The sequence below is a fragment of the Pteronotus mesoamericanus genome, unplaced genomic scaffold (genome assembly GCF_021234165.1).
Source record: "Pteronotus mesoamericanus isolate MK-2021 breed Mesoamerican mustached bat unplaced genomic scaffold, CSHL_Meso_final scaffold_167, whole genome shotgun sequence".
Lineage (NCBI taxonomy): Eukaryota > Metazoa > Chordata > Mammalia > Chiroptera > Mormoopidae > Pteronotus > Pteronotus mesoamericanus.
Genome location: NW_026555308.1, coordinates 14,343,065 through 14,631,422, shown reverse-complemented (window position 1 = coordinate 14,631,422; position 288,358 = coordinate 14,343,065). Strand labels below are relative to the sequence as shown.

At 40.1% G+C, this 288,358-nt stretch overlaps 4 protein-coding genes and 2 pseudogenes across 5 annotated transcripts in view; 5 read left to right on the top strand and 1 right to left on the bottom strand.

Moving 5' to 3' along the window:
- Positions 1–10,137, top strand: part of CLEC19A (C-type lectin domain containing 19A) — a 17,463-nt gene extending 7,326 nt beyond the window's left edge. Inside the window, 5 exon segments of the mRNA XM_054589151.1 lie at positions 3,608–3,712; positions 3,715–3,772; positions 6,542–6,635; positions 9,287–9,416; positions 10,034–10,137. Coding sequence (XP_054445126.1) covers positions 3,608–3,712; positions 3,715–3,772; positions 6,542–6,635; positions 9,287–9,416; positions 10,034–10,137 — 491 coding nt within the window.
- A 39,286-nt stretch (positions 10,138–49,423) lies between these two features.
- On the bottom strand, positions 49,424–50,415 carry LOC129083316 (heterogeneous nuclear ribonucleoprotein A1-like 3; annotated as a pseudogene).
- A 36,228-nt stretch (positions 50,416–86,643) lies between these two features.
- Positions 86,644–187,598, top strand: SMG1 (SMG1 nonsense mediated mRNA decay associated PI3K related kinase). 2 transcript variants are annotated; one of them, XM_054589634.1, is made up of 64 exons: positions 86,644–87,059; positions 110,986–111,043; positions 114,310–114,473; positions 115,348–115,503; positions 117,165–117,301; positions 118,286–118,344; positions 119,343–119,556; positions 121,740–121,865; positions 122,264–122,336; positions 123,284–123,381; positions 124,896–125,069; positions 126,937–127,161; positions 128,350–128,451; positions 129,139–129,408; positions 130,925–131,055; positions 131,452–131,613; positions 132,548–132,666; positions 133,120–133,207; positions 133,299–133,400; positions 133,816–133,956; positions 134,493–134,692; positions 135,083–135,279; positions 135,440–135,601; positions 136,380–136,534; positions 138,315–138,457; positions 138,598–138,799; positions 142,627–142,736; positions 143,402–143,549; positions 143,917–144,076; positions 144,800–144,920; positions 148,265–148,513; positions 148,862–149,146; positions 150,439–150,583; positions 150,701–150,839; positions 151,788–152,018; positions 152,141–152,318; positions 153,225–153,386; positions 154,122–154,339; positions 154,637–154,791; positions 158,950–159,172; positions 161,687–161,933; positions 162,370–162,599; positions 163,712–163,960; positions 165,003–165,141; positions 165,229–165,338; positions 165,443–165,661; positions 166,178–166,368; positions 167,074–167,246; positions 167,403–167,682; positions 168,139–168,411; positions 168,638–168,872; positions 169,111–169,337; positions 171,125–171,275; positions 171,378–171,567; positions 171,744–172,213; positions 173,835–173,972; positions 175,171–175,323; positions 176,454–176,633; positions 177,571–177,798; positions 178,481–178,692; positions 178,846–178,952; positions 179,740–179,919; positions 180,000–180,106; positions 182,999–187,598. In XM_054589634.1, exons 2-64 carry the CDS (start codon positions 111,030–111,032, stop codon positions 183,074–183,076), a joined length of 10,905 nt encoding a protein of 3,634 aa, XP_054445609.1. In that variant the 5' UTR covers positions 86,644–87,059; positions 110,986–111,029; the 3' UTR covers positions 183,077–187,598. The 2 variants fall into 2 exon arrangements, with proteins under 2 accessions (XP_054445609.1, XP_054445608.1); XM_054589633.1 differs by lacking the exon at positions 110,986–111,043.
- Positions 187,599–190,750: 3,152 nt separating this feature from the next.
- Positions 190,751–198,780, top strand: ARL6IP1 (ADP ribosylation factor like GTPase 6 interacting protein 1). The gene is made up of 6 exons (XM_054589632.1): positions 190,751–190,862; positions 192,937–193,070; positions 193,533–193,652; positions 195,858–195,975; positions 196,572–196,656; positions 197,075–198,780. The coding sequence occupies exons 1-6, from the start codon at positions 190,824–190,826 to the stop codon at positions 197,191–197,193; spliced, it is 615 nt and encodes a 204-aa protein (XP_054445607.1). The 5' UTR covers positions 190,751–190,823; the 3' UTR covers positions 197,194–198,780.
- A 3,219-nt stretch (positions 198,781–201,999) lies between these two features.
- On the top strand, positions 202,000–208,433 carry RPS15A (ribosomal protein S15a). The gene is made up of 5 exons (XM_054589631.1): positions 202,000–202,065; positions 203,074–203,211; positions 203,832–203,911; positions 207,060–207,145; positions 208,313–208,433. Exons 2-5 carry the CDS (start codon positions 203,079–203,081, stop codon positions 208,404–208,406), a joined length of 393 nt encoding a protein of 130 aa, XP_054445606.1. The 5' UTR covers positions 202,000–202,065; positions 203,074–203,078; the 3' UTR covers positions 208,407–208,433.
- A 3,539-nt stretch (positions 208,434–211,972) lies between these two features.
- LOC129083966 (uncharacterized) lies at positions 211,973–212,176 on the top strand (annotated as a pseudogene).
- The last annotated feature ends 76,182 nt before the right edge of the window (positions 212,177–288,358 follow it).

Below are 288,358 nucleotides of genomic sequence, written 5' to 3'. Positions count from 1 at the left end.
GAATGAGTGAGTGATTGCACACGCTCTCTCCGCTGGCCTGGCACGCAGACCAGTGCTCCCAGACTTGCCCACACACACATCCTTGGCAGTCTTGTTAATATGCAGACTCTGACTCTGCGGGTCTGGGGCGAGGGTGCTGGGATTCGGCATTGCTAAGGAGCTCCCAGGTGATGCTGATGCTGCTTTTCTCAGCTATCACTGCGCTAAGTAGTCTGAAAAACCAGGGTCATCAAGCCTCTTTCAGTGCTCAGTTAGAAAAGTCCAGGCACGCCAGCCTAGAGTCAGAACACAGGAATGGTGAACACACCCTTCCCACCACTGTCCCCAAAAGGGGGCAGTTGCCCCAAAGAAACTGTGGGATTCCCTAGCATGTGTTTAGTTATTCAAAACTAGTTACAGCTCACCTAGTATATGCCAGGCACTGGGGAGAGGGTTGGTTACAATAGACATTGACCTGAGTAGAGGAGAGAGACTAGCCCTGAACAAGAATACACACTCACATGTGAAAGGAGCCAGGAATTGAGACTGAGGCCCTCTCATAGAGCAGGACCTACAATGTCCCATCTATGGGAAAGGGACTCCAGAAGGGGAGCAGGAAAAAACCCTCCTCCCACTGCCAAAAGGAGATGACAAAGAAGTCCATGTCATCCCAAACTCAGGGAGGGAAAAGCAAGACCTCCCTTCTTCAGCATTCTTTGGTGAGGTCTGTACCATTAAATTTAAATACAATGTGCTAGAAATGTCCCTGGGGCTTTTAAGCAGCCGTGGGTTTCTAATAATACTGTTAAACTCTGAAATTAGAGAAATAACCCAAATTCCACTTTTAATCAATCGTGAGGCCTGCGGCTTAATTTTTGTTAAATACAGATAAGCTGAGAAATATGGTATGTGCTGTGATGTTTTGTGTTGCTTCACTGTGGGGTTATTTTGTATTTTGGGTGTTCTGCTTTCTACCCAGGGTAAGGTTTCTACTGACATTTGGGGCTGAAAACTCTTCGTGGGTAGGGGTGTTGTCCTGTTCCTTATAGGACATTTAGCAACGTCCATGGCCTCTACCAATTGAATACCTATAGCATTCCCCCTGTTTTTAACAATGAAAAATGTCTCTAGGCATTGCCCAGTATCCCTGGGGGTCAAAATTGCCCCTAAACCACTGCTCAAGGGTGACCAACTGAGGGATGTGGGACTTTCAATTTTAAAACTGGAACTATTCCAGGAAAGCTGGGATGGCTTGACCACCATACTTCCACCTCTAATAGAAGTCGTTAGGATGGGTGGGAGTGGGGAAAAAAATTTAGCATCAGAAATCCCATACTCTGCCAATCAGTCTAGGCAACTCCTGGACAAGCCAATGAGTGTCCTTAATTATAAGTCATGGGTTGGAAAGAAAATAGAAATGGTTTGCTGCTTCTTATTCATGCTAAGGACAAAACTGCTTCAAAGTAGCTGAGTCCCTCTGTGTAGAAGCCAGTGCCCGAAAGTTCCCACAAAGAGCTCAGTAACACTGAGCTTCCCAAGGGGTCCTTCAGTCCTCTTGGTGGTGGCCAAGAGGACTGAAGGACCCCTTCTCTCTTGGGCAGGCATTGTGGCAACATCCTCCTAGACCAGTGGTCTCAGCTGAGAAAAAAGGAGACCAAGCCCCGGGGGGGCAGGGACAGGCCGAGGATGCTGAGCCCACTGAACTCCCCATGTACAGCTCTCTTCCTTTGCAACATAGAGGAGAATTAAGGGAGCCAACTGTGAATCCATTTAGAAAATGGTGCTCATTGAAAGACAGTTGACCAGAAGGACCAACTAGGGGGGTAGGACAAACCAGGACTGACCAGTGCAGCTTCCAGGGGTGGGGAAAGTGCTGGTCCTACTCAAATGGAAAAACCCATTGGCTCCGACAGGACGTATAGCTTGAACCCTGCCTGTTTAGCATGGCTCTACTGATTAACGTCACTGCCCTTTTCTTCAGGAAAATGCACAGAGGTGCACAGACACACTTTCAATTTTGCATTTACTTTCAGGGGATTCACTGGACTCCTGAAACACCTCAACCCCGATTATGAAACCCTGAGCTAGTCATTAATAATCTTACTATTACAAAGCAATCCGTATCTGCCAAGTGCATGGCAAATTTAGTTGGCCAAATTAGTTGGCCTAGCGACCTTATGAAGTGGATGCTAAAAGACAATTAAGCAGTTTCAGCCCTGTTGATTTCCCCCTGATGAAATATCATGTGGACTTTAAGATCAAAGACTTTGGTGTCGGGAGGCCTGGGTTCCAATCCCTACTTTGCCACTTACTAGCAGGATAACCTTGGGCAAGTCAACCTGTTTAAGCAGTTTCCCTAATATGATCATAAATGCTCAATAAATGTTGTCTTCTACCTTTTTATTCATGCTCAGCCGGCTATTATGGTGGCTTCAAAGGCAAAGATTCCACACCCCTGAGCACTGCAAAATGTACCCCAAAGATCAGCCAGTTTGACAGCTGAGAAGAGAAGGAACAAGCCAGTATCACACAGCATATCAGGTGCAGAGCTGGTGGTTGGGACTCGGGCACCCCAATCTCGGTCTAATAAATGTCACCACTGGCCACTGCCTGCCCTTACAGATTAGCCACTCAACCTAGTCCGGGGTGGTTCTCAGCATGTCTTCCTCCCTACAGCCAGTCATCTGGGGTTATGTTTTTTGTTTTTTGCTTTTTGTTTAAAGTATCTCCTAAAGGGCTTCCAGAGGGGGTAAAGCTTGGGAGAAATTGATTATCTCAAATGTGGGTTTTTCACTTATGCCCTTTCAGAATTAAGAACAAACCCAGTAGTTCGATGAGCTAATGATATAAAGTCTTGGCTGTAATTTGTCAAGAAACACATGGGGAAAATGTCCACTCCTGCCAGAAAGCCCAGACTTGCAAATGGAAACAAGATACCATTTTTTGCTTATAAAATTTGCAAAGATTGCCATTAAAGTGGTAATACTCGCGCTGGAAAGGCAGGGTGAGAGGGGCACTCTCAGGCCGTATAAATTGCTTTCAGGAGGCAATTTAGAAAATTGTATCAAACCTTAAAAATCTGTCCTCAGAAAATCATGAGAAATGCTGAAAAGGCTTTATGCACAAGGCTGTCCATCTCAGCATAATGTGTAATTGTTTTTTAAAAAGGGAAACAATATAATTATCCACAAATAGGGGAATGATTAAATAAACTCTAGAGGGGCCACTCAGTGGACTATTCAAGAGCTATTTAAAACAACGTTTACTAAAACTTACAATGGCATTGGGGAATGCTTATACTCTAATTTTTAGAAATCAGAATACTGACAGGTGTGCATAATACAGTGTAATCACAATTGAATTTTTAAAAAATTAGTGCATTGAAGCACGACATAAAGAAAAGTATACTAAAGTAGTGATATTTTCCAAGTATTCCGTAATGAGCATATATTACTTTAATTACTTCGTAAATTGTAGGTATGCCTAGGTTTTTTGGACCTCAAGGGTAGAATTGAATTAATCATAACGGAACATATGTTACTTTCACTCTTGAAAATATGGCATAAGCTGTAGAAACAATGTTCACACTGCCAGCCTCCCTCCCAGCCTGTCTCCTCTCTGCCCCCAGCCATGCCAGAGCTGCTCCAGGCTTCCCAGTGCCCACTGTTCTGGATGGAGTTCAAAGGCCACTGCTATCAATTCTTCCCTCTCAATAAGACCTGGGCCGAGGCTGACTTTACTGTTCTGAGTTCTCCGTCGGCTGGAAGTCCGCCAAACTGGCCTCCATCCCCTGGTGAGTGGGCTCCTTGGTCCTCCATAGGCCAACCAAGCACCCCCTTTGGAAAGGGGAGTGGAGAATGACGTTTCTCTTTAGTGATTGAAACTGACTTTTATCCAGCCCAATGTCTTATTGAAACTGTCCTTGGCAATGGAAGGCAAAGCGTTTAGTAAGAGGAGCAAAGCGTGTGCTGTAAAATTCATCTTTGTAAGTGTCGATTTGTGGGGTGCCCTGCTCTTTATCACAGGGGGTTTGGCCCTACATTGCAACTCCCACGATAAACATACAAACAATATGATATAAGGAATAATAGCTGATGTTTATTTGTGAAGTAGTTTATATACATCATCATATTAAACCTCCCTCAAACCAAATTAGGTAGGTATCTCCATTTTACAGATATGGATCTGAGTCTTCAAAAAGGTAAGTAACTTGCTCCAAGTTACACAGCTATAGAGTGGGGAAGCTCAGCTATGAACCTGAACAGTCCAGTCATAGCCCACCCACCAAGGCGTCCTTCAGTGTCCTCTGTCTCCTAAGCCCCAGGTACAGGGACCATCTCAGAGTTCTCCAGTCTGGTCCAGCCCTTTAATGTCTCCATACCTCGCACATTCTGTTCCCTCTGCTGGAAATTCCTATCCATATTTTCTCCTCCAGATAGGGTAGATACCTTCTCAACCTTCAAGACACAACTCTGACAACATCTCTTCACCAAAGACCCCCCTGTCTCTGTGGCAGCCTAATTGCTCTCATTACCCACCTCTCCCAGAGCACATTCTTCATCACAGTTTAAGGACCTGTTTCACATCTGATGTCCTTGCTTATCTGTAGATTCCTCGAAGCCAGATGTGATATGTCCCATTGCCACCCCCACTACGAATTCACGATCTTGCCTGTTTTTCAAGAATCTCAGAGACTGAAGTTAAAAACAGTTGATTCTTTATGCTTTAGAGTGACTGAGTCTTGTTAAAAATAAGATGGGTGCTCTCTCCTAGTTTCCAAAGGCGTCTTGACTCCTCATCTCTTCATCCAGCAGATATATTGAGCACCCATTATATTCTCAGCGGTGCTGAAGAACATAGTGAGAATACAGGATCAGACCAGGAAAACGGGAGCCGCTACAAATACTTAAAACAGAGAGAATTTAATACATACATAAGTGATGGAATCTGAGAACTTGAGGAGATGGGAGTGAAGCAACCTAGAGATTCACAACAGCAGGAAAGCCAATTCTGCTTCTAACCGAAGGGTAGGCCCATCCTGTGGAAGCTGGAGCCACTGAGGCGAGGCAGCACCAGACAGAGACCCCCTAGGCAGAGAGGGAAAGAAACACCCTGACTTCTGTCTCCCTCCCCTTCTCCATCGGTGGTCACCTTACTTGGGGACGGCTGACATGACAGGGAAAGGCGGCCTTCAAGCGTCAAATCCCCTGCAACAGAGAATGCAGCACAAGACTGGTGCATATGAAGGTGGATAAGTTCTCAGAAATTCCCAGCCTATAGAGGAAAGTGAGATATATGCAAAAAAAGAGTAAATTTAAAAGTAACTCCAGTTGAAGAGTTTCCTTTAGCCAGCCCTTGGGAAGGACAGTTCAGCCTGCCTCAGGGCGCCTGGGAACTAAACTTTGGTTAACTGGGCAGCAGAAGGATTTTAGGCAAGTTCAGGGGTTTTCCAGCAATATCTGGCCCAACTCCTGTTCTTTTCTCCCTCAACTTACTGTCTTCCTCTCTTCTCAACTCCTGACGCCCCCTCGTCTTCTCTTATACTAATATTCTCCCCCTTTCCTCTCTTTTACAGGTCGTTTTCCATTTTGGCATAGAATACTTCCCAGAAAGCATGAACAAGAGTTGAATTTGAACAATAATTTGTTATCAGTAAGGTTTCGTTCCCATAAAATTGGACACTGTTATAAAATTCCCAATTATATCTTGTCTTTGAGACACAATTCAATTCTATATTTCTGGTGTTTTCTTCATGCTTTTTAATTTTGTCTTTTCTTTCCTAATTAAACACACAATCAGCTTATATCCATGGGGCACCTGATTGGAGTTCGAGGTTCTTACACTGTCAGCTTAACTAATAATTTCCATCTTTGTTTCAAGCAACAATTGAATTGAATTAAGTTCATTTGATCTCTGCTCCTTATTACTTGCAATAACACTGTGGGCCTTTCTCTTTTCTAGTTATTTTGACCAGATATTGGGAAATAGCAATAAAATATTGAAACTGTTTCCTAAGCACGAGCTGTTGAACAAAAATGGTGATAGCGCCAACCTGACCGGGCGGCCACCCCGCGGATGACTGCCCGCATGCATGTCCAGCAGTTGGTATAGGAGACCCTGAATTGTGTGTGAGAGGGACATTTGGGGATGCCAGTGCTCAGCCTGCTGGGTAGGACCAAGGTCAAAGGCCTGTTGGACTGAAGAACACTTTGTCCCCAGAAATCATACTACTTCTTCTTCCTTTTTTTTTTTTTTTTTTGGTCTCTTCATGGTATCTCCAATATAACCCACCTTGTTTGCTAGTGTTTTGAGGTGAAGTCATACCTTTCAGATGAATAACATTACTGAGTCCTGCTCTGAGCTGGCACAGATCAAATCCAGGGGTGCCCATGAGATAATAGCCACATCCAGTAACCTAATTAAAAAAGAAAAAGGAGGAAAAAAGCTGGATTGCAACATATCCTCTATTTACTTTGGTGCAGGAAGGTTAACAAGGATAGCTTTCAGATTTCTGTGAACAGAGGCAACAAGTAACATGCTGCTGTGTTTCTTACCTTCGCAGCTGGGAGGAGAACATCTTTGTGTGTGACCTTGTGAACAGCTGTGTTCCTGGGATTCCAGCTGACACCTGGACAGGGCTTCACAACCACGGACAGGTGAGGAAGCAACGGCCAGCAGGCCCTCTTGGAAGCTCCAGCCAAGACTCCATTTTCATTTTACCAATCTTTCATGTAGAATTTATGTACCAGGCTGCTGCTATATGCCCAGCAGACAGAGAAAAATCAGACATGAGGATGCCCCAGTTAGAATCCAATAAACATTGTGATGGAGAATATGATGGGGCCATATAATATGGTCAGGGAAAGCCTCTGTTTGGCTAGGGTTCTCCAAAAAAAAAAAAAAAAAAAACAGACACAAAAACATGATTCGCTTTCCAAGAGATTTTGAGGGGAAACATCTGTGAAGGAAAAAAAAGGGAGGGGCATGCGGAGGCAGGCAGTGATGTGGGTCTGAGACCTGTGAAAGGAGAGGGGAAGAAAGGAGTGGGTAGGAAGAGCCTCGGATCTAGCACAATTGTGAGGAGGTCTTAGCTAGGCCCATGGCGAGTGCCCAGGCAAAGGATGCCCGTGAGAGGAATGAATAGCGCTTGTAGCTCCAACATGCTGAGTAACGAGCAAGTGACCGGGCACAGCCTGCAGGAAGCATGGTCTCTCTGTGAAGGCAGTGGGAGATCCAAAGTGGCTGGAAGCTGAGGCTGTCTGCCAACTCTGCTCCCTGCTGCTTGTCCTCCTGAAGAAGCTCTAAGCAGTGCATGTCCACGGTCCCACAGCCTCCTTTGGGAAGAGACTTTTAAGGTAATGTCTAATGGACAAATAGGAGTCAGCAGAGGGAGAGCATTCTGTGTAGAGGGAACAGCATGGGCAAAGGTCCTGAGGTGGGAGGGATCATGGCACTTTCAAAGACGTTAAAGACCAGCGTGTCTGGGATGCACAGAGGGGCAGGGGTGGGTGGAAAAATGGTGGAGAATAAGGCTGAAGAGGATGGCTGGGGCCAGACCTCATACCTGACAATATCGCAGCAGACTCCACCCAGAGGTTTTGTCCCCAGACTTTCCCAGGGCAAGCTACACGTTGTCTCTATTTTGCCTGTGTGTCTTTTGCCCTGTCGCAGAGCACTGTAGGGGACGCGGCTCCAGTTCCAGCTCCTAGCCTGCCACTTCCTGGCTGGTAGGTGACTTTGGGTATTTCTTCTTCTTCTTCTTTTTTTTTTTTTTTTTACCTTTCTGAGCTTCAGTTTCCTCAGCTATAGAATGGGGGTGATAATAATAGTGCCTTAATGTAAAAAGTAAATGAGCTACTGTATGTAAAGGGCTGAGCCTGGCATACTGTAAGAGTGCCTGAAGGGTGCAAATTAGCAGAAGTAACAGTAGTGGCCAGACTCAGTAGAGATATGTTTTTTTAATCAATAGAATTCGTATGTCAAGAACCTATATAAAAGTTGTAATAAAAAACCCAAAATTTCCATTTATAACACTAACTTTAAAGTTGGATTATAAATACACTTTTTTAGAGTTTAAGGAACTTGTAATACAAGACATAATAATAATAATAAACACAGCAAAAGGGCTTGTTTTTTTAATTTTAAAAAATTTATTGATTTGAGAGAGAGAAACTTCAATTTGTTGTTCCGCTTGTTTATGCATTTATTTGTTGATTCTTGTATGTGCCCTGACTAGGGATCAAACTTGGAACCCTGGAATATCAGGATGGCACTCTAACCAACTGAGCTACTTGGCCAGGGCAGGGATTATTGTTTGTTTGTTTGTTTGTTTGTTTTTCAGGGCTAGACACCATGTACCAGGCAGGCACTAGCTAAGTCCTTTGCATGCTTTAATCATCCAATCTTCACAATAACTCTGAGTGCGATATTAACTCCATTTTATAGGTGTGGAAACTGAGGCTCAGAGAGGTTAAGCAATGCATCTAGATTGCAGAGCCAGGAAGTGGATGGAGCTAGAATCTCAAGCTCTAGTCTCTCTCTGAAACAGTGAGCTATTCTCATTAAATGATGTGGCCTCCATAATCATCAGTGCTTTGGGGAGATTTTCTAAGCACTTGAGTAAATGAAGAAATGACTTTTGTTCCAGGACATTGCAAAAATGCAGTTCTTTCCACAATTTGCATATTTATTGCAACACCAATAAAATTCCCAACAGGACTTTTTGTGCAATTGGACAGAGTAATTCCACATCAGGCAAGAAAAATCCACACTTATTTGGACAAAAAGCAAAAGGATGAAGGGTGACTCCCACCCACTGGTAAAATTTTTTTTTAAGAATAGTAATTAAAAGATGAAAGAGAAAGAAAGACAGAGAGAGGAGGGAAAGAAAGAAGGAAGGGAGGAAAAGGGAGGAAGAAAGGAAGGGAGAAAAGTCTAGTAGTTAGGGTGTGTGGAACTGGAGTCAGATAGACCTGGGCTTGACTCCCAGAGATAATGCTTTATTAACTGGGTGAATTTGAGTAGACCAGTCTGGGCCTCAGTTTTTGCATCTGTAAAATGGAGGTGATAATGCCTGCTTTGTAGGGTGGTGGGGATAAAATTAGTGAAGCACCTGTAATGACATACAATACACCCTGAACAAATGGCAGCTAGTAATGGTGGCAATAGTAGCAGTGTATCAGGTTTAAAACAAGGATTTGAACTGTTAGATGTGCAGTTTAGTATGTTATTCCTGAACAGGAACTCACTCAAATGCTCAATCTTTCTCTCCTTGGCTTGCTCCTTGCCTCGGGATGGACCCCCTCAGGAAGGGCAGTTTGAATGGACCAATGGCTCCTCCTATGACTATAGCTACCGGGATGGGAGCCAGCCGGATGACGGCATCCATGCCGACCCAGGAGAGGAGGACTGCGCACAGATATGGTACCGGCCCGACAGTGAGGGGTGCCCCTGAGACCAGGGCCCTTGCAGTGGTGCTGGGGAGGCACCATCCATGGCCAGAAGACTGGTGAATTAGGTCTCTGGGACATAAGGAGCATGGCCATCCTCCGTAGTGGATGAATTTTAAATAATATTTAATGGTGCATTGTTGACATACACACCATGATTTGGATGAAAAGACATTAGAGGTGGAAGCATGAGAAAAGGATAGTGCTTCTATGTCAGCTCACCAGTGCACCAAAGTGTGAGCCCCTCCCCCAGACTGGCGCTCCTGCTCCTGATTATTAGAGCAAGGTTGTGCCTGGGAAGCACTGAGGGGCCAGTAGTGAGAACAGTATACTCCTGAGTTCAAACCCTAGCCTTGTTGCTTTCTAGCTTTGTGGCCTTATAAGGAATTATTCATTTTCTCTGAAATTCCGTTTCCTCTTTGGTAAAGTGGGTTTAATAATGTGTCTACCATCAGGGCTGTTCTGAGACTTAAAGGAGGTACAGTAGCCTCACCGAGCATCAACAAGAAAGGGATGCCAGTGTAGGCATGAGGCCTACCGTAGAAGGCTTTTACTTCAGTGAGGGTGATGGGTACTTTTATTGTGGTGGGTGGGCCTTCATCCAGGTTCTCTGCTTCTTCTCACCACAGCTCTGAGGTCATGGAACGATAACACCTGCAGGCAAAAGTTCCCCTTCGTCGGTAAGATTGGATCTCTGACCATTCACTGACCCAGCCTTGTCCCTCGGAGCAAGCCCAACTCTAGCACCATCTTGTAGCTGTGCCTAGTGTAGAAGTGACACTCAATAAATGGAAAACACAGAAGAGATAAGTCTCCCAGACAGAGATTTTAAACAAGCAAATCTTGACACAGAGCGGTTACTTGGTCACAAGTGACAGGAAACCCAATTCAAACTGGCTTAATAAATAAAAATGTTGGTGGATTTATTGATCCAAGGAACAAAAGGCCAGGGGCTGGTCGAGATTCAGAGCTGAATCTCCTTGGCCTGGCTTGCGGCACATGTGCATTCCAGAAGCGCTCCCTTTGGCCTGTGCTCCCTGACCAGGCTTAGATGCACATTGCTGGGGCAGAGAAGGGAGGCAATCAATATCGTCAACCACATGGGCTTGAAGGGCGGGGCGGTTCCCCACAGGAAAGTGGAAACATTGCCAAACTCATACATTGCTGGTAGGAATGGAAAATGGCGAAGCCGTTCTGGAAAACGGTTTGCTGCTTTTTCAAGTTAATATAGAATTACCAGATGACCCAGCAATTCTAATTCTGGGTATGTTCCAGAGAACTGAAACTAGGCAGCATTCAGACATCACTGATTATAGCAGCATTGTTCATAATAGCCCCCAAAATGGAAACATCTTCCGGGGTACCACCCGGATGGCCCCATTTCATGGTCAAGATTCCTGCCAGGGCCCTGATGGTAGCATGACAAACAGCCTTGGTTGGGGCTTAAGTGCTTTTGAAGTCTCGTCACTCTCAGTCCAGGGCTTGGTCTGCCCTCGTGCCACAGCAGATGAGAACTTCTGCGACTGCAGCCAGAGAGACTCTTGGCTTTTCCTCCTGGAGCAAGTGTCTGTAACTCGTCCTCAGCTGTTTCTTATGTTTCTGTAGTAGCAACAGCCATCCAATCTAATTACGCTTTCAACTACCTGCATTACTCCTGCTAGTGTACTCCCTCCCCGGGACACCTTCCCAGTTCACTCCATAAAGTTCGGACAGCCGGACACCACCTTGTGCCGCGGCTGTCTGTGTTCCGCACGCCACCACGGATTGCCGACCTGGAGGAAAGCGGTCCAGCTCTGAGGCCCCACCTGGTCGCCTGCTTCCTCAGATGCTCTCGGTATCAGTGATTCCAGATCAGGTTCTCTGGAAGCGGCTGCTGAGACAGTGTGGAGTAGATGTTTATTAGGGATCAACACTTGTGAAGACAAGGCAGAGGAAGAAATGGAACTGAGTCATGGCCTGACAAATGATCAGTCAACCTGCTAGGGAGACTTGTGGCAAATATTGTCCATCAGAGTGGACCACATAGGACTGGCCTGGCCCGTTTACCCCAACTTCACTCAGTCGCTGATAATGGGTTTCCCTGGAAAGGATGTGACTTCAGCGAAGGCAACGCTCTGTAGCTGAGGCTGACCCTGAAGGAGATGACAGCTGGAGGTCCTGCTGTTCCCCCCTTGTAGGGGCATTTGGGAGGCGCATCTACGTATTATCACATCTGAAATCAAAAAGACATGGATTCACATCCCCCCACTGTCACTAACGGTGTGACCTCATGGAAGTGGCTTAAGCTCTCTTGAGTTTCGGTTTTCTCCTTTGTAAAATGGAAACAGTCTCTTCCAACTCTTACTGTGACTTATCAGGCAGCTTTGGGAAATAAGAAGTCTGCAAAGATTACTTCTCCAGAAAACTAAAATTTATTCCTCAAGCATCACAACTATCTCTATTTTACCACTTTGGATGGAAGTCTTTCTAAACCACCATATACATTTCCCTGCTTTCTTAAACAGAAGATGCCAAGAGGATTTGTCCTTACTTGATGAATCAGTGGGCTGCATCTACTTCAGGTATTTTTGTCTCCTGTCATCCTATCTGGGTGTCATTGTGCCAGTCTCTGACAGCTCACAGAACCCCCCATCTTTTCTAGGCTGTTGCTGCTGAGATGCTGTGGGAGGGAATAATGAGAGGGAGAGAGATCAATCATAAATGATGAGTGGATGGATGGGCGAATGGATGGATGGATGCATGGGTTCATAGATGCATGGCTGCATGGATGGATGGATGGATGGACCGACAAGGAGGCAATGAGGAATCAACCCTAAATTGCAAACTGGGGAGAGGGTTGAAAACACAGAAGGCTGACCGCAGCCTCAGGGCAGTCTTCTCAGAGAAGGGCAGGGCTGCGTCTCCCCCCATGAGGGGTCCTCAGAGGGCGCACGTTTCTCCTGTGCTCAGTTCATAAGTAGGGTGTTCTTGGTGGAGCTGTAAGAAAGACTCAGGGGATGTGTCCACTGTAAAAATAAACAGATGGGGCATAGTTAAGTGGTTTGCCCAATTTGAAGGATAATAATAATTTTTTAAAGAAACAGAGAAGTCAGACCTCTGTTATTTTGAAGCAAATTTCAGAGCCAATGAGCCAATGTCTGTCTTTTTAAAGAGGGTCCAACCAGATGGAGTGCTCTTTTGAGGAAGCCCTATGTTCCTTCTCCTATGTTAACATGCTAACATGCTAACAGAAGATTCCAGGGCTTTCTCTTCCAGTCCAGGTTCAGCCACACAGCACTCCTTCCTAACACCTACTAAATGTCAAGGACTTTAGCCATGAAAGCTCACTTCTTTGTTTCAACAACCACATGACAGATCTGCCAACCGTGTGTTGTAAATGTGAACATCATCTGTCATCTATGACATGGTGAGATGGGGGATAAACAAGGTTGAGAACCAGTGCTCTAAAGTAACTGACAAATATGTAAACTATGGCATATTTGTTCAGTGGAACTCTGTGTGGCCTTTACTTATCATTTAAAATATGTCTGGGACATATTGTTGAGGGATAAAAGCAGGTTGCAGGAAAATGCATAAAATATTACATCACTTACATATCCAAAATCTCCCCCACAGAATTTTACCTTGTATTTCTATAGATACATGTATCTGTAAATATGGAATAAAAAGTCTAGAAGGATTCACACAAAGGTGTAAAATTAAGGACCTCAGAGATGGGAGTAATAGTCCCAAGGGAAAACTTTAGATTACTCTATAAATTTTTACAATGATCATTTATTCATATATCATTGTGTAGTTAAAAACATATAGCCGCTTTTAAAATAAGTTTCAGTCCATTCTCTCTCATAACCTCCAGGGTTAGGTTTGACTTGGCCAAGCACCCAGGACCATTGGTCTCAGGACCAGTTACTAGGACAAACATTGATATGTTTAATATATTTATTACGAAAATGCTTTCAAGAAGGTAGTATCAATTTCTACTCTCATCTATGCCAAGATGACAAAAACAGTAGCATTCTTTGCTGGTACTGGTTTTAATTAATATCACTTTGATAACCATTGAGGATGAGCATCTTCTCGTCGTGTTCTTGGGCATCCTGAATTGGAGGGAGGAGTGCCAGTTTTTCCAGTCCCCATCGGCTAGGAAATGCCCACCTCCTAGACCCAGTGACTCTTTAATTAACACCTGCCCCTTACAGAAACCGGGCACCCAGCAAACTTCCCCTCTGCAGGAACCTATACTTTTCCCCACGCCTTCCTGGACTCGTTGCTATTTGCCTCACAATAGAAAGACTCCAGCAGTAACATTGGCCTGTCAAAGCCAAGTCTTCTAGGGAGCATTGGTCCGTGTTAATGATACCGTAAATCCACAGGGGCCAGGCCCCAGCTGTGAGACAAGCGCAGGTGCAGGGGAGAGACGGGGAGAAGCCCTGCAGGAGCCTTCAGAGGCTCCACATGCCCTACTCTCTTCTACGTGGGCCCTGGCAGCTTGACATTCGCCGGTACCTCCTTGCCAAGCCCCATAGTGCGTTAGCCACCACCAGCGTCATTAGCTCATTACCTTTCATCCATGCAAACCAGCCCATTGCCAGCCCCAGCCATCGGCTTTACAGAGAATACTGTTGTTGCAAAAAGGGCCTCATAGTAATAACAGAGTGGTAGGGGTAAAACTGTAGGCATCAGAATTTCAATTAGGGACAGACCTGTCTTTATTAGGACAGCATCTTGATAAAACACTTGGTGGGGAAGGGAGCCAAAGTAACAAATGAGATGGCCAAACTACTCCAGATTCAAAATGAATTGGAAATATTTGGTGATCCTGTGTCAAAGATTTATTTAATTCGTCAGTGAAGGAACCAGCAGGATGGGAAAAACTGCTTCAAAGTTTAGGAGAAGCTAATATACACACACCATCATATATATACCCACATATGTTAGGTGGGAAAAAAGAATGCTAGAGTAAATGTTCAAGTTAAATATATAACTAGTTAATGACCAACAGGGCAATAGAACCTATAGGTCAAGAATTGGCAAATGATGACCTGCTCATCGAATCAGACCTACCAACTGATTTTGTATGCCCATGAGCTAAGAATGTCTTTTACATTTTTCAACAGTTGGAAAAAGAAGATGATGTTTCCTAACATGTGAACATGCCATGAAACTCAAATTTCAATGTCCATAAATGAATTATTTTTTTATCCTCAACTGAAGACACACTTACAGAGGGGAAAGGAGGGAGAGAGACATTGATGAGAAACATCAAACAATTGCCTCTTGTATGCACCCCGACCAGGGACTGAACCCATGACCTTTAGGTTTACAGGACTATGCTCCAACCAAGCCGCACCAGCAAGGACCATAAATGAAATTTTACTGGAGCACGGCCAGTCACACATGTAGCAGTTCTGTGGCTGTTTCCACAGTACAAGGGCAGAATCAAATAGTTGCAACAAAGACTGTATAGCCCACAAAGCTTAAAATATTTATCATTTGGCTCTTCACAGAAACAGTTTACTGACCCCTGCTGTAGGATAATAACATGCCAATAATCTTTGAGATTATATCCTCTATTGGACAAAAATCAATTAAACTTAATTTTCTACAAGTTAACATCTAACTTTATACAATCGGAGCCTAATCAATAACAAAGTCAAACTTGTATCCTCTAGAAAACCAGGTAACCTGTAAGCAGACAGTGTTCCAATTTGACTTTGAAAGGTTGTACAGCTATTTTTTTTCTTTATATTAAACTTCAGATAATTGTTCTTAACACTTGGATCAAAAAAATCATTAAGTAATGCAGACTGAGAGGTCTATTATGATCTATAGTTCATGGTCCAGAAGGCCGCTGCCTCTACAGGAATAGGTAAAAATATCAGAACAGGTCTGTGGATTGGGCCAGTGCTTCTCAAATTCTAAGGTGCGTATTCATTAGCAGAGGATTTTTCTTTTCTTTTATCCTCACCTCTGGGTATTTTTTCATTGTTTTTTGGAGAGAGGGGAAGGAAGGGGGGAGGGAGGGAGAGAGAAAGAGAGAGAGAGAAACATCAATGTGAGACAGAAACATAGTGGATTGCTTGCCTCTATACATGCCCTGACTGGAGATCGAGCCTGCAACCTAGGTGTGCGCACATTCAGGGATCAAACCTGGAACTTTTTGGTTTATGGGATGATGCTCCAACTAAGCCACCCCTCCAGGGCAGCAAAGGATCTTGTTACAATGCACATCCTGCCTCAGTAGGTCTGGAGCAGGGCCTGAGAGTCTAACAAGTTGCCAAGATCCCAGGAGAGGCAGGTGCTGCTGATCCAGGAACCATACTTTGAGCGGCAAATAATCAGTCATTTCGATTGTTTATCGAATTCTTCCTTTATATCATGCACCATGCTCAGCACACTGAATGTGAAAGTGAAGCCACTACTTGAATGCAGAGCTCTCTGACTTCAAACTCTGTGCTCAAAACGAAGGAAATAGGAGCAATCGTGCTCAGGACGCAGAGGCAGAAATGACCGTGTTGGCACTGTCTCACCTTTGTGCTAACCAACACAATGTGATCTCTTCCTCTTTTTCCTGCATTCAGAGGACTTCTGGTCTCTGGAAAATACCCTCCAGAGAGGCCGAGTATCTGCTTTGTTTCTGAAGGACAGAAAGTGCTTTTTAACGGCAATGTCATTACAACGCTGTGGCATTTGCTCTGTTAGTATATGCCCACGAGCCATCTCCATCTGAGGACCTCCGTTCATCAAATTCCCAGACTTTGACTCAGCTCCATTATCTTTGTTACAGGGTCTCAAGTGGTCTCTTTATGCACAAAAACAATCTCCTGAATACGGAACAGGTGCACATTTCTGGAATTTTAATCTGCCATCCTGGGGAGGACGGAAGGAAGGCGCAGGTGCCCGTCCTCTGCTGATGGGCTCGCTGCCGTCACCAAGCACATCACAGTCCCTTTGTTCTCCTGTCTAGCAGTGATGGGACACTGTGGTTGATCACCCAGATGTCGCTGTGATTTCCACTGCGTCATGGCATCCACACTGTTTCTGGCAGCCTGGAGGACAAATGGCATGTGTTTGGGACACAGTCAAGCCCTTTCAGAGGAACAGTGGAAGAAACACCAGCCTGGGTATTAAGGTATCTGGTGTCTGAGTCCTGAGCCTGCCTTTAGCTAGCTGTGTGATTCTTTTCTGTTTGCAACTGACAACACAAACTAGCTTCAGCAAAAAAGCGAGGAACTTAATTGTCCCATGTAAGTGGCAAAGTCCAAAATCAAGATATGGCTGGTTCCAGGGACTGTGTTCACCATGCTTCTAGCTCCTGTCAACCTGATGCTTTACTATCTCCCCCCTACCCCCGTTTGGACACACCTTGATCCATACAGCCTGAAAATCTACCTGAGTCCTGATCACCTTCATCAGCTCCTGCCTCCCCCCCTACTCCCATCACCCTGTCTCCTTGGGAGGAGTCCTCCTCCCGGGAGGAGAAGCTTTTGCAAACACAACGTAACCAATCCAGAGCACAGACCACTAACCAGCTCCCTTACTGGGCTTTCACCACAGGGGCCACTCCACGCCTGCCCTGATCACCGCAGGGCCAGCCCCTGTGCCCGAGAGTTCCCTGAAATTATTCATACTGGCCAATGGTAGGCCTGTTTACCCTGCCTCACCCTTCCTTCCCGCAGAAACCACAATGAAGCCTCTTACCCACAGATTCCCCCTTCCTCTGTCCCGTGACTGCCACTGGCGCTTCCCCGTGGGTTCACCTCCCCCCATGATGTGGCGTATACTTCCAGCTCTTGAGATCTGGGAGTATAATATACCCTCTGTTCAATGGCAGTCATCTCCTATCTGTTGGCCTTGCCATACCTAACTAATAACACAGCCTATTTAAAAAGAGACTCAGTGCCATCAGGAAGCAGCCTCTTTAAGCCCTGCTTTCTACAGTGCTGGCTTCACTCCCAGACAAGCCTGCCCTCGGGGGTGGCAGAGGTCTGTGGACATCCCGCTGCACACGGAGTTTAGGGGCCTCTCTTCCCAACAGTAGTACGCGTGATTTCTACCAGCCTGCCTTGGGTGGCATGCCTATCACCGAACCAGTCACTGTGGTCAGAAAGACCAGGTACTCTGATCGGATGATATAGAAGAACTTCAACCCCTGGAGGCTGGGAGTGGGAGCTGTTCCACCCTGAGCCACATGGACGGAAAGTCTGTGTTCCCTAGAAGCAGACCCTGAACATGCAGATTTGGTACAAACAGTTTATTTGGGAGGTGATCCCAGGAGCACTAGCAGAAGATGAAGTGAGACACGGAAGGGGTGGGAGCCAATACCAGGTGCATTCATAAGAGAGTTATTGCTTAGGGCAATGGGGAGCCATTATAGCGGGGCACTTCTGGGAGACTGTATAGAGCTTGTCGAGGAGGTAAGGGAGCTGGGGCATTTATCCACAGTCCCTCGTTGAGGCTGCTTCAAGGACATATATTCTCAGCCATTTCTGGCCTGGCCCAAGCACTCACTGAGCAGCGCGTGGGGCCAGAGAACACCCAGGCAGAAAATCACAGGGGCCCAGGGGATATGGCCCAGGGAAGCGGCAGCACCTATTACAGTCAAAGGCAAGACCTTCCCCCTCTCTGCTCCTCTTAACATGTTCTCATTGGTGAAAGCAGATCATCAGAGCAGAGACTCACTGCGCTCTCCAAGGGACATCCGCATCCTTCCTCTCTGAGTTGAGGCAATGTAAGGAGGTGGCCGGTATCTCAGTCAGGGTCTCAACAGAAAATACATGGCACATGCTACACTGTTGATTTTAAAAGAATTTGCTGCCCTGGCTGATGCGGCTCCGTTGGTTGGAGTGTCATCCCACAGACTGACAGTTTGTGCATTCTATTCCTGGTCAGGGCACATGCTTAGGTTTTGGGTTCAATACGCAGTCAGGGTGCGTGCAAGAAGGCAACTGATTGGTGTTTCTCTTGTTCTCTCTTTCTCTCCCCGCCCCCTTCCTCTCTCTCTGAAAGTAACAAAAAATGTTCTTGGGTGGGAGTAAAATAAAAATAATTTTTTAAAAAAGTTTAAAAATTAAAAGAATTTGCTGATGGTGTGGGGCAGCAGGCAGAACTAGCAGAAGCAGGGAGCAGTTTCACCCTGAATGGGACAGGGGAGGAGATGTGCCACCAGAGCCTGGGGGAACCAGGGTGGGTGGAAGAGCGGCCGCTGCATAGCAGGGCTGTGGAGGAACCCAGCCGCGGCTGGAACTGCAGCCGGGAGGGCAGGGCCGGGAGGGCAGGGCCAGGAGGGGCAGGGCCAGGAGGGGCAGGGCACCACCAAACCTCTTTCCTCCCGCCCTCCCGATACTCCCACTGGCTGAACCCAACAGGAAACCAAAGGACAAGGAAATCAGCTCGTGGGTGTCAGCCTCCTGGAGAGCAAAGCAGAGCAGAGAAGGGTAGCAATAGGATGCAGGGTACAAATTGAGAAAAATCTGCCCACCTGCGTTCAACTCCTGGCCCCTCTGCTTACTAGCTGTGCAACTTTGGGCAGGCTGCTTAACCTGTCTGTGCCTCATCTATAAATTGGCAACAGTATTCCTCTTAGGGTTGTTGTGAAGATTAAGACACATGAAAATACTTAAAAGTGATTTTGTAAATAATCAACAAATATTAGCTATTTTTAATATTGTCATATAATTAGGTTAGTTATCATAAATATTATCCTGTCACTTATTACCATATGACAGTCCTGTGCTAAGTGCTAAATTGCTATGAAGTTATTAAAATGTGATGTGTTGAAGGAATTTGACATTTTGAGCATACTCTCAGACACTGAGGAGTACTATTATTATTTGGCCTAAGAAGATTCAAGGAATATTGCATCAAGGGACTGCAGCGGTGGAGGGAGAGAAAGGGGAGTTGAGGGGAGAGAGAGAGACCAGGGGTGGAGAGAAATCTGATTTTTCTATCTCTGAGACACGTATAAACTCCTGTCAAAAACCATTCCATGCCTACTCTGCACCAAGACCAAATTTTAAAGGAGAATTTCTTTAGTAATATATTCTTCATTAAGTCAGCGATTTTTAACCTTTTTCATCTCATGGCACTCCTAAATCACTAAAATTGTGTGGCAACCAAAAAACACATTTTTTTGCTGATATGACAAAAAATAGGTATAATTTTGATTTATTCACACTGATGACTATTGTTGTGTTGGCTGTTGCCATGTGTTTATTTGACAATCTAAGGGAAAAGAGGTCAGTGCCCCTGACTGAAATAGTCAGGTTTGTGTATATTCGAAAGTCTTGTAGCACGCTGGTTGAAAATCACTGTGGTAAGTCAAGATAGATCTTTTCAGATAGTTATCTCTGGGAAGCGGCTGAGAGGAGCCTGGCTGTCAGGACATTCTGCAGAAAGCTTTTAGGGCTGCAGAGGCCTTTCCACATTATTACAGAGGCAGTCTGGTGCATGACAGCAAACCAGACTTGGTTGGGGGAGGTCAGAACCCCTTCCTTTAGCGATTGCTATGGGCCAGGCACTGTGCTAAGCACCTACAGTCACTATCTTATTCATCCTTCCTGCAAGGTGTTGCTATAGCTCCCTCTCCCCGTGGAGGCTATATTAATAGCTGAGGATCAGGAAAACTCAGTTCGTATAGAACCTTCCTTGGGACCCCTACCCCTGGAGAAATAAATTCCTGCTCTCCTTCCAGCACTTCCTAAATTGTCCTGGATCTAGTCTGAGGAGATGGCACCATGTTCGATCTTCTAGATGGGTGGCCGGAGGCTTCTCCCAACCCCACCTGGGGCCTCCTCCCTCTGAGTGTGAGAACAGCCCTTAGCCTAGTCCACACCTTGACTTTCCTCATTGATCTCCTCAGCAACGTCCCGTTGAACTGACAAAAACGTTATGACGTCGTAAGACTCAGAGCCTCGCCACACGACAGACGTACGAGGTGTGATCCAAGAGTAACATTATTGCATCTCAACCTTTTTATTTCTAACATAAGCACAGTGACACACCCCTCACTGGGAGAGCTAAGTAAATTAAAGTGAAATTATGTAGATGGAAATCATGGAAAATGCAGATGGATTATTAGAGTTTAGGGCTTTAAGAAACAGAAACAATGTCCACCTTAAACAAAGAAGCAAAAATGTATGCAAGGCATATAGAATACCTCACAGGAAGGAAGGAAAGTGGAAGAGCCAGGACTTGAAAAGGACAAAGGCAGGCTCAGTGTGATACGTAGAGTTTTAAGAATGACCCCCAATGACCCTTATATAACGCTTCCCCTTGAATTTGGTGGAATCTGTGATTATGATATGGTATCACACCCATTTTTCTATTATGTTATGTAGCAAAATAGATTTTGCAGGTGAAATTAAGCTTATTAATCAGGTGATATAAAAAGGGAGATCATCCAGGTAGGCCTAATCTAATCACATGAGCCCTTTAAAAGCAGAACGTTTTTCTCTGGCTGGTTGCAGAAGAGGAAATCAAAGAGACTCCAAGTGTGAGAACTATTTGATATCTCCAAAGAAGGAGATGCTAGGAGGTGACAGTATATCGCAGCTGAAAGTCAGTAAGAGACTGGGATATCAGTCCTACAACCACAAGGAACTGAATTATGCAAACAATTTGAATGAACTTGGAAACACATGTTTCCTCAGAGCCTTCAGAAAAAAAACAACCCAGACCAGCTGGCATTTTGATTTCATTTTTGGGATACCCCACGCAATGAACCCAGCTAAGCCTGCCCACACGTCTCTGACCTTCAGAATTGTAAGACAATAAAAAGTGTTTTGTTTTTGTTCATAACAACTTTTAGGCTATCTTTGATATGATTTTAAATTTCATATTATTATTACAGTGTTTATAAGCACACTTGGAAAAACCAGAGTAACTACTTTCTATGCTGCATGACAAATTACCACAAATATAAGTGACTTAAACCAACACAAATTTATTATCTCACAGTTTCTATGGGTCAGAAGTCCAGGCATGGCTCCGGGGTTCCGGGGTTTATGTACACATTCACCTGTCTGAAATCAAGGTGTCAGCTGGGGCCAAGATCTCACCTGAGGCTGGGGGCCTCTTCCAAGATTTATTGGTTGCTGACAGAGCACAGTTACTTTAGCTGGAGGCGTGAGGCCCTCAGCTCCAGGAGCTGCCCACTGTTCCTTGACACATGGCCCTGTGCACACACGGCTGCTCGCTTCTTCAGGGCCAGCTGGAGAACATCACTGAGTCTTTTAATTTCTTGATTTCCTTTGTGTCCGACCCTCAGACCCAGATGCTAAGGGTCATGTGATTAAGTTAGGCTCACTCAGGATATTCTCCCTTTTGATTAACTGAAAGTTGACCAGTTAGGGCCCTTAATTACATCTACAAATTCTTTCACCTTTACCATATAATGTAACCTAATCAGTGGAGTGATATCCCATCATACTCACAGGTCCCACACGCACTTGGGGGAAGGGAATTATACAAGGAGTGTCTACTAAGGAGGTGCCAGTTTGAGGGCCCATCTTAGAATTCTGCCTGCCACCATTTATTGAGCGTTTATGGTATACCACACTTTCTACTAACTATTTTTATGTACTCATTTAATCCTCACATCAGCTCGATGAAGAAGGAGCTACTGCTGTTCCCAATACACAGATGAGCAAGTTAAGGCTAGCAAGCGGCAGAGCCAGGGTTAGGACTCCTCTCTCTGCCTCTCTCCTGTCCTCTCCTCTCTTCTCCTCCTCTTCTCCCTCTCTTCTCTCTCTTTTTTCTTTGTGTGTGCATCTCTCCTCCTCTTTCTGTCTCTCTCACACACAAAACACCTCCCCTGATCCTTTTCCTCTCCAGCCTTTTGGTGAGTGTTTGCATTCAGAGTATAGTTTTAAGGATCTGAGGGGATGGGAAGTTTTAGGGGCAAGGGGCTTGTAAATCCCAATGTTATTAACTGCTCATGACTACTGAGCACCTACTGTGTGTTGTGCTGCGCTAAGTACTTCACTTCCCTCATCCCATTGTCACAGCAACCCCAGTTGCTATCATTATACCCATTTGATTGACAAGGAGTTGGGGGCTCAGAGAGATTAAGCTACTTGCCCAAGGTCACACAGCAACTGACTGATATGGGATGCCCACTCACATTAGTCCAACCAATGGCTAGCTTTCCCCTGAACCCCAAAACCTCTCCTCAGAGCCCCTGACTTCTCTGCCATCATAGTGAGCAGCTGAGGCAGCCCTCCTGCTTAAAACCTCAGCTCACCTAGAACGGCAGCAATAAATAAACAGAAGGCCCTGACGCACCCTGCCTCCAGCCCCACAGCTCTCTCACTCTGCTTTGCATTCACGACAACATCAATCTTGTTCAAACCCCAGAGCCCATGAGTCCAGCTGGGCTGGCAGCCTCTGAGTCACCGCACACTGGCAGACGGTGCTAAACTAATTTCCCTGCATCTTTGGGAAGGATTTGGTTACTGTCTCCCTGGCTATGAGCCATGCAGATGGTGGCAGGAGGCCGGCAGGACCCAGGGGCTCCCGGACTGGTCTGGGAGAGCCCAGACTGAGATGTGATAAGATCCTGATTAGCAAAGTGGCTGTGGCTTGGAGAGAGTCCAGGCTGCAGCCCGAACTGGATTAAGGGATGGGACAGTAGGTGCCAACCCACAGGGCTGGCACTGAAACTTCTCTGGAAATGTAACAGATAGAGAACTGTCATTATTTTTGATAATGACTTACAGAGCTCTTATATCCTATGTGTACAGATGATTTGATCCTCATCACAACCCTACAAGGTACAAATTATTTATTATTGCCATTACAGATGAGAAACTGAGGCACAGAGCTCCAGTAACTTGCTCAAAGTCACAAACCTGGTAGGCAATAGAGCCAGATTTTTAACCCTGACCATGTGATTCAACAGGACTCTGTGTCATTTGCCTGGCTGGGTGCCCATACATCTTGGTGCAACCCTGATGATAGCACCCACAGAAGGAAAAACAGTAAGTCCGTTGTCGTCTTTCTCCCTCTGGAATTGGTTTTGAATTGGTCCCCAAGAGGGTAGTGATGAGTATTTCAAGCCAAGCCGAGCTACATTGCTGGTGCCCATCTTCCTGCTTCCCTTACGAGACTGATGGCTACTTTCCACTTGCTAATTCCATCAACAGAGGCAGCCTGAGCTAATGAAGGAGCCAGGGCAGAGGAGCCAGTTTCAAGTCCTGATTCTGCCACTGCTGATGACCTTGGGCACTTACTTCTCTGAACTTCAGCTTTCTTGCCTGAAAAAAGGCAGTGATAAGGCCTACCTTGCCGAGCTGTCAGAATTAGCATATACGTATGTCTATAATAAAGGCACACCATTGGCCCTCAACCAATGGCGGTGGGTAAGCACAGAGACCCTAGAGCCCACCTGGATTTACAGCTGTAGAGTCCTCCAGATGTGTTAGTTAACCTCAGGGTTCTCACCTATATTGGAGGGGGAGGGTACTAATAACACCCACATTTTAATTAATTAAAATATATAGGTTTAGGACACCAGTGCATATTCAATACTCATAATGATTCTTAACATCATGATAGCAGAGAGGTAACATGTCTCATTTCCACCTAAACCTTGGCTTTGGCAGATGGATATTAAGATTCTGCCAAATGGACCATGTTATAAAAAGATTTTATTTATTTATTTTTTGGAGAGAGGGGAAGGGAGGGAGAAAGAAAAGGAGAGAAACATCAATCAATTGCCTTGTGCACAAGCCCTGATGGGGGACCGAACCCAAAACCCAGGTATGTGCCCTGACCAGGAGTCGAACCAGTGACCTTTTACTTTGTGGGATGACACCACACTGATCAGGGCTGGACTCTTTTAAACCAAATATTATTACAACAAAACAATTAGTAATAGGGTGGCTACAGGGGAAAATGCAGTAGCATTTAATATAAAATGGTAGTTTTACGTTATGTGTATTTTACCAAAATAAAAAAAAAGTGTTCTACCCATTCATTTGGTCATCCTAGAAGTGTCACAAAGTCTGGACAGATGTTGAGTGACTGTGGGTTTCATATTATTATTTAATTCAAAGGATATTGCTGGCCATACAGTGCCATTTGAGCCAGCAGAGCTGTGCCCTCTGCCATGAGAGCCGTTTTCTCAGGCTGCAGTCCTGTGCACATGCATTGTTGACTGACGGTGGACCCCTGAGTAAATGCAGCCAGGCCAAGCTCAGCTCTGTTCAGATCCACAGCCAAACGAAAAGAATGTGACTGCCACAACCCCCATCCAAGCGCTGTCCGTGGTCTGTGTCAGCAGCCAGGGGCGTGGCCCTTTAGAAACTTCTTGAATCCCTTTCTTAAATGACTTCTTCATGGTTCATGATGCACCATAAATTAATCAAGTTTGACTTCTCCAGAATGTCAGGCTGGAAAGGATATGACAAGCTCCAGCATTTTAAAATCCAGTTATCCAAAACGACTGAAATGAAGGCTTTGGAAGATTGCCACTTCTCTCCAGGTTAAGAGCTGCCATGTGGCTTTTAGAACTGAAAACCCCAAAGCCTCAGGTGTTTGAAAGGTGGCCACTGCTGGTAAAAGCCAAGTATCCTCTGTTCGTCTCATTGGCATCGGTATATTTTGGCAAGGCCCCTGGGCGACTGCTCAGAGAGGCACTGGTAGTCCATGTGTCTGGGCATTCATGTGGTAGCAGGTGGGACGGAACATGCCCACTGGCACCACCTGACATTCCCAAAGCCCTTGCTGGAGCACATATGGCTTACAGGTGCTTTGAATGTGATGTTGGGCTTCAGTGTAAAAGCTGAAGTCTGAGATCCATACAGGAAAATCTTAATGTTTGTTTAAATTTTTTTTTAAAGCTTATAGAAAGCAAAGAACAGTGTCTGCGATTGTCCAAAATTGTGTTTAGGTTTTATTTTCAGAGCCAATAGAAGATTTTATTCCTTCCACTTGGAGAAGGCCAAATCCCAGCTGAGTCCTGTTGATCCTTATCTTGCTTCTAGATCACATCCTCTTTGGATAATTGGCATCAGTGAGCTCAATAAATTCCAGCCTTCCTCCTGGGAGACTGAGGAGGAGCCTGTCTCAGAAATTTGTGGCAGTAAAAGTACTTTCTTGATTCTGTGGGGTATGCGGCCAGGCTCCAGTTTCTCCATGAGACATAGGTCAGGCCACCCCACTTCAAACCCCAGTTTTCGGCCTCACAGAATGGCTGTGTTCCTCAGGAGCAAAGAAGCTGCATTCTCAAGTGGAACCCAACAGATCTGCAGTTAGAAGTAACTGGAGATATTATTTTATCAGTTATCACTGATAACTCCAACTGTATATAGCCAAGCCTTCTGGGACCAATCTTTCCTTTAACAGTGGTGCTTTTAGCTGGAAGCATTAGAGCTTGCAGAAAACCTAATTCAGCAGTCTTAAACTGTGATAAATGTGTAATCTCATCTAACAAGATGAAATCATAAACAAAACAAAAATGCTCATTCTCACCACTTTCATTCAGCATTGTACTGGCAGCTCGGGTCATGGCAGTAAGGCAAGAAAAAGAAAGAAAAGCATAAAGTTCAGAAAAGAGGAAGTAAAAACGGTCTCTATTTGCAGATGGCATGATTATTTACAAGAAAAGCCGAAAGAATCTACAAAACAACTATTTAAAACAAATGAGTTTAACGAGATTGCAGAATACAGGGTCAATACATAAATTAATTATATAACAAGATGCCCGAAGGGAAATAGGTCTCAGTGGTTCAGCAATATTATGGGAGTCCTAGGTTCTTTCAAGCTTTCCATGTTGCCAAAAACAGTGGCGTCCCTCGTGGGTGACTGACAGCCCCAAAACATCGCATCTCCACAAAGCAATGTCCAAAGGCCAGAGCAAGAAAAGAGGATGTGTTTCTTCCTTGTGTCCACTTCTAAGATGAAGAGACTTTCAGAGCCCTGCCCCCAGGCTGCCCTTCATTGGTCAAAATGGTGTCACATGCCCATTTATGGACCAGTCACTGGCCAAGGAAGCAGAATTTTCATGATTGGCTTGAAATATTCAGGATCCACCCTCCTCATTCCTTGGGCCTGAGGTGGGAGCCAGCATTCCTTAAAGCTCATGATCACAAGATATCTGAACAAACATAGAATTTGGTGGATGAGTAAAACAGGGAAAGCGACTCCCAGGTAAGCAACTAACAGCATCTGCCAGATATTCTACACACAATTTCCCAAATCAGCTCCTGGGAGGGCTCCAGCCTGGTTGTGAGTAAGATTTTAGCTTCTGTTGGCTCTGGTGCCTACCGCTTCCGGTGGTTTCCAGGCCCTCTCCGACATTCAGCTCAACCGGCAAAAGCCCTTCATTTATTTATGTATTCTTGAATGTTAAAAATCTTCCTTTTCTAAGTACATTTTTAACTTTTCAAGGCAATTCCTCATTTTTTGTATCACTCTCTCTGCGCAACCAACCCCAAGAAGCCCCAAGAGATTAAATGATGTCCCTGAAGCCACTAGAAACAGAGAAGCCACTGTGTATTGCTGACCTTGTAGGCCCCAGAATCTGTGCCAGGCTCTTAACTCGCTACCACCCAATGAGGTGAATTTTATTACTATCCTATTTTATAAAGAAGGACTGTCATACAGAAGGGTTAAGAACTTGTCTATGGTCACACAGCTAGTGAGTGGCAGAGCCAGGACAGACCTCAGTCCTCCTGAGCCCCCCACCCCCCATCCCATGCTCTTTAACCCCTAAGTTAGATTTTTTCCTCCCTTTTAATCCTCTGGTCCCAAATAACTATGCTCATCTTGACTTACTTAGAGATGAACTCATCCAGCATTTCTCTTGAAGTTTCTAGCCATATCATTGCAAACAAGAACAGTCTCAGAAGGCAGAAACAATGGAATGGGGAGGAGACAGGCTGTTCATTTCCATAATCGGCCTGGCCCTCCCCTCACAAGCCCTTTATACCCTCCAGCCCTCCCCACCCGGCCCCTAGCCCCACAACCTGCAACTCACCCAGGAGCTCCACCAGCCACACACCCTGCACAGTCTTGGTCCTGTACTATTTGCCCCAGCTTGCCTTTTACTCACAACAGATACATTCTGGACCCTCCTGACTTCCAACTTTGAGAAGAATTTTCCTTTTTTCCAGCCACATATCACTTCTTGAACTCAGTTCTTAATGCTGTTTTTCCGGTCTGGCACCCTGGGAAGCTGGCTGTGTTGTCCACCCCTCTGTGGGCAAAGATCCTGCTCATACCTGACCAATGCCTGAAACCCACCCCACATCTAATGAGAGCTCCCTTCCTGTCAGGGTGGAGATATCCTTAGTATTCTATCCCATCTTTCACATGCCGTGGATATACCTTTCGTGTGGAACTCGGCACCTCTGGCATATCTATGAAAGGTGGGGAGAGGGGTGCAGTTTTAGGTGGGCAAAGGGCTGCATATGGTGTGTCTCTCTCTCTCCCAATGGGAAATTCACCAACACGCTCCCTCTCCTCCTTAACCACTCCTCCCTCCATCCCTGACTCTCCCGTTAGCCAGTCACACATAACCATCCCCAAACAGACCAGAAGCCAGGCCCCTGTTGCACCCACTTTTTAAAGAACACTTCCTATCCACAATTTCATTAAAAAGGATAATATAAAAATATTACTCCACCTGTACTGTCTCCTATCTCTCCAGCACAATGTGAATTCAATTTTGCTAGGACACGAGGAAGAACTCTCAATATCCCTCTTCAATTCTCTGATTTCATTATAAATTGTGAGAATTAAAGCAATATAATTATATCATTTAGGGAAGGTTTTTAGGAAATTGACATTAAAAGGGAACTGAAGAAAAAGAAAGCCTGTCCACTTTTTTTCTTTTTAGTGAAGCTTGGAGAGAACACTACTCAGTACCCAGACTTGCCTGTTATCTCCCATAGATTCTTTTCAACACCATTTAGAGAGTGAATGGCATCAATGTGAAAAGGGGAAATGCGCACCACACAAATATTCTCACTATTTCAATCAAAAGAAAGATATTTCAGCGAGACGTTTAAAGCCATTGAGGCAAATTGATGGCTTTTCAGGCTGGATGTGGTCCATAGAACATGGCTGTTTGCCCTAAATGGTGGAACTTTTAAAAACTAGCTGCTGTGGCTGGCGACCCTGATGGCTATTTCCTGCTCCCTTCTCTATTGCCCACCGTATAGAGATTGTCCACTACAGAGACTGAAAAAAGCCAGATACTTGGATTAATGCATCATTTCCTGATTTTGATTATTCTGCCTTGGTTATGTATAAGAGTGACCTAGGACTTAGGCAATACCCTCCGAAATGTATACAGGTAAAGAGTGTTCTGTTTGTAATTTACATTTAAGTTATTTGGAAAAATATTTAAAATATGGAATTATTAATCAAATGCGGCAAAAAGTTAAGTGGGGAACGCAGGTGAAGGATATCTGGAAGTGCTTTATATTATTCCTGCAACTTTCCTATAAGTCTGAAGTTATTTAAAAATAAAGTTGCCAAGAAATAATAAAAGTAAGGAAAAATTTTTTAAAGAGAAAGAAAACAATGTCAGATACTCCCTGTCCTAGCCTATCTTGAGGCTAACAGTGTTCGTGTGACCAAAGTTAGGCCCATGAGCTATAAGACAAGACCTGGCTGGGCTTTCGCTTACTCAGATAAAAGGAACAACCTCCTGAGGAGCACTCAGGGGTGCCATTCATCCTTCTCTTTAAAACTGGAATATAGGTGTGATGCTGGAGCTTTGGTAGCCACCTTATGATCATGAGACAATAAGACTAAGGACAAAAAAAGGGAATATGTGAAAGATGACGGTAGAAAGAGAAAGAGCCTGGTCCTGGGTGACACTGGAATTTCTGGATCAGCTCTCTGACTACCAAGTCTCTGGTTTCTTGTGTCCCTGTGTTTTAAGCTGTTCATAGCAACTTGCAGCTGAAGGCATTCCTAATACAGCTGCTCTGCTCAACTTTTTTTAAACCTCCCATAGGTAAACACACAAAACAGGAATTCCAAAACTGGGGTTTTTCCCCACTTTAAAGTCAAAGGGGAAGATACTTCCTTTCTCAGTTTCCTGAAAGCCAGGTACTGGGACACGTGACCAAGGTGCTGCCAGTGGAAACACACACCCAGCATTGTGAACACAGTGGGTGAGCAGAAGCTGTCAAAGGTGGTGGGATTGATGGGCTCGGGCAGCGCTGCTCCACGTCCTGCGGCCGCAATGCCAACGGTAGCTTTTCACCAGCCTGCTCCCTTGGCATGATCTGGCTGTGTCCCCAGCTGCCGGCCTCTTGTGGTTCTCGCCCAATTCCTGAATCCAGTTCTCCACTGTCTGTGCTGTCTGACATACCTTTGCCATAAACCCTTTTTCTGCTTAAGCCAACCAGGGAGGATCCTGTTAGCAACTGATACCCCTGACTGGGACAGTTGCGCACACCTGAGAATCAGAAAATTCACATCAAAGTCTACAGTTCTGGCTTATCTTGAAAAATTAGAAGATTATGCAATAGTGGAGCTTTCTTCCCATAGGGTGATGACAGGCTGGTGCTGAATAGCAGCTGCCATCCCCCTTTAAATAATATATTTGGGCTCGTGTCTTCCAGTCCTAGCTGTCCTTATTAAATGTTTTATTTCTTTCATTTATATCTTATCAAAAATACTCAGAACTGCCCTGCCTGATGTGGCTCGGTCAGCTGAGCATCATCCTACAAAGCAAAGGGTCACCAGTTTGATTCCCGGTCAGGGCACGTGCTTGTGCTGCCGCTGAGGTCCCCGGTTGGGGCACATGGGAGAGGTGACCGATTGATGTTTCTCTCTCACATTCATGTTTCTCTCCCTTTCTCCCTCCCTTCCCCTCTCTCTAAATAAATAAATAAAATATTTTTAAAAAATACTCAGAACTAAATTCCTGTAACGGGTGCTACCTAGAAAGCACTGTCCTGTGGAACCTCTTAGCCTTCACATTCTGAGATCCAGGGAGTCAGGTAGAATTATACACACGTTGTTCCTTTGAAACTTTCAGCGCTCAAGATCGAGCCACCTCGAGGCCCCAGCATTGTGACCTCAGTTTCAGCACAATCGTTCTTAGTCCTCATTTCACTGCTTCTTGTGTGGCCTGTTGTCGAAGCAGTAGAAACCGAAGAGCCAATCCCTGCCTCATTAGGTGCGGTTCTCAGCATGACAGGCATTGGTGCTTGTTGGGGAGTATGTACAGAAAGAGAAATGGCCAGGTGTGACTTTGAAGGGCCCTCCTGAATCAAACTTTGCCCTGAAAATGGTTGTGTTATTGAAGTTAAACACTGAGCTTTGATGTCTGAAATTTCCCAAGGAACAGTAAACAGGGTAATTTTACATTCTTAGTTTCCCTATAAATGGGAATAAATTGATATGAAAATGGGGGAAACAAATTTTTTTTTTCATAACAAATAATGCCCTGGGAAATGCAGTCTGTAATTTGTATTTCCTAGTTAGAAAGAGGATCAAAGAAGTAAGATGGCTACACAGTAAGGAGTAATAAATATTATTTATTGCATAAGTAATATTTAATAATCTCAGGATTTTCAAAGCACATGACATTGGAAGAAGGAAATTCTTGCCCAGAACCCTAGGAGGTCATGCTGTTCACCTGTGATCACCGCCGCCTTCGTTGTTCAGGAGACTTGTCTCCACATTTTTGTTAGGTGTTTGTTTTATCTCCCAAGTTAATATTGTGTTGAGATATTAGGTACCAAACACAGTCAGTCAAAACTTAAAACTAATTCTTTTGGGGGAAAAAGTTTTAAAATATATTCAATGTATCTAACATTGAAATGGAGGAAAGACTTAATGTAAAAAAAAAAATGTATTGACATTGAAATACAGGAGAGATTTAATGTTTAAAAAAGGCCTTTATATTAACTGAGTAGCACCCCCGTGGTGAGAAGTATTACATTAAATATGAACTCATTAGGTTGTAAAAAAAAAATACTCAAAACTATAATATCTAGCAAACCCATTTTAACTCTATGTTGAAATTTTTGAGATAGTCAAGTTCAGTGACTGGATGTAGTCAGTACCAATAAATATATACTAAGTAGGTGAATAAATGAATATAAATAATGATTGTAGCATCTGGAGGTGTTCAGCCTGGAGAAAAGGCCACTAAGTCTGTAAATAACCAAAGAGATATTAGGTGAAAGAAGAATTTGTGTGCTTTGGATTGACCCAAGGTCAGAACTAGACCCGCAGTGTGGAATTTATACAAAAGCAAATTTCCACTGAGACCAAGAAAAACCAAATAACGTGAACTGCTCATCACAGACAGGGCTGGCTGCTGAAGCACAAAAAAGATCCCCATGACTGAACACATTCATGCAAAGACCAGCCTGATATTGGGCTGGAATGCAGGAATTTCCGTACTCTGTGGAGGGCAAGGGAAGACTTCTCACAGTTGACTGGGCAGAGGCATCACCTAGGAATCCTGTGACTGGGCACTGTCACCAGTAGGCCTGGGGCGGCACCTGAGGTTCTGCATTTCTAACACGTTCGCAGGGGATGCTGATGGTCCCAGTCGACAGCCTGCATTTTGAGTAGCTATTGGGTTAGACTGTCTCTGGGCCCCCTTAGGCCTCTGACGTTCTATGAATCTAGGGCGGCTGTCTACAAACTCCAGACCAAGAGAGGCCATATCTGCACTGCCTTTTGTTGTATCTTCAATACCTAGCACAGTGTCTGGCAGTGCTCAGCAATAAAAAAACCGAGTGACAGGAGCCAGTCTCAAAAGATTATCTAATGTATGATCACATCTGTATGACATTCTTGAGAAGATAAAGCTATAGTGACACAGAGCCTATCAGTGTTTGCCAGGAGTCAAGGGCGGGAGGGGAGAACAGAATTATACGGCAAAGAACAATGTGGTTTCTTGGGGTGGTGCAACCAACTGCTCTCTGTTCTGACTGTGGTGATAGTTATAGAATCCACGCGTGTGTTAAAATTCATAGATCTGCACATCAAAAAAGGTCAATTTCACTGTGTGATCATTTTAAAAATGAAAGGATCATGTTTTAAAATAATAATTATTTGAAAACAGACATTTTCTGAATCTCATTAATTGAATACCTGCCCTAGGCCAGGCCAAGACCAGGTACTGAGAATTCAAAGGTGAATTAGACAAACCCTCAATTCCAACCGGTTTCCTCATTGTTGTTAAAGCTCCTCTATGAAAACAATGATCCCAGAGTCTTAAGTAACAAATGGAGGCACAGAAACCATCTAATCTTCATCAGTTTGTAATCATCATTGCTTACACTGGGAATTGCAATGATTACTAATTATTTTCTGTGCTTTTGATGGGCTTAGAAAAAATTCCAAAGATGCTGCTCAAATTGCCTTATTTATTAGCCTGTCCCCACTTAACAAATCCATGAGTTCACCTCCAGATTTAACTTCGTCAATTGTCAAATCCATCCAAGGGGAAAGCCAATTTGCACAATCCAGTCTGGCAGAGGACTGACAGATGAAACAGATCACCCAGAGCAAAGAGAATCTTGACTCAGATTTTGTAAAAATTGAAACAATACAGAAATCTGAAATGCAGAGAGAGCTGCTACTGGCAGTTTACTGTATATTCCTCCTGTGTTTTTTCCCCCATGTACACACTAATATATACATAAATTATTTGTTTTACAACAGTGTGGTCATACTGAATAAACTATTCCACAAACTTGGGTTTTTTCTTTTTCACTTAACAATATAAACAGTTTTCCATCTCAGTGAAAGAGATGGACTTTTGTGTGTCTGTGTGGCTAGAGCTACGCTAATAGATTATTACTGAAATGTACCATAATGTATTAACTTAGTCCCCTATGATAGATATTAGCATTCCTTCCAGTTTTCACTGTTACAAACTCTTATCAGTCTGGATGGGCTAGATAGGCTACTGTAATGAATATTTTAAGTCTTAATAGCTGAAAACAGGAAAAGTTTATTTTTACTTATGATATTTTTTTCTCTGTTGGTCATCTGGGGCTCTGCCCTATGTCATCCTCACTCCAGAATCCAGGCTGATGGAGCAGCCATTATCTGAAATTAGTAGGACAGTGTGACATAGAGAAAAGAGAGGTGACAAGACACACTGGTTTAAAGCTCCTGCCAGGAAAAGACCCATGAGACCTGCTCACATTTCCTTTCCCTCCCCTCCTTCCTTCCCTTGCTTCCTTTCTTCCTTCCTTCCTTCTTTCCTTCATTCTTTCCTTCCTTCCTTCCTTCCTTCCTTCCTTCCTTCCTTCCTTCCTTCCTTCCTTCCTTCCTTCCTTCCTTCCTCCCTCCCTCCCTCCCTTCCACTGAAAAAAGTCACATGGCCTTGCTTGAACTGAAATGGCAAAAAAGCATACTCCTTCCATAGGAAGGGGAGCCAAATACTAGCAGAGTCAGTCTACAGATGAACATCTTGGCACGTGTATCTTCATATTCTTAGGGGGATTTTTCAGTAGGATAAATTCCTACCAGCTCCCCTCATGTCCTGTTGGCCATATCAGGACTAAATGCCCATTGCTAAGCCTGGTGCCACCATGAGAGGCTTAAACCAATCAAGAGTTATTCTGGAGACATCTGGGGAGGGCTCGACACAGGGTAAAAATCAGGACTCAGGCTGCAGGAGGGCAAATGTGGTCCTCCCTTGTGTGACCTTTTGAAAGCAAGCAAGAATTGAAAGGACGTTTTCTTTTTTTTTTTTTTGAAAGAATGTTTTCATGTGTAATTAGAAAAGCAAGTTAATAATCATTATCTCATCACTATCACTTACACCTCCAAACTAGATTTTTCTCTGTAAACTGGGATATATAATGTCCTACTCAAATGCAGAGAAGTGAAAAAGATTATCATTTCAAGACCCTTCCAGTCTGAAGAGACTGAGATTCCAAGACCTCAACTGGTTGCATGATCTTGGACAATCAACTGCCTTCCTTCTGAGCTCTAATGTCTTTGATCATAAAATAAATAGGGTACTATGTCTAACTTCGCACTCTCTGGAACTTGTTGCTTATTGACATTTCTTCTAAATGTACAAATGTGATCTAAATAATATTTTGTCATCAATATTATTACATTTATTAAAGAGTCAATATAGCCAACTGATTAAGCATGCAAAATCCTAAATTTATTAATCCATTATTAATGTCAGTGTGACATTAAACAGATTAATTAACCACTATAAGCTTCAGTTTTCTTGGCTGTAAAATAACATTTACCCCCTAGAAGAATTTTATGAGATGAGGCTTATGTTGTGCTTCAAATGCATCTGGCATACAAACATTCAATAAATCTGAACTCTTATATTCATATTAGAGTCAATACTGTTCTCATAGTATTATCTTCTCTCCTGCCATCATGTGGAGAACATTAGAATGATCAGGTGAGGGCTGGAAGGGGCCTGGGAAGGGCGGGGCAATGGCCTCCCGGAAGATGCCCATGAAGGTGCCCAGGACTTGGAAATGTGTTATCTCACATGGCAAAATGAACTTTGCAGATTTCAGTTAGGGATCTTGAAATGGGGAGACAATCCTGGATTATTCGGGAGGCCCCCAATATAGTCCCATGAGTCTTTAAAGATGGAAGAGGGGAGGTAGAAGAAGGTGTCAGAGAGATTCAGCATGAGAACAGCTCCACTCACCATTACTGGCTCTGAAGATGGTGGAAAGGAACCAAGGAACATGCCTGATTCTAGAGGCATAGAACAGCCCTCGGCTGACAGCCAGCAAGAAGACTGAGGCTTTGGCTCTACCACCACAAGAACTAAATCCTGCCAAACAACAACTCGAACGAGCAGGTGACTGAGTCTCCGCTAGACCTCCCAGAAAGGAATGCGGCCCTGCCAACACTTTTGTTTTAGCCCAAGGAGACCCATTTTGGACTTCTTACCTGTAGATATGTAAGATATAAATCTGCGGGTGGTTTTTTAAATTATTATTGTGTCAAAAACACATAACATAAAATGTGCCATCTTAACCATCTTTAATTGTGCAGTATGGTAGTGTTAATTCTATGTACATTGTTGTGCAACAGATCTCTAGAACTTTTTTATTTTGCAAGACTACAACTTCTTACCCATTGAACATCACCGCTCCATTTTTCCCTCCCCCAGCCCCAGGCAACCGCCATTCTAGTGTCTGTTCCTAAGAATTTGTCTACTTTAGGTAACTCCTGCAAGTGGAAGCAGCAGGGTTTATCCTTCTAAAATTGGTTCCTTTCACTTAGCATTGTGTCCCCAAGGTTCATCCATGTTGTAGCATGTGACATATATTTTTTTCTTTTTGAAGGCTGAATAACCTTTTGCATGCATGTACCACATTGTATTTATCCACTCATTGATTGATAGACATTTCGGTTTGCTCCCACCTCTTGGCTTTTGTGAATAATGCTGCAGTGACGTAAGTGTGCAATTATGCCTTGGAGTATTTGTTCTCAGTTACTTTGAATATATACCCCGAAGTGGGATTGCAGGATCATATGGTACTTCTATTTACTTTTTTTGAGGAACATACATACTGTTTTACATAACAACTGCACCATAAATTTGTGTTGTTTAAGCCACTCAATTTGTGATAATTTGTTATGGCAACAATTAGAAACTAATACTGGGCCTTAATTAACTTTTTTTACCCTTTCTGAAGTACAGCATACACAAGGAAAAGTCCACCTAGTATAAGCATACAGCTTTATAAATTTTCACAATCTGAGTACACCTGTGTAACTAGCACCCAGATAAAGAAAGAGCATTTTTCAAACCTACCCTCACCCTAGCCAGGACCCTCTCCCCCATCCTTCATGCATGGAAGGGACCTTGGAAGCCATCTTTTTTTACGTCCATTTTGCAAAAAGACAAACTGAGGCCCAGGAAAGTCCAACTAGTATCACCTTTATTTCCCCACCATATCTTTAAAATATGCACATTTCAAATACCAAGAACTCTGAAAATACTTAATAAATGAGATTGTTGGAGGACGGAAAAATCAATCCTTTTTCTATGGAACTTCATTTGACATTTCCATTTTTAATTAGCTTAAAAGAGGGTCCCCAAGAGGTTTTAAATGTGCCATAAATAGAAATCATGCCATAAATTTGTGTACTTGTTCATAAGAACCATTTTTAAAACTGTAAACCCACCCATGATCTAAATCTTAGGAAGAATGGTAACATTATTTTAGTTCTCGACTGTGGCCTGGCCTCTTGCGCTACCTGCTGGTGGGTTGTGGGAACCTCACCACCACATCCTGTTGTAGACATTTATTCAACAAACACATACTGAACACATCGTATGTGCTAGACACACATACTCTTATGTCTATGAGGTTCATGATCTTGCACAGGAGGCGAAAATTCATCCATATATAATCAGTGTAAAATTGCAAGTGTAATAAATTCAACAGTGACAAATGATTCCCCAACCTGGCCGTAGACCAGATCCCTTGTAAAAATATTGTTAAAACAACCTTTACCAAAAACTCCCCTCCCAGAGATTTGAGTCCATAAGCCTAAGGTGGGCCCCAGGGAATCTGTATTTTCTACCAACACCCAATAAGACTTTTGATGCACAAACGAGAGTGGACACAGTAGGTTAGTTTTGGAAAGGTTAGGTGTAAAGGGAACTTGGAAAGTTGAATTTGATTTTAAATGCACTAAGAGTAGAAATCTGAGTGAAACAAAAATGTCAGGTGGAAATCATCAGGGTATGAGGGCTGCTATAATTGGGGGAAGTTGTATTTTGAAAGAGACAGACAAGTAAATACAGAGAGAAAGTACAAAGCAGGGAATGGCGTTTTACGTGGGTGAAGAAGAAGGAGAGAAAAACAAGGGGGTAGGACTCAGATCTTTAAAATCCCAGTCCCTCACTACTAGAAAACCACACCAGGAAATCCGACTGCTGTTGCTGTAAATCACCACATTGTATATAAGGGCCCAAAAGGATTGAAATAGTAGCCATGACTTCATCATCCCCAGAATACAGGGCCATGACAACAAAGTGAACTCTAGAATTACACACTCTGGCAACCCAAAAAACTATAAAAATTAATCCATTTTTCATTTCCTCACTTTAGAACAATTATTTGTTAAGCACTTTTTTTATATGCTAAACAATATGCTATATGCATTATCTCTTAACGACCTTACAAGATAGATAATATTTTGTTTCCGCTTTTTCAAGTGAAACCAAAATTTACCAGAAATTAAGCAATTTGCCCAAGGTCAAACAGCCAGGAAGTTTGGGATCAAGCTTATGTTTGTTTGACTTCAGAGTTCAAGCTCTTAATTAATGGCTAAACTGATTTTCATCTATATGATTATGCACTAAACATATCCCCAGTGCATTACGATTTCTTTGAAAACACCATTTTTTTAAAAGATTTTATTTATTTATTTTTAGAGAAGCGGAAGAGAGGGAGAAAGTTAGGGAGAGAAATATCGACGTGAGAGAGAAACATCAATCAATTACCTTCTCTTATGTGTCCGAAATGGGGACCAAGCCCTCAACCCAGCCATGTGCCCTGACCGGGAATGAAACCGGTAACCTTTCAATTTGCGGGACGACACCCAACCCACTGAGGCACACTAGTCAGGGCTGGGATATCTCCAATATATGCCATTATAAATGGCATTTTGTTCTACATGTATATCAGCAAACTATGGTTTTGTGGGCCAAATCCCCTTTGGCCTATGTTTGTAAATAAAGTTTTATTGGAATACAGCCACAGACATTCTTTTACATATTGTCTATGATTGCTCTCACTGCTGAGTTTAGTCATTGCAAGAGAGACCATATGTCCCACAGAGCCTCAACTATTTATGATCTGGCTCTTTATAGAAAGGTTTGCTGATCTCTGTTCTAAATACCGATTATATCTTAGGATAAGCATAGAGAGTCAAGCCAAGCTGTTTTCCAGAAAGTTAATTCTGAACAGCATTGTCACCAACAGCTCGTTTGAAGGATCCATTTCCCGCACCTTCCAACTTTACCGGCACTGGCCACTGTGTACATAGATGCCAAGGAATCCGACTAGTCAAGGCACTGGGGACACAGCAGTGACCAGAATATACAAGTCACTGTCCTCATGCAGCTCATAATATACTGAAGGGGTGAGGAAGAGAGATAATAACCTACTTAACAAGTAAATATATCATTTGTCAGTTGGTGATAGGTGCTATGAAGTCAACTAAAATGGTAAAGGGAGCGGTGACTATGAGCAGCGTAGGTGAGCTGCTAGTTTACACAGGGTGGTCACCACCTGTCACTGAAAAGGTGACATTTGAGCAGAGACCTGAAGAAAGAGTATCCCAGATGGAGGGAAAAGCAAATATAATGAGCATGGTGTTTTCAGATGCAGGGGGTGAAACAGTTACAATATTTTTAACTCCACGGTGGGGTTGTGCTGTGACTTGGATAGCTGCGAGAGCCAATAAGCCGGAAGTCGTTTCTATTTGGCTCTGAAGTCCCTGGTACTTGTGCGATGGCAGCAGCAGCTGATCTGCTTCAAGATTGGGTTTTGCTAAATCTAACACTAAAATTAGTTTTTATTTCCTAAGTAAACAGCAGCTGGCAGTACATTTGGGGGTGGAGAGCAGCCCAAATGAGCTGGGTACAAAACAAGACTCATCAGGGGTTTTGTATTTTCTGGGAGGGAGAGGCACATATCAGTGGGTACGTGTTCAAGACCTCCGGGAGAGGCGGCTTCTCAGCTACAAGTTGGAAACCTCACTGTCATCTGAGATGCTTTTTCCCTCTCACTCGCCTTGTTCATCCGATCACCAAATCCTGCTGTATCTCCCTCAGAAAGAGCACTTGCTTCTGGCGTCTCGTCTCGCTTCCTGTCATCACCACTGGGCAGAGAGGGCTAGTTGTCCTTACTAACCGATCTCACCTTCTTCCTTCCTGAATTTTAGTTGGGCACATGACCATTCAAATTAAAGATTACATTCCCCAGTCTCCTTTGCTGCTAGTGTGGTCATGTGACTAAGGTTTGAGCCATGAAATGTGAGCAGAAGTGATGTGTGCAGTTCCCGGGTTGTGCCCTTCCAGGTTAGGAACACGACCTCCAATGTCGCCTGTCCCTCTGCTCTCTGGCTGGAGTGTAGATGTGCTGGTAGGAGCTGGAACAGCTATCTTGGATCATAAGGTGGAAGCTTGGCATTGAGAATGCAAAACAGAAGATGGAAGGAGCCTGTGTCCCCAACCCTTTCATCCCACAATTCAAGCCCTAGTCTTCCGACATGGACTGATATGTGAGAGAGAAACAATCACCTCTTCTAAGGCCTCTTTGCTGCAGCAGCCCCCACCTGTCTCCTGACCGTCTCACTCTCTCCACTTACGTTATTACAACAATCCCCAGACGGACCTGCTGCCTCTAGCCCCTCACATCTCTCTCCATCTTCTGGAGATATTGCCAGCAGAAGGACGATCCTCAAAATGATCAGGTCTCACCCCAGTATTAATAACATTTGTTGGGTTCCAGTTAAAACTCTTATATTTGGTGTACATTGGTCTCACAACCCTAGCCCCAAACTGCTTAACCTGCCCCCGACTGCCCCAGTTCCTGCCACATCTACCACTGGATGCGCTATGCTTCTACCAGGCTCAACTTCTCCAGAATGTTCCTGTGGTGGCCAGCCTCCCAGATGGCCACCTGTGATCGTCACCTCCTGGTGCTCATGCCCCTTGTAGTCCTTTCCCACATTGAGCAGGGGTTTGGGACCAACAGGATATTGGGAAAATGACACTGTGACTTCCAAGTCTTGGTCATTGAAGACATTGTGACTTTCTCCTTGCTGTCTTCAACCCCTCACTGGGGGAACATTGGCTCTCATATTGTGAGGACCCAGAAACAACCCTGCAGAAATGTTCCCGTGGTAAGAAGCTGAGGCCTCCCGTCCGCAGCCCCACCAGTGAGCTTCTGTGGACACCCGACTCCCCTCCGCCGTGTGACAACCTCCAATAAGTCTCCTGAAGCACTAGGCTAGTGTCCTTGCTTGTCATACTCATTCACCTGCATCCTAGTTCCTGAAGTGGAGGGAGGAAAAAATCTCCAATCATGGTGAATTCAGGGTTCCAGTTGGTCACCCACAACTGTCACCCACAAAGGCTTTTTAAATTAAAATACTTGCAGCCTGAGTTGACCTGATGATTCCGCCACTTCTGTAATTCTGACTGTGAGATGCAACCTAATCAGTCAAGACTTATTCCCACATAATTTGAGACCCTTACACAAAGAAAATGAAACTCTTCCATGGTCCCAAAGTTTGGCATCTTCTGATGATAAAATAACATTCCTGAGTGGCAACAGGTGCTTGGTGTCTGCGCTGAAAAATGGAGCCCTTCCCTGGAATTTGCACAGCTGCTCCAGAGTCAGCAGCTAAGTTAATGTGTCAAGGCGCTCAAGCCCTGGGCTTTGCTGCTCTGTGGAGAGACCGCCCCTGGCATTGGTGGGTTTAAAGATGACTCAGGCTCCTCTGAGCGAAAAACAATCCCCAGCATTTGAGCCCAGCACAACCTCTGGGCCTGACCACTCCCTGGAGGTCCAGGACCTGCCACTGGCTGATGTCCCTGCTTATTAGGGGACTGGCTGGCCAGAGAGAGAGGCAATGCACGTAGTGGTTAAAGGCACAGCCCCTGCAGTTTAAGTCCTAGCACAGGTTAACAGACTAGGGCCCGTAGGCCACATCTGGCCTCTCACCTGTTTTGAGGATAAAGTTTTATTGGGACACAGCTGTGCCCATTCACTTAGACAGTATCTGTGCCTGCTTCAGTGAAGCATAAATTACTTGTCGTCTGACCCTTTATGGGAAAGGTTTGCCGATCCCTGAGAGAGCATTTACTAATTAGCCTGCTTGACTCTCAGCTGACACTTTGGGAAAATACAGCTTTTGGTCACAGGATTTTGATGAACAATGCACAAGTGATCCAGCACAGTCCTTTTACTGTCTGTAAGATTGTGAACTTATTGCCCAGTAACAAAGTTAACACCAAACATGATTTTTGAGTTTTGTCTGTAGAAAATTAACCAGTCTAATTTAGCAGTTTAATTTATTCATTCTTTTTCTGACTGACATGTAAAACTTCTTTCTCCAATACTCTTCAAGCCAATTTTTGTTTTGGGATGTTTTTTTGTTTGTTTGTTTCTGGTTGTTTCTCGCTAGTAACTATCCATGCAAGAAACATCCAAACTTGTAAGAATTTTTTAATTTATGTGAGCCAAACTGATGATGATTGCCAGGAAAAAAAATCTCAATGGATTGAGAAAATATTCCAGAGAATGCTGTTTTGTACCTTATTTTATACCTTTGAGTCACAGGAGGAGAGGTAAGAAGGGTTACATGAAATTCAATGGTAATAGATTAGGGAGATGGGAGAAAGCAAATTGGGGCAATTTCTGAGATTGAATAAAGAATAAAAGAGTCTTCTCATTGTTCTGTAATGAGAAGAATTGTTAACTATCTTATGCATTGGTGGGTACAGGATAGTTAACAATATATTTACAGAACATAGAGATGGTATGAGGGCAACGAGCTAGCAATGAGGAGTTCTGGTTCCTGTGGTCTCCAGCTCCAGTGGGAGATTGTGCCCTGAGGGGTCTGGAAAAGAGGATTCCTCTGTCATCCCAAAGGTATGTTATCACAGATGCAAAGAGACCATAGACAGGCTCAGTTAAGGTAAAGATTCACCGATGTCAAGGAAGATACCAGCCTAGGACAGGACTACCCACCATGGCTCAATTTGAGTCAGGTAGTTTCATGTTCAGACCATCCTATTGGTTACTTTCAGTCTCTGAGTTTATAAGACCACCATGCAGGCCTCCCCTGAGCTTGTCAGGTTTAGCATGTGTCCCCCTTTTTGTCCATATAACCTAAATAAACAATGGCACCTGGTAATTAGCAATTATACATTCGCAATTGCCAATAGCAGGGTCCTCAGCCTTCAGCGTATCTAAAAAATGGCCCAAGGAACTTGATTTAAAAACGCAGGTTCCGAAGCTCTGTCTCTGGAGTATATGCTTCAGGAGAGCTGAGTGAGTCCTGGGAATCCCCATTTTTAAATAAAGACGTCCTTCTCCCCTAGGGGATTCTGAATAGATGGGGATGAGAGGGACTCTCCGCGAGATGAGAGTCAAGCTCCCTGCTTATACGCCCCTGCCCCTTCTTGCCTGGCTCTTCCCATCACGCAGCCACCTTGAAATATCCTCCACCTGGGCACCCCAGGATGTTACCTCTCCCAATTTAAGAAGCTCTGACACCTAAGACTGATCACACCTCCTCTGAGATGCCGCTCTGACTTCTCCCAGGTTTGAGCACAGCTGTCTTTTGTGTCCACACAGTATATTCTATTCTACCTCTTACACAGACCGTGTTACCCTACAGGTGTTGATTTGCTGAAGGGTTCATCTGCCCAAATACACTGTGGGCACCTTGCAGGGTTGTGGGGGGAGCACAGATAAAAGATCTCTGTGTGCTCGTTCCCCAGCCCAACACGCAGCCAGGACGTCCTCAGTGAATACTTGTGACTAGAAGAGGAAGGGGAGAGGCACTCACAGGTCACCATTGATCATCTCAATGGGAATGTGCTCATTCCACTGCCAGGAATATGTGCACAGGAACAGATAACTGCTTCACTTTTGTGATTGAGAAGGAGAAGGAGGAGGGGGAGGGGAGGGACAGAGGAGAAGGAAGCGGAAGAGAAAGGAGGATATGCACAAGAAAATTCTGGAATTTTCTGAAATACACAAGTGATCAGTCCCATCTGAGATGCGAGAAAGCTGGTCCAGGAACCTGTCTTTTTGTATTATGACCTTCAAAACTACTTGAAATTATAACCATAATCATAATTAACATAATACAACTTTTAAAGTCTGTTGACCTAGATGGCCTTAGGTGAGCCCCTAAATGGCACATGCTGAAACGTACTTTACAGTTTAAGTGTGAATTAATTTGTGGGTCCACCCCCAGTGCGGCTGAAATTGGCCTCTGTTTTTGCCTGTGATGAGGAATGGAGGGCAGTTGCCGAACCTTCCATCCACGGCCACGAGAGGGCGCGCCGAAGCAGCTGAACCCGCTAAGGACCTGGAGGTCCCCAGGGAACCATTCCGAACAAAAAGCCGTCTTATTTTCAAAAGGCTTATAAGGGTCCCCACAGGGTGTTCACACTCCTTCTCCTCATAAGTAAATGAACATAATTGCAATTTAATTTCTTCCAAATTGCATCAACAATTAAAGAGAAATTACTTCTCTCGCCTTTTTTTTTTCTTTTGGCAAAAGACGCCTTGGTAATTTCAGCAATGCAACAAAGTCCTTTGTGGGGAAGCAATTGGAGTGCAATGACTTTCTCCCCAGAGCTCGCCCACAAGTAGGAGCTGCCTCCTCCGCCTACTTTTGATTTACTGTGAATCTCCCAAAATCTTAATGCGTCATTTTGCCTTTGCTGTCTGATGATAGAAAACCTCTTTCCTCAGAACTGGGCATATAAATATGTCTGTCTGTTCCCATCATGATTCACTTTTTCAAGTTCAAAAGGGAGAAAATAGAAAGTTTTTTCTTTCATTGGGCCCCTCCCTTAATCCCTCCACGTGGCTTCCACTGTTATTGCCTCTCTGATCATTTATTCTTTTGATCTCAGATCTACAAGCCTTTTAATACTACTTGTTATGTACCAGGAGGGATAGTAATTAATAATACCTGGCCCACCCTTCATTCCTCAGTTCTAGGCACTGGGGAATGGGAGTGGATCCCCCAAAATCCTACCCTGTTCACAGTCACCAAAAGATATAAACACCCAAATGCCTGCAACAAATAAACAAAATGTGGTCTACCCGTACAATGTAATATTACTCAGCCATAAAAGGGAATGAGATACTGGTACATGCTACATTATGGTAAATCTCAAAAACATCATGCTAAGTGAAAGAGGCCAGACACATATTATAGGACTTCATTTATATGAAATGCCCAGAATAAGCAAATCCATAGAGAAAGTAGATGAGAGGTTGCCAGGGGCTGGAGGGAGCGGGTATGGGGGAGGGGGAGACAGCTTAATTCGTTGTGGCTCTCCTTTAGGGGGATGAAAATGTTTTGGAACTAGATGGAGGTGATGGCTGCACAACGTTGTAAATATAGTTAATGCCACTGAATTAATGTACACTTTTCAGTGATTAACTTTAGGTTATATGAATTTCACACCAATTAAAAGAAAAAGAAAAAAGCCCTGCCCTTATAGAGTTTACATCCTAGTGGGAATAGATTGAAAATAAACCAATAGGTAAATAGATAATAAATATATTACATGAGCTTGAGGTCATATGGGAGAGACAGACAAGTCAACAAATCATTTCATTCTAGTGTGGTCAATGCCCTGGCAGGCATATGCTAAGGGAAGAGAGTTTCTGGGTGACTACCCTGTATGCAGAAGTTTCCAACAGCCTCAGCTGCTGCCCTGGGGTTGAGCTCCAGCCCTGACTAAATGACTCTGGGACCCTGGACAAGTTATGTGTCTTTATTTATTTATTCACATGAGATACATTGAATCGACAGAGATGGTGGGTGTTCCTAAGTCATTCTGGTCTTTCTGGATGCATCCATCTTCTCTGTCCATTTTCAAAGTCTTAAATCCTGTTTTGACCAGTCTCAACTTGACAACTGGGTTGAGTAATGCTACTTAGGGACTCAGAGTATGCTGGGGTTTCCAAGAAGCAGCAGGGCCTTTTTCTATGAGGATGCAGACAGAGAAAGCAGAAAGGGAGCTCCCTGGGATTTACCCTGAGAATCTCCACCTTCCTTGTTGCCACTTCTTTAGGGGACTTGAGGGTGTTGATCTCAGCGACTTGCATAAATCTCAAGGCACATAGATACTCAGAAGCCAATGAAGACCACTGGGCAGGACACACTGGAGAGTAGTTTCCCAGTCCTTAGCGACCTGAGGATGGGCAAGCCCAACCCTACCTGTGCTGTTGATCCCTGGTTTATTCCAGGGATTCAGGTGACACAGTCAACAGTGGCTGCTCCTGTGGAAACTTTTTGACTATTGGAGGCACAGGAGTAGTTTCTTTTTATATAAATATAAAAAATATATAATTTATATGTTCTATAAATACATAATTTATGTATTATGTAAATATTAAATATTATATAAGTATATACTATATATAAGTAGAATTAGGGCTTACCCTAATGATCGCATTTTACTTTAATTACCTCTTTAAATGCCCCACTTTCAAATACTGGTACTAGGGCTTAGGACTTCAATATATGAATTTTGAGGAGACCGAAATCAGCCCGTAACATGCCCTAACATCCATAAGCATCTAGTATTCGTAAGTCCTCAGAAACAAAACAGAAAGATTTCCAACTCTTCCTCTCTAGCCTCTTCCTGGTCCAACCACATTAGTCAGATCATCTGGCCACTGAATACAGCTGCCCCCAGAAAGGGAACATCTCCTCCTTGTCACTTCCAGAATGAAAGAAGTAGGGGGTCGCTTATTTTGAAAATTGAGAATTCCATCGTGACCATCACTGTGCTAATAGTAACCCAAGCTATTTCCTCCTGGAATGTGATTAGTCTGGGTTCTCTACAGCAACAGAAACAATAGGAAACAGTAATTATACATGTATGATTTTGGAGACTGAGAAGTCCAAGATTTGCAATTGACAAGCTAGAGACCTAGGAGAGCCGATGGTATAAGTTCCTGTCCCCATCTCATTGTGGACGCAGGAGAAGGCTGGTGTCCCACCTTGAGGATGGTCAGACAGAGAGAAAGAATTCCTCCTTACTTAGGCTTTTATTCTATCCACACCTTCAGTGAACTGGCTGAGGCCCGCCCACATTCAGGAGGGCAATCTGCTGTACTCAGTCTACTGATTCAAATGTTAATCTCAGTCAAAAACACCTTCACACACACCCAAGATAATGTTTGACCAACTGTCTGGGTCTCCTGTGGCCCAGGCAGGTTAACACAGATAATTAACCATCACAGGATAGAAACCTGGGTCTAGGAGATTCAAACTTAATTTTGCTTCCGCCACCTGAACTCTCTTGTTGGATTAACAAGGTCCTAGATCAGCAGGATAATGAACACCTCATTGAGCACCTCGCCCCTGCTCAGAGAGTCCCCCTAAAGTCGGGTGATGATGGTTCTAAGTTTTATTACAACACCCTTGTCTTTACACCAGCCTTTCAGACAAGAGGGAAGCTGTGAGCAGGGAATGATTGGAAGGTAAGATTATAGCTACTGAAATGGACACACATTTTGTGGCAGTGGAGGGAGCAAAAACAGAGGCACCTAGGGAGGGAGCACCCTGGACTCGGGGAGGTTTGGAAAAGGAAAGGGCTTTAACAACCCTTGCCTTTTGGAGCCCTCTCTAGAGCTTTTCTTACAAAGGAAAACGCCCTGTTTCCCAAGGTGCTGCAAATGCCTTATTTCTGTCTACTGGTTCTGCTACGCCCCCTCCTCACCGCCCGCCCCAGATGGCCCTGATTATAATTTGATCACTGTTTCAACCTTCCCCAGAAGTCTGTAGAGAACAGCACGGTCTGGCCCCAGCTCCTTTATCTCCCACACAAAACACCTGTCAATCTCTTGTCCATCTCCACTCCCATAGACATTGCTCAGTTGTTCTGTGGGGCAAATGCCCCAGCTGGTGGCATAGACAAAAAGAACAGGTTGGATGGGCGGCCCTCAAGCAGTTTCTCAATTATTCAAATTGTACTGGGGCTTTTAGGTTGACCTGCTCGCTGGTCAAGAGAACATGAGTACACAATAATTGTAAGCAACACTCTCTTTCCAGGAGCACCCTGTGCACCCCGGGACCGCACTTGTTATGCATAAGCCAGGCATGAGCTTATCGCCCTCTTAAAAACACCATGACTTGGGTGGTCATTAGAAATCTTCCAGTGTTTAAGAAAAACTCACAGATAGATCCTATGGCTTTCAGATGACTGCAGAGCTCTCTCCAAAATAAGGCCACCCTATGCCCAGAATGATACCCAACTTAATTTTTGGCACCCTGTGGGCAGTTACCCCTATGATGGAAGTCATCCAATTGGAATAGGTGGCATGAAACTTGTCTCTGACTCCAGCTAAGGTGATCAGTGATACCACTGCATCCCTGGAGGGCATTCAGGTCAACCTCAACTCACTTACCAGGGTTGTTAGGGATGATATACTTGAGCTGGGCTTCTGTTCCGCAGGCTCTGGGGAATCTGCAAGGGCTAGTTCACCCTGTTGTACCTGGACCAATGCCTTGGCCAAGAGGAAAGGTTAGTAGGTTAGTACAGAAATTTAGGGGAAAACCACCTAGCTTTCTAAGGTTGACCCAGGTGGTTTATGAGATTTGTTCAGCTGGGTGAGTTCATGACCATGGGCAGGGGACTTGCCAAGGCCAATGTTGTTGCTTGGAGCCCTGTTGACAGTAGCCATAATTACATGCCATACGAGACAAAGTACAGATTTGGCTGGATTTGGTTCTAGTCTCCGTTGGTCAGATTAATTGAAGCAGCCAATGGAGTGGCATACTCATGGGAGAATTTCGTTTTAATTTATTAATTTCTTTAGAGGAGAAGAGAGAGAGAGAGAAACATCAATTTATTGCTCCACTTATTTATGCATTCATTGATTGTTTCTTGTATGTGCCCTGACCAGGGATCAAACCCACGGCCTTTGGATATCAGGATGATGCTCTAACCTAACTTAGCTACCTGGCCAGGGCTCATGGGAGAATTTGCCAAAAACCAAGACAGTGTAGAAATGAGGGATGAATGGAAATTTTTGGAAGACAATTCTCCATGGATCTCTTGTGTTTCTGCATGTTTTATGAACAAAGATTTTCCAGAGTGTCTTTTTGAGAATGAATAGCAAACAGCCCTGGGAGGCAGGGATAGTATATCCCTTGGTTGAGAAGAGCAAACTTGTTAACCATCCAGTGTAGAAGGTAATGTCTCCTTCTGGGCAAAAACCAGGTAGGCTTATTGCCCATTATGCAAGATTTGAGGTACCTAATCTCAAGCTTCCTTCTCTGTAACGCATCCCATGGAATATGCAGGCATCCGCATCCCTTTTTCATCGCCCTTTGGAAATGGGGCTTGGGGAAGAGGTAAAAATGCTATTGCAATAATAAAGTCCTTTGTTTCTGACCCAGGAGTCTTGTTCCATGTCCTAGCATCCATGATGTGGCAGACCAACTTGTTAATCTCAGAGTAGAAGAAGATCTCAGACCCTTCAAAGTTCTTGACAAACTCATCCAGCATATTTTTATTGAGAACCTACTATTTCCTAAATACTATTATAAATGTTGGGTCTAGAGAAATAAACAAAACCAAGTCTCTGTCTTCATGAAGCTCATAATCCAACAGAATGTGGGAGAGTAAACTGAGGCATCCTTTATGCAGAGCAATTTGGCAGATTATATTTAAAACCTTAGAAATGTGCCTGCCCCTCAAACAATTATAAGATTCATCCCAAAGAAAACATCAGACAAGTGCATAAATATATGTGCCCAAAAGTATTCATTATAGCATTGTTTATGGAAGTGTTTTCTTTCTTTTAAGACAGATTTACTCAGTGCCATGATCAGACTTTTTTTTTTTTTTAAGATTTTGTTTATTTATTTTCAGAGAGGGGAAGGGAGGGAGAAAAAGAGGGAGAGAAGCATCAATGTGTGGTTGCCTCTCGTGTGCCCCCTCCTGAGGACCTGGTCTGCAACCCAGGCCTGTGCCCTGACTGGGAATATGAACCAGCGACCCTTTGGTTCGCAGGCCGGTACTCAATCCACTGCATCACACCAGCCAGGGCATGATCAGACTATTATATTTGCAACCAACAGCATGGGTGCAAAACAAAATCTACATTAAAGCCCTTTGTTGGAATGACTTACGTTTTCCACAGAATAGAAACTAAAATAACCTGTTACACGATTAGTCACAAATACACTCCTTGAGTTTTTTGCCCATTTGTGTGAGTATTGACTAAACCATGTCTTCTTTGTAGCAGCTGGGCCCTGGCACCAGTGTGCTAGGCTGAGTCCCAAATCTGTTGTAACCTGTAGTTTCCTCGTCTCTTCTCTGGCTCTCCTCTCCCACTAAGCGTTGTTTCCTGGCAGCAATTAAAGCCCCTGACATAGCTACTGCTGCTGCCGGAACCACCATAGCCATCTGGGTTTCATGGTTTGGGAAAGTATTGGCTTCTACCACCACAAAGGGCAGAGCTTCTGCCTCCAAAATTTAAAGATTGATTGTTGTAATTGCCAAAATTACTGTAGCTTCTGCCACCTTCAAAATTGCTTCCATCATTCCAAATCCATGCTAGGCACCCCCACTGCCACCATATCTACCGCCACCATGGCTGCCACCAAAGCCACCTTGATCACCAAAGTTTCTTCCATGACCAAAGTTGTCATTCCCATCCAAACCACCTTCACAGCCACCTCTAAAGTTTCAAGAACCACTTTGAGCTCTTTGGCTGGATGAAGCACTAGCCATCTCCTGCTTAGATGGGGCTTCCTTACTTGATAATTGTGGCTGTTCACAGTATGGTATTCCTGAGCGGCGATCTTGCCTACGGAGTCATAGTGATCAAAGGTTACAAAAGCACAGCCTCTCTTTTTGCCATTACCTCAGTTTTCCCATACTGTTCAAAATAGCCTCTTTGGTGATGGTCCTCAGTGTCTTCTTTAATAACACCAACAAAAATCTTTTTCACCGTGAATGGGCATCAGGGCTTTGAGAATCTTCTGTTGAGACCGCCCTCTTTGGGTCCACTCCCTTGCACCCACCTTGTGTGGCCTTGCATTCGTGGTTGCATCCACCTCCTCCACAATGACATATGTGACAAACTCAAAGCCTCCAGGGCCCTTGGTGTTTGGATCTCTCATCACCACAGTCTGTGAGAGTTCCCCGCTGCTCACCATGGCTCCTCAGACTCACATGGGTTGTTTCAAAGCCAAAACCTCTGATAAAGAGCCTCTGCAGCTACTTGGGCTCTTTGGGAGAAACTGGGTTCCACATGAGGACTCTGGGAGGGGAGACTTTAATGATACTTACGTGGCAGTGTCCACTGGCAGAAAGCTGGAAGTGTTTTCTAAACTTCTCTCATTCAAGGATTAAGTTCATGGTCTGTGTTATAACCACCTGACACCATGTTATTATCTTAGTCTTTTAACTAACTTAAAATATTTGATAAATACATTTTACTCTTTTTTTTTTTTTAGAGGGAGGGAGAGAGAGAGAGAAAGAAAGAGAGAGAGGATTGCTGTATGTGCCCTGACTGGGGATCGAACCTGCAACCTTAGCATATTGGGATGAGGCTCTAACCAAGTAAGCCATCCAGCCAGGGCAAATACATTTTATTCTTAAATTAAACATTATGTGACTATGAAAAAGGTTAGCAACATTGTTTTCAATAACTATATAAATAGCTGTATAATTTATTTTTATACATATATACAAAGGTGATTTGGATAGGTATGTGTATGACTATTTAAAAGTTTAAAAATTTATCAAGATATTATCCAAAATCACATTGCATGACTCCCATTACACATACCACATTATGGAAAATTACTGCTTTAACACTAAAAAGTTGGAAATAACAGCAATAATTAAACAAATGGTAGTATATTTGTATAGATTAGGAGTGTTAGCAGACATCACAAGTGATGGTATAATGTATATTTATTGTCACAAAAAAATTCTTATGATGAAATGTAAATTGAAAACAGCAGATTTAAAGTAAATAAAGTTATTCCATTTTAATATACTAATATATGTTATATGTATTACATATATTTGTTTATATATGTATAGAGAATATTGAGAAGCATTAACTGTCTTTGAGTACTTGGAACCATGGGCAAATTTCTTTTGGTTTACCTAAGAAGAAAATTGCGGGGGAGGAGTTTGTATTTATTTTTAAAAATAGACAGACAAAATTCATTATGTTTACATGCTCTGGGAGAAAGTATAATGGCTATATAGATCTAAACAATTTTTCTATGGTCCTGGTCTTCAACAGATTATCAAGGAATTGAATAGAGCTGGAGGAGGAACTCCAGCTCTACCCACACTTGAAATTTGGGGTTAACAAACCACAATGGATCAACTTACTCTTCAATCTCAAATGTATAATAAAACTTCAGGGAGGGAGGGTCTATATTTTCATAATTTACATTAGAAGTGGCTCATAAAGTCACAGAAAACTCAAGCTTGAAAAAGAACTCATAAAGTTATTTTACCCCCAACAGTGGGAAGATGGAGAAATTGACACTCACTCATACTGGCTCACAGGTCCAAAGTCACACATTTGCATTGATGGCAGAGAGAAAGACCAGACCCTGGTGTTTTGTGCCCCAGCCCAGTGGGAAGGGATGGGTTATTGTGAGGTGAACATAAGGTTATATTCAAATCTCAATCCTGTTACATCCTCATGTCTTAGCTGAGGGACCTTGGGTGAGTTAATTTAATTTCTCTGAGCCAGGATTTCCTCACTGTTGGAATGGGATTAATGTTTATCTCAGAAAATTAGAGGGACATTTCCACAGCCTTGCAGATACTGCAAGCAGCCTACCCAATGTCCATTACTTTTCCCTAAAAGGATCTCAATTTTATTTGGGGCAGCAATGAGACTTTGTAAGCATACTCATGTCTATGACACCCAAGTGACACAGTTTCTGTCAATGACTAACAAGCTGAGGTTTCTGGGAAACCTTTTGCCTATGGAATCAGGCCCCGCCCCTTACTGCTTCCCATTTGTTCCAGCAATGCAGAGAGGGCTGGAAGTGCAACAACCCTGTCACAATCATGGAAACATATGTGTGAAGGCTGAGTGCAACATGCTGAAAATGGTGCAGAGGGAAAACAAACCTGGATGACGTTGCTGTTAAACAGCTTCACCACAAATGGGCTGTGCACCGCCAGGGTTCCTGTTGTAGAGAAAAATAAATCCTTGTTTGGCTAAATCACAGGGGTATGCTGGAAGATTGGTCACAATTATTTGCTGCTGTGCAGTAGGATTCTCCATCTATACTCTTGGCCTCAAGGGAAGCGTAGAGTGTCCTTCCACAAAGACCTTGACTTTGGTCTTGGTCATGGGACTTGCATTGGCTAATGGAATACTGGCTGATGAAATGTAAGCAGAGCCTTAAAATAAATATGCCCGTGCAGCTGGGCTTGCCCTCTGTGCCTCTGCCATCGCCATGAAAAGAATGTGCCTCAAGAAACCTGCCGGTTGGTCTCAGCCCTGGCCGGATGGCTCAGTTGGTTAGAGCCTTTTCCCAAAAATGTCAATGTTGAGGATTCAATCTCCAGTCAGGGCACATACAAGGAGCAACCAATTAATGCAAAAATAAGTGTAACAACACATCGGTGTTTCTCTCTCTCTCCCCTGCCCTCCTCTCCCTCTAAAATCAACAAAAATTTTTTTGAAAAAGGAAACGGATGATCTCAGAAAAGATGTGGGAAGCAGGACTTGACCAAACGCAAGCCCTGGTACTAAGCCCAATCTTGAACAGTCAACTCTAGTCAATCCACAGATGTATGAACAAGAAAAAAATGTTTACTTTCAAATAATACTGAGATTGGTAAATTGTTCATCACCCAGCAATAGCTGACAAAGACATCCACTAAAGTCAAGTATTCTGTTACTTGTACCCAACAGGATTCTTCACTAATAAAAGCAAGTAACATACAGAGTTCCTGGTACCTGTTAGATGTTCAATAAATACCAATTGCTTCCTTTTTACCCTCCCACACATTATCATTTCTAGAAAAGGAAGAAATTTATTTGAGTGTTAGTTGGTCTTTTATTTTGGCCTGTGGCTCTTTCAATGGGTTTTCGCCTGGAATTCAATCATTCCTATTGTGTCTATTTTTCTAATATAGCATTATTCCAGGATTCAAGAAAGAAATTAAAACAAGCCCTTAGTACCACGGGCTATGGACTTAAAATTCAAAGAGCTGAGATTTCTGGCATAGGATTAATAACTATAACCAAAAATTTTCTGGAAAGCATCAAAATACTGACTTTTTATTCAGCCATAAGAAACAGTAAGTTAAATCAGCCTGTGAACTTTCACTTTATTTTATTTTATTTGTACCTTTCATGTGTGTACTGAGGCTGTAATATGAGGCGGCTGCTGTATAATGGTCTCTTGCTTCTAGTAAATGCCCAGGCCAAGCCACAGAGATTATTTTCACAACAGGAGACATTGATCTCATGACACTGTCCCATTACAGTGACTGTGTGTATTCTGCTCAGTGACTGAGGGGCTAAAGTGCACTTGGCTTCAGAGTCCTGCTCTTGGGCAGCTGCCCTTTCAGGAGCTCAGGGAATAGAGCTGTTGTGTTGTGTAAGCCCAACTGCTCAATCAGGAGCAGGCAACAGCCTAGATTTGCAGCTTAGCATGGACCAGCAGTGTCAGCAGGAGCTGGGGGCTTGTTAGAGATGCAGAATCTCAGGCCCCCACGCCAGACCTACTGCCTCAGAATCTGCATTTTAACAAGATCTCCAGGTGAGTCTTTTGTCATTTTAAAAATTAATATGTGATTCATATACCATAAATTCATTGTTTTAAAATGTATAATTTTGTGGTTTTTAGCATAGTTGCAAGATGTGCCTCCCTCCATTCACCACGATCTAATTCCAGAACATTTTCATGACACCCCAAAAAAATCACTCCCATTAGTAAGTCATTCCCCACTGCTCTCCCACCCCCAGTCCCTGGCAACCACTAATCTATTTTGTGTCTATATAGATTTGACTATTCTGGTCACGTCACATACATGGAATCCAACATTTTTTTTATTTCTTTGTGTCTGGCACCTATCACTTAGCATAAAGTTTTCAAGATTCATCTGTGTTGTAGTGTAAACAGTACTTCATTTTTTTGTTATGGATGAATGATATGCCATTGTATGGGTATATCACATTTTCTTTATTCATTCATCAGTTGATGGGCACTGGTGTTGCTTCCATTTTTGGCTATTATGAATAATGCTGCTATTTGTTTATACACAAGTTATTATGTGGACACATGTGGACGTTTGTCCTGGGCATATTCCTAGCAGTAGATTTGCTGGGTTGAATGGTGACTCTATGTTTAAACTTTTGAAGAACTGCTATACTGTTCCTACCAATCTGCAGTTTCACCAGCAGTATCTGAAGGTTGTTTTTTTTTTAAAGATTTTATTCACTTATTTTTAGAAAGAGGAGAAAGAGAGGGAGAGATACATCAGTGTGTGTTTGCCTCTCGCACGCTCCCACCTGGGACCCAGCCTGCAACCCAAGCATGTGTCCTGACTAGGAATGGAACCAACGACCTTTCAGTTTGCAGGCTGGCACTCAATCCACTGAGCCACACCAGCCAGGGCAAAAGGTTTTATTTATTTGTTTTTAGAGAGAGAAGGGAAAGGAGGGAAAGAGGGAGAGAAACATCAATGTGCAGTTGCCTCTCACAGTGCCCCCTACTGGGAACCTGGTCAGCAACCCAGGCATCACCATCACCCTTCCCCTCCTTGCTTGGCTCACCCGGCAGACCGCAGCTCAAACTCACTTCCTTGATGAAGCCATGCCAGACCTTCCCATCTGGGTCGGACACCACTGTCAACTTCAGAGCACTATGTTCGCTTTTATAGAACTTATTATAATTACTTGACTGAAGTCAGCCTAGGCATGCCTTGTTTTGTTGGGTTTCTTTTTTTTTAAGATTTCATTTATTTATTTTTAGAGAGGGGAAGAGAGGGAGAGAGGGAAACTGCGTACGCCGTAAGCAGGGAACCACATGGGGAATCAGTCCTGTCGGGCTGAGTGTGGGAATAGAACCAGCAACCCTTTGGTCCACAGGCCAGCACTCAATCCACTGAGACAAACCAGCCAGGGTAAAGGTTTCAGTCTCTCCACATCCTCACCAACACTTGTTATTGTCTTTTTAAAAACTGTGATGAAATATTTTATAATGTAAAATTTATCATTTTAACCACTGTTAAGTGTACAAGTCAGTGGTATTATGTGCATTCATATTGTTGTATAACAATCACCACCATCCATCTCTGAATGTTTTCATCTTGCAAAATTGAAACCCAATACCCATTTAACAATAACTCTCCATTTTTCTCCCTTTTCTCCCTGACAGCCACCAATCTACTGACTGTCTCTATGATTTTGACTACTCTAGGTAGTCATAATAATTAAATTATACAGTATTTGTTTTTGTATGTGTGTCTGACATTTCATTTAGCATACTAAATTAAAGGTGTTATAGCATGTGTCAGAATTTACTTTATTTCTAAAGCTGAATAATATTCCATTGTGTGTGTGGCTCACACACCACATTATGTTTATCCTTTCTTCCATGGATGGAAACTTGGGTTTTGTCCATGTTTTTGCTATTGTGAATAACACTACTATGAATGTGGGTGTACAAATATCTCTTATGGACCCTGTTTTCAATTAAAAATTTTTTTCTTTCATTGATTCTGGAGAGAGGGGAAGAGAGGCAGAAAGAGAGGGAGAGAAACATCGACATAAGAGAGAAACATTGATTCTTTGCCTATTTCTTGCACCCTGACTAGGGACTGAACCTGCAACCCAGACATGTGCCCTGATTGGGAATAGAACCTGTGACATTTCAGTTTGCAGGATGATGCCTAACCAAATGAGACACACTGGCCAGAGCCCTGCTTTCAATTCTTTCAAAAAATTGAAATTCAGAATTTCAGAAGTCAAATTTCTGGATTATATGGTAATTCTGTGTTTAACTTCTGAGAAGCCACCATGCATACTTGCTCCATTTTACCTGACCAACTTCAAAACACAAGTGTAGCAATTTCTCTTCTTCCCCGTCAACACTTGGTATTTTTAGTTTGGGGTTTGTTTTCATTTTATAATAGTGATTCTAATGAATATGAGGTGGTATCTCATTACAGTTTTGATTTGCATTTTCCTAATGATTTGTGCTGTTGAGCATTTTTTAATGTGTTTATTGACCATTCGTATATATTCTTTGGAGAAATATCTATCCAAGTCCTTTGTCCATTTTTTAATTGTGCTGTTTGTCTTGTTATTGTTGAGTTTTAGGAGTTCTCTATATAGTCTTCATATTAATCTCTTATCAGATATTTGACACATAAATATCTTCTCCCATTCTGTGAATTGCCTTTTTACTGTATTGATAGTGCCTTTTGATACACAAAATTTTTTAATTTTCATGAAGTCCAATTTGTCTGTTTTTTTGGTCCCCTGTGCCTTTGGTGTCATAGCCAAGAAATCATTGCCAAATCCAATGTTGTGAAGCTTTTACCCTGTGTTTTCTTCAAAGAATTCTACAGTTTTAGCTCTTAACATTTTTTTTTTACTGGTTTGAATTTAAACTTTATTAGACAGCAATATGTATTTCTCTTTAGAAACTGGATCAATTTATCTCTGATTTCCTGAACATAAGCCAATTCACCATGCTGCTTCACTATTTCTTTTTGGCAGACTTTAAGCTAACCTCAATCCCTATTTTTATTTGAGGACTGACTAATACACAGTGTTTCTTTTAAGCAGAACTTGATACTGTAGCTCTTACATTTTGATCTTCAATCTGTTTTGTGTTACTTTTGTACATGGTGTTAAATAAGAGTCCAACTTCACGTGAAAATTCAGTTCTCAGCAGCAGTGTAAAGTGCTCTGCCCTATCCCTTACCCCCCACCCCTCACCATTCAGTGCTCTTCCTGAGCATTCCTTTTAGATCTCCTTCTTACTGCTTATAAAGTTGACTTTAATTGCCTATTTACCTATCTGTCTTCCCCACAAAGCTCTAAGCTCAGTGAGGGCAGAAACCTTGCTTTTCTTGTTCTCCCCACCATCCACTGTATCTTTAGCACTTGACCTGGTCTCTGACTCTACCAATGTGCTATAATAAGAAAAATATTTGATCCTAGCACGGACTCCTAAAACCCTTAAATCTACTGAGTGATAGGAGTATTTTTTCTTATTCATAACAAGCCCTTTTGTCACATCTGAGTTTGTGCTAATGAAGTCATTTAGGATGGAGCCCTTAATCTCAGGATGGGCTGGTTACCAGAAAGACCAAACTTGTGATTAGAGGGTGAGAACTTTCAGCCCCATCTGTTGACCTCCAGAAAGGGGAGGAGAGAGGGGGCTGAAGACTGAGCTGTATAAAAACCCTTGAAGAAGGCTATTGGAGAACTTCTGGGTCGGCGAACACATCTAGGTGCCGGGAAGGTGACACACTTGGAGAGGCGTGGCACTCTCTGCTCCCCTCCTTCTACACCTTGTTTATGCACCTCTTCTATTGGCTCTTCCTGAGTTTTATCCTTTCCAGTAAATTTACAAATGTAAGTGATATGTATTACTGAGTTTTGCAAGCCCTTCTAGAAAATTATTGATGTGGAGGAGGGAATTGTGAGAACCCCTGAATTTGTAAGCAGTTGGTTAGATGCATGGGTAGCCCAAGATTTATGACTGGCTTCTAAGGTGGGGCATTCTTGGGGAGCTGGGCCCTTAAATTGTCATCCACTACCTGACACTATATCCAGGAAGTGTTCAGATTGAATTGAATTGTTGGAGATTCAAAGAACTGGTGTTGGGGGAGGGGGTAAAATGCCACGCGACCAGCCATGTTGCAGGCACCCAATAAGTAGTAGCTATTTTTATAATTATAAAATCATTAAAATCATTATTACCAGCCCCCTACTCCATCTGACCTCTGCAAACTTCTATAGAAATATGTATGTTTTCCATTACTCTTTCCTTCTGCACAGAATTTAAGCCAATTTAGACATGTACATTTTTATTAAGGAACTAGAGATAATGACTGAACCTGGGTCCAGATCTTAAGACAGCTCTTTGTAATTTTCTGAAATTGTCTACTTTAACACCTTTGGAAGGAAAATGCACTAGGATGGTAAAATCAAAGCAAAGAACTTCATATCCATTTAATGATCAAAAAATAAAGGATAAAAATACATTTTGAGATTAAAGAAGTCTTCTGAATATGGGAGAGGAAAGCAGAGGGCACTTACAGCCAATTTAATTGAATATTTGCTTCTCATCCTTGGCTGCTAAAGATTAATGTTGGTTTTGAAGCCAAGGCACAGTGCCTGGGAGAAAAATGTAACGTGAAGTTTACAGCTATACAAACTGCGGAGACGCTTTAGGTGGGACTAGAGGAGCAGAGACTGCATTCAACTCAAGGCCAGATTAAGTCCTTCAAGAAGCCTCAGACCCCCGGAAAATGTTCCAGCATATAATGCTGTGCATCTCCTTGATGCAATGCACTCTGAGGGACATATCTCCTATGAAGGTTTCTTGTCCCTAAAACAGTTACCCTGAACATAACCAAGCCTCTAGAACTAACTTCCAGTTGGCAAGAAAGATAGGGAAATGTGTTTACCCAAGAGGAAGCAATCAGACACATTGAGAAGGTGGGACATTTTTCATGACAAATGGCCTGGTTCTTTTAAAAGTCAGTATCATTCATTTTTGAAAATTCATTGTTAGTATAAAGAAACTAGTGATTTTTGTGTGTTGATTTTTTTATCCTACAATTTTACTTAATTCGTTTATTAGTTGTAACAGTTTTTTCAATGCAAACTTTAGGATTTTCTTCTTATGGGATTGTGTCATCTGAAAATACATAATTTTATTCCTTCTTTTCCAGTTTAAATCTTTTTTTAAAATTTATTTTTCATGCCTAATTGCTCTGGCTAAGACTTTCCAGTATTTTGTTGAATAGAAATGATGAGAGAGGACATCCTTGCCTTGCTCCAGGTTTTAGGAAAAAAGCTTTTGTTTTTTACCATTGACTATGTTAGCTGTGGGCTTTTCTTATATGGCCCTTGTTGAATTGAAGTTCTCTCAATACCTAATCTGTTGAGATTTTTTATTTTTATCATGAATGGGTACTGGATTTTGTTGACTGCTTTCTCTGTATCAGTTGAGATGATCATGTGGTTTTTTCCCCATCTGTTCATTTGTTATATCTCATTGATTTTGGTATGTGAAATCATTCTCACATCCCAGAAATACATCCAACTTGGTCAGGTTGTATGATTCTTTTAATGTGTTGTTGAATTTGGTTTGCTAATATTTTGAGGATTTTTGCATCTATATCCATCAGGGATGTTGGCTTAAAGTTTTCTTGTAATGTCTTCATCCAGCTTTGGTATCATAGTGGTGCTGGTCTCATAAAATAAATGTGGGAGTGTGCTCTCTTCTTCTATTTTTTGGAAGAGCTTTTAAAGGATTGGTATTAATTCTACAACATGGATGAACTTGGAGGACATTATGCCAAGTGAAATAAGCAAGACACAGAGGAACAAATACTACATGATCCCATTTATATCAGAAATCTAAGATACTCAAACTTGTAGAAGAAGAGAGTAGGGTGGTGGTTTCCAGGAGCTGGATGGAGGGGGAATCCAGGAGGTGTTAGTTAAAGGGTACAGTTTCAGTTATGCAAGATGAGTAAGTTCTAGATACCTACTGAATAGCATAGTGCATGTAGTTAATGGTACTGTATTGTATTAAAATTTTGTTCAGAGGGTAGATCTTATATTAAATATTCTTATCCCAAAAAAGAGGGACAGAAGAAACTTTTAGAGATGATGGTTGTATTTACAGCACTATTTACAGCGACAGTTTCACAGGCGTACACTTACCTTCAGATGCATCAAGATGTAGACATTAAATATGTACAGCCTTTTTACATGTCAAAAAAGTCCATGGCATTCAGAAAGTAGATTCGTGTTTGCCAGGGCCTGGGAGGAAAATAAATAGGGAGTTATTATTATATAATGGATAGTTTCAGTTCTCCAAGACGAAAAAGTTCTGGAGATGAATGGCGGTCATGATTGGACAGCAATGTGAATGTATTTAATACCACTGAACTGAATGAACACTTAATAATGGTTAAGAAGGCAAATTTTATGCTATGTATATCTGACACTACTAAATAAAAAAGGACAGTGCCAAAAAGAAAAAAAAGAAAGAAAAGGATGGAAATTGATGAGAGTACTGTTCTGAATAAAAATTGACTAAAGAGACAACAGTCATGCCAAACATGAATTTTAAGGGCATCCTGGTATGAGAAAACAAAACAGTCATGGAGGGCGTTCTGATATATGAATGTGGACTGGACATTAGATGACAATATGGAATCATTGTTAATTTCCTTAGGTGTGATGATGCCATTGAGATTGTGCAGGAGAGTATCTTTAGTCCTACAAGATGCATGCTGAGTATTGAGGAATGAACTGTTCACAATGGCTGCAACTGACTTTCAAATGGTTCAGAAAAATAAGTCACATAAAACAAAATAAGTAATAAGAGAAGGGAAAAATGACAACATGTTTGAAATTGTTGAATACAAGTAGAAAGTATCCTGGTGTTCATATTGCCATTTTTCCAACCTTTAGTGATGTTTGAAAGTTTTTATTAAAAAGATGGTAGGATAAAATGATTATGATTCCTTTCTGTCCGTTTCCTTATGTAATTCAAAATAGAAACAGAAGTAGGTGTTGGGGACAAGTATATCGTGAATCACTGGGGATTTTTAGGGCAGTGAAATTATTCCGTGTGATACTGAAATGGTGGATACATGGCATTATGCATTTGTTAAAACGTATAGACTATACAACACAAAGAGTGAACCCGAATATAAGTTATAAACTTGTAGTTAATAATAGCATGTTGATATTGTATCATCAGTTGTAACAATGGACCCTTAGCAATGCAAATTGTCAATAGTAGGGAAATTAATGGGGAGTATGTGGAAACTCCCTGTACTTTCTGCTTGATTTTTCTGTAAACCTGCTATTTCTGTAAAATGATTCTAAAAAACAATCTATTATTTAAAATTTTTGTTAAACCATGGTATAGTTAAGCCTGAAAAATAAAGGTAAAAAAAATCTAAAGGAAAAATGAAAGTTAAATAATGATCTGAGAAGTTAGTGGTCAGAAATGCATGCACTGTATGACTATAGAATTATAAAATATGGGCCACAGACTCATCCCTGAGCTTCATGGAAGTTAGGCAAAGAGGGAAACACAAGATTTAAAAAAAGTAAGTTTACTCAATAGAGGTTAAGATGTTTCTAAAAGGAAGGGAAGAAATATGAAAGACGTCTTTTCCATGGGTCCTAATTTTAAAAGAAAGCTAATAAAAGGTTGTGTAATTGTTCCTATCATCCATATTGAAAAAACAAGTTGTATTAAAAAATAACATTTATTTCAAAGCAAGTTTTATGTGTCAATTATTACAAGTAAAATTGAGAACACAACAATAGGAAATAAAACCCTAGACAGCAAAAGGCACGTAAAAAAGTTCAACATAATTTTTTCAGAATGATGACTTCATTGCTTGTATCCAACTATCAAATATCAAATTCTTTCCCAACAGTTCAGGGTAGAGGGTTCCCCTGTTTTGGTACTGGCCCTAAAGTCTGCTGGGAAATCCTGCCCTGACATAGCTCTTTTCTTTAGCAAACACTTATTTGCTCAATAAATGTTGACGTTTTATACCTGCCAAGTGCCAGGCATTATGTTTGTTTCTGAGATGACAAAGTTTAAAAACTAAAACCCCTGTTCTCCAGAAATTTTCTCGATAGGAGGAAAGGAGAGGACTGACCAGCAAATCTCATTCTAGTGCAGTAAGCCCAGAGCATCAGGTATCAGGAGGGGATTGTGGCAGCAGCCAGGAGACTTCACTGCCTACGCAGTGACTCCCTGAGGCTTAAAGAAGAGGAGCCACCTGCCAAGTAGGGAAGGAAAGGGAAGGGAAGGAGAGAGGGAGGTGTGTCTGGTAGAGGCAACAGCCCGGGCCAGGGAGATGGCAGGGAGGAACCTGGGGGAGGGCAGGGAGTGCCTTTGAGTGCTCAAAAGGTTAGAATGTAGGATGCACCAGAGTAAAAGCTGCATAGGTGGGCAGAAATCAGATCTGGGGAGCTCCAGAAAACCTCTTCTCTTAAGTTTAGACTCTAACCTGATGGTGACTGAGAGTCTGCTATGCAGAGAAGTCTCCCGGTCAGAAATGGGTTGTTTGGGGAAATGTCCCCTAGCTGTTTTGGACACCAGATCGAAGGCAGCTAGACCAGTTTTGGGCTGTTGCTGCAATGAAGGCCTGAGCCAGGAATGGAACAGGAGGAAGGGGTGGACTCACTTGGGTGTTCTGGAATAGAACCAAGGGGACTTACTGAAGGATCATGGGGTGGGGAGGATGACAAGGAGGAGGTGGGCTGACTCCCACATTCCAGCTGGGGCACTTGGTGGGAATTCTGGGTGAGGAAACCAGGTGAAGAGTTGCCCGAGGAAGGGAGGAAGTACCCAGTAGGTCTGCAACATGTTGAGTCCCAGGTGTTGCCAGAGGTAATAGCATTATTCCACAGTATCGCAGGAAATGCATTTCAAGGATACATGCAGAGGACTTGAGATATAGTGGCAAGATTTATAGGAGCATAGAGAAAGGGCTTAGGCGATGTCTCATCCATGACCCCGTGGCTCAGTTCCATCTCGCTGTGGAAGACTTTCAGCCTCTGGGGCCACAGGCCCGCACTTGTCCCCACCAGGCCCAGGATGAGGGCCAGGACCCAGAGCTGCCATGCCGTTAGCCCGGCATCCAAGGCTCCAGGAGTCCAGCACCATCCCTGTTCCTGTCCAGCCCACCATTGGCGCTGCACTTTGGCCTGTGTAGCTGCTAAAGAGAGAGCGTGAGCCTCTGGCCTTTGTTAAGCTTTGATTATATTTCCTTGGGCTTGGGTTAGAGTAAGCTTCCTTTCAAACTCTCCAGTCTCTTACCTGGATCTTCCTGGGGGCTACACCGGTGCCTCCCACTATCCAATCCCTTTCTTGGGTTTTTCTCCTCCCCTCTGTGGTCACCATTTTTGCTCCTACTGCACCTCCCCTGGCACCATCCTGGGTCCTACTGCGCATGCCTACTGCGCATGCCTCAACAGAGTTTCCCCTTCACTGTTTATCCCTCTCTGTTAATCTGGGGGAACTGGCCAGTTGTTCCCTAGGGAAACTGGAAAACTGGTCTTTCCTGCCCACTTGGATGTTAATCCATTTGGCAGGATGATTTCAACTATTTTCTGGGGTTTCTGTGAAACTGTAGAGTCCCGACTTAATCAGGCTTAGCCAAGTTTCTTCCTTCTCTTTTGTTAATACCTAACTAGCTATCTACCCATCGTAACACAGGGGCCTGTGGATGTCCAGATTGAGATTGTGAGTTGGCCAGTGCGTGGGCAGGCCTGGAGTAAGAGAGAGAATGGGGCTGCAGTTAGACCAAAGAGTGTGCTGTGGGCTTGGGTGTCCCAGCAGGAAAATGAAAAGGCTGTACTGACCCCTCCTCAGCAATGTGTGTTCACATCATCGACAGTGACTGTTCAGATACCCTCTGTGTGCAAGGCCCTGCCCAGATGATGGAGGCTGTGGACACAGGTAAAGACTATCCAAAGGAAGACAGAGCTATTTATTCAGAGGTTGTTATAGCAAAGACGCAGCCACCATATTGGTGTTTTGGCAGACTCAAAGGCAGGCAGAAGAGAGGGAAAACTTCACAGTGGAAAAAAAGGAAGGATCCATGTGTGCCCAGAATTGAAGGCTGTCAGCATGGGGAAGCTGGAGACACCTAACTAGAGGTAGGGCATCCTATGCGATTGGTTAGGAGTGCATGTTTGACTCCCTCTGGATGGTCCAGAGAAAAGAAATTGTCAGTTATTAATCAATTTCTGGCCATTTGGAGCCAATTGTTACAGGGGTAATTGTTTGGCTTCCTGTGCTGGTCGTTAGTGATAGTGATCTGACTTCCTCCAAGTCAGATTTAGAGATAGCAGGATGGCTGCCTGGGCTGGTTACTGCAAATAATGGGGTGGTTTCCTGAACTGGTTGATGTGGATTGTGGGTCAGAATTTTACTTTTATATGTGGTCGGGCCATTGTTTGTGTTTTCAGGAACTTAAGGTACAGCAGTGAACATACCAGATACAGTTCTGGCCCTCATGATGCTTGCATTCAAGGAGGTGAGACAGGCACTAAGCAAGCAAACAAATGCATCATCAAGACTTTTACCCTGGCCTCAGTTGATTAGAGCACCCTCCCAATACAGCAAGGTTATGGGTTTGATCCCCACTCAGGGCACACACAAGAATCAACCAATGAATGCATAAATATATAGAACAACAAATTGATGTTTCTCTCTCTCCCTTCCTCTCTCTCTAAAATCAATTAAAAAAAAAGAAAAGACCCTTTCATTGAGGTCTCAGTCTTTTTTTTTAAATCCTCATGTGAGGATATGTTTTTTGATTGCTGTTGTGGTTGTTCTTTTAATTGATTTTCGACAGAGAGGAAAGGGGAGAGAGAGAGACATCTATGTGAGAGAGAAACTTCGATCAGTTGCATCCTGTATACACCCCAACTGGAGATCGAACCCACAACCTTTTGGTGTACTGGATGACATTCCAACCAACTGAGACACCCAGCCAAGGCCAGGTCTCAGTCTTTTATTGTCTTATCAACTAATTCATTTTTTTCAAAGACACTTAGCACTGTCTTAAAGGGTCTTGATACTAGAATTCTGACAGGTTTTCAAACAAAGACATATACCTGCATGTTCATTGTAGCGTTAATCACAGTAGCCCCAAATGTCTATCAATGGATGTACAAAAAACAAAAGATGGGATATCCATACAATGAAATATTATTCAGCCACAAAAAGAAATGAAACACTGATACATGCAACAACACTGCAGGGAAACCTTAGAAACGTGATGCTCAGTAAAGGAAGCCAGATACACAAGGCCACATATTACATGATTCCCTTTAAATGAAATATCCAGAATAGGCAAACTCATAGAGAGAGAAAGCATATTAGTTGTTGCCAGGGACTCAAGAGAAAGGAAATAGGGAATGACTGTTCAATGGGTACCAGCTTTCTTCTGGGGGTGATGAAAAATGTCTAACTAGGTAGTGGTTATGGCTGTTCAACACCGTGTGTGAATGTACTTAGTGCCACACAACCGTATACTTAAAAATGGTCCATTTTATGTTACATGTATTTTACATGCATGATCAGTTCTGATGATTTAATTAGATTAAAAATATTTATATCCAAGCCTTTTATTCGGCCAACTTTGGCCAAACAGAGGAATATTCATTTTTATTGAGAAAGTCAGCTCCTTGATAATTAATAAACTTCAAATGTACAATATAATATATATTATAGATGAGACAGCCTTTGCTCAATATGGACAGTTCACTTTCTAAATTGTTATTCATGCTAAAGACAATAATTAATAATGATGAGTAACAAGGTGATTTTCTATTTGGTAAATATTATAGTTTTTACATTTAAAGGATACTAATGTAGAACAATAACTCAATTTGAGTTATTGCCAAGAGACTTTATTGATATAATACTGCAACCTCTTTAAAGGAATAGCAATGAACATTCTTTTCTACAGTTAAAGAAACTTGGTTCTTTTACATTATTCATCGAAAGCCATCAACAGTTTCAAAAAGGATAGTGTTTGGTCTCACCCTTCTGTTGTATACAATTTATTCTGCTCTTCCTAGGCGCTAAGCTGTGGGACATCCATAGTCACTTAACTTACATCATCACAGTCCCCTGTGTTTTATAGAGAGGTGACATAATTTGCCCAAATTCTCTCAGATGGTTAATAATGGATCTGGGGTTCCATTATTAACCTTGCTTTCTTCGATTCTAACTCCTATTGTTTTCATTGACAAACTTGTTCCGTACAGGGCCCGAGAGCAAACACTGGAGGCTTTGCTGGCCATGCAGTCTCTGTTGCAACTACTCAACTTTGCTCTTGTAGCACGAAAGCACCACCGACATTTCTAAACAAGCAAGCATGGTCATGACCCCTGTTTCCATATGGGCACTGAAATTTAAATTTACCTAACGTTTCATGTATCACGATCATTCTTTCACTGTTCTCCCAGCAATTTCAAAATGTAAAAACGATTCTTAGCTTGCAGGCCATACAAAAACAGGCAGCAAGCCAGATTTGGCCCAAGGGCTATAGTTTGCTGACCCCTGCTCTTGATCCATGGGAGGGTCCCAAATCCAATGTGTACATGGACAAGTGGGTAATAAAATGCGTGAAGCAGGCGGATCAAACATTAAGGGTTAGTGGAGACTGTAGCTAATAGAAGAACCCACAGCTCTATTAGGGAAGCTCTGAACTGTTGTTGTGACATGAGAATGTGGGCCTGGTGTTGCCAGTCCTTGCAGGTTCTCAGAGGAGAGAAGCTGGAAGTTCAGGTGTGTATTTGCAATCTTTCTGTTTCAATATTAGCAGTGAATTCAAATTCCTGGAAGAAAATACTATATATCAAAACACAACGGAGATCAAATATGGCCCATGGATCCCCTGCACGGGTTCTCAACCCTCGCTATTTTAGGGGATCATTTTGGATGCTTCCAAAAAATGGAGCTGTCTGGGCCTCACCCCCAGAAATTGGATTAAAGTGGTCTGCAATGGAGCGACTGTATATTTTTAAAGCCCCGTGCTGATTCTGAAGTGTAGCCACCGCTGCCTCTGTCGGCCAATTACACGGGCTCGTCTCCGGAGCAGTGCAAGTGTAAACTGAAGGAGGGAAGATTTCCAGCTGCTCTCAGTCCGAAAAGTCAACTAACTCATTTAACCTGTTCCTCTACCTGCCCCAAAGCTGTTTCCTATAAACACTACCACAAAGGACTGCAGTCTTTTACTCATTAATCCTACTTGTTAGATACAAACAACACTTCTTGTCCAACTGAGGAGCAAAATCATAATGATCACTTGCCAGTGAGGTCTGAATGCACAGGGAACCAGCTGTGAGGCAGATTTGAGACATAGTCTGATGAAAATTTTTTTCTGCCCAGTGCCCTGCCCTGTTTAAATACTGGCAGCTTTGAATCCCAGCTGTAGACAAAGGAGCCCCAACCCTAGATACAGGTCAAATGCCTGATCCAGAGCCTTCAATCGCTTCCCTTAGCCTTCACCTTGGCCTCTGTGGCATGGTCCATTGTATCAGCCAGGGTTCGATGAAGAAACACTATGGGTTATAGGATAAGAGATTTATTCTAGGAATTAGATCTTGCAGAGCTATAGGAAGAGCTGGGAAATGGACAGTCTGAGAGGGAAGCTGGAAGATCATAGAAGGCACTAACCAGTCCATCTGACCAACCAAGCACATTTCACCACCAAAATCAAATTTGGCCAAGGGAAGGCTCGATGGCAAGCTGCGCCTCCATGGCATCACTGCCACAAAGCATCTGGTGGTGAGACCGGGGCCACTATTTGTCAATAGGGTCGGTAGGAAAAGAGCTGGGTGCAAAGCCAAGAAGAGAAAGGACAGGTGAAACCCACAGGCATCTCTGCATCTGTCTATCACTATGTCTGACCATGATGCCCTTCAGTGACGGTTGCTGCTGCGCTTGCCTCTTCCGGCTAACCTGAGAGGGAAAAGGATTCTAGGAAACACTTCCAACTTAACAAGATCGACACAGTATAAACCACACATCCTTGTCCTCTTGCCTCTTTTAACTGTCATCCTCTGTGATCGTTAATTTTGTATGTCAACTTGGCTGGGTGACAGGATGCCCAGCTATGTAGTTAAACATGATTCTGGGTGTTTGAATCAGTAGACTGAGTAAAATAGATCACCGTCTAAAATAGGAGTGGGCCTCATCTATTCAGCTGAAGGCATGGGTAGAACAAAAAGAAAGGGGAAGGGAGAATTCTCACTTTCTGCCTGACCGCTGAGCTGGGACACCAATCTTTTCTTGCCTTCAAATGGAAACTTACACCACTGGCTCCTCTAGGTCTTGGGCCTTCACGTTTGAACTGGAATTATACCACTGGCTTTCCTGGGCTCCCAGCAGACTGTAAGACTCTGCCTTCATAATCACATGAGCCAATTCTTTATAATACCTTTCTCTCTCCATATACATCCCGTTGGTTCTCTTTTTCTGGAGAACTGTTACTATTCCACTCTCTTTCCTCCATGGTTCTTCTTTCAGTTCCCAGAGGTTGCCAGCTTCTTTCCCACCCCAAGGACCTTTCACTTTAGTGGAAATGTTCTTCCCCTCACCAACTCCTCACCTAGCTCCTGTTCCTCACCCTCTAAGGTCCAGCTAAAGTCACTCTCCCTAGGCTTCCAATATCAATGATCTCTTTCTTTTTCTCTTACAGGTACAACTAGGGGCTGTATCTCTACAAAGAAGTGGCAAGTTTCAATACACAACATGGGGCTGTATGATTACTCATAGTCTCTCTTTTGCAGGCTCTGAAGCTCTTTGAGGGCAGGGATTGTGTCTATGTTCACCATTGTCAACCTAGTGCCTACCATGTAGTAGGTTCCAAAACATACCTGTTAGATGAACGAACAGTCATTCTCAAGGCCAATGTTTGATATAGTATTTGGGAAGGAAAAAATTAGTCTCTTGCCTAATTCATGGCTTCATTTTGCTATATAATTAATGGTTTACATATAACAAAACAAAACAAAAAAATACTGAAAGTCTCTGCCAGAAAGCAAAAATTAGCCTTACCACCCACCAACCCTGGAAAAACCATTAAAAGCAATTACTAAAACTTCGTTGTTTCATTACATAACTAGCTCTCAGCAGGAGTTTTAATGGCTACCATGTGAGGTCCAGAAAATTTCTATGGCTTAATGGCCCACATACATTCCCAGCTCTACATGTTTCTTTAATATCTGCATCATCTGCTCTGCAAGAATGTTTTATCTAAGTAGGTGATTTTGCCTAAAAAAAATATTTTTCAAAAAACTTCCAGTCATCTTTCCAGTGATAACAAAGCTTTCTACTGCAATTCATGAACTAATGAAGAAAAGGCAGTTTGTGGCATCCCTGAGACATAGGAGGTGCTTAATAAGTGGCACTTTACTTTCCACACCCCTGGGACTATGTTCTTCTAAGGATTAAACAAACTTGCAACAAGCAGGAAGTAAGTCTTAGAGTTCTAATGCACACTGTAGTGAATATAGACAATAATATTGTATTATAATTATCAAACTTGCTAAGATCTGAACTATTCCAGTCACTAAAAGCAAGTGATAATTATGTGACATGATAGAGATGCTAATTATCACTACAATGGCCATCATATTACAATATATAAATATAATAAATTAACATGTTATATGCCTCAAATTTATACAATGTTATATATTAAACATATTTCAATTAAAAAAAAAGATTAGTTTAACTCATACTACTGATTATGAAAATGTCCCTGAAAGAAAAAAAATAGGTAAATAAAGAAATTTTCTTCAGGGAAGATAAAAATAGATGTTTAAAAAGACCAGCTGGGCCTCACTTGTGCTCCAGCTTGAAGTGTGGTTGTACGTGTAGAGCATGCTTTTTTCTTATTTTTAATGTTAAAAAAAAAAAAAAGAATTAAAAGCTAGAGGAGATTGCCCTGATTCAGAAAATAACTCCTTGGAGTAAAGAGGTCAGCATTTTTTTAGGGATAATCCTGATTCTTCCATCTTACTTCTTCTACCATATCTCAGTATCACTGTGGTTACAGTGAAGCTCTCCCTCCCTTTGCCTAAGAGCCAGGGTAGTAAACCACCTCCGTGAATGGAATCATGGGCTCCTAATGAAGCAGGGGTGGATAGATGGTGGATAGCAGGTCTGGATGGCGGTGGGAAATCTCCAGCTTGTCCAGGTGCAGACGGTAACCCTCCCTGGCAGCACCGCCTCTCCAAAGACACGGCCACCACCCTCTGTTGTAGAGGAGACACAACTGGCCTGATCTTTGGTAAAGGGGGTTGTCCACATGGAGTGGACAGGTTGCAGAGCTGGCAAGCCTTGTGGCATACAGCAGGGGCCATAGGCTGCCTGTCGTTGGTGGACAGTCCCCCCCCAGGTAGCAGAAGGACAGCCAATGTAGCTTCTTAACGTGAAGATCGGCGCCTCCCCTTGGTGACACAGCCGCAACCTGTGTGGTTCCTCTCCTCTTCCCCGGCCTACTTGCAGTGGTTCTCGAAATGTGACCCCAAAACAAGCAGCACTGCTGCAGCAGCACCTTGTTAGACTACAGATTCTCAGGCCCCACCCAGACCAATTGAAACCCTGCAAGGTGGGACACAGCAATCTGTTTTAACAGACCCTCCGGGTGACTCCAGTGTGCACTACAGTGTGAATACTGCGTTAGTGCTTCTCGAACTGTGCTTCACACTTGGCATTTCCTGGGAAGCTTTGAAAACGCCTAAAGCCCAGGCTTCACCCACACTTACTAAACTCAGAGACTGGCAGTGAGACCCAAGTATCAGTAGTTCTTAAAGATCCTCCAGGTGATTCAGAGAAACAGGCAAGATTGAGAAGCAGTGATTTGCTCTGGGGCCTGGTTACTCAAAAGTGTGGTCTCCGGACCTGCAGTGTCAGCAGCATGGCCTTGGAGGCTTGTTAGATATGCAGAATCTCAGGTCCCAGCCCAACCTGCTGAATCAGTCTGCACTTTAGCAAGATCCCAAGAGACTGGTAAACAAAGTAAAGTGTGACGAGCACAGGCCTGGGGTACAAAAAGCACAATCTGAAGTGTGTGTCTAAAACTTTCTGACTTATAGATCAATGATTTACTGAATCGGGTTCAGAGGTTGTTGCTTTTGTTTTTCTGGTTTTCTGGTGATTCGCCCCCTCCCCCCCACTGTGAATGGATGCCCTGGCTGGGGGAAGGGAGACTGATGAGGGGGAGAGGAATCGAATTCAATGAGCAACTCTAGAGGGGCCTACAGAGTGAGTAAGGGAGGAGGAAACACTTTAATTCATATTTGGACATATTCTAGACAATCTGTTCACGATATTATTAGTTACCATATTGTCTTATAGCTGCTCCCAGGAGACCCCCTCCTAAACCAGCTGTTTCTTATTTTCTGTCCACCCCACCCTCCAATTTCTTCTTTCATTCATTTCTCACCAGATCACTTCCCAGTGATTTAGAAAGTGAAACCAAGGCTGTCTCTGGATTAGAATAAATATTAACTTGGATTTAGTATTTTCTTAAGGAAGTGAAAAGAGCCTCAGATTAGAATAAGCCAACTTGCGATGAAAGACAATAGAAACTTTATTGCCCTGCAATTTTTTTAACTGACAAGATCTTTTTTTATTAACCCAATTCCCACAGTTTGTCTCTTTCCTCATACTGAAAGATGTGGCTGTACACTCATCTCGGTATATGTGTAGTTAGGACAAATAGTTTTTCAAGATGCCTGTGTACTTTGTGCAGGGGGCTATGGAAAGGAGCCACAGCTGGGAGTGAGAACACCTGGATCCCTCATAGCATGTCATATTGCTATGCCAGACCTCAGTGTTCTTGCTTCTATAATAAGAGTTTGACAGTTGAGGTTGCAAATTCAAATGCCTACAGGAGCCAGGGTGGAAATCTAAGTGGGACTAAGGGCAGCCCCTACTCTGCCCTTCTCTCCCTGTTAACCTTGGGAATATGGGTCCAGTGTTATCAGATGGGAAAGGAACCAAAAAAAAAAAAAAAAAACAACAACCCTGAATTTTTGTTTGCAGCTTTCCAATTTTTGAATGCTGAGAACGAATATAACATTTTTTTCAGAATTTGAAAACCACGCAAAACACTCCTGAGGCCATAGTCTACCTGGGGCCAGCGAGTTAATGACCTCTTGACTAAGTGATAGCCCAGGGTATTATTAAAATCCCAATTCTACCTCCTTAAAACAATTATTAATTTCAGAGAGAGGAAAGGAGGGAGGGAGTTGGGGGGGAGAGATGGGGGGGAGAGAGAGACAGAGAGAGAGAGAAACTTCGATTTGTTATTCCACTTAGTTGTGCATTTATTGATTATTTCTTGTATATGCCCTGACCAGAGATTGAACCCACAACCTTGGCTTGTTGGGACAACTCTAAGTAATGGAGTTACCTGGCCAGGGCCCCAATTCTACCCCTTTAATGAATCTGTTTTTTGTGTGTGTGTGTTGTCATACCTGTGTCTCTAGTTTATTCTTTCAATAAATATTTGAGTACCCATTATAGGCCCGAAACCATATGATTTAAAAAAGAATGAGATAGGGTTTCTATTCGGTGAGCAAATGGGAGAGCTAAGGAAGATGCCCCAGTTAATAATAAGACTTCCTGAAAAAGTTAGACTTGCAGAAAAATCCAAGAAAAGGCAGATCTGCTTCTTTAACAAGATGTAATCTTATGAGTCTTGGCAGTTTCATCTGTGAAATGGGGAAAATAATACCTCCCCATCAAGCCTGTGTGAAGATTAGAACTGTGTTTATAAAGTGTCAGGCACATAGTAAATGCTCAATAATGCTGTCTAGCACTACTATTTTTAGTATTGTATTATAAACTCCTTGGGGTTAGGGTTTGGGTCTGATTATAGTCATGCAATGGCAATCGGTAATGTGTAAGCAACAAGCAGCTTGTGTTCCCAAAGTGTAGGCCTCAGAGCTTATTTCCCATGGAGACATCCATTCATTACTTCCCTAAGGCAAATCTGGGAAAGCCTATTTTAACTATACTGTGGCCGCTAAATATTGCACAATTGCAGTTTTTTAAAAATCAAAAAGCAGCACTGATGGGAGGAATATACAACTAAAAAACCTCTTTCAGGTTCTTTTTTTTTTCTTTTCTTTCCTTTTTTTTTTTTTTTTTTTTTTAAACAAATGATGTTACAGGGCTTTTTACTTGTTGTGAGTGGCGCTTGAGATTCTAAGGCAGGTTTACGTCGAAGACCAAGAGCAAGAGTTGCATACTTGATGGTCCTGAAGGGGCTTCTGGGCGTCTAGGGAGGTGCGAAGGCCTTGAAGATGGATCATTCTAGGTTTTTTAAATTTGTCTAACTGCTCTTAAAAACACATAACATTCCTTTTCCTTGAGCCAGTTATCTTTGCCATTGTTTTCACACTTACCTTTAAAGTACCATCTTTAGGTTAATGACCCTCAAATTTATATCTTTAGGCCACATTGTCATATACTCAGCTCAGCTTGGCATTTTTACTCAGAAATCCCATCCATATCTTGGATTTAACATGGTCAAAACAAAACTCTTGACCCAAATTTGCCTCTTTTCAAGCCTTTCCTATATCAATAAATGGCATTGCCATACACTAGTTGTTCAGGTCAAACCCTGGGAAATAGTCTTATTTTTTCTTATTCCCATCATACCCTACGTCTAATACCTTAAGTAGTTGTGTGTACTTAGGCACCAATATCCCATAGCATTATATGCAAAATGTAATCACTTCTCACCATGTCTATACTCTCTCTGACAAAGACTTCTAGCTCTCCCTCAATTTCTACTCTTCTCCTTTCTCCCCAGAATGGAACCTCCTATTTTTAGCTAAGTCCAAAATAGTCCAGTTCCCCCTAAACTGTTTATGGCTACATGACTAAATTCTGGCCAATGAGATCTAAACAGAAATATAATGTGGTAGCTTCCAGGAACCATCCTTAATAGATCATTGGCAGGTACCTTTTGCCTTTCCCCCCTTTTTATTCATTCTGCTGGCTGGAATGTGATGTGATGGCTGGAGCTGGAGCAGCTATACTTGGCAAATTTCCTGAGGTAACCTTGGAAATGTACAGCAGAGCAACAAAATAGAAGGAGTCTGGATCGCTGAGGACTTCATGGAGCAGAATGGTCATAGCCAACCTGGATTACTTGCTTCTGCACTTCTACTTGTGAGAGAAATAAACTTTTATCTTGTTTAAACCACTGTTATTTTAGATCCTGTTACCAACTTAATTCCAACTAATTGATTATTGTAGCTAAAACAGCCCTCTTTCATATTTATCTGTATTTTTTCTTCAAAGAACATAGTTCCAGATATTACCCTACCTATTTCCTTATGCTTTTCTTTATGTTTTTATTATATGTCTTTTCCTCTCTGAAATGTAAACTCCTTGAGGCCAGAGATTATCCGATGTTCAATGCTGTATCTCTATTCCCCGGAGGTGTGCCTCACACGTAATAGATGCTTAATAAATATTTGTGAAATGAATTGGTGAATGAACACCTACTACCACAGAGGGAAGACACAAAGGTGATTAACATAGTTTCTTGCGTCCGTTGCTTGAGGAGCTCACTGTCTAATGGGAAATGACTTTCTTGTTTGAATGGCAGTCATCCACACTGAATTCACCTGTTGCAGAACAATGATTCTCAGCCAGGGGCGGTTTTGTCAAGAGGTATTTGTCAATGTCTAGAAACATTTGACTGTGGCAATTTGGGAGATGCTACTGGCATCCAGTGAGTAGAGGCCAGGAACGCTGCTGAACATCCTACAAGGCGAAAAGACAGCCCCCACAACAGAGAATCATCTGGGCTCACATGCCATAGTGAGGAGGTGGAGAAACCCTGATCTAGTGAAGAGCAGTGCCAGTTGGCTTTGCCAGGGAGAAAGCTGCTTGGGCTGTACGAAAGTACAAAAAAAAAAAAAAAAAAAAAAAAAAAAAGCCATGGAGAGTGAGGACACATGCCATGTGGCCTCTATGATGGTATTAGCAAGAACATGAGATTAAGCTCCAACTAGAGGTCTGCTGAGTTGCCAAATTCTGCAAAGCTCTCCATTGAAATGCCAACTGCAACCATTAATCTTTACTTGTCACAGGGCCCATGTTTTGAGGACAATGAACTCAGAACAGGAAAAATTATGTCTGGAGCTCTAGAAACCAAGCTGAGAGAAGCTCTTTGAATGGTATCGTCATTAATATAAAGAGCTCCAACATGAATTTTCACTTCGCCTGGTTTCCTTGGGAAGGGTGAGAGAGCTCTGAGGCTTTACAGCTCTTTGCTGTAACAAATCTCTTCTCTATATTCAGAGCCCTCCTGCAAAAAGCAATTTTCTCTTGCAGGTAAACAAAAGATAGATAAGGGTAGTCTAAGGGACAGGAGATTATGGAGGTGATAGTTCTGAGCCATTTCATATATATGTTTTTAACTTTCCAGTGTGTTAGATATTGATGCTCTTGGTGACCTTGGGCAAGATGCTTAATCTCCCTGAGCTTCAGTTTCCTCATCAGCAAACTCAAGGGGTTGGATCAGGCCATGGCTTAGTTGCCTTCTGCTTTAAATAAATGATTCATCTCTTACCTGTTACCATGAGATAACTGATGGCAATAATGCCTGGGTTTAAAGAAATAAATTTGAAAATAAAGGAAAGACGACAGTGATTCTTAGCATCAATATACCCCCCCATTTTCAAAGATAAAAAAGCATTAATTTTTGGAACAGTGTTTCCTAAAATATATTTCTTAAAACATAGCTCCTCAAGATGTGAAAATGGGACTCTATGTAAAGAAAAAAAAAAAAAAAAAGGAGGATGCCAGATCCCCTTCCTGGAGAGTAACAATAAATCATTTTAACTTTGTATAAACCCAACACTTCTTGCTTACTTGAATAGAAAATCCATTTTTTTTTTTTTTACTGAATACTTATTAATATCCTATAGAACCAGTATTCCTTGAAATTCACATTTGGACACTCTGCCTTGGTATATAATGACATGACCTTTTGCTCGGTACCTGTTAGGAGAGGGAACGATGGGACCTGCTAAAAAGAATCCCAAAGAAGACAGACAGCATGCTTCCCAACATCCATGACCTTCTTTAGAAGCATGGGAATTACCCACATACTTGATAGCATGCAACAATAACATACTTGGACACACTACTAATAAAATCTACTTAGGCATTCATTTTGTTGTTCCACAGCCTGTGATGCAAAGAGAGAAAAATTTAAACTTGTGCCTCTGCTGAATTTACTCTGTCAATCATATTCACTAAGTGTCTCTATCACAGGGATGGCAAATAGATTTTGTTCTCTCATGACAACTTTGATCAATGGGTAGCAGCTGCCTGGAGCTCTGTATTGAAAACGATAATAAGACCTTCAATGGGCTTGAAGGGAAAGTAAGCTGTGATTGATTCCTAATGTCTGTCATGGGCATGTGATTGATTATTGATATCCTTTGTGGATATAGATTAGATAGAATGGATAGGCTGCTTATTGTATGTTTCCTCACCAAAAATCAGAAGCTTCTTGCAAACTACCCACATTGGTTTGGTTGGGGGATTAAGACAGTATACTGAAGTGTCTTAGATGAATGGCTAAGATAATTCTACAAGGTCAGAAAAGGGTGAGTTTCTTTAGGTATTAAGGTAAAGGTAAATTTTATGAAAGAGTTGACCTGTGCCTTGAAGGGTAGAAAGGATAGTTCTTGTAAAGGGACCTTGGGACATAATTATCACCAGGGACGACTGATGAGCTGCCAATGCCCCAGGAATAGCTTGTATCTCTAGAGCTGCCCAGATACAATGTAGGCATCACTTACACGTAGAGAAACAGGTGACATTCATTTTAATAATATATTTTATTTAACCCAATATATCCAAAATATTATCACTACATGTAATCAGTATAATTTACTAATGAGATATTTTACACTTATTTTTGGTAATAAGTCTTTGAAAGTTGGTGTATGTTTTACTTACAGCATGTCTCAACGGGAACCAGTGACACTTCAAGTACTCAGTAGCCACAAGTGGCTAGTAGCTACCATATCAAATAATGTCAGTCTAAACTACAACCCTTGTTCATAAAGTCTGAATACAGTTAATAAGGTTTCTAGCAGTTTTCCCAAACTCTTTTCTGAAGAACAAACTGGTACTAGCAATATTTTTAATTTAACAATTACTTCTATAAATAACATACAAAAAACTGTTAATTCATTAGTTTATAAAGTAATTCGAATAATTAATTATTTTTTTAAATAGAAGAGACTTAGTTTTGTTTACTGTTAACATTAGGAAGGCAGAGTTATTAAGTAGAGAACAGTAATGGTTCTTATGACTTGTTTTCTCTCTCCCCATTTTTTTTGTGGTAAAATATACATAACATAAAATTTACCATTTATGTGCACAGTTTAGTGGCATTAAGTACATTCACATTGTTGTGCTACCATCACCACCATCCATCTCCAGAGCCTTGACCTCCTCCCAAACTGAAAATCTGTACCAACTAAAATAATTTCCCATTCTCTTCTCCCCTTCAACCCCAGGGCCCACCATTCTACTCTCTCTCTATGAATTTGGCTACTCTAAGTTCCACATGTAAGTGGAATCATACGGTATTTGTCCTTTTGTATATGGCTTATTTCACTTAGCATAATGTCCTCAAGGTTTATCTATATTATATTATATCTCACAATTTCCTTCCTTTTTAAGGTGGAACAATATTCCATTGTGTGGATAAGCCACATTTTGTTCATCCATTCATCCATCAGTGGACACTTGGATTGCTTCCATCTTTGGGCTATTGTGAATAATGCTGTTATGAACATGGGTATAAATATCTATTTGAGTCCCTGCTTTCAATTCTTTGGGGTATGTACTGAGAAATAAAATTCTGAATCATATGGTAATTCTATTGTCTAACTTTTGGAGGAAAATTTCATAGTGTTTTCCATAGTGTCTACATTATTTTACATGCCCACCAGCAATGTACAAGTGTTCTAATTTCTCTACAAGCTCACCAACACTTATTTTCTGTTTGTTTGTTTATAATAGCCATTCTAAAGGATATAAAGTGATATCTTATTGTGATTTTGATTTGCATTTTCCTAATGATTGGTGATATTGAGCATCTTTTTGTGTGTGCTTATTATATATTTGTATATCTTCTTTGGAGAAATGTCTATTCAAGCCCTTTGCTCATTTCTTGATTGAGCTGTTTGTTTTATTGTTTTTAAATTGTAAGAGGTTTTTTTTTGGTATATTCTGGATATGAGCCCTTTTTCAGATATATGATTTGCAAATATTTTCTCTCTTCCATGGGTTGCCTTTTTACTTATTGACAGTGTCCTTTGATGTTCATAAGTTTGGTATGTTATAGGATGGTCAGAAAAATCTTTCTCCTCATATGCCTCTCATGAGGTTTTCAGGTAGCAGGCTATCCTTGATATCAGAAAGCCCAGGGTTCAAAACCAGTTTCTGCCACTTACTAGCTGGGTGGCCTGGGGCAAATTACTCAGTAAACTTTCTGAGTGTATTTTCTTCCTATGTGACAATTAGTATTTGATAATATTTACCTCCCAGGGTTTGAGGAATGGTGGTGGTTGGATATAAATATAATTAAAATTCTCCATAAGTAATCATTATTATTTTAACAAAATAGTGAAAAAGGTGGTATCTGCTTTTAAGTTGGGCATTACAGGGCCAGGCTTTGTCATTTGTTAGTTCTCTTCCATCCTGGTATTTGCTGGGAATAAACACTTCCCAAACATTTACTGATAATTTGGAGATTAGGCTATTATTTTTCCACAATCCTATTATTTTTGTATTTCTGTTTCCCTTACCTAAGGTGATGTCATACTCAGCCATCTGCTTCCCCTGCTTCCAAAGCCACCTCAAGTGTTTTTCTGAGACTCTTCTTCCAGGGCCCAGCAGGTAGGACCCCTGAGAGGTGGCTTGCCTGGGGGATAGTCCAAACACCATGCCAAGCGTTGTGACCTTCAAAGCATTTTAGCACAAAAGACCTTCCAGAATAAACCTTTATTTGCTTCCTTAGCATGGGACAGAGGGATCATTTTAGTTATGACACATATAGCAGACCACCAAAAAAGCTGAATGTTTCTAATTTTCAGCAAGAAGCTCTGGAGGAAAATATCTATCCTTCCCTTACTTGGTGGTTTCTTGAACTCTTTAACTATAATGAGTTAAACTTGTGACACTTGATTGCTTTTAAGAAAATGGGCTACTCATACAATTTGATAGATAAAGTTGATTGTTGCCTAAAGGACTATAGGAGCACCATGCAGAGTAGCAAGGCAACTACACGTGGCTTTAAACTTCAGCTCTATTATTTACTGGCTATGACACCTTGAGCAAGTTGTATCCTCTGTAAGCCTCTGCTTCATCTTCTGTAAAATGGGAATAAGAGGAGGAACCAGCTTTATGTGGTCATCTTGGAGATTCAATTACAATGAGCTAGTTATAGGAAGCCCAGCAGGTAACAAGAGCCCAGTAAATGTTAGCTCTTACTTGTATGAACTGTATCATCATCATCATCATCATAAACAGATTTGGGTGACTTCTAAGTCATGACAGCAAATCCTGAACACACCACTCTCCTTTGCTCTGACTTTAACTTCTACCTGCACACTTACTCTTCCCACCCACTCCACACATTAGTATCTTTTCTCTTCAGCCCAGTCCTGGTGGACCATGACTTTTGGCAGGTTGTTTAAGAAGACTGGACTTGGGCAAGAACCCAAGGAAAGACACCAGAAGCCATAGCTTAAAATAAAATAGTCATGGGGATGTAAAGTACAGCACAGGAAATATAGTCAATAATAGTGTAATAACTATGTGTGGTGCCAGGTGGACACTGGAAATATTGTGGACACTTTGTAAAGTGTGATTATCTAACCACTATGCTGTACACCTGAAACTAATACAAAATGATATTGAATGTAAACTGTTATTGAAAAATAAAATTTCCCTGGCTGGTGTGGCTCAGTGGATTGAGTGCCAGCCTGAGAATTGAAATGTCACCCTTTTGGTTCCCAGTCGAGGCACAGGCCTGGGTTGCGGGCCAGGTCCCTGGTAGGGGCATGTGAGAGACAATAGATCAATACATCGAGGTTTCTCTCCCTTTCTTTCTCCCACTCTCCTCTTCTCTCTAAAAATAAATAAATAAAATCTTTTAAAAAATATTTTTAAAAAAGTGAGTAAAATACCAAAGGCCACATTACTGGGAGCTCGTTCTGCTAAAAGCCAGAGAGAAAGGAAGATGCACTCTCTCTGGCCAAATAGTGCTTGTCAATTAGCATTCAAAGTCAAAAGTCTGGCTCCCATAAAATCCAATTCTTCATAAACACGGTTGCTGCAATAGGTAAAGGAAAAAGATATGCATGTTAAATGATAATGGCACAAACAACAGATGCAATGGCTGGCTGCTGGAGATTTTATTTACATAACCTGCTTTTTATTTACACATGTCTCTGATACTGCTTTAATCTTGAGAAGCAAAGGAGGTGGCTCCTTTAGAATCCCTGCACAAATCCTTGGGGCCCCACCGGGGCTAAGCACGGGGCAATCTCACCCTCGTTTTCTCCGCATTATAAGTCTCAAATAGCTTTGGCTGGGCATCATTGCCCTCCTATTTTATTGTTTGGAGAGTGCATGAGCCACTGGACAGCACATCTTGTGTCCTGATTCATAGAAGCTTGGCCCTTGCCTCAAGCTGAGGCAGCCTGAGTGGAGGTTTCAAATGTGTCATGAGATTTCCCAGCCAAATTTCTCCAGCACCAGCTTGAAAACTGGCTATAAAAATAGCCCTTACTAAGGGAGCCTGACCCGTGATGATTTCCTATCTGGGAACAGGAATAAGAGGACTGCTGTTTTCCTTTTTTAAAAAATCTTCTGTAATTTCTTTCTGATATGGGTTTACTTTTAAAACTGTGTTTTTAAATCCCTCCTATACTCAGGTCTCCTGTTTGGGAATGAGGTTCCTCTGTGCTTGGTGCCTAACTGGGGGGTTAATCCAGTATCAGATCTGGGGTTTAAAGGGAACAAAAGAGAGAGCCTTATTTTTTGTTTATCAGGATATAATTTGAATATTTACCTAGGAAATTCGGAAGATTTATTTAGAGAAATTCTGGTGGCTAAGGACTCTGGGGTGCCAGGTCTCTCAGAAGTTGAGAAAAGCTCCGGTTAACTCACAGTGTTTGAGGTTCTAAGTATGTTAAAAATTTGAGAAATAGCAAACAGCACACAAAATTTATGGTATATTTGAAAAGTTTTCTCTTTTACAATTGAACACTTTTAACACAAGGATAAAGAATGACAATACAATATTGTGACCTATAGAGGACCTACAGGTGTGTTGGCCAGGAAGGGGACACAATTTTAAAAATCCAGATTTCTTTCCTGTCCCCATGCCTCTGGGACTCTGTATAACTTCAATAGGCCATAATGTCAAAAGTATAAATCTGAGGCCTTTGACAAGTACGAGGTCAGGATCAAATGTCTCTTCCATCCCTTCCTGGGACAGTTCCTATCTCCCACCGGTGGGTGACCTTGGACAGGCTGCTCAGTTCCTCTCAGCATCAGCAATATCTACCTCATATAGTGGTTTTGGAGAATTCCATGAAGTAGCCCACACAGAGGTTTGGCTCAGTGCTTGGCATTAATGAATGCTCAATAAATATTAGCCAAAGTTGGTTTACTTAATTGGGCTATGTGAGTCAGCACCACACCCTGTGAGTATTCATTCTTTGTCCATTCATTCAACACAGGCTTCCTGAATGCTTAATTTTAGTTTTTTAAATTTTTGTTTTATAACTACCACTTCAGTATTAAGAAACTACCACTAATCAGGAAAAAAATGTCACCCATGATCCCACTTATCACAGGACATCAGTATTAGGTAAACTTAGTATTTTAATACATTTTCTTCTAATTTTTTTTGTGTGAAACCTCTCCTTCTCTTTTTTGTCTATGCTCACCCAAGGACTTTTTTTTTTCATTGCTTTTAAAGAGAGAGAGAGATTTCGGTATGAGAGAGAAACTTTGAGTGGTTGCCTTCTCATACACACCTGAACCAGGGATCAAACCCAGGACCTGGAAATGTGCCCTGATTGGGAATCAAATTCACAAATTTTGGCTTATTGGATGATGCTGCAACCAACAGAGCCACACCTGCCAGGGCTCCCACTCCCTTTTTTAACTGAGTTGAGGTCATAGCACATATTCACTTCTAAATCTCACATAGTTTCCTGATTTTATTAAAAATTCTTCACAAATATAATTTTTAATGGTTGCATACAATTCTAACTATGAATATACTGCCTTGTAATCAGTTCCCTATTGTTGGACATTTTTTTTTGTTTTTAATAAGGAAAACTGAGGTTACACTTTTGTATTAATCTTAGTTCATATTTTAGTTAATTTCTGGTTCATCCCTTCCACTAACAGTTATTTTTGAGTGCTTACTCTGGGTCAAGTGCTGTGCTCTGTACTGGGGATCGAAGGGATAGAGGTTTGATAGGTGTGGACTTCGTTTTCACAGGCAGAGTTCATATCTTTAGGGTGTGACAGATGAAAAAGCCTTCAACTTGCAGGTGATAGTGGGTGATACCAAGGAAAAAAAAAGTAGGGTGTGTAATAGAGCACCTGGAAAGAGTACTGGCCAGCTTTTGGGGGCTGAGAGGTCAGGGAAAACCTCCTAGAAGAATCGAGATGGGCTATGGAAAGATGCTAGGACTAGAGTGAGGCAGGGCTGGCACTTGCACAGCCCTGAGGATGAGTGCCTCCTTGAATTTGGCACCATAAGCAATTCACTCTCACCCTAAGCAGAGGAGGAGCTCTCACACCCATGATGGTTTCAAAAGCCCTACAGGAAGAACTCTATGGTTATAACGGCATCCCCACCAGCAGCTTCCTCTTCCCCTCTATAAAAGAACTTCCTCTCCTTTGATTTCCCCAGACGTGAACATGGCTTGCCAGAGCTACTCGTGCGGAATTGCGATCCGTCTCCAACTCCATGCCCACCCCCACCCCCCCCAGGTCCCCACCCTAAATAAATCCTTTTTGCAAAGGATATCTTTGCTGCCTTTTTGTTGGTAGTCAACACAAACCTGATGGGAATCTTGTAGGAGAGGCATTCCAAGGGGAGGGAACAGCAAACGCAAAAGCCCGGAGGCTAGAGAGGTTTGGCACACTTCGGGAACAGAAACTTGGCCCCTGTGACTGGAGCGGAGTGGAGAAGTGCTAATGGAACCACCGAAACAGGACCGCAGAAAGAAATGAAGAAAAAAAAAAGTTTAAAAGTTTTGAGACTTGATCATATTTGCTATATATATTTTAAAGTATCCAAGAAGTTGCCATGGGAAAATTGGGATTTCAATTCTTTTCTTCCCAGTGGTTTAGAATTGTCTCTATAGCCCACATATGTTGGGAAGTGAGGTTGGGGGAGGCACTGACATTTTCAGTGCTTAGATGCTCGAAAGTGGTGTTTCTAAACTTTGGCTGCACATTAGAATTCTCTGTGGAAGTCTTAAAAATGCTGATGCCTGGGCCCATCTTCAGAGATTTGGATTTAATTGGTCTGGGGTACAGCCTGGTAGGGATTTTATCTTGAAGACAAAAGTGAGACCTGTCTTTAGTATCCTGATCTAATATGAGCTGCTGTGGAATATTTGCAGTGTAGGGGAAATCAGCTTTTATAGGCTCTTGTGACAAGTCTGGATTTTATTCTAAGAAGAACAGGAAGCTATTGGTGGGTCTTAAGTAGGATGGTGACATGATTGGATTTTAGTATATGTGCTGCTGAAGTGAGCATGATCTGATTTTTATTTTAAGAAAATCATTTTGGCTGCGGTGTGGCAAATTTTTTTAGGGTACATTCCCAGAAGTGGAATTCCTGGAGGAAGGGGTATTAACAATTTTAAGTCTTTGGACACACACTGTTATATTACTTTCCAGGAAGTTGCTGCCAAATTACACCTATCTTCTGTGTCCTTATACCACCCCTTTGCCAACACTGCGTGTTTTTAATGATTTCTATGGGAGAAGTACAAAAAGCAATGATAAATAAGCAGTTAAGCAACTGAGCACAACCTCTGCCAGTTACTTTTTTTCCTCCTTCATTGGACAAATATTATCCAAATAAAAATGTATTTCAGGGAAGTCATAGATCTGATTTTTAATGATCATTTATTGATTACTGTATGGCAGGCACTGTGCAAACTATCAATACTTTACCTGCAATATTTCTGTTAATCCTGTCAACATCCTTAAGGGGTTGGCACTGCTGTTATCATCTCCAATTTAAAAAATTTTTATTTTACTTATTGATTTTTAGAGAGTTAGGAGGAGAGAGAGAGAAACATCTATTCATTGTTCCATTTATTTATGTATTCATTGATTGATTCTTATATGTGCCCTGACCGTAGATTGAACCTGCAACTTTGGCATATTGGGACAATGCTTCAGCCAGCTGAGCTACTCAGCCAGGGTATTGTCATTTCCATTTTACAGATGAAAAACTGGAGCCCTGTAAGAATCTGGAGGTTGCCGACACTCCCTCAGTTTTTAAGTGGAGGACTTGGAATATGAACCCAGAGTCCTTCCTCAAATTACTCTGCTGTTGTTCTGTAATTTGGAAAGGTTAGAAGACTCCTGTGATTTTTCTCAAGGGTCTAAGTTTCTGGTTATTCTGCTGCAAATCATTTTGGAATATGAATAATGGACATGATTTGGTCACTGTATCATTATTGCAATCAGTTATTTAAAAGAGTAAAAATGATTTCTCAGCCACATCAGCCATTATGCTCATGGGTCTGAGGGTCCTAAACAGGAGGGCAGCATCAAAAGTAAAGGATCTGAGGTAAACAGCAAGGATATTTGGAATTTAAAATTAAGAAAAGGCTTTGGGAGACGGGAACTTTATAGTCAGATAGCAAGACAGGCTTGCAAGGTGGTAGAGAGAGCCCAAACCTAAATATCAGTCATTTCTTACAACAGATCTATCTTTCTGACCCCTACTCCCAGAGTTCCCTGAGGATAGGGATTGAGTCTTGACCAGTGTTCTTGTCCTCAACTGCTTGTTTAACAGATGCTCCATAAATCTCACTGAATGTTGAATGAAAGAGTAAATCATGATTAGGCTGTACGTTAAAACCATACATAACGATAATGTATTCATTATTGCTTATGTAATTAAACATTGACTACAAACATACAAAACCAAAATACCCTTGTGACAAGAATAAGTCTCCCAGAGAGGACAATATTAATGATGGGACCCTAATCTTGGGGACTTGATTCAAGAGGGACTTTTTCTCTTCATAGAAGAATGGGAAGAGGAAATGATAAACAGAAGAAAGGACACCTCTTGTAGGGCTTTTTTTTTTTAAAACTGATAGAACCCTTCCTCATATTCTCCCGTCAGCAAGAGGAAAGTGGGCAAATGTGAAGCTACGAGGGCAAATTTCAGGATAGGATGTGTACATGGGAATATATCTCTCTTAACTCGGTATATTATTAAATTATTTTTTTTTTACACATATGGGTGACGATGCTTGGGTCTGACCTAGTGGGAATTTCTGCATTGAGTTAGATATCAGCTCCAGTTCAGAGCAGTTTCTTTTTTCCTGAATGGGAAGATTGAGGAGGGCTCATTTGAAAATCTAACTTTCCATCCTTTAGAATTGGTAGGATCATAGATAGTGGGCGGTTGGTGGGATAAAGCAAGGAGCCAAAGGTTGACGGGTGTGTGGAGATATCAGTATCTCATAACTTTCAAATATTTTTGGTAATAATTTTAAATTACACAACTTTTTCTTGCAACATAAAACAATAGGTTAAAGCCCTCTGGACAGATAAGGTTAACTTGTCTTTTGACTCTTCTCCTAAGGTAACTCCTGTTACTTGTTTGATACGGATGTTGCCCACCTTTTCTCTGTCTTTATCCACGATATGTATTAGGTGCTTTTGTAAAGAAAGTCTTCTGAGGATACTGTGTGTGTGTGTGTGTGTGTGTGTGTGTGTGTGTGTGTGTGTGTGTGTGTTTTGGGGGTAGGGTTGGAGAGCGCTTTGGTTTGCCCCCCTCTAGCCAACCTCTTTCTTATGGGGAGGATGGACAAGTGCTAGAGTGAGGATTTCAAAGCACAGTTCACGTTGTGAGGGTGGGACTCTTCTTTCTCCTTCCATTTAGTGTAGTTTTTTACAATGCAAAGAAATGGCCAAGGTGTAAGGACTCCAGGGCATGCTTCAGGTAGGGGTTGAGTAGGTGGATATCCACTCCCTTTCTTTTATTTTTACTTTTCACCATATATGGTGGAGATGGTGGGCGCACAGGAACCCTGAGAACGTGCACGCACGAACCGAGTCCTCGATTGGATGCCTGTTTAGCCCTGACTGCCCGGCCCTCAAGGGTCAGGTGCTTTCCGAGGCGTGCTGGCCGGGTGTGCGTGCAGGGGTGGTGGCGGAGATCCCCTCTCCCATGAGCCTCCGCGGCGGGCCCGGGACTTTGGCGCGTTTTGCGGGGAGTGGAAGCGAGCCCTAGGCGCGGGAGGGCGGCCCACTCGCCACGCCCACGGGCCCCGCCCCTCCCGGCCCCGCCCCTGTGCCCTAGCTTGGGGGGCACCGCCTTCGCCTCTCGCTCCCAGCATGCCGTGCGGCAGCGGCGGCGGCGGCGCGGCGGGCGGAGTCGGGAGGCGGGGAAGCTGTAGCTGTATGAGCGTAAGGAGGTCCTGCCACCGCTTCCTCCTCGCTGTCCTCCTCCTGGGCCCCGGCGACGCGGGCCGCGCACGGGCCTGGAAGAGACGTCGCCTCCCCTTCGCCGCGCCTCTCCCGCCTTCTCGTACTGCGCTGCGGGCTCAGGCGGAACCCGGAACGGCCGTCTGCCTCCCCCGCCCTCCGCCGCCACCTCCTTCTCCTCGGTTTCCTCTTCATCCCCGGGCCAGAGCGGAGTCTCGGCGGCGGTCGGTTCGGGTGGCGACTCGCGCTTCTTCGGGCGGCGGCGCTTGGCCATGTCGTGTCGGGGAAGGTAATGAGCCGCAGAGCCCCGGGGTCTCGGCTGAACAGTGGCGGCGGCGGCACCAAGTACCCGCGGAGCTGGAATGACTGGCAACCCAGGTGGGTGAGCCGGAGCCGAACCCGCCACCCCGACCCCTGGGCCCCGCCTCAGGCGAGCTGAGGCCTAAGGCCGCTGGGCTGGGAGGCGCGGCCTAGGCCTTTTACCCCCCCGGGAACCGGGTGCGGCTTCCTGGGTCTCCTCCCGCCCCAGCTCGGGGAAGAAGGCCGCTGGGTGGCTAGGCCTAAATGCTTCTCCTCTATCCCTGGGGCTGGAGCCGAGACCCAGAGCACCCGGCGGAGGCACTGGCCTAGGAGTTGGATCAAGGGGTGGTGAAGGAAAGGGCCTGGTGGTGGGGACAGTTTTTAGTTATAGTCTTCCCCCACTATTTGGGGTAAGAGTTGGGGAATCCTGATGGTCCAGGACCCTCTGTGTTATCCTTTCACTTCTGTGGTCCCTCCCTTTCTCAGCTCCCATGTGAAAGACTTCAACTGTGATCTCTCTGACCGCTTCCCCACGTGTTAATACTTAAAAAACAAGCAAAAAACAAACACACACACACACACACAAACCCCAACTCTAAGGTTTTCCTCAGACTTTAGGCAGATTAGTTGTGGTTCAGGAGATGATATTGGGAGTGCGTTAAGTGGGCCCACTCATTCTGGTCCTGGGAAATGAAATTTTCCCAAGTGCAAGGAAGTTACCCTGGTGGAGAGCAATTCATACCTGGCCATTCACTAAGAGTCGTACAGAATTTCCTTTTGGATGGAGGATTTGCTCTCAGATCGCTTTGGGGCCTAGTTGGTATGGGTATAATAAATAGGGAGCATCAGCTTAAAAAAATGTTATGTCTTTCTGATTAATCAAGGGTCAGTTGTGTTTAATTCAGTACTGATTCATTTTTACCTCTTATTGAGTAAATGCTTGTAATATTCAGAGACTAAAATTTAGCCCGGTGCCCAGAACTCCCTAAATGTATATTATATTTTAGGATTAGTTGATTCATGGAGCATTCATACTTTGAAGCACACTTTCATTATGATTGTCCAGGAACTGACCAAATACATGTAAGATACACAGGTTGTTGGGATAACTTTTGCTTCCTGATGTTAATTCCAGCAGTGTTTGGAAAGAAATAATTTGTTAAGATGTTAGTGTGTAACATTTTAAGACTTGATAGATGAAATAATCTTATGGCTTATGGGTAGTGTGCATCCTATTCGATTTAATATGCTTTGCCAAAGCCGGTGTCTGTTGAGAAATGATGTGTATAACTAGATGACTTCAAAAGTTAATGTCTGAATCTAGAACTGAGATGTTATCTAGTTTTTAAAAAATTGTTTGAAAAAGTAGAGTCAGGGTTTGTGAGTGCTTTAAATAAAATCAGTTGACTAGCTCAAATATTTTTATCTATAATTGACATTTTTAGTTGTACTTTTGTTTTGTTTTGAAATGTGTAATTTTTTTTCATCTAAGGAATTAGATGGTAAATGGACTTGAATTTGACATTTGAGAGCACTTCTTTGACATTGTATTTTCATTATTTTTCAGTATTACGGTTGGTGAGCATATATAAAATAATTTAATATCCTTTTAGAGGACTATATAAATTGCCTTTCCCAGAGTCCTAGAGCTTTTGGAAAAGAGTAAGTTGTAGCTTGTAATTCTAGATAAATGGAGTAGCAGAGTTGCAGCCACCTGCTGGGGTCACCTGACTTTTATTTGACAGATATGAAGCAGAATGGCTTATATAGTTATGGAATATGTACATGTATTATTAATATTATCTATGTTTTATTTTAAAATAATTTTTATTTGTTGATTTCAGAGAGAGAGAGGGGAAAGGAGAATCATTGATTTGTTGTTCCACTTATGTATGCATTCATTGGTTGACTCTTGTATGTGTCCTGACTGGGGATCGAACCTGCAACCATGGTATATCAGGATGATGCTCTAACCAAATGAGCTACTCTGCTGTGACCCCTTGTTAATTCTTACGTGTTTTTTTGTTTTAGGATCTTATTTATTTTTAAAGAGAGGGGAAGGGAGGGAGAAAAAGAGGGAGAGAAATATCAATGTTGTGTGAGAGAAACATTGATCAGTTGGTTGACGCATGCCCCCAATTAGGGGGCAAAACCCAGGCATGTACCTGGACTGGGAATTGAACCAGTGACCTTTCAGTTTGCAGGACAATGCTCAACCCACTGAGTTACACCACTCAGGGTCCCATAGTTTCTTTTTTAAAGTGCTATATTTCTTGGCTCTGTGTGGGATGGGGTGAACCAGCGTTGGAGGGGGGCTGTGGCTTTCTTTGAAGCTATGCTCTGTAATAAAGTCTTAGAACGTAAGCCTAGGTAGACAGATACTGTGAGATATACTTGGTTACACAGAGTAGCACTTGGTTAGGATGTTGACTTTTTTTGTAGAAGAGAGAACAGAGAAGTACGGACAGTACCCCATAACTTTATTTGCATGATCAGCTCAGTTGTTTTGTTAAATAGCCAATAAAAACACCTCAGATATTTGTCAGGTCATAAGTTTTCCTAAGTTAAATTTGAGGTCGTTCTGTCCCCACTTCACTTAAGGAAAGGTGACAGTCTCCAGTTAACTGACAGAGTGGAGCTTGATCTTCCCCCTTGTTTAAATGCATTTTATTTTTTTAAACATCTTCAAATGCAGGCAGCTTCCTGTGGTTTATCTGAACCATTTGATTTTTTAAAAGACTTTTTGCTTCTCTGTACCATTTCTCCTTTCCTTTATTTGATTATAGTTCCTAAATATAGGCTTTTGAAAATAGTAAAATTAAAAAAAAAAGTGATCGTTGGTTTCTTTTAGTCATTTAGTCTGGAAACCGAGTATTGAGTCAATCATGGCCACACATGATACTTCACACACATTGGCAGGAAATGTTCCAGGTGGCTGAATAGACTAGTGTCATATGGGAACAGAGCAAGCCCACCGTTGATAGAAGCATACCTTGGCAGAAAACATTTATTTAGTGCTGGATTATAGTCGTCCTTTTCATTACTGTATTCTCAGAATTTAAGAATGATTAGGCAAAAAAATTTTTTTTCCGCTAGACATAGCCTTTCCTTTTCTTCACTTTACTTTGGGAAGTAATCTAGTTGTACCAATCAAGATAGAGATCAGAATGATTTGTTTTCAAATTAAATGTGTAGTTACTGTACATTTTAGTATTCCAAATGACATGATTAATTTGACATTGAAGTCAAATATGGATTAGTTCAACAAGAGGAAGCATTCAGGTCAACAGAAAATAAATAGATTTTACTTACACACTTGGGATTCTTAGGACTTTATTCATTTAACTGATACATACTGGTTGTCTTACAGTGCCCAGTATAGGATCTTTTTACAATTCCAACGGTTGAAAATGTATATTAAAACTAGCTTCCATTTTTTTTTCGTAAAATCTAGACAGATTAAAGTTCTTAAAAGTACAGATACCTTTATTCTCCATTGTCATAAGCCAGAGGACATGGAAGAGTGCTGTGAGACAGTGTAGAAAGCCAGAAACTAATGTCTGACAGTGTGAGAAGCTGGATTTTTGAAGTCAGAGTTGTCTTTTGAGCCTTTTATGAGTCTGTACTGTATAATGTCCATAGATATATAATATAGTAAGCTGCATAAGGGAAAAAATTAGGTGGAATTACATATTTTATAACTACAAGTAGAGCTTTAAATAGAATTTAATGATTGCCAATTCTGTACCACAGATTTCCAAGCACACTAAGGTTTTTCAGGTAGTTGCGTATGGGTGTTTAATCTGGGGGAGAAAGTTAATTTTTTCCATTATAAAATAAAATATATTCCTTATGACACAATTGGCAATTGTATCTTTAAATTGAATCTTTCCCCCCTTCTGTTTTGGTTCCTTTTTAGATTGGGAGTATAACTAAAGGTTTTTGTTTGTTTGCTTGTTTTGTAATAGGAGATTATGAAATACTCTAATTCATTGGAAATATTCCAATTCAAGAAATATTGATGCTTTAGGGATTTTTATGACTAATAGAGATGGTTATAGTTTGTATGGCAGATAAGAATGAACTTTCTAAAGGTAAATCATTATGTGGATATTAATTGTGATACAATTCTTGGTATAGTTTAATTCTTGGTATAGCTTTCCCAGAGGAAAGTGAAAGTGATCTCCACTATTTTGACAGCAAATGGTGCGTGTTGGGGGGGGCGGTGCAGGCAGTGAATCTTTAAAAAAAAACACAACAAAATCAGAAGAAAGTAGGGAGATGGCAAAATATAAGTTGTCCGTATTCCTAGTTTGTTCAGAAGGATGGGGTACTTGTCAGGAGTGACACAAATAAGAGAGAAAGCTTCAGAGTTGGATTGGAGCTGGATTGTAGGCCTTGAATTATAGTTTAAGTGTATGTGTTTGGAATGACTTTAGGGAACCATTGACGTTTTACCAACAGGAAAGTGGCGTAATTTAGGACGATTAAAATTAGTTGGGGCGGGGGGTGGGGGGAGAAGCTGGCAGAGACACTCACACTCACACCATAGTAGGAGGCAGTTGGCAAATAGTTTAGACAATAGACTGTTAAGACCTGAATATTCTGTTCATAAGTCATAATTTTAATTGAGACAAAAGCATTCAGCCCAATATATGGGAATTTTCATAAGTAAAAGTTGGTCATTTGTTATCTGATTTTGATTTTGAGGATGATCATTAAAGTACTTTTTTTCTGCTCACACTTCAGGTTAGGACACTTGACATTATATGCAATAGTCATACACATAAAATGAAGTGGGGTCCATGGTGTTTTATGGGAACATTGAATTCTCATAACTTTTTAATTTAAGATTTCTTTCTTTCACTGCCTGGCATAAAGTAGCACTTGCTTACTTGCTTTTCTTTCTGTATTCTAACCACCTGAAATAAATCTCTGAAGCTCCTTTTAGAGGACTTCACTTTGTGGATTCATACAAGTTGTTATTTGTTTGGTTTCTCCTCATATTGCTATTATTTTGGTTACTTGTCTTTGGCTGTCTTAAAGTTTTCTTAGAGCCCATTTTATTTTGAGAACTACAAAATAAAACATCTTTCCCCCTCCCCTGCTGTATAGAGTGCTAACATTAAAATGTAGAGTATTGACTATTAAATTCCTATTGTTTTTTGATACAGAGACGGTGTTTTTAAAATAGATCTACTCCATCTTGTATTAGTTGAGTGTAGTTTTCTTAGTTGAATTCTCTTTCGAATTCCATTGTGTTACTTTTTGGAGATAAAATTTACATATGTTTAGCTCTTAAGTTCAGTGTATTTTGAGAAATTTATACACCTGTGTAAACCATGACCCTAATTAAGATGTAAATACGCAATGACTTTTTAGTTGGGTTACGTTCCCACCACTATCACACCCCTCAAAAAAACACTGGTGGAGTGTACAGGTAGATTTTGCCTTAAAATTTTTTTTAGGAAAGAAAATCTTTGAGTGTTATCTTACAATTTATTACCAACTTAATGGTTTCTGAGGATTGATAACCTCATCATCTTCAACATATTTCTTTGATTCCTCTTTTACTATAAACATACTAACTTGGGATATTTGAAGATCCCTGTGAAATCAATTTTAGATGATGGATCTGCTTTTAACCTTTGCAGGCATTTATGTCCTGAAGCACAAAAGGGCTCCTTTGCGTGGCTAAGTTTATTCCTATGAGCTACAGGTTCATGTATTAGTACCTTTCTCCACCTCCTTCACACCTACTCTTTGCTTTAGCTCTTGTTTTTCATACTCTCAGAAATATAACCTTTGTGCTTTCCTTAAGACTCCTACCATGCTACCTCTGCCCTCAGTTATCCCCTCCTTTCTGAATTTTGCAAGAAGTCTACAATGAAAGCTAACTGTGCTTATCACTTCAGTGGTTGATCTCTTGTTCCCCTGTTAGTTTGAGTCCATAACGGCAGAGCCAGAGCCAAATTCTCCCCTGCTTCTGTGTCTTTCTTGCCCCAAAGCAACACTCAAACTCATTTCTGCCTTAGGGCCTTTCCTGTGCTGTTCTTGCTGCATGCTACTGCACAGCTCGGTAGTCTCAAGAGTATTTGATCTGGGGTACTCTCATGCTGTTTAGCCTAAATGTTACTCCTTAGGAGAAGCAGCGTTCTCTTTACACTTCACTGTGGGTTTTTAAATTTTTATTTTATTTTATTGATTTTTAGAGAGAGAAAGGGAAGGAGGGAGGCATTGGTTTGTTGTTCCACTCATTTATGCATTCATTGGTGGTTCTGTGCCCTGACCGAAGATCAAACCTGCAACCTTGACATACTGGGATGACGCTCTAACCAGCTGAGCTCCCTGGCCAGGGCTGGATTTTCTTTATAGCACTTACCACTACCTGAAATCTTCATTTATCTTCCCCAGTAAAACATAACCTTTATATGTGCATGTGTTCCCTACTACAGTGCATCAAATCATTTATACTCTATTTTGTGTATTTCTATTTTTTTCTTAAGTAGATACATGAAAATGGAATTCTGCAAATTTAGAGTTAACTTTTCAGAGTTTACAACACTTTTACTGTAGGAGGCATTTTGAGAGGAACTATTCCTTATGCAGTAGTCTGGTTAGCCTGAGATAGCAACTTAAGCTGAGTTTTTAGTGGACTGAGGTGGCTGCATCTTTTATAGAGGAAAGAATGTGGTCATTTAAGAGTCGTAAGTTTTATCAATTTTGAAAAAATACCTTGCCCTCATATTTAAAATTCTTCTATGAATTATCCTGTATCTATTGTATCTACTTGTACATTCTTTAATCTAATCACTTAAAAGTTAAGTACTGGGTTGAGCTTTCTGGCATTCCTTCAGAATGACCTGCGGAAACAAACGTCTCACCAGTTGTATGCCTGCTGATTGGGGGATGACTGAACCCAGAATTTCCAGATTCAACAGATTTATAAACAGTGAATTACTTACTATATTAATCTTTATATTCTTTAAAAAGAAATTGTATTCCTGTTAGAAATGAATGCTTTGGAGGTTAATGTTGTTACTTATATTATTTATAGTATGTCTAGGGCTTCATGTTTATTCAAAACCTTTTATAGACTTTCTGTATTATTTAAAAAACCTTTTTATCAGAGGGGTTTCTGGTATCAGAATTAGAGATTTTTTTTTGACATGGAACTTCCTAAGTTATGCTATTCTTTGTTTATAAATAAGAAAGGCACCACTTTTTTTCCCTTTATCTTACTTTTTATCATAGTAAACAACTTCAGCAGCACTGTTACAGGTCCAGTAGGTCCACAAGAAAATTATTAATGGCTCTGTAGTGGCCTGAGGTAACTGTATACTCATTTATACCAAGTCCTGTCCAGAAAGTATCCAACCAAGCAAGATGGGGAAAAATAGAAGCATTTATTGAAGAAGATACAAGAAATGTACATAGGACAATGACGCCTCAGTCCCCTTCCAGCTAGGCACCTTGGGACCTCACAGTTCTCTGAACACACTGCAAAATCCTTTGTTGGAATCACCATCAGCTGCCCCATCGTATTTTCCTGCATCTTATTGACAGTTTGAAATCTCTTCCCTTTCAAAGTGATTTTAGTTTTGGGAAAAGCCAGAAGTTGCAGGGAGACAAATCTGGGCTGCAGTGGGGCTGAGTCACCTTAGTGATTTGATATTTTGTCAAAAAACTCTGCATGAGATGTGATGCATAAGTGGACATACTGCGGCGATAAAGCTGCCAATCACCAGTTACCCATAGCTGCAGCTGTTTCCATCGTATTGCATATCTGAAATGATGAGGAACATTGAGGTAGTACTCCTTATTGTTGTTTGACTGGGACAGTACTTTCCCAGTCAAAAAACAGAGTTAACATGGTTTTGATCTTGATGCGACTTTGCTGCACCTTCTTCAGCCTTGGAGAACCAGGCGACTTCCATTGGGACAACTGGGCCTTTGTTTCTGGATCATAGCCGCAGACCCATGATTCACCTCTGGCTATGATCTTCTTGAGGAAATCTGGTTCATTGGTAGTGGTTTGAATCAAGTCGTTAGCAACTGCAGCACGATGTTCCTTCCTCTCTGGTAGCAGGAGCCATGGAATAAATTTTGCTGCTACCCATTTCAGGTCAAGATCCTGCGTCAAAATCTGTGACTCAGTAGTTTTTGGAATTCCCAGATCAACTTCTAGTTCTCACACTGTCAGTCACTGATCATTGTTGATTGCAGCCCATACACATTCAGCATTCTTGGGTGTTCTGCTTGTTGCAGGCCTACCAGAAAGTGGATCACTCTCAACAGACTCTAGACCATCTTTGAAGTGTTTGCAACACTTGTATTTGGGTTGCACTCATTGCATTGTCCCCAAAAGCCTTCTGAATTTCCTGAGTAGTTTCCATGGAGGAATGTTCATGCTTAACGCGAGATTTTCTTTTTTCCTGTTTTTTAAAAGTATATTTTACTGATTATCCTATTACAGTTGTCCCCATTTTTTTTCTGCTTTCCCCTTTATATCCCTCTGCCCAGTAGCCCCATTCCCTCTAGCATTCCACCTCCACCTTAGTTCATGTCCGTGGATTATACATGTAAGTTCTTTGGCTTCTCCATTTCCTATACTGTTCTTAACCTCCCCCTGTCTATTTTGTACCTACCAATTATGCATCTTATTCTCTGTACCTTTCCTGCCATTTCCCCCCCTCCCTGCTGATAACCCTCTGTGTGATCTCTATTTCTGTGATTCTGTTCCTGTTCTAGTTGTTTGCTTAGTTTGCTTTTGTGTTTGTTTTTTTTTTTAGGTTCAGTTGTTGATAGTTGTGTTTGTTGTCATTTTACTGTTTGTAGTTTTGATCATCTTCTTTTTCTTAGATAAGTCCCTATAACATTTCATATAATAAGGGCTTGGTGATGATGAACCCACTTAACTTTACCTTTTCTGGGAAGCACTTTATCTGCGTTGCCATTCTAAATGAATGGCTTTGTTGGATAGAGAAATCTTGGATGTAGTCCTTGCTTTTCATGACTTTGAAAACTTCTTGCCAGCCCCTTCTTGCCTGCAAGGTTTCTTTTGTGAAATTAGCTGATAGTCTTATGGGAACTCCTTTGTAGGTAATTCTCTCTTCTCTTTCTGCTTTTAAGATTCTCTCCTTGCCCTGTCTGGTGTAGCTTAGTGGATTGAGAGCCGACCTGTGGACCAAAGGGTCACTTGTTCGATTGTCAGTCAGAGCACATGCCTGGGTTGCTGCCAGGTCTTCAGTAGGGGGTGCTCAAGAGGCAACCAGGCATTGATGTTTATCTCTCTCACCTCCTCCCTACCTTCCCCTCTCTTTAAAAATAAATAAATAAATAAATAAATAAATAAATAAATAAATAATTTTTTAAAAAAGATTCCTTATCTTTAATCTTTGGCAATCTAATTATTATGTGTCATGGTGTGTTCCTCTTTGGGTCCAACTTGTTTGCGACTCTGAGCTTCCTGGACTTGCATGTCTGTTTCCTTTTCCAGATTAGGAAAGTTTTCCTTCATTATTTTTTCAAATAAGTTTTCAATTTCTTTTTCTTCCTCTTCTCCTTCTGTCACCCCTGTGATTCACCCCTGTGGACAGTTTAAAGTTGTCCCAGAGGTTCCTCAGCCTCTCCTCATTTGTTTTGAATTCTTGTTTCTTGATTCTGTTTTCATTGAATGTTTATGTCTTCCTTCTGCTCCAGATCATTGATTTGAGTCCCAGTTTCCTTCCCTTCACTGTTGGTTCCCCGTATATTTTGCTTTATTTCACTTTGTATAGCTTTCACTTCTTCCTTTATTTTGTGTCCATACTTAATAATTTCTGTGAGCATCCTGATTACCAGTGTTTTGAACTCCGCATCTGATAGGTTGGCTATCTTCTTGTCACTTGGTTCTTTTTCTGGAGTTTAGATCTGTTACTTCATTTGGGCCATGTTTCTTTGTCTTGGCATACCTATTAAGTTGTAAGGGGTGGGTCCTTAGGAACTGGCCAGGGTAGGGTAACCGGTTTAGAGTGGTGCTGTATGTGGGGGAGGGGTCCAAGAGGGAACAATGCTACTTGCTCAGCTCTCCACAGGCTTTCAGTCACTTCTCTCGCTTCCCACAAGTGAATTGCACCCTTTTGGGTGCTGGCCTCGTGCTGATTCCCAGGTGGGTGGGCTTGTTGTGTACATGCTAGGACCCCGTGGGCCTCTCCCAGCAGACTTCTGTGAGACTGGCAGTTTTTCCTGCTGCCTCAACTTCCACAGGATTTTACAGTGAGAGGTTTTGATGCTTTATTTTCCTGTCTCTGGAACGCTGTGTTTCGTGGTCTCTCTTGCTCCCTAGTTGTTCCTCCCAGTTTATCCGCATGTGAATGTGGGACCACTTAGTCCTCCAGTTGCCTCCTCACCCACCCTGTCTGCCAGCTGCTGCCTTGCTGTGTGTATCCCTTCCACCCTGGCTGCCCCTTTCTGCCCCTCAGACCACCCTTGATGAACATTTCTTCTTTAACTCCTTGGTTGTTGGACTTAACACACAGTTTGATTTTCTGACAGTTGTGGTTGTTTTTAAATTGGTCGTTACCCTTCTTTTGGTTGTATGAGGAATTGAAGTGTATCTACCTATGCCTCCATCTTGTCTGAGCATAACACAAAATTTGATGCAGGTTCGTTGCTCCATTTGCTCAGTCATTTTGAATGTGGCAGCTGCACAGTACACATGCTCACTCAGGGGCATCTACTGCCCCCACTGACTAGTACAATGAAGTCATCATTATTCATCCATGCTCATTCCAGTCCACTCTCCTTGGCTGCCAGGTTACATTGATGTCACGTAAACCATCCTCATTATATTAACAATGGTGGGCTTTTTCTGGACTGACCTCGTATGTCCACAGATTAAAAAAAAAATTATTGAACTAAATATTTATTAGATATTTATTTTTGGGTGGCATCTTGTATACAAGGTGGAACCCAAAGAAAACCAGAGTTATCTTCTGGAAGGTATGCTCCTTGTAGTATAGGCTTCCCGCGCTAAGTAAGTGTTCTAGGAACCCAGCTGTATCGGTGTACCATCTGACATTGTTGTAAGAGGCTGTGTCCGGCTTCAGTGAATTTTTTTTTTAAGATTCTTTCAACACCTTTGCCCATTTCACAATGGAGGATTTATGAGTGCTGCTGCCCACAGTGTGCTGTGTGTTCAGCAGTTCTTGACCAAAAAATGGCGTGACCTCTGCTCCACCCTCCCTATTCACCTGATCTTCTCCTGAATGACTTTTATTTTTGTTTCCCTGATGAAAAAAGTCCTCAAAGGGAAATGTTTTGCTGATGTGGAAGAGGTGAAACAAAAAATGGCAGAAGCACTAAAAGACATCAGAATAGATGAGTTCAAAAACTGATTTGAGCAGTGGAAAAGTCTGGATAGGTGTATTGCATCAAATGGAATGTATTTTGAAGGCAATTGAAGCTTAAACATTGAGGATAAACACAATTTTTTATAAATAAATTCTGAGTTTTTCGGGGTCCTCCCTTGTATTAATACCTTTTCTGTTGACTAGGGAAAAGGCTCCACTAATAAAAACGTCTTGGGCTTTATGGTGACATAGATAAGTTTTTTTCCTCCATATTTGACAGCATTGGCAACATTTCTTTTTTTTAGTAAAGTTCTTTGAATTTAAGTGTTTTCCCTCTTATTTAAATTTATTAATTTAAAAGTTGTCTTTATTCTCTTTAGCATTTTAATCTTCTGATTTTAAAAGAGGTGTGTTGTGTGTTTGAAATTTTAATTTCCATCTTGCAATATTTAGTTCTTTGAAGCAGTCCATTACTCCTGCTATTCAGTTTCTTGAGAATCTCCGTGGTGTATGTTCCTTTATTGAACCCTGAAATTTCCTGTCTGAGCTGTAACACTTTATTTCCAGATTCTTTGTTTTGATTCTAACCCTGGAAATTCAGATTCATTGCCTTAATGACAGATTCTGTGTTGGTGTGGGGGCTAAAATAAAAAACACTTTTCCTCTCACCTTTTAAATTCTTCTAGCTGGGCTAATAATAATCACAGTAACAGAGACAGATTAACAGGAGAAAAAGAAAATTTTAATACGTGCACATGGGGAATTCACTTAAGCATGAAAATTCTAGAGATAGTGAAGCAGAATTGGGTATGTATGTCTTTTTAGACAAAGGAGAAAGAGGGGGTAGTGATTGTATTTTAAAGGAAGTAAGCAGTTTACAGTTAGTTGAGAAAGACTGAACATACTTCAGGTAAATTCTTGTTTCAGTGGGACACAAGGGGTGATCTAGCCCCTGCTTAAAACCTTCCTATGTACCATCCACACTTGATTCAAATTAAGCCAAGGTGAATAAGCTAAGATTCCTTTCCTGTAGCAGGTCTTTCATCTCAGTCTTTTGGGCAGGAAAGTGGGATAGTCTTTTGTTTCTTAATAACTGCCTTAAAATCAGTATCCCAAAGGGCAGGACTTTGGTTCCCTCTACTGACTTCTGAGATTTGCCAGAATTTAGAAGAAAATCCTATTAATTTGAGGAATGATGTCAAACTTCTGTTGCCTTTATAGAATTGGACTGTTTCCTGGTTATATTAAATAGATCCAAAGATCGACTATCACATAGTATGACATGGGTGAATGAGTATATGTTTAATTAGAAAACATATCCTGGATTTTCTTTCCTAAAACTCTGTTGTTTTTTGTTTGTTTGTTTTTTATTTTGCCTGTCCTTATATTGTTTGGATAAATGTGGGGGGGGGGGGAAGAAAATGTAGTAGGTTTCCCAGCAGCAGGATTGTAAAACTTGAGATTTAATGTTTATTTGTTAGTTGGGTTTAAAGGAACATAAAGACACAGTGTGTATTGTTTTTGAATGACTTGAGTTAGTATTCTGTTAAAAAGTGATTAATTCTGTCATTATTTGGAATACTGATAGCATTTTAATAAGTGGAATCTTGTCCCTTTTTTTAAAATACTGAAATTAAAATATTTAGGTTGTGTGTGAGGGATTACCAGTTGACTGACTATAAAACAAAGTTTTGTTTAAAAAAAGCCTTGTATTTAAAGTGGCCTATCTTGTAGAGTTACTATAATGCTAATATTGCCTATGTTTTTATAGAAATCTTATGAGGATGTAAAATTTACACCAACAGTGCTGTTTGCCCCAAAGTCCATTTAAAAATTCTCATGCTGTCTTATTAAAATTGCATTGGAGAAGATGGAAATAGAACCCTACGGTATTTTAGATTCTTATCTAAAGTGTATTTATTTTTAAGAATGTGTGCATTTTTAATATTGATCCTTCACAGATATTTATCTTAGGAGAGGTTGGTGTCATCAAAAAAGCAGTGGACTAAGAATGGGAAGACAAAGGTCTTTAGTATTGGTGTTACCAGCTGTCCCTTTGAGGAGGTCATTCTTGTCTTCCTAAGATGCAGGGTTAGAGCTGGTTAAAAGATAAATTTGGGAAAGTTACTCTCAAAACTGTTAAAGTGCTACACAGATGCTAATGTTGCTATGTCTGACCAAATGTGGAATTTTATCTGTTTCTTCCTCAAAACGTTTAGAATTTACTACAAATGTGCATACTCACACTTGAATTCAAATTTCATTTTTCTCTTCCAGAGTGAGAGTGTGTGTGTGTGTGTGTGTGTGTGTGTGTGTAACTTCTAAAAATTTCATAAAGCGTATTTATATTGAATCTCTTAGAGTGTACAAGAGTGATATGAATAGAAGCTCATAATTGTTAAATTCCTGTTAAGTATAGCTTATGACATTTGTGTTACTGTTATCTGCATACTTAAAAAAGATTTGGTGGAGAGGCAGTTTATTGCTCTCTGGTATAGTAGTGGTTTTCTTTCTCCATTTTCAGGTGTGCTTCCATTAGACCATAAGCCTGTTTCAAGTTGGTTAATGAGGAATTTGACTGTAGATCTGCATCATTATTTTTTCTTTATATTTTTTCTTCACACTTTTAGAACTTGATTCCAGTTGAAATTGTGATCCAGCAAAAATAATCTTTGTGACTACATACATTGGAGGGCAGGTACAAATAAAATTAAATATAGAAAAAGGGTAGATTAAAAGGTAGCTGGTTGCTTTCTTAATTTTTATTATGTCATTGGAATTTAAGAACTAATCCTTATAAGAACATCACTTAAATGCTTCTTTGCTTTCCCCTAGCCCCAGTCCAGGGATGTGCGTGTGTGTTTGTGTTTTAAGGGCAGTAGGGAGATGAGTCCATGGAATCATGGAAGAGATATTCTGTGCCAGTCTCCTCTAAGCAAAGATAGAAATTAGTGAAATTTCATATCATTATACACACACACACACACAAAGTAGTAAGCTATCGTGAGATTTTGGTACTATTTTAAATTATGGCAATATAAATTTACTCAATAAGTAAATGATATTTCCTAAGGAACTTGATATCTAAAAACATTAATTTTTCTCTTGTTGTAAAGGGAATTATAAAAAGTTATTTTTAAACCACTTAAATCAGTCTTATTAGATTGTTTCATATACGGTATAGTAAAAGAAAAAGATAAGGTTTATATAGACCTTGTGGGTTTAAAATTGCTTAAGTGATGATTTTGAACTGTTCCATAGATTTCTCAAACTTAAGGCTACTTTAAATACCTCAATATGTTATTTCTGGCTACTGATCAGCATGGTGGGAACAGTTTCCTGCCTCTTGGTGCCTCTTGTATGTTTCAGTAAGTACAAAAACTGTTTTCATTTAATAAACTTATCTATAGTTAGAATAGTGTGATTATTCTGAAAAGTATCTCTTTCCCAACTATTTGATTTAGGAGACCATACCTTTTGAGAATTTTCTCTGAGACCTTTTTATTTCTTTATGTTTTAGTGGTAGGAAATGGCTATTTCAGGATGACCCCTAAAAGAAATTCCAGTGCTTAAGAAGGAGGGTTTACTGTACACATTTTACCTCTGGATACAGACAGTATGTTTCTTTACCAGTTTGTTGTTTTACAGCATATTGCCTACCTCAGGATACCTAAAGAGATAGGTCCTATAGGAATTATTGAGGATGTTGAAAGGCATCAGAGTCCACTTAAAAATCCCCTTGCTGTCTTAGTATAAGTACATCAGTAAAGTTAGAAATAGAACCCCAGGATGTTTTAGATTTATTCCTAAGGTATATTTATTTTTTAAGAAGGTTGGGGTGGAGGTCATATGTATAATTTGAGAATTCCCTAAAGATACTTCTAGTAATGTCCTCATCTTTGTTGAGAATTACTGATGTGGAATATAAAATTCAGTTAAATGTCTTTTCTATATTTATCATCATTTAACATGTGGTACATGTTCAAGGATGTGTGATAGAATATTGCTCTTTTAATGCCCCAAAGCCTTGACTGTGCCCCAGATTTGTAGGGTGTACAATACTGTTGTGGCAATGTAGTGCCCAACTTGCTATTAGTTTTCTTTGAAAGTTCCTATATCTGAATTGCATAGTACTTATTTGTTTTTTCATAATGTGGTTATAAGTGATTTTTGGAGCCATATTTTTGTGACCAGTCTCACCTGTTAAAAAAAAAAAAAAAGGTGATGTTATCTGTTGCATAGTACACTTATTTTTAAAGGTGACCATAGTTCTTTTTAAGATTATTTTTAAGATAAGATTTAAAATATGTAATTGTTAGAGAATCTCACATGCATGTCGGCCCCATGAAGATATACTTGGGTCTATTAGCGAGAGGAACTTAGATTAATTCTACAGCCATTGTTGGCCTGTTTTCAGGACTTTTAAAAGATGGTTGTACACATTTCTTACATTAATAAAACACTCCACCTTTTCCTTGATTATGGAGTCCCAGTCTTTCAAGCCTCTTTATTTTAGGATTCCTGTAGTATTTAGCTCTTAGTGATTCTTAATCTCTTCTGGCCTTTATGGTGCTCTGCTTGGCTTTCAGTTGAAGAGCCTGGGTGGTAGGACATATTTCTTTGTAGACTTTGGTCTTTTTTTCTTCCTCTCCTTGGGAGGTTGTGGAGTAAGAAATTTCCTTTCAATCTTTGCCATTTCCCAGGCTGAAATGGATGTTTCTAAAGTACTTCCAGGACTTGCTGACAAAAGAGGAAGAAGCAGTGCAGATAGGACTTGAAGCAGAGTTTCTTTTTAAGTCTGTAAACTAGCTTGGGTTAAAATTAAAGGCCAAAAGAAAGTCAGATTAACAAGATGCATTAGATTCATTCAGGAGCCTTTAGGTGAATGATTATTTAGTATAAACAAAATTGTTTTTGTTAAAATACTGAACGTTGAATTCACATTTGTTTTGGAGATTAAAAACATACACGATTTTATAACTACCAATATTCTTGATTTCTAGTAAGATACGGATTTGTGCCAGTTGACGTACAGGCCATTAGAATACTTAAACTAGCAGTGGATTTCGTGTCTCTGTCTCAGTCAATGATTTTCTGGTTTTATCAGCCTTAGTACTTTGACTCTAAATCTTTTGCATTGTCTCAGTGGTTGGTTGGTAAGAATAAAGCTGCGATTTTGAAAGCTTATCCAAAGATAAGCAGTAAAATATTAAGAACTTATAATGCATTTCTTTTTAAAAAATTAAGAGCTAAAAGACTGTCAAGTATTTCTTGGGCATTGATAAAGAGTAAAATTTCTCTTTTGCTGTAAATTTAGAACTTACTATTATCAGTATAGGTAAGAGTTGTCTTTTACTGGTATAAATGCACTGTTTCTTTCTGTATCTTGGCTAAGTTAATCTTTTTAAAGTTGTAAATCCCAGCTCTCTATATACCTGATTAATACAGATACTAACAGTCTTTGGTTTCATTGGAAAGCAGTGACTTTAAGCTGGTGCTATGCTACCTTTTTGCTTTTCCATTTAGAATGGCTAAATAGGGTAGGCAATACAAGGCAGGAAATACTGAATTATTAGAAATAAATCAAGCCTTTTATACCTTTACTATAAAGAAATATATTTTCTTTAAAGTGAGGTTCATTGAGGTATAATTCACATGCTGTGTAGTTCTTTGAGTTTTGACAAATGCATATAGTATCGTAACCATGACCACCACAATTAGGCTTATAGCAGCAATTTTCAGCTGGTGTGCCGCAAGAATTTTTAAAAGATGCAGTACCTGACTACTTAGTCAGGGGCACTGACCTCTTTTCCCTTAGACTGTCAGATTAAAAAATGACGACAACTAACAGAACGCTAGCTGTCCTGTGTGCATGAATCAAAATTATACCTATTTTTTTGGTCAGATTGGCAAAAAATACATTTTTTGGTGTTTCAGAATTTTAGTAATTAGTTTATGTGTGCCATGAGATGCAAAAGGTTCAAAATCGCTGAGCTATAGTTCCCATCATCTCCCTAAATTTCTTTGTTCCTCTTTGTAGTCAACTTATACTCCCAGTCCTTGGTAAACACTATTTTTTTTCCTCCTGTAATTTTATATTTCAAGAATATCATAAATAGGGGTGGGGTGGAGGGATTGAGCAAAAAAGAAATTAAAAAACTAAAAAATATCATAAAGTTCTTTAAATTGTGGTAAAATGAATATAAAATTTATTTCGTAATTTAGTGTTATTAAGTACATTTATAATGTTGTTCTATATAGTTCCAGAACTTTTTATCACGCTAAATGGGAAGCCTGTACCCATTAAGCTGCTGCTCTGCAGCCTTTGGCAAATGACAAACCCACTTTTCTATGGATTTGCCTGTTGTGCATATTTCATATAAATGGAATCATATAATATGTCCTTTTGTGTCTGGCCTCCCACTTAGCATAATGTTTTCAAGGTTTATCCATATTGTAACAGGTGTCAGGAACTTCATTCCTTTTTATGGTTGAATAATATTGCTCTTTATAGATATACCAGTTTTGTTCATCCATGCATTCTTTGATGGACGTTTGAGTGTCTGCCTTTTTGCTATTATGAATAGTGTGTGGTGACATTGGCGTAAAAGTTTTTTTTTAAACATCTGTTTCCAGTTCTTCTGGGCATATACCTAGGAGTAGATTTACTGGGTCATATGGTAATTCCATGTTGAACTTTGTGAGGAACCTACCAAGAGTGCTTATACCATTTTACATTCCTACCAGTAATATATAAGGATTTCAGTTTTTCCATATCCTCACAACACTAGATAGTTTTCATTTTTAAAGAAAATTATGGCTATCCTAGTGGGTGTGGTTTGTCATTGTGGTTTTGATTTTCATTTCTCTAGTCACTAATAAAGTTGAGCAACTTTTCATATGCTTATTGGCCTTTTGTATAGCTTTGAAGACGTATTTCTATTCAAATCTTTTGCCTATTTTTAGATTGGACTGTTTGTCCTTTTTTTGAACTGTAGAAGTTATATATTTTGGATATTAGATTCCTTTTTAAACATTTTTAATTGATTTGAGAGAGGGAGAGAGACACACTTTTTTTTTTCTTTTTAAAAATATTTTTAAATTTATTTTTAGAGAAAGGAGAAGGGAGAGAGAAAGAGATGGAGAGTAACATCAGTGTGTGGTTGTCTCTTGCACATCCCCTACTGGGGACCTGGCCCACAACCCAGACATGTGACCTGACTGGTGAATCAAACTGGTGGCCTCACAGTTTGCAGGCCAGCACTCAGTTCACTGAGCCACACCAGCCGGGGCAAATCACAGCACTTTATACTCCTGATTGCAACTTATTCTGACAGTTACTTTCTTTCTACGTTGTAAATTCATGGAAGGTTGGAACTGTCTTAGTCCACCTTTTGGAGTCATTAACTCCTAATTAAAGCCTTTGTTTTAGTAAATGATCAAGAAAATATTGGTGAATTTAATAAAACATTTTGGAGAAGAAATGTGGGTTGCAGGTTGAATCTTGAAGAAAAGTTAGTATTGGGTTAGATTAGGGGACTGCATTGCAGGGTCAAGAGAAAGGCCTCAGTTATGAGAATAGGCATCCCTTAGTCAACAAGTAATTCATATGCCATCTAGGTGACAGAGATACAGTGATAAGCAAAACTGACAGGCTCCTACCCTTCTGGAATTTATAACCTCCTGGCAAAGCACAGTTAAGAAAGCTTTTCAAATGGTCTAAGAGCTAAGGAAACTATTAGGTTCTCTAGTAGCAAGCATATGTATCAGGGGCTCCTAGCCAGTTTCAGGGGAATCAGAAACTTTCCCAAGCACACCTGAAGCTTGAAGGATAAAGAGAAATTGGCTAGGACAGGCTGTTCCAGGCAGACGGGATGAGAAAGGTGATTCTTTCCATGGCACTGAAAGATTAGGATGAGGTATGCAGTGTAGAAGGGGTGGTTGGTAGAGACTTAGCTGAGAAGGGAAGTGAGGTACATAGGATAAGGGCAGTGGGAGGACATCATATTTGTCTTTTATAAGAATTATTTTTGTTGAAATGTGAAGAAGAGATTGGGTAGAGATGAGGATTGGAGATGGGAAACATGTCTGACTGATCAAATAGTGCCATTTATTAGAAAACAGCTTATGATTGTACTGTTTATTAAAATGGGGATTCTGGTAGGAAAGGAGCCAGTTGTGTCTAAGGCATGAGAACATTGAGATCTTTATTAAAAAACAGTTGGCTATATACTGTCTGGACCTCAGAGTAGACCTTTATGATGGAGCCCTAGATTTGGGAGTCAGTGGAATAAAGGTAGGTGATAAATACTTCCATCAGTAAGGGAGAGTGCAAAGGGAGGAGAATAGAAGACTAGATCTTTGAGAAACTCCAAGATTAGTGGTTTGGTACAGGAGACTGAGCAAACCTTCAAAGGCTCCTGAGAAAATGGGACAAGAGAGGTGGGATGAGATACAGAGGGTGGCATCTCATAAGCTAAAGGAAGGGAAGAATCCAATTGCTTTAAATTCTCAGGATCTGAGCACAGAGGATTACTGTAAGAATTTTAAGTTTCATTCAGCCCACCTCATTCCTCTGCAAGGCATCCTTGGTGCAGACCATACTCAACCACACTGTGAAAGCTGCTGGAGATCATAGTTGGTTTGGCCAAAAGTGATGCAGTAGAAGTTGCATGTGTGGTTTGAAGAACTAGTTGAGGTGAAGAAATGGGAGTGGAGAGTAGAGACAACTCTTAGTGTGACTTCAGGGAGCAAAGGCAGATTGTTTGGTGGAGGGACATGTGAGATTGATATGTTTTTTTGATTTAGAAAATATATATGTTTTTTAACATATGGGGAGACCTTAGAAATTTTTACATGTGTAAGGAGAGGATTCAGTTTGGTGGGAAAGGTAGACTCCATGGAGAAAAAGTATTTGAAAAGAAATAAAAGTAGATGAAATTTTAATCAAGGCCTCTAGAATTGGAAGACAGTGGGTTATGGTATCTTTTTTTTCCCCCCTTGGTGACTAGAGGGAATATGAGAAAGTTTTTGAGTGTGAGAGTGTTTGAAAGAGTGTAGGGTGGCCATTGATTTTGGAATCTGAAGACAATGGGGAAGGTTGGGATAATGGATGTAGCAAATGGGAGATGGAACATTGGAGCACCTGGGAATGTGGTGAGCACTGATGGATAACAGGTAACTGATAACTGGGTTTATCCATGATTGGATTTTGCCACATTGGTTTGAGTATAATAATAAGGGAGATTTAGGGGGTTGGCAAGAGTGTTATTGAAATGATAGACCATGAAATATAAACTGGTTAAAGAAGGAAGAAAAGTATGCAAACTGTGAAAAAGTAGGGAGTCACTGGAATTTGAGTTACTAAAAAAACCTTTAGATGGTGGTGAGAGGGGAGTATAAGGAGGTTAGATGGTAATGGAAAAAATACAGTAAAAAAGACATGTACAATTATAAAAAAGAACTTCAGAGTGGTACTGAGAAAGAATTTGAACAGACAGTTGTCAAAAGCAAGTTATTGGGGCATTGAGCAAGGTGAACTGAAAAGGGTGTATGGAATTTGAGAGACAAGTAGGCTATGAGTATAAGTTTCTGCTTTGGTAGGAACAGTTTCAGTGGAGTGCTGACGGTGGAACTGAGATTACAGTTAGTTGAAAAGTGAGTGAAGGCAAGAAGATAAGTTTTTTTCAAGAGGTTTGTCTGTGAAGTGTATACACACTTAGAATTAGGAGAAAGAGAATTAAGAGTTGTTAGGTTGGTTTTTTTTTTTTTTTTAAAGAAAGACTTCAGATTGCTTTTACGTTGATGATGTGATGAGCAATAGGAAAGTGGGAGATGTAAGGCATACCTTAGAAGATACGGGGAGTGCCGGGATCCAAAGGGTTACTGTAGAGACGAGATTTACTTGTTCCATTATGTGAGAGTGATGGAAAGGTTGTGTGTGCAGATGTCGGTGAATTTGTGGACTTGTTGGAAAGAAGTTGGTAGGTAGTGGTGGAGTGCTGAAGAACTCTAAAGTTAGAACGGAGTTTTAGTTCTTGCTCTGCCTTTTAAAAGCTGTGCAACTTTAGGTCAGTTATGGTACTTTAGTTGCCTCATCTTTAAGATGGTAACCGGTAAGATTATGTGAGGGATCGAATGACATGTTAACTGCTTGGGTAAGTTGCCTACCAGACTTGGTAGGAGCTCATAATTATTATCTCTAATTGAGAGTGCTATAGAAGGAATGAATGGCTTCTTCACCAGAGGCTTTCTTCTGAAGCAGGGATCTCTGTAAGGTCACCCACTGGTAGTGCTGAGCAAAGAAGGAAGGTACAGAAAGTTTGAAAGCTCTTTTGAAAAGGTGAGACCCTGGCTAGGAAAATGTGGGCAGCATTGAAGACCTAGGTGTCAGAACTACATGGAATGGTGTCTTCTTCAGTCTTTTCAATGAACATAATTGTGTGCATGAAGTAAAGGTTATAAAATCTGAAGTAGTAACCTCATAGAGTTACTTGCTTTGTTATTCCTTTCATGTTAATTAGATTAGAGTTCTATCAATAGAGGGTTTGTGAGATTCCTTGGAAGAGAAATAAACTACAGCACGTCCTCAAATAATGTCATTTTATGATGCCGTACAATCTTATCTTGTTTATATCAATTATGTGATACTGGTTTGTCATATGTCATTTCACTTAAAGTTCCAGGACCTGTTGACAATGTTAAGTGGTGACACTGTTCTGAAAGTTAATTTCTTTATTATGTATGCTAAAGTTGTTATTAAAAAACAGTCTTTTAAATTTTGGGTTAGAATATATTCAGTGATCTTAAATATAGGTGCAGAGTTAGAGGGGGTATGAGTCATAAGACTACCTTTACTTCTGACACCAGTTGCAAATTTGGAGGCCCCCTGAGCTATTAGGATAATTCACCAGAAGAACTTACAGAACTTGTGAAAGCTGTTACACTCATGGTCACAGGTAATTGCAGCTAAAGTATATTGATTAAAATCAGCCAAAGGTAAAGGTGCATGGGGCAGAGTCCAGGCAAGTGTGGAGCTTCTAGTTGTTCTTTCCCTTTGGAGTTGTGAACGGTATTACTTTCCCAGTGTTGATGTGTGACAGTATGCGTGGAGTATTAATGCCTGTGGAAGCTTGTCCCAGCTTTGGTGTCCAGAATTTCTGTTGGGGCTCCATCATTGACTGCCCACATGGCTGAACTTTGTTTCCAGCCCTTCTGGAGATTGAGGTGATTCATGTGACTAAAATCCCTTACCATAAATCACATGGTGAATAAGAAGAACACTGTTATTAGTCATGACAGTCCAAGTTTAGAGGTTACCTTCCAGAAGCTCAGGGATTGGGAAAGGTAAAATTCTTACAGTTTTACAGTAGTTAAATATATTTTTTTATATTTTGAATCTGCAATGGCTCTGTAGTTGAGAGTTTAAACAATGATTAAAAATTGGTAACAAAGAATCCATAAATAGGTTCGTATTATAGATACTTGAGCCAAGGAACTGTCATCAAGAAATTATATCAACTTAGTATTTTAGTATTGTGAAACTGACGTAAACTCATTTATAACTTTGGCATGATGGTTCAGTTGTCTCATTAAATTTGAACTATTTTCTCCTGAGAAGAGTTTCATATAATGAAATCCCTGAGTCTCCCAAATGAAATTTTTAGCTGTAGACTTATTTTAGAGCAGTGTTTCTAATGTGAAAGTGATGTACATACACAAGGCCCAAGATTATGCATAGTTTCATTTTTTCTTTTTTATCCCTCATGAAAGCATGTCTGAATCCAGGTGAGTAAGAGACACCACAGGATAACCTTGAATTTATTTCTAAAAAAGATAAACGATTTTCAAGTGGTGTTAACTGTCAGTATGAAAAACTCAGCGTTTCCTACAACTGCTTTGTGACAGTGATGCTTTCTTTGAGTACCACTGTTTTAAAGAATAAATGTATTCCCACCTCATTGGCTTTAGTGCAAATCTCATTTCCTGGTTGATACCCATTACAAATTAGATCTCACCAAGAGGGCAAAAATCCTTTAATAAGCCTACTTAAAAATAACTTGAAGCAATATAATGCTTATTCCTGTGGCACCCTCAGGAGTGGTGTTTGCATCAAGTCATTTTAGGGTGTTTTATTCTGGGTGCTTTATGGAAATATTCCTTATAGGGAATTCCCTGACTTCATACTTCCAGAGGGTTTGTTTTTTTTTTACTCTTTTCTTTTTGTTATTCTTTATAATGCTTACAAGAAGTGGACCGCAAAACCACATTTAGCCAGGAGATACTATCCTCTAACACATGGTGGATTGTTGATGTGAGATCTGAGGATTTGGGTTATTCAAAAATGAAAGACCTCAGATTTGTTACATTTTCTGTATACTGAGAATAGGTCACTAAAATAGTGTAACTATATTTGCATGTGATTTGTATGTTATGATGAACATTTAAATTCTTTGTACTAATTTTTTTTTTTTTTTTTTTGGTTGCCACCTTAAGCCTCTCCTCTAAGGCACAGAGTGGCTTTCCATTTAAATTTTTGCTTCAGCATATGAAATCTAGAGGGCCATAGTTTGACTAAAAGCACCTAACCCATGGATGATATTTGCTTCATGTTTGAACAACAAATGTTTTAACCCACTGCCTTCACTAATATTGTAACTACTGTCTTACAGATTGACTTGATGCAAAACATCACAAAGGCTCCATATTATACAGTATGCGATTTTTGAGGTATGAGCTTTAGAAACTTACCTCTCGTGTGGCATGTACATCAGGCTTAAACTTCAGTTTAATCATCTTGGGGAAATTTATGCACTTTTTTCTCTCTCTCCATAATATTTTTAGAGTATTAAAGGGGCTATGGAGGTATTTTGGGATCCTTAGGATTCTTAGTCTAACAGATACATTTTCTTGTATCACTAAATTGAGACACTAATTCTGGCAGATGATAGCTTTTTCAGCCCTTATAAACTAGCTGAACATTTTTGCCTGCCTCTTTGAGTTCAAATCTGCATTTTCTGTTTTGTGCCTTTGATTGCCTCATTTTAAGTGCTCATTTCTCTTCTTTAACAGTTTTTTCTTTATTGGACTGGGATGATCTTATTGGTGATTACAGCCTGATACTGACAATTTTTTGAGATCTAAGTAGTCTAGATATTATAAAATAGAGATTTTGTGTACATGCTGAACCATTTTCTGCTTTTGGGTTCAGAATGCCAGTAATTTGAATCAGGAAGTCACTCCTGGTTTTTTTTCCTCCCCAGTTTAATTTGAAATCAATACTTGGTAGTTAGAAATGTATTTGTTAGTACCAATAATTGCTTAATTTCTTCAATGAAGAACTTAAAATTAACTGCTATATATAGAGCATAAGAACTTATTTTGATTGTCTTCATATGTTCCTGAACTACTTATACATTATTTGTTAGACTGGAAACCTTGAGTTTATTTAGTAATATAATATGGCCATGGTCATTCAGTGTACACTGTAAGGTCAGTATTTCTTAAGAATTCATTGTCTTATTTAAGCCTTACAACAGCCTTCCATGTTAGATAGGTGTTATCCTCATTCTACAGAAGAGACAACCAACGCTTGGCAATTAAGTCCCTTTGCAAAGTCACAAGTACCTTTTCCATACTGGAGCTGGGATTTGAGCCCAGATCTTTTTTTAAACCTGTATTCTCTGCTGCCTTATGTTTACTGTTATGCCACCAGAAAACCATACAATTATTGAACTCTTAATAGTAAGGGGAATATATGTGATATGTAAACATAATGAAAACAGGAAATTCAGACATTTAAATATTGGTAGACTTAAGTTATCTAAGTGTTACAGAATTATTTTATTTTATTCATTCATTTCCTAACAACTTACTTTCTCAGATTGTGTTAGATGCCATACATAAAGGAAAGTTCAAAAGCTGTCAGAAAAGCTCATTGCTCTCTTTAATTTTTCAATTCCCTTTAAGAAATTACTGGTATGTTACGGATTATTATAGGTGAACATTTAATGTGCTATTTATTTTTAGGTATGTGGGGAATGTTTTTACATTAGTTTTTAAAAATTCTCATGTTCCATTTAGTGTTAAAGGTACTTAAATGCTTATAGACTTAGTATACTTCGAAAATATTCTCAGACATTTTTCTTGAAATTTCATAGATTTTATTTTCCCGTATGTTGAAAGTACTGAGCTTTGTCTGTTAATTAATGAACTCTGTTTGAAGAAGATACACTATTATGAAGTTTTAGTTGTTTAGTATGCTGAGGTTACAGAATTTTACCAAGTTGCAAATTGAGAGCCTCTAGGAATAATTTAGACTTGTGCCACTTAGATATCCAAATTTAATTGGACCTATTGTCTATGTTCTATATTAACAGTGGTTACAGTAAGTACAGATCAGGGTGTCTGATTGAGCCTATGCAGAGTTTCATGTTTAGTATTTTTGTGGGTGAGGACAATGAAAGGATAATAAATTAGAGGAAATATATTTACAAACACTGCAGTTACTCTTATACTTTGGGTAGGGGCACAGGGGTTGAGGAATAGAGCAGTTCCTGGTCCTGCCAGTGTCCTTAACTCTTCAAGTAATTATGAATTTAGAGGATGTTTTCAACAAGTATCATAAAAGTGATATATATTTCAGCAGGTTGTTACTCTCAGAAGAAATATCAGTAGAACTTTTTTGTGCTGCCATGTAGTATGTAGTATTGTCTTATTTCTTGATATTTTGTGACTGATGGTTGGAAGAATAAGGTTCCTGAGAAATTAAGAAGTTCAGCTCCTTATTTTACTGATGAGGACATTGAGGCATAGAGCTGATCCTTGGAGAAGGACACTAATTTTACTCTGGAACTGCACCTGTTGTTTAATATCCAAGTGTCCAGGGTCATTTTGGATAATACTTGATTTTTTATATAGATTATGAACTGCAGCCTTCAAATTTAGCTTTATTAGATTCCTGATATCTTTCATTTTCCTCACTTTTTAGAATTTTAATAGATATTCTGTATAGTTAAGACATCTTCAGTGAAGTCTTCAGCATTGCAGTTCATTAAAATAATCTTACTTTGCAACTAGTGTGTTCTTATATCCCACTGAGCTTTCTTTCAGATAGCATTCTGTAATTTATTTTCCATTAAATAATCAAGTTATGAATTCAGGTGAGCGAGAATGCTTCATTGCCATGAGGCATTACTTTAAAAATAATTTGGTAATACATTGCCTCTCCCTGATACATTGCCAGTGTTTTTTGACCACTGGAAAAATTAATTTATCCACTGATTAAACCTGTCCTGGAAGGAAGAACTCCTTTTTTTAAGTCAGATGAAGAGAATCTTGGACTGGGTGACCAAGTGTCCAGTTTGCCTAGGACTGAGGGAGTCACTAGGACATGGGACTTCTAGTGCTAAAACCAGTGAAGTCTTCTGCAAAGTGGGATAAGTTGGGAATCTTAATCCTTGTAGTTATTTATATTTCAAAATGGGTCCTAGAATAGTAGTAGAGGGGCTCAAAAACTGGCATTGACAGTCCCTTCCCAGTTGAGGCTTACTAGACACTGGAGTGCGTATTTATAGTAGTAATGATTTAAATAATTAAAAAGGTAGAGAGAAGAGAGAGGCTTGTATAAAAGAGAGATTTCTGATTTAGGCCAGTGATTTTCAACCTCTTGCATTTCATGGTGCACATAAACTAACTACTAAATTCTGTGGCACACCAAAAAATATATAGTTTTTGCAGATCTGACAGAAAAAGATCTAACAAAAAAAAAGTATAATTTTGATTCATTCACACTGGATGGCTATTGTTTTGTTGACTGTGTCATTTTTTTTTTTTAAAATTTGACAGTCTACGGGAAAAGAGGTCAGTGCCCCTGACTAAATAGTTAAGTATTGCATGTTTTGAAAAGTCTTGTGGCGCATTGGTTGAAAATTGCTGATTTAGGCTATTACAATATTTCTTTAAAATTCTAATCTTATACTCTTCTCTCTTTACAGAACTGATAGTGCATCAGCCGACCCAGATAATTTAAAATATTCTTCATCCAGAGATAGGGGTGGGTCTTCCTCTTATGGACTGCAACCTTCAAATTCAGCTGTGGTGTCTCGGCAAAGGCACGATGATACCAGAGTCCATGCTGACATACAGAATGACGAAAAGGGTATATATATATAGATATATATTTCCTTATTGGTAGAAGCATGTTTTTTTATTTGTTTTTTTTACTTACACGTCCCTCCACCCTTTCCTCTCCCTTCCATATCTCTCTGTTCTAATATGCTTGAAATATAGCTATCTTATATTTATATAAAATGTCAAAGTAAACAACTGTTTATAATGGGCAACGCAATTTGGTGTAGAGGAAAGAAACCCAGGGCTTAGAGCTCTATGGCTACGTGCGCGCGCGCACACACATATACAGTGAGATTTTTGAAACTCCATAAGTTTACCTCCTTAATTTTTTAAAATTAAAATACTCTTTACATACATATAATACATAAGTGCAGTTTCCTTGCCAAAAAAGAAAAGTACACTGTCACTAAGGCTGAAGTGTCTCCCGACTACCATCTCTCCTTTAGACTCCAAAAGTTTTAAGAGAGCAAATCTGACTTTAATTTTCCTTTCTCTTATCTTCCATTGATGATATTAAAATGAAATCAAGCCCTGATTGATGTGGCTCAGTTGGTTGGGCATAGTCCCACAAAGTGATGGGTCACCAGTTCAATTCCTGGTCAGGGCACATGCCTAGTCTGTGGATCCCATCCCTGGTCCCTTGTTGGGGTGCTTGGGAGAGGCAGCTGATGAGTGTTTCTCACATTGATGTTTCTCCCACTCTCTTTCTCCCTCCCCCTCTCTCTAAAAATAAGTAAATAAAATCTTGGAAATGAAAATGATTTCAAGGCAGGCAGCACAAGGACAGGTAGAAGCAAAGTCTGGTTGAGCTGTAGAGTGGGTAATAAGATCCTGAACTCTCAGGAATTCATTGAGTGAAACAAAGAGCCTTATGAAAATAATGTAAATGTTGCTGTTTTTAGGTGGTTACAGTGTCAATGGAGGATCTGGGGAAAATACTTATGGTCGGAAGTCGTTGGGGCAAGAGCTGAGGGTTAACAATGTGACCAGCCCTGAGTTCACCAGTGTTCAGCATGGCAGTCGTGCATTAGCCATCAAAGACATGAGGAAATCACAGGGTAAGGCTGGGCAAACTGGGAACCAAACACATATGCCTCCAAAAGACCTGTATCTTCTCTTCTCCTGGACACCTTATTTCTTACTAATGCCTTCCACATGTGTGAGTTGGTTAGTTTACTCTGAGTTGAAAAACATGTGCAGGTGATAATTTTTTGCATTCCTTTTCCTATGAACTGTTTCTTAAGGGTAAGTTCCAATGCGAAAGGTTTTAATACTTTTTAGAAGAGAATTCTGTTAAAATAAGATTAGAAGACTAGATACGATTTTAAAGAAAGGGTTTTCCTGATTATGGTGGCTATTGAATGTATAGTGGTCTCTTACTGTAGCAGGTCCTTGAACTCTAATGCCTGTGGGGGATATGGGTCTAAATGGAGTGGACCCTTTTTGTAGTTAAATACACTGATGCCACTTTTTGCTTTATAACACAAGCCTCAGCATATAGGTAAAGTATCCTGAAAATTCAGAGGATTAGAGGTAATGATTTTTTTCCCCTAAAAGAGAAATTAATTTTATTGGTAGAACTCAGTATGAAATCAAGATTTCTGATTTATACACTTTGTCAGATACAGTTTTACTCTTTGGGCACTTAATTTATGAACTTTTTCCATGGGGTGTATGTATGTATGTGTTGTGTACATCTTGGTGAACATCTTTGTGCATACAGGGGTTTTTTTGGCATGTAACTTTTAAAAAAATGATTTCTTTTGGATAAATTTTCAGAAGTGGAAAGCTAGATCAGAGACTGTACTGTTTCTTAATAGCGTTTGAAGTTAGACTTATGTATGATAAAGCTCAAAGTGACTACGCTAATATAGTCCAGTTCTTTCTCCTCACAGGCTCAGAGTTACATCGTTTGCTAGTGGCAGAATTGTAAATAGAGCCTTGGTTCCCACTCTGGTGTCCTAATGACACATTCAGTATTCGTCCTTACTGAAATCCTCAAAAATTCCTATCATATGTCATTTTATTGTTAATTTTCCTTTCATGCCTTGGAAAGAAATGAAACTGTCAGATCCTTTGATGTGGTACGTTAAAGTACATTGGGTAATTACAATAAATAGCACAGTTGAAAACTTACAAAGAGAATTTTTATACTTAAATGCATTTTTATTTATATTCAAGCATTGTTTGAGCATTCCTGCTTGTTTTTGTCATTAAAAAAATAAAGGGAAGAAAGGGTCTAATTTGTCACTTTCTGAGTGGCAGCATATCTTGCACATGGTGGGTGGTAGTGAAACATGATTTCAATTAACCAAAACTTTGTGCTAGGAAAATGATGATAATGTGAACAAGAGGCTTTGAGCCTTCCAGTGGAATACCTAGGTGAGAAATAGAAGCATATAACCTGTTTCTTCCTGATTGACACTTTACCCCTAACCTGAAGAAGATAATTTCTAAGCGTTTTTTCTGTTTCAACTGATCCTGTGGAATGAGGTATTTACGTGGGCTTACCTTTTCTGAGGGTCTATAATGTGTCCAGCAGTCTTCTGGGGCTTGGTTTATAGTGATGGACAAAAGTGTGATGGGACCTGCATTCATTGAGCTTTTATTTTCCAGTAGACTATGGTTTTTGATGTACTTTAAAATATTTGGGACATAAGGTTTCTATGCTTATTTATACTCAGTGGATAACAAAATGTTTGTATGTTTATATTCACAGAGCGATTGATGTCTTATTCTGATGAGTCTCGACTGTCCAATCTTCTTCGGAGGATCACCCGGGAAGACGACAGAGACCGAAGACTGGCTACTGTAAAGCAGTTGAAGGAATTTATTCAGCAACCAGAAAATAAACTGGTGAGTATAGCATGTTGGAGAATGTTGATAACTTTTGTATTTCCATAATAAACTAGATAATATAATAAACTAGGTAAACTAGGTAATAAAATCTTCAGAGGGAAAAGATTTACTTCTAAGCAAAAATAACAGGGATTCCTTATTCCAGGTTAATTTAGTCTGTGTTATGATGACCTCGAATTTTATGCCCCTAATGTATAATTTTTCTACCATTGTTGGATCCATATTGTTGCCTTCTGCAATAAAGTGCTTTTAACACATGTATTTGAGTTGTCCTCAGAATTTTTTTCTATGTTCTAGGACAGAATATTTGTTGTTTTTTATATTTGAAATCGGGGTGGGGTACATACTTGTTCATGGGTAAGTTTGGTCTAGTGGCCAGGGCCAAACCAGTGAAAGAACTCCATTAGGGACAAAGTACAGGAGCAACTACAAATTCTTCTCAACCCCGAGTAATTCTCCTAATGTGAAACTAAGAGCTTCATATGGAGTAGGAAAAAATAAATGAGCAATGGTATGGTAAGTCATATAATATTTGATTCAAAGCAAGCTTCTTCCCCCTCCCCCAGTGTTACTATGAAAAATTACAAATATACAGAAAATTGAAAGTATTTTACAGTGAACATTATTATATGACCCATCATCTAAATTCTGTCATTAACATTTTACTATATTGCTTTACCACATACTCATCTGTCCATCCATGAATCCATTTTTCAAAAACGCATTTCAGTGTAAATTAAACAAGCCTTTTTGATTTTATTCTTTTTCATTTATGATCATGGACCAGTGATTTGTATGGGTAAATTTTTTTCATAGTCTGAAAGAAAATTTCTAACACTCTTGATATATGTTAATGGGGGCTGGGAATAAGGAAAGTAAGGTGTTCAATTATAATTTGGAAGGGGACACAAGAAAAAAGTACAGAATGTTAATCTTAAAAGTATACAAATTTGAAATTTTTATAAATGTGTTTTTTTAAAGGTACTAGTTAAACAGTTGGATAATATCTTGACTGCTGTACATGATGTGCTTAATGAAAGGTAAGTAATAATGGTTAAATTTTAAAAAATTGTATGATATATTTGTAAAACTTAAATAAGATAAACCCATTGATTTCATTTATGAACATCTGTTTAATGTTTCACTGGGTTCTCTTGTGATCATCTTCTGTGTTTTAAGTATTTATATGTTAACTACTGAATAAAAGAATTGTTGGAAGGGAATACCATTTTTCAAAAATTTGTCAACATAACTGAGTAACTGAACATTGACATGTAAAGTAATTTAAACTCTTAATGCAGGCGTGAATGAATGAATGCATTTAACATTTGTAAACTAGAGAATTTTGAAATTGCTTAGAGAGTAGAGGTGAAAGGACAACAATGGATTGAGGCCATACAGTCCTTTTTTGGGCAACAGTGGATTGAGACCATATAGTCTGTGGGGCTTCTGGGGTTCTCCAAAGGTATGCAGCCCTTTATTTGTATGTTGATTCCCAAAGAATTGAAGTGTTGGAAAGCACCCAAAAACTCATCTCAGCAGGTCAAAAACCTTACTGCTTTTTGAGGGTTTTATTTTATGTAGTTACCTATTAGATTTAAATGAGTGTTGTTGTTCCATTAAATTTATTATATTTAACTATTAAAATTTCCCATTTTTATAGCCCTGTATATTGAAATTACACAGTATATATTTATGGTGTGTTTTATATAATCCTTTGTTGCTACTCTTTTCTGTGAATCATTTAATGAAGCTTGAGATGGGATTTAAAGCATGAATTTTAGTATTTCTTGGTCTTCCCTTACTGTTTGTTAAGTAATTGATTCTGTAAATAAAGCCCAGTGTCTATTAACTTTGTTAAAAAGGCACTGCAGGATAGAATAGAAAATACAAAGTGAATAAAATCTCAACCTTTTAGGTTGAACAGAAATTTAAAAAAAAATCATTTAAGACATTCTTTTGTAAGATGTCATTCTTGTAATCTTTGAAAGCTTACACTTTTGTGTGTTTTGTTTTATTTGCATTAAAATAAACACAGTAGCAAATTGCTTCAGGAGTTGAGACAGGAAGGAGCTTGCTGTCTAGGCCTTCTTTGTGCTTCTCTGAGCTATGAGGCCGAGAAGATCTTCAAATGGATTTTCAGCAAATTTAGCTCATCTGCAAAAGATGAAGTTAAACTCCTCTACTTATGTGCCACCTACAAAGCACTGGAGACTGTAGGAGAAAAGAAAGCCTTTTCATCTGTAATGCAGGTAAGAATGGGGGTGGGGAGTGTTCATGATGTGCTTGGAAAGAAAATTGTCCTTAACTCATGTCCTTGGAGGAGAGCTTGAAGAAAGGAAACTTAGAATAGGGCTGTCTACTGATTGTAAATATGATATAAGTAAAATTCCTTCTTCTGAATTTGAGTAAAGGACACATATTAAAGGTAGGCGTAAAATGGAAGGTGATCCTTCGCCCCCTCCCCCACCCCCGCCACAGTCTAGAAGCTTTGCTTTGAATTTGCTTAGTACTGGAATCATTTGCTGGTTTGAAAAGAAGAACTCCATGGAGAGAACTAGATTAGGAGGGACTTCACATATTTTTTGAGGCAGACAAAAACTGAACATCACAACTCATATGAGGCTTTTTTAGGTTTGATAATATGCCAAAAATTCTTACTCCAAGTGATTTAAATAATTGTGTGTGAATAAATATCAGCCCTACCTAATTCTATTCTGCCTTTTTAAAAGATGTATTTTTCTTTGATTATAGAGGTTATGAAAAATTGTTTTTGGAAAAGATTCAGAAAATTAACTAAAAGCATAACAAAGTGGGCTTATTCTGTATAATTTTTGTATTAATGTTCAAAATATTAATTACAAAATACTTATTTTTGTATATTAATACTTCTCTCCAGATATTTACTTGGAAACTTTTCAAACCCATAGGAAAACAGATCAGTACAATAAACACCATATATCCTTTACCTGGATTTATCACTAACATTTTGCTACAGTTTTATTTTTACACATACACTTTTTTGTTGAATTACTGGAAAGTAAATTATACACATTGTGACAATATACCCTGTAATGCTTTGACATACATCTCCTAAGAATAAGGTTATTCTCCTATATAACAATATTATAATCACACCTAAGAAAATTAATTTTATTACATAATACAATCTATATTTAGGTTTCTGCATTTACCTTGAAAGATGTCTTTTGTATCTTTTGTCTTACCTGACCCAAGATTTCATCAAGATTCATGCATTGTGTTTGGTGGCTTGTCTCTTTAATCTCCCTCAGTTAGAACAGTTCTCTGTCCCTTTTTGTTCCCCTTATTTTGTGGAATGTTCTACTTTCTGAGTTTGTCTGATTGTTTCTTCCTGTTTAGATTTAGTTTAGATTTTGGGTCTTATTCTCTGAGATGAAGAGTTTGATTACCTACCTGACTGAGGTGGTGACCACCGGGTCTTTCCATTGTGAAGGCTTATTTTTTCTCCCTTTGTAATGAGTAAATAATCTGGGCATGGTGCCATGAGAGCTGGGCATCTTGTTTATTTAGTAATATTGCACTCTGATTTTAGTATCCATTCATACTCTGTGCCTATTTAGATTATCTTCAGATGTTGCAAAATGTTGGTCTGCTAATTCTAGCATTTCTTCTATGTTTATAACATTCTTTTGTAAAGAGGAGTTTTCCTTTTGGGGGGAAAATTGGTTTTTTACAGCTGCAAAATATTCTGTTAGTGGTATACCATATATTTATTTTAAAAATATATGTAGTGGTAATGTGAGCCTGTGTGTCATTCATGAGTTGGGGCCATGTTAATCTTCCCTAAATTGTTTCAGTTTGAAGCACATGCTAATATTTTTAAAGCATAAACTGCACAAAATTTGCTCTTTGTTTTGAATTAGAAAGTAATTGTATTTTTTAAAATGTTTCTAAGCACATTAGATTTCGTACTTGAGATTTAATCACATCAGCGGTATTGAAGAGTGTGGGGATAATATAAATAGATGTTACTTAGAAATAATTTTAGCAGACATCAAATAAGAGAAAACAGTATTTGTTTTCAACCTAATACCTTAGTGGAATGAAATGTTTTCAACTTTTCTTTTGAGCTAAAACTATAGAATTTATTTTCTTTGGTATCATAATCAAATTTTGATGTAGTCACTCTTGAATAATGAACTTGCCCTGCCAGTATGGCTTAGTTGGTTGGGCATCATCCTGCAAAGCCAAAGGTCACCAGTTAAATTTTTGGTTAGGCCACAAGCCTGGTTTGCGGGCCTGGTCCATGTTTGGGGTGCATTTGAGAGGGAAGCGATTGATGTTTCTCTCACACATCAAAGGTTGTTTTAAAAAGGAAAAAAATAAAGAACCTGATTTGCTTGTTTTCTTCCTTTTTTATTGAATGTTCATAGTTTGTAATTTTATTTTTCAGCTTGTAATGACCAGCCTGCAGTCCATTCTTGAAAATGTGGATACACCAGAATTACTTTGCAAATGTGTTAAGTGCATTCTTTTGGTAGCTCGATGTTACCCTCATATCTTCAGCACTAACTTTAGGGTGAGTCCCTCAACCCCCTCTTTTCAGATGATGGAGTGAGAGATTGGTGGCATGTGTGCAGACCTGGGAACTCAGAAAACAAAGCTTCTGCCCCTTTGAGTATAATCAGTGATGTTTGAGGGTCCAGGATTGAATGGTGCAGCAATTAGGTTTTTATAAAAAATACTATCTGTATTTTCAGACACTGCCTTAAGATACTTAAAGAAAAATATATTATCAGTATCATAAATGAAATTTCATTATTCTCTTGGCTGCCCTCCTACTTTTTCACTTTGTATAATGTTAAGGACATAGAACATAGATGCCCTTTCCAGGATCTCTTACTCTGAAGTCATTCATAGGTGGGAATAGCAGCTAAGAACTTAAAATGCTTAGTGCCTTTCTGTGTTTCCATCCAGGATACGGTTGATATATTAGTTGGATGGCATATAGATCATACTCAGAAACCTTCGCTCACGCAGCAGGTGTCTGGTAAGTGGTTCAGCATATACCAGTTTTATAAATATTGTGGGAAAAATCATTGGTCCCTCAAAGATCAGCTGTTGATACTATTTCTTTGATAGTGCAAGAAAAATAATTGTTTAACAGAAATAGTTTGGTTATTATAAATGAACATTACTTGTTAGCTAAACTTATCTTTTCAAAAGAAAATTGTGTACTTTCCAGTGGATAGGGAGAATCCTAGTAGAGATTATAATGCTCCAGTGAGAAATTGAAAGGACTTAAATAAGTCTTTTGTGGCATGTGCTGGTAGGAGGAGATATTATAGTGGTCATATCCTGAAGTTTAAAATGGATGATCCTAGATATTTGTGGCTTGTGGGTTTTTTTTAAATTAAAAAACAAACAAATGATTTAATTTAGAAAATTGTCATAAATGATAAAGGAAAATACTACTTTGAGTTAAGCGAATGATTAGCATGACTCACTTGGACATTTTAGCCTTTTCCAAGTGCTATAGTTTCTCTTAGCTTATTTGGGACAATAAACTTCTGAAAATATGATGTGCAGGTGAGATTGGTACTGTGTCATTTCTACTGGGGAGAGGAGACACACCTTTGGTGGCTAACTGTGGCCCTAGAGTAGATGACCGGGTAGGTTGGTGGTTGATATGTTGTGGTGTTTTAGTCTAAGCCATGTGTTTAGTGACAATATGGTTACTAAATCTGTTGAAAAATAAGGATGTGAGATACACATTTTAATTTCTGGAGAACATTCAGTTTTGCAGCATTTAAAAGACACTGGATAATCATGGTCAGCATGCTAACAGTTAATAGTCCTAGTTTTATGATATAGGTTGTGTTTTAAGAGTTGTCAACTTGAAAACCAGATGTCTTTTAAGAAAGGCTCTTAAATATATTTTTTATTTGGATATTTCGTTTTTTTGTACTCTTTCAAAATTTCTTATATGATTCCTAGGATGGTTGCAGAGTCTGGAACCATTTTGGGTAGCTGATCTTGCATTTTCTACTACTCTCCTTGGTCAGTTTCTGGAGGACATGGAGGCATATGCTGAGGTGAGTATAGAGAAAGCCAAATTAGTTCCAAAAATTCCAGTTAAAATAAAAATCTTAAAACAGTACTAGATTTATTTTTAAATAATTCAGACCACCTCACTTTTAAGCGGAAATTGTAAGACCATAGCCAATATTTTATTTTATTTTTTTATTTGTGGTTTGAGTTATCTGAAGAATTACCAGAAAGACTGAAAGGAAAAATTGTAGGTCTAATTTTGCAAAGCTTGAAATGGTCTTGGTAGCTAGTAGTTTACTGAAGACATTTTCCATAGTTCATTCTTATTTTTATCATTAAGAGAGTCTTAAGCCCTGGCCGCGTGGCTCAGTTGGTTAGAGTGTTGTCTGGTACTCCAAAAAGGTTGTCCGATTCCCTGGAAGGGGCACATATGGGAGGCAACTGATGTTTCTTTCTCTGTCATTGATAAATAAATACCCTTGGATGAGGATTAAAAAAAAAATCTTAAAAAGTGAGGTACATTGTTACTGTATAAAAACCCCTAAAGACTTTCCTCTTGTATTGGAGACCTTGGAACATACTTTGAAGGACAAGGCTTGGTTTCTGCCAACTTTACAGCTGTGCAAGTACATGTGGCAGCTTTAAGGGTGCTGCTGAATCTTCTGTTACTGGCTCTTGGCTTTCCTGGCCCTACTGTCATGGCTTTAACCTGCTATTTTCTGTCTTAATCTTACTGGGTTTCTTCTCTACTCAGATCTACCATGATTCTTGTTTGGTGTTCAGGGCTCCCATTAAGATTTAGCTTCATCTTTTCTTTATAACCATGGGTACTTCTAGCAAATAAGAATGCACTACTTTTAACTGTACTAGTCTATTTGTTCCCTTTCGGAGAAAAGCGAGGGGATGTTTTGCTTCCGTATATTTCTTCGCTCCCACAATTAGAATGTCATTGTTCCTGGCCCACCTTTAAAGTTGATTTGCCTTTCTGCAACCAGGCATTCTGGTTTGTAGTATCTTTCTTCCCCTTGGTATCCATAAGATCTCATTCTCTTCTATTATTTGGTTAAGTATAGGTAGAAACATTGATTTTAGTATCCCATTTTTTGTTAATCTTTTCCCTTTTTCCTGCAACTAGATTATAAACCTGTGAATCAGATCTTATAATTCTCCTCCGCAGCCACCACCCGCCCACCACTCTGTGTACATAATGTTGGTGTGGAGTACTTATTATTGAGCTGAATAACTTGAATACCTGGAATGAGATTTTAGCAAAAAACAATTCAGGAATAGCAAAAATTTCTGGCTCCATTTATACCTATGTAAAACTATAGTGTATGTACCAGAATTAATTTTTCCCAGTATTTATTTGAGTTGGTACAAGAGGTTATTTCCTTAATCTACTCAGGTCAACATTGGCTTATTTAATTGGAAAATAAAATCTTACTTTTATATTTATATTCATGTTTCCTTTTCTCATTGGCTCTTTATTTGTAAGAATCAATTAAAAAGTTAATTGAAGTGTTTTACTTAAATAAGAATGCTGTGAATTCACTTCTAGGACCTCAGCCATGTGGCCTCTGGAGAGTCAGTGGATGAAGATGTACCTCCTCCTTCAGTGTCATTACCAAAGCTGGCAGCTCTTCTCAGGGTATTCAGTACTGTGGTGAGGAGCATCGGGGAACGCTTCAGCCCAATTCGGGGTCCTCCAATTACTGAAGCGTATGTGACAGATGTAAGTGTCTGTAGGAGTTCTGAGTATTTTTTTTTAAAAAATTGTTTTGTGATGTAAATGCTTCTGTTTACCTGGTATACTGCTATTAACCCTTCATTTGTCTAGCATATATGTATCTGACTACTTTCTTGAATAGCCAGAAAATTTGAGAATTCTATATCCCATCCTACTCCTATTTCTTCCTTTCCCTCCATGAAAGAAAGGTCACTGAATTTTAAAGTGTCCATGAACTTTTCTCCTAAGAGGTCCTTTATAGATCCCATTTATTCGTTTTTTTTAAACATATTAAAGATCTTTTGTTTTTCTAATAATTATTTTGCTTTTGAATTTGAGTCCTTTTAGTTGTTCAGTATGTTAAGAATAACACAGTATAGCGAAAGCGTCAAAAGTAGTTTTATGTGAGCATGACAGGATGAAATAACTTGATAGCCTGTCATCAAAGGATATAAAGCTTTAAGGACTTAAAATGTTTAGTAATCTGAGACCAGTTATAAGATAACCATACTTCACCCTGGCTGAGTGGCTTAGTTGATTGAAGCATCATCCTGTGCACCAAAAGGTTTGTGGATCGATTCCTGGTCACGGCCCATACTTAGGTTGCAGATTCGATCCCTGGTCAGGGTGTATACAGGAGACAGCCAGTCGATGTTTCTCTCTCTCTTTCTCTCTCTCTAAAATAAATATGTCCTCTGGTGAGAATTTTTTAAAAAAGTTTGCCACTCTCCTGGTGCCCCCAGCATCAGCCACACTGTATTACAGTCTGGTGAGTGGTTCAACATAAAAGACATTAGAAATGAACCTTCATCATTATAGTCTGTTAGAAGAAGAATGGAGAAATGTGATACAGTCAAAAAATTTAGTCTAAATGATTAAAATTTTACTGTTAGGACAAAACTTTAGCTTTTGTGAGCATATGCTTTTGTTGAACACATTGCTTGGTTAAATAGGACATTAATTATGTATGTGAGGCTTGAGAAGTTAATTGTGTATGTGAGCAGAAATGTCTGATCTTGAAGATAATTAAAACTGGCATGTTGATAGTTTAAATTTGATCAAAATGGTTTAATATCTTTGTTTCTTTTTACCATTTCAAAGGTAGTTTGATGACTGTTACTGTTGAAATAAAGGCAGGCAACTCCGATACAAAATGAAAGGAACATACTAGCTTTCCAGGATAGTTATATATTAAATGTTCTCTTTTGTGAAGGTCTTTGAGGCCTTTTTGACCTATATATATAGGTTTAAAAACCTGTGTATAGTGGTTGTTGACTATTATTTTAGACATAACTTTTTGTCAATTTATTGACAGTTACTTTTATTAGAAATTTAGTGCATTAATATTGACCGTTATAATTTAGTGGAGGTTTTGGCTGGAAATTACATGATTTTTATAATCCTAATATAGGTATCATATGTTATGAATGAGAATACTTTTAGTTTTAAAAGGTTGATTGTCCAAAGCCCAAGTGCTAGATTATAGAGAGTTATCCTTATGGCAGGTTATTCCCATGCTGTTAACACTGTTACTTTTCTTAAGTTCTGGCATATTTCATAATTATAAAAGATTCTGAGCTTCAGACATTTAGTGATGTTGGGAGCACAGGAAGCAGGTACAATGGAAGTAGAGGACAGCAAATTCCATTTCCTGTCACAATAGTACTTTCGAGTTTTTAAGCAACATCATTTTTGGTACTGTATTAAAGATACCCTTATTATTATTCACCTTCTGAGAACTAGAATATTAAGAGACTACTGACAAAACAGGCAGTTAATTTTCAATTGAAACTGCATTAAATAGAAAATATATTTTTGCTCTGTGGAAGCACGTGAATTTTTTTAAAAAGCTGCTTGTTTTCCCCATTTGCAGGTTCTGTACAGAGTAATGAGATGTGTGACGGCTGCAAATCAAGTGTTTTTTTCTGAGGCTGTGTTGACAGCTGCTAATGAGTGTGTTGGTGTTTTGCTCGGCAGCTTGGATCCTAGCATGACTATACATTGTGACATGGTCATTACATATGGATTAGATCAACTGGAGAATTGCCAGACTTGTGGTACAGATTATATCATCTCAGTCTTGAATTTACTCACATTGGTATGTGAATTCATTTTTTGTTGCTTTTTAATATGTTGGTTTATTCAGGCCCTTAAATTTACATTGATTATGTAAGAAATTAAGGTTTTTGTTACTTTGGGGCCTTTTGAGCACATTAGTCTCATTTACATAATCTAGTTTGCTTTTGCCCTAGTACCTATTTACTTTTAGTGTTTGATGGCTCATCTCAGTGTAGATATACTAGGGGTTTTTTTGTTGTTTTTTTGATGAAACACTATCCTTCACATGACTACCTAATACTGCTGATAAATACCATGTAAGAGGAGGTACTTTATAGCTATTTTGAAAGATCCTGTAATGTTTTGTTTCCCATATGAAACCTCTGTTAAAGTTTCTATCCTTAACCGTAAACATTCCCCCTCAACCTTTTATTGTGGACCCCTATAGGCATACTTAAAAAATAGAATAATATGAGGAATTGCTGCATGCTAATACACATGGTCCATCTGGTTTCATCTAGGGCTGGTCCCCCCCATGCCTTCCTTGCTGTCCCTCCCCATTTGAATTATTTTAAAGCAAATTCCAGATGATATTCTGCTGAACATTTCTATCAAAGTTACATTTCCTTTTGCCAATGTAAAAAAAATGCCTATGTTTAAGTTTAAATTTAAAGTATGTTACGTAAAGATATAGCTTCTTTTTTTTTTTTAAATTAATGGACTATTTTTTCATAGGAGTTTTGGTTTACAGAAAAATTGAGCAGAAAGTGCAGGGTTCTCATATATCCTCTTCTCCCAGTAGTTTTCCCTGTTATTAACATCTTGCTTTAGTGTGGTATTTATGACAATTGATGAGCCAAACTGGCATGTTGTTATTAATTAAAATTCATAGTTTACTTCATTGTTTATTCTCTGTACAGCCTATGGGTTTTGACAAATGTATAGTGCCATGTATGTACCATTACAATATCATACAGAATAGTTTCAATGCTTTAAAAATCTCATGTGCCCCACCTACTCATCTCTTCTTCCTTCCTCTGGAGCCCCTGGCAACCACCAATATTTTTACTGTCTCTGTAGTATTGTCTTTTCCAGAGCATCATAGTTGAAATCATAATATGAAGTTTTTTTCAGACTGACTCCTTTCACTTACAAATACGCATTTAAAGTTCTTTGATGTCATTTTGTGACTTGATAGCTCATTTCTTTTTTTATGTTATTCTCTTAGATTGTTGAACAGATAAATACAAAATTGCCATCATCATTTGTAGAAAAACTGTTCATACCATCATCTAAACTACTCTTTTTGCGTTACCATAAAGAAAAAGAGGTAAGTGATACATTCATAAATACTCATGGTAACTTAAGTCATTGAAGTTTGACTTACGTTGTTTAGTAGGCTACGTAAATGAAATGACAAATACTCGATTTAGAATGTCGTGATTATAATGATTGCTTTAACTTGATATTTGTAGATTACCATATTATATACCTTGATGAATGAGTGCCAGATATTCTTTTCAGATTTTCATTATTTGTTTTTATTAAATTTGTTCAGAACTGTGCATGTTATATATAAAACTATTACTAGTTTTTCAACTGACTCCATGTCTAAACCACTTAGATTTTCTAAGTAGATGGAGGGAAATCAATAAACTGCTGTTTGTATACATGTTTTGGTACTGTCTGGTTTGTTTCCCCCCCCCCCCCAATGTCCTTTTAAGAAATTTCATGTGGTCACTTTTTAATTTAGAGTTTTCCTTTCTTTGTAGTAATGGTTTGTAGGTTTTACAAAGCTTACCGATATGTGTAGGTTCCCAAAAGGTTGGGTTTTTAGAAATTAAGATCTTTAGTTTTCTATACAGTGATTTTTATCAATCTTAAATGTTCTGTACAGTGATTTTATCAATCTTAAATTGATTTGCATCATCACCATATGTAGATAGTAATTTATTTTTCATATGATTATAGATTTGTTCTCCATTGACTTAATACTTTCCTGAATTCTCTTTTTAAGGTTGTTGCTGCAGCCCATGCTGTTTATCAGGCAGTGCTCAGCCTGAAGAATATTCCTGTTTTGGAGACTGCCTATAAATTAATTTTGGGAGAAATGACTTGTGCTCTAAACAACCTGCTACATAGTCTACAACTTCCTGATGCCTGTTCTGAAATAAAGCATGAGGCTTTTAAAAATCATGTATTCAATGTAGACAATGCAAAATTTGTAGTTATATTTGACCTCAGTGCCCTGACTACAATTGGAAATGCCAAAAACTCTCTAATTGGGGTGAGTTTTTACATGTAACCACTTTATTTTATCCACATTGAAGTCTCTTCTCATTGCATATATATGTATTTCATTTATTGTCATGTCAGTGCATCTACTGAATCCCTGTAGAACAAATGGCCATACTTAGGACATGCCTGAATAATTTAAATTGAGAGGAATATTTTCTTATCATGTTGTTGAGCTTTTCTCCTTTCTTTCCTTGACATCCATCCTTTGATAAGATTTAAAAAAAAACTTGTTTTATTGAAAAAAATTTTTTTAATGAATTTTGTCTGTAGAAAATTTCTCAGCACTTTCCACAGCTCAAATGTGTATAGTTCTTTGAGTGTACAGTCCCTTCTTTCCTTGGTACTGTTTTCCCCCCGCTTTACTAAAATTAGTGCTTATATGTGGTTTTACTTTTTGACTGCTTACTTTTCTAGAAACATTCATATATGATTTCTGTAGAGAAAGAATATTGATTTCTTTCCTCTAAGAAATTTGAAGTGACTCTTTTTTAAATTTATAATTATTGCTATGGCTCGTATATTTCTTTCTCCTAGTGGACCTTGCAGGATTGAGAAAACATCATTTCTAATATAGAGTAATGGCATATAACTAAGAGATTATGCTTCCTACGAGAGAAAGGAGGGGAAAATCAAGATTCGATTTATACTTGCATGTGCTCCATATTGTTTGATCAGATTGCCTTGTATCCCTAAATAGCTGTTCCTTCCCTCACTGCTAGTTATGGTCTCAGTGGACTCTTCCTTTCTTTACAATCTAAAATTTGATTTCTGAGGAATTCACATTGAATACAGATTTGAGGAGGTTTACGTCCTGTTCTCTGGAAACAGCATGGGGGTAGGGCTGTAGCAGTTGGGTGGAATGGAGTATTTTAGCACTTAAAAGGAAAAGGGAGGGATGGAAAAGTCTTAGAGTGGCAGAATTTTTTTTTCTCATTGGACAGGGCACTTTGCCATTTGCAATATATGAAAAATTGAGGAAATAAACATCCTTCACTAGAGAGTACAAAGGGCTATGTTTAGGCCAAAGATCTGTAAAGTATAGCCCATGGGCCAAATTCAGCCTGCTGCTTGCTGTTTCCTCTTTAAAAAAAAACCTTTACTGAGATATAATTTATACACCATACAATTTCCATTTAATATATACAAGTAAATGATTTATAGTATATTCACAGAATGCAACCATCGCCAGTCACCTGTTTTTGTAAAGAAAGTTCTGTTAGAACACAGCCACTCATCTGTTTTGTCTATGGCTGTTTTCGTATGTAATAGCAAAGTTGAGGACATTGCAACAGATGTGTCATAATGGCCCACAGAGTCTACAATATTTACTCTTTGCAAAAAATGTTTGCTAACCTCTTGTTCAGTATATTAGATTGTTTCCAAATTGAAATCTCATTTTAATTTTATAAAATGTATAGTCATACTTATTTTGAAGGATAAACTCTTTGTATGCTCATGTACATGTTGGAGGAGCCGAACATTTACTTTCTCTTGTTCATCATCAGATGTGGGCACTGTCTCCAACTGTCTTTGCACTCCTGAGTAAGAATCTGATGATTGTGCATGGCGACCTGGCTGCTCACTTCCCTGCCATTCAGTATGCAGTGCTTTACACTTTGTATTCTCATTGTACCAGGTACTGTATTTACAAAGATTCCTTAAGGAAAAAAAACTTAAAAAAATTTAAAGGGATAGATGGGCCCTTTAAAATACAAATGTAAAAAATCTATGTGTCGAGCCCTGAACTGTGTGGCTCAGTTGGTTGGAACACTGCCTTGCCTCATAAACTGAGATGCTGCCGGTTCGATTTCCCAGTCAGGGCACATGCCTAGGTTGTGGGTTTGGTCCTGGTCGGTGAGCATGTGAGAGGCAACTGACCAATGTTTCTCTTTCTCCCCTCCCCTCCCCTCTAAAATCAATAAGCATGTCCTTGGGTGAGGACTTAAAAATATATATATATGTTGATATAACTTTGGAATTGCTTTTTTAGAAAAATGAGAGATGAAAAGATGATCTGAACTTTGTCTTCCAGGCATGATCACTTTATATCTAGTAGTCTTAGTTCATCGTCCCCGTCTTTGTTCGATGGAGCTGTGATTAGTACTGTCACTACAGCTACAAAAAAACATTTCTCAATTATATTAAATCTCCTGGGGATACTGCTTAAGAAGGATAATCTTAACCAGGACACAAGGTAACTGAGTAATGCTTTATATTAACACTTAATTTTTACTAATTCAGTTTCATGATTTGAGAGTAGCAGTGCAGATTATTGAGTTGAGGTAGAGCAAGGTCTTCATTATGAAACACTTTAAAATTTGATTTTATTGTTTAGTGTAAGATTTCTTACTTTTCAAAAGAATTATGTGAAACACCCTCCACCTCAGTGTTTTATGGGAGAATGTATTTATCGGGTTGGCCAAAAAGTCCATTTAGTTTTCTCCATAAAATAAAAGACACAGTTTTCATTTCCACCAATAACTTTATTGATTTGGATATTTTGAGTATGTCGGCTATCTTCCTGCTATTGGCTTCTAGTGGTAAGAGGCCGGAGGTGTTGCGAACCATCTTCCAATGCATAAGACAGCCCCACAGCAAAGAATTATTTGGCCAAAATGTCAATAGTACCAAAAATCTTCGCAGACCACTTTTGACACATTCAGTCAGTCACAGCACCTTCTCCTCACACCTGCACAAATCTTTTTTTGCATTTCAGTAGAGTTTTTAACCTTCTTTAAATAATAAAGCATAATACATTGAAAATATGTATCTTTTCCCATCTTCAGTATTAAAATGGCTGCGTAAAAATTCACCAATTTTGATGGTTTTTTAAAATGCACACTGATATGACAGCTGTCACAATACAGTCTAACAAAATTGTCTCTAATGAAGTTAAAGACAGCTAAGCATTACTAGAGCCATCGTATGGAAAAAAAAAAAGAACTTTTTAGCCAATCCAATATATAGATTTTTAAAAGATTCAATTTTTGACAAAGGGATTTCTGTAATTTCAGTTTTTATTTCTTATTGCTTGAGATATTTAAAAAACGAAAACAAAACTAATATAAGAGATTTTGAAAATTGATTTTATTTTTTGTAATGTAAAGTCAGCCTATTTTATGTTTCAGGAAACTATTAATGACTTGGGCTTTGGAAGTGGCTGTTTTAATGAAGAAGTCTGAAACATATGCACCTTTATTCTCTCTTCCATCTTTCCATAAATTTTGCAAAGGTCTTTTAGCCAACAGTAAGTGTCTTTGATTATTTAATTATGTTAACACTTAAAAAAGGGATAATTTGTAATGGGATAAAGATAGTCACCTGAGTACTTTCATGAACTGAAATGAATAATCCCCATTTTGATTTGAGAGATGCATAATGTCTTGATTTATTTATTCTTAATATGTTAAAATAAGTAGTTTTAAGTGACTGTCACATTTTAAAACTTATGTGAATGTTATACATTTCATGTACTTCTAATATTTCACTCTGAAAAAGTTTTGGGTGAAGACCGGTCATTTTAAGTGGATTTTGTTGAATCTGTCATATTCCCAAATGTTAGTGCCAGTGAGAATTCCTGGCAGGTGCAGTGCCTACTCCACAATAGGTGCTCACTGTTTGTTGAATGTCAGAAAATTATGACATATTGGTACATAAATTATTTTGCCAAGCTGAAAATAGTTGTCTTCATTTTTAATAGCTCTTGTTGAAGATGTGAATATCTGTCTGCAAGCATGCAGCAGTCTACACACGTTGTCCTCTTCCTTGCCAGATGATCTTTTACAGAGGTATGGACTAAAGATCCTTTCTTTTGACTCTGGCCCTAAAAACTTAAAAATATTACCGTACCTGTATTATCTATTTCATTTTTTTTTGTAGATGTGTTGATGTTTGCCGTGTTCAGCTAGTTCACAGTGGGACGCGTATCCGACAAGCATTTGGAAAGCTGCTGAAGTCAATTCCTTTAGATGTTGTCCTGAGGTATAGCAGTTGTGTTGGGGCAAAAACATTCCATTATGTTTTCACTGCCTAGTCTAGTTTAGGAAAAGGCAAATCACCTATTAATGAATTAATGTCACAACTTGTATGGTGCTTCTCAGTGATTGAAGAGAGATAAGCTCATGGTAACTAGTATAATTCATGAAGTGCCAAAATGTGTTTCTTAGTTCTGTTATTTGAAAAACTAAACTCTGCTCATTTATTGTTTTGATTAAGTTAATTGGGAGCTTTAAGAACCTGAAATTTCAAAGTTGTAATAACATTCTGTCTGTTTTAAAGCCTTAATTTTATTTTTTTACTTTCAAATTTAGTTAGCAAGAAAATAGCCTACTTATAGTATGTACTAACTTTCTAAATAAAACATTTTGCATGACAGTAACTATTTTCTGTCTTACAGCAATAACAATCACACAGAAATTCAAGAAATTTCTTTAGCATTGAGAAGTCACATGAGTAAAGCACCAAGTAACACATTCCACCCGCAAGATTTCTCTGATGTTATTAGTTTTATTTTATATGGGAACTCTCATAGAACAGGGTAAGGCATTTCTTTTATTTCATTGGGGAAAGTAACATATGCTTGAATATCTTGGCCCAGTACCTGCTTTTGAGGAGTGGTGGAGTAGAAAGTGATATTTCTCTTAAAAAGGTTAGTTTAGTTTTCAGTAGAAACCATTGTTTTGAAGATAGCATCTGAAGAAAGAAAAATGGCCTTTGAAACTGAGTGATGAAATGTGGTTGACTGTTAACTGATCTGACCTTGTCATCAATACTTTGGGGAGGGGTCTGGGGCACAGACATTCTGGAGATGCCTAGTTGGAGTAAATGTTTTAGTCTGATAGCCAAATTATCCTGAGCCATTTACCTCAATGATTTTTCCATACCATACCCCCATCCAGTAATAGACCTCCTCAGAATGAGAGGTGGGGGTGTAATGCTTTTCTCAGATTTACAGGTTTTGCCTTTTTTAGAGTAGGAAAAATTATAGTACCTTACTCCCATTCCCCCTGAAATTTTTATTATTATTAAAATGAAGTCATTATTGTCTGTTAAATATGAAACTACTTTTCCCAGGAAGGACAATTGGTTAGAAAGATTGTTCTATAGCTGCCAGAGACTGGATAAGCGTGACCAATCAACAATTCCCCGCAATCTTCTAAAGACAGATGCTGTCCTTTGGCAGTGGGCTATTTGGGAAGCAGCACAGTTCACTGTCCTTTCTAAGTTGAGAACCCCACTGGGCAGAGCTCAAGACACCTTCCAGACAATTGAAGGTAATCATCTCTGGTGCTTTTCCAAACATTGTGATGTAAATACTTTCAAGCCTTTTATTAAGAAATTTGTTAAAACAAAAATTTGAGAGCATAATTTTTTCCTTGAATATTTTGCTAGTTAATCTTTTAGAGATGGTTAGAATAAGCTTTCATTGAATAATTGTGTTGGCAACATGTTTGCATCTTTTCACTTAAAAATTTAAGGGATTTGTATGGAGAAAACATTTTTTCCCCTTGAAATGAAAAGTCTTTTATGTTGAGAGTTTTGTTTTTAAATGATGGCTATACAGAGGAAACTTGTTAAATGTGAAATATGTGAAATTATCTCTTAAGTACTTCTGCACTTTTTAAAGATTTCTTTTAAATTTGGAATGTTCTCTTTGCTTTTAGGTATCATTAGAAGTCTCGCAGCTCACACATTAAACCCTGATCAAGATGTTAGTCAGTGGACAACTGCAGACAATGATGAAGGCCATAGTAGCAACCAGCTTAGACTTGTTCTTCTTCTGCAGTATCTGGAAAATCTGGAGAAGCTGATGTATAATGCATATGAGGGGTGTGCTAATGCATTAACATCCCCTCCTAAGGTTGGTTTCAGTAGGCTAAATGTTGCTCTGTAGCAGTGTTTCATGGTAAAATTGGTGGTGTGTGTAGAGCTAACATCACAGTAGACTTGTGTATTTGTTGTATGTGTATTTGAGACATCGGCACCTATAATGTGAACCTGTTTTTTTTTTTATTGTAAAGGTCATTAGAACTTTTTTCTATACCAATCGCCAAACTTGTCAAGACTGGCTGACTCGGATTCGACTCTCCATCATGAGGGTTGGATTGTTGGCAGGCCAGCCTGCTGTGACAGTGAGGCATGGCTTTGACTTACTTACAGAAATGAAGACAAATCTATCTCAGGTAAAGCAGTGTGTTTGGAGTTAATTTTAAATCTGTTGATTAGTAAAACTGGGGTTTAATTTCTTTGCTATTACTTAATCTGTGGGTAAAATAAATGAAAACTTTAATTCATTTTCAAAGCTTTTGAACCAATATTTTATAAAACTAGTAACTTCCAGAGTCACCTATTCATAGTTTGTACCTAGATCATGTCAAAATACGTATTACTTATACTTAAGGTTAGAACATTAAAGGTAATTCTAAGAAGTTTGTAGAAGAAATAATTTCTATAATGTATTACAGCAGTTTTATAAATGCATAGGGAAATATATGTAAATTATGGGTGTAGAAATATATATATAATAATAATAATGTAACATAAGAAAAGTGCTGGCTTGTAAGTGAGCTCAATAAGCGGGATCCAAAAATAGCAATTGTTTGCTAATTAAAGTAACGCCAGGTAATGTTCAGAGATATGACATTAATCATCTTTTTATTTATGTTTGTTTATATTTAATTTTGCTTTATATTTACTTCATGTGTTACTTCTACAGATGCCACAGTTGAAATTCTGGGAAACTATTTTGTAAAGATTAACACCATTGTGCTGTTAGGGTTCTGTCAGTCAGACTTTGTAGCTGCATTATACATTACATTTTAAGAATTCTAAGCTGAATATTTTAATATTATTGTAAAAATAATTAAGTACATTTGACTTTAAATAGGCTTTCACATGATCAGTAGATGATTTTTAATGGTATTGATGTCTGAGATTAATATTTCTGAGTGCCATTTTCAGGGTAATGAATTGGAAGTAACCATCATGATGGTGGTAGAAGCACTGTGTGAACTTCATTGTCCTGAAGCTATACAGGGAATTGCTGTCTGGTCATCTTCTATTGTTGGAAAAAATCTTCTCTGGATTAACTCAGTGGCCCAACAAGCTGAAGGGAGGTAAGTTGGAAGGAAGGAAATGAGTGATAGAATTTCTTTATGTTTACATCATTTTTATTATTTGCTAACATTGTAGTTAAATGCTAAAACAGCTTTGTTCAATTTTAGTAATTGGAGTTTGCTGTATATCATTTTACTGGGACATATCTTCAGTCTGTTCTTTAGTAGCCAAACATGGGTATCTATCTTTATGAATTAGTAGGAAATCTTCCTTAAAACAAGACCTGCCAATTATTTGACTTATAAATGCTTTTAAACCTGATCCTTAATTGAGAACCTTTTGAATCAGAATCTGGTACAAATTACCCTCTTTGGCAATTACTCTTTGGCTAGAGTAATTGCTCATTAGCTCCATACACTCAACATTCAGACTTGTTTGATTCCTCTAGGTGAATGAGCATGTACCATAATAGTCTGTGTACATTGATGTAAGTTTTACAAAATCTGTAAAACGTAGAAAAAAGTAAGAGAACTCATAATTCCATCTCCTATTTGTAACTGTAGTTTTGATATATATGCCTTTCTAGTTCTATTATCTTCTCATGTAGTTTTCTTCCCTCCTTTCACAGAGATAGCAGTATTTCTATTGGCCACATAGTTTGCTTTTTCCACTGATATATATACTTATATTTTTATATTTTAATTCTCACCTTAGGATATGTTTTATTGATTTTAGAGAGGGAGAGAAACATTGATGTGAGAGAGAAAACAGTGATTGGTTGCATCTTGGACTTGCTCTGACTGGGGATTGAACCCGCAATGTTTTTGGTGTACGGGATGACCTTCCAACCAACTGAGCCACCTATCCAGGGCCCACTGAGCAATATTTTTAAAAATACTTAGTCATGTTAAATATTCTGCAGTGTGATTTTTAGTGGCAGAGTTGTATTTATTAGTGAATGTACCTGAATTTAACATCCCTGTTGTGTTGGGCAATAAAGTTGTTTCTGTTTTTTTCTTTAAACTGTTTCTGATTTTTTTTAACTAATGTTAGTGCAGTATGGCCCTTATACCTTTTTGCTCATAGTTGTGATTATTTTCTTTGAATTCATTCATACAAGCTGATTTACTAGAAGAAAGGCTACAGATCATAAGGCTTATGATATACTGTTGCTAAGTTACCCTATAGAAAAGACGGTGTCAGTTTAAATCACTAACAGTAGAGTTAACGCCTTGTCTTCACCTTTGTGAATACTGACAGTCACCCAGAAACAACCCTGCCATCAGTGAAAATGTCGGAATTTGTTTTATTTTGATTTGTTTAATTAATGATTAATAGTAGAACTTTATTCTTGTGTTATATTGACCATTTGTGATTTTCGAAAACATAGATAAATCTTCATGGTCTTTTGTTGTTTATTGATCTGTGAAATTTTAATATACACCAAATTGTTGATGCTATTTAATTTCTTGATTTGTAATTTATTTTTAATGTTTATGGTGTTTTTGATACCCAAAAGTTTCAAGTTATTATGACATTAGGTCTGTTACTTTATGGATTCTTGTATTCTTCTGTTGAACCTTTGCACACCTTTAACCTTTGTTTGAGATCTGATACTCACCCCAATATTTTCTGTTATTTTCTGCTGTCTTTTCAACATATAACAATGTAGTTCCTTTTCATTTGTTATGAGGGAGAGATCTAATTTTGTGCATGCCCAACCTCATGCAAAATAATAATTGTTTAGCTTAGTTTATTGAGTGATTAATTCTTCTCAGTTTTTATGGAAATCAATATGTGGATAATTAAAACATAACACTGTTTCAATTTGTGTTGAAGGTTTGAAAAGGCCTCTATGGAGTACCAGGAGCATCTGTGTGCCATGACAGGTGTTGACTGCTGCATCTCTGGCTTTGACAAATCTGTTCTTATGTTGGCCAATGCCGGGCGAAATAGTGCCAGCCCCAAACATTCTTTGAATGGTGAGCATTCAGCATTTAAATAAAAATCAGTAGTCAAATAGTTTGTACTAATGAACTTACTATATATTTCCAGATTTCTGCACTCTTTGAAATATTTGTAACTGCTCTGGGTATCTCTCTATTTTATAAAATACTTTCAGGTGACTCCCGAAAGACTGTGTTGTCCAAACCAACGGACTCTTCGCCTGAAGTTATAAATTATTTGGGAAATAAAGCGTGTGAGTGCTACATTTCAATTGCTGATTGGGCTGCTGTACAGGAATGGCAGAATGCTATCCACGACTTGAAAAAGAGTACCAGCAGTACTTCTCTCAACCTAAAAGCCGATTTCAACTATATAAAGTAAGGATTTTTTGTAGTTATAAATTATGATACTTAACTCCATTAAACAAATTTTTAGTAACTTTAAAAGCTTATTCTGTGGCTGAAAAATACTGAAATTGGTCATATCTACTATTGCAAGATGGCTGTAGTTCTAATAATACTGCATTCTAAAAATGACAGTAGTGAGAAACCGACAGTAGATGTGAGGAGGGCATTCATGTTATGCGAAAACAGTCTCATAATTGCTGAAGTAGTTAGTTGGTATGATTATCAGAGTCTGTTCTAAAGCAAAATGAACATACAGTAGTCCCCCCTTATCCATAGGGGATATGTTCCAGGACCCTCAGTAGGTGCCTAAAACTGCAGATAGTACCAAACCTTGTATATAGTATGTTTTCCTGTACATACATACCCATGATAAAGATAAATTAGGCATAGTAAGAGATTAACAACAATAATAAAATAGAACAGTTATAATAATATACTGTAATGCAAGTTATGTGAATGTAGTGTGACTCTGTAACCTATAACCAATCTGATAACCTATTGATAACTGAGACGGCTCCTATGTGTACTTGGGCAGGTATCATGTACAGCTTGAATGTCTGGACAAAGGGATGATTCTTATCCTGAGTGAGATGGTGTGAGATTTCATCATACTGCTCAGAACAGTGTACAATTTAAAACTTAGGAATTTTTTTATTTCTGGAATTTTCCATTTAACATTTTTGGATTACTGTTGATTGTGGGTAACTGAAACAATGGAAAGTAAAACTATGAACAGTGGGGGTACTACTGGAAAGGTGAATTTGTCACATTTTAGAAAGGATCACATTTGATGGTGTTTGTAAATTATCTTTGAATACAGTAAATTCTCATTTAACATCATTGTATAGGTTCTTGGAAACTGCGACTTTTAAGTGAAACAACGTATACCAAAACTAATTTTATCATAAGCTAGTTGGTATAAACAAGAGTTAAGTTTCTGCAGCATGTTCCTTCACAAAACCATCAAACTACTAAATAAAGACCCCGAACACTTCTAATATTAAACATTGAAATACATATGAGCTATAAATACATTTATGAAATGTTAATGAAAACAAGTAAAAACAAGTAATAAAAAGAAGTGTGAAAGGACTGTGACCCCTAATAAGATTGAAGATCTTAGGTGGAATTTGAACAGGAGGGGCATATTATGATCTTAATGTTGTGTTGTGAAGAGACTGGAGGTGTCAGAGGACAAGGGTAGAAGCATGTAGACCATTGATTTGTGGAGACATAGGTAGGAGGAGGAGAAAACATACTATTAAGTGAAGTGGGAATACACAGAACAATGAGGCATGTTTAAGGTGCTTGTGAAACATGTAGATAAGATTGTTTAGTATGTATTTGGGTTAGCCAAAAAGTCCATATGGTTCTTTCTGTAAAATAAGAGATGCATTTTTTTCATTCTCACCAATAACTTTATTGATTTGGATATTTCGAGTGTGTCAGCTGTCTCCCGCATGGTATAACATCGATTATTCTCAATTAATGTCTCAATTTGATTGCTATCAACTTCAGCAGGTCTACCGAACCGTGGAGCATTGTCCAGAGAGAAATCAGCATGGAACTTCACAAACCACTTTTGACACATTTGATCAGTCACAGCACCTTCTGCGTATACTGCACAAATCTTTTTTTGTGTGTTTCAGCAGAGTTTTTACCTTTCTTGAAATAATAGAGCATAATATGCCAAAAATGTTGTGTATTTTCTGCTACCTTCAGTATTAAAATGGGTGCCCCCAAATTCACCAGTTTTGATAGTTTTTTGTTTTTTGTTTTTTAATGCATGCTGATATGACAACTGTCACAATACAGCATACCAGATTTTTCTCTTGAGGGTGGAGAGATTGAGCAAAAAGGAAAAAGGGCTCATGGACATGGACAGTAGTATGGTGGTTGCTGGGGGGAGGGGAGTATTGGGGGACTAAATAATGGAAAAAGTACAATACAGATTAAATTTTAAAAAATTGTTTTGAATGAAGTTAAAGAAGTAAGCACTTCTAGAGCCATCTTACGGAATAAACCAAATGAACATTTTGGCCAACCCAATAGTTGAGGATTGGATTTGGAATTAAGGAGGAAAGTCTAAGCTAGAGAGAGATTTGGGGATCATTATTGTATAGGTAATAATTAAATACCTGAGTCTATACTCTGGAGCCTTTGTAAGCCATTTGCAAGATGGCTGTAAGCCATTTGTAAGCTTTGTAAGCCAAAACAGATAAGGCTCTGGAGAAGAGTGAGTGAAAAGGAAAGAGGGTCAGGGTCAGAATCCTTTTGAGCATCTGTTAAGGGATAGAAGGAGCCATTGAAGAAAACACAAAGACATTGAGAAAGGAAGTGCTGGAGATGTAGGAGAGCCAGATTGGAGCAGTCAGCCTTGTCAGGAGCCCCAGACTGCAAGCAAGCAGAGCTTTATAGAGAGAGGAGCAGCCAGGTCAAGTACTGTTGGGTGGTATAAAAATTTGAAAATGAAAAGTTTTAGTTAGGTTAATTGGGTTTCTTGAAGTCAAGGGGAAGAAGCAAGGGGAAGAATATTGTGTGTACAAATATTGGTGAGATCAAGTGTTCTTTTAGACAAAGGAGGAGGAGCCACTACAAAGCAGAGGTTCAAGAAAAAGGATAAAGACCATTGACTGAAGGATTAGCTAGATTACACCTTTTCTCTGCCTCAAGGAAAGCAGTTAAAGTTAGGCAGAGATGGTTTTAGGAGTGGATAGTGGGTTGGGGTAAGGGTGGAGGAAATTAAAGCCTGCGGCTTTTGTTCTTCCTTTCCTTTTCCCTTCCCTGTCCTGTCAGTCATTAGTTGAAAGTGTGAGGGCATTGTAAAGTGTAGTGGACACTAAGGGAAACTGCCGCTGGAAAAGATTAACCCTCTAGTGTCAGAAGAGGTGTTTTAGTCTCAACCTTGACAGTTCATCAGCTGTACAGCTCACCTGAGAGGGTGGCGGTTGCATTGAGCCAGGCATGGGGCTTTTTAACGTGGAAGCATGTACAGTCAAGTAGTGTCAATTTACAGTGCTGGATTCAGGCTGAGATGTTAGAGAGGTGATGCAGTGAGGGGGACAGGTGAAGGTGAGAGACGAATGGAAAAGAGATTGAGAAACTAAGTTGTCATTCTGTCTGAGAACAGCTGTAATGGGAATGGGAACAGGCTCAGGGATCTGAAAGTAGTGAGGAGCTAGGAGGATGAGGCCCCTTATCTTGGCATTGATGCTCCAGGATTATAGGAGGGAGTTTCAGAGGCATCACTGTTTTCAGATAAGGTGAGGAAATGGAAAGGGATTTATTGAAAGAAGAGAAACAGGTTCCATGAAACATAATGGAAAACAGAGAGAGGGTCAGCAGTGAATGAAAGCAGGACTAGCAGAATATAAGATTGCCATAATAACGCAGGATACCTACAGGTCTTAGGCTCTCAGCGATGGGCGAGGCCATGTAGGCGGTTGCGTGGTAGCTTGGGGAGAACTAGATGTTGAAGTCTACTCTCAGTTTGTTGGAGGGTCCTCAAGGAAAAGAGGCTGCAGAAAGGGAAAGGAGACATGGAGGGGTGAGTATGCTAAACTGGTAACTAAAGCTGTGACTTTCAGGTTTGCCACTCCAATTTTAGTGCTAATTAAGATGGTGGTCACATCTCCAAAATAAAAATTAATGGTGGGCTGTGTTGAGAGAAATTACTCAGAAGAATGCTGTGTAATTGTGCTGCCTTTTTCTAGAATTTGTTCTATTATTATTATTTTTTTTAATGGTTCTACAGGCGATAGGGTGTAATAACAAGCTAACCAATATTTTCATTACAGATCACTAAGTAGTTTTGAGTCTGGAGAATTTGTTGAATGTACTGAGCAACTAGAATTGTTACCAGGAGAAAATATCAATCTACTTGCTGGAGGATCAAAAGAAAAAATAGGTATTTGAGATAATTTTAAAAGTAACCATTTTTATGGATAAGTTGCTCAAAATGTTTGACTTAGTATATTTTACTGGAAAATCTGGAAAGTTATTGTACTTTTATTTTGGGGCAGAGTCCCATGTGAATCAATAAATTCAGGATTGTTGTACTTATATTTAATTTGGCAAATGACAGTTTAATTAAAATTAAGCAAACCAAAAAAAGGCTACACTAATACTTTGAAATTTATCTAACCATTTCCTTGAAAAAGTACAAGTAGTGTTTAAGCTAAATATTTTTCGTGCTTGATATCATGAAGTGGTTCATTAATTCTTTATCACAACTGAAACATTTTGTATGCTATACTAAAGTCAGTATTGTGTAATCTTTGTGGTGGTATTGATTTGCTAGGTTCAGTAACATTTGCCAAAGAAGGTCTAGGTTAGCCCCTATAAATAGTAGGTTGCTAACTGATTTTTGAGCTGTGAAATTAACTGACTTGGGAGGGGTCTGAAGTGTAATTTTATATGAACTATAATTTTTATATAGGTATTTGAAATTATAATGTTTAGCTGGCTGTATTCAATATATTCATTGATGATTATTTTCAACACTGTCAAAATATCTTGTCACCTGTACATTAAAAGTGAGGTAACTTAATGAAATCTATTTAACTTTTGTAGATATGAAAAAACTACTTCCTAACATGTTAAGTCCAGATCCAAAGGAACTTCAGAAATCCATTGAAGTTCAGTTATTAAGAAGCTCTGTTTGTTTGGAAACTGCTTTAAACCATCTGGAACAAGATCAGAAGTGGCAGTCTATCACTGAGTAAGTTGAATCCTAAGCAGGTGAATGTGCATTATGTATACCTTACGGCAAATGTTTGGTTGGAGTGAGGCAGTTACCAGAGCACTACAGTGCTAGTCATGATACTTCATTTTAATTGTAGAAATCATATATGTGAATGCCACTTGCCAACATACACTGAGGTTGAAAGTAAATAAAATATAAAAACATCTCCCAAAATAAATGCCTGACTTGCTTACACCATTTTACTAAAGAGCAGGTCTATTCCTGTTCCTTCTTCCAGTTTGGGTCCCAATATGGAAGCATCTTATCAAACTGCTTTATACCCTTCAGTGGTTACAAGTTGAGAAATCTCATTTATCAATTAATAATAAACATTTTGTTTCAGAAACATGGTAAAGTACTTGAAGCAAACTTCCCGCATAGCTATTGGACCACTGAGACTTTCTACTTTGACAGTTTCCCAGTCTCTGCCAGTTCTGAGTACCTTACAGCTGTATTGCTCTTTTGCTTTGGAGAACACAGTTTCTAACAGACTTTCTACAGAGGTGCGTACAGGTATCTTTTTACCAGGATATTCTGAACATCAGTAGGCTCTAGGGTAGAACAGAGACTATTTTTCAAGTTTTTAAAATAGCATTTGTAGCTTTTGTTGGACCAACTAGCAAATCCAGAAACCTAAAATGCCATTTCAGTCAGATTTTCATTTGAGAAATATGTAAGGCATATGGAAGAACACTAAGATACATAATGTCAAGGATGCTAATTGCTTAATTTTTTTCTTCTTTTTAGGGGTTAGTGTACATAAATATATTTCTCTTGGGCAAATTATTTAAATTTTATATTTGACTAAGACGAAGACACCCCTACTCTTCCCAGATAAAGTTTAACCAAAGATAAGCTCTTCCAAAGAGAATTACAATTCGAGAATATGGTTATGAAGCAATAGTGTTATGTTTTCTGTGATTTAGCCTCTTTATAGTGAATATACTGTTTATTTTTTATAAAGATGTGCATTCTTTTGATGATTACATAGGTAAATTGGACTTATATTCTGAAAAACAGTTTTTTGGGTGGGCAAAACAAAGGTTTTCTCTTAAGAGTATCTTTTCCTCTTGTGATTTGAAGATGCAGTAAAGAAAGGGAAGAGCTTAATATAAATAAACCTGGAATAGAGCTGATAGCCAACCTGTGGGGATGTAACTGAATTCAGTCTATAAAGATATAAGGGATCCTATTTCCATTAAGGAGTTTTGGTTTTACCCTGGCAGGACTGTCTGATTCCACTCTTCAGTGAAGCTTTGCGTTCATGTAAACAGCATGATGTGAGGCCATGGATGCAGGCATTAAGATATACCATGTACCAGAGTCAGTTGTTGGAGAAAATAAAAGGTAACTAGATGAAAAAAAAATTTATTTACATATTATAAGTGTACAGTTCTGTGAGTTTTAACATATCCTCACCTGTGTAACCACCAATAAAATAAAAATATTGAATATTTATCTACCCTGAAAGGTTTCCTTGAGCCTTTCAGTTATCTCTCTCATCTGCCCATCCCAGGCAACCACTGATTAGCTTTCTATCACTATAGATTACTCCTGTCTTTTAAGTCTGTTTTTACTAAAGCAAAGCATTATATAAATGTAACCATAAAGTAAGTTCTTCTGTGCCTGGCTTCTCTTGCTTAGCATTTTATTTTTAAGGGTCACCCATGGTATAAGTGTCAGTGTGGTCTTTTCTATCGTTGAGTACTGTCCATTGTATGGCTTCACCACAATTTGTTTATCTGTTGACCCTTTGATGGATATTTGAGTTGTTTTCGTATTTGGGCTCTTATGTATAAAGCTGCTGTGAAATTCATGTGCAAGTTTTTTTGGTGGACACGTATTTGTATTTCTCTCTTAAATGTTAAGGAGTGGAGCCCTGACTGTTATGGTCCAGTTGGTTAGGCGTCCTGCAAAGTGAAAGGTCATTGGTTCAATTCTCGGGCAGGGCACTTGCTGGATCGTGGGCCTGGTCCCCAGTTGGGGCATGTGTGAGAGGCACCTGATTGATGTTTCTCTGTGGCATTGATGTTACTGTCCCTCTCTTTCTCTTTCCATTCCCCCTCTCGATAGATAGACAGACAGACAGACAGACCAACCGGCCGGCCTAGGTGTGGAGATGTTGGGTCATATGGCTTAACTTTCAAAATAGTTTGGTAGTTTTTTATAAACTGATTGTACATACTACATTCCTCCTGACATGTGCATTGTTGTTATCAGCAGTCTTTTAATTTTAGTCACTGGAGTGTTTATGTAGTAATATCTCATTGTGGTTTTCTTTAGATCTTCCTGATGATAAATGGTGTTGAGCATCTTTTCATTTGCATAATGGCCATTGTATATCTTATATTCTCTTTTTATTTTTAAAGATTTTATTTATTTATTTTTAGCGAGAGGGGTGGTGGGGAAGAGAGGGAGAGAAACAACAATGTGTGGTTGCGTCTTGTGCACCTGCTACTGGGGACCAGGCCTGCAACCCAGGCATGTGCCTTAGGCTGGGAATCGAACCCGTGACCTTTTCGTTCACAGGCAGGCACTGAGTCCACTGAGCCACAATAGCCAGGGTTATATCTTATATTCTTTAAAATGTCTGTTTAAATCTGGCTCATTTTTAATGAAGTCATAAGACTTGTTTATGTCTTTGTCAGCTGTAATACACTGTGTTGTTAACTTTTAAATACATCAAATGAATGGTTTGAAAATTAGCATTTATAAAAATATTTGTGTCATTTTTAAGAAAGAATTGTCATGCTAAAGGGATGCCAGCAATTTACTTTTACTGCTCTAAATTGGAAAACTTGCCAGAATTCTGTAGAATTTGAGTTGAAAATGTGGTAGCTGGGCTTACTGAGTAAATTTGAATGTTAAATTTCAACTAAGCTGCCACTGGGAGATGGACTTGCCTTGCAGGATGACTGTTGGTAACTGTGACTCATACCCTTAATGTCATAGATCTGGGTTTGGATCTATAGCCCAACATTTGCACATCGAGACACCTTAGGGCAAGTCATTAAACTTCTGGGTCACTTTCTTTTTTGGTCCAGGGGATTGCTCCACTGATGTGATTCTTGTAAAGATTTATAGGAGATGAGACAGGGTATATAAAAGCCCTTGTACAGAGTATAACATGCAGTAGGACTACAGATATCATCTCCTTTTCCATCCTCTTATTGAACACGTTTTAAAATTGAAAAGAAAAAGTCAGTAATCCATTTGTTATACTTGGAGACAGAACTCCACTCCTCCTCACTTTTCTGTCTTTATTCAGCAAGTGTGTGCATTGTGCCAGGTACTGTGCTTCAATTTGGGATGCAATAGTGAAAAGACAAGCCTGTTTTTTGCATTCCTAGGACCAAAGGGATTCTAGAGTCTAGCAGGGAAAAGTGACGTTAAATAAGGAACAGCAATATGGTGTTCTGCCCGGAGTGAGCATGCAAGTTGCTAAAAGAACATACAGCAAGGGCACTGCTTAATCTAGGATTTGAAAAGGACTTCAGGGGAAGTGCCATTTAAGATGAGACCTGAGGGAGGTAGAGGTGCGAAAGAAGGAAGACAGATTTAATTTAAAAACAAACAAACATCATTTGTGAAGCCCAGTGGCAATAATGAAAGATGCTTAGATAACTCAATTTGCATAAGGGAGAGTGGGACAAGATGAAGCTGAATGAGATTGAGATTGTAATGGAATGTAAAGCATCAGTGCCTTCCAAAGCCACATTCAGAAGTTTGGGATTTCTCAGAAGGGCAGTGGGAAGCCCTCAAAGGGAAGTTAAGTGTTCAGACTTCTCTCTGTGTCAGATTGCTTCGGTTGCAGGTTGGAGAATGGGTTAGAAGGTGAGACTGGGGGCAAAGGTACCAGTTAGGCTGAAGTCCCTGCTAAAGGTAACCCAGGTAGTGGCATTAGGGACAGAAAAAAGCAGATGCGATATGAGGCTTGAAATTAAAGTCTAAGATGACTGCTGGGACCTGCTCAGGTAGCCAGGTTGGGAAAGGGATAATAGGAGAAGGAAGTATAAAAGGCTTAAAGATGGAAAATGGATTTCACTTGACATAGGTTAAAGTGCCTTTAAAAGTCCTGAGTATAGCTGACTGGTAAGCAAGTAGAATTCAGACGTCTATTCTGGGCTAGAGATAAAGATTCAAGAATCATCAGCATTTGTATGATAATTGAAGCCACAAGAGCAGATAATACTGTCCAGGGAGAGTATGCAGAATGAGAAGAGTATAGAGCCTTAGGACAGACCTGAAGAACACCAGTTTTAATGGATGGGTAGAAGGAAATGGAGAGGGATCCTTCAGAAAGGTAGGAGTAAACCAGGAGAGAATGGCATGGCAGAATGGCTGGGGGTGCTTATACGTGAAGAGGGGGTGGTCTAGCCTTACCTTCATTTCCCACCCTTTGGCCTAGGCTCTTTACTTAGAAGATGCAGAAACTAAAAGTTGAATTTCTTTTAGTGAATGATTTTTATTTTTGTCTTCTTTGTTGTAAATGTTTATTTCAACAAACATTTGTTGTTTATTGTATGGCAGGCACTATGCTAACTTATAGGAATTTAAAGATGGTGAAAAAATGAGTTTATTTAGGGATGTGGTAGGGAAGGCAAGAATTGGGGAGGAAGTTTTTGGTTGTGTTTCTGTGCAGCCTGGGATTAGACCAATCAGGGACTAATAAAATGTTTTCTTATCTCCAGAACAAACAGTTCCAATTAGAAGCCATCTCATGGAATTAGGTCTAACAGCAGCAAAATTTGCTAGAAAACGGGGGAATGTGTCGCTTGCAACACGGCTACTGGCACAGTGTAGTGAGGTTCAGCTGGGAAAGACCACTACTGCACAGGATTTAGTCCAGCATTTTAAAAAACTGTCAACTCAGGGTCAAGTGGATGAAAAATGGGGACCTGAACTTGACATTGAAAAAACCAAATTGCTACATACAGCAGGTTAGTAAAATGAATTATGGTTAATACACAATTATGGTAACAGTCGTGTATGAACTTTACGGTGTAAGGCAGTGGTAGGAATGTTGATTACCCCCCCACCCCCTGCCCTTGCCCCAGCTATTGCAGAACATTTGAGTCCTGAATAAAAATTTATGTGTGTTAACTTATCTCTATAATTTAGTACTTTTAAAAGAATTTTGTTGCTGGTCATTAAAGAAAGACATGTTTTAAGAGATCATTGGTTATCACTGAATTTGCATGTTTTTAAAAGTTTATTATTTCACCCTGAAATAATGTCCCATTGTTTGCTTTGAAGGCTTCTAAGGGCTTGTTTTTGGTTTTCTGTAGGCCAGTCAACACACGCAATGGAAATGTTGAGTTCTTGTGCCATTTCTTTTTGCCAGTCTGCCAAAGCTGAATATGCAGTTGCCAAGTCAATTCTGACACTGGCTAAATGGATCCAGGCAGAATGGAAAGAAATTTCAGGGCAGCTAAAACAGGTTTACAGAGCTCAGCAACAGCAGAACTTCACAGGTCTTTCTACTTTGTCTAAAAACATACTTACTTTAATAGAACTGCCATCAGTTAATACAGTGGATGAAGAGTATCCTCGGATTGAGAGTGAATCTACGGGTAAGATTTCTTTCTCTTACTAGCCTTAAAATACTAATTTTATGTTATTTTGTTCCCTGTTCTAAAGTTTGCAATGTTATGCTGGCTGTAATGGGCCATACAAGTGTCTCTATGGAAATTTATATTTCCTGGAAGTAACTAAAACACATTTGTTTAGTGTCTCATGCCACTGTACTCTGCCCCGCAGGCCGTACTTCCCACCTTCTCAATTCACGGTGCTTTTAGGGACCTAAATGTTTTTGCTGGCAATAAGGTCCTGCTCCAGGTATCTAAAGTTTCATGTCACACCAGAAGGAGCAACAAAGATACAAAATAGTTTGTGGTCCCTTTGACAGGTGGAGCACAGAAATTATAGAAATGGCCCTGACTGGGTAGCTCAGTTGATGAGAGCATCGTTCCAATATGTCAGGGTTGAAGTTTCAATCCCTGGTCAGGGCACATACAAGAATTCAATAAATTTATTTAAAAAAGAAAAAAAATATAGAAAGATTTAAGTTTCACATCCCTGGCACTAGTGTTAGTAACAGAAAGGTACCTGATAAATAGGGTAGTTAATTCATTCATTATTTGAGTACCTGTTATGGTAGGTACCATTGTCCAGATTTTACAGACTGAGAGGTAAATTACGAGACCAACGCCTTACCACTTGACCACCGTGCCTGCCTGAGAGGTAAATTAACCTAGTTGCTGAAACATGAAAATGTTCCCTCATTTTGCTGTTGTGAAGCCTAGGGTCTTAATTACTTACATTGGTCTTTTATTTCTAATGTGCGTTATTATAGGGTCTTAACGTTCATAAGGGATAAACCTTCATATTGACAATGACACTAGAGCAGCTGATTTTTTCCACTTTTAAACTGGGAATAAGATTATTTGCCTCATGAGTCTCTGAATGAGATTGTATACTGATCACCTTTATATTGGTTTTGCCAAAATGTTTAAGCTGAATCTAATCATAAGGAAATAGTCATTCAAATTCAGAATGCAAGACATTCTACAACACATCTGACACCTGAACTGTTTTATAAAGTTCAGGATCATGGAAGGTGTGGACCTTATTTTGCAAGGTTATAATTTAAGCTTACTTGAGAAGCTGAGTGATTCATCTCAACATATTAGGCCTTTTAGAAAAGCATCATACAAATGGAGGCGTTATCAAATTATGTACTATTAAGATTGTGGAACTTGCTGTTTGAAGATAGCAAAATCCTAAAATGTTAATGGGAATGCCATTAGAAATTTATGAATGTAACCTTGCTGATTGCTTTCATTATTCTTTTCTTCATTGGCAGTACATATTGGAGTTGGAGAACCTGACTTCATTTTGGGACAGTTGTATCACCTATCTTCAGTTCAGGCACCCGAAGTAGCCAAATCTTGGGCAGCCTTAGCTAGTTGGGCATATAGGTGGGGCAGAAAGGTGGTTGACAATGCCAGGTATGTATGTCAAAATGTGTAATTTATTTAATGCATTGCAAAATAGAGATTTAAAATGTCTGTTGACATGGTAAAATTTTGGTAGCTGAAATACCGATGACTTGTTTAATTTTATAGTCAGGGAGAAGGCGTTCGTCTGCTGCCTAGAGAAAAATCTGAAGTTCAAAATCTGCTTCCAGACACTATAACTGAAGAAGAAAAAGAGAGAATATATGGTATCCTTGGTCAGGCCGTGTGTCGGCCAGCGGGGATTCAGGCAAGGAAAACTTGATAGTGTTTGGGGGGAATAGTGTCAAGGTCACTGTTCTAATTGACTCATTTTCAGGAAGTTGATCACGTATACTTGATAAAATGTTGTTTTGTTTCAAGTAAAAACTTTGGTTTTCAAGATGAAAATGAACTACTATTTTTCTAATTTCTTGAGAAATCAAGTCATTTCCTTAGGGCCCTATTGAAAAAGGGTGAAGTTCATTTTATGTAAAGTAGATTCCTCTTTATATGCTCTTCTGAGCAGAAATTAGGTTTTTAACATTGGCTTGGGAACTTTTAAAGTCTGCAAGCCTGAGCCCCAACCCAGATATTCTGGTTAGAATGTATGTGTGCACATGCTTGCATGTGTATTTAAACTTACTAGATGATTCTAATACATAGTTAGAGTTGAAAAACAATGAAATAGTTAATTTGTAAGATTTATTCTCTCCACTCTCATAGTTCCTACAATTCTAGAATGTTATGACTATTAAGTATTTAGTTGCAGACTTTAAAAGTTTGGATTTTATTGATTCAGCTCTTATTCTAAACTTCAGCATATATCATTGTTTCCAAAGCCTGTGTTAATATGCATGCACAGTACTGTACGGAGAGTAAAGTCTGTTTTGATTGTATTCTGTGCACCTTCAGTCTCAGATCTTTGAACAGATTATGTTTCATTTTCTACAGGCAGAATATATTGTAACTTAGAATATTGACAGTCCAAATATCAGCCTTTAATCTTCGTGAGATGCTAATACCATCTTAAACACATCAGTTAATTGTACCATAAGGAGAAGCATACTGACATCGATTTAACATATATAATGCTAAATATGAGTAGTTTGGTTTTTTCATAAAGAGAAAAATACTTTTGTTTGACAGGAAAATCAGGTGCCTTTCTCCTTTTTCAATTTGTATTAAAAATAGCATTTTTTGCCCAATTTTTCTTTAGGATGAAGATATAACACTTCAAATAACAGAAGGTGAAGATAATGAGGAAGATGACATGGTTGATGTTATCTGGCGTCAGTTAATATCAAGCTGCCCGTGGCTTTCAGAACTTGATGAAAGTGCAACAGAAGGAGTTATTAAAGTGTGGAGGAAAGTTGTGGATAGAATCTTTAGCCTGTACAAATTGTCTTGCAGTGCATATTTTACCTTCCTTAAACTCAATGCTGGTCAGGTAGGTTGTGCAGTGTTCTCTTTTAGCAAAGTTTATTTCAAATTTCTTTCCTAGTAGATGAAAACAATATTGTGAATTGTTTCCTCTCCCTCCCTCCCTTTATTTTTTGTCTTTCACCCTAGATTCCTTTAGATGAGGATGACCCAAGGCTACATTTAAGTCATAGAGCAGAGCAGAGCACTGATGATGTGATCGTGATGGCCACCTTGAGATTGCTCAGGCTGCTCGTGAAGCATGCTGGCGAGCTTAGGCAGTACCTGGAACATGGCTTGGAAACAACACCTACTGCTCCATGGAGAGGTGATGATCTAAAAAATATCTCAGGAAAAATTATTTCTGGGTAGGATGTCTAAGGCAATAAAAAATAGTAGTAGTTCCTTTATGTTTATTATTTAAATGTGTTACAGAATAGCTGCATTAGTTTATGACACCTTGAGCTTCTCTTACGCCACTTCCCTCTTACCTTTCAGAAGAATGGAAGGCTGAGAGGCAGGAGCTTTTTATATACAAAATAAATTTTGGAGAGAGTGGTTAAAATACATTTCAAAAAATTTCATGTATCCTGTGCATCTAAAGAACAAAATAAATAAAAAAACAAAATTAAAATAGGCTCATAGACACAGAGAGTGGACTGGTGGTTGCCAGAGGGGAGAGCTGTTGGGGGACTGGGTGAAAGAGATGAAGAGATTCAGATGTACAAATTGGTAGTTAAAATAATCCTGGGGATGTAAAGTACACCATAGGGAATATCATCAGTAGTATTGCGATTACTCTGTATGCTGCCGGGTGTGGAAATACCAGGAAAATACAGGAAATACCAGGGGAGCACTACATTTGTAGAGTTGTAATTGATTAAACCACTATGCTGTACACCTGAAATTAATACAAAATAATAGTGAAAGTGAACTGTAATTGAAAAATTTTTTTAGATACCCTTTGTAAAAATTTTCTCCTTTTACAGTCATTCACAGAAAATATATTTCTCTAGAACATTTTTGAATTGCTCTAGATTTTGGTTATAGCTCTGTACCCTAACCAGACTTGAAGAGCAAGACTGCTGTACATGGTTTTTGGTAATCACAGGGAGAAATTGGAGGCCCTTAGAAGTGATGCTGGCACATATCAAGTTACATGCATACTTTTGCATCAACTGTGTTGATCCTTTTTAATAACTTTAAAGTGTGTTTCTTTCTTTTTATCCTCAAGGAATTATTCCACAACTTTTCTCACGCTTAAACCACCCTGAGGTGTATGTGCGCCAAAGTATTTGTAACCTTCTCTGCCGCGTGGCTCAAGATTCCCCACATCTCATACTGTATCCTGCAATAGTGGGTACCATATCGCTTAGTAGCGAATCACAGGCCTCAGGTATGGAATATTCAAATACCACTGCTTTTTTTAAAAGATTTTATATTTATTTATTTATTTGAGGGTGAAGAGAGGGAAGGAAACATAAACTTGTGGTTGCATTTCACGTGCCCCCTGCTGGGGACCTGGCCTGCAACCCAGGCATGTGCCCTAAACTGGGAATTGAACCAGCGACCCTGAGCCACACCAGTCTGGGCAAAATACTGCTACTTTGAATATAAATTATTTTGCAAGTAATGTTTGTTAGGTAAATATTTTGAGGTTTATATTCCAGAGGTGATAGAGTTTTTTTAAATACCATTTTAATAATTGCCTTAATTGAGAGAGTAACTGCTATGTGAGTGGCACCTAGGACCTGTGCTTTACGTGTTACCGTCTTACAGTAATCCACCACGCAGGGGAAATTGAGTCACTCTCATGTTCACTGAGCTGAGTAACTGGTGGATAAGGATTGAAACAAAGTTCAGGACTCTGGCTGGGAGAACACTTTATTTGTTGAGACTTATGTCTTACTTTTCTTCCATTTATCTTCTGTTAGCTTATAATATTAATAAATATAAAAGCTAAATTTGTAAAAAGGCAGAATATCCATGATCTTTGATAGTTCAGTGCACAGAGCACCAGTTATTTAAATGAGTGCTCTGGAGCTGAAGAACTCCTCAGTGTTTTCCCTAATTGATAAATACCCGTGGGAGAAACATACAAAGTCTACCTTATTCTCCCATTTTGTTATAGGAAATAAGTTTTCCTCTGCAATTCCAACACTGCTTGGCAATATTCAAGGAGAAGAATTGCTGGTTTCTGAATGTGAGGGAGGAAGTCCTCCTGCTTCTCAAGATAGCAATAAGGATGAACCTAAAAGTGGATTAAATGAAGACCAAGCCATGATGCAGGATTGCTACAGCAAAATTGTGGACAAGCTATCATCTGCAAACCCCACTATGGTGTTACAGGTACAGAGAAGCAACTTATGTTTTAAGCCAATTTTTATTAGAACCATTTCCCCCTAAAAAACAACCTATAAGCAAAACCCACTAACAACTGTTGTGGAGATACTTGAACAAAACTCCTAGAGTAATCCAAAATTGGCTTTATAAATTCCGTATTGATAGGCAGACTCACTAACAAAGATTGTCTAGTTCTATCGTGAACAAAAGATGCACACGTTTAACCAGCAGCTTCCAGTGTTTGCAGAGCTGTGCTGTCCTTGGATTTCTAGATGAGCATGTTTGGATGTGCTGTGTCTGCAGGTTCAGATGCTCGTGGCTGAGCTGCGAAGGGTCACTGTTCTCTGGGATGAGCTCTGGTTGGGAGTTTTGTTACAGCAACACATGTATGTCCTGAGACGAATTCAGCAGCTTGAAGATGAGGTGAAGAGAGTCCAGAACAACAACACCTTACGCAAGTATGTTTGTGTTTTTTTTTTAAGATTTTATTTATTTTTAGGGAGAGGGAAAGGAAGAGAAACATCGATGTGAGAGAGAAACATTGATTCGCTGTTCCTTGCACATGCCACATCCGGGCACTGAACCTGCAGCCCAGGCACATGCCCTGAGAAGGAATTGAACCAGCAGTGTTTTGCCTTGCAGAACAATGCCCAACTGAGCCATACCAGTCAAGGCACGCAAGGATGTTTTATATTCAGAAAAAGAAGCTGCCCTTTTTTTTTTTAAATTAATTTTTTCTCTCCCCACCCAATTCTTTTTTTAGATTATATTTTATTGATTATGCTATTATAATTGTCCTGATTTTTTCCCCCTTTTGCCCCCCTCCACCCAGCACCCCCTACTATGTCAGGCAGATCCCCACTATTGTTCATGTCCATGGGTCAGGCATGTAAGTTTTTTGGTTACTCCCATTTCCTGCACCTTACTTTACGTCCCCATGGCTATTCCGTAACTACCTGTTTGTACTTTTTAATCCTCTCAGCGCTTCATCCATACCCTCACCCCCCACCCCCCGCCCCCAGTCTGGCAACCATCAGAATGATCTCTGTATCCATGATCCTGTCTCTATTCTTGTTTGCTTAATTTGTTTTGTTAGATTCAATTGTTGATAGATTTGTACTTTTTGCCATTTTATTGTTTATAGTTTTGATCTTTTTTAAAAATAAGTCCCTTTAACATTTCATATAATAATGGTTTGGTGATGATGAACTCCTTTAGTTTTTTCTAATCTGGGAAGCACTTAACCTGCCCTTCGATTCTAAATGATATTTTTACTAGGTAGAGCAATCTTGGCTGTAGGTCTCTGCTTTTCATGACTTTGAATGTTTCTTGCCAGTCTCTTCTAGCCTGCAGAGTTTCTTTTGAGAAATCAGCTGACAGTCTTATGGGAAGTCCCTTCTAGGTAACTAACTTTTTCCCTCTTGCCACCTTTAAGATTCTCTCCTTATCTTTTAAACTTTGGCATTTTAATTATGATGTGTCTTGGAGTGGGCCTTCTTGCTTCCATCTGTTTGGGACTCTTTGTGCGTTTCTATTTCCTTCACCAAATTAGGGGATTTTTCTTTATTTCCTCAAATAGATTTCCAATTTCTTGCTTTTCCTCTTCTCCTCCTGACACCCCTATGATGTGAATGTTGAACCTCTTGAAGTTGTCCCAAAGGCTGCTTCTGATGTTTCCATTTTTTTTTAATCTTTTTTTCTTGTTGTTCTGATTGATTGTTTTTTGCTTCCACATATTCCAAATCGTTGATTTGATTCACTTCATCCATTCTACTGTTGTTTCCCTGTAAGTTCTTTATTTCAATTAGTGAATCCTTTATTTCTGACTGGATCTTTTTTATGCTGCTGAGGTCCTAAATAAGTTTCTTGAGCATCCTTATAACCAATGTTTTGAACTTTGTGTCAGATAGATTGCTTATCTCCATTTCTGTTTGCTTTTCTCCTGGAGTTTTGATCTATTCTTTCATTTGGGCCATGTTTCTTTTCTCTCCTCATTTTGGCAGCCTCCCTATGTTTGCTTCTATGTATTAGGTAGAGCTGCTGTGACTCCCCATCTTGGTTGCATGGCCTAATGTAGTAGGTAACCTATAGGGTCCAGTGGCACAGCCTCCCCTATCCCTCAGGCTGGGTACTGAAGGAACACCCTTCATGTGGGCTGAGCACACCCTCCTCTTATAGTTGAGCCTTGGTTGCTGTTGGCAGATCAATGGGAGGTATTTACCCTGGCCAGTCAGCTGCAAGGACTGGCTGTGACCACTGATCACCAACCTCCAATCTCCATGGAAGGTCAGCTGTGCAGGGGCAGGGTGGGGGTGCTCCGTCGTGGTTTGTAGCTGTCCATTGGGTGCACTGGTCCTGGGGTTTCCTGGGTGGTGCAGGCCAAGGTCAGCCCCCACCTGTGTTTTGCCCAGGGCCACACTGCCTGAGCTGTAAAGCAATCTGAGATGGCTGCTACTTGTGCTGGGCTTGGAGATTCCCAGGTGAAGCCAAGCCATGAATCTAGGCTGCTTGTTGCGTGTTGGGGCGCACTGAGGCCAGCTGTTGCTTGTTTGATAGTATTTGGGAAGTTGTGCAGTGTGAGCTAACCATTCATAGGGAAAAGCAGCTTGGGTGGGCTGGTAAGTTGGGTGGGACAGAGTCTCTGGGAATCTCCAAGGTGGGTTAAACAGTGTTAGGTTGATGAAGATATGGCACCAGCTTGCTGGCTCCTGGGAGGGGCAGTTTAGAAAAGGGTCAATGGCCTTGATGCCAGGCACTTCTGTTTCTCCCTTTATGCCACTTGTGCCTTTCAAACTGCTGCCCTGGTACAGAGGGAGTGACTCTGTTGTGGGTTCTTTAAGATGAACTGCTTGGGGCTCCAGCAGTTTCTTCCACCCACTCAATCCCCACTGGTTATTGCAGCCAGAAGTTGTGGGGACTCATCTTCCTGGCACTGGAACCCTGGGCTGGGGGGGTCTGGTATGGGGCTGGGACACCTCACTCCAGAGGTGTGTCTCCAGAATTTTTATTTACTGCACTGGGTGAGGGGCCAGCTCATTCCAGGTCCGCACCCTTCCTGCCAGTCTGGTTGGATGTGGTTTCTTTAATTCCGTCATTGTCAGATTTCCATTCTACTCAATTTCTGACAGTCCTGAGTGATGGTTGTTCTATATTGCAGTTGTACTTTTGATGTGGTTGTGCAAAGAGGTGAGCCATGTCTGCCTATGCTGCTGGCTTGACAGGAACAAAGCTGCCTTTTTTCTTTTTTTCTTAAGTAAAATATACATAACATAAAATTTGCCCTTTTAACTAGTTTTAAGTGTACAATTCTGTGACATAAATTAAGTACATTCACAGTGTTGTGCAGCCATCATCACTACACATTTCCAAAACTTGTTCCTCATCCCAAACAGTATCTCTGTACTCATTGAACAGTACCTCTCAATCCTCCCATAACTCCAGCCCGTGGTTATTGCTGTTCTACTTTCTATCTCTGTGATTTTGACGACTGTGAGTTCTTTTGTGTCTCTCTTATTTCACTCAGCATAATGTTCTGAAATTTCATTCACGTTGTAGTATCAGAATTTCCTTCTTTTTATGGCTGATTATTTCATTGTATGGATATAAGACGTTTTGTTTATGTGTTCATTTGTCAGTGGACAAAGGTTGCTTCTCCTACCTTTTTAATATTACAATGTTTTTATGAACATTGATGTACAGAATGATTTTGTGTATGATTCATTGCATTTGCGGGGTCATATGGTAATTCTTTAACTTTTTTAGGAACTGCCAAACTGTTTTCCACTGTGGCTGCACCATTTTATGTTTCCACCAAAAGTGCACATAAATTTCCAATTTCTCCATATCTTCAGCAGCATTATTTCTCTTTCTTTTCTTTTCTTTTTTGATGATAGCTCTCCTAATGGGTGTGCAGTGGTATCTCACTGTGGTTTTGATTTGCATTTCCCAGGGACTAATGATATTGAGCATCTTTTTGTGCACCTGTTGACCATTTGTATATCATCTTTAGAGAAATGTCTTATTCAAATCCTTCGCTTATTTTTGAATTGGGTTGTTTATTGTTGAGTTGTAGGGGCTTTCTATATATTCTGGATATTAATCCATCATCAGATACGTGATTTGCAAAAAATAATTTTTCCTATTTTGTGTGTTGTCTTTGCATTCTCTTGGTAGTTAGTGCCTTTTGATGTATATATGAGTTTTTAATTTTGATGTAGCCCAATTTACGTATTGTTTCTTTCGTTGCCTCTGTTTGTGCCATATCCAAGAAATCATTGTCAAATCCAGTGTTAAGAAGACTTTCCCCTGTGTTTTCTTCTGAGAGTTGTGTTTTAAAGTCTTAGTTCTTAAGGTATTTGATCCAGTTTGAGGTTTTTTTGGCATATAGTTTAAGGTAAGGGTTCAGCTTCATTCTTGGGCAAGTGGAGAGCCAGTTTTCTAGAACCATTTGTTGCAAAGGGAAGTTACCTCTTTTATGTGCTGGATTTATGACAATGCCATGTCGTAAGTTACTTTGCTAATATTTTATTTTTTCTTATTCCTTTACACTATTTATTTATACTCGATATATTTAAATTGTGCCTTATTTGTATAAAACTCTATGTCTTCCTGGTCAGAGAGGAGAAAATTGCAATCATGAGGGAGAAGCACACAGCTTTGATGAAGCCCATTGTGTTTGCCTTGGAGCATGTTAGGAGCATCACGGCAGCCCCTGCGGAGACACCTCATGAAAAGTGGTTTCAGGATAACTATGGCGATGCAATTGAAAATGCCTTAGAGAAACTAAAGACACCATCAAACCCTGCAAAACCTGGAAGCAGCTGGATTCCATTTAAAGAGGTACAGAAAAATCTCAAGAATGCTTCTAAAATGGGGACTCTTCTATGAGATACAAAATTTAAATAAGGGGAGTCTCCTTACTTGAAACATGAGAAGCTTTTGAAAGCCCATGGAAGTCAGCTTCTAAGAAATGTAGAGAAAGGTGTTTTCTTCATTTTGAGAATTTGGGGGTGAGCGGGCTTAGGGTCACAAACTTTCATCTACGAAAGGTTTGCACCAAGGAAGAGTGTAGTCTAAGAAATTAGCCAAGGATGGGGCACTCTCCTTGAGCTGAATATTGATTTCCTGCTATATTCTCATGAAAGATTAAGAAATTTAATCTTGTGCCTATATAGCTTTTCTAAGTCATTGTTTTGAAGTCAATTCTGCATAGGCTATTTGGAGATGATTAGTACTTTTAAATATTTGAGAATCTTTATCTTTTCAGTTTTGATCTCCTTAGTTCTGTATTTTCTTTGGTTTTTATCTGTTACAGTAGTGGCACTAGGAGTTGGGGGAGCCTATTAATTACCTTGTAGCTTTTCCTTGTTTTTCCTTATCCCCTTTTTCTCTGTGGTTTACGTTTATTGTTCTTAACTGATTTCCTTACTTTGGAATGAGAAAAAGCACACCTTACTTTAACTAGTTAATATACTCTGCTAAATTGAAGAAAATTGCCAGAAGTGCAAGACAACACCAACATTAAGGATGAAGCTTATTTTGTGTGGCATAGCCAAAACGTGTTTCCTTGCATTCCAACAGTGGTTTCTTGCTGCTTTGTCGTCTTCTCAGTAAATTAAGAAACCCAGAGGAGGAGACATGAGGAGTACTTTTTCAAACCAAGTGGGGGGGGTGTGTGTGTGCATATATTAAATAAGTCAGAAATATTTTTGATGGTTGTGTTCATTTTTAAAAGTTTTAAAAATTAAAAAGGTTACCATACCTGTGTCTCGCCTTTTTTTGTAATGAAGCTAAAAAAGAAAAGAATTAGCTAAAGAGATACAACATTTTAGAAGTTACACGTGTTCCTCCCTAATTCTCTCTTCCTCTCTGCAACTAGTCTTCTGAATTTTTAATTAATCATCACTAACTCAAAAAAAAAATTGTGCTTATTGATACATTTCTAAATGGTTTATTGTTTAGTTTTTACCTGTTTTTTAACTTCATGTAAATGAGATCATATTGTATATATATGTGTGTGCTAATACTTCCACTATTATGAATTAGCCTTAGGGTTTTTTGTTTGTTTATTTATGATTCGTCCATATTTTGTGTGCAGCTGAACATCAATCTATTATGGAAAAATACTGCAGTTTATATTCTTTGTTCTGTCAGTGGATACTGGGGTTTTTTCCAGTTGTCTTTTTCCTTTTATGAACGAAGTACGTTAAGGATTGATTTAAATTTTTTTCACATGAAAACAGAGCCCACAGTTCATTAATTCAGGTGCAGATTTTTGAGTTAGCTGCAAATAGGAACACAAGTATACATGTGACCCGTTCCCTGTCAGTTATTAGAAGGGATTATGGTGGTTTTCTACATATTTTAAGTGGTCAGAGTCCTGAAACCCACTTTCAAGCTGCTTCCTAAGTATGTGTTTAGCTGACAACCAACACTGGCTACATGTTTTGCTGTATTGCGAGGGATGAATTGACTTGATTTGGCATTGATTAGAAATAGCTTAACAGTGGAGAATTAGTCTGCAAGCCCTGAATTTTGTGATTGCAGAGTGATTTCCTTCCGTCTGCTGTTTTTTTATGGCTTGTTTGGACAGAGGAGGAGGAAGGGGTCTGAACAAAGTAGAAACTACCTAGAGGCTACCAGCATACCACTGTTTCCCCACCCATCATTACCCAAATACTAGGGGGGGGGGACTCCAAAAAAATGGAATTATCTTCTGGAGGGTGAACCCCTTGTAGTACAGGCTTCCCCCATTAGGTGAAGTGTTCTAGGAACCCACCTGTATCAGTGTGCCAGCTGGCATTGTTGTGATAGGCTGCGTTCAGCTTCAGTGAATATTTTTGAAAACAACACATTTGCCCATTTCATGATGGGTGATTTATGAGCGCATGTGACCAAAAAACAGCATGACCCTCGTGCCCCACCCTCTCTTACTCACCTGATCTTGCCCCAAGTGACTTTTTTTGTTTTGTTTTTCCTGGATGAAAAAAAGTCCTTAGAGAAACGTTTTGCCAATGTGGAAGAGGTAAAACAAAAAATGGCAGAAGCACTAAAAGACATCAAAATTAATGAGTTCTAAAATTGTTTTGAGCAGTGGGAAAAAAGTCTCAATAGTTATATTGCCTCAGATGGAGAGTATTTTGAAGGTGACTGAAGTTTAAACATTAAGAATAAATACTCAATTTTTTATAAATAAATTCTGGGGGGTTTTTTTGCCCTCCCTCCCCTCCCCGACCCCGTACAAGACAGCAAATTAAATGTATTGGTATTTCAAGGTTACTTTGGTGCCAGATTGAATGTGGAAGAAAGTAAGTGTTGTAATGATAACATAAACTTGTGTTATCTGTCTTACAGATAATGCTGAGTTTGCAACAGAGAGCACAAAAACGTGCAAGTTATATCCTGCGTCTTGAAGAAATCAGCCCGTGGTTGGCTGCCATGACTAACACTGAAATTGCTCTTCCTGGAGAAGTCTCAGCCAGAGATACTGTCACAATCCACAGTGTGGGTGGAACCATCACAATCTTACCTACCAAAACCAAGCCAAAGAAACTTCTTTTCCTGGGATCGGATGGAAAGAGCTATCCTTATCTTTTCAAAGGTTAGGTTTAAAAGAACATTAGTTTGATTATTTATTCTGTGTGTGTGTATGTGTGTGTGTGTGTGTGTGTGTGTGTGTGGTGTAGGAGAGGGTTGTTTCAGGTAAATTTTTATGTGTCATGAACAGCTGGGAGTATCCTTTATCTTAAGTGATTTTGAATGGAATTGGTTGGATGCTTTGGAGTAAAATTTTCCATTCCCCCTCTCTCTGCTTATGAATTTGTACACGCAGAATAACTGAGATATAGCTAATAATGCTAGATACCTTATGACCGAATTGAATGTTCTTTAAAGCTCTCAGTGTGCCTCCTTGGCTGCCATTTGACTACTATTGCTAATTGAAAAGGATGCAAAATGTGGTACGTTTCCAACCCTGTCCCATTGTATTTCACCCCATTTGGTCACCTGCACTAGCTCCTTTAATTTTGTTTCCATAGGATTGGAGGATTTACATCTGGATGAAAGAATAATGCAATTCCTGTCCATCGTGAACACTATGTTTGCTACAATCAATCGCCAGGAAACACCTCGTTTCCACGCTCGACACTATTCTGTAACACCACTAGGAACACGTTCAGGGCTAATCCAGTGGGTGGATGGTGCCACACCCTTGTTTGGTCTTTACAAGCGATGGCAACAACGGGAAGCTGCCTTACAAGCACAAAAGGTTGATAAAAATTCAAGTATACATGTACTTGCATTTGAATGTGCCTAACAATTATATATATTAATCTCTGTTGTTATATGTGAAATATTTCTAGGCTTACTCCACTTGAGCATTTTTTTAAGTTTGTAAGTTAAAGAAGGAAAAGGCTTGAGGTACTTAAAAAAGTGTTTTTGAGGGACATTTTGTAAAAATAAAGTTTTAATAGGCAGAAATAATGACATTGGGTTAATCTTCTAGGCCAATATTTGGGGGTAGGGTGGTAGTGTGGTTAATACTCAGGTAATTCACATCTTAATACTTTTTATTTGGCTTAGTAGGGTCTCTTAAATTAAACTTGTGAATAAGATAGTTTTGACCAAGATTCTTTTAAATTAAGCATGTAAGAAACAACTTTAGAGTTAGTCACTGTTTTGTACCTGTGAAATTTATACTTCGATGTAGAATAGGAGTTTTACTTAGAATTTATTTTTAGTTAAGTATCTGAGTGCCCACTATGCCAGAAGCAGTAGTAGTGAGTGCTGTGGATATAAAGATAAATTTTATACAGTCTCAACCTCATGATGCTACATCTAGCCTGAGAACATGATTCTAATCAGGGTAGGTATGGGAAGGAGAAGGAGTTTGAAAGAAATCAAATTATAAAAGTAGGTATAGGAGACTGCAGAACAGCTATTGAAGGGTAAATTAAAGATGGGAACTAGCCATGGGCTATCTAACTTTTTGTTTAAATATCTATTAATTTAATGTTGATGACTAAGTCATATTGATGAGGAATAAAATATATGTGTAAATAATAAGTTTAAACAATTATACATTACAAACAAGAATGTTCTTGGATGATGAGTTTGAATTGAACTTCAAGAAAATATAACAGTAGACCAAGTTTTTAATAAAGTAGTAGTAGTGTCCTAATTTTAAGAAAGACATGTAGATTAGATTGTAAGAAAGATCCATAGTCCAGAAGTTGCCTTTTTGGTGCATGAAATTCACCTGGGTGGATGGAGCATCCCAGTAAGGGGAAAATGTTTAAAAATACTACTTTGCATTCAAAGTAATCTTGATGCTTATTTAAATAAAGTTGATCTTTTCTCTTAAAATAATTTTTTTTACAGGCTCAAGATTCCTATCAAACCCCTCAGAATCCTGGAATTGTACCCCGTCCTAGTGAACTTTATTACAGTAAAATTGGCCCTGCTTTAAAAGCAGTTGGACTTAGTCTGGATGTGTCCCGACGGGATTGGCCTCTTCATGTAATGAAGGCAGTGTTGGAAGAGCTGATGGAAGCCACACCGCCAAATCTCCTTGCTAAAGAGCTTTGGTCATCTTGTACCACACCTGATGAATGGTGGAGAGTCACACAGGTATGTTTTTGACGATAATCAGTATTGTTTCTCATGCCTGTCCTGTCTCGTGTGTGTGGTTCACCCTTCTTCCTCCCGGCCTCCCTCCATACTTGGTAGTTTGAGACCTACATTTGAATCTTACATTACACTTACTTTTTATAAGACATGGCCATGACTGTGTGAGGGCACAACAGAGGGAATTATGGATACAATATAAAGAAGAGTCAAAACTTTAGAAAGGGGAAAACTAGGAGGGCTGAAAAATAGTTTTGTTTTTTAAACCCAGCATTCTGATAACATTGGGTTGGCCAAAAAGTTCATTGGAATTTTTCTGTAAGATGGCTCTGCTAGTGTTTAGTTGTCTTTAACTTCATTCAGAATAATTTTGTTAGATTGTATTGTGACAGCAGTTATATCGATGTGTATTTTTTTAAAAACATCAAAATTGATGAATTTTTGTGTAGCCATTTTAATATTGAGGATAGAAGAAAATATACAACATTTTCAGCATATTATGCTTTATTATTTCAACAAAAGTAAAAGCTCTGCTGAAACAAAAAAAGATTTGCAGTGTATGGAGAAGGTGCTGTGACTGATCGAGTGTGTCAAAAGTAGTTTATGAAGTTTCGGGCTGATTTGTCTCTGAATGATGCTCCACGGTTGGGTAGATCTTTTGAAGTTGATAGCAATCAAAATGAGACATTAATTGAGAATAATCAACATTGTACCATGTGGGAGGTAGCTGACATACTCAGAATATCCAAATCAATAACATTACTGGTGGAAATGAAAAAATATGTCTTTCATTTTACAGAAAAAACCATACAGACTTTTTGGCCAACCCAGTAACTTAAGCAGGATCAATGAGCACCATGGAGTTGTGTGCAGCTGCTCAATGCAGAGCCTCTGTGCCCACATGTAGCAGCCCTGAGAAATGCTAGCTGTTTATTTAGAAACAAAAGAGAAAGGTTATGGAATTTTTTAAGTATTAGAGCATCAGTCCATGTTGGAAAGAGATTTGCTAATGTGCTTACCTTGTTCCCCAACCCTTCTTTTTTAGTCGTATGCCCGATCTACTGCAGTCATGTCTATGGTTGGTTACATAATTGGCCTTGGAGATAGACATTTGGATAATGTTCTTATAGACATGACAACTGGAGAGGTTGTTCACATAGATTACAATGTTTGCTTTGAAAAAGGTAAAATTAACTTGGACTTTACATTTATTATGAGGATCAAATTTTTTTTGTTGAAAAGACAAAAATATCATGATTTATCTTCTCAAGGTAAAAGCCTTCGTGTTCCTGAGAAAGTACCTTTTCGAATGACACAGAACATTGAAACAGCACTGGGTGTAACTGGAGTAGAAGGTGTTTTTAGGCTTTCATGTGAGCAGGTATACTGTTTTCTGTTAAACCTCTTAAATTAAATCCTGTGGCATGAAAAATATTTTCATGAGGAAACTTGGGCCAAACTTAATTAAAATTCTTTTGAAAACAGGTTCTACACATTATGCGGCGTGGCAGAGAGACTCTGCTGACTTTGCTGGAGGCCTTTGTGTATGATCCCCTGGTGGACTGGACAGCTGGGGGCGAGGCTGGGTTTGCTGGTGCTGTCTATGGTGGAGGTGGCCAGCAGGCTGAGAGCAAGCAGAGCAAGAGAGAGATGGAACGGGAGATTACCCGCAGCCTCTTTTCTTCCAGAGTAGCTGAAATTAAGGTGAAGTCAGTGATAAGAAGTCATTGTCATCTTTTTGTTAATAGAGTCAATGTGTCCATAAAAAAGTTGAGTGAAACTGTTTTTTTAAATATTTTTTTGCAAGACTGTAATGTATAATATTGAAATGGCAGTAAAATAGAGGAGTTTGATGTTTTTTTATTAGGAAATACTTCCATACAAAGACACCTTTTCTAATAGATTGAAATGTGTTTGTCAATGACTATTTTAACTTCCTTAATTGGATGGCCTCCCCTCAGTCTTGGTTTTAATATCCTGGTAGCCAGTGATGCTAATCTTGTTCCATGTGGTATAGTGGTAACTGTATAATATTGTGGAATTGAGTCTAACTTTATGGCTTTGTGAACTTGAATGCTATTGTTATCTTTCAGGGTTTTGTTGAGGTTTAAGTAGAATAATATGTGCAACATAGACTTCTAGCATGATCCTTCTGAGAGACAGCTTCATGTCTCATAGTTGCTTCTGTAAGAATCTTCCTAACCATAATACCTTTTACAGGTGAACTGGTTTAAAAATAGGGATGAGATGCTGGTTGTGCTTCCCAAGCTGGACAGCAGCTTAGATGAATACCTGAGCTTGCAAGAACAATTGACAGATGTGGAAAAACTGCAGGGCAAACTTCTGGAAGAAATAGAGTTTTTGGAAGGAGCTGAAGGAGTGGATCATCCTTCTCACACTCTGCAACACAGGTTTAAAACAGTGTTGAACTAATTTCTAAATATATGCTTTTAAGGAGAATTTGCATATTTGTGTAAATATTGTCAACCTGAATTAGAATTATTGCAGCAATTCACATACATGACAAAAGCTCTCCCAAGGACTGCAATTTCAAAGTGTTAATAAACAAGAATTCACTTAAATAGTCTGTTTTATTATATTGAATTTAAATGTTTGAGTAATTATTAAGGGTAAGTGAGTGTAATGGTTATAACACTGAACTGGGCTTCAGAAAAACAAGGATTTTTGGTTTCCTTTCTACACTTTTTGTCCAAATCCTTATTCATTTGTACATTGACAGTTATTTTATCTGCTTCTCTTGAGTTCTTACGCATTAAATTGGCATGACCTAAGTGAATGAGTCTTGCACACAGAGCAGATGCTCAGTAAAGGGTAGTTGAATATGCAAGTTCCAAATACTGGATGAGGCTGTAAGATTATAAAGATCTATCAGCATCTGTCTTTATTACCTTTAACTCAGAACCTGGCAGATGTGGTAGACTTTTGCTTAAAATGTTGTGAGTATAGTGGAAGGAACTGTGGGGTCAGGATAAACCAGTGCCCTCAAGATGGAAAAGGAGCTTACCAGGCAGCCCAAGTTTGAGCAAAGTTAGGATCATGAAAGTACGTAGAAGAAAGAACAGAAAACAATTAAAAAATTTTTTCTTCTCTTTTAGGTATTCCGAACACACCCAGTTACAGACTCAGCAAAGGGCTGTTCAGGAAGCAATCCAGGTGAAGCTGAATGAATTTGAGCAGTGGATAACACATTATCAGGCTGCATTCAGTAATTTAGAAGCCACGCAGCTTGCAAGTTTGCTTCAGGAGATAAGCACACAAATGGACCTTGGTATGGGTTGACTTATTTTAGATAACACATGTGAGCATGTGAGTTTTGTCGTCGTGTCTTTATATGTGGGGTTCTGGTTTGTGCTCTCTTGCAATGACTGCTGATTTGAAATGGTTTAGTGATGATTAATAATTATCTTTTACCCCTTACCCCAAGGTCCTCCAAGCTATGTGCCAGCAACAGCCTTTCTGCAGAATGCTGGACAGGCCCACTTGATTAGCCAGTGTGAGCAGCTAGAGGGGGAGGTCGGTGCTCTGCTGCAGCAGAGGCGTTCAGTGCTCCGAGGCTGTCTGGAACAGCTGCATCATTATGCAACTGTGGCTCTACAGTATCCTAAGGCCATATTTCAGAAACATCGAATTGAACAGTGGAAGACCTGGATGGAAGAGCTCATCTGTAACACCACAGTAGAGCGTTGTCAAGAACTCTACAGGAAGTAAGTTTATAGTTCTTTATTTACTTCTCATTGGGGTTAGAAACAAAATTGTGTTGAGTTGTTAATTGCATAGTATTTGATTTTTCTTGAACAAAATAGTTGATAGATGGAATTTGTCTGGAGTCACTTTTGTCTTGATTTTAAGAGGATGTTTTCCCTTATAAGTAGTAGGTTTTTTCTCATTTATTAAAATGTATCCCAGTGTAAGAAGGGTGGGATCAGGGTAAAGAGCTAAACTCAAACATTAATTCTGTCACTTACCAACAAGTCCTCTTCAGATGTTACTTTGGCTCTTGAGACTTTTCCACTTGTAAAATGGAAATAATGATTCCTACTCTTTAAGGTTTGAGTGTCAAATGCAGTATTCAATACATAGTGTTTTGTAAACCATGAACTTTATTTACAAGCAGGGCATGGATATATTATGAACAAGTACTTCTTTCAATTTTTATATAGATACGAAATGCAGTATGCTCCCCAGCCACCCCCAACAGTGTGTCAGTTCATCACTGCCACTGAAATGACCCTGCAGCGCTATGCAGCAGACATAAACAGCAGACTTATTAGACAAGTGGAACGCTTGAAACAGGAAGCTGTCACTGTGCCTGTTTGTGAAGATCAGTTGAAAGAAATTGAACGTTGCATTAAAGTTTTCCTTCATGAAAACGGAGAAGAAGGATCTTTAAGTCTAGCAAGTGTTATTATTTCTGCCCTTTGTACCCTTACAAGGTGAGTTAAGTAATCTCATGTTGAGACCATTTTATTTTCTTGGAAACATTGATGCTTATTGAGATTTCATGAATCTTTTGTTTAATTCCAAACGTAAGGTATTTTACTTTCATTAGTCTTGCCCAGTGTTACAGCTACCTTACTTCCTTTCAGATTTTGAGGTATCCTCATTTGTATGTGAGTTTAGCTAAGTCAGTTTCACTGAACAAATATTTATCACATGTAGGCGTAACCTGATGATGGAAGGTGCAGCTTCTAGTGCTGGAGAGCAGCTGGTTGATCTGACTTCTCGGGATGGAGCCTGGTTCTTGGAGGAACTCTGCAGTATGAGTGGAAATGTCACTTGTCTGGTTCAGTTACTGAAGCAGTGTCACTTGGTGCCACAAGATTTAGACATTCCGAACCCCATGGAAGCATCTGAGGCAGTTCATTTAGCTAATGGAGTATACACCTCACTTCAGGTGAACACTTTAAGTTTATTTTAGATATTGAGCATTGTACTTCTCACCTCTTTAATTCAGAACAGCAGTTCGACTTCCTCTCTTTTAATGTTGCTCAGGCAGTCACCTAAAATAAAGATCATATCCGTAACTTAGTTACAATTGCATCAAGTTTGTCCTTAAATTATGGCATTAAGTCTAAATGTATAACTTATCTAAACTCAGAAAACATTAAATTACATTTCTTACATATTTATAGGAATTAAATTCAAATTTCCGGCAAATCATATTTCCAGAAGCACTGAGATGTTTAATGAAAGGAGAATACACATTAGAAAGTATGCTTCATGAATTGGACAATCTTATTGAACAGACAACAGATGGCGTTCCCCTACAGACTCTAGTTGAATCTCTTCAGGCCTATTTAAGAAATGCCGCTATGGGACTCGAGGAGGAAACACATGCTCATTACATCGATGTTGCCAGGCAAGTGCTCTCTTTTCTTATGAAAGAGATGGGGAAGCCAGATAAGGGTTCTGAGTTCTTATATTACTGTAAGTTTACTTTTAATATTTGGAGCAGGTATAATTACTTATAAATGCTTATATACATGTCTTTTATAAAACCTTTTATTTGAAAATAATTACAGATTCACAGGAAGTTGTAAAAAGACAATGGACAGTAAGGTCTTGTGCACGCTTATCTTTTCTCCAGTGTTAGCATCTTGCATACCTATAGTGCAATAGCAACGCTGTGCAAATGACATTGGTACAGAACTTACTAAGATTTCACCAGTAACTTAAGTACTCCATTTTATGTGTGTGTAGTTCTATGTGGTTTTATCACATACATTCAATATATTCTTTTAGTGCTATAATTTCACCGTATGTGCACACAGTACAAAGTGGAGTGTGGTATTTTTTTAAATAAGCCCATAGAACTCCATGGAAGCCTTTGAGCCAGTTTAGTTAGGTAATAGAATATACACCTCAACTCGGGATAACATTTTTAAACTGGCTCAAATTTTATTATTTTATTTTTATTTTTTATTTTTTTGGATATTGAACACTGTACGTCTCAGCTCTTAAATCCAGAAAAATAGATCTTGGAACCTGTGGAGGTGGGGCGGTTCCTCTGGACATGCACTGTACCCTTAGCTAAGCCCAAGCCCCTTTGTCCCTGGTGACTGAAGACCTCATTCATTAGCATTCTGATGTCCAGTTCACTCCAAAGTATAATTGAGGGGCTGGAAATAAATTGTCCCATCAAACTTCTTCCCATGGGGAAATTCAAATATAAATGACTTTTTAAAAAATTTATTTATTTTTAGAGATAAAGGGAGAGAGTGAGGGAGAGAGGGAGAGAAACATCAGTGTGTGGTTGCCTCTCATGTGCCCCCCAGTGAAGACATGGCCTGCAACCCTTTGGTTCACAGGCCGGTGCTCAGTCCATTGAGCCACACCAACCAGGGTGGGAAATTCAGTTATAAACGACAGTAGAGAGAATAATATAATGAACTCCCGTTTTACCATTGTCAGTAATTATGCATATCTGGTCATTCTTGCTTAAATTTTATCACCCCAATTTTTTGAAGCAAGTAATATATATGTAGGAAATATGTATGTAGAATATAAATTTATTTTTCTTAATCATGGTGTCATTATTTCAGCAGAAAACATGAGTAATTTTCTTAATGTTTTCTGTTATCCTGCATTAAAATTTTTCCTATTTTCTCATGTTCCTTTGTAGTTATTTTACTATATAATAAAAAAATTAGTTTAATTATTACAGCACAAACATGTCAGCTAAAAGTGATAAATGGCAGGTATTTCAGTTTACTATCTATAGTTGGTTTTACCATGTGACAGTAATGTGAACATACTTGACAATTTTGGTAGATCCACCAGCTTTACAACTGCGGGATTCTTGACTTTTTTTAAAAAAAATTGGGGGTTGTATTTCACATTCTGTGTGTGAATTAAGACTGTAATATTTTATATTGTTTTTAAAAAATTGTCATAATTCAAGTTTACATAAAATTTACACGAACATTTCCTAATACTGAATTGGAACCACTGACGTTCTGTTTTGATTGACAGCAAATGCCATTTTATCATAACACACCTTCTTTAATGCCAAGAGACTTTTTTCTATCCTTTGCATACTGTGTGAGACTTGTTGACCATTTGTGTCCTCCCCCCGCACCCCCCCAAATTTATTGCCCTTTTGTGAGGGTTTTAACTCCCTGTTTGTTTGTTTGTTTTTCCTTCTAGAATACTTCATGCTCAATATGGTGAATTAATCCAGCCAAGAAATGGTTCAGTTGATGAGACTCCAAAGATGTCAGCTGGCCAGATGCTTTTGGTTGCATTTGATGGCATGTTTGCCCAAGTTGAGACTGCTTTTGGCTTATTAGTTGAAAAGGTAAATAGTGATTGACTTGGTTTTATGAGCAATTCAAGTGTATCAAAGTAGTTGTTCAGTGTGTGAAGAGTGGGAAATGAACTCTTCTTTTCATTTACATAGTTAAACAAGATGGAAATTCCTATAGCTTGGCGAAAGATCGACATCATAAGGGAAGCCCGGAGTACCCAAGTCAATTTTTTTGATGATGATAACCACCGTCAGGTGCTAGAAGAGATTTTCTTTCTCAAAAGACTACAGACAATTAAGGAGTTTTTCAGGCTCTGTGGTACCTTTTCTAAAACATTGTCAGGTAATATTTCATATTTAAACATGCTGAATTTAGTTGCGTAGTGCTTTGAAAGGGGGCAGGATTGAGTAGGCTTATTTTAATTATATGCTCATAAAATTTTAAGTTTTTAAATAAGCAGAATTATTACCTTATTTTAGTTTTGCATGAAATACTTCAAGACACTTTTCCTTTTTTAGGATCAAGTTCACTGGAAGATCAGAATACTGTAAATGGGCCTGTACAGATTGTTAATGTGAAAACCCTTTTTAGAAACTCTTGTTTCAGTGAAGACCAGATGGCCAAACCCATAAAGGCATTTACAGCTGACTTTGTGAGGCAGCTTTTGATTGGACTGCCGAACCAAGCCCTGGGACTCACGCTTTGCAGTTTCATCAGTGCTCTTGGTGTAGACATCATTGCTCAAGTAGAGGCAAAGGATTTTGGTGCTGAAAGCAAAGTTTCTGTTGATGATCTGTGTAAGAAAGCCGTGGAGCACAACATCCAGATTGGGAAGTTCTCTCAATTGGTCATGAACAGGGCAACTGTGTTAGCAAGTTCCTATGACACAGCCTGGAAGAAGCATGACTTGGTGCGCAGGTTGGAAACCAGTATTTCCTCTTGTAAGACAAGCCTGCAGCGTGTTCAGCTTCATATTGCCATGTTTCAGGTAAGTATTTTTTATAGTGTGTTTTCCCTTGATGTGGGAATTGAAAAACTGAGGGAATTAATATAAAACAGAGAGCTTTTTAAACTTCCTGAACCTGTGCTAGCCAAGAGCAAACCCAGCTCAGTTTGCTGTTTGATATTTGGTGCTTTCCAATTAATTATTCTTCTCTTTTATGTAGTTCAGATAATTTTGCATTTATAGTTTGTGTCATTTGAATTGATTCTTATCAGTGTTGTAATGGTTAGTATTATCTGTCATTATTACTTGTAAATAAAATTTCTGATGATTGCATGTGTTTGTTATGTGGATATGCCTCCTGTATTGTTTAACATAAAATTAAGATTGTTTCTAAAGTGACTTCGGTTTCCCTGATGATCTAATGATGTGACAACAGCTTTGTGTGTAAATTTATCTCATCTGGGGATTGTTTTTAGAAGGCTATTTTTGTCTTTGAATATTTAGGAGGAGTATTACAGCTCAGGCTTTAGGAGTGAGGTGGATTTGGATTCAGGTGTATGAACTTGAATTTCAACTTTCCTATGGTCTAATTTCCTCATCTGTAGAATGACTGAGGGTTAAAAATGATGATCTATGTAAGACATGAAGCATAGTGAAAATAATAGCTACTTTTTTTTTTTTCCAAATACTGTATAGTCTTCAGTGTTGTCAATAGCTTCAAATAAGTTGTAGCATGGAATAATATTTTGGGATTGCATTTTCCTGGAATCTGTTTTGATGCAAACCCTGGTTACTTTGTATCATTTATATGGAAGGGTGCTTCCCCCTGAGTGGAATTGGTGGTTTCAGCTGAGTGCAGGTGGAACCCAGCATATTTCCTCCTCTTTTCAGTTTTATTGTTGGCTGTTTCCTTAGCTTACAAGTTGATAAAGGTAATTTGTTCAGATTAGGGAATTGCATGTGTTGTATAGTAACAGTCCCTCTAGCACATTGGGATGTGTTTTTGGAATTTTTTTTTACTTCTAAAAATATAATGCTGAAAAGCTTTATTATATACATTTAGCAGCTGTAGGGGAAACATTGTGAAAATCATTTCCATTTTATCTGAACACATGTAAGCTCTGAGCACAATCTGTAACTTTTAAATTGTTGCCCAGATATCCCTTGGGCCTTCTGGGACCATCCTTACAACATACAAAATGGCTTGATACTCTCTCCCTTCTGGCAGTTCTAAGTTCTTTGTTTTGAGAATTCTTTCTTTTATGACTGCTGCCATTAATTCTTTTGGTCACGTGGTTAGGTTCCATGCTGGACAACCCTCCCCACCACCATACCTGTTTCAGCCTTTTAACTGGAGGTTATCTTTTGGGTAGGAGGATTTTGTACTAGTCTTTTGCATAGATGAGGGGGCATCTTCAGAATTACTGTCTTAGTCTTGCATATCCCTGATCCAGGAAATTTGTCAGCGATGCTCTACCTCAGGAGAATTTTCACCTGGTTGTGATTCTTTTGTAATGTTTCTTCTGTTACTCTTCTGCCCACCCCAATTTGCTGCAGCTGGGTTTCTCTGTCTTCCCCCTCATCCCAATTCACAGGTCCCCTCACTTGCTTATCTGAAGGTTTTTTCATCCTGATTTTATTACATTTGTTTTCCTTTGAACAGTGGCAACATGAAGATATCCTTATCAATAGACCACAAGCCATGTCAGTCACACCTCCCCCTCGGTCTGCCATCCTAACCAGCATGAAAAAGAAACTCCATACTCTGAGCCAAATTGAAACTTCAATTGCAACAGTTCAGGTGTGTTTTGTCAGATCTTCCTTCCAGCAGTCTTAATTTCTAGGAATAACCTACACTGTGATGAATTGCATGTGTCTGGCTTTTAAGCCACAGGAACATAACACCCATCTCACTTTCATTTTTAACTTAAATCTTTTTTTTTTTCCTTTTCCTTCAAGATAATTGAATCTTATAGGAGCAGTATATTTTGAACCAGAAATAGAGACATATTAAACATACCAGGTTTTTAATGAATTTAATGATTACTATGCATTTATATGTTAAGAGAACCTCAGTAATTGGAAAACCTGAATACTGTATTTTTCCATGTATAATGAGCACTTTTTTGGCCGAATATTTGAGGGAAAAATAAGGATGCACATTATACATAGGTAGTACTAATTCCGTAGCTATATAAATGTTTTTAGTTCTTTTATTTATGCTTATGTGTTAAAAGTGTAACTCTAGAAAGTAATAACGATAGCTGTTTGGAAAATAATACCCTGGGATGCAATAATCGGTTTTGTTTTAAAAATAAATAATTGAATTTAAAAATTAAAAGAAAAGGTATTTTTCCTGAAATTTTGGGCTAAAAATGTGGGTGTGCAGTATAGATGGGAGTGTGTCATACACAGCAAAATATGGTACTTTGTTTTCTGAAGTGCATAAAGCAATTATAACCAGCTTATTATATCTAGCAGAACATTTTTCCAAACTATTATTATTGATTGTAGTGCTTTGTCACTTTAGCTACATATCTAATCTCCCCTCCCTTTTTAGATGAAAGAAAATGGTCTTGATACACACGAGCATGCGCGTATACACACACACACACACGTACATATATATCTTTTATTTTTGTATCCTTATACCTCATGTACTCAGTAGTAGCTGACATTTTTCTGTTCTTTTTGTAAATATTAATATAAAGTGTGATCACTTCTGTAATTTTGTTTTAGACTTTAAAAATGAAAATGAAACTTCTGCAAATTTTAAGACAGGAAACTGAAAAGCAATTCTTACTTCCCCAAACCTGTTTAGCTTTAAAACAAAGTGAAATAAAGATTAATTCCAAAAGGTGACTGTTTGTTAAAGACGTTTTCTAAATTACATGTGCCCCATCCTATTTGTTTTGAATCTTCATATTTATATAAAATGCTCAACAGACAGGAAGTGGAGAGTGTCAAATATTTACTGACATTCTCCTGGTTTTTTATAGGAGAAACTAGCAGCACTTGAAGCAAGTATTGAACAGCGACTCAAGTGGGCGGGTGGTGCCAATCCTGCATTGGCACCTGTACTACAAGATTTTGAAGCAACAATAGCAGAAAGAAGGAATCTTGTCCTTAAAGAGAGCCAAAGAGCAAGTCAGGTATTGTGGTCCTTATATACCATCTTTGTTTTCAGTTGCAAGGTTATATAACTGATTGGAAGTGATGTTTTGGATAACTAGGGGTAGCTTAAGAGCCCATCCTCTAGGTCACAGAGCTCTGGGAAGGGCCAATGAATACTAGGGGTGGGAGCAACATCCTTTAGGCTGAGCTACAGCCAGTTATTTCCCTGGACCCTTACTACCTCCCTGTTAAATATAAAGTGGACTCGGCTTCTGTTGGAAAATAAAGAGTTTAATTCCATATTTATGTAAGGTACTCTTTATATGCAATTTAAGGTGACCTGAAGATTTGAATATTATTTTTTCCACATGGCAATAAAATGTTTTATGACCTAGTCTTCTGCCAGGGATGGTAGATAAACTTTGTTGTGATGATGGGGGCAGGGAGGACAAAACCAAAAAAACTTAATGTTATTTTCAGTTAGGTGCAGAACTAAACTAATATAATAATTTTTCATATTCCATATACCAATGGCCAAAATTTAAAAATTATCAACTTAAGCCCTATTTGATTTCCTCTATACTTTCTACTCCTCCTTTCCATCCCCATAGTCATTGGAAATACCCCATATTATATAATTTTATCTGTAAATATGGCAGTATGTGTCTGTAAAGATAAGAACTATTTAGTACATAATCACAATATTGTTATCTACCTTTAAATTTATGCTTAATACTGTCAAATATCTAGTTAGCATTCTGTGACCTTTATTGTAAAGTTAGGAGTAGAACCAGAAAGGGAACATTCCAAATATAAATTGGACATAGCACAAGTTGCAGCTGAATATGATTACAGTTTTCAATATAACAGTTTTCTCTTGGAATAAAATTTTTTATGTGTATAAAAAGTCATGTAGGAGATACATATGCCTAATTATACTTAAGTGCTTTAGGCATCTCAGACATAACTGCATCAGCAACCAAAATGTACATTTATTTACAGCCATAATTTATAAGGATTAGGTTTGTGTTTTAGAAGAGTCATAAACATTCTCAGGACCTGTTGTGGTCCTAAATCCTGGAAATGAACAGGTAGTATTATTTCATGTCATTAATTGCATTTTTTACTCTTCTCATGGTGGTTCCATTCCTCTTTTGCCTCTTCACAGGTCACTTTCCTCTGCAGCAATATCATTCATTTTGAGAGTTTACGAACTAGAACTGCAGAAGCCTTAAACCTGGATGCTGCATTATTTGAACTAATCAAGCGGTGTCAGCAAATGTGTTCATTTGCATCCCAGTTTAACAGTTCGGTTTCAGAGTTAGAGCTTCGTTTATTACAGAGAGTGGTGAGTCTTGAATCTTGGTGGGAGTAGAGGGAGACTTGGTGATTAAAATGATAAAGGCCAGTGTTATACCCTCAAAAACAACATATTCGGTCAGCTTATATTTATTGAATGTGTACTGTATATAAAATGTTTTGAGGGGCACAATGATGATTAAGTCTTTTCTTAGCCCAGACAAATAATACAATGAATGAAAAAATGGAAAGCATTCTTAGAGTACTGTGGAGTTTCAGAGGGGAGGAGAGATCTGAAAGGAAATGACTCAGATGAACTAAGGGTAGCAAGCACACAGAAGGCTGGTTAAAGATGAATGTTCGACGAGTGAGTTAAGTCTAGAAATACCAAGTTGATAAATTCGGTGTTTGTATTTTGTGGGGAAGACTAAGGCTATTTATCAAGAAATTCCAGTTTCATTGTAAGGAGTGATTTGGGGCCCTGGCTGGTGTGGCTCAGTGGGTTGAGTGCTCACGTGCAAACCTAAAGGTCGCCGGTTTGATTCCCAGTCAGGGTGCCTCCCTGCCTGCATTGCAGACAGGTCCCCACTTGGGGTTGTGCGAGAGGCAGCTGATTGGTGTTTCTCTCTCTCTTTGTCTCCCTCCCTTCCCCTCTCCCTAAAAATAAATAAATATGTTTTTGAAAAAAGAGTAATTTAGGGTCTTGGATGAGGTCATCTTTGTTATTTCATATACTTCTTAGTTCTTAAACTTTAGGTGTTTATTTCCTCTGTGCTTATGCAGAAAAGTTAAAAATCTCAGCCTGTACTTCATATGTTGTTTAATTTGTAAGAAATGTTTTGTGGGTAATTAATTCATGAGTTGGCAACTGAGGGTCTTTGTGTCAGCTTGAGTTTCTGATTAATGCCTTTTAATGATGATGAAGGAAAGAATCTTATGTTATTCCAACTGACACTTAAAGTCAAACAAATACTTGTTCTGTTTAGGACACTAGTCTTGAACATCCTATTGGCAGCTCTGAATGGCTTTTGTCAGCACATAAACAATTGACCCAGGACATGTCTGCTCAGAGAGCAATTCAGACAGAGAAAGAGCAACAGATAGAAACAGTCTGTGAAACAATTCAGAACCTGGTCGATAATATAAAGACTGTGCTCACTGGTCATAACCGTCCACTTGGAGATGTCAAACACCTTCTGAAAGCAATGGCTAAGGTAAGGCTAATAATGTTGACACACAGTTACTTCCCCCTTTTATAACATTACAAGTAGTTTTATTTATATGACATAAATATAAACAAAAACAGTTTTCTCAGGTCATGTCTTTCAGTTTGTAACTGAGGTAATTTGTGTTTTCATCAACTAATTTTTTAAGCAGGTAGTAGTATTTGGATTTTGTACACAGAGAAAATAAAGCTTAAGGAAATTGGTTCACCAGAGTCACATCATTTATAATAGAGCTGAAACTTGAACTTAGTTCAGAGTATTTAGATCTCCAACCTCTCTCCCTTCTCCCAACTGTTACCCCAAACTCATAGAGTTTGACTGAATAGAGACTCATAGAGAATACAAACTCATAGAGAAAATGACTGAAATATCTCTTCTTTCTAGTATCCTATATGATTTGGATAATAAGGAAACTGAACCCCCAGAAAAGACTAAATTAGTTTTTGTTACAAAACAGTAAATCATTTAATTTTAGGATTTATTTTACTTGGAATTTTTATTTTGTGCTGGAAACAAGATTCTGATAGAAAAGGACTTAAATGGTAATACGCAGATTAAATGCATTGGTATTTGAAAAGCACTTATTACTTGTTATTTAGAAGGTTACCCTTTTAAGAGTAATTACTAAAATAAATACTACTTTTCTTGATCATTAATATATGGGTTCTAGGATGAAGAAGCTGCTCTGGCAGATGGTGAAGATGTTCCCTATGAGAACAGTGTTAGACAATTCTTGGGTGAATATAAATCATGGCAGGACAACATTCAGACAGTGTTGTTTACATTAGTCCAAGCTATGGGTCAGGTTCGAAGTCAAGAACATGTTGAAATGCTTCAGGAAATAACTCCCACCCTGAAAGAACTGAAAACACAAAGTCAGAGGTAAGAACGCTTCTGGCCTAAATCTAAAATGTAAATTAAAAACCTTGGTGTAATAAGTTTTCTTTTCTTTATTTAGTTTTTTTTTCAGTCTTCATAATTATTAGTAATCTGGTAAAGCAATTTATAAGTAAACCTTTTTATTTTGTATTTCAGTATCTATAATAACTTAGTGAGTTTTGCATCACCCTTAATCACCGATGCAACAAACGAATGTTCAAGTCCAACGTCATCTGCTACGTATCAGCCTTCTTTTGCTGCAGGTAGGACTACCCTACTTCAAAAAGACCTGAATCTTGATCTGTTAATCTATACATAGAAACTAAGATGTTTATCTAAACTATAAATGTCTAATATGTTTATAATCATCACCTATTTAAAGGATTTCCCTAAATTCTGTCATACCCCAAACTGAACAAATTTTGGCTTAATTTAAAAGTACCTGTATGAGACAGTAAAAATACCTTGTGTTCAAATACTCTTTAAGTCATGTATTTTATGATTATGAAATATATGCCTGTCAGGGAAATTTAGAAAGTTAATAGAAAAATTTGTATTTCTATACTAATTAAAGGTAAGACCACTTTGTTGCTTGACTTCTGTATGTATGTACACACATACAAATTGGTATCTTTCTGTGAATGAGATTTTTTGTTTTTTTCCCATTCAATATTAATGATTTACCTGTCATTAAAAAAATCTTCTGTAAAACGATTTAGTGGCCAAATTTATTTATTTTTTAGTGGCCAAATTTAATATGCCATTTGTGTTAATCTTGTATTGTTGGACAGTTGAGATATTTATAATTTTTTTGATGCCGCAGGATGCTAGGAAGCCCCACTGTACAAATTTGTACTTGAATGTCTTGCTATTTAGGTTGTATTTTCAGGAAGACAATTCTATTTCAAGGAATAAGGGCTTTAAGTTTGTAAAATCATCTGTTGTCAAGGCTGTACATTGTAATTGTTGATTATCGCTCTGTTGTTTCTTCTTTGTATCCCTCCATTTTCTGTTTACACCTAAACTGAGCTATCAACTCTTTCTCTACAGCAGTCCGAAGCAACACTGGCCAGAAGACTCAGCCTGATGTCATGTCACAAAATGCTAGAAAGCTTATTCAGAAAAATCTTGCTACTTCAGCAGATACTCCACCAAGCACTGTTCCTGGAACTGGCAAGAGTGTTGCTTGTAGTCCTAAAAAGGCTGTCAGAGACCCTAAAACTGGGAAAGGTAATTAGTTAGAATAAGGATGCCTTAAATATTCATACAAAGTGGTGGTCTGACTTGCATATGTTTCCATTGCTTCATAGCTGTGCAAGAGAGAAACTCGTATGCAGTAAGTGTGTGGAAGAGAGTGAAAGCCAAGTTAGAGGGCCGAGATGTTGATCCAAATAGGAGGATGTCAGTTGCTGAACAGGTGGGTGATCATTTTTTAAACTTGAACTAGGCATTGCATTGCTGCTGAAACTATAGGTTTAAAGATCCCCTCACCCATATCCTTGGTGTTTCATCAAGAAATGCGAAACTTAGCCCTGGCAGGTGTGGGTCAGTGGATTGAGTCCCGGCCTGGGAACCAAAGGGTCACTGGTCACCGGTTCAACTCCCAGTCAGGGCACATGCCTGGGGTTGCAGGCCAGGTCCCCAGTAGAGGACACGCGAGTGGTGCCCACAGATTGATGTTTCTCTCCATCTCTTGCTTCCTCCCTTCCCCTCTGTCTAAAAATAAATAAATAAAATCTTTTTAAAAATAAAAACCCTTTAAGAAAAAGAAATGAGAAACTTAAATCTATTTTTAGGGTTCAGAAGATACTGAGTAAGAGCTCTAGAATTACCAGACATTCACTGTTTGACTCTATGAGCACTTTTTCTCCCTAGTCCTTTTAACAGAAATTTAAAGTGTGACTTGACCCTCTTTCCACCATCAGACAGTTAATTTAAATTTTAAAGAGAATTATATGAAGGTTTCAAGTGAACTGAAGATGACATTTTGGGTGCAAGAACAGTATCTATAGTGTTCTTGGATGTCAATTTGTCTGTAGTCATTACTGTGAAATTTTCTCATTAGTGTTATTAAAATTGTATATATAAAATATGAAAATGAGTTATTTTTCCCCTCATATTTTCTTTTGAAAATTTTCAAACCTCCAGAAATGAAGAAAATCACATATACTCTCTGCCTAGAATTGAGAAGCCAGTTAATGTTTTCCCACATCTGCTTCACTTTTTCTATGTGTATGCAGACACAGTTTTTCAGAACCTTTGATAGTTGTAGACATTATAACACTTCATGTCTAAATACTTCAGCATAGGTCTCCTAAACAAAATGTTGTAATATATATATAGGTGTTACAATATGTTATTTCATCTTGATATCATTAGCTTATATCTAACAGGCAGTGTTCGTATTTCTCCGGTTATCCCAGTATGTCCTCCCATTAAACCATCTCCACCCTCCCATACAAAATCTAATCAAGATTCATCCTGTATTTTATGCACTTGTTCTATTTTTAGTCTCCTTTAATGTCTAGAACAGTTCCCCAGCCTTTTTTCCTTTGACATTGTCATTTTTGATGTGTCCAGACCAGTTGATTTACAGAATATGCCTGTTTGTATTTGTCTAATACTATTTTTTTTTTTAAGATTTTATCTATTTTTAGAGAGCGGAGAAGGGAGGGAGAGAGGGAGAGAAACATCAATGTGCAAGAGATACATTGACTCCCAGTCATGTGCCCTGACTGGGAATTGAACCAGCTGTCCTTCTCTTCTCAGGCCAGCACTCAGTCCACTGAACCACATCAGCCAGGGCTGATACTATTTTTCTCATACTCAGATTCAGAGTCAGCATTTTTGGCAGGAATGCTATGTCAGTGTTGTGTTCTCAGAATTTTACATCAAGAGACACATGTTTGGGCCATTTTTGACACAAGTTAGATCACTTGGTTAAGGGCAATGTTCTCCTGAATTCTCCATTACAAAGGTAACTTTTCTTATGTAAAAATTTGAGACTTGAGTATCTTACTTTCTAATGGTTTGGTAGCCACAATTCAATTTTAACATCAGCAAAGGAGGATTTGGGGGGGGAGGGGTAAAAAGTTTATTTTAAAAATTTTATTTATTTATTTTTAGAGAGAAGGGAAGGGAGGGAGAAAGAGGGAGAGAAACATCAATGTGTGGTTGCCTCCCATCCACCCCCAGCTGGGGACCAGGTCCACAACCCTGGCATGTGCTCTGACTGGGAGTTGAACCGGCAACTCTTTGGTTTGCAGGCTGGCACTCAGTCCACTGAGCCACACCAGCCAGGGCTTTTCTAAAATTTTAAATACTGTTAAATTGCTGCATAGGACCTAAGCTTACACTGTTCTTGGTCAAGAGTCACTCTTCAGAAATAATTTGTCAAGTTTGTCAAAAACCGTGCACAATGCTTTGAGTATCTTTACTTCATAAACTTTCTCATTGGTTAATGGGTTGTATGCTTTTATGACTGCCCATTATAATTGTTTTTTAATCCTCACCCGTGGGTATTTTGTAGTATTGATTTTAAAAAGAAGAGGAGGAAGTGAGGGGTAGAGGGGGGCAGAGAAACATTGATCAGCTGTCTCCCATATGTGCTCTGACCAGGGAGCGAACCCACAGCCTTTTGGTGTATGGGACAATGTACCAACCAACTGAGCCACCGAGCCAGGGCTCTGTTCATCTTTTTAAAGGAGGCTTGGCTGTTGTACTTTTTATTTTGATAATTATTTCATTTTATGTGAAAGTAAGTTAAGGGGCACAGAAGTAGGGTTAAGTATAGAGTGCTTTGCACACAATTTTTCGTATAGGTTATAATTTAGCAGCCATAGAATGAGCATTTGTTACATAATTGGACCCTGATGGATTCTCTAGATATAGAGATATGATCTCTCTTACAATAAAAGATAATTTAACTGAGTCAGAATCAGTGGACATTTGTTGAACACTCACTCGTGTCCCAGAATATGCTAGTCACTTTTTTAATACACTACCTAAGCATTTACCCAGTGACTGTACGTGTTAACCCTAAGAGCAGCTGTGGGGTCAGTGGGGCTCTCTGTTCATCTAAGGATTCATAAGGCTCAGGGGAGTTGTCGCTTTCTGGAAGTCCATCTTGTAAGTTGTGCAGTTTTGAGGGAAGCATAGCTTACTTAACCTTTCCACAACAGCAGCTACACTTCTTTCGGATAATTAATTTGGGTGATTATAAACTTACTCCTAAATGATTCGTATTACTCATATATGTATCATGTCAAGTTTTAAATGTTTTTAAATACTATACTGCCTATTTTTACAGGTTGACTATGTCATTAAGGAAGCAACTAATCTAGATAACTTGGCTCAGCTATATGAAGGTTGGACAGCCTGGGTATGAATGGCAAGACAGTAGATGAGTCTGGTTAAGCGAGGTCAGACATCCACCAGAATCAACTCAGCCTCAGGCATCCAAAGCCACACCACAGTCGGTGGTGATGCAACTGGGGGCTTACTCTGAGGAAACCTAGGAAATCTCGGTGCGCTAGGAAGTGAATCCTGCAGGGCAGCTGCACTCAGGGATATGCCCAACACCATGGCCTGCAACTCCAAGGTCAAGGGTGAAAGAAAGCAAGCTCACCGCCTGAACACGGAGATTGTCTTTCTGCCTCAGAACAGCTGCAAACATGTCAGGAGGTTAGCTGCAGAAAGAAATCGGGATGCCGCGGAGCACAGAGTGATTTGGAACTCCATTCCACCTGACCCTGTGTGTACAATCCAGGAAAAAACAAATCCTGCTCAGAAACAGAGAAAACTGGGGCCGCGAAGAAATCACAGCCAAGGAGGATTTGATGCATTCAGATTCTCGTGTAACACTTGTTGCCTGGCAACAGTGCTGGTTGGGTTGACCAGTAAGTACAAAAAGGCTATGTGATATGAATTTCAGAAATGGACTGAAAATGGAGAGCTATGTAACAGATACACTACATGGGAAGAACTTACTTCTGAAATAAAGGGAAAAAAAACCCACTCATCATCCTCCCCCCAGACCCTACCACCTGCCCATGCCCCTTTTACGTGATGTAGATTAGCCATTTTTCAAATTCACTTTTAGTTCAATCCGTATATTTCATATATTTCTGTCTTGATGCTGTTACATAACTTATATTTGGAGTGATAAACAAATTTCTCCAAAACTACTGATAACATGGGAAATTCAAGGATTATTTGAAGGTCTGGTGATCACATACAAAATGTAATTCTGGTTAAGTCATTTCTGTGATTCTATCATGTACAGTTTCCAGAATTGTCACTGTGCATTCAAAAGTAATGAATCTAACATATTTGATTTCATGTACCCTCCTCTTTGCTTATAGTGTGCATTTTTGGGAGGTCATTCAAATTTCCCCTCTTTTGTGATTGCTGTAGTTTCTTTCATAGAAAGTAGCTAATCCAATGTAATCTTTTTACCTTTTTAAAAAAAAAACCAGAATAGAGTACCTATTAAGAGTTTTACATTGTTGATGACAGATTAAAAATAAAGTGATGTCTTCTTGGAGGTAGAGTGAAATGTTTTTTTAAATTCAGTTTTCTCATTGGATACTTTTAATTTACAAGGTGTAAATTAGAAGTGCTTTAGTTTACTTGACATTATAGGGTATGTACATGAAACATCAGCAAGAGTGAGACCCACCGGTTATCTTTTATTAAGTTCAATTAGTGTGTGAAGTACTTTTCTTTTTACATAATTTTAATGGTTTGCTATTTAGTAATACAGTATAGTGAATTCATGATCAAGTTTTCCTTAAATTTAGCATTGCATTTCTGTACTGACTGTGTAAACTCAATTGTTGATCCAAAATAAACTTCAGATTAGGAATTTCCCAAGTCATTTACTAACATGAAGTAGACTACAGTTAAAATCTTGATTGAGTCTACTTTTCCAGCATCTTAAGAGATTAGGACTGTGATCAGTTTCTCGTTGCCAATCTTTACAGACAAACTTGAAAGGTATTAAGGAAAAATTCCACATAGTTCTGGTCTTCTCTGTATTCTGATTGCCATATTAATCTATAATCTTCAAAGAATGCATTTCAATATCAGTGCTTTTTTAATACTTTGACAGATACTGCAAGAAAGGTGGTGTATTTTTTAATACCCATGTGGGTCTAATAGCAAGATAAAGAACCTAGTGCATCAAATTTCACTCATTCATTTTGAACCTTATTTTCACAATCGAAACAACCTATCTGGAATAATAATGCCATATTGTGTTTTGCACGCTGCTTTATTTCCTAGAGGCTGTGGGAGCTGTTGCATTTATCACTTGATTACCTCTGCTCCTCAAGATTAAACAGTCTTTTCAGCAACATTGTCACAAGGAAACACTTCCATCAGAATAAAAACCATTTCATACTAGTTAGTCCGTATTAGGAGTGTTCAGAAATTGCTTCCTCTTTGGTAAAGAGGATAAATAGGTGATTTTTATTGCCTGTGAATTTCAGGCATCAGAGCTACCTGGCACCTTATCCAAGCAAAAACAAAACAGCTTTGTATCAAAAACACGTGCCTCTGGTAAATTTTATCCATCACTTTTATTTTAAAATGGTCCCTCAGAGAATAGTGTGGCACATACATGTTTGGTTGTGGGGCAGATAGGAATAACTAATGTCAAAACTGTTCATTGCAAAGCTGCTCATTACTGAATCCTGGACAAGACCCTAGTCTCTACACTTTGGCTTCCTCTGGGAAGTCACCTGCAAGAAGCTTTGCCATTTTAAACTGTTGTAAGAGATCTCAACAGAGAGTTAATCAAGGGTTAAAAGTCCTGGTGATGCAGCAGATTGAGAAGTCAGGGCTGTATTTTGGGGATTATCTTTTAAAATAATGTGAAGTTTAGAGTGTTGTAGTTATGAAGTCATACATTAAAAAAAATTTTTTATTCAAGAGAGAAAGAAACATTGATTTGTTCCACCCATTTAGGCATTCACTGGTTGGTTCTTGTATGTGCCCTGACCATGGGATCAAACCTGCACCCTTGATGTACTGGGACAATGCTCTAACCAACTGAGCCGCGCAGCCAGGGCTGCCTCTGAAATCTTACATTTTTAATGATACAAAATACCTATGGAAAACCAGGGGTCAGCTCTCCTCCCTCTTTCTCTTAACAGTCATGGGGTACAGGATAACACAACTTCTAATTCAGTGTACCCCTGCAAACTGAAGTTTTTCTGGAGTGTTTTATTGCCTTCAATTTTCTAGAATTGCCTGAATATTAGTTGATTTCTCTACAAAGCTGTGGAAGCTTGGTTTATGGAGCTGTCTGTATTTCTTTGGTGTGTCTTAACACTATTTCTGGTCATGAGTTCTTAACAGTTAGCTGGATGGTTCAGATTTTTTTGTGTCTGACATTTGTGAGTTATTTTTGAGATATGTAAGATTTCTTTGAGAACTGATAATCAAGCTCTTGATCTGCTTCCCTAAATTGTTTTTTTAAGAGCCCGAACCCCTGTTCAGGGTGAGGGTTTGTAATACAAAGAAAAACTTCCATCATTTCTGCCATTAACACTTGCCTCTATTAGCTAAGTTTAGTGTGTAGTTTTTAAAATATTGTCCAATGTTTGGTTTTTTTCTGCATTGTTTTGTGGTTGTTCTGATGTGTGAAATTTAAGGAAAGAGCCATTTTAAAAAATGCCACGCAGGGCAATGCAAGTACAGCCAAATATTAGAGTTGATGTGCAATCTTAGGTTCTTTTAAGTCTGGGGTATTATAGGCAGTACTTTAAACTGAAAAGTCTTCCTGGCCTATTTTCCTCCACATATTTGTAATTATTCTGGGCTTGTTTTGGCAGTAAGGAGCTGGTTCTTCTTTTGTCCCAATTTTTTTCATATTAAAGAAAACACCTACAGTTAGCCTGTTAGTCCTTTTCATGTACATCAAAAATCAGTGAATGCTTTACTATTAGCACATTACCATTGTGTTACTTAAAATTAGGTAAATATGGAACCAGTGACCTTCCATTCTCTTTTCTGGAGCTTGTAAAATGCCAGTAATTTAAAGATAGAACGCCCCTTCTCCCCCTAAATCAAGGAGGTAGAATATAATTTAAGGGTCATTTAAAGAATGTAGATGTTTTCAGTATTTGAGTTGTATTAGAAAGATTCCTACTATGGGGAGAAACTAGCATTACAAATTTTTCCAAACACTGGGGAAGGGGAAGTTCACTGTATTAAAAACCCCTAAGGGTTTGTTGCAGTTTTCCTATTTTTTAGACCTGGATTACAATATCACTATCCCTTCCTTTCAAATGGGCAAATGGACTCTTAGAGCAGCTTTATACGTTCAAGGGTTAGTTGTACGACATGAACTGCTTAGAGTCTTGCTTTAATGGGATTTAACTGGGCTTACTAGAGAAAAGGTGTTGGTTGTGCTAATGTAAAAATGTCATACAATTAGCTTGATTTTTGAAAATGGTAAACTTAAGGAATTGCATGTTCTGAAATGCAGGCTTGTAGACTGTTTTTCTTCTTTCAAAACAGGCTGATTTTTTTCCTCTTTTCTTGATAGTCCCACTTTCAGCTCCTATTTAAAGTTCTTGTGTTAGTTACTTTTCTGTTTTAAATGTCCCTTATATTTCTACCTGTAATGTCAGTGGCAACATCATACTTCACTTGTTAATTTACTTTACCCTTATTATAAGAGCAAATTGAGTTAAATTGAATCTTTCTTGTCCTAGTAAACATTGTACAAATTAAAGTGGCTTCTCTGTACAAAAGGTTGTAATGCCTTCTGATGGATATAGTTTTGTGATTGTATTTAAGATTAAAAGTTCAATAAATCACACCAGCTTCCTGAAAATGTTCATAATGCATCATTTGGAAAACAAAAATACATGCCTACTTTGTGCATATTTGCATTAACATGGCAAAGATTGTATTAAATACCTGTTTTTCAAAAAAAAAAAATAAAGTCTTAAAAGACATAGCATTTAAGCTCTGAATTTATTGGTTGAAGTAGTTGCCAGAAAATGTAAATTTGCAATATGCATACCTTTTTTTTTTTAAAGCATCAATGCCTCTAGAAAATGTTCAAAATAATTTTTCTACCCTCAAGTTCTAAAGTAGTTTTGAACAGCAGTAGAAAGTTTACTTCAGTGGGAAAGTTATTAATAGATAAAATTATGCTTAATTTTGTCAGTATTTAAAACTACAGAACAACATTACTGACATACACATTTCTTGGGGTATAAAGGCCTGAAGAAAAATTAAAATGTCCAGTTTGCTTTACTGTGTGAAAGTCATTGCATTTGTTGCTGTCGTCTGGTACTTTTAAAACGTCACATCCTGTTTTTGTAGTACAAAAACAAAGTTCAAAGCTACACTAAGGGTTGGTTTTGTTCTTTTAATTAGGCCAATTGTAAAGTTTAGTTAGAAATCTTATAGTGCTCCTGGGCTGTGAAGTCGCAATAGCTCTGGGAACATCTTCCTTAAACAGAGTCTTTGGAGAAACTTGCTTGAGCTGCTTCCATTTTTTTTCACCTACCTCAATTTCACAAGTGTCGAAAGTTTTCCTTCTTGAGTTATTCATAGGGAAACTTGGGTGAAAACTGGACGTACTTTCCAAAGTAGAACTGTCAAGGGGGGTTTTGTATGTTTTTAGAAATGCCACTTTTCAAAGCCTAATAATGCTGTGGCGTCTCATTTGAAAGTAGATGTTACTGTGCTAATAGCAAAATTTGCACTCAGTGCTCAGGATATTCACTAATTACATGGCTGTTGATTGTTTGGGACCTTTTTCTTCTGGAGAAGCAGGGGAGGGCCTGCCCCTCAAACTTCATAGCTTTAAAATCTCCCAGTATGGGGTCTCTGGATCAGTTTGCTGCATGTTACCTACATAACCCATTTTCCACCCAATAGTCCCCCAAAGTAGCACTTTATTGAAGAGTCCCTTTCCCTTGCAAAGGCTTCCTCTTCTGCCCCCAATCAAGTGTTTGTATCTGATCCAGGTGCTTTATTTTCCAAAGATCCTCCTGAGGCAAGGAGATAACATAGGAATAACTTGGACTGCTTTGCTGTTACTGCTCAACATCTAGCATCCTGATTGCCAGGAAATGCCTTTTAGCACTTAGGTAGAATGAATGGCAAAGCAGGGCAGGGAGGAGGGAGACATGTCTAGCCCACTAACTCAGCAGTCCTGATTTTGGTCCAGTAATATTGCCAGGTGTTCTAACATCACAAGATTAGCATGGGGGGGGGGGGAAGTCCTTGAACTTCTACGTATCATTTCCACCATCTGAGAAAGAAAGCCTTTAAAACTACTCATTCCAAGGCCTGAAAAGTGGCAGAGGATCCAGTGCCCGAAGAAGCCCATAAAACAACTTTGGTTAATTGCCTACCTCTGGTCACTATCTGTGTTACCAGGGAGTCCCTAATACCTAAAGAAGGAGCCCATAAGTAACTTTGGGTAACTACTCCAACTTTAATTGCCTCCTGTCATGTATCTGTTTTACAAGATGAACAAATGGAGTCTGAAGCAAGGTAAGAATTTGGGCTAACAGACCCCCACACATACTTAGTCCTCCCCCTCCTGCTCCCTAAAGCTGGCACATTTACCTGTCAACCAATATGTAACTTTTTTACTACCATACCGCCAACTATATAAGTTTTCTGAACAAAGGACTCCCTCTCTTGGCTGTGGCCACCCTGGGGCTTGCCACGCTGGCCTTTTGCTGCCCTGTTTTGCCCTGAACCTATCCCTTTCACCCTCCCTGGTAGCACCCCTACCCCAAAACTTAGCCAAACCGATTCTCTTCCACGGGGACAGATCACTAATAAACCCTGGGTGCACACTAATGGATTTGCTGATCTGTAATCCTTTACGTGCAACGGCAAGAACCACCAGGTCTCCTGTCAACACTACCGTTTCTTGAAATTCATAATGCTCCTGTCCCCCTGACTTTCTGTGGTCTGTAGCTATATTCTCTCACATTTCTTTATGCCTTCTCTAAACTCTTAAGAACCTGGTAGTTATCTAAGGAGCGATTTTAAAACATTTAAATTTGATGGTGTAATATAGATAAGTATAAAAGGATAAAAAGCAGTAAGTTACAAGCTTGGTAAATTTTCCTAAAACAGACATCTGACCAGGTAGGTGAACATCTGGCATGATTTTGTTTTGAATAAAAAGCAAAGCACTTGTTAATCCTGGAGAGAGAAGAAGAGAAGTGCCTCAGCACAGTTCATCTAGATCCTAAATTGCTTAGGAATTTCACGGCTCATGAGAGGGTTTACCTATTTCCTTAGTATGATCCCAGATGTCAGGAGGGTTCTGTCAACACCAGCACTTTTGGAGAGGGAGCGCCTAGTTTACTAACTCAAGTGCTCCATAAAGACCCCTGTATTAGCCATTTTTATAAATCGGTGCATTTTTCACGAGCTCTCAAACTAAGCCCAGACCTGTCTGGCCCTATCCCCGTCCCTCCACCCCTGCAATCAAGCTAAGGCCTTTTCCCTAATGGGTAAGGAGGAAACAGCAGAAAACCCACATAAATAGCTCAAAATTTAAGGAGGTGGGCACGAGTCACAGTTACAAATCTGGGCAGACACCTGCGGCCAGAGCAGGGATTAGGCCGCCTAGGGACACAGCAAGGTTAGGGAAACATGCCCATCTCTGTCTGATACTGCGTAGCTTATTTCTTCGAGAACTAAATTTCAGAGTCTCCTTAGCTGCTTTGAGGTTCAGCAGAAGATCCATGAGATACCGTGGCGGCCAATCCTGGGGAAACTGAAGCCACACGAAGCAGAGAGCTGCGACGGTTCAACCGCTCTCGAAAGGCCTCTGCGGGGCTGTGCACATCGCCTCGCCGCTGATTGGTCATTCTGTGTCCCCGCCCCCTCAGTCCTGCGCGGCCTCTGTCTCCTTTGACCTCGATTTCAAGTCCAGCGCTAGGCAGCGGTTGGTCCTACTCTCCCAGAGCTTGGGTTCGATATGTCCAATGAGGAGCGGGCTTCGCGGGGCCTGTCGGGAAAGGCGGTCGGCCTATATAAGCGGTTTGCTGGGTGTGTCGTCGCGTTGGGGTTGGTGTGCTGATCTAGGAGGAAGTCGCGTGAGGAGGCTGGCCAACACTCAGTGAAGCGGCACCTTGGGGATGATGGCAGAAGGAGATAATCGTAGCACTAGCTTGCTGGTGAGTGTCAGCGCCGCGTCACGGGGAAAACGAGCAGGGCCTCTGTATTTCTGTGGGCTCGATCGGGCGGAGCTGCGGCCTCGTGTCTGCAGCCCGCGTTGGCCCCGGCCCTTCTCTCCTGTTTTCCAGGCGCAGGCGACAATGCCTGCCCCTCGGGCTTCTTGGGTAGCTTCTGCTTGGCGGTCTCTAGCCGTATCGACCCCTAACAAACCCTTGGAAAGTGGCGAGGAGGGCACGTGATCAGTCATCGTGAATACCAGTTGAGGAGGAAGTGAGAAAAAGGGGGACGGTGACAAACCTTGAGTGTAGCCTGGGGCAGAGGACTGCGAGGTGACTGTCTAGCGCATTTGGGGCCTAGGCCCCGGTCGTGTCCGAATTTACCCGCTTTGATCTTAACCAGGATGCCCTCCGTTCTTTTTCCCCACACTTGGTCAGGTGTGGAGGATCAAAGGGAATTGCTGAGAATTTCTGTTAGAGCTGGCATAGCTTAAAACGGCAAGGAGGCAGCGAGTTCATCGTAGAGAAGTGGGAAGTGGGGTCCAGCTGGATGGACAATGGGAGGCCCAGGCGTTTGCCTGGAATTCCTAAGTCTGGGAGTCACAGGACGACTTTAGAATAAGCAGAGGTCCAAAGAAACTGAAATGGGGTTGTGTCACAGGGGGACAAATTTAAGCTCATTACGAATTTCACAGCACGCTCTAGGCAAAAACGAGAGAAATCCATGCATTTTCTCCATTGCCTTTCCACAGGAAAAGGCAGGCCACACACCACAACCACAATGAATAGAAGGAGCAAAAAATTTAATTTTTGATTTTTGGTTTCCCAATACCCAGGCGCTAAGGAATTCAGGGGCTTTGCAGGGCAGTTTTGTTGTGTGTGCATTTGTTTTTAGAAATGCATGACCTGCCAAACACACAGGCGTCCCCCCCCCCTCCCCGCCCCCCGCCACCGTAGTGAGCACAGTTAGTTCCCTCCCTGATCCTTTTAAGAGCACAAAGAAATTGCTAGAGTTCACACGGCTATGGAAATGACAGGTCCTGGTCTGGAGCTCAAATACCCTTTACAGCAGAGCAATGTAACTTTAAGGAGAACAAGGCCCTTGGCCTTGGATTTCCTGTATTTAGATCTTTAACTTCTATGTATCTCAGTTTCCTCATCTGTAAAATAAGGATAGTAACACCTTTTTTTAATCTTGTTGGGATGATTAAAGTATAAGCATATGAAACACTTAGCAGATACTCTTTCACATAGTAATCTTTTATTTAAAGACTTAAGCCTGGTATATAAAGTCAGAAATGTTGAGGTCACCTGGGTGATCAGTGTGGCACAGAAAGCACTGTCCACTGTCATTTGCATATCTTCCTGAGACATTTATAAGGACACATGGATTTTTTTGTTCCAGTTTCTTTTCCTATACCAAAACCAGCCGAAGGGCTTTATGCCACATTAGCCCATCCTAGAAGTCAAATTGTCAGCTTTTCAGAGAGATTTGAAGTCTAATCAAAATGTCCTGCTAAGTGTAAGAAGCGCTGTAGAGGAAAAATAAAAACATATATAGAGGAAAAGTAGTTTTCCTTAATTGTGCAAGTGATGTCAACATCTAAATGATTCCATTACACAAAGAGCTATTTTAGAAATTGAGTGCTGTTCGGGGAAAGGCTTTTCTAATGGACTTGGAAGTAGGGGTTTAAATCAATGAAATGACAAAACAGATCAATTCCAACCACCTGAAATGAGTGAATATAAAGTGATCTGGGGACTGTGCTTGGTAGAGCATGACTTTGGGAAAGTTAACTATTCTTTAATTGTAAAATGGGTCTTAATTATCCCTATCTTATGTAGAGTGTCCAGTTCTTAGATGTGAAAGGTGACCAGTAAATAATAGGGTTTTTTTCCCCCCCTGCATTGATTTCTGTCATTGGTACCAAAATTGTAGTTTTTAGAAACTAACGTTTAAAATAGTGATTTAGTTAACAGCTATGTTTATACTTGGTGGCTTAACTCTTAACTCTCTAGGAACCACAGAAATGTTGAGAGTAGTAAAATAATGGTTTTAAATGTTGATCATATATAGGCTGCAGAGACTGCAAGTCTGGAAGAGCAGCTGCAAGGATGGGGAGAGGTGATGCTGATGGCTGATAAAATCCTCCGATGGGAAAGACCCTGGTTTCCACCTGCCATTGTTGGTGTGGTTTCTTTGGTGTTTCTGTAAGTGAGCTATTCAATTACTAAAGATTGTGCGTATTAATAAGGGCTCAAGTAATACACAGCCTCCATTTATGGAAATGTCTTAAATCTTTTGTAAAGTATAATCTGTAAAGAATGCCTTTTCTTAGAGCAGTTTGCCTAGTTTTTAGGATTTGTAGTACTTCTATGAACTCGGTAACATTATGCAGTTGAATAAATCAGTGACTCTTAAACCGTTTGGCCTTAGAACACTTTACACTCTTAAAAAGTATTGAAGACCCTAAAGAGCTTTTTTCTCTTGGTATTTGCATTGCAGTTATGATGTTGTCATGTCATGAAGCTTCCAGAAAACCACTTGTGAGAAAATTAGATTGAAAAGGGCAAGTAACATCTATGAGAACCAGAGAACTAAGTGAATAAACATCTTCACTGAGGAATAATGACTATGTTTTTCTAACCTTTATTTTTTTTTTTTTTTAACAGGACTATCTATGGTCTAGATCCATCTGTTCTGTCCGGTGTTTCCTGTTTTGTTATGTTTTTGTGCTTGGCTGACTACTTTGTTCCCATTCTAGCGCCTAGAATTTTTGGCTCTAATAAATGGTAGGTGGCATGATAATTTGACATTCTTATTTCTGAGAAGTTACCCTGTTGGCTGTGGTTAGTACCCTGTAATTTATCACAGAGAACTGTCTAACCATCAGATACTTTAGGGTTAGAGTTACTGCTTTTATATAAAGAGTATTTTAGCTGATTTGTATATAAATAATGAATTTCCAGTACTTATATATCTCCATTGGTCTTTTATGGTCTTTTATTTTGACTTCCTTTTTTTTCCTTTCTAGACCTTTTTATTGAAGAGGGGGGTTTTTTCTTTCTTTTTAGGTAACATTTTATCGAAGATTGTAGAACTCATATGAGCTTTCCATAAAAGTAGTACATTTATATTTTATATTTATTTTAATTGATATTTAAGATAGTATATTAATTTCACAAGTTATTCTTGAATGAATATGAAAACAATAACTGGTAGATTTTTGTCCATTCATTTAGGAACTATTTATTGAATGTCTACTTTTATGTTCGGCGCTATTCTGGATGCTGTGAATTATTTTGATTTTTAAGATTGGTCTTGTGTTTAAGGTTGAGAATATTGAGGCAGTTCAGTGGTAGTTAAATGCATAGCAAGTGCTTCAGAATAGGTTCAAGTTGTACATACAAGTGGGTTGTTGATTTCATTTATACTGTTCTTTGAATTAGTAACTTACTGAGTTCCCAAGATATAGTTAAGTGGCTATGGAGCACATTAAAGTATTTTAACTTCTCCGTAATGTTGCATTTCTCACTTTTCATCCAAATAATGAGAACTGGGCATTGAAATAGATTTTTTCCCTCCCAGTTGCTATTCTCCCTCAGTTGTTTAACTTGATTATTCTACTTGTGCCTTTAGCTTTTTGTTTCCCTGATAATAGCAAATTATAAAATAATTCTTAAAAGGAAGAATTTCAAATGAAAGCCCTTGGGTCTCTGAGAAAAATTCAGATGTTTTGAGGGAATTTGCTTAAGTTATGGGATAATTAAGTATATTTATTTAAAGATGTTTTCCCCCATAGCAGAATGGGTAGTATTAGAAAATGTCCTCTTAACTGAAATTTTTTTCACGTGCAGTAATGAATTATGCTGCTGTTTTTCAGGTAAGTTTGTAATCACACAGTATAAAAATTTAACAAAGAGAACCAACTCCTGACCTTGACTTTATTAGCCAGCTGGCATTCTAATCTGCTACTTTATAATTTCTAGAGAGAAGTTTTCAGAAACAAACACTGAGTTTCATGGTAATCAGTATGTGGCTTGGTCTTTACAACAGAGAAGTTTGACTTTTTAATCCTTATGTGGAAGGAAGGACATTGTTGCATAGCCATAATCAGCCTTGACTACAGGCAACACAGAAGGTCGAATTGTTTGCAAGAAGTTCCAGGACTCAGCAGAAATCCTCCTACTGTACCTTTCACTGCAGTTTCACAGGGTTGAGAATTGGAGGAGAGAAGACAATATATCCCCCAGCGAAGAGCTTGCTTTTTAATAGCAGCCATTATAGCCATGTAGCAAAGACAGTACAATAGCAATTTCTATCAGAATGCTCTCCCCCCCACAAAAAAAATTATAAACAAAAAAGTGCTTTCTTGGAGGATCTTGTTGTATTTTTACTGCTGTTTTGTTTATGATTATATTATTTCTCAGTGGGACTAAACTTAGATTGGAGTTGTGTGTTGCTACTGCCCTGGCATCAAATGTATTAAGCCCAGTTGAAGGTATTAATGCTGTGAATGCTGGTAGTTACTGTCTTACTGAAAAGTGCTCACATAGAGCTGTTTGGTAGAAACATCATATCTTCTTCAAAATAGTGGGGCTCTGGTGGGCTACAACCCAGGATTCACTCATTAGGATCTGAAAAATAATATAGCAATAAAGAAATTAATTTATACTGATTTCTACACAGCCCATAGTTGTATGAGTCTTTTGTTACTGTCATTAACAAAATGTGGCTTTAGTGCCATAGAGTACCATTACTTTGTACATAAACACACTCACAACTGGAGTTGTGTGTTTATGTAAAAACTTATTCTTGTGCCATCTAAGGTGTCTTAATGGTATAAGAACTTTTTCACTTTTGTAAGATAATGACGACTCATGGGTGTTTTTTATTTAGATTTTCTTCAGAAGGTAGCTTTTTAAATATGAGAGGAGGGTGTATTTCTGTTGGCTATAGAGATTTGCTTATAGTGAAGGGGGAAATTCTTTTTCTAGGACCACTGAGCAGCAGCAAAGATTCCATGAAATTTGCAGCACTCTAGTAAAAACTCGACGCAGAGCTGTGGGCTGGTGGAAACGCCTCTTCACACTAAAGGAAGAAAAGCCAAAAATGGTACTTTTTTGTTTTGATTTATTCGAGTAAAGCAAAATTTTAAGATTGAGTCAGTTTTTACTTCATTGTAATATAATGATAGCCTTTTTGTTTGAAGAGTTGTATTTTGATATTTATTATCCATTGGTTTAATTCCTTTGAGTACATTCATAAATGCATATCTGCATTAGACTGAGTCACCAGAAGTTAAAAAATACATTTTATATTTAATTTGTATTCTAGTAGAGTGAAATCTTTCTTTTTTTTTACTGAAATAAAGTAAAAAACATATACTTAGAAAGCATTTGTTTTCTTAATTCAGCTTCAAATAAAGTTACTATGTAGCATTATTAATTGTAAAAGTAGTATTATTTATTATGAACTATTTAACTTAAATATAGAACTACAGTAGTTCTAGGAGGACATGTATCCAAATTCTATAAAGCAGGTCTAATAGAGCTTTCTGTGGGTCCTATATAATATATAGGTACTAAGTATTTTTAAAGAAAAGTGGTAATAAAACTGAATCATTTGCCAATCTTTGAAACAACCTTCTAAAGTTATGCTTCTTAGTCTGTTTCTAGGAGTTGATACATTCTTATTATTTTTATTACTAGTACTTCATGACCATGATCATTTCTCTTGCTGCGGTTGCTTGGGTGGGACAGCAGGTCCACAACCTTCTTCTTACCTACCTGATAGGTAAGTCTTGGAGGACACAGGCACATCCTGCGCAGTGAAGTCTAACTGGAACTTAGTTAAACAAATATGTGCTAGCTTACCAAGTTTAAGGCACTGAACAGGAAACTGGGAGTCTAAAAAGATGACTAAAACTCAGGTCCTTGTTTGCAGGGAGCTTGTGCTCTTGCAGGAGGTTAAGACAACATAATAACCAGGGTAGAAAGAAATGTGCAGGAGGTAAAAATAAATACTGTGTCATCTGAGGTTGGGAGCTATGATAGCCAAAGTTTCTGGAGATAAATATCAACAGAAGTAGTAGACTTCCTATTTCCTCCTCCCATTAGAATGCCTAATAGTCTGGGAAACCACCTTCTCTAGCATGTAGTATGATTTAAGAAGTGAATTGCTTCCTCCCTAATTTTGTTTGTTTATTTTTAAGTGACTTTCTTACTGTTGCTTCCTGGACTAAACCAACATGGAGTCATTTCGAAGTACTTTGGAATGGCCAAAAGGGAGATGAACAAGCTTCTTAAGCAAAAAGAAAAGAAAAATGAATAACACATCTTCTCCATCCAGTGTGATTAATGGCATGTGTACATGTGTGTACATTGATTGTCCTTGGGAACAGTTTCTATTATCTAGATACTAAAGTGTTAGAAGTAATCCTTTGCTCTCACTTCTTCTGCCCTTAGTTACTAGAAATTCAGACTTGCCACATAAGGCTTTTATACATAGTATCTTCATGTCAAGTGTATCTGGTTGCATTGTCATCAGTTGGCCTTATGTGGACAACTCATTCATGAATATAACTTGTTTTGATTTTTCTTACCCAAGGTTAATTGAGTTCTTACTTGTAGGTGACCTCCTTTAAAATAAAATAGTGGTGAATTTCACCCTTTAGTACAGTTAGCAGTGACTTGGATAATTGTTCGAGTTGATCTTTGCTTGCTAGATATAAGGAGTGGTGGCCTGTGGCTACAAAAAACTGGTTCTACTCCCTACTTCCAGTCTTCTTAAAAAACTCTGGCTTCATGAACATAAAAGACCAAGATTTCCACTTCCTATGAAGAGACCAATGAAAATTCATTCCTCATTCTGTTTCTATGCCATGGGAGAAGAATCCTCATAGAATAAAATTAAACTAATTACACGTGCTAGTATATGTTGATTTCTCCCTTGTGTAAAACTTAGCAATTTGTAGAAAATAGTGATTCTTCCTCCAAAATGGGGAATCTGACAGGCTTAGAGCCCTTGTCCCCTTGCACTTAGCCTCCAAGTTAGTTGGTCTTTAAAAGCTTTTTAATAGCAAGCTTCTAAAGGCTTGGATTTAGGATTTTTAGCATACTTTTAATTTCAGATTTTCAGCTGTCTAAAACTAAAGTATGTAAGAGATGAAGACTTGTGCCTATGACTTTTACTCCAAGACCAGCTAATCAAGGACAAAAGTCTTCCTGTGTTTTGTCAAAATTCAGTTAATAATCTTTTCCTACTTATTTTTCAATTTTCATTTTATGGTAATGTTGGCTGCTTTGGTCCCTGTAGATCTGGCCTAGGAGGTGGTGACTACACTGGCATCTGACTTTTTCCCCTAGATATTTCTCTGAAAAATACAAGGGCTGTTGGTGAGAGCAAACTTGGGGAGGGCCTTGGGTCTATAGAGGTTTTGTAACTCTTGGGGAGCATCTTTGAGTCATTCTCCCTCTTAGTAGCTAGAAGTTTAGAGTAGTTGAAGTCTGTGGAATAAACCTCTAAGGGCCAAAAATGTGACGTATTTGGGAACAGGTCTTAAATTCTAATTAATTAGCTGTAATATAGTTCTGTGAATTTATTGCACTGATGCTATAAAACCTGGACTTTGTGGTATGATATATCTGTCCCTAAATAAGTGTTGTTTTCTCCCCTTCAATATTGGTGTAAACGGTGGCACCCATGTAGCATATGTTTGATTTTTTTAATGTTTCATATGAAGACTATAAACTACCTTAATTTACATGTGTTTCCTCATTGTATATAAGCCTATTGTCTTACCTGGATTTTTTTTTCTTGTATACATGGTCTACTAATTTAACTACTTTTGTGGTTTTAATCCTGTATTGTTATTTCTAATACTTTTGTTTTGTGAAAAGGGGAAAAATAAAAGCTGGAATCCCTTTTTGTGTCCTTTCTTTTTACTTTAGCAGCCAGTACAGTATTTATGTGGGTGGTTTTATGGATCTGATGGATTTTTTACATTAGAGCTCAAATTGGACATTTTATCATTGGTCCTTACCAACTAAACTTAGTGGATCCTGGGAACAGATTATCAAATTAAATTCTGAGACCACCCCTCCCCTCAAACCCCATCCCCACTCCCCAAAAAGGATGGATTTTTGTTTGGAGCCTCCTGGGGGATTTGGTAATACCCAGAAAAGGGAAGTCTCAACCCATAGTCACCATGTGGTCGCCTGATACTTTGAAATGGCTGTTAAAATTGGTGGTTCTTAGTACCATTTGCAGCAACAGATCAAATTGCTCTTTCATGGATTTCTACCATGAAGCTGTGATTACATCTCAGGCTAGTCTCACTGGCTAGCTTTCTTCCCAAGCCAGCCTGGCTACCCTTGTGTGTGCCAGCTCTGGCCACAGCAACTAAGTCCCTTTTTGATACTTCCCTTGCCATCACCTCCAGTGGAGGTCCTGTCATCCCAGAGTTCACAAAATGTCAAGAGGGCCATTTGAAGTTGTGCCAAAAAGTTTTTAGGAGAGGTGATTTAATGCCCACTCATTGTTTACATGGTTGCCATTTATTTTAACAATCAGATCATGATCAGTTCTATTTGGAGCCCTCTCTGCAGGCTCCAGTTTGCCGATAGCATAAATCTCAAACTTGTAAACAAGGCAGTTTTTTTATACATAGCCCTCCTCTAGTTCAACTCCTCTACCCTATTTCCCAATTCCAACCCAGCCATTATGGGTTCTATTCATCTTTATTCCATGCCCTCCTAGTTCTTGGAGCTGTTACAAGCCTACTGTATCTACTACCCATACACCCAAACGTTTTGGGATCAGGCTGACCTAGATCCAAGCCCCACCAAGTTGTCTAGTAGTTTAGACAAGTTAGTAGCCACTTTTTTTTCCCTTTGATTTTTAAAGCTAAAAAAATTTTAAGATTGAACTTCATCTAATTTTTGAAATGGGGATAACAGTATAGATCTTATGGGGCACTATATAATCACATTTATTCTGATAATTCAATAAATTAATCTACAGGAAACAGTGGCTGTTAAAATTGGTGGTTCTTAGTACCATTTGCAGCAACAGATCAAATTGCTCTTCCTCTCAGAGCTTTAGCAACATCCCAGGCCACATCTGCATTTCTATATGGCATACTGCCCCGTATAGTGTGTTATTTAGAGTTCTGTCTCCCCTACTGTGATCTGCACCTCCTAAGGGCAGGAACATATTTTTGTCCCCTCTTAATGTGGCACATGATATTTTGGTGTTTGTTCAATGAATAGATGGAAGAAGTGTATAAAGAGATAGTGAATGGGACCTCGCTGATGTGGCTTAGTGGATTGAGTCCTGGCCTGAGAACCAAAGGGTCACCAGTTCAACTCCCACTCAGGGCACTTACCTGGGTTGCAGGCCAGGTTCCTAGTAGGGGGCACATGAGAAACAACAACACTGATGTTTCTCTCCTTTCTCCCTGCCCCTCTCAAAAAATCTTTGGAAAAAAAAAGATAGTGGATGGTGCTATTTTTTCTATTTATGGTAAGGCTCTTGAAGTGGGTTTATTCACTTAACTCCCCATGGTTGCTAAGGCCCTTAATTAAGGTGAACTCCACATTCTTAGTAAAAAAACCTTTTTTTTACGTAAGTGCAGGGGAACCAGTTCTTCAAGGAAATTTTCATTTAAAAAGCAAGTGGTTCTTTTTGTAATGTATATTTAACCAGAGATTTATATATGCTGAGATATCCAAATTGGGAGCTTTGCTTTCCTGCAGTTCACTGAGGATTTGAGAAGTGAGGTGTTGTAGGCAGAGGCTTTATACTAAAAAATGTTAAATTGATGAGCTTCACTCTGCCAGATTTTGTATTAATCTCTTTTATGAATTATCCTTACAGCAAATTCAAGTGATTGGTAATATCATCCCCATTTTACAGATGGGGAAAATGATTTGCCCATTCATTTTATATCTATCTATGTACCTGTCTATCTCCAAGGACTACTATGAGCCAGATATTCTCTCTGGTAGCTAAGAGTATAGTGGTGGGCAAACCAAGTCCCTGCTTGCTTGGAACGTAATGTGGACAAAATAAATACACTTCTCATGAGGTCTGGTGTGGTGCAAGGCGGCAGGTGTGCACTTCAGGGAGGACCTTGTAAACTTGGCAAGGAATTTGTATTTGATAGGAGCCCTCGGAAAGTAAATGATGTGACTTTCAGTTTTGGAAAGGTCTTCCTGACTGCCATAAGGCGAGGATGGATGAGAGTGGGGTAAACGTGCAAGCAGTGAAATAAGGAGGCAATGGGTAACTAGCTTCAAGGTCATGCAGCTCCAGGAGGAGGTAGTGATTAGACGCCTGGGCTTCAAGCAGTAGTTACAACTCCCAGCTCTTTCGGTTGCCAAAATATATTGAACATCTACTATGTGACAAATGTTGTGCGAGCCCGTTGTCACCATTATCTCATCTGACTCTCAAAATAACTTTTAAGAGGCAGGAATTGGCTTATATCTGGGGAAAGTTCAGAGAGGATACGAGACATACAAACTGGTACTTTTCCGGGTGCAGAAGAGGAGAAAAAAGCCACTGGATCGCAATCCTGAGTGTTTCGAAACATTTGTGGCTTTCTTCCAAACTGTGTTTCCCAGAACTCGAAAGAAAAGTCTGGAGCCCTAGTAAATAATTTCTAACATTTAGAGAGAGTCAAAAAACATTTTTGACTGCTTTGAAAATGTAATGTATACATCTTTCAAATAACAAAACAAAACTGTATAGGAAGAAAAGCACGTCTTCTATCCCAGTTCCTAATGGAATCCCCAGAAGGGATTACCGATTTCTGTAGGTCCCGCCAGAGACACTATACATACGCAATATCAAAATTTATTCTAAATGGTGAACAGTTCGTGCAATAAAAATTAGCAACTATCTAGGCCCTTGTTGTCAGTTTTTTGTTCTTACAGTTTAAGCGCTAAAAGGGCGTGGAACCCCGAACTAGACTACGGCCTTACCTCTATTTTGTACGCATGGTCTCACCGGGGAAGGTCGAGTTTATCGACTCTCTATTGCCCACCCCTGAAGAGGCTCCGCCCTTTACCCGCCTCCTTCCATCAAGCAACCTTTCCCTCCCTCCCGGAGGTGCTTTGAAGATCTCGCGATAGCGTGCTCTCTTCCCATAACTCCGTGGGCTTGCCCCTCCCGTCCTCTTTCCGCCATCTTTTCGTGCCGGTGAGTACTTCTGTGTGAGCCATCCGGCGTCATCCGTCGGCTATCGTCGCCATCCTGCAGTCTGAGACTCGACTTCTGTGCTCTGCGAGGATGCCGGGGCTTGTCTGGGCTGGGGATGCTGCCCTTGAGGGGGCCTGGGCAGGCGTAGGGGAGAGTCATGCTCGGTGGCCCCACGCTCAGTACCATGGGGAGCTGGCTTACAGAGCACAGGCCACAGCGCTTGCGGGGACCGGAGCTTGCGACCGCCCGGAAAGGTGGTAGTCCCGGTTCGGTCGGCGGCGTCAGGATCTCCTCGTAGTGGGTGAGGCAGCGCCTTGGCTCCGGGCGGCGGGAAGCATCGGGGACGGTGGCCATCGTGGGGCGTGCGTTACTGCGGACGCGCTGGGGGCTTGGGAGGCTGGGGACACTGAGCGGGAAATACTACTGCCTGGGGTGGCAGTTGAGTGGGAACTAACCTGGGTAAGTGCTTTATGGTTTCCTTTCAGACACTTGGTTGAGCTTGAGGAAGCAGGTTGGATCATTGCTGTTGGTGCTTGAAGCGTGATTTGGTTTCCATCCTTAGCTTGGCCAAGTTTTCAGAACTCTTGAAGTTCGTGCCCATTGGGCTAGGATCCATTATTGTGCATGTAAAATGTTTCTATTTGCCACTGTGATACGCTTGCTGTTGAACACAATTTTAGGTGGTACAAAGACGTTTTATTTTTAACATTTATGGGGCAAGACACATTGAGTTAGTTGGTTTAAAGGACAGTGTCATAGTACAGGTGCTGCTGGATTTGAGAGTTAAGAAAACATGGTCGGTGACCCATAACTCCCGTTTTGAAGAACTGGCCGACCATGTGATATTTTCGTTTTGCTGGCTGACATATTATGCTGGGATACTGGGAAGCCAGCCTGCTTATAGATAGGAAAACTTAGTGGTGATAGAGACAGTAAAAAAGGATGTGGAATGATTGGGTGCCTGTTGATGCTGGCAGTGACGGTAAAATTACTGTTTTTCCTGAACAGCCATAATGGTGCGCATGAATGTCCTGGCTGATGCTCTCAAGAGTATCAACAATGCTGAAAAGAGAGGCAAACGCCAGGTTCTTATCAGGCCGTGCTCCAAAGTCATCGTCCGGTTTCTGACTGTGATGATGAAGCATGGTAAGTGTTGCTGCGTTTTATGTTTTGATATACAAAGATACTTAAGAAACCGATCCTGTGGGCAAGAGGACTGGGAAGATGAGGGAGCCAGGTGTTCCCAGTACCTGGGGACTGTTTGCAGTTCAGTTGTGCCGTTGATGGGATAGTCTGGGAAAATGGTGCTGTTCAAGAAACACTGAATAGGTTAGAACTGTTGAAAGGAGGAATGCAGTTGGTGACTTGCCCTGCTTGGTGTTTGGGATTTACAGTGGCCTTTCAGCTGTAATGTCATTGAAAGGGCTCCTTAGCTCTTCTAAGAGCCTCGGGGTGGAAAGGATTGCTGTGTGTCTGTGACACAGGGCAATCTTTGGCAGTGGGAAGCTGTGAAGGAGCAAGGGGAAAATAATCCACTTTGAATTGCAGGGTGGGTTTTGGGTGCTGCCCCCTGAATTTTAAATATATTTTATTAGGCTGTAGAAATTAGTTCTGATACAGAGCAACAGTCTTGTCCTATACTGCTTAGAGAAATAGATGAGGGAAAAGAACCCAGTAGGCACACAGCAGGAATACTAGGAGAGCATAAATATTCAGGTCTGTCAAATTGATAAATGCCATTTAATACAGTCAGTTACGTTCTGTAGGTTACATTGGCGAATTTGAAATTATTGATGACCACAGAGCTGGGAAAATTGTTGTGAACCTCACCGGCAGGTTGAACAAGGTAAGAATTGATTATTTTCCACATTTAAGAATGATCTTACATGGTGTTGAGAATGCCCTTGTAAAACTGAATGGTGGTGTGCTTGTTTTACCTAGTTAGGTAAAGACTGACATTAGAAAATGATTAAAATCATTACATTTTATATCACATTTTACTTCATTTGTTCTCCATGATTGCACTTGTTCTGGAAATGGTATTTGACGAAGTGTTTGTGGAGTATGAGCTGTCTGAAGGGAGATACAGGAGGGTTGGAGTGATCTTGGTATTTGAATCTTGGGTGGCACACTGCCTGCCTTACTGGCTTGAACTTGGGTGGCCAAAGCCCCACTAATCCTCAGTGTAAACAACTTTTGTCCTTCCTCTCTCAGTGATTATTTTTTTTTTTTAACAGAATAGGGTTCTCTAACAATTATTAATACTTCTCTTTTTCCTAGCATAAGCTGTATATACGTCTCTTAGGTCTGTGTTCCCTTTCAGTTTGAGTTGTCAGCGTGACCTAGTGGATCTTTTTAATCCATATGACTTTTTGGCTTAACTGATTGCAGGTATTTTGGAAGCAGATGTCTGTAAGCTAAGTCAGGGCCCCTAAGCTCTACCCTCCTATCTGTGTTCATGTTTGTAGATGTCAGATTTGCAGGGAGTCTGTGATCCTGTATTCCAACACAGGTGAGAAGGGGGAACAGGCCCAGAAATTGAGTCCTGGTTAGAGCAGAGGTCAGATTGATTGGTAAGGTCATTTCCTTGTCCAGCAGTTTAATTTATGAAGTTCCTCCCTGTAAGTGGACTTACTTCATTTGTGGATGGATGGATGGATGGATAGATGTGTTGTTAGATGAAAACTACTGCGTGTGAACCATTTATGAAAGATTTGAAGAGTTTTACAGGGTAACTTTGAATATGTCTTGTTTTCTAGTTATAGCCATTAGACTGCTACCCCAAAGTAAGATTTAGAGTCACTCTTTATTCTTGAAGTAGGTGGTATGTCATTGTTTTTTCCTATTTTTAGATGTTAGGAAGTTGAGATCTGAGCTCTGCTCAAGGTTTCTCAGCTACTTAGTAACCAGTGGGAGACAGACAGTTTTATAGCATATCTTAAAACTATCATGCAGTAAATACTTAAAATTTAAAAAAAAAAACACCAACCTATTTAAGTTGGCACAGTGCTGTGTACCAAATTTTTGAACATTCACTGTACATCATGGCTTGAGGAATAAGTTTGAACAGAGCATTTCCCTAATGGATCTCATTTGTGGCATTCTTGTTCTGTGATATACTAGCTTGAAAACTTCTAAGAGTTAGTTGAAATCTAGGCCCTGCTACTTAACTGTCTGATTTTGGGCAAAACAGACTTCAGTTTCCAGCTTCTTCAAGTTTCAGTCTTCCTCATTTTTTGCCTGTTTCTTTTGTGCACGAAGTAGATGTACACTTAGTGTGGAAATGTGGGGCTGGGGGAAAAGGTAGTGTTTAAGGACTGTAGATTAATTAGTAAAATTCTGGCCTTCATCCCATCCTCTTAAGGTTCATCTGGTTTGGGAAAGGTGTGCTGGCTTAATTCCATATGAATGAGACTAATTTTTCTGCTGGAATAAAAAACCTGGATGCTGTGGAATGGAGGCCTCAGGAAGGTCTTTAACTGTAGGTTTCTTGGAGAACTGGTTTTCCCTATTCCTGTATTTTTTTCCATGCAGTGTGGGATGGAATCAAGTGACATCATAGCTAATTGGAAATAGTACCTGAATAGGTAGGCTTTCTAGTACAGGGCCTAAGAGGCTCAGTTTCAGTTTCTGTGGGTTCAAATCTCTACCTAGGAAAGTGTAACTACTCCACAACTTGAGTAAGCTAACCTCATAATCTCATTTAGTTTACTGTTAAGCATCTTGAAATTTTTTAATGATTTTCTTGGGTGGGTGTGCACACAGCTGCCTGCCTGCTTTCTTTCTTTTCTTCTTCTTCTTCTTCTTCTTCTTCTTCTTTTTTTTTTAAGATTTACTTATTTTTAGAGAGAGGGGAAGGGAGAAAGAGGAGAGAAACATCTGTGTGGTTGCCTCTCTAGTGCCCCCTATGGAGACCTGGCCTGCAACCCAGGCATGTGCCCTGAGTGGCAGTTAAACCCACGACCCTTTGGTTCACAGGCTGGGACTCAGTCTACTGAACCGTGCCAGCCAGGGCATCTACCTGCTTTCTTAATTGTCTGGAGTTTACACTTGGATGGTACTAATCCTGAGTGTTCTCACATGATCATTTCTTGTGTGTAAATAATGGGAGCTTATCTGCATTGATATTTTTAGGTTTGATAGTGATTTATAAGCACTGATGTGAGTGGGCGCGCTCATGGTGGTCTCTAATTAAAGAGCCTTTTGATCTCCCCAGCTTTAATTTTCTAAAGCCAGCTGATTTAATCAGACACATTGTATGAACCCACAGGTAAACTCATGTAGCTTGTTAGTAGATGTTTGAACATGTATTGTGTTTTATGATTTGTATATGATTGAGTGATTGAAGTATTGTGCTTTGACTCTTGGAGAGCTCTCACTGGGAGAGGACAGTTGCTGTGTCTCAGTAGCAAACAGGTGGGATAACGTTAAGAACTCTGCTCTTTCTACTTCCCATCCATTTTGTCAAGATTAGTTTGGAAAACTTTGCCTGGTGTAGGGGGTAGTATGCCTCAGAAATGTCTAGTGGTACTTCATTGGTGTGGAGCAGCATTCTTAGATTTTTGCTTAGGGCCCTTGGAGCTTGTCTCTTAGAAATGCTAATACTTTGCACATTTAGTTTGTAGGTGAAGGATTTGAGACCTTACACATACTAGCCTTACTACCTAAAAAGTTCTGACTGCAGTTTTGTCTAAGACTTTGTTATGGGACAGCTCTCCAGCCTGTGGTGGGGGTGGGGGGTGCACACTGGTGACCTGACACTGCCATGTGTCCTACCTCTTTCATTAACTTTCTTGGTAGTTTGCTTTTTCTCCCTGCATTGCCATAGTCATAATTGAGTATATTTTTCAAATGGCACTTACATCAAATATTTTATGTTAAATGTCAAGTTGGTTGGTTTGTATAACTTCAGCAGTTACAAGTGCTGTTTTGTGTTACTCTGTTTTTCTGTTATTTATGAAGTACAAACATTGTTTTATGTTATGCTTTTACAGTGTGGAGTAATCAGCCCCAGATTTGATGTGCAACTCAAAGATCTAGAAAAATGGCAGAACAACCTGCTTCCATCCCGTCAGTTTGGGTAAGCTGATTTTCCTCATTTAAAATAAGTTCATGCTAAAGATTGCTGTGATGCTGTTTGACAAGCTGGGCTTTGATTTTTGGTACAGCAGTAGAAATTGTGTTCATTCTCAACCTGTCCGCCTTGAGGGTTTAGCGCTGGTGTCATCACATTTCACGTGTGGTAGTTAGGATTCAGGTTGTGAGAGCCGAGGCTGAGGGATAGTAGATCTGTGTCCCCTTTAATGTCTGCTCTTTTGGTTCAGTGCGTATAGTTCATGTTTATGTGTGAAGTGATTCCTTTCCTATGGCCAAAACACTTCTGAACTCTAGGCCTCTCGGGAAACTCAATTTGAAAATCTTCGTTTTTGGTAAAAGACTGAGCTCAAATCCTTGTTTTCCTACTTTAAAGCTATGAATCCTTGGCAAATCAGAGCCTTGGTATCTTCATTTATAAATGTAGTAATAGTTCTCTTACAAATTCTGTTATCAACTGATTTAATTCTGGTAAAGCACTTTAGGGTCTGGCAGCACTTTTTCTGTCGTTAGGAACTTAAGCCCCTTCAATTCTGTTGGGTGATAATGGTTGGATTTACTCCTACTTTATGGTTGCTATATAGCAGGTCCAGTGTTAGGAGTGAGTCATTTCTGATTGTAATTACGATCCTAATCTTAATGCCTCACAGTTGGCATATATTGTGTGTCTTGCTTGATCCCCGTAGTAACCCATGAGATAGGCCAGGTGGGACTCCCATTGTCCCAAGTGGCTGTCCCTGTACAATTGTTTGCCTGTGGTCATACATCCTGTAAGTGGCAGAAACAGTTCCATCGAGTTCGTAGTAATACTTTGATGTTTTAAACTCCATGTCTCCGTACCTGAGAGCAGAAAGTGACATTTTGAAGATGAGTGCACTCTTTGTTTTCAATTAAACTTAATAGCATTGTTTCTCATTGTTAGCCCAGGGCAGAGCTGTGTGTGAGTGTGTGACTGAGGTCTCCGGTTTTGAGTCTTTTGGTTCCAGAAGTCATCCCTGTGCACTGTCAGTTGTGTAGACAGTATTAGTTGTCTGTTATAGGAAGGTATCTTAAGCACTGATGAATGTTGCTGCTTTTCTGTACCAGAAATTGGCTTTATGTTGAACCATTTAGGAAAAACTCACCAGCATTTTTTTTTTTTAACTCTCCATAGTTTCATTGTACTGACAACCTCAGCGGGCATCATGGACCATGAAGAAGCAAGACGAAAACACACAGGAGGGAAAATCCTGGGATTCTTTTTCTAGGGATGTAATACATACATGCAAATAAAATGCCTCAATGGACTCTGGTGCTTCACTCAGTCGTTTTGAACATGACAGCAGAGTAGCAAGAGCTCCTGCGGCAGTGTGCAGCCTTTGTGTTAATTGGTGAATGCTGTTTCCCCGAAGTGAACAAGAAAGTCTTGACTTGTGATAACTCAACCATCACCCTCATGGCTCAGCACAGGAGGGCATCCGGCCATGGATGGTTGGGTTTGAATTGGGGTCCAGGTGGTGGGGTTCCTTTCTGGGGTCTTATGTCAACCCTGGAAGGAGTGGTGCCTTTTTTTTCTTGTTTTTAGCTTGACAATACTCAACTTCATGCGCTGTTAACTGCCGTGAAAATAATGTGGTTAACTGTAAGTAAGTAGTTACAAGGAAGCAGGCAGGAAGACAGCTAGAGCCCACAGCTCACTAAGACCTCAAAGTAAATTTGGATGGCATGTCAATTAGATTTTAGCAATATGTGTTCGTAAAATGGCACTTGAAAAGTTGAAACATCTTTCAAAAACTGCAGTTTTAATGTAAACTTGTCCCAAGTGTATTCCTAGGGTTGGGAGTTTGCTGGACCACTTTACCTGGGAAATGCTTGTAAACAGCTTAGCCACCAAATGGGGAGCAAGATGGCTGCTGTGAAATTCACCGGGGCTCTACACCGCTTTTCTAAGAGCAGTACTGTCGGGGGTAGATAATTAAACTTTTTAGTACCCACATTAAGAGAACTTGGGATTGATTTTTCTTTTTTTTTTTAAGATTTTGTGTTCACATTGTTAAAATTTGAACATGTAATAAGTCTGAAATCATGTATATTGTACATGTATTTACACTTAAAGCACAGTTTTAGTGGGACTAGCCACTTTTAATACCCACATGTGGCTGGTATTCCATATTGGACAGTATGGGCTAGATTCTTGATTTTTGGTAGAACTGTGCATCTAACCAAGGAGAAAGAAGGCTTGGAAGGGAATCCAGGTACTGTATGCCTAGCCTGCTGAATTTGCCTGGCATGGGAGTGGAATGGATGGGGCAGTTCATAACCTTACAAAAGAGGGTAGCAGCTATCTTTCCTTAATTGTCGTCTGGTGGTGTGGGCCAAAGTAGAAAAATGACTGCCAGGTTGCAGGTCTGACTACAAAACATCTGGTAGACCTAATAGGAAGTGGTGTTAGGTGCTAGCAGTGTGATGATGCATAGGTTTGGTTTGATCCTCTCTTCAGAAAATTGTGTTTCACTGTTATCCATTGGGGTTATTTTGATAACTCCTATAGGGCTACTTTCTGACTATTTGGTGGTCAAGCAGTTCGCAGCACTCTTTTCCGCCTGGGTGGTGGTGAATTATCACTGACCTGGTGTAAGGTGATCTCTCTCCAGCAAGTGACAACTGAGTCCCCTTGTTCTGTCAAAACAGAGAACCTCCCTCATGGGGTTGCTAAATGAGAGCTCACAAAACAGCCCAGGACCACTTTTCAGTAACTTAGTAACTTTCTGAAAGGAGAGCCTATTGTAAGATGTGGCATGTTACAACCCCGTTTGGTAGGCTCCACCTGCTTAAATGTTGGGGAGGAATTGAGAGACATGTTTGGGTTTGAGGTTCTGATGTTCCAAAAGCCAAGGGTGGTTAACACATTTTTAGGGGTTCAGCAGACCAAACACTTCACAGTCATACTGTTGTATTTGTCAGGCACAAAGGTGAGTCTGGAAGAATCTTCAAAGACCTGATTGTTGATTTTTTTTTCCCCCTTAATGCCAAGATTGTAGACACTGGGAGGACAGGACATGTGTTTATTAACTTGTATCTGGTCACTAGCATGACGACGGGCCCAGAGGAGATGCCTCAGTAAGTAGTATATGTTGAATAGGTCATCTTACTGGGCACTGACTATGAACATTAAAATAGGCAAGAAAAATGACTCGACTTCATTTGCTGTCAAGAGTCAGTGGAGATCCTATGTCCTTAGAAATGGTTAGGGATGGAAAAACTGGGTTAAAAAGTGACCAGTTGATTAAATAGCACATGTTCTTTGGGTTAATGAAGGAGTGGATGAAGTGGGCTTGTTCCATGTTTCTGATTGTCAGTGAGAATTTTAACATGATGTGGGGTTGGTTGGTTGGGGCTAGACCCAGGTTTTGAGGATCTGGAGAGTCGAGGTTCCTGCTGGCAGGGTGATATGGCTCAGGCCAGTTGTACTTCCTGTGATGTGAACCCAGCCTTCCTCAACATGCTGTTAACTGCAGACCCAGGGGGTGGTGTTGGATATGGGTGTGACAGCATCTGGGCATACTGTTAAAGAAACAGCATGGGTCCAAACCTTGATTCATATCCAAGAATCTGTAGATGGATGTCAGGGAAATAACCTTTGTGAAAATACGTGAAAAGCTGATACCCATGCATTTTTCTGGGGAGAGCCTTTGATCAGAGGCTGAAAGAACTCCAAAGGGTAAAAAAAAAAAAACTGCCACGGACATCTTCCGCAGACTACGCCAGTGCCTGTTCTCAGGTGGAGGCTGTTTTGCTTACCTGTGAGAACAGGTGCCTCTGGTAACTGTTGGATAGAAGAGCACTCAGTTCTCTGGGCAAGGTGGAGTTGCAGCCTTTCTTGGTCAGCCTGCATCTCACAGATGACTGATCTTTCACCCCAGGGTAGAAGTTTGCACTCCTGATGCTGGAGACAAAATGATTCTCACTTGGCTTTCCAGTCTAATCCACTACCTAGACACCATATGTGCCCCACCTCTGAGACTACTTGTGGCTCACCCCACCTGGAATGCCTTTTCCCCAGAGATGTTTGTAAGAGTCAGGTTAAACGTCATCAAGAATTTTCAGAAGGAACGTGTTATATATTACCTTTTCTCCTAAACATAGAAATGCCTAAATAAGATAATGGTGTTTGTTAGATAACTATATGCCAGGCATGGAACAAAGCTTTATGGTATTTAAACAATTCTATATCATGCCTACTATTACCAGTTTTTCAGGTCAAAGAAAGGAAGCACAGCTGTGAAGACATTTGTTGAAGGTGCTAACAAATGGCAAAGTCAGGGTTTAAATGCTTTTAAATCATAGCCTACCTGTTACCCGGCCCTTACTGCGTTCTGTCAGGCATTATTGTCTTCACTGTAGCTAGTGTTTGTTAGATGTCCAGGCACTGGGAATGGATAGAAGTGCAAAAACATGAAGTCTGTCCTGGTTGTAGCCTGTTAAATCAGATTGAGTCCTCCACAACAGGAGCCCTGTTCCCCTATCCACAGCGTCCAGGCTATTGGGATATCTGCAGGTCTGAAGTGTTCTCTGACTCTCATGGTGGGAGAGCAATCTTAAAAGTGGAATCCTATGCAGTGCTGTAGTGTTCGGTCCACAGAATTACATGCACCCCAAAATCAGTCTTAACGGCAGTATGGAGTGGAGTTAGATGTGGGCAGGATTCAATTCAAGGTCACTGTCTGGGCACCCAGTTAACCACCTCCAAATGCTGGCCTCATTAGTCTCTACCTGTGGGATCTAGGGCCAGTTGCTTGTGTGTCAGTTTCCTCATCTTTAAAGTAGGGATAATATCTCTTCTTGGCCTCTTGGCTAAGATCAAGTGTAGTATCTTTTTAGCAGCTTAGAATAGGGAGAGTAGTAATAGTTCCTGTAGTAGTTGTAAAGATTACATAAAATTACTGTGAGGTGCTGGAGAGGTAATTACATTAGAGCTGTACGCAAAATACTCAGGTTCTCCTGCCAGGCACATGCACTTTCCAGGTGACTAATTCTGGCCAATGAATGAGCTGTGAGCAGAAGTGATGTGTTACTTCCAAGCTGAAGCATTTAGTAGCTGGTGTGAGATCTACCTCGTGTCTTGGCCATGGCGATGGGCTCTGTGCCAGAGAATGGCTGCTCCATTAGCCCAGGCCTAGGGGCGAGGATGACAATGCAGAGCCCCAGCACCAAGCAAGGAGAGGGTAGGAAGAGCAAGAAGTCACCTGTGGATTCAGGTTTGTTACTACCCTGATATAAATGCTAGGAGCAGTCTCTGAAACTAGTGAGGGCTTAAATTACAAAAGGAGAAGGATGGGATATCAAGTAAAAGAAGGGATTGGCCTTGTCAGGCGATTATCCATTACCTTTGTTCTCAGTGTGGCTTTTTCCATTATCTTTTCCTTCTCTTCCATGCGTCCACATAGTTCTCTAGGCTCCTCCCACCCCTCTGAGAGATACTCAGTCCTTGTGTCAAACCATGTCGAAGATACCTTAGGATATTTTGAACCAGGGGGGTGCGAGGTTTATCTCTTAAATGGTGGAAGTTGTAAGAATCTTACATTCTATCGATTGTCATAATTTCTGCCATGTGGAAAAAGCCAGTTGGTGTGTGATAACAAGGAAGAATGTTTATGAACAGCACTGAAGAGACAGATCAGGTCCTCATGGTATTTGAGTCAGGGCTTCCAGTTCCTGAGATGCAGCTGCACCCTGCCCTTCCCATGTTTGTATTCTGAGAACAAGGATTAACACCTTCCTTTAATAAAGTACCAGTTTGAGCTAAATTTAAATTTAGTTCAACTTAAATTAATAAAGCTAAATTTAAATTTGCTGGCTTAAGCTAAATTCTAGTTACTTGCAAACAGCTCTTCCCATTCTCACTGATCTGCTCTGGGATTTCTTGGGGATCAGTTTCATCATCTGTCAAATGGGGGCCAGGATAAAGCAGGTCCTACCCTGCTTTAGCTAGTTTAATTTTCTGAAGGAAATAATCTCTGAAAAGGCTAGAGAAGTAGTTTGGGAGGCTCTGCAGCTGGGAATGTCGTCTCCCTTTGCCCTCTGGCCCATTCCACTGGAGAGCCCTGCTGCAGCTGGGCCTAGGCACAACTCCCGTTATCCTTTGTCCCTCACGTGCTCCTGAGTTCTGCCTCTGCTATTTCCGGAGGCTTGAGGTTTCTTTGTTGCCCTTACTAGAATAACTGGTACTGTAGGCATTTTGGGTTGGATAATTTTGGGTTGTGGTGGGGCTGTCCTGTGCACTGTAGGATGTTTAGTAACATTCTTGGCCTTCCCGCATTACATGCAAGTCGAGACAGACAAAATGTCTCAAGACATTGCCAAACTTCCCTGCTGGGCAGAATCACCCTGGCTTGAGGAGTAGTGCTCTCTTGGATTGAAGGTTCACACCCTAGCTAGCTGCAAGGACATAGGGGCAGGGCAAGAGATTAGAAGTAGACCTATGTGTCATATCTCTGTATGTGCAAACATTATAAATCAAGCTAACGAGCTAATTAATGTGGAAACCTACCTGACAACTTCATAACAACAAAACCCCCCCAAAATATGGGTTTGTATGAAGAAGTTGGCAAAATATCAAAGAAGACAATTATATCTGAGCAAGTTGATGGGCTAGCACTATTTGGACAAAAAATAAAGATGTTTATAACAAACGAATGTATTTTTATTCACAAATTGTTTTTGTTTCTATAAAACTACTAAACATGTTATGATAGAATTTCTACATAATTGTTCCACTGGCAGTAATGATTCAAAGGACAAAAAAATAAAATGTCATTATGTAATTTAAAAATATAAAAATTTGAATATGTTTTTATAGAAAACAAATGAAAGCAAAATAAAAAAATTTAAGTCCAAAAGCCTTTTCAAAGTTGCTTTCTAAATATTTAAAAGTGTTTATTAAAATTATAGGAAGAATACAATATAAGTAATATGAAAGTTTTAAATCAAAATTGCTTGAAAATTTTTAAGTATTTTAAAAAATGTTTATTAATCTTACCTAATATTTATTTATTTATTTTTAGAGAGGGAAAGGAAGGGAGAAAGAGAAGGAGAGAAACATCAATATGTGGTTGCTTGTGCATCTCTTACTGGGGACCTGGCCCGCATCCCAGGCATGTGCTCTGACTGGGAATTGAACTGGCAACCCTCTGTTTCCCAGGCTGGTTCTCAATCCACTGAACCACACCAGCCAGGGCTAATCTTACCTAATATTTTTATTATATAACTTTTTGAAATTCTAGTTTTCAGTGTCAATGTAGTTGCTAATACAAAGAATTGGTCAACATCTCATGTCATATATACAAATTAGAGACTGACATAAATTGTTTAAGTTGCAAAATGTTCCTCAGCTGCAATAATCAGGAACATGAAGAGAAACAGAAAAATGGATACTCAGCACTGCTAGAAAATGGTACTTGTTAGCCCAGAATCTAATGCATGCATGCTACTTGAGAAGAGGAAGTATATTAAGAAGTTAATTTCTCCCTTTTCTCACCTGTTTTCAGCACTCAAGTTCTTTGCATATTCTGAAGCACAGTGTCTGCAACATTGGCAGAGGCCACAACCCACACACCTTTGTGCCATTCAAATATAATTGCCTTTTGTTTGGGGATTTTAGGGCAAGACGAGAAGAATATTCTTTGGCCTGAGCAGTGTTAGACATGAAATGGGTTGTGCAGGATTACAGATCATGCTGAGCCAGTGCTGAGCATATAATTTTGAGCCACAAGGGCAAGCTTGTGTTCCTTAATGAAATTATTTTTTTATCCTCACCTGAGGACATGCTTATTGATTTCATATTACGTATTTTTTTAAATTTTATGAATTTATTTTATGATTTATTTCTGAGACGCAGGGCCACCTTTGCAGTGCAGCTGTAAGGGAGGCAGGGAAAACAAGTCCCTGGCCGCTACTGTGGGGATCTTCAGACTCACAAAGCAGGAATTTTTTCCCATGCAGAAAGAGTGCTCAAAAATGAACTGGCCAAAGTCTGTCAGAATCAGCTTTTGAAGAACTCTGGAATCTAGTCAAAAACTTACAACAGCCAAGGGAAAACTTGGTGAAGAAACTGCTGCTTCATGGTAGGAGTGCTGTTGCATTTTAAATTTGAACCCATGATTCCTCACATTCCATGGTGGTGGCCCAGACTTCTGGTGCTGGTTGCCAGTGTCAGAAGGAGCAATAGGCAATTTATTCCCAAAGAACTGTGGTTGTGGATGTCAACCTGGCTGGTGGCTCCCTCAAGGACAGGTGGAAAGTCTTCCTATTTCTTCATTCAAGGCATTCCCAGGGCTGGGGTGGCTTTCCAGGTGGCTTTTGTTGAAAGCATTTATAGACACAGCTACTGGCCTCAGCAGTGTGGAGCAAGAGACAACACTTGGGACAAGTAATAGAGAAGTCTGGGAAAGAAGAGTTTAGAAAAGAGGCATGTGTGGGAATAGAGCTTTTCAAATGTTCCATGTATGCCAGGGAATCAGGGAAGCTAAGAGTGAGACACATACTCAGAAAAGGTTTGAGAAGACTGTAAGCTTTTATCTCTTGCCTTCAGGAAACAGCTTGGCTAAGTGTTCAAGGAGTGCCCTGACACGGATCCAATTTGCAAAGACGAGGAGAGTATTTTTTTCTTTCATTTAAAAAATTCTTTGCCCTGGCTGGTGTGGCTCAGTGGATTGAACACTGGCCTGCAAACCAAAGGGTCACCTGTTCAATTCCCAGTCTGGGCACATGCCTGGGTTGTGGCGCAGGTCCCCAGCAAGGAGTGTGTGACAGGCAACCGCATATTCATGTTTCCCTCCCTTGTTCCCTCTTTCCCCCTCTGTCTAAAAATAAATAAATAAATAAAATCTTAAAAAGAATTATTTCTTTTGTTGGCTCAATTTAAAGTAACTCAAAATATCAGTTGTCAATAAGCTAAAGGAAAACACAGACTGAAGTGGCAAAGACTATAGACCTTACAAAAAAAGAGTTTAGAGAAGTCACTAAACATGCAAACAGAACAATCCATGATAGACAGTAAAAACAAACCCTGGAGAGAAAGGAATATCTAACTTCCAGAGTTACCACATATTCAAAATATCCAGTATTCAACAACAACAGCAACAGCAAAACACAAGCCATGAGAAGAAACAAATTATGGCCATTTGCAGAAAAAGAAGAAATTAATAGAAACTACATGAGACAGCCCAGGTATTGGTCCTGCCAGATAAAGACTTTAAATAATTTGTCTTAAATATTCCCAAATAGCTAAAGGAAACCAAGCAAACATTGTCTTAAAATATAGAATATACCAATAAAGAGATAGGAATTTAAAAAAGGGAAAAAAAACCAACTCTGGAGCTAAAGAGTATAATAACTGAAGTGAAGAATTCACTAGAGTGTTTCAAAATCAGATTTGCACAGGCAGAAGGAATAATTAGTGAACTTAAAGATGAGTCAATTGAGATTATTCAGACTGAGGAACAGAAAAAAAAGAATGAAGAATAGTGAGCAGAGTCTAAGAGACCTGTGGTACACCAGGAAGAATATTAACATCCATAAAGAGAGTCCCAGAAGGCATACAGACAAACATAGATCAATAGAATAGAATGAGAGTCTAAAAAGAAACCCATACATCTATGGCGAGTTAATTTTTGACAAGGATGCTAAGACCACTTAATGGAGAAAGAATAGCTTCTTCAACAAATGGTATCTTGACAACTGAATATTCACATGGAAAAGAATGAAATTGGACCACTGCCTCACACCATGTACAAAAATTTATTAAAAATAGATCAAAGACCTAAATGTAAGAGTAAAGCTATAAAACTCTTAGGAGAAAACAGAGGTAAATTTTCATGACCTTGGATTGGCTATGTGTTCTTAAATAGGACACCAAGAACACAGGCCACAAAAACAAAATAGATAAATTGGGCTATACCAAAATTTAATTCTTTTTTGCATCAAAGGACACTATCAAAATTAAAAGACAGCCTACAGAATGTGTGAAAATATTGCAAATCATACATCTAGTTAAGGTCCAATATCCTGAATATAGAATGAACACTTAGAACTCAATAACAAAAAGACAAACATGGTAATTAAAAAATAGGCAGAGGATTTGAATAGATATATTTCTAAAGGAGATACACAAATGGTCAACAAGCACATGAAAATATACTTAGCCTCATTAATTGTAAGGGAAATGTCAATCAAAACCACAAGATAACTACTTCATCAATAAGATAGCTGTAATAAAAAAGTGGATAATAAGTGCTGGTGAGAATGTGGAGACTGAAACCCTCATACATTGCTAATGGGAATGTACCATGATGCAGCCACTATGGAAAACAGTCTGGCAGTTGCTTAACAAATTAAACAGAATTACCATATAACCCAGCAATCCAATCTGAGCTATGTACTGGAAAGAATTGAAAACATGCATTCCAACAAATACTTGACCACGAGTGTTCATAGCAGCACTATTCACAATGGAGTCAAAATGCGGGAACAACTCAAATGTCCATAGCATGAGGAATGAATAACCAAATGTGGTATATCCATACAATGGGGTATTTTTCATCTCTAAAAAGGAATGAAGTACTGATACATGCTCTATGTGGGTGAATCTCAAAAACATTAAATGAAAGAAGCCAGACACAAAAGGTCACATATTACTTTATTTATATGAAATGTCCAGAATAGGTAAATCCATAGAGACGGAAAGCAGACTAGTTATTACAAGGAGCTGAAAATGGGGGGGGGGGGGGGAAGGGTGGGACCTGCTTCATAGGTGTGGGATTTCCTTTTTGGGATGATGAAAATGTTTTGGAACTAGATAGAGGTGACGGTTTCACAACATTGTGAATGTGCTAAATGCCATTGAATTGTACTTTTTAAAATGGCTGATGTTATGTCATGGGAATTATACCTCAATTAAAAGAAAAAGATTGTATTGCACAACCTGAAAACATGATGGACATCCTCTACCACATCTCAGAGGTGAGATCTGGTGATGTCGTTGAAGTGAGGTTTTTTACAGGTATATTTGGGGTCTCATCTTAGTGGGATTTAAACATGTCTTGGTGTGTCTGACAAATGGAGAGTGGATGGGACCATCAGGGACCCCAGAAAGAGCTCGATAGCCCTGTTAATCCAGGAAGTGGGGGTGTTTCTGAGTATGTTCTTGTCATTTGGTGCAGCCCTTGTAGGAGGTATACCCAGATCTGTTGCTGAGCAGAGGGGTCGAATGTAAACATTGAAAGTCTGTTTCTGGAAAATTTGTGAAACACTGAGGGCCCAGCAGCCCCATTTGGGAGCCCTCTCAGAGACTAAGACAAAAGAGAAGAGAGTCATCCTTCCCTACACTCCTAGGCTGGGACCAAGGGACTCTGATACAGGAAGGCCCCAGGACATGGGAGGGGACCCCTCTTGGAGGGCTCATTAGTGAAATATGTAAGGCACCAATTAGGGACTGCCAGAAATGCTCAGAGCACTTTATGCAAAGTGTTGACTCTTGGAAACCATCAGGGCACTGGGCCAGTGAAATGGTGAGTTATTATTAAGGTAAATTCGAATTACATGGATAGCAGACCCTCAGATAACAAGAAACCTTTGTTGTATTACAAGGATTCTTTTAAACTGTGTGGAAACCAGTCCTGTCAGCAGAGGTGGAGCCCTGACCTGGGCACATGTCTGGTACATAGAAGGGTCTCAAGAAATAATTTTTGAATAAATGAGTGCTATTCAGTTGTATAACATCTTACAACCAAAATTTCTTTGTTTTCCTCCTTTGCGGCTTGAAATGTGAAGAATGACATAGAGAAGAAGTAAACCAAAGTAGTTTTGAATTACCAGATACTTTTCTCTTGTTTCCTTTCTTCATTAAAGATAAAGGCCCTTTTTGGGGACCATAAAGATGGGAATGTGTTTAGAGTAGATTTATACCTGTATGGTGACACTGAAGAACCACTGTTTGATGGGTTTTCTCTTGCTGTTAAAGTAACAACAGAGGTTGATGTGGGGTGGGGTTGCATGTCTGTAGAAAAGTGTACAGTATGGCAAGGGAGAACTGGGGAGAGCACCCAGGAGTGCATGGTTCCAGCCCAGCAGTTGGTGTTGTGGGCAGTGGGTAGGTGCCCAGGGAGAGGATGCTCATGCCCAGCTGTGCTTCCAACATAAATGCTCCCAAAGCACAGAGTAGATGTCGTGTCTGCTTCCTGAGGCATCCAGAGGATAGGGGATCTGTGAAAAGGGATGATGATGATGATGATGGTAACCATACTTGTACTGTGCATTCTATGTTCCAGAAAATATTCATGTAATAACACATCTAATTTTCATGTCAATAGTACCAGGTGAGTACTATTACTATGTGCATTTTATAGATGAGGAAGCTGAGCATGGAGAAGTCAAATCACTTGGTCATACAGTTAGTATTTGAAGGAGGCAGATCCAAACCCTGGCCTCTGTCTTAACCACTCAGTGGCTTCGTGGGCTCATTATGAGGGTTAAATGAGTGAACTTTTTTTTTTTTTTTTTAAGACTTTATGTATTTATTTTTAGAGAGAGGAGAAGGAGGGAGAAAGAGAGGGAGTGAAAAATCAATTGGTTGCCTCCTGCATGCCTCCAACTGGGGACCCGGCCCACAACCCAGGCATGTCCTCTGACGGAATCAAACCAGCGACATCTCAGTCCATAGGCTGACACAAAATCCACTGAGCCACACCAGCCAGGACAAATGAGCGAACATGGTAAGAGTTTAGTCCAGTGTTTACCACAGGGCAAATGTTCAGAAGATTGTAGTAGCTGCTACTAGTATCAGAACCCAAACACACAAGTGGGGCTTTCTCCAACTCTAATGGCAGATGTGTTTGTATAAACAGCCACCTTTCATAGGGCTGTGGGGACATCATAGGAGTGTGTTGAGTTAGTAGATCTTAGAACAAATACAAACAACTTTGTGCTGTATGGAAGGTAAAATTTGCTCAAGTCTTCCTTCCTTTGGCCCCAGCCTCCTGCCCCATTTGGCTAGGTGAGATGCCCTCTCTGTCCCTCCCCCCCATGCTTCTCACGCACCGGGGCACGGACCACACATTTGTGTAACTGCCTGGTCACAAGCCAGCCTCTAAAAGGATCTGAGAGGTGCATAGGAGAATGCACAGGATGTGGCTGGTCACCTGTGGTGACTCTGAGGGACCCTGGATAGAGACTGAGAATCTGTGGGCAGGCCCTTCTCTAGCCTATTTTGGCAGTCCACTTCTTAGAGCAAAATTCAGATGTCAGAGAATTTGATTTTCTTTGTTTTCTTCCTGTGAAATAGAATGTAGGTCTGGTGTGCGGGGAAGAATCTGGTGATTCATATTTTCTGCTTATTTGGCTCCTGGCTGAATGGGAATTTGCATTGCTTAATGTGTGGCTTCTTTCTCGGGAATCAAAATAAGTTTCCTGTTCAATTATTTAGCAAATTTCACATCCCAATAATCCTCGTATTTTCACAAGTGGGATTTTTCTTGGTGGAGGTGTCTGGATTCCCTGAGCAGTTGATTCTCATGTCTTCTGTTTCTACTGTCCTTGTCTGTCTGTGCAGGAAGTTAAACTCCCTCATTCGCAGGTTGGAGCTTCTAAATGGCAGTTAGGGAGACTTTGACCTTGCAAGCCAGGGGTGAATTCTTCATGTTCACCATCCATGGGGGAAGAGTTTGTGCTCCCTCCCTACTCTTCAATCCTTGTGTGTGCACAAACCACATCTTGAGCAGGACTTGGGCCTGGGGTGGGTGGAGACAGAACATGTCAGGAACAGAACAGTGTATAGGGTCCCGTGGGCCCTTCTGGGCTGATCAGGAAAAAACAAAAAACAAAAAAAACAAAATCCCCAACACCATAAAGCTCTGCTGCCCTTGAGTTGGAGCTGATACCAAGGCTTCCTGAGGCACTGTGTCTGGGAAGCCCTCAGTTTATGTTCAGTCTCTTTTCTTTCTTATTGGTCCCATTTGTCCCCTCTTAGAGTAGGCTTCTTGAGGATGGCTCAGCCAGCTCTCTCTTTCCCTTCCTTCCCCCTCTTATGCCATCATGTGTATAACATGATTTGATATGTGTGTACAATGTGAAATGATTACCACAATCAAGTTAATTAACATATTCATCACCTTCCATAATTACTTTTTTTGTGTGAGAATGCTTACAATCTACTCTCAGCAAATTTTAAGGACATGCTATAGTGTTATTAACTATAATCACCAAACTGTACATTAGATCCTCAGAATTTATTCATCTTATAACTGAACGCTTGTGTGCTTTAACTAATATCCCTATTTCTCCCACCCCCAAAACCCTGGCAACCACCGCTCTACTCCATTTCTGTGTTTGACTTTTATTTTTTAATGTTCCACATATAAGTGATACCATGCAGTGTTTGTCTTTCTCTGACTGGCTTATTCACTGAACATAATTCTCTCCAGATTCACCCATGTTGTTGCACATGGCAGGATTTCCTTCTTTTTAAAAATGGAATTATAGTCTAATATATATATATATATATCATATTTTCTTTATCCATTCATCCATTTATGGACAGAGAATATTTTCATATCTTGGTTATTGTGAATATTTTCATGTCTTGGCTGCAGTGAACATGGAAGTGCAGATGTCTCTCCCAGTTACTGATTTCCTTTGGCTATAAACTCAGAAGTGGGATTGCTAGATCATATGGTAGTGCTATTTCTAGAATTTTGAGGAACCTCCATACAGTTTTCCATAATGCCTGTATCAATTTACATTCTCATTAGTAGTACATGAGGCTTCCCTTTCCTCCGCATCCTTGCCAATGTTTGTGACTTATTCTCCTTTCGGTGATAGCCATCTTAATAGGTATGGGGGTAATATTTTCTTGTTATTTTGATTTGCACTTCCCTGATGATTAATGATGTTGAGCACCTTTTCATGTACCTGTTGGCCATTTGTATGTCTTCACTGGAAAAATGTTTATTAAGATCCTTTGTCCATTTTTAATCAGACTATTATTTTTTGCTATTGAACTATATGAGTTCCTTACGTGTTTTAGACATTAACCCCTTATCAGATAGATGGTTTGCAAATATTTTCTCCTTTCTGTAGATGGCCTTTTCCTTTTGTTGACTGTTTCCTTTGTTATGCAGAAGCTTTTTAGTTTGATATGGTCCCACTTGTTTCTTTTTGCTTTTGTTGCCTGGCCTTTTGGTACCATACCTGAAAAAATTATTGCCAACACCAATTTCAAAGAGTTTTTTCCAAATGTTTTCTTCTAGGAGTTTTACAGTTTCAGGTCTAACATTTAAGTCTTCAATCAATTTCAAGTTAATTTTTGTGAGTGGCATAAGATTGGGGCCCAATTTCATTTTTCTACATGTGGATATCCAGTTTATTGAAGAAACGATCCTTAACCCATCATGTGTTCTTGGTGATTTTTTTCAGTTTAGTTAACTGTATATGTTACCTCTATTCTGTTCCATTTGTCTATGTGTCTTTTTTTATGCCAGTACCATATTGTTTTGATTACTATAAATTTGTAATAGAGTTTGAAATAGGGAAGTGTGATGCCTCCAGCTTTGTTCTTTTTCTCAAGATTGCTTTGACTCTATAGTATCTTCTGTGATTCCATACAGATTTTAGGATTTGTTTTTCCTATTTCTGTGAATATTTTTGGAATTTTGATAGAGATTGTATGGAATCTCTATATTGTTTTGAGTAGCATGGACATTTTAACAATATTTCTTCTTCAATCCATGAATATGGTATATCTTTCCATTTATTTGTGTTGTTTTCAATTTGTTTCATCAGTGTCTTATAGTTTTCAGTGTACAGGTCTTTCACTTCATTGGTTAAATTTATTTCCAAGTATTACATTGTTTTTGATGCTATTGCAATTGAGATTGCTTTCTTAATTTGTCTTTCAGATAGTTTGTTGTTAGTATGGAATGCCCCTGATTTTTGTATATTGATTTTTCATCCTGCAACTTCACTGAATTCATTTATTAGTTTTAATAGTTTTGGTGGTGTCATTAGGGTGTTTCATATATACGGCCATGTTATCTAGAAGTAGAGACAATTTAATTTTGTTCTATCCTAGAGAATGTTTTGTGTGCTCTTAAGAAGAATGTGTATTCTGCTGCTGTTGGATGAAGTATGCTATATATGTCTGTTAGGTGCATTTGGTAAAAAGTGTACTACAAGTCTAATATTTCCTTTTGGTTTTCTGTCTGGATGATTTATCCATTGGGTATTGATGTCCCCTACTATTAAGACATTGCTATCTATTTCTATTGATGGATAGTTAGGTTGCTTCCATATCCTAACTATTGTAAATAATGCTGCAATGAATTATGGATGTATATATCTCTTCAAATTAGTGTTTTTGATTTCTTTGGATAAATACCCAGAAATGGAATTAATGGGTCCTCTTTGTCTGTTGTTAAAACCTTTGTTTTAAAGTCTATTTTGTGTGATATAAGTATTGCTACCAACTTTTTTTGCTTCTGCTTTTATGAAATATCTTTTTTCTATCCCTTAACTTTCAGTCTGTGTCTTTTGATCTGAAATGAGTCTCTTGTAGGCACATATGTAAGGATCTTGTTTTGTTATCCATTCAACCACTGTATGCCTTTTGATTGGAGCATTTACTCCATTTGCATTTAAAGTAATTCCTGATAGATATGTATTTATTGCCATTTTATTGTTCATATTTTACATATTTTGTCTTCTTAAAGAAGACCCTTTAACGTTTCTTGTAATACTGGTTTTGTGGTGATGAACTATTTAGCTTTTTCTTGTCTGGGAAGCTTTTTATCTGTCCGTCAATTCTAAGTGATAGCTTTGCTGGGTAGAGTAATTTTGGTGGTAGGTCCTTGCTTTTCATCACTTTGAATATTTCGTGCCAATCTCTTCTGCCCTACAAAGTTTCTGTTGAAAAATCAGCTGACAGTCTTTTGGAGCTCCATTGTAGGTAACTAATGGCAAATCTCTTGCTGCTTTAAATATTCCCTCTTTGTCTTTAATCTTTGGCATTTTCATGTTGATGAATCTTGGTGTGTGGGCCTCTTTGGTTCATCTTATTTGGGATTCTTTGTGCTTCCTAAACTTGTATGTCTATTTTCTTCACCAGGTTAGGGAATTCCTTCATTATTTTTCCAAACAGGTTTTCAATTTCTTGCTCTTTCTTTTCTCCTTCTGCACCTCCATGATGGAAATGTTGATATGCTTGAAGATGTCCTGGAGGCTCCTTACACTATCCTCATTTTTTAAAAATTCTTTTTGCTGTTCTGATTGGGTGTTTTCTGCTTTATCTTCCAAATCGCTGATTTGATATTCTGTTTTATCTCCTCTACTGTTGATTCCTGCAATGTAGTCTTCATTTCAGTTATTGTATTCTTATTTCTGACTGGTTCTTTCTTATGTTTTCTGTCTCCAGTTTTATGTTTTCTATCTGTTCAAATTCTCACTAAATTCATGTACTTTTCCCTGAGTTCTTTGAGCACTTTTATAAGCATTGTTTTGAACACTATATCTGGTAGATTGCTTGCCTCCATTTTTGTTTAGTTCTTTATTTTGGAGTTTTGTTCTGTCCTTTTATTTGGGATATATTTCTTTGTTTTCTCATTTTGGCTGTTTCTCTGTGCGTGTTTCTATGTATTAGGTAGGGCTGCTATGTCTCCTGGTCTTGGTAGTGTGTTTTTATGTAACAGGTGTCCTGTAAAGCCCAATGGCACAGCTTCCCAGTGATCCAAGCTGGGCACTCCAGGCATGCCCCTCCCCCCCAAATGTGAACTGTGTGCACCCTACTATTGTAGCTGAGCCTTGATTGCTGTTAGCACATCAATGAGAGGAACTTACCCCCATGCCAATTGGATAGTTGTCTTTTTTTTTTCTTTTTTTTAGTCAGGGAATGAAGGCTGGTATCTCCTACTCTGATACCTTACTAATGCCATGCAAAACTATCTTTTCTATGGCAATTGTCTCCTGATCTGTTGGTCTCACCATACTTGAAAAATAATAAATTCTACTTTTAAAAACATGTGTAGGATGGTGCAATGATAGGAGAGTTTCATTCATTCTGACAGCAGTGCCTAAGTGGGACTGTTTAGAGACGAATTGACAAACCTTTTCTGTAAAAGGCAGCCAGTAAGTACTTTAGGCTTTACAGGCTGTATATGATCTGTTTCCTCCTCTTCCTCTCCTCCTCCTTCTCTTTCTTTGGTAACCCTTAAAAAACCAGTGTTATATTGGATACTGCACAACAAGAGCACGGGGGCTGGCTTTGGCACACAGGCCTAGAGACCCCTGCTGCCGCGGCCTGCTGATTGCTCCAGGCCTGCTTCTCAGGTCCCTCTTTGAGCAGCCCCATGCTCTTCCATCAAAGTCCGTGTTTCCTTAAGTTAGCCAATGTCAGGCTTGCAACTAATGGGCCCAACTGATTCAAGTAAATGGGTGCCTTGTCCAGAAGCTTAAGAAGTGGTCCAGGGAGGAACAGCTTTTGATTTGGGTGGGGTCCTGTCACTTAGTACCAAGAATGACAGTATTTCTCATGTATTGTGCATCAGGTGCTGAGCCTGTGCTAAGTGCCTTATTTTCATGATCTTGTTTAATCCCCACAATTACTCTTGGAGATAGGTGACCAGCATTATCACCAGTTTCCAGTTGAGAAAACAGGCGCAGTGTAGGTGGCTGGCTTGTGGTCACAAGGTAAGGAGAGCCCAATTCAGGATTTGGACCCAGGTTTGTCCAACTCTGAAACCAAAGTTCTTCTACTCTGCCATACATGACAGTCCTAGTTCCAAGGCTTAAAGAGGAATGCCTGCCTTTCAGAATTTCAAGAATTAACCTGCATTCTGTAGTGGAAGATTGCCTATTATGAGCCACCTCAAGTGCCTCTGTTGATCAGTAAGCTTATAGAATTGATGGAGTTATATCGTTGGGCCCCTGGAGTGGTTGAGATTGCTTGGCTGGCTCCAGACTGATGGAAATGGCCTGAGCACTATGCCAGTCCATAGCAACATGGGAGCCACCAGCGTTCGTGGGGAGTCAGGGTTAGCATGTGGCAGGGTCCCTGAGGTGGAGCATTTATGGTGTTAGAGTATCTTCACATGCCCCAGAACCAGAGTGAAAGACCTAGGTCTGTGCTTTCCAACAGAAATATACTATCAGCCATGTGTGTAGTTAAAATTCTTCTGGTAACCTTTCAATAGAAAAGTAAAAAGACAAGAGAAATGAAAATGTGTGTCTCCACTAATCTTGCATATGAATGTTTGTAGCAGTACTACCCATACGGCCAAATGTAGAAACAATCCAGATGTTCACCAGTGGATGAATGGATAAATAAATGTGGTATATCCATACAATGGACTATTACTTGGCAATAAAGAGAAATGAAGCACTGACATGCTACAAAATAGGGATGAACCCTGAAAACACTATGCTAAGTGAAAGAAGCCAGTCACATAAGACCACATATTGTGTGATTTCACATCTTTGGAAATGTCCAGAAGTGGAAAATCCATAGAGATAGAAAGGAGATTAGTGGTTGCCAAGGGCTGAGGGAAAAAGAAAATGAAGAGTGACTGCTAATGGGCATAGAGTTTCTTTGGAGGGCACTAAAAATATTCTTAAATCGATTGTTGTGATGGTTGTACAACTTTGTGAATATACTAAAAGCCAGTGAGGTTTACACTTTAAATAAGTGAATTAATTGTATGGTATGTGAATCAGATACCAACAAAACTATTTAAAAAGGTAAAAAGAAATAAATGAACTAATTTTCATAATTTAAGTCAAAATTTCCATACATGCATGATATAATACGCAGATGATATTTTATTGAGTTGTACACTTGAAACCTTTTTTTTTTTTTTTTTGCTTATTGATTTTAGAGAGGGGGAAGGGAGGGAAGGAAAGAGGGAAAGGAACATCAATGTGCGAGAGAAATATCAATCGGCTGCTTCTCATATGAGCCCCAACTGGGGACTGAACCCATAACCCAGGCATGTGCCCTAGCCAGGAATTCAACCCACAACCTTTCGGTTTATGGGACGATGCTCCAACCAACTGAACCACACTGGCGAGGGCAAAAACCTGTATGGTTTGATTAACCAGTGTCACCCCAATAAATTCAATAAAAAATATAACCAAAATGGTATCATTTTAATGTAATCAATGTAAAACATTATTAATGAAACATTTCACATTCTCTTTTAGGGGTAACAAATCCTTGGCATTTGGTGTATATTTTACAGTCACAGCACATCACTTTGGATCAGCCACATATCAAGTACTCAGTAGCCACATTTGGGTTGCCTAACCTGAAGCTGTTCTAGCCTCTGGGAGGAGCCTGGTGGCTAAAACCTGAGTCTGACCCATCTTGTAATGAAACCGGAGACTGTTTCTTTTCCTTGCACCCTACTAGAACCTGACCAACAGACCAGCCATATCAAAACTCCTTTGAGACCCAGTTGCCTCACCTGTGAAATGGGGATAGCTATCGCTTTGGGTTGTTCAGCATGTTTTCCTTGGGGCAGTGACTTTTATTTCACACTTTTGCAGTTCTGGACCCGCCCACCATGGGCCCACCATCGAGGTGGCCGGGTAATCCAGCCTGTCCCAGCCGGAGTCTCCATTGCAGGGATTTGCGTCTTACGTGGAAACACTTCTGGGGCAAGGGGTTGGAATCCTTAACAGCTCCTGGGTTCTTCTGGTTGGGATCTTCTGAACGACCCTAGTTCCTGCTTTTCAAGGCTTGGTTACTCTGCTCTTTTGTTTTGGGAGTTTCCTAATGGCCTTGACAGGTCCCCTTGTTAAATAATAATGCTAACTGGACACACACCTTGCAGGGTTGTGTAGTGAAACAGTGAATCCTAGACAGATGCGCCTTCCGCCACGGAATGTGTCCTGAACGTATCTAAGGCCTGTGAGAAACCACATAAACCTCAGAGGTTTGAATTTGATAATTTGTATTTATTCTAAGTTTCAGTGGGAAAATGTTTCTAAGGAAACAAGTTACCAAAGAAATGAATGAAATCTTCCCTCTCTGGCTTTGTCTGACGCGCTTGCAATCTGTACGTGGTGGTATTTCTGGGCTCAATGTACTTCAGGTAGCCCGGTGTTTTCTTCTTTTGAAAGAGGATTCTAAACCTAAAGCAACCTCCGACTTACCTTGAGCTTTCCAAGTCCTTGCCAAGTGTTTCTTCACCCTTCAAATTCTCTTCTGATTAATGTTGAAAATATGTGATGGCTTCTTGGGATCTAACGGGGCTGGCGGGGGCTCCTCCCTGCAGTACCACAGACATACCTGTAGGTGGAAGCACATGACCACAAATGTCCTGGAAATTGGCTCCCCGGCTGGTAGAGACCAGACTGGGGAGAGGGTTTGTGAGCTGCTGGGGGCGAGAGCGGGGTGGGAAGGGCAAGAGGAGAAGTCAGGAGGGTGGAGGAAGGAAAGTGGGCGTGTCGCGGGACTTGAGACAAAAGAGACGGCCTGAGGTGTGGAGGGCAGTAGTGGTGTACTCAATCCATCCACCCATCCGGCTATCCAACAGACATTTCTGAGTACCTGTGCTAGGCTGTAGAGATGCCGCAGTGAACAAGACAGACACCGGTACTGGCTGTCCTCCCTAGTTGGGCTCCCGAGCTAGAGCCCTCCTTTTCTCCTAACATCCATTATGGAGCACACCCCTTTGCCGACTGGGTTTGCCTCCCCATCTGTAACGTGGGGTAGTAAACTATGTACCTCACAGGTCTGTGGTGCGTCGGGGGTGCTGTCGCCCAGTCTTTCTCTGCCCTCAGCCCCACCCCTCCCTTCACAGGAACCACAGACCCTGCGGACCTGTGGTTACTGGAGTAAGAGCTCCCTGCCCTCTCTGGGTCGGAAGGAAGCACCAGCCAGTCCACCCCTTCTGCAAAGTCTGGTTAAGACTTAAACTCGAAGGAACGTATCTAAGGCCTGTGAGAAACCACTTAAGCCTCAGAGGTTTGAATTTGATAATTTGTATTTATTCTAAGTTTCAGTGGGAAAATGTTTCTAAGGAAACAAGTTAGAGACGTTACTCTGATACATATCATACAAGGTTGGGCAAAAGTAGGTTTAAAGTTGTAAATACGTGAAACACATAGTTTATTCTTGTATTATTTATTAATTATTTTATTATTTTTCCATATGAACTGTAAGCCTACTTTTGCCCCACTCTGTATTTTATATATGCACTGATATATATTATAATACTGATTTACATATAAATGTATATACACTGATCCATACACACAGATACATGTATATACACACACACTGAAATGTCATATACATATATACACACATACAGACCAATATGTATCATATATGCTGATATTCATATATGTGTGCCTACACATGTATACACACTGATATATATCATGCATATACATGTATATACTGATATATATATACTATTATCTGTGCACATCTCTATGTATACACATACATATGAGAATAACTGGTCATACCTTTTAAGGAGTATCAAGGTTGCTTTTATTTTTCTAGTTGATAGCAAAGACTTTCAGACTTGTCTGTAGCGCCTCTGTTACTAGTCTTTCTAATCACTATTTCTAATATTATTCCCTGCCCCGTTACTTCTTAATGTAAGCCAGATGTTATCTGGGAGCCTTTTTGTGCCTTCTGATCTCAGTAACATTTCTGTGAATGTCCCTTCTCCTGCCCCTGCCTTCATGCCATTTCTGAGGCAGTCGCAAGGCCTCTATAGGATTCCTGCTGACCCCTGACTTTCTCTTGCCCCTAGGGCTCTGTTTTCCAGTGGGATGTCTCAGGACCTGCATCAAAGCACGTTCTTTGTTTTTGTTTTTGTTTAATAGCAATGACAACTACAGAAAAATTTTCACAGGACTCCCACTAGGCTCCTGTGAGTTCAGCAGACTTTAGGGAGGCTACTGGGAGGTGTCCTCAGAGGGATCACATTTCAGACTCCTGAATTTTTCTCCCCTCCTGCTGCTCCTGCTTTGCCCCCATCTCTCACCTCCACCCCTGTTGGCTTATTTGTCCCAGGTGTACCCCATCCTTCTCTGCCCATTATGCCAGCCTTATCTCTGGAGGACTGAGGAGATTTTGAAGTTGGGGTGCCAGCTGGCAGCAACCCCCCTGGAAACTCACTAGGGGTGATTAAACACACAGGCTCTGGCGTCAGATACTTGACCTGAGAAAGTGGGAAAATGGGGGAGAAGGAACATCTTGCAGGGAGAAAAACCACACGTCTTGGCTTTGACCACTTTGAGTTTGTGGCGCCAAGTTAGACATCCTCTGTGTGATACTCAGAGGAGAGGCTAGAGGAGGCAGCGCAGAGTCGGGAGTATGCCATTGTGATTAGTGGGTGTGATTGGCGGTAGCTGCAGCCTTGAGAACGGACCCATCTCTTAGGAAGTGCGTGCCCTCTGACCCCCAGGCTGTGGCAGATACTTGCATGCCCCTTCCTCCCTTTGCTTGGCTAGCTTCTAGTCTCCTGTGGATGGCTTGCTGCATCTGTTTGGGCTGGATTAGGTGGCTTTGTTGACATACAAGAGACCTAATACCTTAGGCAAGTGTGCTTCCTTTACCTGGATGCCTCTGAGGCCAGCGGGCTTGAGGACCCATCCCAGGGACTATATGGCTTTGCTTCTCTCCTTAGTTAATTGACTTAGATCTCGTGTTAAGGAACCCTACCTGCTGATGCTGGAGACTGTTAGGAACACTCTTTCAACATGGCAGCATAGGACAGATAAAGATTACAAAGGAGGGACCCCCCAAAAATTGAAATTATCTTCTGTAGGGTGGACACCTTGTAGTACAGGCTTTCCCCGCTAGGTGGGTGTTCTAGGAACCCATCTGTATCCATGTACCAGTGGGCGTTGTTGTGAGAGGCTGCATTTGGCTTCATCGAATTTTTTTGAAGACTCTTTCGATGCCTTTGCCCATTTCATGATGGGTGATTTATGAACATACCTGCCCACACTGCACTGAGTGTTCAGCGGTTTTTGACCAAAAATGATGTGACCCCTGTGCCTGACCCTCCCTATTCACCAGATCTTGCTCCAAATGACTCTTTTTTATTTGTTTCCCTGGATGAGAAAAGTCCTCAAAAGAAAATGTTCTGCTGACATGTAGGAGGTGAAAAAACAGTAGAAGTGCTAAAAAGTTCCAAAAGGGAAGAGTTCAAAAAGTGTTTTGAGCAGTGGAAAAAATGCCTCCGTAGGTGTATTGCATCAAATGGAGAGTACTTGGGAGGTGACTGAAGTTTAACCATGTAAGAATAAATACACAATTTTTTATAAATAAATTCTGGGTTTTTTTGGGTCCCCCCTTATATTTATCTGCCCTCGCTTGGCATGTAAAATCTAGGAAATCTAAAATTTTGTAGTCCAACCTAGGACACCAAGGGGTCTATTATGGCCTATGGGGATATCAAGTACCAAGTCCAGTTATGAATATAGAGTAGAGGTTTGAAAGGGCAGACTCAGAGAGGTGAAGTGACTAGCTGGAGGCCACACAGCTCGTTGGGTCAGATCTGAGATTCAAACCAGGTGCTGGGTTCTTTCCAGTACAGGATTTGTCCAGCCCCACACACCTAGTCCAGAAGAAGGGAGGCGTGGGGGTGGTGATGCCACAGGGAGCAGAATGCTTGTGGGGTGGGCCTGCAAGCTGGTGCTGGATCCCGTGGGGCTTTGGAGAGGAAGTGGCAGGCGACATCCCCAAATTGAGATGTAGGCCCGAGACTGGAGGAAGGAGGGGCTGATGAGAGGGCCTGGCTCACGGCATCCGCCTGCACCTGTGAACAGGGGCGGGCAGGGTAGGGGGGAGAAGGGAAGCGGCCTTCACTCAGGACCACAGGAAGTTCCAGATTTTGGTTTGAAGGTGGAAAGTACCAGCAATTCCTATTTTAATTGACAAATTGGAAGGAGATGAGGTTTTTTCTTTTTAAAATAGAGACAAAGCAAGAATTTGCCAAGGAAAGGCTGGTTCTGCAGGGTGGGGCTAGAAATCACTGAATAAATGAGATATTCCCCATAAAAAGGTCTTGAAATTCATTTGGAGTAGGTCAGAACTCAAAGATATTCATCATGTCGGGGAGAGAGGCTCCCAGAGGAGCTACCAGGGTACAAGAGGAAGAGGTTGGATGCTGGATAAAACAAACAAACAAATAAAAAGAAAAGAAAATCAAAACTCTAACATGACAAGAAAGTCCATCACCACCACCATCGTCAGCAGCAGCAGCAGCAGCGAGGGTGACCTTTTAGACCTCGAATGACTTCCCATCTCCTTCAGCGTCAAAACCAGATTTTCTCACAGGCCTAAGAGGCCCGTGTCCTCTGGCTCTTATTGGCTCTTTTACCTCACCTCCTGTCACTCTCCCCTCCCTCTGTCTTCCCCAGCTGCACTGAGTCCTGGTGTCGCTCCAACACACCAGACCCCTCTTGCCCCAGGACACCTGCACTTGTTCCCTCCCCTGCCTGGAATGCTCTCTCCACCTTCTCCACAAGACTGTCCCTGATGACACTATTTAAATTTGCAACACTCCTTCCTCCCCTGCTCCTGGGAATCTTTAGCCACTTCTTCATCGAAAATTTCCTCCCCAGGACTCCTTGCCATTTCCATACTGCTGTTTCTTGTGTATATCTCTCCACATGAATGTAAGCTCCATGAGGATGGGGGATTCTGGAACTGTGCCTGGCGTGGAGCAGGCAATCAGTATTCTCACCTGAAGACATTTTTTTTCTTCATTGTCAGAGGAAGGGAGAGAGAGAAAAAAACCATCAGTATTGAAAGAGTAGCATTGATTGGCTATCCCCTGTATGGGCCCAGACCAGGGATCGCACCTGCAACCTAGGTGTGTGCCCTGATTGGGAATCAAACCTGCAACCTTTCAGTTACAACTGATGCTCCAACAAACTCAGCCATACAGGCCAGGGCTTGTTCTTGAATGAGGGAAGTGTGGATGAGTGTTTATACCTCAGAGCTGTGGGCTGAAGCAGCGTGTCTAACATGGCTGATGCTTGGGAGCTCTGTTCTGAGGGGGTCTGGCTTTGTGGGTGCCCAGGACCCAGGGTGGGACACTCCATTGCCTTGGCAGTGTCTGGGACACTAGGGGTAGGGGATTGGGACCCTTAATCTCAACCCAATGCCATCCAAGTGGAAATCACATGTGACCCACTGCTAATGGGGTGAGCAGATGTCCTTGTTTAATCACTAATGAAAATATCCTGGTTCCTATAAATGAACAGCTCATAATTTATTCAGTGACAAGAAAGAAGTATATGTGAAAGGAAGGAGGAACATTCAGAGGGGGCAAAGTGTCAAGGTGTTAAAGTTGAGTTGCTCAGAGTAATTGATTCATGATGCTCAATGTCAAAGATATTAGATCCAATCAGGAGCTATGTGTACAGTTTCCCACTAACTGTCACTGGGTGTCATGCAGGACAGTGAGTTTTGGGGCCATTTATTTATCCTTATTTAGCTAGTTTTATTGATCCAGAGGGTGCTGGACCAGGGAAAATGTGGAGGATACAGACTTGTTATGGCGTGGACCCTAGAGGGCTAGAAGCTGCTTAGTTGAAGGGACATATTCTATCCTCAGATAGACTCTGTCACCAGGCCCATCAGTTTTTCCTCCAAAGCCTCTCTTGGCTCTGTCCACTTTTCTCCACCTCCACCACCACCACCACCATCAACTCTCGGCTGGTGACTGCAGTGGCTGCTTACCTAGCCTCTCTGCTTCCTGTTATTCCCCTCCTTCATCCCCCACCCAAGAGGATGCAAAATGATGGTGACTGTCCCCTGCTCAACACACTTCAATGGCTCCCATTGCCCTGAGGTTCAAGACCAAAATCCTCAGCATGGCCTGCTATCCTTCCAACTGGTGAAGTTCTAATGTGCAGGGAAATGAAGGTCCAAAGGCTACCAAGCAACACAACAAGGAATAAGAGTCAGGTCTCCTGATGCCCGGCCTATTCAGTTTTCCCACAAGGGTGTCCAGCCTGCGGCCCGTGGGCTGCGTGCCTCCCGGGATGGCTATGAATGCGGCCCAATACAAAATTGTAAATTTACTTAAAACATTATGAGATTTTTTTTGTGATTACATGTCACAGTGTATTTAATGTGTGGCCCAGAGATGCCAAAAGGTTGGGTACCCCTGGCAGAGATCCCTCACCACCTGGCCCCTGCCCACATTTTAGCCATGTCTTTCATCACTTTCTCTAGCCCAACTCAAAGACCAGTTTCCTAAGTCTGCCATGCAGCCATGACCTTATTTTTTACTCTAGGACTTTGATGCTTGGGAGCTTTGTTCTGAGAGGGTCTGGCTGTGTGGGTCCTCAGGACCCAGGGTGGGACTCTCCACCTCTTGGGCATTGTCTGGGATCCGTACCTGGGGGTGGGGGTGGGGGTTGCATGGACTGACCTTTCTTGCTCTTTTCTAGACCAATTCCTGGTCATTCTTTAAGACTCAGCTTAGGTATCACTTTTTTCCAGGAAGTCCTCTCTGATGCGACCCTCCCTTTCTCCTCAAGGAATAGGTTTGTAAGGCAGGTTGTATTTTCCAAAGATGGCAGCAGCAATGTCTCTCATCCCACATGTTCTTTTTATAAGGTGACCTTGACATTCCTCCCATTGAGGAGTGGGACTTGTGTCCTGGCCGCTTGAATTTGGGTATAATTGTGTGATTGCTTCCATCCAAAGAGTATAGTAGCAGTGATGCTGCATGACCCCGGAGGCTAGAGCATGACATCACTGCACATCTTCTGTCTTCTCTTGGGACCAAGTCCCAAGCTGTGACGAAGCTCAAGTTAGCCCATGGGGAGAGGCTTTATGGAGAGGTCCCTGTGGGTGTTCTGGACAATGGCCCAGGGCAGTTCCTGGCCAACAGCCAGCACCAACTACCAGATGTGAGTGAGGACGCTTCCAGATCACTCCAGAGGTCCGCCTAGTCATCCCCAACCTTTTATTCACATTTCTCAGTCGAGCTCCAGACATCATAGAACGTCCTCAGTTACCCGAAGAGTCCATGAAGATGATAAACGGCCATTTTATACCACTAAGTGTTTGCAGCGATCACTGACCAGGACGGGTAGGGGTCCCCCTTGCCTCTTCCACAGTCTCCCACTATCATGATGGAAATGCTGCATTCTCATTGCCTTATCTTTCTCCTCGTCTGGACTGTATCTTCTGTGAAGTCTCCTTTTTGGGTTCACTTTTCCTAGGTCTAGTATAATACATAGAAGGCACTGGAATATTTAAAATTGTCCTCATTTTTAGAATCAAATTTAATTGTTTGTGTAAGATATGTTCTTCTCCTTAAAAAATAATACAAAATAAGTCCCTTTAGTTGCCATCCCCATTGCCCACCTGCTCCCTGTTTTGAACATGTTACATATCCTTGAGGACCTTGAAATACTTTCACAAACATCTGTATACATCTTTAGTATTGTTTTTAAAACCTGAAGCCATACCGCGCTGTATTGTATATTTTGCAACTTGATTTTTTTTCACCCTACAATGTATTTCTGAGACTGACCCCTGCTGATAAACATATAGAGCTAGTTCACTTATCTTAGCTTCTGTGTAGCATTTCATCATCTCTTTATCTTTTCAAGTGATTTCTGTGTTGATGAACATTTAGTTGTGTTCACTTCTTTGCTATTGCAAAAAGCACTTCAGTGAGTGTACCATATGGGCCTTCCTCATGCCTACACAGAGAGATGCCCGAGGCCAGCAGTTGTCAACTGGGCTGCAGATAGAATCATTGGGAAGCTTTTATAATCATGCCAATGCCCCACACCCAAAGATTCTTAATTCATTGGTCTGGAGGTAAGCATCAGTAGCTTTAGAAGCTTCCAAGGCAGGCCCTGGCCAGGTGGCTCGGTTGGTTGGAGTGTGTCACATGAACCAAAATTTGTTGGTTTGATTCTGCCTCAGGGTACATACTTAGGTTTTGGGTTCATCCCTGTTCTGGGCCTGTACAGAAGGCAACCGATGGGTGTCTCTCTCGCATCAATGTTGCTCTCTCTCTCTTTCCCCTTCTTCTCTCTAAAACCAATAAATTCATCCTCAGGTGTGGATTAAAAATAACTAAAGAAATAAAATGGAAACTTTCTAGGGAGTTCAAATGGGCATCCAGGGTTGAGTCTCACTGTTCTGGGATGTACAAATTTGGGTGCGTGCGTGCGGAGTCTCTCAAATGGGATGCACATCCTCACTGTTACTAGGCACAGCCCAGTTGCCTTTCGAGGTTGTCGGACTCATTTGCATCCCCTCCAGCAGTGTGTAAGTGAAAAATGACTGTTTTCACCTAAACGGGTGAACACAAGTCACTGCAGCTTGGTGAACGAGCGCCCTCGTGCACTGGACAAACACTTCCCATCCCGGGGCTGCGGCTCACCGGCTCCGGGCTGCGGCAGTTTGAAATGCTCTGTGCCCCTAGGTGGCAGTGTGGTTCAGCTGCTAAGGCACCGGGAAGAGGAAAACGTGGATTCCACTTAAGACCCAGACCCTGCCTCCCTGGGTGTCTACCAGGGCAGTCTCCCAAGCTGGGCCTTGGCGTCCCCACCTTGAAGAGAGGAGAGCTGCCACGCCGCGCAGGGTTCCTTCTAACCCTCAGCTTCCGGCTAAGTCACGCGTTATTTCCAGCTGGACAGTCAGAGAACGAGCAGGCTGCTGGAGCCTGGTTCTTTATCGTTTCGGTGCCTGGGCCTTTTCTCAGAGTTGTTTGAGCTGTAAGACCCATAAGGTTACAAAGACAACCAAATATATGTTTTTCTATATACTCATCTGTATTGAGGTTGTACTTGACAAATAAAATTGTAATATATTTAAAGTATACAATGTGATGATTTGATACACATTTACATTGTGAAAGGTTTTCCACCCATCAAGTTAATTACCACATCCATCAACTCACATATTTACCTTTTTTTGATTTTTTTTTTTTTTTTTGGTGAGGACATTTAAGTTCTACTCTCTCAGCAAATTTCAATTCTGCAATACAATGTTATCAACTGTAGTCACCATGTTTTACATTAGACCCTCAGGCCTTTTTCATTTTATAGCTGAAAGTTTGTACCCTTTTAATGACGTCTCCCTATTTCCTCCACTCCCAGGCCCTGGAAACCACTTTTCTACTCTGTTTCTATAAGTTCAGCTTCCTTATTTATTTAGATGATACATATAAGTGATACAATACAATACTAGATCTTTTCTGTCTGGCTTATTTCAGGCAACCAATTACATTGAAATATGGTTAACTAGATACGACAAAGCCAAATTATGATACAGCAACACATGTGCGTCTTTATTCACACACCACATACCAAGAGCTGGTGGTGGGTAGGCCACATTATTACGACTGTAATTTCAAGGCAGTGATGAGTGTAAATGATATTTCAGGATATCTGCAACAAAGGTAATGGGACATGAAAATGTCTCTGATTACAATTGGTGACAACATCCTGGGGCTTCTGACGTGACTGCAGCTTGTCATCTACATTCATAATGGAAAAGAAATGCTACATTGCTGTTAGGTGTTAGGATAATTAGGAACATCTGTTTTCCCATCCATGTTCACTGCCCCTAGGTTACAAGTTCATGCTGGAGTTTAGACAGACTTAGGTTTTGGTCCCTGCTCTACGGCTTCCTGTGGGGGTACATTTGGGTGAATTGCTTTTCCTCCCCCAGTCTCAGTTTTCTCACCTGTAAAATGGGTGTAAGACTAGAGAGCTTAAAGAGCTGCCAGAAGGAATGAATGCAATACGCCAAATTCAGCATCTATTTATTTGTTTAACATTGTATTTTTTTCCTGTGGTAAGAACATTAAAATGAGACTGACTCTCTGAACCAAAAAGAAGTTGACAAATTTTGACCAGGATATGGAGAAATTGGAACGCTTGCATACCTTTGTTGATAATACAAAATGGTGCAGTCACTATAAAAAACAGGATGGACATTCTTCAAAAAAAACAGAACTACCATATGATCCAGCATTTCCATATTTGAGTATTTATATCAATCAAAATCAGGATTTCGAGAAGATATCTGCACTCCCATGTTTATTGCAGCACTATTCACAATAGCCAAGACGTGGAAACAATCTAAATGTTTATTGACAGATGAATAGATAAAGAAAATGTGATATATACATGTAATGGAATAGTAAAGAAGAAGGCATTTCTGTAATATGCGACAACATGCACGAACCTTCCCAGCATTTACTGAGAGCGTTTAACCTGTGTGTTTTAGGTGCCAGGGACTCTGTCCTTAATGAGAGAGGCAAAATCCTGCCCTCATAGGGTTCACAATCCAGGGCAGAGACAGTGAACAAGTAGGCAAAGAAATATATGTATTTTCAAACAATATTAAGGGCTGCGAAGAAAATAAAACAGGTGCTAGGACAGAGAACAAATGCTCGGTGCAGGCAACATGAGATCAGGTAATCAGGGAATCATAACACACTGAAAAAAATGAATTATATTAAAATGTATTTGAAGTACTTGGCACAGTGCCTGGCACTCAGCATTGAGCATGTGATGATGATGATGATGCCACCTTGCCTGTAAGGCCAGGGGTTCCCTGGGGGCACAGACCTCCCCCTCGCTGTGGGCGCTGCCTGCTGTACCAGTGCTGGCTGAGTCCTGAGTGATGGAAGCCGGTGAGGAGTAGCCTGTCAGGACTGGATCTGAGGGAGGCAGGTCTGATTAAAGGAAGATAAAGTTTTCTTTCTGCTGTGTCTTGTGGGGAGAGCTAAGCAATCAATAGGTCTTGCAGATCAGTAGAGGGTACTTGGAATCTGGCAGCATGGGGCTTTTTAATTAAACCTATAACTGCGAGAACAGGTAACTGCCTTATTTCGGCAGCTTGTGTTTCTGTCTGCCTGCCAGAAATTGAACAAATCAATGTACTTCCAGAGGTTTTGAGAGTCTTGATGTGGCAGCCTCTGGTTTCTGGAGGGCCAGACCCTGCTAGGATGGACACCTGGTTGGCCGGGCATCAGGTACCAATTCTGGAGGCTCAGGTGTTGTCTGGCATTTAAACACCCATAGCCAGTGTGATTGTCAATTGAACTTTCTGGGAAGGTGACGGCCTTTCTCAGCCAGCACTGATTTCTTTCCCAAATCATTGGTTCTTCCCAAAGATATCAACATTACTTACATTTTTTTCCCTTTTATTATAAAATAGAGCTTTTATACTTAAAGTGTGGTCCACGGACCAGCAGCCTCAGCATCACCTGCTGGGACTGAGTCAGAAATGGAGACTCTCAGGCCCTGTGCCAAATGTCCTCAGTTAGAATCTGCATTTTAACAAGATCCCCAGGAAATTCATGCGCATGTTAAAGTGTGAGAAGCACTGAAATGTGAGACCTGGAAGATAAACCAGCCCATCACCAAGGAACAGATCTTAATTTAAATCCTGAAAACAAAAGTTAAAGGAAGTATGACGTTCATGAGACAATTTGAACACATTGGTTTTTTGAGGACAATAAGCAATGATTAATTTGTTAGGTGTTATATTGGTAGTGTCATATTAAAAAAGAGCTCTTGCCTTTTAGAGTTACACTTGGAAATATTTACAGGTGAAATAATTTCTTGCCTGGCATTTGTTTGAGACTATTAGTGTACTTGGAGCCTGGAGTGTGCACAGGGCAGGACTGGCTGTGGGTCTATGGTTTGGAGATCTGGGTCATGGCACATGAAACTGTATTATACTGGCTTGTTTACTTAATGCATGTTTAAAACTCTCCATAATACAAAGTTAAGACTATGAAATATAACGTTCATATAGAAAGCGCATTAAACACGAAAGTGTTGTGAATGAGTTGTATTCAAGTGAACATCCATGCATCTATTACTAGATCAGTGACAGCCACACCTCCTCCCGCCAGAGCTCCTTCCCCAAAGCAACCCCTTCCCTCCCGCTCTCTCAGGTTCTCACCCTGGGGCCCACGGGATCACCTGGAAAGACTTTACAGAATAATGATGCTGAACCCCTCCAGGCCAATGAAACACAGTCTTTGCGGGGGGAGCCCAGGTGATTCTAATGAGCATTACAGTTGTGCCTCAATGAGCTTTTCCGACTTTTCAGGCAAAGTTGTCTTTGCCCTTGAGTCTTTCAATGAACTCACTGCTCCGTTGCATCAAGTAGGCCACCTCACTGACCGTTTCTCATCGAGGACTGAGAAGCTGGATTGTTTTGTAAACACAGATTACACTTGGTCGTGCACACAGTGACCCATTATTTTTAAAAATAATGACAGTAGTTACCACTTACTGAGTGATCTCTCCACGCCTGACCCTGCACTAGGTACTTTACATACCTTTATTACATTTAATCCCACAACTTTGGGGTTGACATCACTCTTCCTATTTTATGGATGAAGACACAGGCTCAGGGAGACTGTGGCTTGCCCAGTGTCACCCAGTTTAGAAAGTGCAGAGTGTCTGGCTCAATGGTCATCATCACATTATGCTGCTCATGGAGGACCCTGTGGAAAGAGTTTAGGGCCATTTGATAACCCGTGAGTGGAAAGTGACCTTAAGTTATGTGCCTTTGGTAAAAATCACTTTGAGCTGTTTCTGTGTATGTCAAGTGGGGACATTGCCACTTTGTGTTCTTAGCTCAACCTCTTACATGTCTCTCAAAAGTGCGTCAGCTATCACAGGATGGGGAGGCAGAAGCCGCCTCTGCATTTCTAATGACCTTATGGCTGAAGCTGAGTTAGCCAAGCCCTCCTTGCACCTCCCTGAATGCCTGCTCAGGCCCCCAGTGGCACTTGCATCAGCCCACCCTCATGGGGCAAGGCCCTGCCCCCATAAGGACAGGCTCTGTTTTGTAGTTATTTTTGTGTCTGCAGAAGCCAGCCCAGGAGATGGCATGCGTCTGTGATTAGAATGAGCTAGGGCCCAGCTCAACCACCAAAACTTTGACCAGAGCATATGATCTAATGATGTAACATCCCAAGGGCAGAGCTGTGTCAGAGACAGGCCCAGGAGAGTGGTTAGGAACCAGGTCTCTCAGCTCAGACTGCCTGGGTTCAAGTCTCGGCTCTGAACAACCTGGGGTGAGTTACCCCACCTCTCTGGGATTCCTTTCCCTCATCTGAAAATTGAGGGTAACAATAGTAGAAATCTCATGGGGCTTTATCATAAGGATGGAATGGGTTACTAGTTGAAGGACGTACTCCACAGGGTTATCGTAAAGAAGGAACGGGTTAATTCTTGAAAAGCACTTAGATGATGCCTCGCCGTGTCACATGGAGCTGGAAGGAAAAGGAAACATTGGTAATACTAGCCCTGTCTTTGTTTAAAACTTAGATTTTTTTGTTCATCGTGGATATTTTTGCATTTGTTTTGATTATTTTCAAATATTGCAACAAAATATTATTTATCTTCTTGACTGAGTTTTGGAGTCTCCTTAAATTTTGCACCTAGGGAGAGTGCCTCACTTGCCTCCTCCTCCCGCTGTCCCCAGAACTTAGGAAGCAACACACAAGTTTTCATTGGTCTGAAATGAAATGAGGGGGCTCAGCATTGTGTGTATTAAAAATGTGTATTTATGTATATGCAGTGCTTGTGCAACAGCTGCTGTGCTGCCCTGGTTTTGAGGACAGAACGGAGTGAGATACTGAGAGCTGAGCGATAATCATCACCACTTACCGAGCACTTACTATAGGCCAGGCTGGTGCTAGTGATGCTTTCACCTCTCATGAGGGGATTGTTATACTCACATTACAGATAAAGAAACTAGACTCAGAAACTATACAACTTACCTGAGATCGGGAAACCAAGGAGTACCAGTCTTTCAGATGCCAATGCCCAAGCTCCTCCCACCTTGACCTTCGGGTGAGACAAGAGTTCTGCGCCCACTTTCCGCAAGATCCTCTTAGAGGCTGAGGAAATCAGCTGGAATTCTCTGGGAATTTTATTGCTCAGTTTCTCTCCTTACTCATGTCTCTGGAAGCTCAAGTCTAGACTGGGAGAGGCCTGTGGGAGGTGGCCCTCCCCACTAAGAGTGGGTTTGGGCCACCATCTGCTATCACCTGCTCCCTGTGGGGAGAAAAATACTATGGGAAAATCTTTGAGACAAGGCTCCGGCGTGCTCTGAACAGACTGGAGAGGTAGCTCAGGATCTTCTGGCAAAGGAGAGAGGGGCTGAGGGCAGAAGGGAGGAAGAGAGAATGGGAATTAGGGAGGGAAGGGGGACAGAGGGAGCCTGGGAGTGCCAGCAGACAGCCTTTGAAGGTAACCAAACAAGCACAGCTTCTCCAGAGGGTTTCTGTTAGACAGCTGCCATGGGGGAGTGCTGCGCGGGGTGCTCCTGGATCTGAGGGTTACTGTATGGAGTCAGCTGTGCAGGGAGCGGGGCTCTGAATCCCACAGAGCCTGTCCCGGAGTTGTCATGGATGGGGGAAAAAGACACAAGTCATTGCAAACACTTCTCTGTCTGCCAGGAGAGGGGACATTGCTCTTCCCTCTAGTGGCGAAGGCCCTGAGCCCCTGTGTCCAAAGGCTTTTATTGAGAACCACATACAGAGGGGTATGGATGCAAAGCTCATCAATCAATGTCAAAAGGCTACATTTACAGAAAACAGAGGACGTAGGTAATGACTGAAGGAACACAAGAGATATGCCTCAGATCAGGGTCTATGGATAATGTAAATCTCCTTCCCAGTATGAGCTGGTTATCATAGCTTTTGAGGGAAGAACAAAGCATGCTTCAAGGAATTTACTTCTGGGCCTTATTGTCCCAGGGAACCTCCCTGTCCAGTTTAGAGCTATACCTGCCTTTAGTAATGTTCCAAGCCTGAGCCAGGCGGGTGGGGCAGAGCCGCCAAGAGATAAGGAGACTTCTTTCAGAGAGAATGAGGACTCCGGCCCTGTCCAAGCTGAGCCAAGGGGTGTGGGCCTTTTTGCCCTTTCTCTGTGTTCCCCAAGTCCTTGTCTGCTGCCCATACCAGCCGTGTCTGTCTTAGGTCATCCCTCCTTGTGTGGAATCTTACCCGTCTTTGACTAACCAACCATCACAGGGCCAAGCAGGGTGATGTGAGGGAGGCTGGGGCTGCGCCCCAGCCAGGGGGACAAGTTTAGTCTCCTCAGTGGCCTGTATTTCCAAGGCCTCCTTGATTATTTCCAGGCTTCAGGCCCTCTTGCCTGATGGCGAGGCTACAGTCCCTGAAACCAGATAGGGTGTTTCCCAACAGACAGCCACTCTCCTATCCCCAGCAGGAGACGGGCTTCTGCCATCAGCCTGGGAGATGCAGTTGGGGGTGGGGCATGGGTGAGCCAGGTGGAGGTGACGACTCTCATAGTGAAGCATTGTTGGGAAGTTTGAGATGGAAGGAACATGTGAGGTTTGGGGCCAGCACAAGTAGGTGTTCTATACCTGTCAGTTCTGTCCCCCTTTTTCTAACCTGGGGCTTCTCCCTTGGAAATGTAAGAAGTTGCCCCAGAGTAACAATAGCTACAATTATAAAGCATTTACTGTGTGCCAGTTATTTCCCCCCCTCCTCGACTTCGTTTAATCCACAAAAATAGCTAGGATTATCATTGCCTGTTCTGTAGATGAGGAGTGAGGATCAGAGAGCTTAAATGACATGCACTAGGTCACTCAGCCTGTGAGTATTTGCATGGTGGGGCCGTGCTGTCCAAAGTAGTTCCCACTGGCCACCTGTGGCTACTGAACACTGCATATGTGCCTAGTGCAAAGAAGGGAATGAATTTTAAATTTTATTTAACTTTAACTAATTTACATTTAACTTAGAAGCTGAAGCAATACAAATATTTTTCTGTGAAAACAACTTGATTCTTTCAGTGGGACTTCATTTCACTTTAACTGTTGAAAATTTAATGTCCAAATTGAGACTGTTATATCATACACAGGGATGTTTAAAGACTATGCATATAGAGAAAAATAAAATATCTCATTAATAAATTTTTTAAAATTATATTTTATTGACTATGCTATTACAGGTGTCCTGATTTTTCCCCATATGCCCCCCTCCACCCAGCACCCGCCACTCCCTCAGGCATCCCCCACCCTTGTTCATGTCCACGGGTCATGTGTAAGTTCTTTGGCTACTCCCTTTCCTACACTGTACTTTACATCCTTATGGCTATTCTGTAACGACCTATTTGTGCTTCTTAATCCCCTCACCTCTCACCCATTCTCTCATACCCACCCGTCCATCTCTTTATCTTTAACCTTTGACATTTTAATTGTGATGTGTCTTGGCATGGGCCGCTTTGCATCCATCTTGTTTGGGATTCTCTGTGCTTCCTGGACTTGCATGTCTATTTCCTTCACCAAATTAGGGAAGTTTTCTTTCATTATCTTTTCAAACAGATTGCCAGTATCTTGCTCTTTTTCTTCTCCTTCCGACACTCTATGAAGCGAATGTTGGAATGCTTAAAGTTGTCCCACAGTCTGCTTACACTATCCCTATTTTTTGGATTCTCTTTTCTTCTGTTCTGATTGGTTGTTTTTTTTCTTCCTTATGTTCCAAATCATTGATTTGATTCTCAGCTTCATCCACTCACGTTGATTCCCTGTAAATTGTTCTTTATTTCAATTAGTGTCTTCTTCATTTCTGATTAGATTATTTTTATGTTGTTGAAGTACCCACTGAGTCCCTTGAGCATCCCTGTAACCAGTCTTTTGAACTCTGCATCTGATAGATTGCCTCTCTCTATTTTGTTTAGTTCTTTTTCTGGAGTTTTGTTCTGCTTTTTCATTTGGGTCATATTTCTCTGTCTCTGGATTTGGGCAGCCTCCCTGTGTTTGTTTCTATGTGTTAGGTAGAGCTGCTGTGACTCCATGTCTTGGTAGTGTGGCCTAATGTAGTAGGTGTCCTGTAGGGTCCAGTGGTACAGCTTCCCCTTATCACCCAAGCTGGGTACTCAAGCCCTCCATGTGGGCTGAGTACTCCCTCCTTCTGTAGTTGAGCCTTGGTTGCTGTCAGCAGGTCAGTAGGAGGAATTTACCCAGGCCAAACAGTTGGTGGGACTGACTGCGACTACTGGCCAGCAACTACCTCCTTCCATGGCTTGTGGAGGTGGTTGGGTGGTGCTCTGATGTGTTCTGTAACTGTCTGCTGTGTGCACAGGCTCTGGGGTTTCCTGGGTGGTGCAGGACAAGGTCATCCTCCACCTGGATTCTATCTGGGGCCCCGTGCCATAAACTATAAAGCAATCTGAAGATGGCTTCTGCTAGTGCCATCCCTGGGGCCACTTAGTGAGAGGTAAGGGGCTGGGCTCAGCTGTTGCTTGTTTGATCAGATTTAGAAAGGTCTGAAGCCTCTATCTAGCCCAGCCATTCATATGGAAAAGTCACTGTTACCAGCTCAGGTGGGTTTGTAAGTTGGATGGGGTGGAGACTTAGGTAGTTGTCAGGGTGGGGCTCACCCTGTGAGCCAGGTTGATGGACACTCAGATATGGTGCCTCAGCAGTGTGGCTGCATGTGGGGGAAGGCTCAGAAAAGACACAGTGGCCACAATTTGCATTTCTGTCCTGGAGGTGGCTGTCTCCCAGCTCTCACCCTGATGCAAAACACTATAGTTCCTCCCTATATGCCTCTGGTGCTCTTCAAGGTGCTGCCCCGGTGCTGGAACCCAGAGGGAGTGGGTCTGAGTAAATCTGTGCATGGGGCCCTCCAAGAGGTGAAGCCTGACAATCCTGCAGTTCCTTTTTCTGACCCAATCCCCACTGGCTTTTATAGCCAGAAGTTATGGGGACTTACCTTCCTGGCACTGGAACCCTGGGCTGGGTGGTTCTGTGTAGGGCTGGGACTCCTCATTCTTGAGATATCTCTCCATTTTATATCCAACACACATGGATTTGAGACCAGCCCATTCCATATCTCTCTGTCTCTGCCCCTCTGTCCCGCCTACCTGTCTGGATGAATGTGTTTTCTTTATTTCCTTAATTGTTGGGCTTCCATACAGCTTGATTTTCTGACTTTCTGAATGATAGTTGTTCTGTAGTTTAGCTGTAATTTTTCTGTGGTTATGTGAGGAGGCAAGCCATGTTTACCTAGGCCTCTATCTTGACCTGAAGTCTTCTTATTGTTCTTTAAGACTGAAATTTTAGATAAGGTGGCCAGGTGAGATAACATTTCAGTAAAGTCCTGAAGGAAGTGAGGGAGGAAGTCATGTGTATACCTGGGGCAAGAGCCTTCTAGGCAGAGGAAAAAGTGTGTGCAAAGGTCCTGAGGTGAAGGTGTGGCTGGTATATGTGAAGATCAGCAGAGAAGCCAGAATGTCTGCAGCAGAGAGATCTGAGAGCAGAATGGTAGGAACTGAGGTCAGAGAGGTAATATCAGGTGCAGGTGGGAGAAGCAGACCTTGGAGAGCCTCAGAGATAATTTTAAGAAATGTATCTATACTCTGAGTGAGATGGGTAGCCTTTAGAGGCTTTCTCTAAGCATTTATTCAGTAATTCACTGTGAAGAAAAATCTGAAACCAAGTAAAAAGAGAAATGCAAAATGGGGTATAAACATGTAAATTAGAATAAAGAAACATGAAATGGAATCAAATGAATGAAAGAATCAGAAAATGCAAAAAATTAAGCCCTTAATGTATGAGGCTAATATCTTTGTTTTTCAAAGACCTCAAACAAGTCAGTATGACAAGTCCTGAAACTGGGTAGAAAAACAAGCAAAGAGGTGTGAAAAAGACAACTGGAAAAGATGAAATGCAATTAGCTAAGCATATGGGGAAATGGTCCGCCTAACTAGTAATGAAAGAAATGCAAATTAAAACAACAAACAGCTACTTTTTCCACCTAGTAAGGATTTTAACAATGACAATATTGGCTTGGCCAGGGTGGAATGAGGTAGATATGGGAAACCTGGAAACAGTGGGCATTGAAGGTTTCATCCTTTTGGAAAACAATTTGGCATCCGGTATCAAAACCTTCAGCATGGACATTCTCAATGGCCCAATAAATCCATTTCTGGTAACTTAGCCCAAGGACATAATTAAAAAAATCTTGGAGAAATTTTTATTTATTGCAGCCAAACAACAGAGACAACTAAATTGTAAGCAACAGATTAAAGAGGCCATGAGGATCATTCCTTTGATATTTTTGTCAAATAATTTCAATGAAATGACAGTTGTGTGCCAGGCAGCGTTCTAGGTGCCAGGAATACAGCCATGAATAAAATATCCCAAACTCTCTGTCCTTGTGGGGCTCATATTCTAGTGAACGAGAAAGAAAACAAGACAGCAAAGCTATTAACATGTAATATGCTGAAGAAAAATGAAGCAGGATTATGTGGTAGATGGACACCTCAGGAGGAATGGCTGTCCCAGTTTTCTGGGTGTCTGAGGAGGTTCTCAGCACAGGAGATTTTCAGTTTTATTTTTATTTTTTAATATTTTATTTATTTATTTTTAGAGAGAGGGAAAAGGAGGGAGAAAGAGAAGGAGAGAAACATCGATGTGTGAGAGATACATCAATTGGTTGCCTCTCGCACGCCACCAGTTGGGGACGTGGCCTGCAAACCAGGCATGTGCCCTGACTGGGAATCGAACCAGCGACCCTTCAGTTTGCAGGTTGGTACTCAATCCACTGAGCCACACCAGCCAGGGCAGGAGATTTTCAGTTTTAAAACTGGGACAGTTGGGCAAACTAAGATGAGTTGGTCACCCTAAGAAGGGAACCTTTGGTCGGGTGGTCAGGCCTTCTTTAAGAAGGTGGCATTTGATTAAGGACTGAGTGAAGTGATGAAGAAGGTTGGGGTGTCAAAAGTCAGCTGTCAGATGAGTCCTGTGTCTTCTAGGAATGGGCCTGCCTCAGTTTCTTTGTTGCACTCTGTCATTAATGGGGTGCAAATGGGTTTCAAATCCAGTAGGTGCATTCTCATGGTCTTCATACCACTTAAACGCTTACGGGATGGTTGCTATGATCAAATGAGACAAGGCATGTAAAGCACTTTGTACAGGATCTGGTACAGTAGACATACTCAACACATTTTTAACTATTATTACCCAAATGATCTTTGGAAGCCAACAAAATAGAATTTCCTTTTCCTTTCATTACCAAGCATTCTTTATATCAGAGACTGTGAATTCAGATTCTTGCAAATACATGAAATGGGCCAGGTGTAAGACATTAGGGAGCAGCGGGGATTATGGAGAGCACATGCCCCATCTAAAAGGTCTTGGAAAATAACCTGTCCCAGACAAAGCAATGGCATCTGTGGGCTCAATTTCATTTATGGCCCTCCCGTTTGAAACCTCTGCCTTATATGAACAACATTGCCTATAATTATTCCTGATATTCTGGGTTTGCAAAAGCCAGAAAGTCAATCTAATTAAAATAAAAGAAAATGAAAATAGTTGGGTTGATTATTTTCCCCTTTATTGAGTAATTTATGTTGTATTTGACTAAGTTGAGAGGTCTGACAGGTTGATTTTTGGTTTTGTATGTGGCTTTGGTGTTGGCTTATCTGAGAGGTTTAGAATACAGATGTAGGGAGCTGAACAGCATGGGTTGGCCTCTGGGCTCCCCCACTTTCCAGCTATGGGTTCTTGGGCAAGTTATGCAATCTTCCTGTAACTCAGTCTCCGTATCTATAAAATGGGATAATAGTGATACTCCCTTCATAGGGTTGCTATGAGGATTTAATACACGGAAAGAGTTTAGAACAATGTGAGGAACACAGTAATGCTGAATAAATGTTGACATTATCTGGGGTTGGTGAGGGAGAGAGAACATGCCTTTTCTTCCTCATTTATTTCATGTAAGTCCAAAACTTAATGACCAGTTTAACACCTAAATAGGAATGAGTTTCTCCTACCTCGGTGACATAATCATATATAACAATGCTATTTATATAAGCTTGCTCACCTCTTTGTTAAATCCACCCATTCTGTTCTACTTCCTGCTGTTAAAGAATTTTTTTCTCCCAAAATGAAAAAGATACCCAATTTTATATTAATTACCACTTTAAAGCAGCAACCAATGCAGGGAGGGGGTGATGGAAAATGTGTATTTGGCAGTGCTCTTGATTTGGGGAGTAAAGTCTTTAGCCAGAAGCAGTGAGTCAGGCCTGGAGACCTCAGAAGGACCAGCGGAATCATGGAGTTGGAGGCAAATCATGGCCTCCCCCAGGTCAGGCAAGCTCAGTCCACTCCCCAGAGAAAGTGACCACAAGCCAGCCCTCTGCAGACAAATGCAAAGCTGCTGTTTCCTCTCTTTTCTTTTTTAAATCGGAAATATGTTTTACATCTGATAGGCTTATTGTGGAAAACATAGACTATAGAGGGAATAAAATAAAAGTGTAAAAGTCAGAACTTGTTTATTGGTAAGAGTCAGAAGTCAATCCCAGACTGGCTGAGGTGATTCAGGAGAATATATTTGCTCATATAACACAGATATTTTAAGGATGGGCCAGGCATGGCTGTACCCAGGGCTCGAACACCACTGACAGGATACCGTCTTGCTCTCTCTCTATGGGTTCTTCCATTCTTCCAATGGGCCTCCTCCAGAGCGGGTGAAATTTGGACACGATCAACCACAAACTAATCCCTATCAATTGACTGATTCTACTAGAAATGGAAAGTCTTTTCTCAGTGATCAGGTAGAAAAGTCTCAGGGAGGGACTTAATTAGTTGGGTGTGTATCACATGTGAATTCTTGAGCCAGTCCCTGAAGTTATGAATGAAGTGCTACGATTGGTCAGGTTAGTGAGAAATAGCCTTCTCATAGGAAGGAGGGATTCTGTTCCGGAAGGAAGAGGAGAAGGAAATGAATTGATGGAAACAATGGGTGTCACTATAAGAAGCAAATACACATTTCTAATACTCCCAACACCCAGATATCAGAACTGCTAACTTCTTTGTGTAGATCCTTCCAGAATTCCCCATCCCTCCCTTATCTTATCTAATTCTCCCCAGAACTCCAGGAGATAGGTTCCACCAGGTCCATTTTGTAGATGAAGTGTAGAAATTACACAGACAGTAAATGACAAAACTGGGCTCACACTCAGGTCTCTCCAACTGCAGTGTCTTGTTCTTTACTACTCTTACATGTCATACTTCTGTGCATCTGTTTCCTTATTCATTCATTCACCAAATATTTACTGAGCACCTACTAGATGCTAGGCATTCTGTTGCTGATGTGGGCAAACAAGACAGATGAAGTCCCTGCTATTATTGTGTTTACAATCTCCTATTTTTTCTAATCTGTAAAAAGAGAGGATATCATCCCTCTGTCATGGTTGCTGTCGGGATTAGGGAAGTGTGTGCCTGGTACATAGTAGGTGCTCAATAAATGTCAGCTCTTCATCTCTTTTACCCCCAAGAGCTGGTAGCTTTCTCTTCGCATATGTGGGGGAGAAATGTTGGAGCCAACTCCAAGAAAGAGGCATTGCTGCATGGTCCTTAAAATTCATGCAACCCATGCCCTATTAACCCAGCTGAGCAAGTACTCATTTTCCTGGCCTCTTTGGGCAAGACTTAGGCTCTTGCTCTGTTCTTTCCATTCTGCCATCTTACACTCACACCTTCTTCCCCGTTTTGGCCAGTATCTCAGACTATACATGAGTCTCGACAGGCCAAAGGCAGTAGGCAATGCTTAGGGAAACACTATGTGCAATTTTAAGAGATGAGAAATGGAGGAATATGGGCTCCAGGCAACTGATGTGATGGGGAATAGAGAAGGAAGATAAGAAAAACATGTTGCTTAGAAGGATGAGTTTGCAACATACAATGAGAGAAAGATAAATAGCAAATGTTCAGAGGTATTTTCCTTCAAGAGCCTGGAGCTTTAGAAGAATGTGGATAGAAGAATTCTACATCTCAGGAATCTAGGTGGTTATTTATGTAATTCCCATCATCGAAAGCCATCTTCTGTTTCCTCCTATATAATTTGGCATGGGAGGGAAGGCAGGAGGAAAGTTGAAGGTTGGGAAAGACAGTCTCCTGCATGCGGCCTTATGAGCCCAGCTTGGCCACATAAGCATGGGCTTGGGCCTGGAATATTTCTTCACAGCCATGCTGGGCTTTTCAGCTCCTGAAGGAGTATCTTTGTCTGTTCTGGGCTTGAAGTCACACACAGCCCCAGTTGTCTGTATTTCATACCCCAGGGGGAAGCGCCGGGGAGTTCCAGCTGCAGTGTGAAGTGGGCATGTGCTACATCACCTGTGAAATGGATCTGCTGGCCATGGGGGACTGACACATTGCACCAGGCGGCTCTGTGCTCATTCTCTCTCCCCTCTTTCTGCAAGCAAATGCTGGACTCCTTGAGCTGTGTGTGTGTGTGTGTGTGTGTGTGTGTGTGTGTGTGTGTGTGTGACACATCAAATCAGGCACTGGTCTCTTCCTTGGGTGGCCTTTTAATTTTGACTACACTCACGTTATATTCTATCCTGCAGCATAGCTTGACAGTCCAACAAATGGTGAAACATTGGACTTTGGCCTGTGACCGGTGCCTCAAACGTGCTTTGACTCACCTTCCTGCACTGTTACAATCCTCTCTAAAAAAGCGTACCCTGGATAGCTGCTGCTCTTTCAGCCTGAGGCTGAAAACGAACACGTGTAGATCAAATCTGAATCCAATCTAGAGCTAAGGGCGTGTTACCTATCTCTCGTTTTACCTGAAGAGAAAGAAAACATGTGGTGGGTTGTGTTGTTTCTAGTGCTGACCATCAGGTGGCACTGCCAACCTAGGACAGCTTGGCTATTGTGCTGGTTGTAAGCACCGGTCCTTCTATAATATTCTGCTCTGTAGTACTGGGGCTGGGAATTTGCACACTGTATTTCCAATGCACCTCTTCCATCTGGCTTCTTCTTGGGTTGTGCTGGCTGGAAATCAAAAGGTGAGAAGGGGGGATATCTCTGTAGTTGTAGCAGCAGCAGAGGGGGAATGATTCCCGGCTCCTGGACCCTCGGCAGAGGCAGCACCATTTCTGCAGTGGCTCCTCTTTGGTAAATCCAGAAGTGGCTGCCGCAGCATCTCCAATAGTACAACATCAGGTGTAGGCTCATGGATCCAACCTGGGGGCATCAGCAGCTTCTGGTCTCTGGTATTCACTCCTCCTTCCATTTGCTCTCAGACCCCCTTTTCCACTTACTCTTGCATTCATTCCCCAGATCTTTATATCTAATTCCTTTGTTTGAAATACCTAGAGTGGTATCTGATTTGCTGATACTATTGATTTCTGAAACACGAGCATAGGAAACCATTGATCTTGGGGTGAGCGTGGGGAGGAGAACAATGAGAAATTGTCCACTTCTATGTATGAGAAAAACATGGGCCATCCCTAATTCTTCAGGCCCAGGAGGACTTCCAAATTACATTAATTTATTCTTCTTTTTTGTATCATGATGCAATGAATATAGCTAGTCAATGACTGGGTGCCAGATAATCGATGCCAAGACTTTTCTTGGGACTTCAGCTTTCCTGTTTATCATGAAGATAGGTTGAAATGAATCAGTGATAGGCTGAGTTACTTTAATTGAGCATCACTCCAGGAATTCTCCTCCTTTCTCTCCTACCCCGGCCTCCCACATGAAGTTAGTGTCTCCAGGAGGCAGACAATCTAAGTGCTAAGGTACACTGCCCACAAAATGGTGATCTTCCTATACAGTGTCCTTAGCTCTTCAGCCTTTTCTCAGCTGACCTGTTTATTAGAACCCACATGGTCCCTTTTATGGAAGCCCATCAGGATCCAGAGCTTTATAGATGATGTCAGGAGGAGTGATTAGGACTGGGGAAAAAGGCACCCAGGTGTAGTTGCTAAACCATCTCCTGAGGTGTGCAGCAGCCCCCAAGGTCTCTGTTGATTACTTTAAGCAAAGCTCTTCAGTTTCTCTGTGGGAAACTTCTCTCTAAGTGACTACAATCAGGTTAGGCAGGTGGATGAGGAAACAAGGCTGAACAATGGGCTTTCCATTCAAGTTAGTTCATATCAGCAAGAAGCCCCAAATCTGTGTTTTTTCAGCCTCACTTGGAGGTGAAGGAGTTTGGTCACCCTGCTGAGGAGAAAAATTGGCCATTATTACCAAAAGAAGGCGCCTGTCCTAGTTTTGAAGGCTGCTGGTTGTCTGGCTGGTTTCTAGGTCTCAGTCAGATGGCCTGTTGAGAGCACCTCACCCCGTGTACCTAAGAAGGATATGAATGTGAAGGTGTATTCTTCATGGAGCCATGCACCTATGACTTGATATCTGAAGCTTCCAGGATCCAGTCAGCTTATCTGCTTTTCCCAGTGACCCATTAGAGAAATCCTGTTTTTTTTTTACAAGCCTAAGTCACACAGATTTTATCTCTGTCACACAACCAGCCTGGTCCTTATCATACCAGTTCAGAAACAACTATAGAAGAGACCCCTTCCTGGAACCAGGCAGTCAGTATTTAAATCCCAGCTGAACCTCAGCAGAGCCATGTGCCTTTGGGTGAGTCCCTTCACCTCTGAGAACTTCAGTCTCTCTACCTGTAAAATGGGGCTGGCACTAGAGCCTGTACTCCTTACTTGGCAGCGCTGTGGGGACTACCAAAGAGGATGATATCATTTAAGTAGTAGGCAAACTAATTCTCGGCTGTCCGAATTGGCTTCTGTTTTGTCACACATTGGAAATTGTGGCAGTTCACAGGGGCAGGTTATATTCTCTCTACCACTATTCAACCTTATCTACTGCTTCTGGTCAAGATGGTGGCATAGGTAAACACTCTTCACCTCCTTGTGCAACCACAGAAAGAATTAGAACTAGACCTCAAAGCAGTAACACCCAGAACTGTTTGAAGATCGAGCTGTATGGCAGTCCAACAACAAAGGATTTAAAGAAGCCACTTTCATCCAGATGAGTAGGAGGGGCAGACGCACAGAGATGGGTGGAGAGGGGGTGCGGAGTGGAGAGGCAGTGGCCCCACATTCACGTGTGGTGGATAAAATACAGGGGAAATACCTTGGGATCCAGTGATTCCAGCCCCAGGCCAGACTTCACAGCCCAGGGGTTCAGTGCCAGGAAGATAAATCCTCATAATTTCTGGCTGAAAAAACAAGTGGGAGTTGGGGCAATGGAAGAAACTGCCGGATTTGCAGGAGACTCCTCTTAAAGGGCTCTCATGGACTTAAAATATATGCAGACCCACCCCCTCTGGGTTTCAGCATGAGGGCAACAATTGGAAGGTTGCCATTTTCGCAAGGCAAGTGCAGCGCAGATCTTCAGGAGCCAGGTAGCAGCATTGTCCCCTCCTGGAGCCCTCCCCACACACAGAGCCACAAAGTGGTGAAATGGGTTGTTCTGCCCTGGTGATTATCTAAGGCTCCGCTCCACACAATTTACAGGTGCCTTTTCTACAATAGGCCATGCTACTAAGACAGAGAGTCAAAGCAGCTTTACCTAATACACAGAAACAAAGGGAATCTGCCAAATTGAGGAGACAAAGAAATATGGCCCAAATGAAAGAACAGAAGAAAATCCCAGAAAAAGAACTAAACAAAATAGAGATAACCAACCTATCAGATGCAGAGTTCGAAACCTGATGTTCAAGATGCTCAGAGAACTCATTGAGTATGACAAAAACAAAAGGAAGAAATGAAGGTTATACTAAGTGAAATAAAGAAAAATCTATAGGGATCAACAGTGGAGGGGGTGAAGCCGGGATTCAAATCAATGATTTGGAACATAAGGAAGAAATAAGCATTCAACCAGAACAGCAAGAATAAAAAATAATTAAAAAAACAAAACAAAGATAGTATAATTTGCCTCTGCGACATCTCCAAATGTACTATCATCCGAGTCATAGAGATTCCAGAAAAAGAAGAGGAAGAGCAAGAAATTGAAACCTTATTTGAAAAAAATAATGAAAGAAAACTTTCCTAATTTGATGAAGGAAATGGACACACAACTCCAGGAAGCAGAGAGAGTCTCAAACAAGATGGACCCAAAGAGAACCACACCCAAACGCATCATAATTAAAATGCTAAAGTTTAAAGATAAGGAGAGAATCTTAAAAGCAGCAAGAGAAAAGCAGATAGTTACCTCCAAAGGAGTTCCCATAAAACTATCATCTGATTTCTCAAAAGAAACTTTGCAGGCAAGAAGGGGCTGGAAAAAAGTATTCAAAGTGATGAAAAGCAAGGGTCCACAACCAAGATTACTCTTGGTATTGCAAGAGTACAGGGGTATCACAACCAAGATCATTTAGAATGGAAGGGCAGAAAAAGTGCTTCCCAGGCAAGGTAAAGCTAAAGGAGTTCATCATCACCAAGCCATTATTACATGAAACGTTAAATGTTAAATGGACTTATTTAAGAAAAAGAAGATGATCAAAACTATGAACACTAAAATGGCAACAAATTCACAACTATCAACAACTGAATCTAAAAAAACAAACTAAGCAAACAACCAGAACAGAACAGGATAATAGTTCTGGAGATCATTTGGAGGATTATCAGTTGGGAGTGGGAAGAGGGAGAATGGGAGAAAAGTTACAGGGATTAAGAAACATAATTAGTAGGTACAAAATAGACAGGGGGATGTTAAGAATAGTATAGGAAATGGAGAAACCAAAGAACTTACATGCACAACCCACAGACGTGCACTAAGCAGGGGGACTGCTGAAAGGGATGGGGATACCAGGTGGAGAGGGGCAAAGGTGGAAAAATTGGGATAACTGTAATAGCATAATCAAAAAAATATATTTTAAAGAAACCTTATCTACTAATGATTTGGTTAGCCCTTGGACGTCAGCTGGCTTATTTAATGTCATGACTGAATTTTTGTATACACTCATGTGGCAAAGGTCTTTCATGTTCTAAGTGCATTTTAAACTTTCACATGCACACGAATCACCAGGAATGTTGTTAAAGTGCAGATTTTGATGCAGTAGGTCTGAGGTGGGACCAGAGCATCTGCCTTTCCCAAAGTCCCAGGTCATACCCGTGCTGCTGCTGTGACAATAACATTTTGTGTAGCAAGAATCTAGGAAATATGATAGCTTTTTTTGGTGCTCCTTGCATTATGCTACACTTGTATTTACTATTTCAAGTTCAACTCTACCTTCTACAGTCTTGCATGACTCACTCAGCTCAACACAAGTCATACAGAAATCACTGTAACAGTAAGTACCCCAGCTTCAGGGAAAAAAATAATAATGTTTGCACATGGACCAAAATTTGGCTGTTCATCGTGAAGGGTGTGTAGCACAACATTAGGTGTAAACATTGCAGAACTCAAATGGAACTTTTCACATTGTTGAGGGGAGAGATGGCCTTTTCTCTTGCTTATTTATGTGCAAAAACTTAAGGACTTGCTCATTTTTGCCTTCCCAAATGGCACTGACCCTCAGTAAATGTTTGATGAGCTGAAAATGTCTTCAGTGAGTAAGAAATTAAGCAACACTCCTCCCCTGTTGGAAGCCTGTCTGTCGCTCCAAACTTCAGAAAAATGGATGGTAACTTCTACAGAACATCTCCACACTGTTTTCTTTCTTTCCATATTGCCCAGCTGAACCCCATCACCCAGCCCGAACCTCTACCAATCTTGTTCTGGAAGCTCAGATTTACAAGGCCAGGGCAGAGAGAGAAGCTGCAGGCTCTGGCAGTTGGTATTTCCTGTAACCCTGAAATAACCACATTGATCACTTTTATTCCCAAGGCTCATATTGAAATCCAAATCTCCTATTATTCATTAAGAGGAAGCAGTGGTACCCATCAGCTCAGCACCTTGCATCTCTGCTTTCCCCTGTCCCCCAGAGGAATGATATTGCATGATGATCAAATCCTTTTTACATGAACGAATTCAGTGTCAAAGCATTGGGTGACTCAAAAATACCTATGCACCAAAAGATAGAAAATATGTGTGTGTATGTATACATACACATATATATTCTGTCCAGAAGGTATCCAGCGATGTAATATGAAAAAGAGATATTTACTGAAGAAGATACAAGATACGAGAAACATTGTACATAGAACAATGATGCCTCAGTCTCCTTCAAAGTAGGCATTTTGAGACCTCACACAGTTCTCCCAATTGCCATCAGCTGCCCTGCCATATTTTCATGAATCTCATTGATGGTCTGAAATCTTTTCCCTTTCAAAGGTGATTTTAGTTTTGGGAAAAGGCAGAAGTTGCTGGGTGTCAAATCTGGGCTGTAGTGGGGCTGAGTCGCTTGAGTGATTTGATGTTTTGTCAAAAAACTCTGCATGAGATGTGATGTGTGAGCTGGTGCATTGTTGTGATGAGGCTGCCAATCACGACTTGCCCATAGCTGCAGCCTTCTGAATCATCCGAATAGTTTCCATGGAGGAATGTTCAAGCTTAATGCAAAATTTGATGCTGATTTATTGCTCTACTTGCTCAGTCATTTTGAATGTGATGGCCACCCAGTACACATGCTCGTTCAACAGCGTCTATTGTCACTACTGACTAGTACAGTGAAGTCATCATTGTTCACACATGCACATTCCAGTCCACTCTCCTTGGCTGTCAGGCTACATCGATGTGGCACAGACCATTCTCATTATAACAATGGCTGGACTTTTTCCGGACAGACCATTTATGTGTATGTGTATGTATTTTACATTGTGAAGCATTGGAGGGTGTAAAAAGCTTTCTTCTTTTGATTCCATCATTCCATCACTCTTCCCTTCCTCCTTTCCTTCCACCCTTTCTTCCTTCTTTTCACCTATATTTACCATTTTGTGTAACACTCATATGTTGGAAATTAGGAGAATAACAAGGAAGGGAAGGGGGAAAAGGGTTCATAAAAAGGAAAAAATGAAGATAACTAGATTTTGTAATATTTGAAGGTGTATATTTCAAGATTTCAGGCTTCTTTTTTGCTCCCCACAAGACAAGCAAGCAGACAAAGAAACCCTGCAGGGATTGATTGACACAGGACGAGCAAAGTTTGAAAGGCTTTTTCTCAGGAAAACAAAACAAAACACACTGATTGATAAGCAGTGTATCTGTTGTGAGAATTTGGAAGGAGATGGAAATGTATCACTAGCCAACTAGATGTTTGTCAAAACAACTAAATTCTTTGAAGTGGAAAGGATAAAGGAAAGAACCAATATTAAGGAAGGAAGTTTGAAATGGGTTCTATTGTGTTAGAATTAGTTACAAAGACAGGGAAGCTTTCAGCTGTGTGGGATAAAGGCTTTCACTAAATGAAAAACCAACAGACCTTAGAAAGGAATGTTCAATTTCACCTTGTAGGGTACATGGCTTTGTCAACTCTGGATGTGTGGTCAAGGTCTCTTAAGCTTATACCTTTCCCAGTATTCTTCAGGATCCTCCCTGGGTCTGGAGCACTTGTCTGACTTAGGGATTTAATGCTCACCTCTTGGATACTGGGAGTGGTACATAACACTATGATTTGCTTCCCCACTGTACTATTCACAGAGGGGAGAGGGGATTCAGAAGAGTAAGGGGTGGATACTGTTCAGCTGAAAACAATCAATTCCTCTTGTACTCTGAGAATAATTCTGATTCCAATATTGAAATCAGCCTCTGTTGGTGTCACAGCTGCCTAGGTGACTCTGGACTTGACTTTCCATGCCATGTTTGTTAAAAGTGCCTTTTTTTTTTTTTTTTTTACTGAAGTGTGAGCAATGAGCACTCTTAGTGCTCAGGCCTTAGTTCCTAAATAGCATTGTCCCCTAAAAGTTACCAGGGTTCATTGGAGAAATGGCTGACATGAGGGCTGGGGCAGGAGGGGTACAAGGTGTACCTGAAGCATCTTTTTTCATCAGTATGGATCGCTTAAAAGAAATGATAGAGGCTTGCACAGTGATGCAAGAACTAGTTTGAAGGGGCGCCTGCTGGCCAAATCTGGGATAATCTGAGCATCAAAATTAATAATGATAGTAATGTGTTATAAAACATAGAATTAAAGGAGAATCCATGAGTCCATACTGGTATTAAGAAAGACAAAAAAGCATGAGAGGGATGAGAGAAAGTGCTTATCTACCAAAGAATGTCAGCTAATAAATGTAGAAGGAATGGTAGACTCAGAAACTCACATTTTGCAGCTAATGTGGAAATATCAATTCATGCAAGAATCATCAGCCTAGGTTAAAACCTAGATGAAATATTGTTGGGAGAAGTACAGTACCAGTCTCAAAATATCTCCTCACAGGTCATTTATTAATTTACAGCAAAGGTACCTTAAGAGTAAAGAAATTCAGTTACAGACACCACTGTAGCGGAATAATCAGACTTGTCATCATGTGCTTCCTGAGCTGAGCACTGGCACTATCACAGCAATACCTGGGCAGTATTCTTGCCAAAAAAAAAAAAAAAAAAAAAAAAAATTGGCCATGAACAGACAACCTGATAAATCCAAATTGAGGGGCACTGTGTATAACAATTGGTTTGGACTTTTCAAAAATATTAATGAATAAAAACAAACAAACAAATGAATGTTTGGGAACTATTCTAGATAAAAGGAGAATAAAAGGAAAAACAATTAAATGGGATCTGTGATGATTTTTGATTGGGTCCTGGACCGAAAAGAAAATTCAGTTTTAAAGGACACTATAGGGAGAATTGGGAAAATTTGAATATGAATTGATCATTAGATAATAGTATTGTACTAATAGTAAGTCTCCAGAGTGTGATAATTGTAACTATAATTTCTTGTGTTCTAGAAGAATATTTGTTTATTATTATTTTTAATCTTCACCTGAGGATATATTGTTGATTCTTGTATGTTCCCTGACAGGGGATCAGACAAACCCTCAACCTTGGTGTATTGGGACAATGCTCCATCTGACTGAGCTACTTGGCGAAGGCCTAGAAGGATATTTATTGGTATGGAAAAATATTCATAATAATTTGTTCAATGAAAAAAAAACAGAATATTGATTGAAATTATATTAAATATATAGATGATTTTGGGGAAAAGTGGCATCTTTACTATGTTGAGTCTTCTAATACATGAACATAGTATGTCTCTCTATGTTTTACAGCACAGTGTCTTTGTTCCTAGGAAATACATGGCAAACTCTCTAGGATTGAAGTGTCTGCAACTGACTCTCAAATGGTTCAGCACCATATAGATATAAGCATATATATTTATTTATATATGTGTGAATTGAGTAATTGAAAAAAAGTGACAAAATGTTCATAATTAGTCATATCTACATGATGATTGTATGGTCTCCTGTTGTACCATTCTTACAATGTTTCCATAAAATGAAGTTTTAAAATAGTAAAAGTTGGGAGGAAAGTGCATCTATGTGGTCCCTGTCTTAGCAAGAAAGTTTTAGTTCACTCTTGGACTTTCTTAGCATCTATCTCTTTAACTGCAAATAGCAGTAGTACTGTTACTTTTTCAGATTTTCATGGTCAAAGGTGTTAGCACAGTGGGCCATTGACCAAACTGTCCAAAGGATGTGTCTCCAAGTTCATTTGGGGAGAGAAATGGGCAGACACATTGGGAAGATGGTTTCTGAAATGGCTGGTGGTGAATTTATGGCTGATGCCCTGCAGGTTGTCTTAGGGACAGGCTGAGTGAGCTTGTTGAGTTGTGAAGGTCAGTCTTAGAATTGAAAGTCATTGTGTGTTAGCAAGATGGGAACCCCAGAAACCTCAAAAGAAAAAAACCAGACAGATTTCATCAGATAGTGATAAAAATTCTGAGGCATTAGATAGAGTGACCTATAAAAACTGAGAACATCTTTGCATGGCAAAGAGTTACTTATTTTATACTTTGGGTTATACTCCAATAGGGTATTATTTATTTTGCTGCTCAAATTGTTCCAGCTTTGCCTTTGGGAGGCTCTTTCAGATTGGCTCCTGTGTTCCTTTGACATGCCGACCCCACTCTTTTTTTGGAGCACTGTCTTACTTTTTATCACCATAAGGTGCTTCAGCTTATCTTGTATTTTCTCTGTCCCAGCCCTAGAATCAGCCATTTCTTGGAGGGGCCCTGGTTCCTTTAGTGGGAGCATGGTATTGAGAAACCAAGACTGGCAGTTAGGTGACAAATTTTATTTTTATTGCTCATTACACGTTTTCATGTTCCCCATTAGGCTATAAACCTCCTGTTGGGTGGTAGCCTTGCTGCCTTTCTTACCATTCATTATTATTGTACATCATCCTGTACCTAAAATGTCCCTTAGTTGTTGAATGAATGAAGTTTATTGGAACATGTTTTAGCTTTCTCTTCTTATCTTTCAATACTGTCACTAAATTTACTTTTATGTAATGCTGTCATAGCTAGATCAAGAAAATGCATAATGCCTTAACTTCCTGTCATCATGAGTTAACTGATATTTCATGTAATAAAGACATGTATAATGCATTCATTGAGTGTGAACTACCATGCAAGCATTTCACCAGCAGTCACCCATAGTCAATGCATATTTGCAGTTCAAGGTTACTTATTTGTATTCCTGGCCAGGGATTGGAAGATGACAGATACATCATTGCTTCCTTCCCCTCCAGTTCTTTTCCTGCCACTTATTTCCATATGTCAAAATTGAACTCAGGCCTCAAGACCTACCTCCTTCGAGTTGCTTTTCTGTCTCCTATCTAAACTAAAATCACCTCATCTCTGGATCCCATGAGTATTGTGGTATTTACATTTTGTTAATTGAACTCATTTGCATATGTCATAATGCTCCTAAAAGACTGTTAATCACAGGCAGGGTCTGCATCCGATTGAACTTCTTGACTACAGATACCAAGAAATCGATGGTTCAAAGGGAACTGGAAATTTTAGAAACTAAATTCTGGCTCTGTAATGTTAGCTAAATTCCAGGAGGAAATAAAGAAGAACAAATAAATCAGTTGATCAAAAAGAATGGGAACTATATAAATTGAATTCTAGCTATAAAATTACAAGTGATCTCTATGTGGAAGGTAGCTAAAGAATATAATACTACAACTAAATTCTCTTTTTATTAGATTTTATAAAAAACAAAACAAAACAAAAAACCCCAAAAGTCAATGATATCTGGTGCTGAAGAAGGTATGGTGAAAAGGTTTGTCTGTGTATATATATGTGTGTGTGTGTGTGTGTGTGTGTGTGTGTGTGTGTGTATTTGTAGGGGAGAGGAATCTGACCTAAAATTATAAAAGATAAACATACAAGAAAATTTATTCCTGTATTGTTCGTAACAATAAGAAGTAAAACAAATTGGAAACAACATGAATGTCCATCAATAGCAAATGACTGGATAAAAGTTGGCACATCTACTCTATGGACTGCTACATAGCTATTAAAAACAAATTAGATTTCTAGCTATTGGCCTGGAGAGCTTGTCTTTGGTGTGCTGCAATATAAGCATGGGAAAGACCAGCCAGCTGAGTGAGAGAGATGGTTTCAACTTTCCCACAGGGAGAGAGGTAGCCTCTCATTCAGGAAAGGACAGCTTCATATTTTTGGCAAAGATTTTATTTGTTTATTTTTAGACAGAGGGGAAGGGAGGAAGAAAGAGAGGGAGGGAAACATCAATGCCTCTCGAACCCTCCCACCTGAGGACCTGACTCACAACGCGGGCATTGTGACCCAAATCCATCTGACCCAAATCCATCTGGTGACCTATCAGTTGTCAGGGTGGCAATCAATCCACTGAGCCACACCAGCCAGGACCTTCATTTTGTGTTCCAGTCTGTTTAGGCTACTACAACAGAGTGCCACGGACTGAGGGGCTTGTAAACAACAGAATTTTATTTCTCACAGCTTTGAAGGCAAGAAGTCCAAGATCAAGTTGCTGGAAGGTTTGGTGTCAGCTGAGGACTTCCTGGTTCCTAGACAGCCAAGTTCTCCTGGTGTCTATACATTGCGGAGGGGACAAAGGAGTTCTCTGGGGTATTTTATCAGAATGCATCCCATTTATGACGGCTCCACGCTCATGATATAATCACCTCCCACAGTCCCCACCTCTTAATAGCATGACCTTGAGGGTTGTGATTTCAACATATGAATTTTGGGTGGGACACAAACTTTCGGTTGATTGCAACTTGTCTGTGGCTGTAATCTGTTAGCCTCCCCGATTGCCACATGAAGGTAACATTTGTGTCTAGTGTTTCGGGGGTCTTGGGTGTCATTTGGGGATTTTCCTGTAGGCTGTTCCTGTCATCATGGCATCTGGAATTTTAGATGAGAGAGAACCAATTCATGTTCATTAATTTTTTTGTTTGTGATATTTGAAAATTCTGAGCTTGATCTTTTTAGAGGGGTGAGATTAAAAGACCAGAGTATCAGCCTTCCTCTTTTTACTTAATGAGAAAGGGTTCATAGATAATTGAAAATGACATTTTAACCATTCAAATGGATGTCCATTCAAATGATGACAAACTTCTGAAGAGAAGATCAAACTCACCAGTGTCAGAAAAATGTAAATTGAGGTAACAAAGCTATACTTTTCAGGCTGGAAAAAATGGGAACAACCAATCACATCTACTACTGGTGAGGAAGAAGGGAAGGGATTATGCTTTTTTATTGTTGGTGAAGATAAAAATTCCTTCAGTTTTTTGGCCATATTTCTTCAAATTAAAATATGCAGATTACTTAAAATTGTTATAGAATATTTGATATACACCAACAAATAATACAGGTAATAGCATACATGCAAGTTAAAAGAATAATATTAAGATAAGCATTTGTGAGCCCATTTCTAGCCTAAGAATTGGGTCATCACCAATACAGATGAAGCCCCCTGCAAACTCCTTTCTAGGTAACCACTTCTACTCTCTTGCTTGGTTCTATTAAAAATAGTTAAAAATATTTACAAACTTTTTGATCCAGTAGACTCACTCCTAGGACTCCCCCTCATAGAAATAAAAGCCACAGTACATGAGGACATTTGTAGGAGGGATATTTATTGCTGTATTGTTTTTTAATTTTTTTTATTGTTCAAATATATATGTCTCCATTTACCTGCTACCACTTTCCCCTGCCCCATCAACCCCCACCTCCTACCCTCAATCCTTCCCCACCTTGGCTACATCCATGTCTCCTTCACACCTGTTCCTTGATCTGACCCTTCCCCTCCTTTTCCCCATTACCCCCTCCCTCCTTTCCTTTATTTAATATTAATTGGTTTTTTCTTTCAGTGTTGCTGGTTATATTTTTCTTGCTTGTTTGTTTTGTTGGTTAGGTTCCACTTATAGGTGAGATCACATGGTAGTTGTCTTTTACCCCCTGGCTTATTGCACTTAGCATAATGCTCTCTAATTCCATCCATGCTGTCATGAAAGGTAGTAGCTCTTTCTTTCTTTCTGCTGCATAGTATTCCATTGTGTAAATGTACCATAGTCTTTTCACCCACTCATTTACTGAAGGACACTTAGGTTGCTTCCAGCACTTGGCTATTGTAAATTGTGCTGCTATGAGCATTGCGGTGCATAGGTTCTTTTGAGTTGGTGTTTTGAGATTCTTAGGGTATAACCCCAGCAGTGGAATCGCTGGGTCAAAAGGCAGTTCCATTTTTAGCTTTTTGAGGAAATTCCAAACTGTTTTCCACAGTGGCTACACCAGTCTGCATTCCTACCAACAGTGTACTAGGGTTCCCTTTTCTCCACAACCTTGCCAGCACCTGTTGTTAGTTGATCTGTTTATGATGGCCATTCTGACCAGTGTGAAGTGGTATCTCATTGTGGTTTTAATTTGCATTTCTCTGATGACTAGTGATGGCTGAGCATCCTTTCATATGTCTCTGGGCCCTGTGTATGTCTTCCTTGGAGAAGTGTCTGTTCGGGTCCTTTGTCCATTTTTTAACTGGATTGTTTGTCTTCTTGGAGTGGAGTCATGTGAGTTCTTTATATATTTTACAGATCAAACCCCTGTCTGCTGTATCATTGGCAAGTATATTTTTCCATACGGTTGGCTCCCTTTTCATTTTGCTGATGTGTTCTTTAGCCGTGCAGAAGCTTCTTATTTTGATGAGGCCCCACTAGTTTATTCTTTCCTTTATGTCCCTTGCTTTAGGGGACATATTGGTGAAAATATTGCTGCGTGGGATATCTGAGAGTTTCCTGCCTATGTTCTCCTCTAGGACTTTTATGGTGTCGTGACTTATATTTAAGTCTTTTATTCATCTTGAGTTTATTTTTGTGTGTGGCGTCAGTTGGTGGTCAAATTTCTATTTTTTGCGTGTAGCCGTACAGCTCTCCCAACACCATTTGTGGAAGAGGCTATTTTAACTACAGTTTATGTTTCTGCCCCCTTTGTCAAATATTAATTGAATACCATGGATACATGGGTTTATTTCCGGGCTCTCTATTATGTTCCATTGATCTATGTGTCTGTTCTTGCGCCAGTATCAGACTGTTTTGATTGTAGTGGCCTTGTAATATAGTTTAATGTCCAGTATTGTGATCCCTCCTACTCTGTTTTTCTTTCACAAAATTGCTGCAGCTATTCAGGGTCATTTGTGGTTCCATATAAGTTTTTTCAATGTTTAAATGTGAAATATGCCATTGATATTTTAATAGGGATAGCACTGAATCTGTAAGTTGCTTTGGGTAGTATGGACATTTTGATGATGTTAATTCTTCCAATCCCTGAACATGGTATATGCTTCCAATTATTTGTGTCTTCCTTAATTTCCTTCTTCAGTGTTGTATAGTTTTCTGCATACAGGTCTTTTACCTCCTTGGTTAAGTTTATTCCTAGGTACTTTATTTTTCTTGTTGCTATAGCAAAGGGGATTTTTTTCCTGATTTCTGATTCTGGTATTTCATTGTTGGTATACAAACATGCCTTCAATATCTGAATATTGACTTTGTATCCTGCTGTTTTGCCAAATTCACTTATTAGATCAAGTAGTTTTTTGGAGGAGTCTACGGGGTTTTCCATATACACTATCATGTCATCTGCAAACAATGATAGTTTTACTTCCTCCTTTCCAATTGGGATTCCTTTTATTTCTTTTTCTTGTCTGACTGCTGTGGCTAGGACTCCAATACTATGTTGAATAGAAGTGGTGAAAGCGGACATCCTTGTCTTGTTCCTGATCTTAGTGGGAAAGCTTTTAATTTTTGCCCATTGAGTATGAGGTTGGCTGCAGCTTTTTGATATGTGACTTTTATTATGTTTAGGCATGCCCTCTTTAGTCTTACTTTGCTGAGTGTTTTTATCATAAATGTGTGCTGTACCTTTTCAAATGCTTTTTCCGCCTCTATTGATATGATCATGTGGTTTTTGTCTTTCCTTTTGTTTATGTGATGTATTGCATTTATTGATTTGCAAATATTGAACCATCCTTGTGTCCCTGGGTTGAATCCCACTTGATCACGGTGGATGATCTTTTTAATGTATTGCTGGATACAGTTTGCCAATATTTTATTGAGGATTTTAGAGTTTATGTTCATCAGTGATATTGGCCTATAGTTTTATTTGTTTGTTGTGTCTTTATCTGGTTTTGGAATTAGGCCTCATCAAAAGAGTTTGGGAGTCATCCCTCTTCTTGAATTTTTTGGAATAGTCTGAGAAGGACAGGGGTTAGCTCTTCCTTAAATGTTTTGTAAAATTCTCCTGTGAAACCATCTGGTCCAGGGCCTTTGTGTGCCAGGAGATTTTTGATTACTACTTCAATTTCACCAGCTGCTTTCAATCTATTCAGGCTTTCTGCTTCTTCTTCATTTAGTGCTGGAAGGTTATATTTTTCTAGAAATTTGTCCATTTTGTCAAGGTTTTCAAATTTCTTGGCATATAATTCTTCATAGTAATTTCTTACAATCCTTTGTATTTCTCTGGTATCAGTTGTTATTTCTCCTCTTTCATTTCTGATAGTATTTATTTGGGTCCTCTCCCTTTTTTTCTTGATGAGTCTGCTTAAAGGCTTGTCAATTTTATTTATCTTTTCAAAGAACCAACTCCTGGATTGGTTAATTCTTTGAATTGTTCTTTTAATCTCTATTTCATTCAGTTCTTCTCTGATCTTGATTATTTCCTTTCTTCTACTTGCTCTGGGCTTTGTTTGTTGTTGTTTCCCCAGTTCTTGAAGCTGGAGGTTTAGGTCATTTATTTGAAATGTTTCTATCTTTTTTAGGTAGGCCTGTATTGCTATGAACTTCCCTCTCAGGACTGCCTTCAGTATATCCCATAGGTTTTGGAGTGTTGTGTGTTCATTTTCATTTGTTTCCAGAAACTTTTTGATTTCTTCTTTGATCTCATTATTGACACATTTATTGTTTAATAGTGTATTATTCTGTCTCCATGAGTTTTAATGTTTTTGAGTTTTTTCCTTGAGGTTGGTTTCTTGTTTTAAGCCCTTGTTGTCTGAGAAAATGCTTGTCATGTTTTCAATTTTCCTGTATTTGTTGAGTGTGGAGGATGGTTAAGGCTGTGGTGAAAAGCAGGTTGAGTGCTTGGCAAAGCCACACTTGACTGGCTTGCATCTGTAAAGCAGAGTAAGCCAGCAGCTGGCAACAGACAGAAACTGAAGGGGAGGTGGGTTGAGACGTGAATAGATAACCGCAAGCTTCAGCTGAAGCCAACTGTAACCTTTGCAGAAGAAAGCTTTATCATGTATATAGCCTGAGAATGGAACAATCCGTGTCTACAGCACATTCTCTTAAGTTTGCAAAACTCCCTTGAGCTTTAGCTAACCAACCCCTATAAAATAAATGTGGAGACCGTGTTCAGGGTCCTTGTCTCTCCATCAGAGGACAATGCCCAAGCTAGCCCCCACTTTTCCTTAAAGCATCTTGTGTTGTGTCTTTGTGTTGTGTTGTCTCTTTCTCAATCTCCCGTCACCCACCCCCTGCCCCCCCACCCAGGGACCACCACTCCATGAGGGTTGCAGCAGTTGAGGCTTGATTTGTGTCCTATCTTGTGGTCTATCTTTGAAAATGTTTAGTGTACATTTGAAAACAATGTACATTTTCCTTTCTTGGGATGAAAGGTTCTATAAATGTCAGTTAAGTCCATTTGATCTAATGTGTCATTCAGTTCCACAGTATCCTTGTTGACGTTTTGTTTCGAAGATCTATCCATTTTTGACAGTGCGGTGTTAAAATTCCCTACTATCAGTGTGTTACTGTCTACATCTTTCTTGAAGTCCTCCAAGATTTTCCTTATATATTTGGGTGCTCTTCTGTTGGGTACATATAGGTTTACAATGTTTATGTCTTCTTGATGGATTCTTCCTTTGAGCATTATGAAGTGTCCTTGTGGGTCTCTTTTCTGGCCTTTGTTTTGAAATCTATTTTGTCTGATATAAGTATTGCTACCTCTGCTGTTTTTTTGCTTGGAATATTTTTTTCCATCCATTTACTTTCAGTCTGTGTAGGTCCCTTGTTCTGAGGTGGGTCTCTTGTAGGCAGGATATGTGTGGGTCATGTTTTCTTATCTGTTCAGCTATCCTATGTCTCTTGATAGGGGCATTTAATCCATTTACATTTAAAGTTATTATTGATAGGTACTTATTCATTTTTTCCCTTTGTACCTGTGAATCTCTTTCTCACTCTTTTTCTTCATCTTCTTAAAGCGGTCCCTTTAGCATATCTTGTAGTGCTGGTTTGGTTGAGGTGTAGTCTTTTAGCTTTCTTTTGTCTGGGAAACTCCTTACATTGCCTTCCATTTTAACTGAGAGCTTTGCTGGGTATAGTAGTCTTGGCTGCAGGCCCTTGCTTTTCATTACCTGGAATATTTCTTGCCATTCCCTTCTGGCTTGTAATGTTTCTGTTGAGAAGTCAGCTGCTAGTTGTATTGGGGCTCCCTTGTAAGTTATTACCTGCTTCTCCCTTGCTGCATATAGGATTCTCTGTTTCTCTTTGATATTTGCCATTTTAATGATGATGCATCTTGGAGTGGGCCTCACTGGGTTCCTCTTGAATGGGATCCTCTGCTTCCTGGACTTGTGTGACTTTCTCTCCCCCAATTAGGGAAGTTTTCCATCATTATTTTTTCAAACAGGTTCTCTATCCCTTGCTTCTCTTCTCCTTCTGGTATCCCTATTATACGGATATTATTATGTTTCAGGTTGTCCTGCATTTCCTTCAATGCCTCTTCATTATTTTGAAGTCTTTTTTCATTTTCTTGTTCTTTCTGGGAGCTTTCTTCTACATTGTCCTTCAGCTTGCTGATTTGACCCTGTGCTTCACCTCGCCTGCTTTTGATGCCTTCTACTGTGTTGTTCAATTCAGAAATTGTATTCCTTATTTCCTCTTGCCTCTTATTGATAGTTTCTATGTCCTTTTTTCATGCTGATATAGTTTGCAGTAAGTTCCTCATAGTTTTCCTGTAGTTTTGGTAATTCTCTCTGAGCTCACTGAGTTCATTGAGCTTCATTAGAACCATTTTTTTGAACTCAATATCTGAGAGTTTACTTGCTTCTATGTCATGTAGTTCTCTTTGTGGAGATTCCTCCCTTCCCTTTGACTGGGGGGTGTTTCTTTGTCTTCCCATTATTTGTGAGACTCTTTTTTTGCTTCTGCTTAAATTGATCTGTCTTGACTTTCTGCCTTTGTGGTGTGAATTTCTATGATAAGAGACAGCTATTTTTTCTTTCTGGATTTTCCTGTGATGATGTCAGCTGTTGACCCCATCTGACCTTAGGCAGTCTGTTCGAGACTTCCAGTGATCTACTCTCTGTGGCTGTCTCTTTCCATTGTTAATGTAGTCACTCTGTACTCAGCAGTCAGGGTTAGGCACCAGTGGGCCAGGGCAGAGCCTCCTAGGTGTGGGGCTATGGTATCCTTTCAGGCTGCTGCTGCTCAGGGAAGTAGTCTGTCTGAGCAAGATGGTTGCTGCCATTAGTGGGGGATGACTCAGCACCCAGATCTCACCTGCTTTTCCCTCACCCCAAAGCCTCCTTCCCCAGTCTCTCCTCAGGCATCTTCTGCCCACTCTGCCCTCTCCTTTCCTGGAGCCCAGGGTAAGTGGCTGCAAGTAAAAATGTATGTATTAGCCCTTTAAACAGCTCTTTGGGTCTCCAGCCTCCCATCTCTGGCAGAGAGCAACCCTGCTGCTTTCACAGCTGGCTGTTTTCTGTGCACTTTTTGGGCTCTGTTGCTATAGATGGCGATTCCTGGTTATGGTTTAGACCCTGCTCTTCTCAGGGGGACCCAACTGTCCATTTAAATATCCCTCTGGTGCTGCCATCTGTGGGTGGCACCTGCCCACCTTCTCGAGCCTCTACAGCATTCCTTACCAGTCAGGTTGTGCCAAAGTTGATTCTTCTGTCTGTCTGAGGTTACAAGGCTCCTCTCTTGCTATTGTTCAGTTGTTTGTTCTAGGTGATTTCTCCACAATTTTAGTTGTAATTCCAGATTGTTCCTGGGGGAGGCCAGTGTGACTTCCATTCACTCCTCTGCCATCTTGCCTATATATCCAGAAGGTCTATGTTGAGGACAGTGAAGACACCAGACTGGAAAAACATGGATCCCTATGACCATGCAGCTACTACACCAGCTCTGGGTTCCTTTGTTTATCTGAGAGGGAAATAAACTTCTCTTTTGCTCCAGTCACCTTTTTTTTTAAATTGCTGTATTGTTTGTGGTTGGAAAAGAGGGGACACAAAAAATTGTTCATTAGGGATTGACTAAATTATAGGATATCCACACCATGGAATTTTTTGCAGCCATTAAAATACGATGAATTAGAGTAATACCAGATGCCTTGGAGGGATTTCCATGGCTTATTGTTCAATGAGAAAATGGGAGGCAGGAAGGTATGTACAAAATGACACAAGCCTATATATTGTGTAGAATATGTAAATAAATATATTTGTATGTGACTTTATGGATACAGAGACAAATTTGGTAGAATCTATTCAAGGGGTCAAAAGGGATTTCCAGAAAGAGGAAGGGTGGTGTGATGTGAGGGGGAGAGGATTGGAGAGGTGAGAAAATTGAAAGAAAAAAGAAATTTCCTGCTCCTCAGTTGCTTCAATAGAGAAACAGTAATAAAAATTCCTATTGTATTTTTGTCCCAGATTCCTGTGAGGATTTCCCAAGATGATGCAAAAGCCTCTTTTGTAAATGTCCAAGGCTCTGCCCAAATACGTGATAGTGTGATTTATTATAATGTGCAAATGATACTTATAATAGCGATGTGATTTTGAGCAAATAATTTTATTGTTCTAGGCCAAATATGGTTTCAGCTATTAGACAGGGATAATAATAACTACCCTAATTAATGGCTGCTGTCCTTCCCGGCGAACTATTAAAATCACACTGCCTGGATGGCTTTAAGTCTGTATATTATTGAGTTCACATTCCTCAACCATGATAAAGTTCAAAGTGAGACACTTTGGCCCAATCATCCCCCTCTTTTGCATTTCATCTACATGAGCTTAAAAATACTATTGTGGGGGTGTGCCAAAATTGGAGGTATATATTCTCTCAAGGCCATACCACCCTCGGGTTCTTTTGAATTGAACCCAGGCTGGGCATACAGGGTATACACCATGTATTTGTTTACTAGGGCTGCTGCAACAAACTATCACAAACTAGTGGCCTAAAACAATAGAAATTTATTCTCTGCCCATTCTGGATACCAGAAGCTGGAAATTAAGGCCTGGGCAGGGCCATTCTGCCACTGAATATTTTGGGGGATGATCCTTCCTTGCTTCTTCTCTACTCCTGCTGGTTGCCAGCAATCCTTTGAGTTCTTTGAAATGTAGTTTCATCACTCTAATCTCTGTTTCCATCATCTGTGTCATGCGCCCCCCCCCCCATGTCTCTGTGTCCAAATATCTCTCTTATAAGGACACCAACCAGTGGGTTTAGGGCCTACCTTCTTCCAGTATGACATCCTGACTTAACTAATTACATCTGTAAAAATCCTAGTTCTAAATAGGGTCACATGCTGAGGTTCTTGGGTGGATATGAATTTTGGGCAAAACTATTTCATTCAGTACAGACAGAAAAAAAGGGTTTCACTGTCTCTTTGTTCCCTGATCTCTGTCTTCTGCCTGAAGTGGGGTTCTCATGGAGCCCTGGAGCTGTCTTGAAGATACCTTGCCTACCTTGAGATAAATCTCAGTGGGTTTTACAAGAGATTTGTAGCTGAGCCCCTTCAAGCATGACCAAGCCACCACTGTGAGGAGTGATGTGGGCTGGGGTAGGATATTCTGGGACCTATGCAGAAATTATAGACCTGTGACAACATCCAATCACCATTTTTATTTTTTTTTAAAAATCATTTTTTATTTTTCAGTTACAGTTGGCATATAATATTACGTTAGTTTCAGGTGTACAACGCAGTGATTAGGCATTATAAAACTTACTAAGTCATCCTTCTCTGTACTCCTCTGATACTATACATAGTTATTAGAATTTCATTGACTATATTCCATATACTGTGCTCTATATCCCCATGACTATTCTGTAACAACCAATTTGTACTTCTTACTCCCTTCACCTTTTTATCCATCCCCTCATCCCTTGCTCCCATCAGGTAACATCAAAATATCTCTGTACCTGAATTTGTTTCTGTTCTGCTTGTTTGTTTCTTTTTGTTTTTTAGATTCAACTGTTGATAGGATATATATTTATTCCCTTTTTATTGTGCATATTTTTTATTCTTCTTGTTCTTGTTCTTCTGGAAGACCCTTTAACAGGTTATGTAATACTGGTTTGGTGGTGATGAACTTCATTACCTTTTTTCTTGTGTGGGAAGCTCTTTATATGTCCTTTGATTCTAAATGATAGCTTTTCTGGGTAGAGTAATATTGGTTATAGGTTCTTGCTTTTCCTTAGCTTTGAATATTTCTTATGAATCCCTTCTAGTGTGCAAAGTTTCTTTTGAGAAATAAGCTGACAGTCTTATGGGAACTCCTTTTTAGATAACTGACTGCTTTTCTTTCACTGCTTTTAAGATTCTCCCTTTGTGGACTGGAACAGACACTTCTCCATGGAGGACATACACAGGGCCCAGAGACATAGGAAAGGATGCTCAGCATCACTAGTCATCAGAGAAATGCAAATTAAAACCACAATGAGATACCACTTCACACTGGTCAGAATGGCCATCATAAACAGATCAACTAACAACAGGTGCTGGCAAGGTTGTGGAGAAAAGGGAACCCTAGTACACTGTTGGTGGGAATGCAGACTGGTGTAGCCACTGTGGAAAACAGTTTGGAATTTCCTCAAAAAGCTAAAAATGGAACTGCCTTTTGACCCAGCGATTCCACTGCTGGGGTTATACCCTAAGAATCTCAAAACACCAACTTAAAAGAACCTATGCACCGCAATGTTCATAGCAGCACAATTTACAATAGCCAAGTGCTGGAAGCAACCTAAGTGTCCTTCAGTAAATGAGTGGGTGAAAAGACTATGATACATTTACACAATGGAATACTACATAGCAGAAAGAAAGAAAGAGCAACTATCCTTCACGACAGCATGGATGGAATTAGAGAGCATTATGCTAAGTGAAATAAACCAGGGGGTGAAATACAAATACCATATGATCTCACATATAAGTGGAACATAATCAGCAAAGCAAGCAGACAAGGAAAATATGACCAGCAACATTGAAAGAAAGAAGAAACTGACAGAGATGAGAGGGAGGGAGGGAAGGAGGTAGTGGGGAGGGGAAGGGGAAGGATCAGATCAAGGAACAGGTGTGAAGGACACATGGATGAAGCCAAGATGGGGAAGGACTGAGGGTGGGGGGTGGGGGTTGGTAGGGCAGGGGAAAGTGGTGGTGGGTAATGGAGACAAATGTATTTGAACAATAGAAAGAAAAGATTCTCTCTTTGTGTTTAACTGTTGGCATTTTAATTATCATGTATCTTGGTGTGGGCCTCTTTGGGTTCAGCTTGTTTGGGACTCTCTGTGCTTCCTGGACTTGTACATCTGTTCCTTCATCAGGTTAGGTAAGTTTTCTATCATTATTATTGTTTTTTAAAATATTTTATTTATTTATCTTTAGAGAAGGGAAGAGAGGGAGGGAAACATCAATGTGTGGTTGCATCTTGCACATCCCCTACTGGGAACCTGGCCTGCAACCCAGGCATGTGCCCTAAGCTGGGAATCGAACTGGTGACCCTTTGGTTTGCAGGCAGGTGCTCAATCCACTAAGCCATACCAGCTAGGGCTCCATCATTATTTTCTCAAACAGTTTTTCAGTTCCTTGCTCTCTCTCTTCTCCTTCTGACATGCCCATGATGCAAATGTTGGTACACTTGAGGTTGTCCTAGAGGCTTTTTACACTATCCTCATTTTTTTGGTTTCTTTTTTTAAATTTCTTTTCTGATTGGGTAATTTTTCTTTTTTCTTTTACGGAGGGGGAACCCAGATTTGATTGGGCATTTTTTGCTTCCTTATATTCTAAATCACTGACTTGATTCTTGGCTTCTCCTACTCTACTCCTGATTCCCTGTAAATTATTTTTCTTTTCAGTTAATGTATACCTCATTTCAGACTGGTTCTTTTTAATGGTTTCTATGTCTTTTTTTATGTTGTTGAAGTTCTCACTAAGTCCATCTACTCTCCCTGTAAGTTCCTTGAGCATCCTTATAACAAGTGTTTTGAATCTGCAGCTAGTGGATTGCTTGCTCCATTTTGTTTAGTCCTTTTTTCTTTTTTCTTTTTGAGTTTTGTTCTGTTCTTTCATCTGGGGCATGTTTCTTTTTCTCCTTATTTTGGCAGTCTGTGTTTGTTTCTATGTATTAGGCAGAGCTGCAACATCTCTTAGGCTTGGCAGAGTGGCCTAATATAATAGGTGTCCTGTAGGATCCAGTGGCATGGACTCCCCATTCACCTGAGCTGGGCACTTCAGGTAACTTCCCCAATCCCTGTGTTAGCTATGTACATGCTCCTGTTGTAGTTGAGCCTTGATTGTTCTTGGCATGACTATGGGAGAGATGACAACCGCCAGGCCAATTGGCTACAAGTACTGGTTGTGGCCACTGTGGAGGAACTGTTCAGGGGCTCACACCATGGAGCAGGACTGACTTCAATATGTCTCTGGGGCCCACTGAGTCCACCCCTTGAGTGTGTTGCTTGTGGAGGTGGTAGGGTGGTGCTTCGATATGGTCTGAAGCTGTCCACTAAATGTGCTGGTTCTGGGGCTTCCTGGGAGGTGGAAGCCAAGGTCAGCCATCACCTGTGTTCTGCCTGGGGTCACCAGGCTTGAGCTACAAAGCAATCTGCATAAGGCTGTGATTTGTGTTGAGCTTAGAGATGCCCAGGAGAGGCCAAGTTGTGATCCAAGGCTGGTTGCTACCAGTGCTGGTCTTGGGGCCACTGAGCATGATGTATGGGACATGTTGAGACCAGATACTGATAGTTTGAGAGATTTTAGGAAAGTCTGAAGCATGAGGCAAGACAAGCCATCTGTATAGAAAAGCCACTGGAATCAGCTTAGGTGGGCCTGCAAATTGAGTAGGGTGGGGTCTCAGGGAACCAGGGTGAGGTGAATAGTGTTAGCCAGGTTGATGGAGACTCAGACATGATGCCACCTGCTGGCTCTGTGGGGGGAGGTCCAGCTAAGGAACAATGGCCTCTGCCAGCACTTCTGTCTGTGAGAAAGTTGCTCCTCTAGCTCTCACCCTGAAGCCAAGCACTTCAGTTCCTCCCCATATGTCCTGGTGCCTTAAAAAAATGATTTTATTTATTTATTTTTAGACAGAGAGGAAAGGAAGGAGAAAGAGGGGGAGAGAAACATCAATGTGTCTTTGCCTCTCATGCCTCCACTACTGGAGACCTGGCCCACAACCCAGGCATGTATTCTGACTGGGAATTGAACCAGTGACCCTTTGGTTCACAGGTCGGTGCTAAATCCACTGAGCCACACCAGCCAGGGCTCCCTGGTGCCCTTTTGAGTTGCTGCCTCAGCTCTGGAGCTCAGAGTGAGTGAATCTAAGTCCATGTACAGGCCCTTGAAGAAGAATACCTGGGTCTCCAGAAGCCTTCCATCTAACTCAGCCACAGTCCCCAATGATTTTTATAGCCAAAAGTTATAGGGACTTCTCTTCATGGCACTGGAACCCTGGGCTGGGGGCCAGGTGGAAGGCTGGGACTTTTGCTCCTCAAGGGGACCTTCACAGCCATGATATGCCTCCCAAATTTTTATCTACTACATGTGGGTGTAGGACCATCCCATTCTGAGTCTCCACCCCTCCTACCAGTCTGGATGTTTCTTTTTTCTTTATATCCTTAGTTGTAGAACATCTGTTCGGCTAGACTTGAGGCAGTTCTGAACGATGTTTGTTCTGTATTTATAATTTTGATGTGGTTGTGGGAGCAGGCGAGTACTGCATTTAGGCGAGTACCTACACCACCATCTTGACCAGAACCAATCACCATTTTTCTTGACCCTACTTGGTACAGTGATAAGCAAGGTTTTCCTTAACTTTTACAGAAATGTGAAAAACAAACAGGCGTGAATTCTAAAACTAAGAGAGAACTTGGGGACAAAGAACCTTATCAAGGGTATCCAACCTTTCAGCATCTCTGGGTCACACTGGAAGAAGAAGAGTTGTCATGGGCCACATGTTAAATACATTGTGACATGTAATCACAAAAAAACTCATAATGTTTTAAGTACACTCATGATTTTGTATTGGGTTGAATTCATAGACATCCTGAGCTGCATGTGTCCCATGGGCTGCAGACTGGACACCCCTGCTTAGACGTAGCATAATTATTAAACAAATTCAAAATTTCAGACAGGGACCTACAGACAATGCACATTGCTTGCTCACTAAGGAACAGCCAGCTGTCCCATAGAAGTGGATTGAATTCCATGATGCAGCCTGCCCAGAGCCAGTGTCTGTTAGTTTTATTTCTTTCCCACCAGACAGAAGTACAGTTACCTGTTGGAACATTCTGAGATGCACTCAAGACTCTCCTGTAACAAAGAGGTTTCACAATGGAAAACTCAAGGACAGGTTTTTAAAATTGTGTCAATTATGTCATTAATTATGACAAGCTTAATTTTTATTTTATTTTTTTACTGTGGTAAATACTCATCAACCGTTTTAAAGGGTACAATTTGGTGACATTTAGCACATTAATAATGTCATGCAACCATCTCCTCAGTCTAGCTCCAGAATATTGTCATCACCCTAAAGAAAACTTAGTGTCCATTTCCCTCTCTCCTCCCACCCCCAGCCACTAGACATCTCCTATAAATGGAATTGTATAACATATGGCCTTTTATGTCTAGCTTCTTTCATGTCATAGAGTGTTATTGAAGTTTACCCAGGTTGAAGCAGGTATCAGTACTTCATTCTTTTTTTATGGCTGAGTAGTATTCCATCAGTTGGATAAAACTATGTTGAAGCTCCTCTTATCTAACAGGCAAGCAGTATTTAAAAAAATTTTTAGGAATAACTTTAGACCTACAGAAATTTATAGAGATAGCACAGAGTGTTCCCTTATATTATCCTGCTCCTCCCCTGCCCCCTGCCCTAGTTTCCCCTCTGTTAACATCTGACATTACCCTAGTATGTCTATCAAAGGTCAGAAACAGACAATGGTACATTGCTATTAACTAAACTCTGGACAATTTGGATTTCACCACTTTTTCCATTAATGTTCTCTTTCTGTTCCAGGATCCAACCCAGGGTATCACATTGCATTTAATCATCATGAATTCTCGGTCACCTCTAGTCTGTGACAGTTTTTTACTCTTTCTTTATTTTTATGACCTTGTGATATCCTGCAGAAAGTTTCCCAATTTGGGTTTGCCTCATGCTTTTCTCATGATTATGCTTTTTGTGCTCTTTATCCAGACAAGTGCCACTGGGAATAATTTTGCCTATGAAGATGTGACCCATAGGGGTTTAAAGAGGGTATTAACTTGTCTTTTTCTTCTTTACATGATTGCAAATGCTATCCAATCTACCTGTTGTAGGCTCTGCAGGGAGTTAGCTCCCCATTTTCCAAGTGGGGCAGCTGACACCTTGTTGAGTGGCAGAGGAGATCCCACCCTGATGCCATGAACTGCCCACGACATCACACTGCTAACTGCCGATGGGCTGCTAAGAACAAATTGGTCTGTACAAGGGCATGTTCAACTGTGGCCTCCATTCCCCTTTGGAAGAATTTCAATATCACCTAATTAGGTAACATTGTAACTGGGCAACCATTACTTATAATAGACGTGGAGTTGTAAATTATTCTATTTAATTAAGAACTGCACATTTCCTATTAAAGAAAAGCTTATCATAGGTTAGTAAATTTATTTGGAACACTTAACTTTAGCTAATTAAGCTGTTTGAACTCAAGGCAAGGGCATTCATTAATAATCAAGTCCAAGCAGTTAAGGGCAATTAGTGGAACAGCTGGTCTTTATCTCACTGATAAAAGATGGTTAATAGAGATCTTTAGAGCTGTTATTAGCTTCCCCAAAGCAATTTCTTCTTCAAAAATTTGCATTAGTAAAGAATATGGAAGAGGAAACTAAATTTAAAAGAACTGAGTTGGTAGCCATCCCTAGTTGAAAGCCAGAAGAAAAGTGGAATCCACCAGCCATGGTCTCATTCCAGCCTGTTTCCATATTCTGGGCAGAGTTTGATTTCAAAGTTAACATCACATCACTGTTCTAGTTCCACTGGAATCCTGGCTGTTCTAGGAGCAAAGGGCAGGGATTGGTCATCTGTATCTGCAGAGATTGTGTTTTTTGAAAGAGAAATGGAGGAATGTGTTGACAGAGATTTTTCTGATATGTGGATGTCTTCATGTAGAAAATCTCTGAGTTCCTCTTTTAAAATATTAGCCTAAAATTCTTTCTTTCTCTTCCTTCCTTCCTTCCTCCCTCCCTCCCTCTCTCCCTCTCTCCCTCCCTCCCCCTCTCTCTCTCTTTTCTTTCCTTCCTTCCTTCCTTCCTTCCTTCCTTCCTTCCTTCCTTCCTTCCTTCCTTCCTTCCTTCCTTCCTTCCTTTCTTTCTTTCTTTCTTTCTTTCTTTCTTTCTTTCTTTCTTTCTTTCTTTCTTTCTTTCTTTCTTTCTCTCTTTCTTTTCTTTCTCCTATTACAGTTGTCCCAATCCTCCCCCCCCGCCTCCAACTAAAATTCTTCTTTTTAAGTTGAAAAGTCTTGACCAGTTAGCTTGCAGAATGTCCCATAACAGTATTTGTCCAATGTTTCCTCTCCATGGTGTTTGACTTGTTTCTTCATCTCCTATATTTCCTCTAAACTCAACACTCTCTTCAGAGCCTTGGCTATATTAAGGTAAAACATTTTGGCAAGAATCCTTCAAGGAGATCCCATGCCTGAGCCTTGGAGGTGGTAGCCCAGATCTCTTTCTTGTAGAGGCACATTTTTACCTCTGGAATTGGTACATAATATGTGGGCTGCTCCCTTTATTTGCAGTGTTTCTCCCATGGGCTTCCTGTGCTTGGCTCATGCTCATCATCCTGGCCCCTATTCAAGTGTCAGCTTCTCTCACTAGACTTTAGGCACCTGTTCTAAAGTGGCCTGCAGGGCCCTGTGTGCTGGGGTCAATTTCTGAGGGATGTCTCCCTGGATTGCACACCCCACTCCAGTTTGAGTGCAGTCCCACTGTTGAATGTTCTCAGCACCATTGAAGTTTCCTTCATAGTGCTCATCACACTTGGAATTTTCCATTTTACTAACGTGATTATTGTGCTAATTTCTGTCTCTCCCTCCCTGGAAGTTAAGCTCCACAGGGGCAGGGAACCTGCCTAATTTTGTTCATCCTTGTAAACCCAAAACACCTAGTTCAATGCCTGGCACATTGTAGGTACTCAGTGAATATTTATTGATTGAATGAATGAATGGTTATTAGTTGAATGGCTCCAGTGGAATCCCACGTTAGTCATGTTAATGACATCCGAAAGGACCCGGTCCTATTTGGTTCTGGGAAGTTTCTAGACTATGGATTGGTAAACTTTCTGAAAAGGGTCAGGTAGTAAATATTTTCGGCTCTGTGGCCAGACAACTGACTGGGTTGGAGGCTGGGGGCTTAGTTTCCCCATCTGTAAAGAGGGATAATATTTCCAGCACATATGATTATTATGGAGGTTCCATATGCTAATATGTGTAAAGTGCTTAAAGTGGTTGATATATAGTCCTCACTTGGGTTTAAGCTATTATCGTGGGCTTGTATTCGATGGGGACATGGGCAATGAATGCATATACCAGTAAAAAAAACACAAATTAATATCAGTTAGAAGGAAACATGGCAAATGGATACCCTGTTGGATTGCCACATGTGTGTCACTGGCAGGCAGCCTGGATTATAGATTTAAGATGTCACAGTAAGAAGAGCTGTCCTGTTCCCAGAGGAAAATGACAATCTGCAGAAAGAAGTAGCACAAAGCGTAGGGAGGGGAGACTGTGGCCTGAGGAAAGACTGCAGCGGCAGAGGATGCGCGAATCACTGTAATATTTTCCCTAGCAAAGTCCCAAGGGATCTCGTGGAGGCCTTAATCGCCTATTCTAGGCGTCGGAAGCCCAGCTCCTTGCTCTTTGCAAGCTGTGCTCCCTCTGGCCTCTGTCTGTCTCAGTTAGAGACTAATCATATTTGAAAGTAGTTTTTATCTGTGATTATTCAGCTGTATGTGAGGAGCTTATGCGTCTAAGCTGCCACTTCCATCAAATCCAGGCACGTGGCCCTGTTAATACACACAGTCCTTGCTGGAGTAGGCAAAGAAAGCAGTCTCCACCTGCCTCCATGCAGGGAGGTTTTAGGGAATTAGAGAGGGCAGACCTTGCGGGTAGGGGTGAGGAAGCTAGGCAGACAACGCTGGCATCGACACCTGGGGAGAAACAAAACACCTGGAGAGGACTAATAGCAGGAACTCTACCTGGGCCCCTAAGTCGATAGTGGACTGGTGCTAAGGGTGTGGTTTCTGGGACTTTAGTAAGCCTGGGTCTAGAAAGATTGCATATTAGTTGATAGAACAATATTCCATTTTCGCAGGCTCTTTCTAATCTGTGGGAGATGATGTGTGGGGCGAGGTTTAATACTCACACACACGTTTCAGGTTAGTTCTCTGTTAAACTGCAGCGAAGGTGAGAGTGAAATCTCATCCTTCTTTCCGGGGGTGGGGGTGAAGTGATGGCATGGGGGCAGGGAGCCAGCCACCTGGCAGGCCAAGGGTGAAGTCAGAGGGCACCAGGCCACAACAAAGACAAAAGTCATTTGATTGCTGTTGTTTCTCTTACTGATGTTTGCCTTTTTGTCTTTTCAGTGTTATGATATAATTCACCTAGCATGCAGTTTACTCATTTAAAATGTACTCTCCAGTGGTTTTCATACATTTACAGTTGTGCAATGATCACCACAATCAATTTTAGAACAGTTTCAGCCCTGCAAAGAATGCTCTTATCTGTATTAGCAGTTACTCCCCGTTTCTTATCAACCGCCCAGCCTCAGGCAACCACTAATCTATTTTCTGTCTCTGTAGGTTTGCCTGTTTTGGGCATTACATATAACTGAAATCATATAATATATGGCCCTTCATGACTGGCTTCTTTCACTTAGCATAATATTTTCAAAGTTCATTCATGTTGGAGCATGCATCAGTACTTCATTTCTTTTAATTGCCAAGGAGCATTCCATTTTATGGACAGAACACATTTTGTTCATATATTCATATGTTGATAGACATTTGGATTGCTTTCACTTTTTGACTACTGTAAACATTTTTATATGAGGTTTTGTATAGACATATGTTTTCATTTTTCTTGGGGTATACTTGTACCTAGGAATTGCTGAGTCATTCAGTATCTCTATGTTTAACCTTTGGAGGAACTACCTGATTTTTTCAGAGTAGCTGCACCATTCTACCTACCAAAGAATATAAGCCTACTGATTCTGGTTCCTACCAACACTGTGTTTCTCTGCATTCTCAGCAACATTTCCCCTCTATTATTATAGCCACCCTAGTGGCTGCAAAGTGGTGTCTTATCATGGTTTTGACTTGCATTTCCCTAATGGCTACTGATGTTGAGTACTTTTTCATGTGCTTATTGGCCACTGTATATCTTTATTGGAGAAATGTCTAATTCTATTCTTTGCTCATTTTTGTAATTGGGTTATTTATCTTTTTATTATTGAGTTGTAAGTGTTCTTTATATATTCTGGGTGCATGTCTCTTAAAAGATGATGGTTTGCAAATTTTTTTCCCATTTTGTAGGTTGTCTTTTTACTTTATTGATGGTATCATTAGTAGCACAAAAGCTTTCAATTTTGATAAAGTCCAGTATATCTATCTTTCTTTTGTCATGTGTGCTTTTGGGGTCATATTAGTAAGACATTTACTCCTATATTTTCTTCTGAAAGTTTTAGTGGTTTAGCTCATTTAGGTCAATGACTCTTTTTGAGTTAATTTTTGTGTATGGTCAAAAATTATAGTCAATAATTATTCATTATTCTGCATGTAGAATCCCACTTGTTAGAGTGATGTTTCAGTCTTTTGTGGCCATTTCAGTTAATGGCAACTCCAACATCCAGTTGTTCAGGCCAAAATCCATTCTTGCCACTTTTATCATTCTAAAATCTTGTAGAATTGACCTTCATAATATATGTAGAATCTGACTGCTTCCTACCACCTTCACTGCTACCACCCTGGTTCTAGTAACCATCAGATTTGTCTGGATAATTGCAGAGGTCTCCTAAATGGTCTTCCTGCTTCTGTCCTTGATATCCCTACAGACTGTTTTTTGCACCCATCAACTAGAGAGAAACATGTTTACAATTTTAAAGCAGATTATCTCCTTGCTGTGTTCAAACCCTTCAGTGGCTCCCCCCTCACTCTTAGTGAATCTGAAGTTCTTTCTATGACCTGTAGACCCTACAGAATATGCCCTCCATCTCCTACCAATTTCCCTCTTTGATCTCATGTACCACTCTGCTCCCCTCATATACACTGCATTAGCCACACTGGACTCCTTCATGTTGTTCCTCAAACATACGGAGCGTGTTCCCATCTTGGGACCTTTGCACTAGCTATTTCCTCTGCCTTGGAATCTCATCTTTCCTAGATATCCTCACTTCCTCCTGGTCTTTACTCCATAGTCATCTTATCCATGTGGGAATCTTTGCACATCTTATCTAAAATTTTGCCTCACCAACTCTTCTTCTACTCTTTCCTTGCTCTGTCTTATCTCCTAAACACTTTTCATTATCCAACATAATATATATTTTCCTTACTTATCTTGTTTTTTGCCTTTCCAACTCAAATACCTTCCATGAGGTCGGAAGTTATGTTTACTTCACTGTTTTTTCTCCAGAATCTAAAACAGTGCCTGACACATAGAAAATACTCAATAAATAAATGTCAAACAAAGTAAGCATACTGATTCTGGTCCCCCAAGAATATCTTTTTATCATAATCTTCATTACCATTCTATCAACATAGTACCTAAAAGGACCACTTTTGGAGAATGTACTCAAGGATGCAACCATCACTCAGTCTCTTCCAGCTATACTACAGGTCCAGGTCTGCAGACCTTCACCTACTATTTGCAAGGTCTGGGTTAAGAGTGCAAACGGAAGCTCACATACTGTATGTTTACATATGTAAATGTAAATCAATATATATGTTCTATCCTCTTACCTTGGTAAGTAATCCTTCATAACAATAAAATTAAAAAATTCAAATAAAGGTAAGATTTTTATGTGACTGAAAGAGGGCATAATATCAAAGACTACTCCATTAAGTTATTGGTTACTTTCTATATTCTGTTGGTGGACTGGCTGGCAATGTATGGCTGGCTGAGTAAAAAGAAGATACATATAATTCATAAATTATATATTTCATAAAATTTATTTTTCTTGCCTAACTTTAGCAAAACCACTGCTTTTTTATAATCAAGATTTTTACTAACATATTTATTTATATTAACCATTTAGTGATTAAAAATAAAGCCTAATTGCATTCAAAACAGTCAACATTTGTACAGTTTCACCAAGAAGATATATAAAAATCGAAAAATTAAAAAATTATTTTTGATATGTTTTCAAAAGAAGTTATTTATTTCTAAGGTATTCAAAATTACTTATTAAAATATACACATAAAATACAAATTATGAGTATATGTGAATAATTTAAATACTCAAATATTTAATAATGTTGAATTTAATTTGTGAAATTTTAATTAGATCTTTTATATTTTTTTAAAAATTTTATTTTTGTTTTTTAAAATTATAGTTCTTTGATTATGCTAAAAATCAGTTGTCCTGATTTTTCCCCCTCGGCCCCTCAGGCAATCCTATACCATTGTTCATGTCCATGGGTCATGTATATAAGTTCTTTGGCTACTCTATTTCCTATACTGTACTTTACATCCCCATGACTGTTCTGTAAGTACCTATTTGTAGTTAATCCCCTCACCTCTTCACCCATTCCCCCACAACCCCCTCCCACCTGGCAACCATCAAAATGCTCTCTGTAGCCACGATTCTGTCTCTGTTATTCTTGTTTGCATAGTTTATTTTTTTAGATTCAATTGTTGATATGTATTTTTGCCATTTTATTGTTCATAGTTTTGATCTTCTTTTACTTAAATAAGTCCCTTTAACATTTCATACAATTGTTTAGTGATGATGAACCCCTTTAGTTTTTTCTTGTCTGGGAAGCTCTTTATCTGCCCTTCAATTCTAAATGATAGTTTTGGTGGGTAGAGCAATTTTGGCTATAGGTCCCTGCTTTTCATGACTTTGAATATTTCTTGCCAATCCCTTCTAGTGTGCAAAGTTTCTTTGAGAAATCAACTGACAGTCTAATGGAACTCCCCTGCAAGCAACTAACTTCTTTTCTCTTGCTGCTTTTAAGATTATTTTTATTTTAGGCACAGCACCCATTTATGATACAAACACTCAGCAAAATGGGAATAAAGGGGGCATACCTCAACATAATAAAGGCTATATATGAAAAAACCTACAGCCAACCTCATACTCAATGTGCAAAAACTAGAAGCTTTCCCACTAAGATCGGGAACAATACAAGGATGTCCGCTTTCACCACTTCTATTCAACATAGTATTGGAAGTCCTAGCCACAGCGGTCAGACAAGAAAAAGAAATAAAAGGCATCCAAATTGGAAAGGAGGAAGTAAAACTATCATTGTTTGCAGATGATATGAAAGTGTGCGTAGAAAACCCTATAGACTCCACCAAAAAACTACTCGACCTAATAAGTGAATTTGGCAAAACAGCAGGATACAAAGTCAATATTCAGATATTGAAGGCATTTTTGAACACCAATAATGAAACACCAGAAGGAGAAATCAGAAAAAAAAAACCCATTTGCTATAGCAACAAGAAAATTAAAGTACCTAGGAATAAACTTAACCAAGGAGGTAAAAGACCTGTATGCAGAAAACTATACAACACTGAAAAAGGAAATTAAGGAAGACACAAATAAATGGAAGCATATACCATGTTCATGGATTGGAAGAATTAACATCATCAAAATGTCCATACTACCCAAAGCAATTTATAGATTCAATGCAATCCCTATTAAAATACCAATGGCGTATTTCACAGAAATAGAACAGACATTTCAAAAATTTATATGGAACCATAAACAACCTCGAATAGCTGCAAAAATTTTGAGAAAAAATCAGAGTAGGAGGGATCACAATACTGGACATTAAACTATATTACAAGGCCACTACAATCAAAACAGTCTGATACTGGCATAAGAACAGACACATAGATCAATGGAACATAATAGAGAGCCCGGAAATAAACCCATGTATCCATGGTATTCAATTAATATTTGACAAAGGGGGCAGAAACATAAACTGTAGTTAAAATAGCCTCTTCCACAAATGGTGTTGGGAGAGCTGGATGGCTACATGCAAAAAATAAAAATTTGACCACCAACTGACGCCATACACAAAAATAAACTCAAGATGAATAAAAGACTTAAATATAAGTCACGACATCATAAAAGTCCTAGAGGAGGACATAGGCAGGAAACACTCAGATATCCCATGCAGCAATATTTTCACCAATATGTCCTCTAAAGCAAGGGACATAAAAGAAAGGGACATAAACAAGTGGGACCTCATCAGAATAAGAAGCTTCTGCATGGCTAAAGTACACATCAGCAAAATGAAAAGGGAGCCAACCGTATGGAAAAATATACTTGCCAATGATACAGCAGACAGGGGTTTGATCTGTAAAATATATAAAGAACTCACATGACTCCACTCCAAGAAGACAAACAATCCAGTTAAAAAATGGACAAAGGACCCGAACAGACACTTCTCCAAGGAAGACATACACAGGGCCCAGAGACATAGGAAAGGATGCTCAGCATCACTAGTCATCAGAGAAAAGCAAATTAAAACCACAATGAGATACCACTTCACACTGGTCAGAATGGCCATCATAAACAGATCAACTAACAACAGGTGCTGGCAAGGTTGTGGAGAAAAGGGAACCCTAGTACACTGTTGGTGGGAATGCAGACTGGTGCAGCCACTGTGGAAAACAGTTTGGAATTTCCTCAAAAAGCTAAAAATGGAACTGCCTTTTGACCCAGCGATTCCACTGCTGGGGTTATACCCTAAGAATCTCAAAACACCAACTCAAAAGAACCTATGCACCGCAATGTTCATAGCAGCACAATTTACAATAGCCAAGTGCTGGAAGCAACCTAAGTGCCCATCAGTAAATGAGTGAGTGAAAAGACTATGGTACATTTACACAATGGAATACTACATAGCAGAAAGAAAGAAAGAGCTACTACCTTTCACGACAGCATGGATGGAATTAGAGAGCATTATGCTAAGTGCAATAAGCCAGGGGGTAAAAGACAACTACCATGTGATCTCACCTATAAGTGGAACCTAACCAACAAAACAAACAAGCAAGAAAAATATAACCAGAAACATTGAAAGAAAAAAACCCTCACAGAGTCAAGAGGGAAGAGGGGGGAAAAGAAGGGTGGGTCAAGTCAAGGAACATGTATAAAAGACCCATGGATAAAGCCAAAGTGGGGAAGTATCGAGGGAGGGAGGTGGGGGAGGGGGTTGGGGGAGGGGTCTGGGGAAAGTAGTGGCAGGAAGGTGGAGATAAATGTATTTGAACAAAAAATAAAAATTAAAAAAAAAAAGATTCTCTAACCATTGGCATTTTTAATTATGATGTGTCTTGTTATGGGCTTATTTGTATTGGTCTTGTTTGGGACTCTCTGTGCTTCCTGGACTTGCAAGTCCATTTCCTTCACCAAATTGGGGAAGTTTTCTTTCATTATTTTTTCAAATAGATTTCCAGTTTCTTGCTCTTTCTCCTCTCCTTCTGGCACCGCTATGATGCAAATGTTGGACCTCTTGAAGTTTTCCCAGAGGCTGCTTATACTATCCTCATTTTTTTGGATGGTTTTTTCTTCTTCTTGTTCTTGTTGGTTGTTTTTTGCTACCTTAAGTTCTAAATCATTGATTTGATTCTTGGTCTAACCCACTCCACTGTTATTTCCCTGTACTTTGTTCTTTATTTTAATTAGTGTGCCCTTCATTTCTGGCTGGATCTTTTTTATGCAACTGAGGTCTTCACTAAGTTCCTTCAGCAGGCTTATAACCAATATTTTGAACTCTGCATCTGATAGATTGCTTATCTCCACTTCATTTAGCTCTTTTTCTGGAGTTTTGCTCTGTTGTTTCATCTGGGCCATTTTTCTTTATCTCCTCATTTGGGCAGCCTCCCTGTGTTTGTTTCTATGTATTAAGTAGAGCTGCTTTGACTCTGTATCTTGGTTATGTGCCGAATGTAGTAGGTGTCCTGTAGGGTCCAGTGGTACAGCCTCCTCTGTCACCCAAGCTGGCTACTCAAGGGGCACCTTTGTGTGGGCTGAGTACACCCTCCTCTTGTAGTTGAGTCTTGGTTGCTGTGGCAAACCAATGGGAGGGATTTGCCCAGGCCAGTCAGCTGCAAGGATTGGCTGTGACCACTTACTACCATCCTCAGCCCCTGTGGAGGATCAGCTGTGCAGGGGCAGGGTGACAGTGTTCTGATGTGCTCTGTAGCTATCCACTGGGCAGGCTGGGGTTTCCCAGGTGGTATAGGCCAAGGTCAGATCCCACCTGTGTTTGGCCCAGGGCCACTCTGAGTGAGGCATAAAGCAATCTGAGATGGCTGCTAATTGTGCTGGGCAGGGAGATTTCCAGGTGAAGCCAAGCTGTGAATTAGACTGGCTGCTGCTAGTGCCAGGCCTGGTGCTCACTGAGGGCAGCTGTTGCTTATTTGAGAGGATTTTGGAAGTTGTGCAGCATGGTCTAAGACCAGCCATTCATATGGAAAAGCAGCTTGGTGGGCCTGCAAATTGGGTGGAACAGAGTCTCTCGGAATCTCCAAGGTGGGTTAAACAGTGTAAACAGTGTTAGCCAGGTTGAT

Coding starts and splice junctions, on each gene's coding strand:
- SMG1 (XM_054589633.1), top strand. CDS start 86,974: ATGAGCCGCAGAGCCCCGGGGTCTCGGCTGAACAGTGGCGGCGGCGGC. Junction 129,409..130,924: donor CCAAAAACTCTCTAATTGGG/GTGAGTTTTTAC, acceptor GTTCATCATCAG/ATGTGGGCACTGTCTCCAAC. Junction 177,799..178,480: donor TTCTGAAAGCAATGGCTAAG/GTAAGGCTAATA, acceptor TATGGGTTCTAG/GATGAAGAAGCTGCTCTGGC.
- ARL6IP1 (XM_054589632.1), top strand. CDS start 190,824: ATGATGGCAGAAGGAGATAATCGTAGCACTAGCTTGCTG. Junction 193,653..195,857: donor ATTTTTGGCTCTAATAAATG/GTAGGTGGCATG, acceptor TTCTTTTTCTAG/GACCACTGAGCAGCAGCAAA. Junction 196,657..197,074: donor TCTTCTTACCTACCTGATAG/GTAAGTCTTGGA, acceptor TTTATTTTTAAG/TGACTTTCTTACTGTTGCTT.
- RPS15A (XM_054589631.1), top strand. CDS start 203,079: ATGGTGCGCATGAATGTCCTGGCTGATGCTCTCAAGAGTATCAACAAT. Junction 203,212..203,831: donor GACTGTGATGATGAAGCATG/GTAAGTGTTGCT, acceptor TACGTTCTGTAG/GTTACATTGGCGAATTTGAA. Junction 207,146..208,312: donor CTTCCATCCCGTCAGTTTGG/GTAAGCTGATTT, acceptor AACTCTCCATAG/TTTCATTGTACTGACAACCT.